The following is a 224,926-nucleotide window of genomic DNA, read 5'->3' as shown; positions in this document are numbered from 1 at the left end:
TTATTTCATGGCTTTGATCAGGAGGCTAGGCTTAAGTATGTGTTCTGAGGATGCATTCTTCTTTACTTAAAAACATGAGTCCAAAGAACTCCTAGTGTAGTCATAGATGAAGATACTGCCCTTAACAACTCAGTTCATTTATTTGTTTGAGACTTCTTTTTTTTTTTTTTTTTTTTTTTTGAGACAGTCTCACTCTGTTGCCCAGGCTAGAGTGCCGTGGTGTCAGCCTAACTCACAGCAACCTCAAACTCCTGGGCTCAAGCAATCCTCCTGCCTCAGCCTCCTGAGTAGCTGGGACTACAGGTATGCACCACCATGCCTGGCTAATTTTTTCTATATATATTTTTAATTGTCCATATAATTTCTATAATTTCTATTTTTTTAGTAGAGACGGGGTCTCGCTCTTGCTCAGGCTGGTCTGGAACTCCTGAGTTCAAACATCCACCCGCCTCGGCCTCGCAGAGTGCTAGGATTACAGGCGTGAGCCACCACGACCTACCTCAGCTTAGATCCTTATCACCCCATACTTAGGTTGTTTCAGCCACCTCCACCTAAAATAGCCCTTTCCTGCCTGTCCAAAGTCAAATGGTTCCCAATGGGCCTATGGCCTATGTGACATTTAAGGCACAGGGCCTCAATGATTCTTTTTTTTTTTTTTTTAAGAGACAGGGTCTTGCTTTGTTGTCCAGGCTGGAGTGCAGTGGTGCCATAATAGCTCACTGTAGCCTTGAACTCCTGGACTTGAGGGATCCTCTCACTTCCCAAAGTGCCGGGAAGCTACTGCACCCAGTCTTTTTTAAAGCCCAAAATATAACACTTACTGGGCACTTAGTGAAAGGCATTGTGCCAGCATGTTCACAACATTCTCTGTTGTGGATAATATCTCCATTTTACAGGTGAGGCACTGGAAGCATGAGAAGCAACATGCTCAAAGTCAAATAGCTAGAAAGTGGATGGTACACACAATGCCAGGTAGAGCTGCCTTTTAGCCACTGCACTATAATGTCTGAATAAGTAATAATATAATTATTATATTAATAGCACTATGATGCCTCAATGATGCTAACATTTATTGAAAGATTAGGGCTTTACAAATGTTATTTCATTCAATCATCACAACAGTGAGACCAGTTCACACCAATATTCTCAGCTTAAGGTGAGAAAAACCACAGGGAAATTAGTAACATTCACCGTGTGTAAAGAGGCCTTGGGGAGACTAGAACCCAGGGAGTCGGATGGACCCTGGACCCCGATGCTGTTACTAAAAGTACCAGAAAAAATGCCAAAACAAACCCTAAGTGATAATAAAACACTAATAGACACTGCTGGGCTACATATATGTAAAGGATATATATTAAAAAGTTAGCTAGTGAAAGATATTTATTCTCTTAGATCACATGTAATTATGACACATACCTTAATCCAACTGTTTGCTGGTAAAATCCGATTCAAAATTATAGTGACAGGAAAAAAAAAAAAAAACCCAAACCGCTGACCCCTTGAATCCCCAATTTCAAAGTTACCAATTGCCATAAACTCTTCAATGTCCTGAAAGTTCAGCTATGGATTTATGTATTCCTGTTTCTCTTTCCAAAAATAACTAAAAACCTATAGCCTATGGCCCTTTCAAGTTATCCTACTTAATCCTTTTTTTTCCCCCAGAGAGAGTCTCACTCTGTCACCCTGGGTAGAGTGCAGTGTGGCGTTAGTTTACCTCACAGCAACCTCCAACTCCTAGGCTCAAGCGATCCTCCTGGCTCAGCCTCCCGAGTAGCTGGAACTACAGGCGTGAGCCACCGCGCCGGCCTCCTGAATCTCATCTTGTCATTTTTGCAAGAAAGTGATTAATAACCTTTTCGTCAGGACACTGCCTCCAAGGCCTCAAGAACCATGCAGAAGATGGGAGCTGTAGCCTTCCAGATTTTGGGGTGGGGGCAGAATACTGCGCCGAGGTGGAGGGTGGGAGTGGTGGGGACGCCGCCCAGAGCTCGGCGAGGGGTCAGAAGACCCGGAGGGCGCAGGGGGTGCCCAGGGAGATCGGCCTTAGAGCGAATCCCCGGTCTAGCTGCGCTTCCGTACTCGCTAAGCCGACGAGATAAAGAGGCAACGGGGAGAGAGAGCGAGAAAGAAAAATAGAGAGTGGGCGAGTAGGGCGAGAGACCCGGGAGAAGCAGCAGCCGCGTTACCTCAGAGCCCAGAGATCTAAGGGAGGGCCCCTCGGCACTGTCGCGGACTCTGGGGCTCCTGGAGAGCCGCCGAGCAGGGCGGATAAGGTCCTGGCGAGCTCTGGGAGTTCTCCCGACGACCGCTGCAAACAATCCTGTAGCGGGCCGGGTCACATCTCCGCCCCCAGCCGCCCAGCAGGCTGAGGGAGGGGTCGCGGTGCCACCCTTCCCGATTCGGGACCGGCCGACATCACTCCGGTCCGGGGCTTATTGTTCCGGAAAGCCGTCGGCAGGGTCAGGCGGGTCCGCCGGGCTGTGTTCCACCCACCCGCCCCTGCCTCGGGTTGGCGAGCAGCTGCAGGCGCGCATTGGGGGGTTAGTTCGTGTCTCTTTAAGGGGCCGGGCCTGCGAAGCTGAGGGGCGGGTGGGGTGTGCGTCGCTCCCTGTGTGAGTGTGAGAGGGAGAGAGCGGCGGGCGGGCGCCGGAGGGAGGGAGGGAGCGCCGAGCAAGCGACGCGGGCCGCCTCTGCCGCCGCCGCCGCCGCCGCGGTCGGACTAGCGGCCTCCTCCCCTCCCTTCCCCTCCCCTGCATTGCCCTGCTGCGGGGAGGGGGCTCGCGTCGCCGCCTCCAGCCGCTCCCGATGAAGCAGTTGCCGCTGCAGCCGCCTCCAAAGATGGGGGATTTCTACGACCCCGAGCACCCGACTCCTGAGTACGTATCAGCTCCGCGGCCTCCCGCTGCCGTCGGCCGCCTCAGTCTGAGCCGAGGGCAGCGCGTCCTGACGGGTGGCGGCGCAGGCCGGCGCAGGGAGTAACGGGCCCACGTTGGGCTCGCGCGGTCGGTGTAGGGAGCAGGCCCGCGCCGCCACCTCGGGCCGCCTAGCCTGGGCCGCCCCAGGCCGGCGGCAGGGCCAGGCGTTGGCGCCGCTGTTCGAGACGCTGCGGCAGTTGGGCCGGGCCGTTGGGGGAGGGGAGGCCACGGTCGCCGCTACCGCCGCCGCCGCGTCCGCACCGACCTGGCCAGCCCGGGGTTCGGCGGTCCCCGCGGGCTTCCCGCGACTCGCCCTTGCTCTGTTGCAAGCGAAGGGCCCGAGTCGGAGGTGCTGCCGGTGCCAGGCCCGGCAAGAGGGCGCCGGCGAGGGTAGGCCGCGAATCCCCGGGCTCGGGTGGAAGCCCAGCCCGTCGCCCGGCCTCCTCGCGACGGCGGCTCGGACCGGAAGGGCCTAGCGCGCGTCGCCTGGCCCCGGGCCGCCTAGGAGCCTGCGCTGCACTGTCGGGTTTGATTTTTCCTCCTGGGAACTCAATCCTGGCCTCGTAGTGCTTCCGGCTTCATGTTCTGCACCTTTGGCACTTGGGTTTTGTAATGGTGGCGAGGTTTGTGTGGTCCGTTGTTGAGGTGACACCGAGTTTGTTTTTTCGCCCGAAAATGAAAGCCTTCTAATGGGCATACATTTTCTTCCAGATTAGGAGTTTTTCATACTTTCAGACACTATTTCCTTGGTAACAGGAACCTCTTACCCGAAATGGATGACTTTCTACTTGTGAAGACTTAATTAAAAACCAAGAATCGTTTGAGGATTCTCTAAAGAAGACAACCTTCTGGAAGACCGAAATGTGGTGTTGCCCAATAGTACTTTTTCAGTCTAGGACGTTTTTACGTTTCTCTTGAGGGCTGTTTTTAATGCTGTGTCTGTTATCTCAGAAAGCTTCCACTTTGAAGTCTGGAGTCCCTTCTTTCCTTATACCCTCACAAGACCATTGTTTTGAAAAGCCATTCTTAAATTCCCTTTGCTAGTGTTGAAGTTTAGACCTAGGAATATACTACTGATTTCAAACTCAAGGATTGATAGGGGTTTCAAATGAAACTGTCAAACTTTTATGACCAGAATGATTCTAAGAGCTTACCTTAGGTTTTCTATGGCTCATTTTTTAATCCCTTGTCACACCTTTTCACCTGGGTTCAGAAAAGTCTGGATCTTAGGTTTGATTGCAACACAAAAGGATTCTGTTGAGGTGTTTATGGTCATTTCTGCGCAAAAAGAGAAATCATTGTTTTACCTTTCTAAAACAAAACCCAATTCTTAACTTGGAATAGTAAACTGAACATGGCTTTATCCTTTTCATGGGTTCTTGGTCATGAGTTAACATTACCTTAAATTGTTTTGATTCACTGCACAATCAATCCAATTACAAAGCTTATGTTATAGGTTTTTTAGTTTGAAAAACCTAAAAAAAAAAAAAATTCCATATTCAATAAATGCTTATTGAGCATTTGTCCTGTACAAAGTAACATGCTAGCTCCTGAATGGGCTAAGTCCCTACTTTCAGTTCCTTTTACCAGGTTGTTTGGTGAAGTCCAGAAGCTTTAAGGATCATATCCTTACACTTCTTGGGGGAAAACAGTTTTTCATAATATGTGGGAAAGTGGACTCAGAAGTGCATCTTTGGTGGACATGAGTGGGGAAGGAATCAAGAATATTTTATTTTATGGAAGGTCTTGGAGTTTTTATTTTTACTGCTTTTCTGTTTTCACTGCTTCGGATTTCTAACAGTGATTATGTAAGTTCTGATATATTTTTCTTCTTGTGTATTAACTTGTATGGAGTATATAAAGAATTATAAAATGTTTTCTTTCATAGTACTGTAAGCGCTGGAGGGGATCTTTTTAGGTATACTGAACAATATTACATATTTTGGAAGTAAAGAAAATGAAGCCTGGAGAAGTGAAGTGACAGAAAACCCTATGAGATAGTGTGTATAAGCTATTTCCTGGTTACAATGCTGAAGAGGGGAAAGCAGTATAGGCATAAAGAACTTGGATTTCAGATCAGACCTGCTTTTGAACACTAGTTTAACCTTAGAGAAGTGACTTCATCTCTCTGAGCTTGGGTTCTCTCATCTTTGAAATAGGTATCTAGTGGTAGCAACTTACTAGGGCTTTGGGGAGGATTGAATGAGATAATGCATGAAAAGCACTTGGCGCAGAATGGGGCATGTGTAAGTGCTTCCAGCTGGGGTCATCAGGGAAAATTTAAGAGGCAGGATTTAAGTCAAGCATGAAAAAAATTCAGTGGGCTTGAGGAGAGGGCAACATGGCTAGGGGAGGAAATGACCAAATGCCCCTTTTAGACTTTGTATGGTTTGAAACGATTCTTAGATATATGAAAAAATTGAGGCAAAAATGTAAGTTTAGTTTGACTAAAGTAACACTTGGGGTCTGATGTTCTATATTTGTCTTGTACTCAATCTTTTAATCAGACACAGCTGTAAGACCTGCTTTTTTTTTGGCAGCATTTAGGACATTGTGTTTCAGGTGAAAATGGCTGTAATCACTTGAGTATTTGTGTATTAAGTGTCCATTATGGGGCAGGCCCAGGGACAGGTGTTGAGGACACTGCAGATTAGATCCAGACATCATCTTCAAGGAATTTTCCTAATGAGGGAGATAGACAAGTACTTTACAGTGATAATTACTTTGAACATATGCATGTTTGTTGTGTGCCAAATGTAGGCACACTAGGGGTGGTTGGCAAAATAAATGAAATTTTGCCCTTGTGGGGTTTACATCCTACTGAGGGGTGATACACAAATTATATAGAGTGTTCAAAGGTAAGTGCTCTGAAAAATTGAGCTGGGTTAAAGGGGATTTGGAATTGCTGAGGAAGAGGTTGCAATGTAAACTGGGGTGAACTGGATGCGAGAGTGATATTTAGACAAAGACTTAAGGAGGAGATAGCGTATGGGGGGGGGGGACATTTCAAATAGAGGGAATAGTTTCAAGGTGTTGAAGCAGACCTGTAGAGTTTGGCTAGAATGGAGTGGACAAAGAAGAGTAACAGTAAATTGGGTCAATGTGGGGTGGGGTGAGGATTTCATAGGGCCTTGTAGAGCCATTCTAAGGACTTTCCTGGGTTTTGAACAGAATGACATGGTCTGCTTTTCAGCTTCAAAGGATCACTCATATTGCAGAGGGGAACAACTGTAGAAGCCTGGAGACTTGTAAGGAAGCTAGTGATCCAGAAGAGAGATGCTGGTACCAAGGTGATAACAATAAGAATGGTGAGAAATGCATGGATTCTGGATATATTCTGAAGATCAAACTAATATGATTGATCAGATGTGGCTTGTGAGAGAGGAGCCAAGAATGATTCCAGGGTTTTTGGACTGAGCAATTAGAAAGTTGCCATCAACTAAGGTAGTGATGACTGTGGAAGGAGCAAGTTTGGGGAATAGATTAGGAGTTCAGTTTTGGACATGGTTAAGTTTGAGATTGCTTGTTAGACATTTGGGTTGAGTTGGCATCCAAGTCTGGAGTTTGTGGCAAAGGTCTGGAATGGAGATAAATTTATTCATCAATTTAGGTAGTATTCAAAACCATGAGACTGGATGAGATTACCAAGGGATCTTTGGTAGAAAGAGAAAAGGGCCAACAATTGGTCCTTTTTTGTTGTTTGTTTTTTTGAGACAGTTTTGCACAGACTCCAGCAGCCCAGGCTGGAGTGCAGTGGTGCGATCATAGTTCACTTCAGCCTTCAACTCTTGGGCTCGAGCAATCCTCTTGCCTTGGCCTTCCAAAGTGCTGGGATTACAGGCATGAGCCACTGCGCCCAGCCCGATCGGTCCTTTTAAATGCCAGTAGGATGAAGTCTGTGAACTTAGGGGGAAAATTACCCTGAAGAGGTATCCTCTAACTAGAAGTTAGCATTTCTTCTAATTACTAATGTAAACAACAAGCTATAGTGGTATTAACAAGTACCTATGATTTTACTACCATTACAAATCAAATATTTTAATAGTGTACAGTTCACCCTTGAGCAGTGCAGGGGCCAGGGTGCCAGCCTGCTTTGCAGTCGAAAATTTATGCATAACTTTTGACTCCTCAAAAACTTAACTCCTAATACTACTGTTGACCATAGGCCTTACTGATAATAGTTGATTAACACATATTTTTTTGTATGTTATATACTCTTGTCATAATGTAAGCTAGAGAAAATGTTAAAATCATGAGGAAGAAAAAATATATTCATTAAGTAGAAGTAGATCATCATAAAGATCTTGTTCTCGTATTCTTCACATTAAGTAGGCTGAGGATGAAAAGGGGTTGGTCTTGCTGTCCCAGTGGTGGTGGAGGGAGGTGGAAGGGGAGGCAGGAGAGGCAAGCACTGTACCTTGTTACCTGTGTAATTTTCACTGAAAAAAAAAAATTCATGTGTAAGTGGACCTGTGTAGTTCAAACCTGTGTTGTTGGAGGGTCAACTATATTATGCTTTTGTAGATATCTCAAAATATTTATATTCATTATATCGAAATTACAGTGGATATGAGATACACAACCGGATTGTTAAGAAGCATGTATAGACCAGGCATGGTGTCTCACATCTGTAAACCTAGCACTTTGGAAGGCCAAGGCCTGGAGTTTGAGATTGGCCTGAGCAACATAGTGAAATGCTATCTCTATAAAAAAATAAAAGAATTAGTCAGGCATGGTGGTGCACCCCTCCTTTCCCAACTACTAAGGAGGCTGAGGTGGGAGGATCGCTTGAGCCCATGAGTTTGAGGTTGCAGTGAGCTGTGATGATGAAACTGCACTCTAGCTGGGGCAACAGAGTAAGACCCTGTCTCAAAAAAAAAAAAAAAAGTATATATATTACTATACAGTATTACACATTGGGTTTTTTCCCCTTAATATAATTGCTTTCCTTTGCAATCATTCATTTTTTATTTTTTATTTTATTTTAGTTTTTTAAGAGACTGGGGTTCACTCTGTCACCCAGACTGGAGTGCAGTGGTGCCATCATACTTCACTGTAAGCGTGAGCTCCTGAGCTCAAGTGATCATCTGGCCTCAGCCTCCTGAGTAGCTAGGACTATGGGTGCATGCCACCACACCCGGCTAATATATATATATATATATATATATACACACACACACACACACACACACATATATTTTTGTAGAGGTGGGATCTTGCTGTGTTGCCCCATATGTATTTTATCTTATGTATTTAAAAATACTAAGCTGAGAAGGAATCCGCAAGCTTCATTGGACTGCCAGAATATTCCAGGACACACAAAAAGTTAAACTGCTGGGCTCTGGAGCCAGAATTCCTGGTTTAGAATCTCACCACTTTTACTTTAATAGCTTTGTGAACCTGGGCATGAGGTTTCTTAATTACTCTGTGCCACATCTATAATGTGGGGTCATGATAGTATCTTCTGCAAAGAGTTTTATGAGGACTTAGGAATTAAGACAGTGTTGGTTCTTTTATTATTGGTATTGGATGTAAAGATTCAGTTAAAACAATACTTATAAGTCACCATGATGTGAAAGTGTGGTGAATTTGGTAAAAAGAAAGTTTACTAACTGGGAAAAAATATTTCAGCATGTTCAAATAAAATACAAAGCCATGAGGATAGTCAAACTCTCTTAATTTCTTCTTAGAGTGGAAAGGATAGAGATTCCTGTGGAGGCCAACTGAAAGTAATGTGGTCACCAGATTTTGTGTATGATCTGGACCTTTAATTCATTTGTAGCCAGTTGAATCAAAATTTTTGTTATTTTATAAGGAAGGGATGGCTTTGTAGTGATTGAGGTATGGTTCTACAGGACAGGGTACATTTATTTGGGCTACTGAGGTGCATGGGAGGCCAAAATAGTACTTAGAGGGTTTCCTGGCAAGTACACAAAGCCTGATGAACTATCCTAGTGCTTAGGAGAGGGTATACCGCTTCAATATTCATGTCCCTCTTTGCTCTTGCCTTCTGCTAAATTTTAGGCATACCATTCTCCTTTTGTTGACCATGTCTTTAGAAAAGTATCAAGCAACTGTACATATAGTTGTGTTTTCCTAAGAAATGTCTCAAATTGCCAAGCCATATATATATATAAATATATATATATATTTTTTTTGAGACAGTGTCTCGCTCTGTTGCCCTGGTATCGTCATAGCTCACTGCAACCTCAAACTCATGGGCTCAAGGGATCCTCCTCCTGCCTCAGCCTCCTGAGTAGCTGGGACTACAGGCAAGTCCATGATGCCTGGCTAATTTTTCTATTTTTAGTAGAAACGGGTGTTGCTCTTGCTCAGGCTGGTCTTGAGCTCCTGAGCTTAAGCAATCCTCCCGCCTCAGCCTCCTCTATTCTCATTTAAAAAATTTAAATGCATTATTATTTATTCTGTAATAGATATTTGTAATAATTTTTCTCGACCCTAATAATCATTGTTGTTCTATGAGCACTGTCAGTTTTTGCAGGGAAGGTATAATAGTTATATGTTGGATGGCAAAAGATTGCCAGCCTAGATTAGAGAATCAAAAGTTGGCCAGCTTTATAGTTTCCATTAATTCTTTCAAGAGTGCTGTAGAGCACCTTATTTTGTAATGCAGTAAAAATATGAATTATTATTGTAAGAGCCTGAGAGACAATTCATATTAGAAACTAAACCACACCTAAAGTTACTGAAAATCCAATTTAGAGTCCTTCCTTTTTCTGAGAGGTCTACTGTTTGGGGAATAAACAACTTTATTTTGAAAAAATTTCAAACTTGAAGGGAAAGTTGCAAGAACAATATAATGAATTCCCATATACTTTTAGCCTAGATTAAGCAGTAATTGAAATTTTGTGGCCAGGCGCAGTGGCTCATGCCTGTAATGCTAGCACTCTGGGAGGCCGAGGCGGGCAGATTGTTTGAGCTCAGGAGTTCAAGACCAGCCTGAGTAAGAGCGAGACCCCGTCTCTACTAAAAATAGAAAGAAATTATATGGGCAACTAAAAATATATATAGAAAAAATTAGCTAGGCATGGTGGCACATGCTTGTAGTCCCAGCTACTCGGGAGGCTGAGGCAGGAGGATTGCTTGAGCCCAAGTGTTTGAGGTTGCTGTGAGCTAGGCTGACTCCATGGTACTCTAGCCTGGGCAACAGAGTGAGTCTCTGTTTCAAAAAAAAAAAGAAAAGAAAAGGAAGGAAGAAATTTTGCTACATTTACATTACCTTTCTATGTAAAAAAATTCATTTTTATTTATCTTTGGCTGAACATTTTGAGAGTAAGTTGCAGACATCATGATCCTTCTCCCCTAAATATTTTGTAGTATTACCTAGAACAAGCATTCTTTTAGATAATCAATATACAATAATCAACTTGAGGCAGTTTAACATTTATAATCATAATATCTGATACACAGTTCATATTTAAATTTTGCCAGTTGTTCCAAATATGTCCTCTTTTTTCAGCCTAGGATAACTTTAAAATCAAGCTTTGGAGGGACTTTATTATCTCCATGTACTAATCATAAATGCAATATTTTAAAAAACAATGACAAGATCTGGTGGTATTTAAAATGTTTTTTTTTATTTTTTAATTGCCCCAACTTTGAAAGTCATATACTATAGTTGGACAAAATAAGAAAAAAATTAAAAAAAAAAAAACAAAAAAAACTTACCACAACAACAGATGTTTATAGATGGAAAAATAAAAATCCTCCCTGAACATCTCTTCCCTGCTCCATGTTTTCAAGTCCCACATCCAAGAGGTAATCACTACTAACAATTTAGTATACCTTTCCAGACCTTTTCCTTTTGTTTGGTTTTTGTTTTTTGCCAAAGTAGAGTCATACTGTTGCATATATCTTACTGCCTTTTTTCTGTGTTCTGTATTATCTGTATGTTTGTATTTATGTATAAGATGTGCTCATCTTTTTTTTTTTTTAACAGTTGAACAATATTCTACAGTATGGATTTACTGTTAAGTTGCTTTATTTTCTTAAGATTTCTAGTTATCATGGTAAGCAGTTTAAAAAGGCCTTAGGACATATCGTATTGTGCTATGTGGATGGTGTCTCCTTGCAAATACATTGCTCCACAAGGCAAGTTTTTCTGGTTATTCATGATGGTGTTTAGGTGATTTTGTTTAGGGTGTTTTTTTTTTTTTTTTTTATCTCATACTTCTACTTGTATTGTGCTTATGGATTAAATAGATAACTTTTATTCTTGCACTAATTTAGTTAGTTACTGATTTTAAAGAGAAAACTGAAGACATATAAGTGGAGATCTTGAAAATGGTTGGTTTGAAGCTGGCCAACAAAGCTAAGACAAAATTCAATAGATTTGTTGTTTTTTCATAGTAGGACTTACACAGTATTTGAAAGTATACTCTCATGGATTCAAATGAGAGGCAGTTACCTTGTGTAATTTTGGGTTATTATATGTTAATAAAATGTTGTATTTGAGTTTCTTAGCTTTGGAATTCATGTATAATACACATTATGTTTAATTCAGTAGTCTTTTTTTTTTTCTTTTTGGTCAAGCTAATGGTTACATTAGTGTCTTTTCCAATTGAACAAATACATCAGTTATTTCAATGGAAATTTAAGGTTGATCTGAATTCCTGTAGATGCTTTTTATTTTGGAATGCAAGTGAACATATCCTTGGGATGGTGTGGGTGTTGATAAGACTAATTGTATTGGCAGGCTGCTGGAGGTCTACTTGATGGGCACATTGCTGTGGGCTTCCAAGAACCTAGAGCAAGTCACAGTTTTTGACTGTACCTCTTCCTACCTATGGGCTACTTCTCTGCCAGGTGTGTTTGGACCCTCTCTTTGAGTAGTACTGTACAGTGATCACAAATATTTGCTTCATGATTAGCTCTTTGTGAACCCACGATCTAACTTGTATTTTAAGCCTTTTTTCTGATATTTGGTCTCTTGGTGAATAGTTGTTAATTACATACTCTATTTGAGTGGGTAGAAGATGCCAATTTTAAGGTTTAGAATTTCTGTGAGTTCTGTGTAAATGTAAAGTAGAGCAAAAGTTATTTTTCATAAGTTATATAGGTGGCTGAAAAAACCCTTTCTGTGTAAATCCAGTTATTCTGGTCTTGAGCACACACAAAGACTTTAAAAATGTCCATTTAAAATACAGCTCTTCTATTAATTTATCAATTCTATATCAGAGTATCTGCATCAACTCTCAAACATAAGCTACACCTTTTATGGCACTGCTTCTCTGTGAAAATGTAGTTAAGAATTATCTGTAGTAAAGAGGTGAGTTTTGTTGAGGCACAATAAAACATTTTGTTAGAAATAGGTGAAAAGGTACTCTTAGGTTGGGCAAGGTGGCTCACGCCTATAATCCTAGCACTTTGGGAGGCTGAGGTGGGAGGATTATTTGAGGCCAGGGTTTCCAGAACAGCCTGAGCAAGACTGAGACCCCATCTCTACAAAAAATAGAAAAATTAGCCAGGCATGGTGGCACACGCCTCTAGTCCCAGCTACTTCAGGGGCTGAGGCAGGAGGATCCCTGGAGCTTGGAGGTTGAGGTTGCAGTGTGCTTTGATGGCGCCACTGGAGTCTAGCCCAGGTGACAGAGCAAGACACTGTCTCAAAAAAGGTAAAATAGAAAAGAAAACATAGTCCTGAAGTTGTCCTCAAGGTAAGCATAATAGGTATACTCTTCCAGCTTAAGTTCATCATATCCATTAAAGAACAAAAACCAACTTGTATTGTTGTACAATTATTCCGGAAACCAGTTGTCACAATTATAATTTTTTTTTTTTTTTTAAGAGATAGGGTCTCACTCTGTCACCCAGACTGGAAAGCAGTGGCATGATCATAGCTTACTGTATCCTTGAACTCCTGGGCTCAAGTGATCCTCACATTTCCCAAGTCTCTAGGACTCATAACACCATGCCTTGCTAAATTTTTCATTATTTTTAGAGACAAGGGGTCTCCCTGTGTTGCCCAAGCTGGTGTTGATCTTCCACCATTCCTGGCTAATTTAAAAATAATTTTTAGAGATGAGATTTTGCTATGGTGCCCAGGCTGGTTTCGAAATCCTGGCCTCAAGTGATTCTCCATCCTCAGCTTTTCAAAGTGCTAGGATTACGGGTGTGAGCCACCACAACCAGTTTAGTATAGTCTTTTTGGCAAATTAATAGCAGTTTGCGTAAGGAAATAATGTTACTAGCTGAATATGAACTCACTGAACACATTGAAATGGTGGTGATTGCACATAAAGAGAGTGTTTCCCCTGATATGGCATTGCTCAGGCATGTTAGGGAGACAATGAGATTTCCAACAAATACTTGGTGTTCTTTCTTTGACAACTTTTTTTATTAAAGAAGATAATGATGTCATCAGAGGGTATCAAATTAGGGGCAAGAGTTAGAACCTGACTGTGGTAGGACATTTTTTCATCCATGCATATGCTTGCTATAAAATTTGTTGTTAGCTATGTGCTTTTGTGAAATGTACTGATTGCTTAATCGTTTTAATTTTCATCATTACTATTTATTTCCATATAAGTATCTTTTTTTTTTTTTGACCCAGCTAGAGTGCAGTGGCATCATCATAGCTCACTACAACTTCAAACTCCTGGGCTCAAGCAATCCTCCTGCCTCAGCCTCCCAAGTAGCTGGGACCACAGGCCCACGCCACGCATGGCTAATTTTTCTATTTTTTTGTGGAGACACAGTCTCGCTCTTTCTCAGGCTGGTCTTGATCTCCTGACCTCAAGCGTTCCTCCTGCCTTAGCCTCCCAGAGTGCTGAGATTACAGGCATGAGCCACAGTGCCTGGCCTCCATATAAGTACTTTAAAAGACGTGTTTTTGTGCATGTTTAATTTTATATTCTCCAATTTTTAAGATGCTGTGGGTAGTTACTAATACAAAGCATCAAGAAAAGCTAACATTTCATTAAAGTCTGGCTATCTTAGCATTCATCTATTCTTTTGCATGATTTAGACTTTTTGGTTTTGTTGCTAGGACCTAAGGGATTTTATAGATCTGTGTACTAGAAAACTCAAGGGCTATGATGAATGTGGTACATTATTTTAAATGGAGGAATCCCAGTAACTATAGCAATGTGCATAATAGTACATGCTTAGTAAATGTTTGATTTGACCTCTTTATAACTATAGTCTAATTTCCTGATAGAGTGAATATTCTTTTACTAGTAATAGCATTAATAATTGCTGAAATCCATCATAAGACATTTGTAAATAACTATAAGGTTAGAATGAAGGAGGCCAGGGAATTGAGAGGTATGTGTTGGGTTTATGGCAGTGACTTGGTGCTGGGAGCACTTTTATAAAAACCTTCTGTTGGTCCTGGTCGAGACCAACTGATGAAAATCAGGCATTTCATGATGGTGGTCTGAGAGAACATGAGTGCTGCCTTAGGTAGGATAGCCTATTGTGTTTTGTGCTAGACTGTTCCCCGCCCTCCCACCCTTTTCAGTTGTCTTGTACTTGTGTATTTTCCAAGATGGGTAATCCTTAACTAAGAGTGAACTGTACTTTACTCTTTTTCTGTTGACTCTGTACCCAAATCCCTCAAATCATTAGTCTCATTTATCACTTTATGAATATTAGGGGCCAAAAGGAAGTGAGGAACCTCAGATGTGATAAATCCAAGGCTGTTTGCTTTTGGATATACTGAAAGACATTGAAAAATGGTAGAAAACTTGGTACTCTAAAAATTGAAGCTTTTGTTCTCTTCTAAGATAGCTGATGCTTTTTATACCTAGCATACACAGAATTTCAGTTTTCTATCTTAAACTGTATGAAGCAATTATAAGGTTACATTTAAACTTTTTCTTTATAATTGAGACTTTTTAACGTAATGTTTACAAAGACTGGCTGAGGTTGAACTTTTTTTTTTTTTTTTGTACATTCCAGAGAAGGAATGGGTCAATCCCTGTGAGTGAAGGAGACCCGAACTCTTTTTTTATTTTTATTTTTTGTTATTTTTATGTTTTGAGACTGGGTCTCACTCTGTCACCTTGGGTAGAGTGTAGTGGCGGGATCTTAGCTCACTGCTGCCTCAATCTGCTGGGCTTAAGCCATCCTTCTCCCTCACCCCCCTGAGTAGCTGGGACTACAGGAGCATGCCACCATGCCTGGCTAACTTTTTCTATTTTGGTAGAGACAGGGTCTTGCTCTTGCTCAGGCTGGTCTAGAACTCCTGAGCTCAAGCGATCCTCCCACCCTGGCCTCCCAGAGTGCTAGGATTATAGATGTGAGCCAACAGTGCCCGGTCAGGAATTTTTAATCCTATATGAAATCCATGCCTTCATTCATTGTCATTCCATATATCAAAGGAGACCAGAAGAAGTATATGCATAGGTAACTTGCGTCTTGTTGAGAGGGATAATATTTTTAACGCCTTTCTCATGTTATACATACATGAGAAACCATTGCTGCTTATGCTACTTTTGTTGTCTTGATCACTGCATGCTGTGTTCAGGTGGTGGGTTATTCCAAGTTCAAGGGTGCTCTTAGGACTTTAACTCATGGTTTTTGGACAGATGAACAAGAGTTTACAAGTGGCGATAATGTGCATATTTGTGGGGGTATAAGATGCTGAAGAGATATTCTTCTTGATAGCTGATAGTAGGGAAATCAGAGTAGTTGTGGATTAACAGTAGAGGCTGTGCAATCATGGTCACTTTGAAATAAGAAACTTGTATGTTAAGTTGATTAGATGTCTGTATATTATTTTCTACTTGAAAATTTTTTGGAATATTGGGCTTTTATTACTCTAACCTCAGTTCTAAGTTGAACATCATTAATTTAAGACCCTAATTAATGAACCTCTGATTCAGAAATTTTCATTGACTCAAAGTTAATTTAAAAACCAGTGTTCATTTTATGGTAGCATAGAGATAGAAAGAAGCTATAAAAGGTTGGAGAACGCTAGGGGAGATCATACTTTGAAATTTCCCTGTCAGATAATTTTTGTATCTTTTGTCTTCATTAAAAGAAAAGTTTGAGGAGGGTAACATTATTCTGTTTCGGTAATGTTTCAATTTAGTTCTGTTATTATAGTTTAAGTCTATGTTTACTAACTTTTTTTTTTTTTTGAGCCCATCAATAAGTATAATACTTTGATTTTGTAGGTGACACAATCTAGACCAGAGGTTGGCAAACTGGCCAGTTGGTCAAATCCAGCCTGTGAGCTAATAAATTGAAAAAAGAATAGTATTTTGTGACTTGTGAAAATGATAAGAAATGCAAATTTCTGTGTCCATAAATAAAGGGTTATTGGAACATAGCCGTGTTCATTTACATATTATATGTGACTTCTTTCACACAACAGCTTAGTTGAATAGTTGTAATAGAAGACTGCTTGGCTTTCAAAGCCTAAAATTTACCGTCTGGTCCTTTATAGAAAATTTGCTTACACTTGTTAGAGAACACTAGTGAAAAATCATATATTGAGGATCTAATTTCCAAAAGTGCAGTTTTTAAAAAATTTATTTTTTATTTTTTTTAACCAGATTTAACAGTGGGGGTATGTACAGTTTCTAAATGTGTTAAATTTTCAGGAAAACATGACCTGTCCTAGTTTCATACTTTTTAGAGTGGCATTGTAAGAAGCTCACAGTATTTCATCTTGGTATTAGAATGATGAGTACCACAACTATTTTTGAATAATGACTTCTGTTTTATGTTTCTTATTTTTTATAAACTCGTTTTGTTTTTGAGACAGAGTCTTGCTTTGTCATCTGGGCTAGAGTGCCGTGCCGTCAGCCTAGCTCACAGCAACCTCAACCTCCTGGGCTCAAGCAAGCCTCCTGCCTCAGCCTCCTGAGTAGCTGGGACTACAGGTGTGAGCCACCACGGCCAGCTAATTTTTTCTATTTCTAGAAATAGACAGGGTCTCACTCTTGCTTAGGGTTCAGACCGGTCTTGAACTCCTGAGCTCAAGAGATCATCCTACCTCAGCCTTTCAGAGTGCTAGGATTACATGTGTGAGCCACCACGCCCAGCCCTATTATAAACTTTTAAGAAAAGTGCTTTAGGCTTTTGGATTATTTTAGTCTGTATCAGTCAGGAAAATATAATTTCATGTAAGGAATTAGTTTAAAAGAGTTTTTGGAGAACTGGAAAAATGAAAAAGGGGACACTGGGGTAACACACAACCTACCCTAGGGCTGGGAGAAAAAAGGAAGAGGGTTACCAGAACTAGAACCCTGGATAGGGCCCTTTGGAGCTGGGACTTCTGAGGAGCAGTTGTTGGCCAACTGGTGCTGGTGTCTATGAGGGGCTGTAGTCAGGCTGGTCTGGAATTGTGGGGAAAAAGAGGTAGAAACTGGAACCAGTGCCCTTGTCAGGGTGAAGTGCATTGATGGGTCAGTACACATAGGAACTGTGACCAACAACAAGGAGCAAATTCTATTATCTGCCCTTTCAATTTCCCTTTAATAGCTGGTATTAGTGCCAAAGAGAAATGTAGTTAACAGGGTCCTAGTCACACCTATACAAACAAGAGTGTAGAAAATCTAGGAGCCAAAAGAAAATGTCTTAATAAATGACTTGTAGTCTAAACACATTGAAAAATTTCTCAAGGCTCCAGGTAAGAAATGATTCCAGTGATTTTTGAGGAATTTAGAAAGGTAAGAAAATAATCCTTTTTACCAAAGATTTTGGATGAACATTGAAGTTTCTGGAGGCCCTGTTTTAAAGTGAAATCTTGGCTTTTGTCTACTTTGGTCTGTTGGGTACCATGGGAGTAAAAGACTGAAGAATGAAGAATAGAACTTTATTAGGCAGCAGAAAAACTCTGACATGAAAAGTGAGGTCTATCTGTGTATGCTTCAATTTAGGATTGTCTGCTACCCATAGGAGATAGATAAATTCAATTATCAATTATTTAGGAAGTTAAGTTTCAAATGGGATAAGGCCAGTTTGTGCATGTTCTACTTTAGTGGTTTCTCAAACTCTGTGGTGAAGGACTAGGTTATTTTTTTTCCTTCTTAATTTCACTCTATCATGGACTTACATTTTAAAAACAATGAGGCCAGATACGGTGGCTCATGACTATAATCCTAGCACTCTGGGAGGCCAAGGCAGGAGGATTGCTTGAGGTCAGGAGTTTGAGACCAGCCTGAGGAAGAGTGAGAACTTGTCTGTACAAAAAATAGAAAAATTAGCTGGGCCTGGTGGTACGTGCCTGTAGTCCCCCGCTATTCGGGAGACTGAGGCAGGGGGATCACTTGAGCCTAGGGGTTTGAGTTTGCAGTGAGCTACGATGACACCACTTCACTCTAGCTGGAGCAATAGCTCCAATAAATGAATGAATGAATAAATATATTTCTCATCCATCCAATGAAAATAAATTACTAGAAAAACAAAGTGAAAAATTCAGAGATTGAAATACAGGGCCACTGATAGAACAGTTATATATCAGTTGTGGTGGTAGATACATGAATATATACACAGAATAAAATCGAATAGAACTACATGCACATGCAAATGAATATGAATGCAAGTGAGACTCTTTCTTAACAAAAAAAAAAAAGAATGTTGAAAACTGAGTAAGATTTATTCTAGTTGGCAGTAATGTACCAAGGTCAATTTCCTGGTTTTGATATTGTACTACAGCTATATAAGATGCCACTGTTAGAGCTAGTTAAAAAGTACAATTTCTACTATTTTTGCAATTTCCTGTGAATCTATAATTATTTTCTAATAAACTTAAAAAAATACAAGCCTACTGATCACTGGTCAAGGTCAAATTGCTCTAAAATTTCTATATTCTTATTCTCAATTTGTATACTTGGGGGTAAGTAGCAAACTCTTAGTCAAGTAGCACTGTCCTGAAGACCACAGTTAGGTATTTACTCCCTTTTCCTTGCTCCTTTGGGACTACTCCATTATCTTCGCTATTCTCCTCAATGTCTCTGTGCTTCTCATCTCCTATCTCTACCTCTGTATTCCTTGAATGTACAAAATTGTTTACTGTGTTCCTAATCAGTTCCAAGACCCTGGGGTTGTAAAAATTAGCAAGGCCCTGGCTATTGTGGAGCTTATTTTCTAATAGTGGAGACTATTGTTAATCAAAGGATCTTACAAATAGTAATATGTAATTCAGATTGCTAATAGCTCCCATTTATTGAGCATTAACTATGTGCCAGGCACTATATGAAAGATTTTAAATACTCATCCTCTCTTTGAAGTACTGCTGTTTTAGTTTTATAGGTAACCTCTTTGGCCTCCACTTCTCTTGGTGACTTAGATTTAAAAATGTTGAAATTGGTATTCAAATTAAGGTTGACTGACTTTATAGCTTTTGCTCTTAACCTATACATTGTACTGTGGTGCCTCCCCATCTGGGATTTTGAGAGTTCCTAATGGGAGATAAGAGCAATTGTATCATGCCACTGGACAGAGGCACTGGAAAGACCCTACCAGAAAATTTAGGCTGTATAGTTCTTTTTAGGTGGTACCGTTCTTAAACTGTATACGGGTTGAGCATCCCAAATCTGAAGATTTGAAATCCAAAACGTTTCAAAATTCAAAACTTTTTGTGTGCCAACATGATGCCACAAGTGGAAAATTCTACACCTAACCTCATGCAAAGGGCTGCAGTCAAATGCAGGCACAGAACACCCAGTTTATTCAGCATCCCTAAAATTATTAAAAATATTGAGCTAGGCGTGGTGGCTCACTCTTGTAATCCCAGTGATTGGATGCTGGGATGTGGGAGGATCACTTGAGGCCCGTTGTTCGAGACCAGCCCGGGCAACATAATGAGGTTAGGTCTCTAAAAAAATAAAAAAAATAAAATTAGAAAAATTAGCCAGGTGTGGTGGCATGTGCCTGTAGTCTCAACTACAGGAGGCTGAAGCAGGAGGATTGCTTGAGCACGGGAGTTTGAGGCTGCAGTGAGCTATGATCACACCACTGCACACCAGCTTGGGTGACAGAGCAAGCCCCTATCTCTAAAAAAAATAAATAGTATATTAAATTACTTTTGAGACTACATGTAAGGTCCATATGAAACATACACTTGGTGTTTAGACTTGGGTTCTGTCCCCAAGATATTTCATTATGTATATGCAAATATTCTAAAATCTGGAAAAATCCAGTCTGAAACATTTTTGGTCTGAGGCATTTCAGATAAGGAATACTCAGCCTGTAGTTATTTTTCATCATACTTGTTAATAATATTTACACATTGTTAGCTTTGGTTTTCAGTGCTCTCACCAAAGTAGATGTAGGCATGAAAACCAGCTGCCTACTTTGACTTTTGGCTACCATTGTTAATTCCAAGCTCTAGTCTCTGTCATTTTACCTTTTGTTGTACCTGTGAGGGTTGCATCTGCCTTGTCAGCTTGTAGTAGTTCTTGTTAGAGAGCATAAGATTCGGTCTCTAATGAGCTGTTGATTGATGGTACTTGTGTGATTAAGTGGCTAGGAACTCGAAGGCTAGGGCTGTGGACCAGTTGCAATTTCTAAAATTCTGCTATAGTATAACTTGACATTTGATATACAAAACTAACAATGGGGTTAAGTTATGATAAAATTCTGTTTTATAGATCAACTAGCTTTATTATATGAATATACAATTATATTTCATTAGTATTTAATGAATTTACAGAAACTAAAAGGATCTGTAGGCCAGATATCAATACTAGTAGATTTTGGTTCCTTTTAGGTGAAATTTGATATCTGGAAGTGAAAATTGGAACCAGGTTTTTAATCTGCAAAATGATATAAAAAATACTCTTATTTTTCTGTTTAGCTTAAGAACTCAAAAGATAATTTTCACAGGAAATAAAAATTTAGCACTGTGGTGCCTTATCCTAAAAGACTGGCAAGTGAATGAAACATGGATTTAAATATTCAAGGTTAATGTTCTTTCTTTCCTGAACACAAAATAGTTTTATATCTACTTTTGTTGAATTTTTCCCCCAAGTTTCTCATTTTGAGATTTTTAAAATTGAATGACCCTAAAGTAGAACTACACGTCGATATTATTTGGCAAAAGTTAATTTATGGAAAATATTTTCCATCATAGCATAATGTTCACTGTGGTTACGTATTTATGATTTTTTTATATGTGTATATATTTGCTGTTGCTATTGAAATTCTCACAACCATAAAAATAAAGTCTAAGTCAGATGAGTAAATCTTGGTGATTACTTCTGTTTGGGTCAAGGGATTAGTGCTCAGCTACAACCAGGTAAATGGGTCCTGAATTGGGAGAGTGTGGTGGTAGATGGGTAATGGGATGCATATATTTTGCCAGCATACTACTGACTACTCTCTCTGACTGTTGCATGTGCATACACGGTCTCTCTTCATGCTGTTTACTTGTATGGAGATTTGTTGTCCTCTTTCATGCTGTAATTAAACATTAAATTTTTTTATTTAAAATTTAAAACATTCACAGGAGAGAATAGTATAATGAAGAAATGCCCCCACTGCAATTCAGTGTACTGAACAACTTCAGCAATTAACTAACATTTTGCCATTTTGGTTATGTCTACTCATCTATCCCCCATTTTTTGTTGTTACTGGAATATTTTAAAGCACCCTAGATATTCTGTTATTTCACACTTAAATACTATATATCTCTAAGAGGAAAAGGCTTAACCCCTGTCCAGCAGTATCATTATTATACTTAGTGCAATTGGCAATAATTCCTTAATGTTATTTAATACCTAGTCCGTGTTTAATTGTTTTTTAAAAAAATCAGCATCTAAATAATGATGTGATTACCAAAGTTCCAGTCTCTCTTAATCTATAATAGTCCCTATATCATGGAGTTTACCTATATACCAGTTGTATGCACCCTTGTGATGTCCTTTAACATGTTTTTCTATTCCCTATATTTTTTGGAAAGTGGTAATTACATCAGATCCTTTTTCCCTTGCTTAAGGCAGTTTATTGGTTACCTGTTGCATCATATCAGGGGAAATGTATCAAGTTGTCTTAGCTTTTTTAGTGATGTCAAAATTGATCAGTGGGTTTTGGTGTACTCGGCCTGATCCACCCATTACAAAGTTCCCCATTAACCTTTCACTTACTGGGGGTCATAAAGTAGTGTTTCTTCTAATTTCAGTATTCCTTTTGCATTTATTAGCTGGAATTCTTCTATAAAGAAAAACTACTACCAACTCTTTGCCCTGAAATACAGTTCTTACACGAAAGGTAGGAAAAATACTGGATTCTTTCCCTTTGCCAATTTTCAGGTAATGAGTTCGTATCTTACTGGCAAGGGTGATTAATGTGAACTTTTAAAAAATGAGTTCATTTTAACATAATTACTGTGTTTCAATGCATTGCACTCATTTTTATTTTTATTTTTAGAGAGACGAGCTCTCTATGTTGCCTAGGTTGATCTTGAATTTCTGGCCTCAAGCAATCTTCCTGCCTGAGCTTCCCAAGTAGCTGGGATCTTAGGTGTGAGCTGCTGTGCCTACCTTCATTTTTGTTCTTACTGTTGCTCAAATATCTCACCTTTGTTCACTGGAAGTCTTTCATATTGGCTTCTGTGTCTTTTTGCATGATCCTGTTAATCTTTGATAACTTCATTGGCCCAGGCTCATTTGTATACTTCCTACCTTAGTCCTGGATGCAGCCATTTAACATGTGAGCGTGGATCCTTTAGTGGTATTTAGAGACCACAATCTAGATACTAATTGTGCTACTCATTGCTTCTGGTTTGTCAGTGCTTCCAGGCCATTTCAATGAATAGAGTTAAGATACATATATTTTTTAGAAAAAGAAACCCTTGAGTTCATACTAGTTTTTCCAGTTCACATTTAAGTATTCAAAGTTTTTTTTTTTATTTTAAAAATACTTGTACCGTATCTCTTATATTGAAAATCTTGGTTCCTGATTAATGGAATAACTTGTTTGCTTTATTTATATATGACAGTTTCATTTACAATACCATTATAAGGTTAAAACTACTAAATATAGCTCAAAATTTCTCTGATTTTTGCCTTTAGGGTATATTCCATTAATGATATGTAGTCAAAATAATTTTTAGTTTAACTTTTATGCACGTAGCTATGCTAATCACCAGCTTATATATAGTTTGATTTCAGTTTTTAAAAATTGTTTTTTTTCTTTCTCCTACAAAAAATACATGTTACATGATTCCAAAGTCAATACAGTAAAATGTTTAAAAAGGTATAGCTTTCATCCCTGTTCTTTCCTCGCCATTTTCTTTTTTATTTTATTTTATTTTTTAGAGACTCTGCCTCAAATTCCTGGGCTCAAGTGATTCACTGGCCTCCCAAAGTGCTGGGATTACAGGTGTGAGCCACTAGACCTGGTCCTCCTATTTCCTTTAATATGTAACCATTGATGTCTCCTCTTGTTTGAGTCTTCCATTTTTCCATTTTGAAAGTAGAAACAAATACATATATGGTATTCCCCTACCCCTCTTTACACAAAATGTAGCGTATTGTTCTTTTTCTTGTTTTTTTCACTTAGTACATTCTGGAGATGATTCCAGAATGGTATACAGAAATCTCCATTACTTTTTGAAGCTGCATACATACTACATTGATATACCAGGGTTATTCATCCACTCTTTTGTGGGACATTTAGATTATTTCCATTCTTTTGCTACCATGCAGATAGCACTTTATTTTTTTATTTTTTGATTAATACTAAGAACCTCTTTATTTCTTAAGTATAATTAGACATAATTATTTTAAAAAACATTTCTTTCTTGAATGTATTTTAGTTTTAGAACTATCACAGCAGCCATTTCAATTCTCCAGTGTTCTTGAAGTAGGCATTCATTGGTGCATTTCTGACCCCTGGGCGTCAGCTTCACTCTCTTAGGCTTTCTCCTTTTGAAGTGTGATGTTGCTGTGGTCAGCTCTGCAGGTAAAACTTGAAATTGTGTCATGCTGGTGGAACCTGTCATCCAAAAGGAGAGAGAATGGCACCAGGCAAAGACTGTAGTCACCATACTCAAGCTCTTCAGAAAAACTCCAGTGTTGCTGATAGTACAAAGGAAGACTCAACAAAGCCTCAAGTTGCACCTTGAAGAAAGGTTTCCCACACCTATTTGGAATCTGTTCTTTTGTTGGGTTTGGATCGGTAGTCTTGTCTGTTCTCAGTTCTTGGTGTGCTCTTGGCCAAAGAATGACCAGACACACAAAAGCAAGGCAAGCATGAAACAAAGTTTATTGAGGAAGGACAAGATAGGTTTACAGAGCAAGAGCAAGATGCCTCAGCAGATGGACCTCTTGTAATAAAAAGGACTACACTTTATTTTAACCTTATTATCCCTCTGTGGTGTAATGGTGAATGGTGGTGTATTCAGTGCATTGTAGTTCATAATGACCCTGCATTATCATTGGCTTTGCCTTGTAAGAATTTCAGGGTTTTTTGTTTTTTTTTTTTTAATTTAAGACATGGGTAGCTTTTGCCCTACTTGTACTTGTGTTAGTTGACTTCAAACTTTCTATATCCCAAGCATTAATTACAGTTTTTAAAAAATGTTTTAACTTTTCACCAAAAAAAAAAAAAAAGCTATTGCATTTAAGCTTTTGTTCCACAAGAGAACAGAATTTCATTGCTTTTCAGTGTGTTTTGATTTTGGTCCAGTGGTGATCTATTATGCTAGAAACTTTGAGTTGCTGTATTTGCTATGCTACTAAAATAGAAGCAGCTTATGTATATTTTTTCACTTTTTCTTTATAACAGAAAAAACTTGCTTGTGAAATATAAGAGAATTCAATTATTTTCAGAAGCATTTTTAATTTTAATACCAAAGCAAGCAGGTGTTCATGAAGGAAAGAGTTCTGAAATTATCATCTTTGTGTAAAAAAAGAAAAACCTCAACTTTCTCATGTGTTTAAGTTTAGTCACATCACAGGTTTTACTTTCATTATTTTTATTTTGAAGGTGAGTTTTTACCAGCTAATTTGCATGAAAGGCTATAACAACATGAAAGCACTGACCACTGTGTATTTTCGTATTCCTGTTTAATGTGGTTAAGCAAGAGTAGGACTGGAGGGCTGGGTTAGTACTTAGTCTGATGAAATATAGGATAGGTACAGCTTACACATTAACTAAGTGTGCTTATATCCTACAGTCTGATTACAATAAGCCATTTCCCTCAGTCTCTTGGTGATGGTTGCTTTTGTTGCATTGATTGCTTGGCAACCATGATGACATGCATATGAGTATTAGTCCCTGAAATAGTTTTTTAAAAAGCTATTATTAAATATTTTGGGTCAAGATTTTATCTCACATATCTTTCTTTGTATTCCATGTTGTTTCTAAGATATTTTTGTGAGTATCTTCCTCATAAAAAAAATCTGGTCGTAGGGCCAGGCTCAGTGGATCATGCCTATAGTCCTAGCAGTTTTCATTTTCTCAGAGATGAGATCTTACTGTGTTGCCCAAGGTGGTCTTGAACTCTTGGCCTCAAGGGATCCTCTTGCCTAGCCTGGCCAGTTGAGTTGCTGAGATTATAGGCATGAGCCACTGCACGGGCTTCTATTTCTTGTATTTAGTTTAGGAGTTTCTTCTGTAATACTGTCTGACACATGATCATTAGGACTCTATTTTGAAGACTTGCTACCCCCCCCCCCCCCCGCAATGATACAGCCCCTTCTGTTGCTAGGTAGATACATTTACTAATACATTGAATCAAAATCTGTTTATCTGAAACTTTACCCTTTGGTCCCAGTTCTTCATGATAGCTAATACATATCTGATTTAAAGAGCAAGGTCTCTGCAGTGAAACAGATTGGATACTTGGCTCTGCCAATTAAAGACCTTAGGCTTCTTCATTTTTAAAATGGTAATAAAAATTGTACTCCTTCCACAAGTTTGAGGATCAAATGAGCTAATTCTATGTAAAGCATTTAACCCAGTACTTGAAAAATAAAAAATATTTTGTGTTAGTTGCTACACTGGTGATGGTGGTCTAGTAATTATGGCTAGAAGACAATAGTATAATGTGATCAGGTCACTAAGAACTTACCCTCAACTCTTTCTGTTGTGTGTGTGTTGCTGGCACTAAAGATGAATTTCAACATTTATGCATATCTATTTTTTGAAGCTTATTTAGTAATGGGGTTTCCCCTCATATTTTGCTAAGGAGGAAAACAAAATGGATAATTAAAAGATTAACTCAGAATAGGGGATAAAAGTAGTGGAATTCAATTGTGTACAATATGCAGGGCTCTAAGATGTTCAGATTATGTCTCTTTACATGCCAATTGTGAGTTTTGGAAAAAGAAGATTGCTTTAATAGGAGAACATATTTCACTTTATGCAAGTGTTCTGGCATACTAAATTGGAAGACAAATTTAGAAACAGATTTCAGGTATAAATACAATTGTTGACATTTGGGATGATATTCTTAACCTTACTGACTTTGGAATTCCCTGGTGATACATTTGAGATCACCTTTGTTTGTTAACAAAGTGATTTATTGCTTAAAATAAGTTAGCTTTACTCACTCTTCTATAGAAATTCCACATTAAAATAAAGTTTCGGCCGGGCGCGGTGGCTCACGCCTGTAATCCTAGCACTCTGGGAGGCCGAGGTGGGCGGATAGTTTGAGCTCAGGAGTTCGAGACCAGCCTGAGCAAGAGCGAGACCCCATCTCTACTAAAAATAGAAAGAAATTATATGGACAGCTAAAAATATATATAGAAAAAATTAGCCGGGCATGGTGGCGCATGCCTGTAGTCCCAGCTACTCGGGAGGCTGAGACAGGAGGATCCCTTGAGCTCAGGAGTTTGAGGTTGCTGTGAGCTAGGCTGACGCCACGGCACTCACTCTAGCCTGGGCAACAGAGTGAGACTCTGTCTCAAAAAAATAAATAAATAAATAAATAAAGTTTCAACTATTTTGAGGTATAAGAATAATTGTTAGGTATGACATTTTGACCTATATTTATATATCAGAACTGGTGCTTCTTGTGAGATGATTCTTGCCTTGTAAAAGCTGTAATTTTAACATGTTTTTATTATGAAATTTTAAAAATCTTTAATAGGTATACATAAATCAGTAGGCATTCTCTGTATGTTTGAGATACTGTGCTAGTTGAAGATGTAGGTGGGGTTAAAGCAAATGAGAATTAGTGCTGTGTTTATCAAACCCATTGACACTAATTCAGGTTAGCATATCCATTCAACAGTGCTTCACCTAAAGTTTCAAGGCCTTTGTTGTCCATATAAATCACGTATTTTTCTCATCATGCATATTTTTTATTTGTTTGTTTGTTGGAGACATGGTCTTGCTCTGTCTTCTGGACTAGAGTGCTCAGTGGTGTCATCATAGCACATGCAGTCTGGAACTCTGGGCTCAAGAGATCCTCCTGCCTCAGCCTCCCAAGTAGCTGGGATTACTGGGGTGTACCACCACACTTGGCTAATTTTTCTATTCTTTGTGGAGATTGGGTCTTGCTCTTGTTCAGGCTGGTCTCGAATTCCTGGCCTCAAGCAATCCTTCCACTTCGACTTCCCAAAGTGCTAGGATTACTGGCATGAGCCACCACACCTGGCCATCTCATCAGTGTTTTACCTTGCTTGTCCTCATGGGTCCTATTTCTTGGATGAGAACGTGGCAAATGTTATAAATTAATTTATGGCCTGTATATAATGCTTTTTCTCCAGGTCAGTTTTGAGTTTCCCTCTTTTTCTTTGAGAATTGCTTGAAACAAAAACACTAAAATCTGGTACTGTTGTTAAAGAATTTCTTTTCTTGTATTCAAAAGTAATGAGAATTTATGATAGAAATGGGGATGTTAGGCCAGGGGAGATTATATAATGACAAGATATTGCCTTTGTCTCTGTAACTTAAATTCTGTGTGAGAAGATAGGCACAATAAATGCAGGTCAAGGTTGTAATGTGATTAATTATCAAACTGTAAAGTATATGTTGCAGAAATTGAGGAGTCTAGTAGTAATATCTTGAAATGGTAAGGAAGGGGATAGGAAAAGGCAGCACAGTGCTGAGTACATATTGGGTATTCGGATAATTGTCAAGTGAGTGAAAGTGAGACCTAAGTGGTCCCTAAGTGGATTAAGATGGGTGTATGGGTGATATGTATGTGGAGGCAGGGAGAGGGGGAGGAAGTTTGTAGGATGAGGAGTAGCATGAAAAAAAATTTGAAGACTGATTTAGGTTTGAACTTAGAGGAGACCACCTTAGCTATTAGGATTCCTTCTGAGGAGTAATGTAAAGCAAGCTTAACTAGGTAGGAAAGTATTGATGTTGTCAAATATTGAGTACCTCCAGTGTTCCAAGTAGTGTTTTTGGCACTATGATCCAAGTAGTGTTTTTGCAGCTATGATCAAGATAAAACCAAATCCCTGTCCTAAAGGAGCTTGTATTCTGGTGGGAAGAAATGGCACTACATCAAAATAAACAACCCTCATATTGTTAAATGTGAAGAATAAAATAAGATAAGATAGAATGACGGTAGAATCTCAGAGGAGATAACATTTGAGGTGTCATCTTTATTGAGAAGGAGCAGTCTGGCAAAGGTGTAGAGGGCATACTATTCTAAGAAGAAGGAATCACAGGTGTAAGGCCCTGAACCAGAAATTAACTTGAATGTTTGAGGGAGAAAAAGGCAGCTAATGTGGCTAGAACATGGGGAATGAAGAGGGGAGGGACTATGGAAAGAGATAAGGTCAGAAGGAGTAAGCAAGTATGTGCCATGACCTGATTTATGCTTTTGAAAGATCAACTGGTTATGAAAAAATTGATTCTAGGGAATAAGTGTAGGAGTAATAAGACATGTTAGGTCCCACGAAATAGTAGTAGCTTTGACCAGTGTTGTAGTATAAGTGAAGGTGGGAAGTGATCAGATTTAGGTTGTGTTTCATAGTGGAACTTTTTGGTGGATTAGACATGGGCTGAGAGAGGAAAGAGAAAAATTAAGGACCAGGGAGGTTTTGGTCTGAGCAATTGGGTATATGGTAGTGTTACATGCTGTCATAGGAAAGACTTGGGGGAGGACTGAATTAGGTGTATGGGGTAATCATCATTAGTTCAATTTTGACCACATTGTATTTGAGATAAATATGAGATATCCACATAGAAATATCCATTGAGCAATTTGGGTTTGGAGATACGAGAGTTACTAGCCTATAGTTGGTACCTAAAGCCATGAAACTGGATGAGATGAGATAGGAGGGAAGTAGGGTGAAGGAGAGAAAAAGGCCAAGCTGGGACCAATTTTTTGGGCACTCCAGCATGTAGATAACCAGTAGGATAGGAAGAGCCAACAGATAAGATTAAGAAGGAGTAGCAGTGAGGGCAGGAGGAAGAACTGAAGAATGCAGTCTGTGAAAGCCTAGAAAAGAAATTGATTACTGGCTTAAAGATGTCACTAGTAACCCTCCCTTTTAAGGTGAGGTATATTAAAAGCTGTTTGACTAATGAGAATCAGTAGAGAGAAAGAGACAGAGACTAATGATAGAAGAGAGGGAATATATAGAAAGTGGAAGTCCTTGAGGAGGCAAGAAGGATAGGACACTGAGTGGTGGGATCATTAGTTGAGAGTATATGTGGAGATTGTGGTAATAGAGATTTGGGGAAGAGGAGTGTGTGAAATAGGAATCTGGGAGAGTAAGAAAGGGAATTGAGTGACAGTTTAGTAAATGACAGGGACAGGATTCCAATCTAGGTATCAAAGTTTGATCTCTTTGCTGTATTATTACATTGCTACCCTAATAAGCAAAAGTAATTTTTTTTCTTATTTTGAAAATTTTTAATACTTTTTTTTTTTTTTTTTTTTGAGACAGAGTCTCGCTCTGTTGGCTGGGCTAGAGTGCCGTGGCATCAGCCCAGCTCACAGCAACCTCAAACTCCTGGGCTTAAGCAATCCTCCTGCCTCAGCCTCCCAAGTAGCTGGGACTACAGGCATGTGCCACCATGCCCAGCTAATTTTTTTCTATATATATATAATTTTAGCTGTCCAGATCATTTCTTTCTATTTTTAGTAGAGACGGGCTCTCGCTCTTGCTCAGGCTGATCTCGAACTCCTGACCTCGAGCGATCCTCCCAGAGGGCTAGGATTACAGGTGTGAGCCACCGCACCCGGCCAGCAAAAGTAATATTAAAGATGTGCTTTCATGAAGAAGAATCAGGAAAGGTGAGACTAGGTTGAGCCAAAAAGGGAAAGTTAGAAAGAAACCCCCTTACTAGCTTTTTCATTTATGGCAATTATTATTTGTTACCTTGTATTATAGTTATTTGGTATACCTTTGTGCCATGTTACTTCAAGTAAGTATAAAATTCCTGGTGGGGTAGAAAGTGAACTAACATCTTGCCTTTACAGTCCTAGCACTGCTCTCAAAGGGTTCCTTAAATAATTATTGAACAAATAGCCTTGTTATTGATATGACAACTGATACTTAAGTGTTGCCTTTCTAAATTATGTTATTTAGCAATCCATCAGCATGATTCTGTGCAACTGAGATATGTTCTGATGAAGTTTTCACATTTGTCTTGAGTCCAGCTCACTCTTTGCAGTTAGCTACGATACCCATTCCTACCAAAACTCTGACCTACGTAAGGATTAACTCAGTTTCTAAACACAGAGCGAGGTAGATGTGATAAAAGTTCTAATTTTGAAGACTTGCTTCTGCCTGATGCACATTTTTATATCATCAAAGGTCTGAAGCAGTTTAACTTTTGAGTGTATGATGTTGTAGGTGCTTAAATGTGTAAATATCAAAACATGCATGACTTTAGCTCATCCATTACAATTTTTCCCCCCACAATGGATGCTTCCACGTGTGCTTGCTGGGGAGCAGGTCAAGGATTTAGAAACCTAAAGTGGGAAAAAGATATGAGGGGTGGAGTGGGGCAGAGCAGAGTGGCAGGAGCAGTGAAAGTCCACTTCATTCCTAACGGTGAAGGTAATCACTTAGTATTAATAATTGAGAAGAGTTTCCTGTGAGTATTTCTCTGTCTTACTTGGAACAGGGTGCAGCAAGCAGTTTTTTTCTAGGGAGTTCAGAGTACTACTTGAGTGTACCTCTAGGTTAGGATATGTTAAAAGCAAGCTTATGAAATACTCTTCAGTTTGTCATTGGTGGCTTCCTTCCTTTTGTTGTCAACCAATTCTCCTGTCATGAGAACTATATTGAAGCTACATCTGTATATGCTGATATCTAGTGATATCCAAGGCATCAAGTAGAGAAAAACAAGGTGTAGAAAGTTGTTTCCACTTGTGTATGTTTTCTCCTTAAAAAGATATGTCTGTGTTCATATGTGCACACAAACTTTTTGAAAAGAAAAGCAAACTTAACAATAGTTGTCTCTGGAGAGAGAGACATAATTTTAGTTGTATATCTCTTAGTATTACAAATTTTCCCCTGGTTGCGTGTATTACTTTTTAAAGTGAATAAAATTAATTTAAAATGTTCTAACTTAAAATGATCTAAAATTTATCATTCTGTAACTTCTAGCTGTTGGTCATAGTTCTTTCTGACTTTCGGAATTACACAAAACAAGACTATTTCATCTTTTAAGTTTTCTGGGTTTTTTTGTTTTTTTTTTGAGACAGGGTCTCACTCTGTTGCCTGGGCCAGAGTACAGTGGTGTCGCCATGGCTCACTGCAGCCTCGAACTCCTGGGCTCAAGTAATCCTCTTGCCTCAGCCTCCTGAGTAGCTGGGACTACATGCACCATCACACCCAGCTTACTTATATTTTATTTTTTGTAGAGACGGGCCTTGCTATTGCCCAGGCTGGTCTCGAACTTCTGGCCTCAATTGATTCTCCTGCCTTAGCCTCCCAGAGTGCTAGGATTACAGGCATGAGCCACCTTGCCCAGCATAGTTGGTTGATTTTTAATAGTTATGTCGTTCTCTGGTTCTTTGAGCTTGCCATGAAACTCTTAACTATGTCTTTTTCCACATGTACCCTGTGATCTAATAGAGATTTGTCTTTGTATTGACATGGATTAATTAACATTTTAAAAATACAGTTCTTCAGCAAGCTGCAGATTTGCCTACTTTATAGACAATTGACTGCAGTATTCCACTGGTGTTTTTTTCTGTACTAGTTTTTCAAAAGATGAAATAGGGGCCGGGTGTGGTGGCTCACGCCTGTAATCCTAGCACTCTGAGAGGCCGAGGCGGGTGGATCCCTCGAGGTCAGGAGTTCGAGACCAGCCTGAGCAAGAGCGAGACCCCGTCTCTACTAAAAATAGAAAGAAATTATCTGACCAACCAAAAATATGTATGGAAAAAATTAGCCGGGCATGGTGGCACATACCTGTAGTCCCAGCTACTCGGGAGGCTGAGGCAGTAGGATTGCTTAAGCCCAGGAGTTTGAGGTTGCTGTGAGCTAGGCTGATGCCACGGCACTCACTCTAACCCGGGCAACAGAGTGAGACACTGTCTCAAAAAAAAAATAGAGCTTACTCTAGCATGATTTCACGCTAGAAGCTAAATGCTTGTTTTCGCGTGCCTCCTTATTTTTCATGGCTGGGGTACAGGAGTGTTAATACTCTTCAACTTCTGGCTCTCATTGGCTTTGTTTTGTCAGCTTTCCTTCAAAAACCCTATCCTTTGCCCTTGATATTATTTGGTATTATTTACCAAAGCAAGTGTTTTTTTTTTTTTTTTCATTAAAAACATTCGTGGCTGATTCTTGCTGTTAATTGTGGCCTCATAATTTCATTTTCTTCAGAAAGCTCTTGCTTTCTGAAGAAGTCTTTTACCTCATTTCTTCCTCCAACTTTCAACTTAAGGATCTCAGAAAAATAAAGGCCAAAAGGAATATACTTGCTTTATTTTGAAACTTAACTATATCTTCCTTATTTGTATCCCCTTCTCTTGAGATCACTCATTCATCAGCCTGTTTCCATACTTTCTCTGTGATCTAAATACCTTGTTTGCTCACTGGCTCTATTTTTGATGAGAGTGGGAAGAAAGATACAAAATGGCTTGTATGAAATGATTACTATACTTAAAAAAGGAAAACAAAGACCTCTGTTTAAGTAGAAACCACACACACACACATAAGTGTCAGAAAGCTATGTAGATGAAGATGTTAACATTTGTCTCTGGATAAGTTGGATTGTGGACCTTTCCTTTTGCTTGTTTGCAATTTGGTTCTTCTCTATTAACATTAAATGCTCTTAATGATGAGGAAAAAATAGATATTTTCCCCCAAAGTTTCTGAATGTATTAATACTTACATTTTTATTATAAACTTTTTTTTTTTTAAAGAGATAGGGTCTTGGCCGGGCGTGGTGGCTCACGCCTGTAATCCTAGCACTCTGGGAGGCCGAGGCGGGTGGATCGCTCGAGGTCAGGAGTTCGAAACCAGCCTGAGCAAGAGTGAGACCCCGTCTCTACTAAAAATAGAAAGACATTATATGGACAACTAAAATATATATATACAAAAAATTAGCCGGGCATGGTGGCGCATGCCTGTAGTCCCAGCTACTCGGGAGGCTGAGGCAGTAGGATCGCTTAAGCCCAGGAGTTTGAGGTTGCTGTGAGCTAGACTGATGCCACGGCACTCACTCTAGCCTGGGCAACAGAGTGAGACTCTGTCTCAAAAAAAAAAAAAAAGAGATAGGGTCTTGCTCTGTCACCCAGCCTCGAGTGCAGTGGTGTGATCATAGCTCATTATAACCTCGAACTCCTGGGTTCAAGCAATCCTCCTGCCTCTCCTGAATAGCTAGGACTGTAGGTGCACACCACCATGCCTAGCTAATTACTAAACTTCTTTCATAGAGGTGGGGTCTTGCTATATTGCCCAGGCTGGTCTCAAACTCCAGGCCTCAAGTGATCCTCCTGCCTTGGCTTCCCAAAGTGGTGGGATTACAGGTTTGAGCCACCATGCCTGGCTATAACATTTCATTTTACTATCAAGTTCTAGGAAATGTCTTGCCATTTCTGTCAAGCAGTTCTTTGATTTTTTTGAAATGGACCTTCATCACTCCCTCTCCCCTCCTAATCCCACAAATTTATATTTCTTTAGCAGATTTTCATCACAGTTTGTCAGGGTTATTTTCCATCTGTCCAAAATAGAACTGCTGAGGCTTAGGAAATAGTTTTGGTCGCCTTAGTATTTCTAGCATTTCATGTGTGTGGATACAGTGCAGACAAGCATGTGCTTAGACATCTCTTGCAATCTTCTGTGTTCTTAAAAGTTTCACGTTACTAATTTAAATCAAATGTAATATGCCATAGGTTCTAATATGCCATAGGTTCTAAGACACAATTATTTTATGAACCACTAAGAAAAGAAAAAATTCTGTCAGTTAAACTTTGATGTCATTGATAGTATGATGCATCCTGTGGAGCTGTTATATATGGGGAAAATGTACAGTGGTTCTAACATCACATCTTTGAGCATTTTAGTGATTTTGGAATAGGAAAAAGTGGTTAACCTTCGTACTGCTTCAGATCTCACTCATGTATTGCCAACTTCCTCCCTGCCCCCATTACTTGGTTTTGTATGGCTACCAGAGACATTAGTGAATGGACTGAATTATGATGAAGTCAGGGTTACATTTGGGGAAAAGGGTTTTGTATATTTCTTTCCAGGTGCATTTAAAAAAGATTATTGTACTCTTGCCACATAGCTTAAAGAGTGACCTGCTTAAAATACAAATCTGGCTCTCATGCCCTTTTGTAGCTTACCTTTCTCCAAGTAGATAGTCCCCCAGTATGCCTTAGTACACTAGTGCATACCGTACTTTTGGCTTTCGATTCCTCATAGTCAGGATTCTGTGTGGTTACTTTCGTTAAAACATAACTCAGAGAGCCACACACTGTGATATGGAGCAGATGCACCCATAATGGGGAGCAGAGTCTTGAATTCAGCAAAGGGACTATTGAATGGATACCAAAAAAGATTGAGAACCATTGTTCCATAAGATGAAATATGATTCTCCTTATGAAAAGCCTGGCTACTACCCCCTACTACTCTACCTAATTATTGGCGTCTTCCTGCCCTACACATTGTACTCAGGTAATATTGAACTGTTTATAGTTTCCTTGAACATATTCTATGTTGTGTTGGTTTTTTTTTTTGAGACAGTCTTGCTCTGTGGCCTTGGTTAGAGTGCCGTGGCGTCAGGCTAGCTCACAGCAACCTCAAACTCCTGGGCTCAAGCAATCCTTCTGCCTCAGCCTCCCAAGTAGCTGGGACTACAGGCATGTGCCACCATGCCTGGCTAATTTTTTCTATAAATTTTTAGTTGTCCAGATATTTTCTTTCTATTTTTAGTAGAGACGGGGTCTCGCTCTTGCTCAGGCTGGTCTCGAACTCCTGAGCTTAAACGATCCACCTGCCTCGGCCTCCCATAGTGCTAGGATTACAGGCATGAGCCACCACCCCCAGCCCATATTCTATGTTTTAATCTCTGTGCCTCTGCCTGGGATCTCTCTCTGCTTGGGGGATCTCCCCACAAAATATTCTTCAAAAACCAATCCTCTCTGTAGGAAAGATTCTTTGCTTTCCTGTCTTCCCACTAAACTGAGCTGCTTACTGTCCTCTTTGCTGCTGTACTGTACATATTTCTATCATTTATTCCATTATATTGGAATTACTTTTGTAACAAATTTATATTTTGTAACTTACAGGAAACTGTAAGCTTCCTTAAGGGCAGGAATTCTGCTTTATTCCCTTTTGGTCTCCAGCACTTAGGGTAGTGCATGTCACTATCTTCAATAAATATTTGTTAAATCAAATGTAACTGAGGCTATGAAGGAATAGAGAGTCCATATAGAATATAAGTATCTTAAGTTCTCATAAAAACAACTCTCATTTCAATCACTTTTAAGTATTCATGATTTCTTTTTATTCTTTTGCATGTTTTCTTGGCTGAATGGAAATAGAGAAGAAGAAAACGAGGTATGTATAATTTAACTAGTCATTCAGTGATTATGGGATTGACCTCTAAATACATTTTAGAGATGGGGTGAAAGCTGAAAACACTCAAAAAAGAGATTCAAGAGCTTTAAAAAAGGTGGAGGAAGCTGGCAGGTCTGGTGACAACTTTTACCTATTTTTATGTACTGAGCTTCCATGTAAGATTTAATTTGAAAAGTAGATTCTATTTCTTAGTAGTAATTGGAAACCATTGCTCTGTGATAATGCATGTGAAAACATTTACTTTACTACTTGGATGGTTACTATGTAATTTTGAAAATTGATTTCAGATTTTACCATGAAGATGGGGAATATTATTCTCTCCAATAGCCAAAGTTGATTAAAGGACATCAATTAGAAAAATTTTGCAGATAGCAAGTAAACTATCTTTAATTTAGGCTTGCGTTTATTCCTATAGATTTTTCTAATGTTCTTTCTACAACCTAGGTTATGCCTTTAACTTCTAAAACCCACCATTTTCTTAGGTGATTTGGCAAATAATGGAGGGAGAAATCATCTTAGATATATACTTTCTATAATAATTGTGTTGCTTATACAGTAGTATCAGAGGATAATCAGCATTATCTGCATGTGTGGGGCCCAGGCAGAGACAGTGGCAGTGTGCCAGGGTAAAATAATTTCTAGGAAGACAGAAGGCCTGGTCCTCATTTGGTGACCTCATCTGTAAAATGAGTGAGGTGGGAGGCTCTTCTATACCAGTGGTTTCCCAAACCTGGGAGAATTGCCTATGGTGCTTGTACCAAAACAAAACATAAAACAAAACAAAAACAAAAAAACATTCTTGCCTGACCTTAGAGCTCAATAGTTCAAACTGATATTCCGTATAGTGCGGATCGTGGATCAGGAGTTTATCTTTTATGTATTTATTTATTTATTTATTTTGAGACAGAGTCTCACTCTGTTGCCCAGTCTAGAGTGCTGTGGCATCAGCCTAGCTCACAGCGACCTCAAACTCCTCCTGGGCTCAAGCAATCCTCTTGCTGCCTGAGCCTCCTGAGTAGCTGGGACTACAGGCATGAGCTATCATGCCCGGCTAATTGTTCTATTTTTTTGTCGAGACAGGGTCTTATTCTTGCTCAGGCTGGTATCGAACTCCTGACCTCAAGTGATCCTCCTGCCTTGGCCTCCCAGAGTGTAGGGTTACAGGCATGAGCTACTGTGCCCGGCCAAGACCATTGGTTTTGATGACCTCTGATAGAACACAAGAACAAACTATTTTGAGTACTGAGATGTTAGCTATCGCCCTTTATACATGCATCATTTAAATACATATTAGGCTTTTAAATTTTTTTTGTTAAAAAAATGCTACCTGAAAAAGTTATAAAACCAAATAAAATTTTTTATGTAAAAGAGAGCAAGAATGGAAAAATATGGGTACTTTGTGAAGTTGGGAGTGGATACTTAGGGATTTTTTATACTATTCTCTATACTTTTGACTATGTTTGAAAATTTCCAGACTAGAGTTTTAAAAAATTCTTGTTTAGCTTAGTGAAGTTCATACTATTTGTTATTAAAAAAGGGCTTTTCATTACTCAGACTGGTAAACATTTTAAACTGTGATGCTAGCCATTTGAAAGTGGCCGTTTGTTTTAGTAGTAATTGCTTATTTTGTTTGTTTATAGGCAAAGATTGAAAATGTGCAAAAAACAGGTTTCATCAAAGGACCAGTGTTCAAAGGTGTTGCTTCTAGTCGATTTTTGCCCAAAGGCACTAAGACAAAAGTTAACTTGGAGGAACGGGGACGACAAAAGGTGTCATTCAGCTTTAGCCTTACAAAGAAAACTTTGCAGAATAGGTTTCTCACTGCACTTGGCAATGAAAAGCAAAATGATACTACCAACTCCCCAGCTGTACCTCTCCAAGTAGACTCAGCCCCTAAAAATAAAATGGACCTTGGTGATACTTTATCTACTACAGAAGAATCTTCCCCACCAAAATCAAGGGTGGAATTAGGCAAAATTCATTTTAAGAAACATCTGCTTCATGTAACAGCCAGGCCACTGCTGGCTACTACCACAGCAGTAGCATCGCCCCCTTCTACGACAGTACCAGCAGCCATACCAGAATCAACAACTATAGACTCACCACCCTCGTCTCCACCTCCACCACCTCCACCTCCACCTCCACCTCCCCAAGGCACAACACCCTCACCACCAGCACCAGTAACAGAGCCAGTGGCCTTGCCACACACATCAGTAACAGTTCTAATGACAACACCGGTACCCTTACCAGTAGATGTAGCAGTTAGAGCTCTGAAGGAACCACCAGTTATAATTGTACCAGAATCTTTAGAAGTGGATACTAAGCAGGACACTGTATCTAATAGTTCAGAAGAACATACAACTCAAAATTTGAATGAGCAAGCAGATATTCCCTCACAAAAAGAAGATTCCCATATTGGGAAGGAAGAAGAAATTCCTGATAGTTCTAAGATTAGTCTGAGCTCTAAAAAAACAGGTTCTAAGAAGAAATCCTTACAATCTGAAGGCACCTTTCTTGGTTCAGAATCTGATGAAGATTCTGTACGGACTTCTTCAAGTCAGAGATCACATGATATAAAACTTTCAGCAAGCATTGAAAAGGAAAGAGATTTAAAAAAGAGCTCAGCACCTTTAAAACCTGAGGATTTAGGGAAATCTTCACGATCTAAAACAGAGAGAGATGATAAATATTTCAGCTACTCAAAACTTGAGAGAGATACTCGGTATATGTCTTCTCGATGTAGATCAGAAAGAGAGCGAAGGCGGAGCAGATCTCGTTCTAGGTCTGACAGAGGCTCTAGAACTAGTTTATCCTATTCCCGGTCAGAACGATCTCATTATTATGACTCTGATCGTCGCTACCACAGGAGTTCCCCTTATCGAGAGAGGACACGCTATTCTCGGCCATATACAGATAACAGGGCACGAGAGAGTTCTGACTCAGAAGAAGAGTATAAGAAGACATACTCAAGGCGCACCTCATCTCATTCCTCCTCCTACAGAGACCTAAGGACATCATCATCTTATTCTAAATCTGATCGGGACTGTAAAACTGAGACCTCTTACTTAGAGATGGAGAGAAGAGGAAAGTATTCTTCAAAACTAGAAAGAGAATCCAAAAGGACTTCAGAAAATGAAGCAATGAAAAGATGTTGTTCTCCCCCTAATGAACTGGGATTCCGACGGGGGTCATCATATTCCAAGCACGATAATAGTGCTTCCCGTTATAAATCTACCCCTTCAAAACCTACACCCAAGTCTGATAAATTTAAAAATTCTTTCTGTTGTACAGAATTAAATGAGGAAATCAAACAGTCTCATTCTTTTAGTTTACAGACTCCTTGTTCAAAAGGTAGTGAGTTGAGAATGATTAATAAAATTCCTGAAAGAGAAAAGACAGGGTCCCCATCTCCATCAAATCAATTAAATGATTCACCTACTTTTAAAAAGCTAGATGAATCACCTATTTTTAAGTCTGAATTTATAGGACGTGATAGCCATGATAGTATTAAGGAATTAGACTCTTTATCTAAAGTGAAGAATGATCAATTAAGAAGTTTTTGTCCCATAGAATTAAATGTAAATGGTTCTCCTGGGGCAGAATCTGATTTGGCAACGTTTTGCACTTCTAAAACCGATGCTGTTTTGACGACTTCTGATGATAGTGTGACTGGATCGGAGATATCCCCTTTGGTCAAAGCATGCATGCTCTCTTCAAATGGATTTCAGAATATTAGTAGATGCAAAGAAAAAGACTTGGATGATACTTGTGTGCAGCATAGTAAATCAGAAAGCCCATTTAGGGAAACAGAACCTGTAGTTTCACCACAGCAAGATAAGCTTATGTCTTTGCCAGTAATGACTATAGATTATTCCAAAACAGTAATTAAAGAACCAGTTGATATGAGAGTTTCTTGCTGTAAAACCAAAGATTCAGATATATACTGTACTTCAAATGACAACAACCCTTTATGTTACTCAGAAGCTGAAAATATTGAGCCTTCGGTTATGAAGAGTTCTTCAAATAGCTTTATGAATGTGCATTTGGAATCAAAACCAGTTGTATGTGATAATAGGAATCTGACAGATCACTCAAAATTTGCATGTGAAGAATATAAGCAGAGTGTTGGTAGCAGTAGTTCAACTTCTGTTAATCATTTTGATGATTTATATCAACCTCTTGGGAGTTCAATTATTGCTTCATCTCTTCAGAGTCTTCCACCAGGAATAAAGGTGGACAGTTTAACTCTCTTGCAATGTGGAGAAGACACATCTCCAGTTCTGGATGCAGTGCTGAAGAGTAAAAAAAGCAAAGAGTTTCTGAAACATGCAGGTAAAGAAACAATAATGGAAGTAGGTAGTGGCCTTCCTGATTCAGGAAGGGGATTTACTTGCTGGGAGAACAGGCATAATAATGGTTTATCTGGGAAATGTTTGCAAGAGGCTCAAGAAGAAGGGAATTCTATATTGCCTGATAGAAGAGGAAGACCAGAAACCTCTCTAGATGAAGAAGGAGAAAGAGGACATGCACATACTTCTGATGATTCAGAAGTTGTATTTTCTTCTTGCGATTTGAATTTAACCTTGGAAGATACTGATGGTATAACTTGTACCTTAAAATGTGACAGCAGTGGTCATGCCCCAGAAATTGTGTCTACAGTCCATGAAGATTATTCTGATTCTTCTGAAAGTTCAAGTGATGAAAGTGATTCAGAAGATACAGATTCTGATGACAGCAGTATTCCAAGAAACCGTCTCCAGTCTGTTGTGGTTGTGCCAAAGAATTCTACTTTGCCCATGGAAGAAACAAGTCCTTGTTCTTCTCGGAGCAGTCAAAGTTACAGACACTATTCCGACCACTGGGAAGATGAGAGATTGGAGCCAAGGAGACATTCATACGAGGAAAAATATGAGTGTATAGCAAGTAAAGCCTGTCTTCAAACTGAGAAATTCTTCCTTCATAAAGGAACAGAGAAGAATCCAGAAATTTCTTTTACACAGTCAAGTAGAAAACAAGTAGATAATCACCTGCCAGAAATTGCTCATCCTCAGAGTGACGGGGTTGATAGTACAAGTCATACAGATGTGAAATCTGACTCTCTAGGACACCCAAATTCAGAGGAAACAGTAAAAGCTAAAATGTCTTCTAGACAGCAACAAGAACTGCCACTTTATTCTTCTGATGATTTTGAAGATGTCCCAAATAAGTCTTGGCAACAGACCACTTTCACTAACAGGCCAGATAGTAGACTGGGAAAAACAGAGTTGAGTTTTTCTTCATCTTGTGACATCTCCCGTATGGATGGCTTGCACTCATCAGAAGAGCTTAGAAACCTAGGTTGGGACTTCTCTCAACAAGAAAAGCCTACTACCACATATCAGCAACCTGACAGCAGCTATGGCGCTTGTGGTGGACACAAGTATCAGCAAAGTGCAGAACACTATGGTGGGACACGTAATTACTGGCAAGGCAATGGCTATTGGGATCCAAGATCAGCAGGTAGATCTGGAACTGGGGTTGTATATGATCGAATTCAAGGACAGGTACCAGATTCCCTAACAGATGACCGTGAAGAGGAAGAGAATTGGGATCAACGGAGTGGGTCCCACTTTTCAAGCCAGTCCAGTAAATTTCTTCTTTCCCTTCAGAAAGACAAGGGATCAGTGCAAGCACCTGAAATAAGCAGCAATTCCATTAAGGACTCTTTAGTTATGAATGAAAAGAAAGATTTTTCAAAAAACTTAGAAAAAAATGATATCAAAGGGCCTCCTAAAAAAAGGAGGCAGGAATTGGAGAGTGATTCTGAAAGTGATGGTGAGCTTCAGGACAGAAAAAAAGTTAGAATGGAGATAGAGCAGGGAGGGACATCAGTGTTCCCAGGCTCAGCACTGATTGGGCCTTCCTGTGTCATGGATGACTTCAGGGACCCACAGCGATGGAAGGAATGTGCCAAGCAGGGGAAGATGCCTTGTTACTTTGATCTTATCGAAGAAAATGTTTATTTAACAGAAAGGTAAGCCTAATTTATACTTGTTTGACAAATTTTAATCTCCTTTTTGTTTAAAAAAAATTAGCTTTTAAACAATTCAGACTGTGTGAACTTAACCATATGAAAGAGTTGTATGATAAAATGTAAATTAAAAACTCTGAAGTGTTTTGATTTAGATTTTTTATTTTTTATTATTTTTGTATTTAGATTTGATAATGTAGATTCCCTCCCCCCATTTTTTTTTCTTCCCAGGGAAAATGATGTCTAATTTTTTTCTCTTGTTACTACTTTAGTTTTAAAAGTATAATTTAGGCTAGTCCAGTTTTTCTCTAATTTCTTTTACATGTGAGAGTGTGACAGAAAATGAACCAAACTCCAGCAAAATAGTCTACTCTTAGAGAAGAAAAAAGTAGTTTTCAAAAATGTGCAGAATGAAGTATCTAGGTCCTTTATAAAGATGGAACTAGACTAGGACATAGTTTTCTCTTGTATGTTTTTTTTTTAAGCCTATTGTTAATAGATTAAATCAGGCAATAGTATAACAGATATAAATGGTAAAATGGTTTATCAAAAATCCCTAACATGAAACAAGGTATAATGACAGTAGGAATAATGACCACATAGTCTTCTGGAGCAGAGCTTCACAGTCTGTTTTAACGTTTACCTCCTCCTTAATAATTTTCTCATTTTCCTGATATAAATATATGTCAAATGTACTTAAGAAAGAAAACACTATACTTTCCTACCTACTTAACTCCCCACCTTTTGGAAATTTTCCTCCTAGTTGAGAATCAACCTAGCCATCAACCTTTTGAGCATTCAAAATTTTATTAAATCGAAGAAATTTTCCACTGTGGATAAGGTAAAAGACTTCATTTTAAAGTTAGGTCCCTCCAGAAGTTTTTTACTATTAAAAAATAACCTTTGGCCGGGCGCGGTGGCTCACGCCTGTAATCCTAGCACTCTGGGAGGCCGAGGCAGGTGGATCGCTCGAGGTCAGGAGTTCGAGACCAGCCTGAGCAAGAGTGAGACCCCCGTCTCTACTAAAAATAGAAAGAAATTACCTGGCCAACTAAAATATATATATATAAAAAAAATTAGCCGGGCATAGTGGCACATGCCTGTAGTCCCAGCTACTCGGGGAGGCTGAGGCAGAAGGATCGCTTGAGCCCAGGAGTTTGAGGTTGCTGTGAGCTAGGCTGACGCCACAGCACTCACTCTAGCCCGGGCAACAGAGTGAGACTGTGTCTCAAAAAAAAAAAAAAAAAAAAAACCTTTATTTTTTATGTTGTAGAGAGCCTCTTACACTATATTCATTTACATCTAGTTGTAAATTAGGCTTACATTTAAAATTGGATATTTTAAGTAGTACACTTTAGGAATTATGTAACTGGTGGATCTTACAGAGTCCTTGTAAAAGAGTATAAAATAAAACTAATCAGCTCAATCCTCTGGCTTTTCTTCAGCAATGAGAATCAGATATATATGTGTGTGTGTTGGGGGAGGAATCAGATATATGATTATGTTATATAGATTTGGTTGGTGGAGGAGGGCCTCCACCATTGTGGAGTGGAAAGCATTTATTTATATTCTTATATATATTCATCATTTTAAAGTCCCTGTTGTATGTTAGGCATTTAGAATGCACCAAGAAGACATTGTTGTAAAAATAGTATGACTATAATGAAAAAATTTTCTTATGTCTGTTGACATAAATCTGTGCCCATTGGTCCTAATCTGGCCTTCTAGAGCAATACAAAATAAAGTTGCTGCTGATTCTTCAGAGTGATAGCTTTTTAAGTACTTGTAAATAGGTATTTTATTTGTTTAGTCATCTTCAGGCTAAGCATATTCATACACTTATTAATGCATTGTATCCTTAGTTGATCAAGAAGGATAATTCTTTTTGCCTAAACTTAGTTGAAACTATCACTATACTATTTAGGTAATTTATAAAACTGGGGCTAGAATATAACATATTTAGGATTAAATCAGATTAGAGTTAGGGATTAAGATAGCCACTTAAAACAGCTGTGTTCTCCCCTCCCCCTGTCCTCCTCCCCATTTGATAGTGAGAATGCGTTATAATTCCCTAATCTGAAGCAGATCTTTTTTGACCACTCTTGATTTTATTTTTTTGACCAGGGTCAAAACATAGAGTTCAACAAAAAGGCCAATAAATAATCACATTTTCGCCTTTGCTTTGCAAACTCTGAATGTGTTTTTATGAACCCAGTCAAATTTGAGCAGTTTCCTTTCTCCTCCAAAATAAGTTTGTCTGCATTGAAAAAGTTGAGCTTTCTGAAACCTTCATCTGCTTGGTCCATAATTACATTTCATTTTTTAAAGAATCATTCAATTTTCTTTTAAACAAGATTTATACAAGTGTGATATTACTGAAGGATTCTCTAAAAGATTTGATTGAATTAAAAGTCTTAATTTAAAAGCCTTAATTTTCTAGAAACTCCTGTTTTTCCTCAACCTTTTATCTCAAGTATTGTTTGTTTATCTGTGAGGTCTGATTCTTAAACTTAACTTTAACCAGCTGTGTCACTATTTGAAACACCTGAGTTTTCCTGTTTTCTCTTGAGCCCAATATGACTTTAATACTTCAGATTGGTCAGAATCTAAGGCTTAACTGACCTAGACTAGGAAATAAGGGCTGAGTTCCAGAACGATAGTCTTGAACTCATCCCATCTTCCCCATGTGCCAAGATTGAGGTTGCTTCTCTCAACTTTTTTGTAACACAGCACTTAGGGTTTTCAGTCTCACAAATGCTAGTGATTAGATGTTTTCTTTCTTTTGAATGGTTGACTTATAGGAATCATTAAATGTGAAACTAATGATATTTAGCACATATTTGAATGTATATATCATTGCCAGATTTATTTAACCAGTTTTTATGAAATTTACCCAATAGAAAGAAAAACAAATCCCATCGGGATATTAAGCGAATGCAGTGTGAGTGTACACCTCTTTCCAAAGATGAAAGAGCTCAAGGTGAAATAGCATGTGGGGAAGATTGTCTTAATCGTCTCCTCATGATTGAATGGTAAGTAAATTAGAGTGCTCTGCTTTTGCTCAATCCCTGTTTGTTGTTTTTGTTTCGTTTTTGTTTTTTAAAGACTCAGGGTCTCACTCTATTACTCAGGCTGGAATGCAGTGGTACAATCCTAGCTCACTGTAACCTCAAATTCTTGGGCTCGAGCAAGCTTGCCTCAGCCTCCTGAGTAGCTAGGAGTACAGGCGTACACCACCACACCCAGCTAATTTTTATTTATTTTATTTTTATTTTTTAGAGAGACGGGGTCTCACTATATTGGCCAGGCTGGTCTCAAACTCCTGGCCTCAAGTGATCCTCTTTCCTTGGCCTCCCAAAGTGCTGGGATTGCAAGCATGAGCCACCATGCCTAGCCAACCCTTTTATTAAATGTCTCTAAATATCAAAAAAAATTACCAATAAGAGTAAAATTTAACCTTCTTCCTATGGAAAGGTTATCATATTCTGTGGATGAATATTTATAAACAATAAAAGCTCTGATGTATAGTAGAAAACAGATATTAATGAAACAAATTTCCCTTGCACTGTTCATAAGGTTATAATAACTGGCACATTTTATGTGCTTTATAAGTAGTCCTATTACTAATAACATTATAATATTAATTTTTATTCAGTGCTCTTTTAGCTCCTATAATGTTCATGTCCTGGGAAGTAAATGTTGGTATTTTTAGCTTTCACTATAAAATGAGATAAAACCCTAGCATTTTATAAATGCATAAAGTGCAAGCCTCCCAAACCTCAGTCCCTTTGTTCGTAATCTTTTTAATGCCTATGCCAACATAGGTAGATGTTTTCCTCCTTTTATGTATATAAGTAAAATCTTATTATATATACTTTCTTGGATTGGCTGATCAGACCTAATCGCAACTACACTTACAGGTCTACCTAAATCTTTCCCTGGGCTGCATTATATATTCTATTTTTAATTAACCTATAATTATTAATTTTTTATTGACAGACCTTTGCTTCCATATTATAAACAGATATCTTTACATTAGAAAAATGTTTGGTACTTTTTTCTATATTTCTACAAAAAATTTGATAAATTTTTAAAAAAATCTGATTGATGAAAAATTTATCCTTGTTTTTAATATGGAAAGAGTATTAAGGTGATTTTTAGTGTAGATACCTTATTTTTAATATTAATGAAGTGTTTTTTTAAAAGCTCAGTTTTTGTTTTGCTCATGTTATAGTGTTGTAAAAATAAAATATTTATACCTAGAAAAAATAAAAAAGATAAAGCATTTTTGGTACTGTTTTATCCAAACTAAAATTTGAGGTGACAGTACAGATGTAAGAAGAGGATACAAGATTAGCACTATTCTAATTTGATATTGTTGCCCTAGTCCATCTTTTGAATTTTCCTGCCAACGTTGCTAAACATACATGAAGTACAGAATTTCTTTCTTCATGTTAGTCCCTCACTTGAGCTTTTAGTAGTTCTGTTGTCCTCAGGATACAACATAGCTTTGTATTCAGAACCCTTCATAGTATATAACCAGTCTACCTTTCTATCTTCCAACAGCCCACCTTTTTTATCACTTATCCTTAGCTGTTTTATTCCCTTTTCCCCAAGTAGGCCTTGTTTGCTATTTCTGCATACTGTCAGGGACAGTTGTATCTCTAGCTCTCTTTATCTATTCATATCCTATGTATCATCAAAGATGCTGCATTAATCCTCTTCCCTCCTGATAGCTTTCCTTCACTGCCTCACTCTTGGGTGAATCCTCCATCCTTTGAACATTAATAAAGATGTTGTTTACCACTGGTTTGATAATAAATCATAATGTATTAGAAATGATTGATAATTTCTGTTGTAGCCTTAATCGGCATTAAAAGCCTTTGTATATGTCAGCTTTAGAATATTGAGAATTCTTTCAATGTTTGATTTTATTATCTTTAGTCTAGGATCCATGGGAAAAGAGCCTTACCATGTTACATTGCATTTAATCTGAACAAGGCTATTTTTAGTAATGACTTTGGTTTCTCTAAAATATAGATCAAGTATTAATAGTTCATTGCATTCAAAAGACCAAATTAATGGTGATTGGAGTGGGATGTAAGGGAAAGTGCACTGATAGAGTTAGCTCTGCAAAGTTGTCAATGTACTGCAAGCTTACATGCAGCCTGGAAATGTGTTCTAGGCACCCAGGGAGTGGTAGACAAACCTTTTTTGTGATGACCAGATGACAAGGCTGTATTTTGGGTATGATGTGTTTAACAATGTAGACACTCAATTTGAGGAATCCCTTTGTGGTGGAAAGAATTATTAAGGAAGGCTCACTTGGAGTTAACCACGTATATGCTAATTACACCATAAAAATATATACACATGTAGTTACACAACACATTGTAGTGAAGATATTTTGGTTCTTTTGCTACTTTAAAGAATTAATTTTCACCCATTTCTTATTTCAGTTCTTCTCGGTGTCCAAATGGGGATTATTGTTCCAATAGACGGTTTCAGAGAAAACAGCATGCAGACGTGGAAGTCATACTCACCGAAAAGAAAGGGTGGGGCTTGAGAGCTGCCAAAGATCTCCCTTCGTAAGTTCTGATTTGGTCACGTTTCACTTTGTTTTTGTGTTATTGAACTTGTAGGAAAATAATTTCTCTGATGTTTAATAATGATTATTGTATAGAATGACCATCTGTTAGCGAGTTTGTAGGAAAAAGAAAGAATTTCCACCTATTCTAGGACATTTTAAAAAACAACCACCCTTCTGTCTATATAGGAAGAACATTTTGGTCATTTTGACATTTGGACTATATAGGTCTTTTTTTGTCTGATGGTTATGTTTCCTTTAATTTCACATAATTATCAAATGTTTGCTATAGACCCCCAGAATCAATGTGAAGCTATATTAAAATGAGTTGGAACAGAATCTATTAGTGTATATAAAATTGAGTTGGCATAAGAGTATAAGAGAGTATCTGAGCATACCAAGGTAAAGAATTAAAGCATACTTGAGGCCGAGCGTGGTGGCTCACGCCTGTAATCCTAGCACTCTGGGAGGCCGAGGCAGGTGGATCGCTCGAGGTCAGGAGTTCGAGACCAGCCTGAGCAAGAGTGAGACCCTGTCTCTACTAAAAATAGAAAGAAATTATCTGGCCAACTAAAATATATATATATACAAAAAATTAGCTGGGCATGGTGGTGCATGCCTGTAGTCCCAGCTACTCGGGAGGCTGAGGCAGGAGGATTGCTTGAGCCCAGGAGTTTGAGGTTGCTGTGAGCTAGGCTGACGCCACGGCACTCACTCTAGCCCGGGCAACAGAGTGAGACTCTGTCTCAAAAAACAAACAAACAAACAAAAAAATAATAATAATAATAAAGCATACTTGATATATACCCAATAAACATTTGTTAATTGAATAAATGTTGCCCTTCATCTAATTCATGTAACTTTTGAATGTAATACAGTGAGAGGTTCACTTTTATTTTCTCCCATGTTCGGTATTTCCTTGAAATGCTTAATTTTCTTATATATAGCATTTTAAAATATTCTTAATGAAAATTGAGTGCCTTTTTACATTGAAGTTAAAGATATACAGATTGTATATGGTTATGGTTGAAAAATTTTTTAAATGCATAAAAGAAAACAAGAAAATAAAACATTTACTAGATTCTAATAATTCAGGCACAACTATTCTTTCAGAACCCTCTAAGCATATGGCCACACTTGGATGGGAATTGGGGTGGGGATGGAGCCAGGGAGGTTTAGTCCATTTATTATGGGGATTCAAAGCAACCAAGTATTAAGACGGTAATTTAGGTTTTTTTCCTCCCTGCTTGTCCTCCTTAGCAATAATTTAGTTTTATGATAGGAATCTTCACATATCTTTTGAAAGCCAAATTGTTCTTTTTTTTCTTAAGAAACTAGGAAATGTTGTTCTTACCAGTCTATCTTTTGGGGATCCAACCAGACAAAACATGTTTTGTTATATAAAAAAAAGTGGGTGGGAGTCCAAGATGGGCGGATCGTTTGAGCTCAGGAGTTCGAGACCAGCCTGAGCAAGAGCGAGGCCCTGTCTCTACTTAAAAAAAAAAGAAAGAAAGAAATTAGCTGGACAACTAAAAAAAAAAAAAATATATATATATATATATATATGTGTGTGTGTGTATATATATAGATAAAATTAGCCAGGCATGGTGGCGCATGCTTGTAGTCCCAGCTACTCGGGAGGCTGAGGCAGTAGGATTGCTTGAGCCCAGGAGTTTGAGGTTGCTGTGAGCTAGGCTGACGCCATGGCACTCTAGCCCGGGCAACAGATTGAGACTCTGTCTCAAAAAAAAGTGGCCAGTAGGAAACTCATAGATTTCCCTTCTCTACAAAGTGTTATCAAAGCATCTTGACTCATAACTGATTATTATTATTATTTCTTTGAAGCAAGTATCTCACAGAATTGTCTCATCATGTCCCACATCCAATTCATTGGATCCTTTATAATATTTTAGACAATCGGCTAAGCTTCCTTTGAACACCGTTAATGACATAGAACTCATTACTTCTCAATGTAGCCTAGTGCATTTCTAAAGTCACTAACTCTAGTCCAGACATAGGTTTTCAAAGATGCCTTCTTTTATTCTGCCCAATGCTTTCTCTTTGAGAGTAATTTTTTTTTTTTTTAAAGTACTACAATTTGGACACAAGCCTCTTTTGCAGGGATAATAGTGGGTTATGTGTCTGGACACTGGCTCTTGGTAGAGTCTGCACCAGCATAGCTTCAAACCTGATCTAAATTCTTGCTGTATGCAACAGGAACTCTGATGGCTCAGGATCCCTCTTACATTATGGGGAAAGAGATTAGGGAAAGGAGGAGAGGATGTATGACTGGTTCACATAGCATGTTAAAATTTCCTAAAGCTCTTTAGCTTTCTTCGACTATAAAGAATCCTGCTTTGGTAAAATATACTAGGAATTAAAGTTTACATGTTTCCTGTACCTTCCGAGTTACTCCTGTAACTTCCACATGCTGGAGGTAATACTAATTTCATAAATTATTAATTCAAGACTCTTTAGTCACCAGTATTCTCATTTAGTGAGGACATACTGTCAGATGTGCACAGCATGAGGAATTATTTGGAGCTAAACTGCTAGTTCATGTTAAAGTACCATGGCAGACCCCACCCCCAAAATCATCCAAATGCATGCCAAAATCCTTTAGTTTTAAAGGAAATCTGCCATTTGTAGGAATGGAAGGCAGTGCTACCCAGGTTGACTGAATGTTATTGTATACCAAGTGGGCCTTTTAGCTGAGGTAAAATTCACATAGTATAGTATTAATCATTTTAAAGTTTACAATTCAGTGCCATTTAGTACCTTTACAATATTATGCAACTATCACGTTTGTTTACATCAAAAACATTTTCATCATCTGAAAAGGAAACTCTGTACCCATTAAGCAGAATCCTCCCATTCCCCTGTCCTCCCAGGCTTGGCAACCATTAACCTGCTTTCTGTTCTGATGGATTTACCTATTCTGGATATTTCATATAAATGAAATCATACAATATTTTTGTGTGTGGCTTCTTTTACTTAGCATTATGTTTTTAGGTTTTATTTATGCTGTAGTATATCAGCACTTCATTCCTTTTTATGACTAAATATTCTCTAGTGTGGATATACCACACTTTGTTTATCCTTTAATTGTTTGATGGACATTTGGGCAAATGTCACTTTTTTAGAAGTCATTTTTTCTCATGGTTTATTATGAAAAATTTTAAACTTACAGCAAAGTTAAAAGAGTTCAACAGTTAATGCCGTTATAACTACCACTTAGGTTTTATAGTTTACATTTTGCTCTATTTATTATATATTCTCCATCTGCCTATCTCTCCCGCCCCCGCCTTTTTTTGAGACAGTGTTGCTCTGTCTCCCCAGGTAGAGTGCAGTGGTGTCATTGTAGCCCACAGCAACCTCAAACTCCTGGACTCAAACAACCCTCCTGCCTCAGCCTCCCAAGTAGCTGGGACTACAGGTGTGCACCACCACGTATTTTTTGTAGAGACAGGGTCTCCCTGTTGCTCAGGCTGGTCTCAAACTCCTGAGCTCAAGCAATACTCCTGCCTTGGCCTCCCAGAGTGCTAGGATTACAGGCGTGAGCCACTACACCTGGCCTATCTCTTTATCCATCCATCAGTCTATCTTTTTGGTGATGTTTAAAGAGAGTTGCAGGCATTACACTTAACCCCTAAACCTTTCATAGGTATAACCATCTAGCTTTGCAGTAACAGTGACAGTTTTTGCCTCTTTCTACCTGCCACAGCAGAGCCCTGTTCCCTTGAATAGGCTTTAAGGAGTTCAGTAAAGAGAACTCATTTAGTCCCGAGCAAACTTCATACTTAGGAAAAGATTAATAAAAATCATTTTGTCTCATTGCCTCTTCCTTCATGGGATTTCGTCACTGCATGCCAAGCAGTTTGATGTTTTTCTGCTTTTTTTTCTTTTGTTAAATGGAGACGTAGATTCTAAGAAACTTAAATCTTAGAGTTTTAAGGACTGCATGATAGGCTTTTACATTGGCCTTATTTAGTGTTTTTGGAGGTTAGGCAGCTGAAGGGTCTAGTCACTCTCCTTATATTCCCTAAGTTACTGAGGACTTTGAGGTGCTTCTCGGCAGCTTATCAAGCTCAGACTGTTAGATTCATGGGTATTGATATATCCTTCAGATTTTCTGATGTGAAGTCTCTGCTCTGAGTGATTTAATGGTTGATTAGGTCCTGGTATTTAAGAACTTTTTCTAAATGAAAAGGTGATTTGTGAGTAATATCAGAATTGAATATTCTAGTGTAATAGAAGAAAATACCTTTATAATATAATGGGACAAATAGTCATTCAGGTGGAGTTTGAATCCTAGGGTGTAATCAAGTTTTGTGATATTGGGCAGATCAACTACTTTCTTCAGACTCTATCTTGTGTGTCAGATGGGCATAATAGCTATGTTACATGGCATCAATTAGCTTTAAATGAGCAAGTTCAAGGCACAGAATTTTGTTTCGGTAGGTGAGGGGATGGAGATATATTTTCCCTATGAAGTTCCAGATTCTGAATAAGGTAAGGCATGTTTTGTAGTCCTTATCATATTTAATTGACAAAACAGCCTGCGATGTGTCATTTTCCTTTTCTTAAGGGAGGGACTGATGCTTGAAGTCTAACATTGTGGGATCTCAAATTTTGTCATCCTGCATTACTTACAAGATAATAAGCTTCTGGGGTTCGAAAGAAAATTTTAAGGCTGGGCGTAGTGGCTTATGCCTGTAATTTTGTCACTTTGGGAGGCCAAGGCAAGAGGATTGCTTAAGGCAAGAGGATTGCTTGAGGCCACCTTGAACAACATAGCGAGACCTTGTTTCTTTAAAAAAAAAAAAAAAATTAACTGAGTGTGATGGCACCTGGGAGGCTGAGGCAGGAGGATTGCTGAAGCCTGCCCAGGAGTTCGAGGTTAGAGTGAGCTATGATTGATTGCAGCAAGGCACTCCAGCCTGGGCAACACAGTAAAGAGTGAGACCCAGTCTCAAAAAAAAAAGGGGGGGGGGGAATTTTAAGTATTGGTTATAAAAAAACAGTGATTTGCATTTTTTGGTTTATCCGTGAGTAATCAGATTTTTATTATTGAGACCTAAATGTGCTGCAGAAATATACATATGTCCAGTATAAGTTTCTCTATTCCTATTTTTGGGTTTTGCTTTTTTACATAATGTTCTTTTCTCATTCATTTTTAACTGCTTTATTTTCTAAATTAAGTGGATTTACTTTTTTTCAGTTGGCCAAGGTAACTCCTTCTTTAATAAGTACATTAATTATGTCAGTATGTTGTAAATAAATACAACAGATTTACATTGTAAAAATTTCTTTGGTTAGAGTTAGGGCATGTTTGAGAGGGGATAAGACAAGACTTTCAGGCAGGCCAATTCATGTCAGAACTTGGGAGCAAAGCATAGTGAAGCATTTCTCTAAAACTAAAGTTGAAGTCATTGGTGAGAATGAGCTTTTAGAGAATAAAGGGAGGGGAAAAAGACTGAGAACTTAATATCTTCAATTCAAAAGAAATAGGTAAAAATAACCAAGTAAAGGACAATCAAGGGTATGGTAACTAAAAGAAGCCGAAGAGAGATTAACCATAATTATTGATAAAGGCTAGAGAGAATTCAGAGAATGTAGTCGGAGAAGTGATGTTAGATTTGACCTTTCACATCACTAGAGACCTTTGAGAGTAAAGGCAGCAGAAGAGCTGCTATATTTAAGTTGCTTTCTTTTTTCCTAGAACAAAAAGCCTCTAATTTCTTCAGAGCTGTTTTCCAGCTGTGAATCACTGATTTCATGATATTGTAAACCGGACTTGAACATTTGTTTTAATAGCTAGTTAGGGAAAGGATATGTCCTTTGGTAGTATGTATAAATTATAAAAGCATCTTAGAATCAACATTCTTTGAAAAGTATTAGGAAGGAGAAAAGTAACCTTGGTACTTTGTATGCATTTTAATTATTAGGTCATTAAATATGACATGTCCGATTTCGAATCAAAAGTGTAGTTTATTATATCTCAAACAAGAAGCAGTACAATTAATCAAAGCATGTGCCTAAACTATTGACACAGGTTTGCCATCTGAACGGTAGCTTGTTTATGTCCACAGCAAAAAAGTCTGGAGAGTGAGTGGTGATGAAATTGTGAAAGACATTTTTCCACAGCTTGTTGAGAATTGAATATTTTTCCTCACAAGAAGTGGTCCAAAGCCTGGAAGGAAGTGGTAGTTAGTTGGTGCCAGGTCTGGTGAATATGGTGGATGACAGAAAGTTTCCAAGTCCAGCTTCTGTAGTTTGAGCATCATTGTTTGTGCGATATGTGGCTGAGCACTATCTTACAAGAGGATTGGCCTGTGTCTATTGACCAGTCTTAACTGCTAAATTGCAAGCATCCTCATCATTTTGTCCGGTTGGTTACAGTAGACATCTGCTGTAATTGACTAACCAGCTTTCACGAAGCTGTAGTGGATAATACCAGTGCTGAACCACCAAATAGACAGCATTAGCTTTTTTTTTTTTTTTTTTTTTTTATTAATAGAGACAGGGTCTCACTCTTGCTCAGGCTGGTCTCCTGAGCTCAAACGATCCGCCTGCCTGGGCCTCCCAGAGTGCTAGGATTATAGGCATGAGCCACCGCGCCCGGCCACCATTAGCTTTTTTTGATGAATATTCAGTTTTGGACTGAGTTTTGGCACTTCATCTTTATCCAACCATTGTACTAAACACTTGCAATTGTCAAAAAGAATTTATTTTTACTGAACACTTGCGATTGTCAGAAAGAATTTATTTTCATCACATGTAACAATACGATGTAGAAATGGTTAGCCTTTATGTCATGACAGCAAAGAAAGGCAAGCTTCGAGGCAATTTCTCTTCTGATGCTCATTTAATTCATGTGGAACTCATCTATCCAGCTTCTTGACCTCGCCAATTTGTTTCACATGGTCCAGTGTTGTTGGAACAGTAATGTCAAACCTTGCTGCTAACTCATACTTAGGTTGAGATGGATTTGCTTCCACTAAAGCTTTCAGTTCATCGTTGTCCACCTTGGTCTCAGGTCACCCAGTGCGGCTCATTTTCAAGATTAAAATCACCACAACGGAACTTCTCAAACCATCAACGTACTGTGCGTTCATCAGCCAGATCCTTCCCAGACAGTTTGTTGATATTTTGAGCTGTCTGCGCTGCAGTGGTTCCACGATGGAACTCATATTTGAAAATAACACGAACTTTTGACTTATCCGTGGTTTCACAAACATTGCTCTAGAAAAAAATTTGAAAGATAATCACAAGCCAAAACACACATTTGAAAGACTGAATGTACCTTCACAATAAAAATAAAACAAGAAGTGTCAATGTGAAATGTCAGAGATACCAACTGTCAAACTTAGTGCTTAAGGAAATCGGACATTTCATACTTAATAACCTAATATATTTTGTATAATAACAAATTTATCTACTTTGTTGTATTTCTTTACATTGGTTATTTTTGCCTGGATGTATGTTTTCTATATTACTCCTAGACAGGAAGTTCTATTATTTTCTTCATTTTGATTTTTAGGAACACCTTTGTCCTAGAATATTGTGGAGAGGTACTTGATCATAAAGAGTTTAAAGCTCGGGTGAAGGAATATGCACGAAACAAAAACATCCACTACTATTTCATGGCCCTGAAGAATGATGAGGTAAGCAGCATGGATGTGTTTCCCTTGAAATAAAAATTGGTTGGGTTTGAAAGGGTCATTGATACTGACTGATCTCTAAAGTATACTAAGTGACAAAAATGAGGGACAGAATGATATATAAATAGTTTTTATTTGTTTACAAAAATGAATAGAGGAGGGAGGTATTTACATATATATGTAAATACAAACATACATGTTTCAGATTACAGCTCTTAAAAATTATTGATAACCCCCCAAAAGCTTTTGTTTATATGGGTTATGTGGGTTATATTTATCAATATGTATCACATTAAAAGTTAAGACTGAGAAATTTAAAAATATTTATCCATTTAAAAGTACACTAGGTCCTTGAATTACATTTTGTCATAACGTTGATGAGAAAACAAAAAGACAATTCCTGGCTAGTGCCACTGGCTTTGTGGAATTTGCCTATTCTCATGTACGTGTGAGTTTTCTTCAAGTATTTTAGTTTCCTCCCGCATCTGAAAGATGTGCACATTAGGTGAATTGGTGTATCTAAATTGTCCCAGTGTCAGTGAGTATGAGTGTGTATTTGAGTGTGCCCTGTGATGGAATGGTGTCCTGTCCGGGATTGGTTCCAGCCTTGCACCTTGAGCTGCTGGATAGTCATGGGCCACCTGTAACCCTGAACTGGAATAATTGGGTAAATAATTATCATTTTTATTAATGTTTCTTAAATGTATATATAGCTCACATTCATTTCAGTGTTTTGGTCCTTATTTAGAAGTTTGGTGATGACATATTTCTAAATTGAATAAGGCAGTACACATTGGACGTCATCAAAATTAAAATTTAGTTTTATATTTTGGCACCTTTGAAATAATATCTAAAATAATTATGGGCAAGGAGAGGTGACAGCTAAGTGCAATGTGAGTTCCTGGATTGGATCTTACATTGGAAAAATGACAGTTGTCAAAATTTGAATAATGGCCGGGTATGGTGGCTCATGCCTGTAATCCTAGCACTCTGGGAGGCCGAGGTGAGAGGACCGCTTGAGGTCAGGAGTTCGAGACCAGCTTGAACAAGAGCAAGACCCCCGTCTCTACTGAAAAAATAAAAAGAAATTAGCCAGACAACCAAAAATAGAAAAAATTAGCCAGGCATGGTGGCACACGCCTGTAGTCCCAGCTACTTGGGAGGCTGAGGCAGGAGGATCGCTTGAGCCTAGGAGTTTGAGGTTGGTGTGAGCTAGGGTGATGCCACGGCACTCTAGCCTGGGCAACAGAGCAAGCCTCTGTCTCAAAAAAAAGGAAAAAGAAAAAAAAATTTGAATGAGGAAACTGGCCGGGCGTGGTGGCTCACGCCTGTAATCCTAGCACTCTGGGAGGCCGAGGTGGGCGGATCGTTTGAGCTCAGGAGTTCGAGACCAGCCTGAGCAAGAGCGAGACCCCATCTCTACTAAAAATAGAAAGAAATTATATAGACAGCTAAATATATATATAGAAAAAATTAGCCGGGCATGGTGGCACATGCCTGTAGTCCCAGCTACTCGGGAGGCTGAGGCTGGAGGATTGCTTGAGCCCAGGAGTTTGAGGTTGCTGTGAGCTAGGCTGATGCCACGGCACTCACTCTAGCCTGGGCAACAGAGTGAGACTCTGTCTCGGAAAAAAAAAAAAAAAAGAATAAGGAAACTGACCGTATTTAGTTTATTTAGAAATATGCCATAGAACTTTTGTTCAGTATCAGTTAGCCTGTGGTAAAATTGGTTTTGTTATGTAGTTTCCAAGAGCCTAGGGATGACCTTAAGTTAGGAATTACTATAATAATAATAAGCATGTTACTTATTGATACAGATGACATGGTAAACATGGTATAATGAAAAATAGCTATTTTCAAAAAATTTTTCGTGAGAATAGTGACATTGCTTTACATTTTTATGAATGTCTTTAATGTCTGGCTTAGTAGAATTCAGCTGCATTCTCATATATCTGCCTTTGTGTTCAATATGGAAATGTAAATTCTAGAGATCTGACTCCAGGCCTGCTTAATTTAGTTCTGGAGGAGGTTCCTAGGAAGTTTTAACAAATTCTCCAGGGGATTTGGATACACGTTCAAATTTACTACTTTACTGTGATATAACGTGTACTTTAAAATGAAGTTTTATACATACAATTGAGATTGAAATGTAATGGAATGTAAGAAATAGCTAAGAGTAAATGGGAGAGACATTCGTAGTACAGAGATAATTTTGCCTGTAAGTAAAGGTTTATAGTTAGCAGATCTTCCAGAAGAAGCAGTTAGGTATTTGTCACTTTATAAAGTAGTATAAAAGAGTTCTCTAAAGTGGGGGGGGGGGGATGTGTATGTGTGTTTATCTTAAATTTGCCTTAATGCCTTTCCTTTCCAACATGCATGAATATTTTAAGGTATCATTTTTTTTAACCCTTAAATTATCCTCCTCTTCTAGATAATAGATGCCACTCAGAAAGGAAATTGCTCTCGTTTCATGAATCACAGCTGTGAACCAAACTGTGAAACCCAAAAAGTAAGTTGAGGTGGATTTAGAGTTTGGGGTATTTGTTGAAGATTGCTGTTCTGACCATTGATTTTAGATCCTATACCAAAGGTACTCATGAATTTTATTATTTAATTGTTTTTCCTATTCTGCTTTATTAAAAATTTTCTTTTGAAGTAAGTTTAGATTTTATAGAAACATTGCAAAAATAGTATAAGCTGTTTACGTATGTATCACACTTCAGCTAGCTTTCCTAATGTTAATGTTGTACCTAACCAAATTATCATATACAAGGAATATTATTAACTAATCTAAAGACCTTATTCAAATTTTGACAACTGTCATTTTTCTGATGCAAGATCCAATCTAAGAACTCACATTGCATTTAGTTGTCCCCTCTCCTTGCCTATGATTATTTTAGATATTATTTCAAAGGTGCCAAAATATAAAACTAATGTTTTTTTGTTTTTTTTTTTTTGAGACAGAGTCTCACTCTGTTGCCCAGGCTAGAGTGAGTGCCGTGGCATCAGCCTAGCTCACAGCAACCTCAAACTCCTGAGCTCAAGCGATCCTCCTGTCTCAGCCTCCCAAGTAGCTGGGACTGCAGGCATGCACCACCATGCCTGGCTAATTTTTTCTATATATATTTTTAGCTGTCCATATAATTCTTTCTATTTTTAGTAGAGATGGGGTCTCGCTCTTGCTCAGGCTGGTCTCGAACTCCTGAGCTCAAACGATCCGCCCACCTCGGCCTCCCAGAGTGCTAGGATTACAGGCGTGAGCCACCGCACCCGGCCTAAAACTAAATTTTAATTTTGATGAACTCTAATGTGTACTGCCATATTCAGATTCTTTATGAGGTCTTACCCAAGTACCATTTTACTGTTTTAATAACACTTATATGGGACTAAAAGACCAAAGTTAGGAAGGATTGTAACTTTTTCAGGTTAAGAAAGCTGTGGACCCACTCCCCAGATAAATACGTATCATTGATTTTCTCTTATGTTGAAATAGTGCTTTTGATTCCTAGATAATTTTTGCCCTTTGATCTGTGCACTAATAGATTTTATGTATGGCTCTTCTGAGAGCCAAGCTATATAACAAAGAGGAGAACTCAGTTTGCAATCATTTATTCCAAGTTCTGGTTCTAATTCTACCAGAGCTGGTGGCCACATGTCTAGCTGTGAGACTCTCACTGTACATTGTCCCTTAATCTCTCTAAGTATGGATTTTTTATCAGTAACATCTGCAAATGGTCTGGATTAGAGCTCTATAATCCATAACTTGCTTACATGGTCTACCTCCTATGTATCTGCCCTAATTTTAATTTTTCAGTTTTATGTATCTGTTCTGATCTTTCCCCCCTTTCACTGTACTCAGCTATGTGACCACTGGTTCATGAAATTAAACTTTTGGCCTCAGTGTTTCCCAGGTTCCATGCCCCATCTTATCTTGGAACCTGGTTACTTTTAACATAAGTTAGTATAGATTTGCCTTTGATACTCAGTGACACCAAGCATCCCTGATTTGCCTTAGTACAAGTGAATCTTTACTAGATGGAAATGTAAAAGTAGCAGTTACTTCTTCCCACCCTTTTAGCAGCTACTTTTATTAGAGATAAATTACTGATATATTCAATCCAGTAGTCCATTAAATAAGAGTAACACTTAAATATTTATTTAAAGAAAAAAAATTCCCCATTTGCTATTTGGGAAAACCTTTATTGCCTAAAGAGCCACGTGCATAATAGAGGCAGATGATAATGACCTTTGTACACACACATTAATAAGTTACTAAATTCTTTTCTTTTCTTTTAAAACAACATCTCAGTGGACTGTGAATGGACAACTGAGGGTTGGGTTTTTTACCACCAAACTGGTTCCTTCAGGCTCAGAGCTAACATTTGACTATCAGTTCCAAAGATATGGGTAAGTACTTATTTTGCTGCTTCTGATAGGGAAATAGGCTGTTGAGATACAGAGATATAAAACTTTGTGAATTACTTAGGAGCTATATTTATTATCAACTATCATCTATACTGTTTGTCTGCTTTTCCTACTGTATGACACTTCTGGCCATTAAAGGATATTATACAGGAACTATATAATTTTCTTCTCAACTTCATGCTAACTTACTTATATAATTATATTTCTAACATTCTTAAAAACTTCATTATAGAAATGCAGGTTCTGTGTGTGTTTGAAGAGAATAAATTCATGTGTATGCATCATTCAGCTGTTTTTTTTTAATTTGTTTGTTTGTTTTGTTTTGAAACAGAGTCTCACCCTGTTGCTTGTGCTAGAGTGCCATGGCGTCAGCCTAGCTCACAGCAACCTCAAACTCCTGGGCTCAACTGATCCTCCTGCCTCAGCCTCCCAAGTAGCTGGGACTACAGGCATGTGCCACCATGCCCAGCTAATTTTTTCTATATATTTTCAGTTGTCCAGCGAATTGCTTTCTAGTTTTTTGTTTTTTTTTTTTTTCCAGTAGAGACGGCTCTTGCTCAGGCTGGTCTTGAACTCCTGAGCTCAAACGATCCACTCACCTCAGCCTCCCAGAGTGCTAGGATTACAGGCATGAGCCACTGCACCCAGCCGTTTTGTTTTGTTTTGAGACAGTCTCTCTCTTAGTTGCCCTGGCTAGAGTGCGATGGGTGGGATCTTAGCTCACTGCAACCTCAAACTTCTGGGCTCAAGCTGCCTCAGCCTCCTGAGTAGCTGTGGCTATAGGCACGTGCCACTGTGCCCCCAGCTAAGTTTTTGTATTTTTAGTAGAGACAGGGTCTTGCTTTTGCTCAGGTTGATCTCAAACTCCTACTTCAAGCAATCCTCCCACCTTGGCCTCCCAGAGTGCTAGAATTACAGACATGAGCCACCACGCCTCACTCATCATTCAGCTTTTAAGAGTTATCAACTCATGACTAATCTTGCTGCATCTATACCATATTGTACTCTTTTTTAAAAAATTTTATTTTTTAATGTTCAATTTTATAGAGACAGGGACTCACTCTATCCCCCCAGGCTGGAGTGCAGCAGTGTGATCATAGCTCGCTGTAACCTGCAACTCCTGGGCTCAAGTGATCCTTTCACCTCAGCTTCCCAAGCAGCTAGGACTTAAGGCACATGTCACCATGCCCAGCTTTGTGCACAGAAGAGATGGAGTCTTCCTATGTTGCCCAGGCTGGTCTCAAACACCTGGGCTCAAGCCATCCTCTGTCCTCAGCCTCCCAAAGTGCTGGGATTACAGAGATGTACCACCATGGCCGACCTATATAGTACTCTTGTTAGCTGGGCTTGGTGGCACACGCCTGTAGTTCTAGCTACTCAGGAAGCTGAGGCAGGAGAAGCTTGTAAGCCCAGGAGTTCAAGGCTGCAGTGATATTTGTTACCTAGTTCTGTCTACCAAAAATTGTAAGTGATGCAGTGGCAAAGAGCACCCCTAACACCAAAAATGGGGGAGTTCTTACTAACACTTAAGCATCAGTAAGGATAATAATCGAGATTGTTTGAAACACATTATGTAAAATCTATGAGTTTTAATTATATTTAAAAAATAAAACACTACATTAGTTATTATTCAAAGGAACTAATTAATGAGTTTGAGAACCAGATTAAAAATAGGAAAAAATCAGGCATTTAAGCATTTATTCTGCCTTTCACAACAGACTTGTGCTTCAGGTTAAACCAAATAGTTGATGAAAGGAAGTTAACTAGAGGTATTCTAGTTAATAAATGTAGTAGTAAAGGTATCAGCATTTTGCAATACTTAGTAAACTATGGATCTAAGCAGTGGTCATTGGTGGTTACTAATATTACAAAAAGAGAACTAATGTGTGCTTCCTGATGGAAGAACACAGTATTACGTGTGAAATAGTCTTGCTAAAAGAAATTTTGAATCTGAATTAGATCAGGTCTCTAGATCTAACTATTTATTTATAGGAAATACGGGAAACAGGAACAAATAAATTACATACAGGGATGCAATCAAAAATAGACTTTGGGAAACTATGTAGGACAAATTATTTAATTATAAAATAATTTGTAAGAAAAATAAAGATGGAGGGTGAGCCTTCAGATTAAGAGACATAATTGTAGTGTTTGGGCCTTATTTAGAATACATTAATTGGTTAAAAGGTATTTGAGATAATAGGGGAAATCAGAATAATTAGTGGATATTTGATGTTATTGAGTAATTATTAATTTCTTAACATGATAATGGTATTATATGTTTTAAGAACACGTCCTTCTAGATAACATCCTGAAATACTGGTAATAAAATGGTGCTTTATATAGTTTTGTTTTTTCTTCAGTTAGTTTCTTTTATCTTCTTTGGGTCCTAAGGACCACTAACTTGCACAAGACAATTTCTGATTATTAAGAAACTAACACAAGCCAGGTGTGGTGCTGCCTGCCTGTAGTCCCAGCTACTTGAGAGGCTGAGGCAGGAAGAGCCCAGGAGTTTGAGTCCAGTCTGGGCAACATAGCAAAGACCCCATCTCTTTTAAAAGTTTCTTTTGCTTGTTTTTTTTGAATTTTATTTACATGAATTAGTAGTTTCTGGTGTTTACACTAAAAAAGCACAGATAGTTTTCTGGATATTTTAATCCTTTTAATGGTACCATATGACAAGGATTTAATTCCTCTGCTCTATTCAGTCTGGTGTCAGTCACTGATACTCAGGCAGTGAAGCTGTTTCAGATACTTCTTCACATGTTTCATGCTTCATGTCTTAGAACTTAGTGAACACTGAGGTTCTTTCAGTTCTGAAAATGGTTATCTGATTATAATCCAGGACAAATGCAAGATGGTTATTTCTTATTTTATCTGCTTCTTTTGTCAGGTATGCAGGGCATAAGTGCAGATATTAGGTTCTGTGTTGGGCTCCATTTGTTTCCCTCTGTGCTTGTACTGTCCTCTTGTAGGGAAAGGAAAGTGGAAATCAAGTGCTGTTTGTGAATCCTTGTTTTATTTATTGAACAATTTATTTTTGTGCCTTGAATTGCTACTGTCATGTGCTAAATCTATCAGTTTACTTTTAGAATCTCCATGTTTTCTTCAGGTAGTTCTGATCACTGGTAAATGGCAGAGGTGGTTTCTGTTTAGGGCTGTGTTTTCCACCAGTCTCCCTTGCCTCCATGGTTATATTTATTTATGACTGTATTTGTTATTATAGTGTCTTATCCTTATGTGATTATAACTTTTACTAATCATCTATTTCCTTTTAAGAATCCTGTGCTGATGCATATTATATCTGCTTATAATAATGCATTTTATTTTCACTATGTGCCAATGAAACATTTACATATAAGTGATAGTTAGCTGAACTATTTAAGCAATTTTGTTCTTAGCCCAGATATATATATGATTTCTTTTTCTTTTTTTCTTTTCTTTTTTTTTTTTTGGAGACAGAATCTCGCTCTGTTGCTGGGGCTAGAGTGCCGTGGCGTCAGCCTAGCTCACAGCAACCTCAAACTCCTGGGCTCAAGTGAACCTTCTGCCTCAGCCTCCCGAGTAGCTGGGACTACAGGCATGCACCACCATGCCCGGCTAATTTTTTCTATATATTTTTAGTTGTCCAGATAATTTGTTTCTATTTTTTAGTAGAGGCAGGGTCTTGCTCTTGCTCAGGCTGGTCTTGAACTCCTGACCTCAAGCAATCCTCCTGCCTCGGCCTCCCAGAGTGCTAGGATTACAGGTGTGAGCCACCGCACCTGGCTATAATCTCTTATTTTTATCAATTAGTAGGCGTTCTCATATAAGTGGAGAAATCACTTATTAATTTCTTGGCTACCTTTTTTTTTCTTTTATTAATTTTCTTTCCATCCTACTTTGTCCTAGCTTAGCTAGTTTTGTCTAATGAATAAAAGACAATTGGAAAAAGAATGAATATTTTTAAAGGGTAATTTTCAGGCATTTCCATTAGATAGTAGCAGATTGGTGGAGTCTCTTAATGTGGGGTTTTTTTGTTTTGATTTCCTTTGGACTAGTATGACTTTTGTGTGTGATTGTTCTATTTTCAGCATTTTTATTTGGTTTACTTCTACATAACAAACTTCTTTCCTGTGCTCCTTGAACAGAAAAGAAGCTCAGAAATGTTTCTGCGGATCAGCCAATTGTCGGGGTTACCTGGGAGGAGAAAACAGAGTCAGTATCAGAGCAGCAGGAGGGAAGATGAAGAAGGAACGATCTCGTAAGAAAGATTCAGTAAGTGTTCCATTCCTCTTTCAGCTTTCACAATTAAAATTTTAAGAATGGAGATAGCTTTTCTGATTGAAGTTTAAAAAGTCATACTACTACCAGAGAAATTCAGAATCAGATGAAATATTACTAGGAAAGAGGTATGGTTGATATTTTTATTTCAGATTCATAGAGATTAGAATTGAATGATGAGAACTATTGAAATATTCTTGAAAATACCTGGGCTGGTGGTTTTTCAGAGCCTTTAAAACTCCTAAGTACAAATAAAATATTTATCTTTGCTCTGTGATACCTCACTCAAATCTCCTGTACATTCTGATCTTTCATTATTGGTTTGTCTTTTGTTTGGAACTCTAAACTTTGAAAGTGTTCTTAAGATCTCTGAAAACCGTCTTTGGAGTGATGAGTTATAAGAGGAAATAGACAACCCAAGAGTGAGAAAGGAGTAGTTTCAGATGGTTTTTTTATATAATGAAACAGTAGTTGAAACCCTTTTTCCATACTGTCTCACCTGAGTTACTCCTGGAGGACTGGGGGCGGTGTCCTGTTAACTTAAAGAGACTATCATCTGGGACAAGGACTTTAAGGACTTTGTGCTGTTTTTAAAAAAAAGTCCCCACCACCTTTTTTTTTTTTTTTTTTTTTTTTTTGTGGGAGAGCATCCCCCTACTCTAGGGCACTGTTTCTCAAAAGTATAATCCTTGGCTTAACTTTCTCAGAACCACCTGGATGGATCCATAGTAAGAATGCATATTTTTGGGCTTGGCCTCAGCCCTATGAATCTTAGCTCTGTGGAGAGGGTAAGAGTTTAGGGGTGTTAGTCCTCAAATCTCCCTGTGATTCTTTTGCAGTTAGCTCATTCCTATACTTTTCAGGAACTGATACTCTTTAGAACTATAAATGATAGCAATTTTACTGTTTAGGTGGGGAGATAGAAGACATAATGTGGGGATGGGGTAAAAGCACAGTGGTTAAAAGGTGATATCAGTAAGCACAAATTAATTTGAAGGAATTATTAATCATTATAGAGAATCTGAATTCTATAAGAAGATACAGCAAAAAACTTTCTATAAGAGGACATAGGCCGGGCGCGGTGGCTCACGCCTGTAATCCTAGCACTCTGGGAGGCCGAGGTGGGCGGATCGTTTGAGCTCAGGAGTTCGAGACCAGCCTGAGCAAGAGCGAGACCCCATCTCTACAAAAAATAGAAAGAAATGATCTGGACAGCTAAAATTATATATATAGAAAAAAAAATTAGCCGGGCATGGTGGTGCATGCCTGAAGTCCCAGCTACTCGGGAGGCTGAGGCAGGAGGATCGCTTGAGCTCAGGAGTTTGAGGTTGCTGTGAGCTAGGCTGATGCCACGGCACTCACTCTAGCCTGGGCAACAGAGTGAGACTCTGTCTCAAAAAAAAAAGGACATAGGTAGAAAAAAGCAGTGGAAAGTGCCATTTAAAATGTACAAAAGGACAAAAAAAGGGCCATGTAAAAATGCAGAAAAGGATAGTTTGATAGTTTATAGCAAACACCACCCATGTTTGTACCACCCAAGATGAACAAATGTTTTTTGGAGTGTCATGTGTTCTTCAGCTCTCTTTTTAGAGACCATATATTGTATGACTGTGTGCCAGTCCCTCTTCTGAGCACTTGACACATTAACTCATTTAATTCTCACAATAAGCTCTTAAATTAAGTATGGCGATTTCCTCTTTTTCCAGCTGAGAACACAGTAAGGCACAGAGACGTTACGGTGTCACCTAGTAGGTGATGTAAATGAGCTCTAGTCGAGGTCTTGTCTCTGCTTTTAACCATCACGCTGCACTGCGGTTGAACTATAGAGCTCAGTCCCATCCCTTCCCACGTCTGAGGCAACTATGACCTTAACAATCAATGTTTCTGCATTTTAGAATATATTGAGTGTATAGAGTTTTATAAGCTTTCTAGAAAAGGTATAATATATATGTACGTGTGTGCATGTTGTTCTTTATTCTTATTTTTGAATTTGATCTATGGTGATATATGTAGATGAACATTTATTTTTAACTGCTGTAATGTTTTTCTTCATTTAATAGTTCATTTACGTATTTTTCTACCGACGGAAACTTGTGTTTCCAATTTTTTGCTCTTAATGTAGAGTTAATATCTTCGTACATGTCTCTTCTGCATGTTTCTTTAAGGTTTATCTATAGAAGTGGGGTCACTGGGTCATGGTCTGTTAGCCTTCTGCACTTGTCTATTATGGGAGATTTTTCTTAAACTCTATTAAGATTGCTTTTATTAACTCTTGTTTCATATAATTGATAGTTTACCAGAACAGCCACAAAATAGTCATTTAAATATGTTGACCTAAGCTAGCATCTCTGTAGAGACTGCCCAATGGCTATTTCTTGTTTTCAAAACTTAGGCAATAAACATGTTTTTATTAGGTTATTAAGTATGCAATGTCCAATTTCCTTAAGTCCTAGGTTTGACAGTTGATACCTCTGACATTTCACATTGACACTTCTTCTGTTACGTTTATTGTGAAGATACAGCTTCAGTCTTTCAAATGCACGTTTTGGCTTGTGATTATCTTTCAAATTTTTTTTAGAGCAATTTTTGTGGAACCATGGATAAGTCAAAATCTCATGTTATTTTCAAATATGAATTCCATCATGGAACCACTGCAGCACAGACAGCTCAAAATATCAGCAAAGTGTTTGGGAAGGATCTGGTTGATGAACATACAGTATGTTGATGATTTGAGAAGTTCCGTTGTGGTGATTTTAATCTTGAAAGTGAGCCACGTTGGGTGACCTGAAACCAAAGTGGATAATGATGAGCTGAAAGCTTTAGTGGAAGCAAATCCATCTCAACCTAAGTATGAATTAGCAGCAAGGTTTGACATTACTGTTCCAACAACACTGGACCATGTGAAACAAATTGGCGAGGTCAAGAAGCTGGATAGGTGAGTTCCACATGAATTAAATGAGCATCAGAAGAGAAATTGCCTCGAAGCTTGCCTTTCTTTGCTGTCATGACATAAAGGCTAACCATTTCTACATTGTATTGTCACATGTGATGAAAATAAATTCTTTTTGACAATTGCAAGTGTTCAATACAATGGTTGGATAAAGATGAAGTGCTGAAACTCAGTCCAAAACCAAATATTCATCAAAAAAAAGCTAATGATGTCTATGTGGTAATCTAGTGCTGGTATTATCCACTACAGCTTCATGAAAAACCTGGTCAGTCGATTACAGCAGATGTCTACTGTAACCAGCTGGACAAAATGATGAGGATGCTTGCGATTTAGTAGCCAAGATTGGTTAATAGAGATAGGCCAATCCTCTTGCAAGACAGTGCTTGGCCACGTGTTACACAAGCAACACTGGTCAAACTACAGACGCTGGACTTGGAAACTCTGTCATCCACCATACTTGCCAGACCTTACAGCAACTGACTACTACTTCTTCTAGGCTTTGGACCACTTCTTGCAAGGAAAAATACTCAATTCTCAACAAGCTGTGGAAAATGCCCTTCACAATTTCATCACCACTCACTCTTTAGGCTTCTTTGACATAAGCAAGCTACCGTTCAGATGGCAAACCTGTGTCGATAGTTTAGGCGCATGCTTTGATTAATTGTACTGCTTCTTGTTTGAGATATAATAAACTACACTTTTGATTCTAAATCGGATATTTCATATTTAATGACCTCAAATTAATCTATTGGTGAGGAGTGTCTTTATAACATTATTATAAATGAGCAGTGTTACACCTGTATTATACCTATAGCAGATGGCTTTTTACTTTTCTGACAAGATTTAATGACAACCCGAAGGAGATAAGGTCTAGGTATCCCTCTGTTTTGTTTGTTTATATTGAAGTAATGGTGTGTCCATTGCAGGGTAGGCCTTAGTGCTTATGAACTGAATTAGATGTAACTTACATCCAGTGATTTCATGGGCTGAAATCATCAGTTGCTCCAGGTGTGAATTTGAAGTCATTCTGGAACAAAGTGATTTGGATGAAACTTTGCCCAGATAGAGCAATGCCCAGAGTGAATCTAAGTTCCTAGAATGATGTGAAAGATCATTTGCCCTTGACTCTAATGAAGAGTTTAATTCTAGTTTAATTTTACTTGGATTGTCTTCTACTGAAATTCCCTTTTGCATGCCTGGATTCTTAGTTCTGGTCAGCTAGCTACAGTTGAGCAGAATCATAGAATTAGCAACTCTTGAATTCACAAGAGTCAGTGAGCCTTGGGAATTCTTTTGAGTTAGGATTCGATAGGAAGGATAAGATAGCAGTTTAGGATAGTTCTGCATATAAACTACTAACAAGAATATGTTAATAATGATTGCACTATAGTCTGTATCCCCCAAATTATCCCTTGATTGATAAACATTTTTTTATCCTTGTTCTTATGATTGTACCTATACATAGCTTATCTCCTTAAGAAAACTGTAAGTTTTTCTAGGACAGGTGATTGTTGTCTTTGGGTATGTCACATACCAGGTACTTAATTAAATACTTACTTGATGGAAGTATAATGAGTTCCTGCTATGACCTGATGTTATTTGTTATTTGCAGTTTGTAATTGTAAAAAGGAAATAGTCTGAAACATCCCTTAGTCTCTACTGTTTTAGTTTGTGAAACAAACTAACAACTAATTTATACAATGAAGAGGGTAAAAAGCCACATGAGTGAGAGGAAATATTTGCTTTCTACACAAAACAGGCACTAGTATCCAGAATATATTAGGTTGGTGCAAAAGTAATTGTGGTTTTAGCATTGTTGAAATTTGCCATTTGATATTGGAACACATTCTTAAATAAATGTGGTTATGTTGTACATCATTTTAATGCACATTTCTCGCTTTGTTTCTTTGCTAATGACTTATTACTTGCTATTTATTTTATATTTATTTTAGACTATGGAAATGAAGTTAGACAAAAAGCAAATTCGAGCGATTTTCTTATTCGAGTTCAAAATGGGTCATAAAGCAGCAGAGACAACTTGCAACATCAACAATGCATTTGGCCCAGGAACTGCTAATGAACGTACAGTGCAATGGTGGTTCAAGAAGTTTTGCAAAGGAGACGAGAACCTTGAAGATGAGGAGCGCAGTGGCCGGCCATTGGAAGTTAACAACGACCGATTGAGAGCAATCATCGAAGCTTATCCTCTTACAACTACATGAGAAGTTGCCAAAGAACTCAGGGTTGACCATTCTACGGTCATGCCGCATTTGAAGCAAATTGGAGTGGTGAAAAAGCTTGATAAATGGTTGCCTCATGAGCTGACCAAAGATTAAAAAAAAATCGCCATTTTGAAGTGTGTTGTCCTCTCTTCTTGTACGCAACAAGGAACCATTTCTCAATCGGATTGTGACGTGTGATGAAAGTGGATTTTATACAGACCAGCTCAGTGGTTGGACTGAGAAGAAACTCTAAAGCACTTCCCAAAGCCAAACTTGCACGAAAAAAAGGTCATGGTCATTGTTTGGTGGTCTGCTGCTGGTCTGATCCACTACAGCTTTCTGAATCCCGGCGAAACCATTACATCTGAGAAGTATGCTCAGCAAATGAATGAGATGCACCAAAAACTGCAACCTGCAGCTGGCATTGATCAACAGAAAGGGCCCAGTTCTCCACAAGAAAGCCTGACTGCACATTACACAACCAGCGCTATCAAAAGTTGAACGAATGGGGCTACGAAATTTTGCCTCATCCACCATATATTCACCTGACCTCTTGCCAGCCGACTACCACTTCTTCAGGCATCTCGACAACTTTTTGCAGGGAAAATGTTTTGCACAACCAGCAGGATCCAGAAAATGCTTTCTAGGAGTTCGTCAAATCCCAAAGCGCAGATTTTTACGCTACAGGAATAAACAAACTTATTTTTTGTTGGCAAAAATATGTTGATTGTAATGGTTCCTATTTTGATTAATAAAGATATGTTTGAGCCTAGTTATGATTTAGAATAAAATTCACGGTCCGAAACCGCAATTACTTTTGCACCACCTATGTTTAGAGCTTCTACTAATCGATAAGAAAAAAACAGCCAGCACAAAAGAAAAATAGGCAACTTCCCCAGCCATATCACTAATACAAATAGCCAATAAACATCGAAAGATATTCATCCTCGTTAGTAATTGGGAAGTGCAAATTAAAATTACTATTGGATGTCATTTACACACCAGATTCATAAAGATTAAGTCCGGTGATACATAGGGAACAACAGATCTGATACACTGCTGGTGGGGGTATAAATGGATACAACTACTATTGAAAACACTTTGGCATTATTTACTAAAGGTGAATGTACATACCATATGAGCCAGCAGTTGCACTCCTGGGTTTATAACCAGAGATGAACTAGCTATAATGTGTGTTAGGAGTCACAGCAGCATTGCTTAGAATATCAGAAAAAATAGGCTGGGTACGGTGGCTCACACCTGTAATCCCAGCATTCTGGGAGGCTGAGGTAAGAGGATTGGTTGAGCCCAGGAGTTCTAGGTTGCAGTGAGCTGTGACACCACTGAACTCTACCCGGGGCAACAGAGTGAAACTCTGTCTAAAAGGGGGGAAAAAAGTGGAAACAACTAAAAATATCTATCAACATTAGAATGGTTAAATTATAACCATATAATGAGAAATACATTGATGAGAATGAACTGTAGCTACATGCAAAAACATGGATGACTCTTAAAATGTAAGGTTGAAAGAAGTGTAACAAAAGATTTTGTTCAATATGATTTCATTTTCATAAAGATCAAAAATAGACAAAACTAACTTATAATATTTAATTACCTATAGATAGTAAACCTATAAAGAAAATCAAAGAACTGTTTCCCAAATAGGATGACTTATCTCTAGAGCACAGGAATGGTAAATGTTATAACTATGAAGAAGTACATGGGGCACTTCAGGAATGCTGGCATTATTTTTTTAAACTGCCTGGGTGATGGTTACAGGGGTGTTGCTCACCTATTTCTTTATTAAACTTGTTTACTAACTGTTCATATACTTTTTTGTATGTTTCATCAAGAAGTATTTTAAATGGTACTTAGACCCCTTAGTGAAAGTTCTTAGCAAAAATTATTAAAGAAATAATATCTTGGACTGATTAAGTACTTAACACAGAGTAAGTTTTCAAGTGCTACAGAATTATATATAAATAAATTTTCAATTAATAATTTATAAATACACCCTAATCATTCTTAGATTTATGTTTACTTTTAGTTACTTAGCTCACACCCTCTCTGGAAGGTGGTGGCCTATAAATAATAACTAAATGCTTTTAGTAAATGTGAATTAATGAAAGGAAAGAAATCTAATTCTGTCTTCCCACCTCCCTCCCCCAGATATCCTAAAAGTTATTTCACAATTGATTGCTCCAATTGAGCACCCAGAATTATTGAAGCTGTGTTATATCACTTGAGATTAGCAAATTTTCGTGTGTGTGTGTGTGTGTGTGTGTGTGTGTATTATACAACATTAAGGAACATTCAAGGATTATTAATCTTCTGTATTTTATTTGCAAAATTTTATACTGCAGTTGCTGCATTTGTCCTTTTTATTTTTGTTAAGTTAGAATGCTATTTTCTTTATATCCCAGCAATGCCTTATATACAATAATATCTATGCAGTAAACATTAATGAATGAATGAATGAATCAGTGAAAGTATCATATCTCAGTTTCGTCTGAGAGTTGAGAGTTTTCAGATTTACGGAGTCATAACATGTCTAGTTATAAAAAGAAATTGTCTCTTAGCCTGGTGAATATTTGCATCTTGAAACTCTGACAAAAGCAGTATTCTGGCTGTTACACTTAGGGAAAAAGTAGAATATTAAAGACTTTGGACTTTTCTATTCCAATACCTTAGAATTTGGGACACAGGAAGTTTTACATTTGGGAGATGCAAGGAAAAAAAAAATCTTTAACAAAATTGTCTTAGATTAAAATTTAACTTTAAATTGGCTTTTCTGTTCATGTATTAATCTATTCAACAACTTAAGAAATTTTATTGGAAATGAAACAGCCTTAAATGTACATTTTAAAAGGAAAAATGGGTTTGAGTGTCTTCAGCCTCCCTCAGGCAGCATTTCATATTTTCTCATTCTTGTTTTTACCAGAATGTGAATTTTTGGGTACAATATGAAATGGAAATGTTCAGGGTCTTGCCTAAAATTATATTAAGAGGATAAATAGCCAGTTAAGTAACAGAAAATTTCCTTAAGAGTCTTTGCTTTTAGATTTGCTTTTCTCTGAATTATCATTTCATTGTAGACTTATAATTTCTGCTAAGTTCATTTAATGCTATCTATCTCCTCTTTTATTCTCTCTTGTCTAAATTTCATTCTGTTATTGCCACACTAATTATTCTTAAATTCTACTTGGATCATATTACTCCCCTGTTGGAGATTCTGTAGTAGAGCTCCCTTGCTTAAGTCACATCAAATGCAAGTTCTTTTATGTTACATTGAGATCTTCTAATCTAACACCAGTCTTCATATTGCTCCCCTGTTGGAGATTTTGTAGTAGAGCTAGCTCCCTTGCTTAAGTCACATCAAATGCAAGTTCTTTTATATTACATTGAGATCTTCTAATCTAACACCAGTCTTCCATTTGGTACAGTTTTTCTCACTTCCTTGCTATGCCTTATCCCTTCCAACTAGACTAAGCTAGCACTGTCATGATTTCCTGCTTCCGTTTATTCAAGCTTTCCCCACTACTTTGCTCCCTTCTCTTGTCTTTATCTTAACCTATTTCTAATCCCATTTCAGTGACTCTCATTCTAATTGCTCCCATTTTTCTTAGGCCTCTTAGGTTTTTTAACATTAACATTTACAGGTAATGCTTCCTTGTTTGGTTTCATGTGAATTAATTTAGTCTCCCCCAATAATAAGTTCTGTAAGGACATCTTTATATCTTGTAACTGCTATAACGCAGTGCAGGACTGGAAATGACCTTTGGTAGGTTGATTCCTCCCCCCCCATTATTTAAATGTAATATTTAAAACATCCAAAGAACACATGTAAGTTACAAAGCATCGTTATAAATCCAGCTGGGCACAGTGGCTCACGACTGTACTCCTAGCATTCTGGGAGGCTGAGGTGGGAGGATTGCTTGAGGTCAGGAGTTCAAGACCAGCCTGAGAAAGAGTGAGACCCTGATTCTAACAAAAAAAAAACAGAAACAAATTAGCCGGGTATGGTAGTGTGCACCTGTAGTCCCAGCTACTTGGGAGGCTGAGGCAGGAGGATCGCTGGAGCCAGCAGTTGAGGTTGCCGTGAGCTATGATCACGCCATTGCACTGTTCTAGCCCAGGCAACAGAACAAGACTCTCTCTCAAAAACAAAAATAAATAAAATCTTTGTGAACATTTCTTTTGTCTTTCTCCCTTGCCTTTTTAAAGGCTATTTTTCACATATGTATCTCTGAATATTTGCATAAAAATAGATTCATACACCATGTAATCGTTTGGAACTTTTTCATGTGACATGTTTTTGAGATGGATGAATGTGTGTGTTTGGCTGTACTTGGTTCCTTTTATTTACTGTGGTATTCTATTGAGTGAACATGCCAGTTTATCCAACCTGTCCACAAATATTTCAGTTGTTGGCAGGTTTTTGCTATTATGAATGTTGCTTCAATGAGCAATCTTAAGAATCTCTGGGTAAAAACGTTCAGAATTTCTCTTGGGTTTATTCTTGTAAGTGGAATTGCTGGGCATGGGAATACAAATATTTTATTTTTCAAACTAATGCTTTATTTTTTTCTGAACTTTTTTTTTTTGAAGCCTACCTCAGGTGGGTAATTTGCTGATATAATAACAAGGTTTGAGGTAGGGAGATCTCACGCAATAGTGTGCATACTCAATCATGCTTATGAACCATACATGAATCTCTGAAGTACTTTTATATTTCATATGTTATCTCCCATAAGGGCAGATTTTTCTCGTTTCATTAATTGCAGTATCTCTAGCACCTGTAATTATATTTGACTCATAATGAATTTGTGGTACATATTTGAGTGAATGAAATGCTTTTCAAATTTATCATACCAATTTATATTTTCATCAACAGTATACTTGTTATTATCAGACTATTTCCTCCCCCACCCCTCCATAGTGTAGTACCATGGTTTCCTACTATGTTCGTAATTTACATTTTCCTGATTACTGATGAAATTCAGCATCTTTTCAAGTTGTGTGATTCTTAAGTTAGTGGGGTTTTTTTTTTGTTTTATGACTAGATATTTTTCTTTGTTGTGGTAGGTGGATGGAGAGCTAGAAGCTCTGATGGAAAATGGTGAGGGTCTCTCTGATAAAAACCAGGTGCTCAGCTTATCCCGGCTAATGGTTAGAATTGAAACTTTGGAGCAGAAACTTACCTGTCTCAAGCTTATACAGGTGACCACTTTAATATTTATTTTTTATTTCTGATTTTGGGGTGGGAAATTTAAACTATAATCCAGGTGAATGGAGAAGGAATAATTTTGATGAGAAAAGTTGATCTTATTTTTAAAATGGAGATGTGAGTTTTATATGACCTTGAAAGTTTGTTCTGTTCTCTTAAAAAATGGCTGAAGAGTTCAATATCATTTAATCTATTAGTAGGACTAGTTTACTTTCTCTGGTCAAAGAATATGGTGGGATTTTTAAATGTTAAATAAATTTTTAAATTCATGATACTTGGTATAGTTTCTCCCCGATTACTAGCATGCCAAAGCCATTTTTACTGCATGATCTCAAAGCAAGGAATGTTAACAGTAATCTCATTTACACTAGTTTATTAAGTATGCCACAAGATGTTGGACAACAAAAAATGAGTGATTTTTAAAAAATCTAACAGGAAGAAAAGGCCTTTTGAACAAACTTCTGAAGAGGAGAGAGCAAAGAAAATGATTTAAAGACTAATTTTTATCGTTTTAACCTTTTCAGTATAAATGGTAGATGCAAGTTTTTTCTTAGGTCTTTATAATTGAATCATTGTAAATAACCTATTAATATTTACATAATTTTCTACTTTAGTGAAATCCAAGTTGACGGGGTATATTTTATGTATGAGAAAAAATTATAACCTATTTAAAGCCATTGTTGTACAGTTCTCTTTTTTTCTTTTATTTTTTTTTTCCCCTTTGGGCTTTTTTTTTTTTTTTTGGTTGTACAGTTCTAATTGGATTAATAAAAATAGGGTTTCTAGTTTTTTTGAGAATATAAGTGAACTGTTTATAATGTTTAATGTGTAAGTGAACTGTATATGGGCTCTCTGTAACACTCTGGTATTGCCTGCATCCTGTCTCCCTTCCCCCATAAAAGAATACACATTCACAGTCCTGTCTGAAGTCCTTTCTGGAGCGTCATGGGCTGTCTTTGTTGTGGATCTGGATGGCAGAGCTAGGTGATGGCCAGGAAAGTAACCAGAAGCTTCAGGAAGAGGTCAGTTCACTTTCAGCTCATTTGTTTCTGAAAACCGTTATATTGCTTGCTTAGGTTTTGGGTATGTGATAATATTAGTGATTATGAATTTAGCACTATATTTGCCACTGGTATTAAAAAATTGAATAATTTTATCATCCTAGTATCATTCCTATAACTATAACCTAACATAACACCTTGCCAGTAATTTGTCCCATGATTTTTCGCTGTAATATCTCTTTAAGGTTGGTGCGACATGGCTGGGAACTACAAGAGCAAAATATTATAATAATATCATAGTTAAGTGAAAGCTCAAGTTTTTTGCTAAAACCATAGTTTTAAGATGGGAAACCATATAAAACTTGAATTCTGGGGTTCTAAAGAATTGGTGAAGATCTGAATTCTAGATGACAAGAGTAAGAACATTTTGAGGAGCAAATAAATGTTTTGAAAGATCTAAGTAAAGGTTTGTTGGCAGCATTGTTAGTAGAGTTGTAATGCTTATACCTTTCTGTGAAATTAACAGTATTTTCTAACTTGGAGCTTTTTAAAAACCATAATTTTTAATATAATCCCAAAGTCATTTATTTAATAAAACACTTTTGAAAACAACAATAAAAAAGGGAATTGGGCAAGTAAGCAATTGTTCTTGCCTCTATCCTTCTCCCAGGAGATTTGGCAATAAGAAATCAGGAAAGCCTTGTGGTTTCTGTAGAACTACATTGGAGTGTACTTGGGAAGAAATTACTGGATTTCAGGGGTGAGGGGGTTCTAAGACTGCCTCTCTTTGCTAAACAGCTGTTTACCAAAGGCTGAAGAGATAATGTCTGCATTTTTGTGTGTGTGTGTGTGTGTGTGTGTGTGTGTGTGTGTGTGGCATCATATAACTATGTTACTGCATAGTTCCTGGTCCTCTATCACAGTCACTTGGAACTTCTTAGAAAAAGATCCCCAGGGTAAGGTCCAGTAATGTATATGGTTTTAAAGAGCTACCTAGGTTTGGGAACTACTGGTAGAGAATATTAATCACTCTTATTTGATGTATGAATAGTCACCTGCACCACATTTTATTCTTGAGGATCAGTCTTATAAAAACAGTTTTCTTTCCTTTCTTAAGGAAAATAATACTCTGACATTTAAATACACCTGTGTTTATAGAGACTTAGATCTTAATTTAATAAGACAGTAACAAAACTATACTACTTTCTGCAGAAATAATCTGAGTCTCATCCAGAGGTTTGAAAAGTCAGCTGTACAAAGTGATGTGATTTTTTTTTTTTATTATATTTAATCAGATTATAAAGACTTTGGAACACTTGCCCATTCCTACTAAAAATATGTTGGAGGAAAGCAAAGTACTTCCAATTATTCAACGCTGGTCTCAAACCAAGACTGCTGTCCCTCAGTTGAGTGAAGGAGATGGATATTCTAGTGAGAATACATCGCGTGCTCACACACCACTCAACACACCTGATCCTTCAACTAAGCTGAGCACAGAAGCTGATACAGATACTCCCAAGAAACTCATGTTTCGCAGACTTAAAATTATAAGCGAAAATAGTATGGACAGTGCAATCTCTGATGCAACCAGTGAGCTGGAAGGCAAAGATGGCAAAGAGGACCTTGATCAGTTAGAAATTGTCCCTGTAGAGGAAGAGGAAGAGTTGCATTCACAACACCTTCTCCTACAACAGCTGCCTGAATCCAAAACTGATAGTGAAACCACCGTGGAGGCCGGTAAGCTACCTATATCTGAACCAGAGGCTGACACTGAAATGGAGCCCAAAGAGAGCAATGGCACAAAACTAGAAGAACCTATTGCTGAGGAAACACCATCCCAAGATGAAGAGGAGGGTGTGTCTGATGTGGAGAGTGAGAGGAGCCAAGAACAGCCAGATAAAACAATAGATATAAGTGATTTGGCCACCAAGCTCCTGGACAGTTGGAAAGACCTAAAGGTATGAAAATTTTCTTTGTTCATTTTAACCTGAATTACTCAGGTTTAGAGTTCTACAAACTTAAGTCAAATTAACTACTTTGCTAACCAAGCATATTTCTGAAAAAATGGAATATCATCTCTCTTACTGTCAGCTAATAAGTGTCTCAAACATCCTTTAAACCTTGTCAAGAGTCATACTAGCACCAGCCTGAGCAAGAGCGAGACCCCGTCTCTATTAAAAATAGAAAGAAATTAGTCTGGACAACTAAAAATATATATACACACATAAAATTAGCTGGGCATGGTGGTGCATGCCTGTAGTCCCAGCTACTCGGGAGGCTGAGGCAGTAGGATCGCTTGAGCTCAGGAGTTTGAGGTTGCTGTGAGCTAGGCTGACGCCACGACACTCTAGCCTGGGCAACAGAGTGAGACTCTGTCTCAAAAAAAAAAAAAAAGAGTCATACTAGCCAAACTAATATAGAGTTGTCCCTTTTCTTCTCATTTAGACAAGCATATCACAATATTGAGTTCAGTCATGTAGATGTTCTTCACATTAAAAACAAAAATCCTTTAACAAATTTATGATTCTATTTGTAATGAGGAAAAAATGTTTAAATTAGTTAAAAATTTATTAGATTAATGGAAAATGAATTAAAAATAGAAAATCAAGGTAATTTTGCAAACTTTTATCAAAAATGATTGAACATAAATTTCTATTCTAGGAAAACAACCTTATGGAGCTATTTGGTATTAATTTCCATTATTGTTTTTGAAATAGGCCTGCTTTTACATGCCTATTTCTTTGGATAAAAGAAGAAAAATAGAAAGGCCTGGGACCCTTATACCCAATAAATAATCTTATTATTAAAGAATATAGAAGATGTGCAGGGTTTGCTTTGCAGAAAACACAGACTGGGTCTCAGATAAACACAAGAATGAAAACCAGGATGAACCTAGGAGAGGCATGGTACATTTCAATTGTAAGTGATCTAGACTTGGGACTCAGGTCTTGAGGACCCTGTGGGAACAGGTTACTTCCTAGCTTTTATTTTTCTATTCCTCCTCTCTTCTGCCAGATGTGAAACAACCAGATAAACCAGCAATCCATATTTATTTGCAGCAAGATGAACACCTGAATCCTTCCTGTCCCAAATTTTGACTAAAAGCTCACCCCATTAGATCCTGTGATTTGACCCTACGGAACTGGGCTTAACACTGAGCAAAATGAGTAGTTGGTTGGCTGTGCACTGTGCTTCCTAATTTGTTGTGTTGAGACCCTTCTTTAAGTTTGGTGTGGTTTCAGCTATTGTTTACCCATTTGAGCTCTTACTCATGTTACCCTTTCATCAGTTATAATTCAAGATAAACTCAGCCTTATTAAGTCTTATGAAATCAGGCCTTTTTGTAAATATGAAAGGAAGCGTTCATATTAAATCTACTTATGATATAATATGTGAACTGCAGGAATCAGAATTACAGTTAGTTGAAAGAAATGCTGAGATGGTCACCTGGTAGACCTTTATTTACGGCCTGCTTTGTGACAGCACAGGAGTTCCTAAAAGAAGTCTGTGTTTGGAGGCTGCTGGTGGAGATTGTACTATGTCTGTAGCTCAATAAGGAAGATGGAGATAGAGACAGCTACACAGTGAACATAGAAAAGGCCTTTACAGCCATAGTTGGGTTGTAGACCCAGTAGGTCACTTTTGCCTGAGAAGTCTCTTGTTGATATAATTTTTAAAAATTGCTGAGATACAATCATCATAAACCTGTCTTTTCTTAAAATCCAGATAAAGTAAATATTTTTGTTTCTATATGAGTGTTTCTGTAATCACAGTGGTATGAATTACTCTCTAGGATATACTTAACCCATTTTTTATATAACTATGGTTATTTAAACTCACACTCTAGGCATACATTTTTGAGTCCTACAAAATTATTTCTTCCCCTTCTTCTTATGTTCCCCACTCCTATATGAAAGATCAAAGCAGTTTTACAATACTGTGTAGCTTGATGATCCTCTTGACTTGAGGTTTAAAATTTTATTTGTACTTAAAATATATCCTTCTTTTCCTTCATACTTTGGATTTTTCCTGATTCTTAGCATCAAGGGAGCCATTAAATAAAATTCTCTCTTCTTCAAATCTTAGTTTGCTCTGGAATCATTACCCATCTAGAATTGCATTAGTGAGAAACATTTTCATTTGACTGTGAACTGTGATATTTTGTTACACATTGGTGCTGGGGTTCTTAATTCATCTATCATTCTAATTAACATTTACTATGGCTCTGATTTCAAAACTGATTATGGTTGTTCTTTTAAAGAAAGAAAAAAGCACTTTGATAGCATTTGACCAGAAGTCTGAAATCAGGAACCCATAATTTGGACATGTTTTAGAGAAACTCATTGACCTGACGTAATTACTAAATATCCACACTATCCCGGCATTGAAAGAGTTAACTACTTCTGTCTGACTTCCACCTATGTGTTCGAGTAGACATTAGCTAAAAAGAAAATGTCCTATTCAACCAACTTTTTGAACACCTATTGCCAAGCACTGTGTTAGTTGCTGACCAAGATCTTACTAAAAAGCATTGATCTAAGATTGTGGTTATGTTAGCCATTCCAAGCCTCCCTGACCTTCTGGGGGCCACCATAACATAGATGGACATGTGTTCTGCTTGGCTTTTCTACACACTGGATGGAGTGAAGAACTGAAAGGGTTTTGCTTCAGATTCCTTAATCTTGGTTTTGCTGTAAAGGCAGACTGTAGGAATCATCAGTAAATAAAAGAGGGTGGGAGGGAAGGGAATGAAGCTTCATGAATTACTCTTTGTCCTCCCAGATCTGATGATGATCCCCCTTGTAACTTGAACCATTTCCATCTAGCTTCTCAGGGCAGCAAGGAGCTTGTTAACATCACCAGCTGACCATGTGTCTCCTTTTCTCAACTCCATTTCCAACTTCGTGCTGAAGAAAAACGAGAACCTAGAGTGCATTCTGTGAAGAAACAGGAAGATGGTTGGGAAGTTGGATGATGCATGAAAAATATAATAGGTGAAAAGAGGACAGAGGTGGTTAACTCACTGGCGCCGGCGTTATTTTGGTGCGTCCATTGCCGACAATGGATGTCGTTCCGGGAAAATCCCTACTCCTGGCGAGAAAGGATTAAGTGAGCTACTTTTTCTATACCTATATACACAGGTCCACTGCCTTGACTCCACAAGGCTTACACATTTTGACTCCTAAACTAGACCTCAACCAGAAACATATATAGCACATTGCAACTTATGAGCATGTATTCATTTTCATGTGCAAATTTACTGGGCTACATTTTCAGCAGGGACATGTACATATATTTCTGTTTGCAAAAGGGATTGTTGTACATCATCCTTCATGCTGAAAATATACCCTAGACTTCACAGGCAGAACAGCTGGTTATAAGTGGTGACTAATTATAACTTGAATGGAGTTATCTTCATTCATTTGGATCATGAGAAGAGGAGGTAAGGTTCCATGAACTTGGCAGTTTCAGTTGCCGTTAAACACCAAAACATTGTAATGGTTAGTGATTCCAGAGCTACTCTTATCAATACTTAGATTATAGGATGTGCATCTCTCCTTATCATGAAATCTAGGTAGTTGCATTTGCATCTAGATTTAGATGATTTAGGGATAAAATTCCCTATATGTGATAAGTTGAGCTCTTCTTAATGACTACTCTTAATTCTTCTCTTATTTCATCTTTATCTCAAGGCATTATCTTTAATTCAACAAGTATAGTATTTGCATAGAAAGCTAAGCATTAACTGTCTTACAGAAAAGTTAAAACATAAAGAGTTGCCCAAACTGAAAGGTTTTGAGTCACTGCTTAGAATTTCCCTTCATCACTAATATTGTATGAGGAATCTGCCGTGCAACATTTGAAAAGGAAATTGTGTGTCCTGGACTTGTGACACATTTTAAAATTCTTAATATAGTAAGAGATTATTCTGAATCCATAAGGATCAATATTATCCTTTTTTAAAAGTTTTAGAATTGCCCCCAACGAGTGCTGTTTTAATATTCCCACACTGAAATTTTTTAAATGAGTGTTTCATTTGGTAAAGGTAAAAATAGTCTACAACTTAGTAGTCCATTTTATAATTAAATAAATACTTTAAATCAGTGGTTGGCCAAATCTGCCCCACTGCCTGTTTCTATAAAGTTTTTTTTTTTTAAAATACAGCCATACACATTTGTGTATTATTGTCTATGGCTGCTTTTGCAGTACATTGGTAGAGTTGACTAGTTGTGACAGAGACTGGCCTACAAAGTCTAAAATATTTACTATCTTATCGTTTACAGAAAAAGTTTGTCAACATCTGCTCTAAAAGATAAAGTACAGAATCTGGCTGTTCTAAACATTCTGGTTTTGAATGAAGTTATTTTCACTTTACTCTTTTGGGTGAGCTCTTAATTGTTTCCCTTAAAGACATAATGATCATGTTTCTATTGCTGTCTATGAAGTTTTTTTTTTTTTTTTTAAGTCTTGACTCTGTTTAGGAAAAGTTACTTTAAGTGATTTGGATGTAAGACTATCAGAAGTGGGAGGGTATATACAGATTTCCAGGCTAGAAAAGACCTTTAAGGAATATTGTTGTTCCTTTAGAACCGCGATCAAGTCTGTCAGAAACTTGAGCGATTATTCCAGTATAGATGTAGGTGGCAAAATTTAAGTCTTATATGTAACCATAATCAAAATATATAAATTTTCCTTCTTAATATTTTAAACTTTTGATTCATAATATAATTTCAGACTTACAGAAAAACCGTGAGAATAATATTCTGTATGTATTCTACATGTCATACACATTCTAGTGACAGAGAGAGAGAAAATTCAGTTTAAAAATCCCTCTAAACCTTTCACTCAGATTGCCCAGTGTTAACATTTCACCAACTTTTCTTTATCATTTTCTCTTAATTTTTTTTTTTAACTTTAAAAAAGTAAATTACAGATACAATGCCCCCATTGCCCTTGGATATCTTGTGTGTATTTCCTAAAAACAAGGACATTCTTATGTGACTTTAGCTTACTTACAAAATCAGCAAATCACACTGATGCAATACTATGATCTAATCAACAGACCTCAGCCATACATTGCCAGTTCATATTTTTACCCATTTTTCTTAGTGGCTGAAAACTGAAAACAGATCTCATTACTGTTCATTTCTTGGGAGCCCAGCTGTCTGAAGTTTGAGATGAAGAGTGTCTCTTCAGTGGTTTAAAAGAACAAACAAAATTATTCTGCTCTTTTTTTCTCTCTCATTCTCACTCTTCTCTGCCTCTTCCTTCTTTTCTCCCACTCATGTATCATTTTCTTTCCAGTTTTTCTGATCAAATCTCTCTGACCTAGTAGAGCTCCCCGTCTACCCAGGTGCAGTCTTCCTAGGTTATGGTCCTTTTGTTTCTAGTTTGGCCCTCTTAGCTTTATTAATCAGTGTATTTCATATTTCCTTAATTCTAGAAAACTTGTCTTCATATTTTCTATCTCTTTATCCTGTCCTGCTTTTTCTCTGTTCTTTTAGCTATGAAAGTGGCACTTTGCTCACACTTTTTTTTTCCTTTTTGTCAATATTGTTGTCATTTAGGAAAATATTTATGAAAAAAGATTTGGTTGGCACATACAAGATTTGATTTGTACTTGCTGATAATGAAAACAAAATAATCTAGTCTTCTTTTTATTTTTTATTTATTTGCTTATTTTTAGAGATGAGGTCTCACTCTGTCACCCAGGCTAGAGTGCAATAGCACCATCATAGCTCACTGTAGCCTTGAACTCTTGAGCTCAAGGGATCCTACTGCCTCAGCGTCCTGAGTAGCTGTGATCATAGGCGTGAGCCACTGTGCCTGGCCTAGTCTTACTTTTAAAAAAATCTTTTATTACAGAATAGATAATCTGATCTCTACATAATAAAAAGTAGAAAATTTATTTTACTCTCATTCTAAATTATTTTGTTCTCATAGGTGTTTTGTTCGGAAACAGTCTAAATCCGCGTTAATTTCTTTTCAGAAGAATATTTCTCATAAATTGTTTCACAGTTTTGTTTTAATTCTATTTTTACAATATAATTCTAGCAGTTCATTTGGGATGTATTAATAAAGTCTTGCATTGCTTCCGATGAGTATTTTTTGAGACTACTAGAAGAAAATATTCCAGATTAGGCCATGTAATAACTTGGTCATAGTAGGTAACTTGTTCAGGTGTTTACTAAGAAATAGAAAGTATACTCTATCAAGTATAAAGACTTTCCTTTCCAGCTTTTAATTTAATTTAATTTAATTTTTTGTGTGTGTGAGAGACAGGGTCTCACTCTGTTGCCCAGGGCTAGAGTGCAGCAGCATCATCATATCTCACTGCAACCTCAAACTCTTGGCCTCAAGTAGTCATCCTGCCTCAGCCTCCTGAATAGCTGGTACTACAGGAGTTTGCCAACACACCTCGCTAATTTTTCTTTTCTCTCTTTCTCTTTTTTTTTCTTTTTTTGTAGATGGGGTTTTGCTCTTGCTCAGGCTTATTTGTCTATTTCTTAAATATACTTTCTCTCTTGGAATTCCCTGACAGCATCACAATATAATTTATTGTTTCTTAAGGTTTCCTCAAATTGTTGCTATTTTGCTTTTAGCCTATTTCCTGAATTTCAGATGTAGTTTTTCAGATTTCTATTGGCTGTCTCCTCCACTTGCCCTTCAGACTCAAGCTCTTAATCATCTTTTACAAGCTGGTTCTTCACCTTGTGGTGTTCATTTCTATTAATAGCTTCATCATTTTCCTAGTAACCCAAATTCAAAACATTCACCCCTTTTTTAATTTAAAAAATTGCTATTGCTAGTTACAGCAATTATTCTGAAAATGCTGTTTCCAGATAACTAAGCTTTTCTTTTAGGGACAGTTTTGTTGGAAGACAACTTTTTTTCAAAATTGTGACAGGTTTGAATGACATTTCCAGATCTTTTATAGGTATTATTTTAAATAACCACCACATCCTAGATATTTGCACAAAAATTAAAGCTTCAAAGGTTTATCTGTATTGAATGCCTAGTTGTTGAATTTATATACATGTATTATTAATATGTGCTGGATAATCCATTTACATTATCCAAAGCTTTTCCATTGCTCTCTCAGGAATCACATCTTTTTTAAGTACCAAATACACTTCAGTGTACATTGTAGACAGTTATCAGATGTGTGACACGGATTTTAGAATCTTGGATCTTAGAACCTCCAGTTTTTGTCTTCAGTATTCTCTTCTGGTAGATGAAATTTTGAGACCTTGTAAGTCTAAAAAATGCCTTTATTCTAATCTCCCTTGTTTAGCAGATCATATAATTATCATTTGGAAATTTTCTTTGACTATGTTCAAGATATCACTGCATCATTTTATAGTTTATAGTGTTACTATTGAAATCTGGTACCATTTCAGCTTATTTGTTGTGGTAGGTGCTCCAAGCGCCCTGTCTGGTAACTTGTAATTGCTTAGTTCTAAGTCATTTTTTTTTTTTTTGTATTATTTCTGTGATACTTTCCTCAATTCAGTTTTCTTGAATTGCTGTTATTAGATATAGAACTTATGGCACTTATCCTTTAATTTTATTTTTTAATCTCCCGTTTTTCTTCTTGACTTCTTATTGTGCTTTCTTGGAAACTCTTAACCCTTTTCTTCTAATATATTTTCACTAAACCAGAATTTGCTCTTATTCTCAGTCTGTTTCTTATAACACCTTATTTCATGGATACAGTATTTTTTCTTTCTGAATAATAAAAAAAAAATCAAAGTATCAGGCAATGTGTGAAATAGAGATAAAAACCTTAAATATACATATTAATTCAGTACCCACATATGATTTATAGTCTTAGAAAGAAAAGATACCACAGATGTGTTTATACCTTTTTTATTCTTCCACTGTTGTTTATAGGACTTCAGGATGGATTGCGATAAATATGTGTTCAGTCTACTATGTTTGTATTTTCTGCCTCATTTTTTATTTGTACAACTCTCTTCATCCTTCAAGACAATTCAGATATTCGCTTCCTTCAGAATGCATTTCCCAGTCCTCTCTCAAAGGCCCAAATCAGTTTTAGTATTCCCCCGTTACATTTCTCTTAACTATTTTATTACATATCTGTCATAAAATAGTACATATTTACTTTGTTTTCTGAGTGCTTATGAGGTAATAGTTGTAGTGGTTAAGAGTGTTTGCTTTGGACAGACACAAATCTTGGATTCTAGATTCAATACATAACTCACTGTGTTGGGATAGTTAACCTTTCTTAGCATATTTTATATGTGCTATAGATACATAATAATAATGCCTCTCTTAACAGTATAAGAGTATATGAGAATGTATTCAAAGAACCTGTTTCATAGCAAGAGGTCTCAGCTATTTTTATTGTTAGCCTGTGAACTCCTTGATGGGAAGGTACTGTGTATCTCAAGCATCCAAAAAGGAGAGCATTAATATGTGCTCATAGCACATAGTTGATACCCAAATTTTGCTATGTGGATGAGCAAACCAGATTTCCACAAATAGGGATCTTAGAACTCATGCTATTTTTGTGTCCACATATTAAAAATATCCCCATTAACATTTACACACTTGAGTAGATGTTGGATGCATTGGTATTTCATGAGCTTATCAGTGATTTGGCATTTATTAAACAATACGAAGATTGATTTTGAGCCTTTGACTAAAGTGGCCAACAGGCGACTATTCTAAGCCTTGAAGAGAGTAAGAATGTTGCAAAAGCACATTTATTACTCTGACTCTGAAAATAATGTTTTTGGTTATAGGTAAGGTCTTTAAATAGTACCTCTTTCCAGGGATGAAAGAGATCAGTGGTATAAGATGAAGAGATTGATGGTATAGTGATAAAAAGCATGGGGCATATGCAATACTTTAAGCTTATGTAGCATTGTGTAGGTGATTTCTGTAAGCTAAAAATAGAATTACACTTGTTGGTTCATTGTTGGTAATCAAGTGTTGGTTATGTACCAGACACTGTTCGTGGTGCTCGAGATAACAGCAAAAAATAAGGTAGTCAAGCCAGACGTGGTGGCTCACGCCTGTAATCCTAGCACTCTGGGAGGCTGAGGTGAGAGGATCGCTCAAGGTCAGGAATTCGAGACCAGCATTGAGCAAGAGCGAGACCCCATGTATACTAAAAATAGAAAGAAATTATCTGGACAGCTAAAAATATATATAGAAAAAAAATTAGCCAGGCATGGTGGCGCATGCCTGTAGTCCCAGCTACTCGGGAGGCTGAGGCAGAAGGATTGCTTAAACCCAGGAGTTTGAGGTTTCTGTGAGCTAGGCTGACACCATGGCACTCTAGCCCAGGCAACAGAGTGAGACTCTGTCTCAAAAAAATAACAATAATAAGGTAGTCTGGGCTGATAACAATTAATAGCTTGAATGTCTATGTGTATATCTGTTAATTGAGAGTAGCACCTAGGCACTAAAGAAATAAAAAGGGGTAATATGAAAAGAGTATCAGATGGAGTGTGGAAGCAGATTCTTTTAGGCCTCTCTGAGGGTAGAGTTAGTCCCAGAATCATAGTCTACTGAGTCACACAACGTTATAATATGCCAGTGTCTTGAGTATAGTTTTAAACAAAGTAAAGTGGTTTTACATCAGCAGTTAACATGAATAAAGCCAATTTAGATAAACATTTTCTATAATGGACTCTGTGGCCTGTGGATGTAACATTATTCCAAACAGACTTCCATATTACTCAGGCTAACACTAATACTGTTTATTCATAAGACAGAATAATCTTAAGAAATGTCACAGTAATCTTCACATGATTGCTTCTCAGCTTTCAATATTGTGGGCCTTTGGAAAACTCCACTTGCATGTTCAGGACCTCAGTCTCCTAATGTATAACATAAGGAGGAGGGAGTAGTTAATCTGAGTTGCCAGCTTTAAATTTGAAGGTAGCTTTGACTATATAAAGAGGAGGATCAAGTTAGCAACTCTGAGCACTTGGGTACATATTGGTAGCACTTGTTCCCTGTACTGTTAGGCACACAGTAAATAGCAGCTCTTGGTCATTAGTTAATAGTAATCATCCATTATTTGAATATTAAAATACATTTTCAATTTAGCAGTTGATAAAAGCTTTTGAATGAAACTAAGGATTTATCTTTTAAAGCATTTCCTATGGTACATTAACTGCCACCACAGTGTGGGTCCCTAACTTGAGCACTGTGTAATAAATACTTTAAACATTTGTAATGAATACTTGTAATGCTAAGATCTTATGCAAAAGAAACTAGGTTAAAATTGTGTTATTTTTAGTTGGACCCTCCATACATCTGTTCTAAGTATCCTTTGAGAATGAACCTATTATTTGTTGGCGAGCCTGGGTTTACAGAGTACCTAATGCAAAAGTTATTTCTAAGCTTCTTAAAATTAGCAGAATACCTTGTTTTCTTTATAGTGTGGATAGGTGCTGGTAAGTGGCATTCTTACTTTATTCTAAGTTCGGTAACACCTCTGAGAGGTAAACAGAGGAGTCAGAGCTAAAAGTGTCAGCTTTGTCCTCCTTGTCTTTATCCCTGGTTGAGTATTACCCACAGCTAGAAACTTACAGATAACTGCAGGCATCCCTCAGAGTAGCAGATTGGAATGTGTCCCCTCTCTACAGGTAAAAGTAGTTCAAGAGAAAAGAGAGCCCGGATGGCTTTGAGCTGGGGGCAGGTATAAACAGTTCTTTCTCTTTTTTTTCTTTTGAGACAGAGTCTCGTTCTGTTGCCCGGGCTAGAGTGCCGTGGCGTCAGCCTAGCTCACAGCAACCTCAAACTCCTGGGTTCAAGCAATCCTTCTGCCTCAGCCTCCCGAGTAGCTGGGACTACAGGCATGTGCCACCATGCCCGGCTAATTTTTTTTTTTTATATATATATATCTTTTAGCTGTCCAGATCATTTCTATTTTTAGTAGAGACGGGGTCTCGCTCTTGCTCAGGCTGGCCAGATTCTCTCTTTTGAGGAGGAGTGAGCGAGGACCATTAATAGAAGCCAGTAGTTCAGTAGTTCTCAACCTTTTCTGTGCATCAGAATCATCTTAGGAGCTGCTAAAAAATATGGATGGCTGGGACCCATGGCCAGAGATTTAGATTCTGTTTGTCTGGGGTGGTCTAATTGTGCAGGCAGGGTAGAGAATCACAGCTCTAATGGAAATCTTTTTATAAAAGTAGGAAGCTAAGTGGATGTAGGATGCCACCTAAATTTGTGCTTAGCCATCTCCTGTGTCACTTAGTACAGAGGATAAAAGTACTCTGGAGAGCCCATCTGATAGCATCATATGATAGCATCATAACCTTTAGTAGATTGCCAAGCTTTTTAAGTAAGTTTTCTCATGTGTAAAATGGAGATAATGGTACTTACCTCATTAAGGTTGTTTTGAAGCTCAAATAAGATAATACATTTGAAATGTTTAGCATGATACCTGGCACACAGGATAAGTGAACAATCAGTTACCCTTATTAGATAATTTGTCAAGATATATATAGTATTGGAGGTGGTTTTTTTTTTTAAAAAATCAACATTCTTATAGATTTCCCTGTATCTGTGTAGTCCACATTTGTTATTTTTAATGGCAAGTGAATTCTTACCATTAAAATTCTTGCCATCTTGTTCCTTCCTCGGTTGTGTGACTTGCAGCTTATTTCTTATTTGCCACAAATATTGCTAGAACCAACAATCTTGGAGAGAGGAGTTCTTTGATTTTCTTCAAGTACATTCCCAAAATGGGATCACCAGGTCACATAGGTGTGGTAAACGTTATAAGATTAGTCTTAAATGGAGGATATCATATTATATAGCATTGAGAGTATTTGGGTTTGTTATTGGCCCACTTAACAAGGTGACTGGATGAGAAAGTGTTGTCCCCAAGAGTGGTTATTGGACTAGAATAGTAGGGAGCTGTCAAAGAACAAAACAAGTTCTAGGCCTTAGGTTTACACAAGAAAAGGCTTAAAATCTTAGTTTACATTTCTCAAGATCAATTTTGGTACAGTATTAAATGCCATTTAAAGAGCAGCAGTAAGCTGATGCTTAGCTTTTCTATTTTTTTTTTTTTACAACAACATGAAAGTAGATATTACGTTTAGCCAACAGCCATGTTAGTTTTGCATTTATAGAAAAATATACTGAATAGCAGGAGTTGTCTTTATAGATATAATTTTTCTGAAGTGTTTTTATATAACTGGGTTATTACTGGCCTTTTCTTCTCTTAGGTAGGAATGGCAGGTGAAATGTTAGAATTATCCTTATGAGTACTTTCAGAAAAAGGAACTGTAGATGACTTCAGTTTATATGTAGGAATACATATGCAGAAGGCATACAGAAATTAAGATTCTCAGGAATTATATTCTTGCCAGAAATATAATGCCCCAGTCACTTAGTTTGTTGCTTTGCTAGTGAGATTGTACAAGCCTGGTAGATGTGTGTGTATGATAGATGTGTATGTATATATAAATATATATAAACAAACATTTGTACTATATATTTTCAGTTGTTTTTAAGGGGCCAGGACATGTTCTTTTTTAAAGTGAAATATGAGTAAAATTTTAGAGAATAATTAAATACTAGTCTGTTCTTTCCTATTTCTTTGTTGCCATGTGAAATCAATTAGCTTCAAAGCAATCACTCTTTCCACCCACACTAATAACTCTCCTTCTGGTTTATTTTTTTGCAGGAGGTATATCGAATTCCAAAGAAAAGTCAATCTGAAAAGGAGAACACAAGTAGGTATTTGGTACTCTGTGTACATGGCTTTACAAATATTCTTTTGGCATATGCAGAGAGGTAACTGATAAGACTTTTAGCTTTTTTGATTTTGAAACCAGAGAACGAATAACTAGATAAATGAAGTATTTGGTGTAAAAGTTTGGAAACTTGTACTTTTATTCTTTCTTAATGCTGCTTTGCCAAAAGAAATATCTCTTAAACTGCCTGTTTTTGCTTTCCTTGAAGTCATAGTTTAGTAGCCTTTCTTCTATTTGTTCCTCTAGAGCAGACATTCTTAAACCTGTACTCTTGGATGTCTGTCTTTACCTCTAAATGTTTATATGCAAACTCATATGTATATACAGTCAACCCTTGAACAACACAGGAATTTGGGGCACCAACTCCCTGTGCAGTCAGAAATCTACATACGACTTTTGACTCTCTGAAAGCCTTACTGATAACATTAAATGGTTGATTGACACATATTTTGTGTGTTATATGTATTACGTACTGTATTCTTAAAAGAAAGTAAGCTAGCGAAAAGAAAATGTTATTGAGAAAATCCATAAGGAAGAGGAAATATATTTATTTACTGTTCATTAAGTGGAGATAGATCATCATAAGGGTCTTCATCTTCATCTTCATGTTGAGTGGACTGAAGAAGAGGAGGGATTGGTTTTGCTGTCTTAGGAGTGGCAGAGATGGAAGAAAATCTGCATATAAGTGGACCTGCATAGTTCAAGCCCGTGTTGTTCAAAACTTTCATCAGATTCTTAGGAAGTGAGCAACCCCTGAAAAAGTTAAGAGTCAGTGTTACAGAACAGATAACAGGGAGAACATGGTAGTCTTGGTTCTGGACTTTACCACTTAGTTATGTTTCTAGTAAACTTGAGTAAAGAAATGGGAACGATTATGGTGGCAGTGGTTTCTTGAAACCTTTTAGCACTGGCCCAGTGTAAGTAGAGTGATGGAGCTAGTGTGATTTTTTGTTTGTTTTGGCTTTTTATTTTTCATGTGCATGGCTTTTAATATTATCCCCCATTTTTTTTGAGACAGAGTCTCAGTCTGTTGCCCGGGCTAGAGTGCCATGGCGTCAGCCTAGCTCACAGCAACCTCAAACTCCTGGGCTTAGGCACTCCTTCTGCCTCAGCCTCCCGAGTAGCTGGGACTACAGGCATGTGCCACCATGCCCGGCTAATTTTTTTCCTATATGTATTTTTAACTGTCCAGATAATTTCTTTCTATTTTTAGTAGAGACAGGGCCTCGCTCTTGCTCAGGCTAGTCTCGAACTCCTGATCTCGAGCGATCCTCCAGCCTCAGCCTCCCAGAGTGCTGGGATTACAGGCGTGAGCCACAGCACCCGGCCTCAATATAATCTTAAATAGTGTTATTGGTAAAGACCTATGAGATATCCCTTGCACCATTTTTGTATCTTTTGTTGGACTTTTTTTTTTTTTTTTTTTTTTTTTTTTTTTTGGAGGACGTGACAGTGGATACCCCCAAAGGCCGTGCGGCCCTGCTGCAGTGCCGCCTCTTTGAGATATTTTTAATTCCACTGGTTTAGTTTCTTCCTAGCCACACATTCTACTTAGGGCTGCAAAGAGCTCTTTCCGTAAGAAAGAATGCAGGGCTGGGCAGTATTGCTTGGCAAAACCAGTGGCTCCACTATGAAGTTGAGTATCAGATACTAGCTCTCTGAAATCACTGAGTTGAAACCATTAGCAACATAGGCAAAGAAAGCTTAAATACCTATGAGGATTTCTCCCCAATATTTTGCAAGTATTAGAGTCTGGTTTAGCCCTCCAGAAAATGCAGAGGATGATCTATAATGGACGACTATAATCTTTTCAGGGAGTGGCATTTTGTGTGCCAACCTTACTCTCTCCCGCATGTGGAACCCTCCATCTCAGTCTCAGGTTTTTAGAATAAGGAAATGTTTATAATTCAAACCTGGCTTCTACTTCTCAGTATCAAACAATTAAAGCTTAGAATCCTTAAAATTCAGGAGGATTTTGAGGTACTTCAGGAAATATGTAGTCTAGCTTCACCCTCATTTTATATTAGGAAATGAGCCTAAATAAATGGTCTGTCTTTTCTGCCTCACGTATTCTAAAGGGCAGAGTCCGAATATGATCTGTTGGTATGATTCCTTTTTTGTTTCGCCAGGGTATAGTGAAGAAATGGCCACATTTTAAGGAAATTCACATGAGGGCAAGAAACCTGGATTTGCAGGAGGAAACAGAATAGTCATGGGAAGATCTAGATGAAACTGGATAATGATACCTTATAGAAAGATGTAGTGCTAGTACCTTATGAGCTGGAACAGTTTTATTGTATAGAATTTTCTACCGGCAAATGGTACAAGTGAGTTCTGGTATCTTCTCACTGACAAATGCTAAACACATGGCTGTAGATTAATAACTGTTTTGCAAATACATGGGGTTTTTGACCAATCAAAATAAAACAGTGAGAATGGGTTGTACAAACCTAACCCTTCTGAGGGTGGGTGAAACAACTGATACCCCATTTTTCTGAGGTCAGAAAAACAGATGAATGTTTATTGAGAATCTGCTTCATGCTGTAAGAGAGATTATATAAGAAATTCTCTCCTCAAGGATAGAGCAATACTAACATACACAAAGCAACAGCATATTATGCCAGTCAATTTTTTATATTGAAATGTTTGGTGGTAAAATTTAGACTTCTTATGAAGATGAGAAACTAGGAGCTGTGATCAGTGAAAAGTAGAACTTATGGCAGCTTTTGGGAGCAATGGCAATGGAATTGGTTAAGTGTAGACAGATTAAGAACCATTCTAGATAAAGAGAGATACTGAATGAAGGTTAGTAGTACCGTCTTTGAATAGGAAGCTGGCATTCTGTCTGTGAACTTGTAGCTCTCTGGCTTTGATAACTTCCTAAGGCATCCCGTGTGTAAAAAATACTTTTCTTTTTTAGTTGTGTTGTTGACTCTTGAACAACATGATTTCAAGTGCACGGTTCCACTTATACTGTAGATTTTTTTTAACCAAAGGCATACCAAAAATATGATATTCGTGGAATGTGAAACCTGTGTATAAAGAGGGCCAGCTTTTTGTATAAGTGGGTTCCACAGGGCTGACTGCAGGACTTGTTTGCGTAGATTTTGATGTGTTGGGGGTTCTCCTGGAACCAATCCCTTGTTTAGACCCAGGGACCACTGTAGTTCATAAAAAGTTGCCTAAAAAGCTTTTTTTTTTTTTTTTTTTTTTAAGATTAAAGAGACTTTTCCCATTAAGGCTTTTATGTTTATCATGTCAGAGTGCTTTACTACAAATTATAAATATAGAGATTTTTACAGGAGCAGTTGAAGGCTTTTACATTTTGAGCTGGCAAACTGCCTTACTGAAGGTAATGGGAATATCTCGCATGCATTTGCTCACAGAATTTATTAAAAATGTTAAAGGCTTGGACTGAGTTTTGGTGGGAAAGAGAAGAAAAGGGCATTTCACAGAAGAGACGTTTAGTAAATAGTGAACATACACTCGAGAGTTTGTATCTCATTCAAATTCAGGATTGGGTAGATGAGGGAAGAGTCCATAGATTCATTTTTTGGGTAGAAGTTTAATTTTACAGTTGATGTACTAGCAGGAGGGAGAAAAGTCTACCAAGTAAACTTTTAAAAAACCTTTTCCCTTAGTAACTGAACGAGGAAGGGATGCTGTTGGCTTCAGAGATCAAACAGCTGCCCCAAAGACTCCTAACAGGTCAAGAGAGAGAGACCCAGACAAGCAAACTCAAAATAAAGAGAAAAGGAAACGAAGGGGCTCCCTCTCACCACCCCCTTCTGCCTATGAGCGGGGAACAAAAAGGCCAGATGACAGGTAAGTAACCTGTGTGAGTTATTCTGTTTTTTGAGCAATTGAAAAAGTACTCAAGTCTCATACTTCTGATTTTGGACATCAAGGACTTTTATAATTAGTATCTTCTCTTGATGAATGAGTATAAAACTTCACTGGTAAATCTTAAGACAGATTCTGTTTTGACAATAATAATAGTTGTAAAGATTATTAGATTTTTAGTGCTTGAGTGGTTTCTATTTGATAACATTTAAATGCTATTTGAGGAATTAAAGATCTATTTTTTGAAGAACAGTGGGGGGTTGGTGGGAGATACCTTTTCAAAGATAATGGTAGTTCTTTGTTTATTTTTTTTTTTGCACAAGGTACTTTGTTAGTAATGTGGTAGTTCTTTTAAAAGTTAGAACTTCGTTTTCTAGTGAATCTTTTTTTTTTTTTTTTTTTTTTTTTTTTAAGAGACAGAGTCTCATTCTGTCACCTGGGCTTGTAGAATGCAGTGGTGTGATCATAGGTCACTGCAATGTCTAATTCCTGGGCTCAAGCATTCCTCCCACCTCAGCCTCCTTGAGTAGCTGGGACTACATGTGTGTGCCACCACACCAACTTGTTTTTACATTTTTTATAAAGATGGGTTCTTATCATGTTGCCCAGGCTGGTCTCAAGCTCCTGTCCTCAAAGATTCTCCCATCTCAGCCTCTCAAAGTGCTAACATTACAGGCGTGAGCCACCAATCCCAGCTTCTGATGAATCTTGTGCCATACTTAAATCAAAATGCTGATTTTAAAAAATCTGAGCAAGAGACTCTCTTGTTGTGCTGGTAGAAAAACGAACCACATAATCATCTATCCACTGGGACTAGAAAATATTTATCCCAGAGAAGTGCTTTTTGGATTTGTTTTTGTTTTTTTTGTTGTTGTTGTTGTTTTTTTTTTCTTTGGAGACAGAATCTCTTTTTATCGCCTGGAGTAGAGTACAGTGCAATCATCATAGCTCACTGCAACCTCAAACTCCTGGGCTCAAGTGCCTTAGCCTCGTGAGTAGCTGGGACCACAAGTACGTGCCACCATGCCCAGCTAATTTTTTCTATTTTTTGTAGAGATGGGGTCTTGCTCTTGCTCAGGCTGGTCTCGAATTCCTGAGTTCAAGCAATCCTCTTGCTTTGGCCTCCCAGAGTGCTAGGATTAGGCATGAGCCACCGCAGCCAGCCCAGAGAAGTTCTTTTTAAATTAAATTTGCTTTTTAAAAAATTGAGATATAGCCAGGTGCGATGGTATGCACAGAGTCCTAGCTACTCGGGATGCTTAGGTGGGAGCATCGCTTGAGCCCAGGAGTTCAAGTCCAGCCTGGGCAGCATAGCAAGACCTCTCTCTTTAAAACAAACAAACAAACAAAAAAACAGAGAGAGATAGCAGCTGCCAGAATTTTAAACTTTAGGCTGTCTGGGTATGTAATGGTAACTCAGTATGATGTTAATTTGCATTGCTCTAATTACCAAATAGATTGAACAACTAACTTGTCATGTATTTATTGGCCATTTCTGTTTCCTCTTCTGTGGAATGTCTTTTTATATGTGTTGCTCATTTCTTGAATTACTTATCTTTTTGAGTATCAGGAGTTCTTTATATACTACATATAATTCTGTTTTAGTGATACTTTTTGCAAGTATTTTTTCCCAGTTTATGGCTTGTATTTTGACTTTTTGGTATCTTTTGATATACAGAATTTATTAATTATGGTATAATTCAGTATATCATATATCGTATGGTTTGTGCTTATTGTTTTAAGAAATCCTTCTCTGTCCTTGAGGTGATGGTATTTTGTGTTTTAAGAGAATTAAATTCTTAATTTATTTGGAATTAATTTTTGTACATGGTATAAGGTAGGGATCCAGTTTCATTTTTTTCTAAATGAATGCCCAGTTGTCCCAACACCGTTTACTTGAAAGCTCATCCTTTCTCCACTGCTCTGCAGCTCTCTCCAGCAAATTGTCATATGTGGGAGGATCTGTTTCTGGGCTCATAATGACTGTAATTTGTATTAAATCTTGATAGCAAGTAAGACAAATCTCTAATCCTTCTTGGTTTTCTTCTGGGATGTCTTGGCTTTTCTCAGACTTTTGTTCTTAGAATCTGCTCGCCCTCCTCTCCCCCAAGAGATGATTCTGTGGAGACTTGATGCCGTTACAATTTTGATTATTCCTGTCTCTTTATTGTTAGGTCTTTTAAAAAACATTTTTAATAAAAATAATGTTTTTCTTTAATCTCTTTAAGTTTATAGTTTTCTCTGGAAAGACGTACATGTTTGTCATGGTCATTTCTAGGAACATTTTTGGTTTGTTGCTGGTGTTTAGATATGCACTTGGCTTTTGTAGGTTAATCTTATGTTTGGAGATCATACAAAACTTATTAATTTCAATAATTTATATGGAGTTTTTTATTTTTTTGTTTTAATCCTTGTCAACAGTTTATATCATACGAATTCATCTTTTTCCATTTAATTTAAATAATTGGTATTCTTCATTATTTTTTAGCATGTTTTCTCTTCTAATAAAAGTGTTTAATTATATAATTTCTATATAAGTATCATTTGAACTATGCTTTTAATAATGCAGGCTTATCGTAATCTAGTTCTAAATACTTTTTAATTTCCATTATGGTTTCCAGTGCGCATTTAAATTTCTTTTTGTGGAATTTCCAACTTAATTGATATCATTTGGCCTGTATAATACCAGTTCTTAGGATTTTATTGAGATTTTGTTTTATAGTCTGTCTTAAATTCTCTTTTGTGTGATATTAATGGAAGTATGCTGGTATGTCTGTTTTTCTTCCATTTTCTTTGAACTTTCCTATGTCTAATAAATATTTTATAGTTGTTTTTTAATACATTGTGACTTTTACTGGTTGTTTCGATCAGTTTAATAAAGTCTGAAATGATGCACTATAGGGCACTTTAACTCTGATCATTTAGTCTTCCCAGTTTAAATGCTATTGTCAAGTATTATAATTCCTTCTTGTCCACATCAGTTGTTAATTTTCATATACATATATATATTTTTTTTTACCCAAACTAGTTTATTCAGTTCAATTATGTTTATCCAAATTTACCAGTTTCTTTGTTCTCCTTCTTATCTCAGACCTTCCTTTAAAAGGTTTCTTTAGTGAATTTCTGCTCATAATATTTAAATTTTTGTCTAAAAAGTTTACTTGCTTGCATTACTTGCTCACTCTCATTTTAGTTTCTATTTTTTTTTAATTTTTGAAATTAATTAATTTTTTGAGACAGTGTGTCACTTTGTCACCTGGACAAGAGTACAGTGACATCATCATAGCTCAAACTCCTGGGCTCAAGCAATCCTTCTGCCTCTGCCTCCCACGGAGTTGGGACTATTGGCACACAGCACAATGCCCAGCTAATTTTTCTATCTTTAGTAGAGACAGGGTCTCATTCTTGCTCTGGCTGATCTCAAACTCCTGGCCTCAAGCGATCCTCCCGTCTCGGCCTCCCAGAGTGCTAGGATTTACAGGCGTGAGCCACCATGCATGGCTAAAAATCAGCTTTTATATATAATTCAGTGAGTTTAGTCAAATACATAGTTTTGTAACCACTACCACAGTCATAATTCAGAATACTTCCATCACCTAAATTTTCCCTTTTAACCCTTTGTGGTGAGTTCCTCCAATATCCCTGATTCCTGGAAACCTCTGATCTGCTTTCTAAGCCTCTACTTTTATCTTTTCCAGAATGTCTTTTATATGGTATTATATAGTAATAGTATATAGCATTTGAATCTACCTTCTTTCACTTATCATACAGCATTTTAGATTCATCTGTGGTACTATATGTCTCAGTAGTTTTTTAATTGCTGAGAACTATTCCATTGTATTGATGCACTATACTTTATAAATTCACCAGTTCATAGACATTTGAGTTGTTTCCATATTTTGACTATTGTGAATATTGCTACTATCTGTAAGTCTTACGCAAACAGTCATCTTCATTTTTGAAAGGAAGCTTTGCTGAGTTAACAGTTTCTCTTAACACTTTGACACTATTATTCTTAAGTCTTCTGGCTTTTGTGAAATTTGTTGGTCTAATTGTCATTCTTTAAGTAATCTGGCTTTTCTCCTGGTCTACTTTTAAGGTGTTCTCTTTGTAGTTGGTATTCTACTGTATGTTTTTAAGGGAATTTCTTTTTTTTTCCCATTTTTTTTTAACCTGGATGGAATTCATTGAACTTTTTGAATTTGAAGATTATCTTCCAGCTAATTCTCTTCAGATTTTAACTATACTGTGGACCTTAGGAGCACTGAATCCAATTGAGTACTGGATTATTTTTTTGATTCATGACACTTATTTTTGTTTTAATTTCAGAATTTGTGGTTGTAGAAATGTCCCTAACAATAAAGAATAAGATGCTGTATATATCTTTATTTGACATTCTAGAATGTGAGAATAGAGATGAAGTTATTTTCATCTAAGTGTCAATTTCCTTGGGATTCTGTTCTATCTGTAAGACTGCTTAAGTAATTCTGAGTATGATTTTTTAAGCAATGCCAGATTGAATTTGGTATGGTTAGTGGTTTAGTAATGCGTGACATAACATTTATTTGTGCTTTGATTATGTCTATGATTTAGGGAGAAACTTTTTGTGGTCCTCTTACTGTTTTCTTTCTAGATATGATACACCAACTTCTAAAAAGAAAGTACGAATTAAAGACCGCAATAAACTTTCTACAGAGGAGCGCCGGAAGTTGTTTGAGCAAGAAGTGGCTCAGCGGGAGGCTCAGAAACAACAGCAGCAGATGCAGAACCTTGGAATGACATCACCACTGCCCTATGACTCTCTTGGCTATAATGCCCCTCATCACCCCTTTGCTGGCTACCCACCAGGTTATCCCATGCAGGCTTATGTGGATCCCAGCAACCCTAATGCTGGAAAGGTGCTCCTGCCCACACCCAGCATGGACCCTGTGTGTTCTCCTGCTCCTTATGATCATGCTCAACCCTTGGTGGGACATTCTACAGAACCCCTTTCTGCCCCTCCACCAGTGCCAGTGGTGCCACATGTGGCAGCCCCTGTGGAAGTTTCCAGTTCACAGTATGTGGCCCAGAGTGATAGTGTGGTACACCAAGACTCCAGCGTTGCTGTCTTGCCAGTGCCAGCCTCAGGCCCAGTTCAGGGACAGAATTATAGTGTTTGGGATTCAAGCCAACAGTCTGTCAGTGTACAGCAGCAGTACTCTCCTGCACAGTCTCAAGCGACCATATATTATCAAGGACAGACATGTCCAACTGTCTATGGTGTGACATCACCTTACTCGCAGACAACTCCACCAATTGTACAGGTAACTAATTCTGAAACCTCTCATTTCTTACAGTCTGTTCATAGGATGTTAGTTAAATCTGGTGTAAGGGAGGAAATCCTGCCATTGATCACTTGTATATGTTGCTCAGCAGCATATGTGTTAGCTATCTATTGTGTAAAATATTGCCCCAAAATTCAGCAGCTTAAGACAATCAGTAATTATCATCTCACTGTTTTCATGGGTCTGAAATTTAGAAGCAGCTTAGCAAGGTGGTTCTGGCTCAGGATCTTCCATGAAATTACAGTCAAGTTGTTAGCCATGGCTGCAGTCATCTGAAGGCTCTACTGGGAATGGAGATTCACTTTCTAGCTCTGTTACGTGGTTATTATTAGGCCTCAGTTCTTGCCACAGAGGCCTCTCAATAGGGCTGCTCACAGCATGCCAGCTGCTTTCCCCAAAGCATGTGAATCGGGGACTGGGGAAGATGACAGAGACACCAACACAGAAGCTTTAATGTCTTTTATAATGTAATCTTAGGAATTATATAACCATTTCTGCTATATTCTATTGGTCACACAGGGAGGGAGGAAAGACTACCAAGAGTGTGACTACCAGGAGATAGTCATCACTGGGGGCCATCATGGAGGCGTGGCTACCACATTATACAGTGAAAATAATTTGGTGTTAACATAAGTGTCTTTTGGATTATTGCTCTCTATTTTGTTTATAAGTAGTGAATTATATACAGTTTATTTTTCTGTATTCCTGCCAAGGGAGAGCCCTTTGTCATGATAATTGAGTTAGGAGATGGCTTTTCCTTTTCTTTCTCTAGACCTAACTTTTATTTTATGTTTTATACCCTAAATATTTAGACTCTTAGTAATGTTTACTGCACACATTACTTAGTATTAAACAGTAATTTTTTACATCTGTTAGTATCTTTGTGATGAAATTGTATCAAAAAATTTTGTTAAAATGGCCATGACAAAGTGTTCTGCATTAATTTCTGCTTGAAACTCTAACTGTATTAACTATTGTTTTTTACTCATCTTTTAAACCACGTTTTATGTATTTTATGTGTTTGTTTTGAAGCCTTGAAGTTTTTATCCCGTGTTTTCTTACTTAACATGATTTTTTTAAGATAGTAAGGCAGGCTTTATTAAAGGGAGGGCAAGGTGATAAGTATAGGGACTACTGCAATGGGGTCTTGTGGTGTGGGAGGGAGATTTGGACTAAACATCTTATGTTTATTAACTATTTTTTAAAATTATATATTTTTATCTATGTGTATATATTCATACACATAAATGTTTTTAATGCCTATAATATCCCATGTGTTTATGAAATCATTGTGTACCCGTTTTCTTGGGGATAATCATTTAAATGTAAAGTTCTTTTTCATAATTATAAATAGCATTCCATTGAACATTCTTATACTTAGTTTTTTGGTGGGTTTTTTTGTTTGATGCTTGGCTTGAATAATATTATATTGCTACATAAGACTAGTAGGAAAATGGGCATTATTGGTCATTGAGTATAAATTTTCTTAGTATGTATTAATTCTGCCTCCTATAGAATGTTTCAGGGATTTTAAACAAATTACTTAGATCCTAACTTGTCCTGCTGCATCTTACCATATTCTTTATTGGACCGAGCCATTAGTTTTGAGTTTTTCCCTGAAAATGTGTATCAGGGATATAATAAAAATGATTTATTTCTGTCCCATTCCTATTCCTGAAGTATGTCCTTGATTTTGGTGTTAGAGCCTAAGTAACAGCAATGGAAGATACCCATAAAAGACTCCTTAATAGAGAGCTCACTGGTCATATGGTTGTTCTTATAAAATGTAACCCATTTTTTTCCTTTCTAATGAGAAAAAGATTTTTCTTGGGTTTAATCATCAGCCTTGAGACTCAAGCATCCACAAATTAACTTGCTTCTAGTCTTTCAGTCTGTCCCTACCAAGGAGTCCTTATTAACTCCTTGATCTACTTTGCGTGTGCTTGAGTAGTAGGTAAATGGACTAGGACTAGGATTATAATCCTTCCTCTCTCTGTGAGATTAGTTGATCAGAGATGATGTTGGGCTTTGGGGTAATGAGAAGCATAGAGTATATTGTTAGTGTGTGTTTTGAGTCCTGGCTTATTTACTGTGTGTCCTGGAGACAGGCACTTATATTCTTTTTTTTTTTTTTTTTTTTTTTTTTTTGAGACAGAGTCTCACTTTGTTGCCCAGGCTAGAGTGAGTGCTGTGGCGTCAGCTTAGCTCACAGCAACCTCAGACTCCTCGGCTTAAGTGATCCTACTGCCTCAGCCTCCCGAGTAGCTGGGACTACAGGCATGCGCCACCATGCCCGGCTAATTTTTCTATATATATTTTTAGTTGTCCATATAATTTCTTTCTATTTTTAGTAGAGACGGGGTCTTGCTCTTGCTCAGGCTGGTCTCGAACTCCTGACCTTGAGCAATCCACCCGCCTCGGCCTCCCAGAGTGCTAGGATTACAGGCGTGAGCCACTGCACCCGGCCGAGGCACTTATATTCTTGAGTCTTAGTTTTCTCATCTATAAAATGAGCAGAATGCATTATAGATATTACTTAGTTACTTTAATAGTCCTGGGGGAATATTAGCATAAATGGCCTGGGAAATGGGCTGGTCAGGTTCATCCACCTGGTGTCTGGCCCAGAAATTTGACTTCCAGGGTGAAACTTTGAGGTCTGTGTTGTTCAAGCCCGGTATCTACTGCACCAACATGGGCTACTGAGAGGTCACAAGCCATTATAACCTTGATGATGAAATAATCTGTAACATGATAAAGACGTGTGTGTGTGTGTGTGTGTGTGTGTATGTGTGTGTATATTAATACATACTTAGTATCTTTGACATTGGTAGCAAGTGTGTTCTCAGGAAGTGAGTCATTTTTTACAGAATTGCACATTAAACATAAAAGCTCAGTTTTAACAGAGATCATGTAATCTATGCTGGTCTTGTGACATTGAGTGACCTTATTCTCACAAAGTTATACTAATTCACATTTCAAGAGTTTGAGTACTTAGGCTATAATTTTTTACTTTATAAAGTGAAGTGATTCAAATGTAAAGTAATAATGATTTTTTTTTCCCCTCTAGAAGTGGAGACAGAACAATTACGTTTTTCCCTCTATAACATATTGGACCACCTTAGATTTCTCTTGTAATTCCTAGTAGAAGTCACATTTTGAAGATACTTCTAGCTGGATTTATATTTGAGAAATTAACTTTTATGCAATTTCAAGTCATTTGAAGGGACGAGCCCTTCAACTCACAGGTTTTTCTTTAGCAAATAGAGTGATTCAGCAGGCACATCGTATCTATATATGTCTCACAAGGATATACATCTTCTGTGTTATTCCAGGCAGACTGCAAACCAATTTCCACTTTTTGGTTTATATAAACTTTTTTTTTTTTTTTTCCTTTTTGTGTAGAGATGGGGTCTTGCTCTTGCTCAGGCTGGTCTTGAACTCCTGGCCTCAAGTGATCTTCCCACCTCAGCCTCGTAAAGTGCTGGCATTACAGGCATGAGCCACCTCGTCTGGCACTTTTTAGTTTGTATAAACTTAATTAGTATTCTGTTAAAAGCCTGAACGTTGTTCGTTCGTTCTTTCTTTCTTTCTTTTTTTTTTTTTTAATAAATAGATATTGCTGTTGTTGGCTTTGACATTGGCATGGTTGTTAGCTAGTTTGGATATGGAAAGAAACTACAGAACCCTGGAAAATGTTCAGACAGTGTATTTCCAAATGAATGTTGTTATCTTGGGTGATTATTTAGTCTAGCAATGGTGATGTTGTTCAGCACTTTTTGCCAGTACCTTTGGGAATTATTTTCCAGTTGTGATATATATTCCTTCCTGATGATAAATAGTTATTCTTTAAATACATCTTTTGCAGTTTAGAAACAGGTAAAATTTGCCTAGAACCTATTGTACTGAATACAGGAAATGATCAAGCTAGATAATTCCATTACAGTTCAGAAGTTATCTCTCAGCCAACATTCGGATTCAGTCTTTAGAACCATAGCTTTATTCCATTAATCAAATACTTTAGTGTCTGCATAATGAACCTTATTTAACTATCTGATCTTGTCAGACAAATTTCTCATGAACATGTTGTCACTGAGGGCCAAAGGAATTTTTTCCTCCAAAATATTAGCATTTTTCCATTATAGATTCAGATGCTTGACCTCCTGGTCACTGTAGAGTGTAGAAATCTTAATAACGTGTTGTACCTTGGTGATGGTTTTTTGCAAAAATAGTATTTTGAACTAGCTTTTTTATTGTTTTGTAAAATCAGAATATGAAATGTTTCTTGCTCAAAATATGTGATATAATTATGAGACTCATTCTAGTTCAAATAAGTGAAAGTGACAGTAATAGGAAATGAAGTTGGAAAAGTTACAGTAGGGCCTTGGGGAGGAACAAGATGGTTAGGGCTTTATAAGGATTTTTGGCTGTTAGTCTCAGCAATGTGGAAATCTGCTGGAGCAGTTAGAATGGAGTGGCATGATCTGACACATTTTAAGAGAATCACTCTGGCTGCTCTCAGCAAAGAGATTGTAGGAGTCCCGGGCATAAGTAGGGAGATCACTTAAAAAGCTGTTGAATAATCCAGGCAAGAGAATGTGGTTATTTGCACATGGTATGAGTAGAGGAGTGAGAAAATATATATAGGTTGAGTATCCCTTTCTGTAATGCTTGGGACCAAAAGTGTTTTGGGTTTCAGATATTTTTGGATTTGGGAATATTTACATTATATATAGTTACTGTTTGGGCATCCCTAATCTGAAATCTGAAATGTTCCAATGAGCATTTCCTTTGAGCCTCATGTGGACGCTCAGAAAGTTCCAGATTTTGGAGCATTGAGGATTTCAGATTTTCAGATTAGGGATGCTCAACCTGTACATAATAATACATACATACAATCATGTGCCATATAATGACGTTTCAGTCAATGATGGACCACATATATAACAGTTGTCCCCATAAGATTATAACAGAGCTGAAAAATTCTTATTGCCTTGTGATGTCTTGATGATCTTGACCCTGTATAAGCCTAAGCTAACATGTTCATGTCTAAGTTTAAAAAAATTTTTTTTTACTTATACATAATAGATGCACATATTTTCAGAGTACATGTGATAAGTTTAATACATTCATATAATTTGTAAAAATAAAATCAGTGTAATTGGAATATCCATCGTCTTATATATTTTTGTTTTCTCTATGTTAGAAACATTCAAATTATTTTCTTCTAGCTATTTTGAAATACACATTATTGTAAACTATAATCACTCTACTGGTCCAAGAAAAACTGGGTGTTACATCTGCTATCAAACTGTATATTTTTACCCATTAACCAACCTCTCTTTATCCCCTCTATGTGTCTTAGTTTTTATCAAAAAAGTTTAAAAAGTGAAAAAATTAGGCTGGGCGCGGTGGCTCACGCCTGTAATCCTAGCACTCTGGGAGGCCGAGGTGGGCAGATCGTTTTAGCTCAGGAGTTCGAGACCAGCCTGAGCAAGAGCGAGACCCCGTCTCTACTAAAAATATATGGACAGCTAAAAATATATATAGAAAAAATTAGCCAGGCATGGTGACGCATGCCTGTAGTCCCAGCTACTCGGGAGGCTGAGACAGGAGGATCCCTTGAGCTCAGGAGTTTGAGGTTGCTGTGAGCCAGGCTGATGCCACAGCACTCACTCTAGCCTGGGCAACAGAGTGAGACTCTGTCTCAAAAAAAAAAAAAAAAAAAAAAGTGAAAAAATTAGAAATTTTAAAAATACAAAAAAGGATATAAATAAAATATTTTTATACAGCTGTCAATTTGTGTGTTTTAAGCTAAGATTTTACGAAAGAGTCAAAAAGTTGAAAAAAATTCCAGAAGTTTATAAAGCAAAAAAGTTACAGTAAGCTTAGGTTAATTTGTTATTGAAGAAAGAAAAATTTTTTTAAATAAATTTAGTGTAGCCTAAGTGTGCAGTGTTACAAGGTCTATAGTAGGGTACGGTAATGTCCTAGGCCTTCACATTCACTCACCACTCACTGAGGCACCTAGAGCAACTTCTAGTCCTGCAAGCTCCATTCGCTATATAGGTATACCATTTTTTATCTAGTATACTGCATTTTTACTGTACTTTTTCTATGTTTAGATACGCTTAGATATACAAATACATTACTCAAAAAGAAACTTTGGTGTTTGAAACAAAAGATTATTTTATACATTTGTATCTAAATGTACAAATGTACATATATGAAAAGTTAAACATTTTATGGGTGTATCTTCTAATAAGACCGTGCCAATTTGGAAATTACCTACTGCTTCATTATAACTAGAGAAGTATAAATTATTAATTTCTTCATTTTATCTTTCAGAGCTATGCCCAGCCAAGTCTTCAGTATATCCAGGGCCAACAGATTTTCACAGCTCACCCACAAGGAGTGGTGGTACAGCCAACTGCAGCAGTGACTACAATAGTTGCACCAGGACAGCCTCAGCCTTTACAGCCAGTAAGAAATATTTCAGTTGTTAAGACACTCATTGCCTGTCTACTTTGTCTTTAGAATATTTTTTTGGGGTGTTTTGGTTTGGTTTTGGGTTTTATTTTTGTTGTTTTCTACTCTGTTCTTTGTTTTTTAGTTTGTGTAGTGACCAATTTTACCTGAGTACCCTAAGAGCATACACTTAGCCATTCTAACTAAAGTTTTTAATTTTGTGGAATTAGCAGTTGTGTTTATTGGTATACTGATGTGTTTTTGCTTTTTAGGATCATTCTTATTTATTATTTACCCTGACCTTGTTTTTTTTTTTGTTTGTTTGTTTTGTTTTGTTTTTGAGACAAGATCTTGCTCTGTTGACCTGGCTAGGGGCTAGAGTGCCGTGGTGTCATCATAGCTCACTGCGACCTCAAACTCCTGGGCTCAAGTGATCCGCCTGTCTCAGCCTCCTGAGTAGCTGGGCCTATAGGCATGTACCACCATCCCTGGCTAATTTTTCTACTTTTTTTAGAGATATAGTCTTGCTGTGGTGCTCAGGCTGGTTGAGAACTCCTGCCTTAAGTGATACTCCTGCCTTGGCCTCCCAAAGTGCTAGGATTACACGTGTGAGCTACTGCACCCAGCCAACCTTGTATTTTTATACTTCAGTATGAATTTTTGAATTGATGATTTTCTAGACTATTAGTATTTACTGAGTGCAGGTTGAGTATCCCTTTATCCAAGATGCTTGAGATTAGAAGTGTTTCAGATTTCAGATTTTTATGGATTTTGGAATATCTGCATTATACTTAACTGGTTGAGCATCCCTAATATGAAAAATCTAAAGCCAGAATGCTTCAATGAGTATTTCCTTTGAGCATGACCTTTGAGCATCATGTCGACACTCAAACATTTTGGATTTTTGGATTAGGGCTGCTCAACCTGTATTAGAATATAATACTGTACTAGGGACCATGGTCTAGGAGTATAGAATTGTGTTACATACTTCACTATACATGTTATGCAGCTTTGTATTTTTATACAGTATATTTAATACCAAGGGAAGCTTTTGGTAGTCTACAACATATATAAAAGGATATGGTGAAATCTTGTAGTGTTATTGTTCTTTTTGGATAAAGTGGAAAACAAGACTGACATAAGAAGCAATTGAAAGATTCTAAACAGGAGAATAACATGATCGATCACATCAGCAGTTTATAACACTGACAGTTTTGGAGAAGGCTCTTGCAATAATCTAGCAATTGATGGTGGCTTTAGACAAATAAGATAGTGGAGATGTAGTAAAAATACTGTATGTGAAACAATTGAAGAATAAGACAATGTACTTATAATGAAGTGCTTGTTATGAGTTGGGCCCTTCTAGGCATTTTGAATACAAACATGGATAGGATGCCATTCATATTCTTATAAGCCTACATTTCAAATTGGTCACAGTGAATAACCCTAAAGGTAGTGAGAGCTTAGTGTCATGAAAGGTGCAGATAAAAGTGTTGGCGGATTTGAGGAGGAAAAGAATTGTTCCCACATAGGGGAAAGATTAGTAAATTAGTAAGTGCTGAATGATTTGTAATATTCAGAAGCTTAGGGAAAATAGGTGACTTTCCAGGCCAGACAGAGGATAGGGAAATGGAGGAAGTAAAACTTAGGGTGGGCCAAAAACCCCTGGCTAGGGAAATAGGGACAAAGAAGTGGTATGCCACAAGGTCCAAGATGCAGAGATGCCAAAGACCCGTGCTTGCTTAAGAGTGAGCACATTTTATCTGAGCCTGAGGTCTCAGATTCCTCTTCTGCTCAAGCAAAGGTAAAGCTGAAAAAATTTTTTTTCATCAATAGACTTACATAGAAGGAACAATTAAGGATATGTATTTTTATGGTGATTGCTTTAGTCTGCTAGGGCTGCTATAACAGAATACCACAGACTGAGTGGCTTAAACAATAGGAATTAATTTTCTCACAGTTCTAGAGACTGGAAGTCCAAGATCAGGGTGTTAGAGGGGTTGGTTTTTGATAAAGCCCCTCTTCCTGGCTTGCAGATGGCCACCTTCTCACTGTGTCTTCACGTGGCCTTTTCTCTGCACAAGTCTTCTGGTATAACTTCCTCTTCGTAGAAGGACACCAGGCCTGTTGGATTAGATCCCCACCCTTATGACCTCATGTAACCTAGTTACCTCTTTACAAGCCCTATCTCCAAGTAATAGTCACAGTGTTAGGAATTTAACATATATATTTTTGGCAGACACACAATTCAGGTCCTAATAGTGATTATGAAGTTTTTATGTTTTTTTAAAATATGGCACTAAAATTTGAAAAATATCATTATGAGGTTTCAGGCCTACAACGTACAGAAAAAATATAACGGATAAATGTTAATATTCTGTCATATTGGTTTCTAAGGTGTTTTCTGGTTTTGTTTTTTTAAAGACAGGGATATATCTAAAGCCCATTCAGCTAATTGGTATTCTGAATTTGGTATGCCATTTAGAATTGGTTTTTTAAAGTTGAAAAATACTGCTCTAGATGATGAGCTGCTGCAGGCTAGTTTTTAATGTGATACCTTGGATGGTGAACTTGAAGCCAATTGTCAATTTTTTGATAGATTCCCTGCAGCTCTTCATATATACTGTCTTGTTAATCATTTCCCGGATTATACCTTTGCTTTATCTTCTTTTAAGAGTTGATAGATGTACATTTTTGTGTATTGCCTAAGTGGGCTATTTTGTCTTATTCAGCCAGCATAAAAGAGATGTCAGTGATCACAAACATGTTTATGTTCTTTGTAGCCTGAAATGGTTGTGACAAATAATCTCCTGGATCTACCACCCCCCTCTCCTCCCAAACCAAAAACTATTGTCTTACCTCCCAACTGGAAGACAGCCCGAGATCCAGAAGGGAAGATTTATTACTACCATGTGATCACAAGGTAAGAGGAGCTGTATGGGTATCCCCAAGTCTGCTTTCACATGATCAAAGAAGCTGCCACTGTACAGGGAGTTTTACAGTTGTGGACTTCTTGTCATTTGCTGTTAACAGTGCTTAAAAGGGCTGCTGGATTTCTAGAATCACATCTTAGACATTAGACTTTGGCCCTTTTTGGGTCTATTTTGGTATACTTTTAATCTGAAAGACTCTTTTGAAGAAAACTAAGGAGTTTTTAAAAATGATAGTGACTTCATCTAACATTTTATAGGTATCAGGGGTCATGGACAAACATTTTCTGTAAAGGTCCAGAAAATAAATATTTTAGGCTTTGCTGGCCAGCCAGTCTCTATCATTAATTATTCAACTCTGCCATTGTTATATAAGCAACCATAGAAAATACGGTATGAGGAGGTTTGTCTATATTCCAATTAAACTATTTATGGAAACAGGCATTGGGCTAGAGTTGGTCTATGGGCCTGCTATATATTAAAACCCTAATTTATCTTTTTCTTAAAATTTTTTTTAATGACAGCACTTTTTGTACCAAATTGAAGATAGCTGGATTGCTTATTCTGACAAAAATTATTTATGCCTGTTGTAGAAAACAAATATAGTAGAAGAGTACTATGAAGAAAGTATAAGTACTAAAAATACTACCTAGAGATGACTCATTTAACATTTTTTTAAATACCTTTTTGTTTTGGACAGATACCTTTATGTTGTGTATATGTTCTTTCCATGTGTGAGTGGATGAGTGGGTGGGGGCATACACTCATCAGTATATAATCTTAGTAAGTTATTAGGATGCATGTTTTTGTAGTCTGCTTTAGTTGCTAATTGATTTTATAGAACTTAATTTATACAGAACTATGTTGTTTATTTGTCTTTATATTTATTTATTTATTTTTGAGACAGAATCTCACTCTGTTGCCCAGGCCAGAGTGCAGTGGCATCATCATAGCTCACTGCAACCTCAAACTTCTTGGCTCAAGCAAATCCTTCTGCCTCTGCCTCCCTAGTAACTGGGACTAGAGATGGGTCTCACTCTTGTTCAGGCTGGTCTCAAACTCCTGGCCTCAAGCAATCCTCCTGCCTTGGCCTCCCAAGGTACTAGGATTACAGGCCTGAGCCACCGCACCAGTATTATGTTACTTTTAATGCTTGTTTATACTGTTTTGGGGCCATCAAACTCTGCCCATAGGCATTTGTTTTTGCCAATAAAATTTTCTTGGAACACAGCCATGCTCACTTGCTTACGAATTGTCTATGGCTGCTTTCACACCATAATGGCAGAGTCATTGTGACAGAGACCATATGGCCCACAAGGTCAAAAACATTTACTATCTGATCCTTTACAGGAAAAGTTTGCCAACCACTGCTGTGTTGTATAGCTATGCCAAATTTTACTTAACCCACTCTGATTGATGAATCTTCACTATTTTATATCTAACGATAACCCTCAACAGCCTCAGGAACACTAATCTTACTATTTTTTTTGAGTAGATTTTTAGAATCTTGGGGGCAAAACAGGTACATGTTGTAAATTGAGAAATATCAGCTTACTACATTAAAAAAAATAGTTTGTACCAATTTGGACTCACACAGAAAATAGATGAAAGTGCCTTTTTCCTCATGTCATCTCTTTTAATCTTGTAAGTCTAATAGGTGAGAAATCTTATTTTCATTTCCTATTTTTAAATTATTATCATTTTTTTTTGTTTGTTTTTTAGAGATGAGGTCTCTGTCACCCAGGCTGGAGTCCATTGGTGCGATCACAGCTCACTGCAACAGTGAATGCCTGGGCTCATGCAATCCTCCTGCCTCAGCTTTCCAGAGTAGCTGGAACTATAGGCACATACAACCATACTTGGCTAAGTTTTTAATTTTTTGTAGAGATGAGGTCTCACTAAGTTGCCCAGGCTGTTTTTGAACTCCTGACCTCAAGTGATGCTCCCACCGTGGTCTCCCAAAGTGCTGGGATCGCGCCTAGCCCCAACTTTTTTATTATTGAGATGGAATGCCTTCATTAGATTATTGGCCATTTGTATCTTTTATGAGTTGCTTCTTTGGGGCATCAACCCATTTTCTGTTTGCATTCTTAGATATCTTTATCAAGCATGTTATGAATGTTTTGGTATCTTGTGACATAAAGAAGTTTAAAACTTGTATACAGTCAAATATTTTCCGTCTTTATTTTATGCTTAGAAAGCCTTCCCTATTCCCATTTAGAATACCTTTATAAACTGAGCCCTCAGGCTGGGCGTGGTGGCTCACACCTGTAATCCTAGTGCCCTGGGAGGCTGAGGCGGGAGGATCACTCGCGGTCAGGAGTTCGAGACCAGCCTGAGCAAGAACGAGACCCCGTCTCTACTAAAAATAGAAAGAAATTAGCTGGAAAACTAAAAATATATATAGAGAAAATTAGCCGGGCATGGTGGCACATGCCTATAGTCCCAGCTACTTGGGAGGCTGAGGCAGGAGGATTGCTTGAGCCCAGGAGTTTGAGGTTCCTGTGAGCTAGGCTGACGCCATGGTACTCTAGCCCTGGCAACAGAGTGAGATTCTGTCCCCCCCCCCCCCAAAAAAAATGAGCCCTCAATATGTTGTTAACTGAATTCATAGTGATTTTAAGAATGAGTATCTGCAAATTTAACCAGAACTTTGTTTTTTAACCCCAAAACAACCTTTTTAATTTCTTAGTCATATGTGTACCTTTTCCATCTTTTTACAAGGTTTTCTTTATTCGACACCTAAGAACAGACATTTATATATATATTTTTTTGTTTTTGTTGTTCTGTTTCTTTAATAAAAACCACAGTTGCTTGTGGTTCTTTTATTACAGTAGAAATCTTGAGCCTGTTTTTTTAATTATTTGCATAGGTCAGAGGTAAGCCTATTTTCACAATAATCTGTATAACTGATTTACATCAAGTGCCTTTAATGTTGCTGACTAAAGATTGGTGTGGTAGCCTCATGCCTGTAATCCCAGTACTTCGGGAGGCCTAGGCAGGAGGATTGCTTGAGGGCAAGAGTTTGAGACCAGTCTGGCTAACATACAGAACCCTTCACTACCAGAGGGGAGTGGAGGGGGAATAACTGCTGTGGTAGGAAAGCAGAATACTACAGTGGCAGAATTGACTTGCCAGATATGTTGCTAGCTCCTTTGAGGCTTTTTGTTTGTTTGTTTGTTTTTGGAGACAGAGCCTTGCTTTGTCACCCAACCTAGAGTGCAGTTGCGTTATTATAGCTCACTGCAACCTCAAAGTCCTGGGCTCAAGTGATCCTCCTCCCTCAGCCTCCTGAGTAGCTGGGACTACAGGCACACACCACCATGCCTGACTGATTTTTTTCTATTTTTAGTAGAGATAGGGGTCTTGCCCTTGCTCAGGCTGGTCTCGAACTCCTAACTTCAAGTGATCCTCTACCTCAGCCTCCCAGAGTACTAGGATTATAGGCATGAGCCACCATTTCCAGTCTCCTTTGAGGGTTTTGACATTTTAAGTCACTGCCCATAGTATTCCCTGAACAGATGACTTCAGTCTCCAAAACATGAATCTCTTTACTTCCAATTTTTACCCTATAGATGTAGGGGTTTTTGTTTTTTTTTATCTTTTCCTGCTTATTTTCACAGCAACTGTAAACATGCAATGAGCTAACATAGCTGAGCCATTCTTTTTGCAGTTGAGAATATTTTTAGCAGAGAGTATGAGTTTTGTTGTTTTGTTTTTTTGAGACAGAGTCTCACTCTATTGCCTGGGCTAGAGTGCTGTGGCATCAGCCTAGCTCACAGCAACCTCAAACTCCTGGGCTCAAGCAATCCAACTGCCTCAGCCTCCCGAGTTACTGGGACTACAGGCATGCGCCACCATGCCTGGCTAATTTTTTCTATATATTTTTAGTTGTCCAGATAATTTCTTTCTATTTTTAGTAGAGACGGGGTGTCGCTCTTGCTCAGGCTGGTCTCGAACTCCTGAGTTCAAACAATCTGCCCGTCTCGGCCTCCCAGAGTGCTAGGATTACAGGTGTGAGCCACCGCGCCTGGCCGAGAGTATGAGGTTTTTAACCTGTGCATATTTTCTATGCTATCAGTCATTAAACCAAAGGGGTAGAACCTACAAACAAGAATGCTGCTGAAGCAAGGGACAGTTTATCACATGGTTAAAGATTGTGAGGCATGTTGTGATTTATTTTATTTTGCTGCAGATACATGGTGTCACTATTGATCTCTCTACCTGCAGAGGGGGGCCATAGGCAGTCACCTACTCCATGTATTTTTAGGCTTTGCTGAGTCCTATTTTCAGGACATTAAGAGTCAAGTGAGAGGCAAGAAGATGTTTGGTTTTATTGCTTTCTTCAGCACCCAGCCAATGTTGTCATATTATTCATTGCCCACAGAAATATGGTGGGCTACACAGTGAGCAGGGGTATGTCTTATGTATGTATGAGCAGAGATGCCTCTGCGAGGGTTCTGTTTTCTAGCCATGACAGCATGACTGTTCTTACCTCCTTCTAGGCAGACTCAGTGGGATCCCCCTACTTGGGAAAGCCCAGGAGATGATGCCAGCCTTGAGCATGAAGCTGAGATGGACCTGGGAACCCCAACATATGATGAAAATCCCATGAAGGTGAGTGTGGCTTACCCATATGTTTCCTGATCATTTGGGAGTCGGTGTCTTATCATTCTGTAAAGCCAGTAGTCACGTGATCTTGGGGTTCTTTTTTTCCTTATTCTGGAAAATATGTGAATGATCATTCATGTGTCATGGTAGAGATGAAGTCAGGGAGAAAACAGACCTTTTCTAGACTTTCAGGTACTCAAATGCATAGTACCTACTTACTCATTTGAGAAATGTATATATAGAAGGGTTTTGCATAGACCAATCATGAAAGCATTTTGTGGGACACTAATAATAGCAAAAGGCAAAGAGAGAGAACAAGAGAGGCCCTGAGGTGAGGTCATCATAGTATTCATACTCCTTTGTAACTTCTTTTAATATATCTTACCTTTCCTTCTTAGTTTGTATAGATTTGCTAATTTCTTCTTGATGGTGAGGGGTGTGTATGTGTGTTTTCACATGTGTTTTGGTTTTTTTGACTGAAGGCTTACTTTGATGTTGCAGTTTAATGCCCTGCTATTTTGGGATTGGTGGGTCAGAAATGAAGTTAAACTGGTTATATTAAAACCTCACCAAAGGAGTATAACCCACCCCAATCCCCTTTTTGTAAAGATTTGGGGCAGAGGTAATTCACTATGTAAATACTAGAACAGAGAAGGTGAGAAAGAGCTTATTCCTCATCGCTCCCTCTGATAGGACAGTAATTGGAATGAGAGGCCATATAAATCAAATGCTCAGTGATTGAATTAAAATGATGTTTATCCTTTTCCACTTGTAAAGGCCAAGTAACAAGGGCAGCCGTATGTGCCATGATAAGCAATTAGATCTCCATTCTCTGTAGGTGGTGGAAAACCTTTAAAGTGTCTTGAACAGTGACACGATCAGATTTGCCTGTTAGAAAGCTCTGTGGAAGAGATTAACTGGAGGGGTTGACCATGGTAGTCAGGGACCTTGCAATGAGCTTAATCAGGTTTACTCAGCACCCAGCAGCACCACATCATCTGTTCAAAATGCAGAATTTCAGCCAGGCACAGTGGTTTGCACTCTGTAGGCTGAGGAGGGAGGATCACTTGAGCCCAGGAGTCCTGGGTTGTAGTACACTATGCTGATAAGGTGTCTGCACTAACTTTGGTGTCGATATGGTAACCTCCTGAGAGCTGGGGACCACCAGGTTGCCTAAGGAGGGGTGAACCTGCCCAGGTTGGAAACGGAGTAGGTCAAAATTCCTATGCTGATTAGTAGTGGTATCGCATCTGTGAATAGCCACTGTACTCCACCCAGCCTGGCAACATAGCGAGACCCCATCTCAAGGGAAAAAAAAAAAAAAAAAAGCAGACTTGTAGTTCCTGCCCGAGACCTGCTAGATCAGAATCTGAAGTTATGGAAGGTTCCTAGGTGATTCACACACACATTAAAGTCTGAGCAGTACGAAGTACTGTTTGTAATTGACTGTAAGAAAAGCACAATCATAAAACCTTACTATATACATAACCACCCAGAGCGAGTGATTTGTCAGGTTATGTCTGATCTTCACTTCTCTGCTACTGTGGGGGCATGTGTGTGTGTTTGGGGATTAAGATGTTGTTGTAGCCGGGCGTGGTGGCTCATGCCTGTAATCCTAGTACTCTGGGAGGCCAAGGCGGGTGGATCGCCCGAGGTCAGGAGTTTGAGACCAGCCTGAGCAAGAGTGAGAGCCCGTCTCTACTAAAAAAATAGAAAGAAATTATCTGGCCAACTAAAAATATATGTAGAAAAAATTAGCCGGGCCTGGTGGCACATGCCTGTAGTCCCAGCTACTTGGGAGGCTGAGGCAGGAGGATTGCTTGAGCCCGGGAGTTTGAGGTTGTTGTGAACTAGGCTGATGCCACGGCACTCATTCTAGCCCGGGCAACAGAGTGAGACTCTGTCTCAAAAAAAAAAAAAAAAAAAAAAGATGTTGTACATATTACAACCAAAAGGCAATGGCTGAATTATAGTCTAATAGCTTGGAACTTTAGATCCAAATATTTCAAATCACACAGATCTGCGGTTAATCCCATTCTTTTTTACATTTTGGTTGTTTATCAGACATTGGAATTCCTATAGAGCATAAGTGCTGCACCTAGACCTAGGGATACAAAAGAAATACCAGGCAAAATTATTGCTCTCAGGGGTCATAGTAATGTAAGGTTTTAAAATTGTACAGTATTGTGTGGTTAAGTGGCAAATTGAGGTTTTGACTGTAAGTACCGGAGACATTTACAGAAAGAGAAGATGTAGCATTAAGAGGAAATCAAAGAAGCTTCAGAAAGAATGCGATAATTGAATTTATTGGGCTTTTTTTTTTTTTTTTTTTTTTTTTTTTTTTTTTTTCCTATAAGGTCTGTGGAATAATTGGGCTTTGAATAAGATTTAGGACCTTCTTGAGGCCTTTCCTTTAAGTCTCAGCTCCTGCCAGCCTTAATGTGACCCAGGGATTTTTGTTTCAGGCTACAAGGGTTATCCAAGTATTTCCTTGTACATTTTGCCTGAATACTTTTCCACAGCAAAAGAGGATAATGTGGTGAATTTTCTTTAAAGGTAGATGTATTATTTTAAAATGACTGACCTTTATTTGGCTTTTTGACTTTTTTAGAGTTAAAATATTCTCATTTTTAAATGATGATAATATGTGATGGTTGTGTTTTGGTTTGGTTTGGTTTGGTTTTTTATTAATATCCTTGGCAAAATAAAAGGTTAACAATGTCAGTGTTGGTTTTCCCCAATTTGTACTTTATTTAACAGGTTTATGAAAACCAAAGGTTTGGGAAGCACTGTACTAACACTCCTAAACAGAAAACAGAGGGTTAAATGGAATTATGTCCACTTTGATTAGGTTAAGACCTAGGAAGCTGACAAAATTGAAGCACAGTTAGTACTGTGGCCATTCATTTCAGCAGTCATTTCCTGAAGACACAGTGGACCAGACCATGTGCCCAGTGCCCTGTCTTTGGGGCCTGGGTCAGATTCTCTTCACTGATTCATTCTGCGTGCACACACGTGTGTGTGTGTATGTGTGTGTGTGTATACACTTAAGTATTAGAGGCAAGGGTATAGCTTCTAACTTCTTGCCGTAGAATTAATTATAAATAAATGTGTATACTGAATTCCAGAAAAGCTGGGATGCCCTAAAGTGATATATTTACAGTGACAACAGTGGGAAGATAATGAGTGTAATAATTGGGTTTCAGTGGAAAATTGTTTATTCTAATTTGTAATGTATTTGAATGTGCTAAAGTATAAGTTAAAGGATAAAGAATTTTCCAGTAAGCAAAGAGAGGCTAAAGGAAAGATGGGGCAAAGGCAGGGAAGGGGGAAAAGCTTAGGATATGTTTAGGGAATGGCCCTGTTTATTTGGGGGAGGAACATAGGCATCATAAAACTTGTAATCAAGCATGAGGTTGGAAGGGCATTGTGGGGATTGGATCTTGGGGATTTTAAAATGTTGTAAAAGAATATGAACCTTGTGCATGGTGGGAAACCTTTGAATATATTTTGGTAAAATTTGTTATCACTCTCTTGGCTAGAGGATGACACTAGGATAAAATATTCTGATACATTTCTGTTGTTTAATGATGGTTTGTAAAATGTTTTTGATGATCTTTGAGTATGACTAGTGAGCAAGATTTTGGCATTACTTTGGTCATAGAAGGTGGAAGAAAATATCTGTGAAATCCATTAAAGTGCTGTGCACCCATGGGAGCTGGTAGAGGGCTGACCAACCACCCCCATTACAAGTCTGCACCCACATGTGGGGAACTCTCTGTGTTGGCAATGATAGGGAGAATCACTTAAGGTTGGGAATGTTTCTAGTACCTAGTGAGAGGCGCTTTTGGTCATATGTGAGAGCCGTTCTTCAGAGATTTTTCAAAATCTCACAGAGAATAATAAACTATATATGAAACTTTTCATAAATAAATATTCAAGAAAATGATATATAAGCTGGGCATGGTGGCACACACCTATAATCCCAGCTACTCAGGAGACTGAGGCAGGAGGATCGCTTGTGCCCAGGAGTTTGAGGTTGCTGTGAGCGAGGCTGATGCGGCAAGACTCTATCTCAAAAAAAAAAAAAAAAAAAGATATGTAGATTTTGGCTTTAAGTTCTGTACCTACCAAGAATAAAAGAAGGAAGTTTATTTGGCTTGTCATTTAGAGACATAGAATTACTTTATATTTGGTGAATGATTCTATCACGAGAGAAAGCAGGTGACTAGCACATTAATTTACACAATGTTTATGTCTCAAGGCTTATGTCTGCAGGCCCTAAGAGTCAGATATGACACTGCAAATAAAGAAATTGCCAAGTTTGTGCAAAACAATTTAGAGTCTTAAGGATGACTTTAAAATAACACCTTTTCACTACTCATGATTGGCAGTCTCTGCCTTTTTTTTTTTCTTTCAGTCTCTGCCTTTTAATGTGCATATTTAACCTGTTGACACTTAATAAATATGTATCAGTAGGGTTGGGTTTTAAACTCTCTTATTTGTTTTCCAATTTTCTGTTTTTCTTTTCCTACTTTTTTGGGGATTAATTTAGATTTTTTTCAAGTATTCTATGTTTTTCTTTTCTATTGGTTTATTAGTTGTACCTCTTTGTTTTACTTATTTTTTAGTGGTTCTCAAAGTTTGGTGTGGGGACCTCTAGGGATTCCAAAACCCTTTCAAGGATGCCATGAGGTCAAAACTATTTTAATAATAATACTATTAATAAAACATTGGGCCGGGCGCGGTGGCTCACGCCTGTAATCCTAGCACTCTGGGAGGCCGAGGCGGGTGGATCGCTCAAGGTCAGGAGTTCGAGACCAGCCTGAGCAAGAGTGAGACCCCGTCTCTACTAAAAATAGAAAGAAATTATATGGACAACTAAAATATATATATACACAAAAAATTAGCCGGGCATGGTGGCGCATGCCTGTAGTCCCAGCTACTCGGGAGGCTGAGGCAGAAGGATCGCTTAAGCCCAGGAGTTTGAGGTTGCTGTGAGCTAGGCTGACGCCACGGCACTCACTCTAGCCCGGGCAACAGAGTGAGACTCTGTCTCAAAAAAAAAAAAAAAAAAGAAAGAAAAAATAAAACATTGTATGTCTTTGTCACTCTCATACATTCATAAATGTACTGTGGAATTTTCCAGAGAGTACATGATGTTTCAATGCAGAAGGAAGTGAGACTCCAGGTGTATTCTCTAAGTGAGACATTAAAGAGATTTCTGAAGTATAAAACTATGCCACTCTTAATGAAACTTCCTTAGTTTTGGTAAACAATTATTTTTCACAAAAAATTATATAATAGATTTGTTGATGTTATTTTAAGATAAATTAGGCCGGTCGCGATGGTTCACGCCTGTAATCCTAGCACTCTGGGAGGCCGAGGTGGGCAGATTGTTTGAGCTCAGGAGTTCGAGACCAGCCTGAGCAAGAGCAAGACCCTATCTCTACTAAAAATAAAAAGAAATTATATCGACAGCTAAAATATATATATATAGAAAAATTACCCGGGCATGGTGGCACATGCCTGTAGTTCCAGCTACTCGGGAGGCTGAGGGAGAAGGATCACTTGAGCCCAGGAGTTTGAGGTTGCTGTGAGCTAGGCTGATGCCATGGCCCTCTAGCCTGGGCAACAGAGTGAGACTTTGTCTCAAAAAAAAAAAAAAAGAAGACAATAAATACTTGTTTCTCAGTTTAATTTCTAATATGAAAAATTTTGATAAATATAACTCATATAAATGAAAGCTCTTTGGGCTACTCAGTGTTTTAAGAATGTAAAGGAGTCCTGAGATCTAAAATTTGAGAACCACTGTTCTAAGGTTTACAATATGCATACTTGTCTTATTACAGTCTACCTTTATAATTCACCACTTTTCTATAATTACTTACAATATAATTGACTTTTTTATACTTGTAAAAACCTATAATTTGCACCCTCCTCTCCATTGTGCTTTTGTTGTCATACATTGCATTTTTTATGTTATGAACCCCAGAATATATTAGTTTTTTGCTTTAAACAGTCTTAAATTTTACTCACATATAGCTATGTATTATATAGCACTCTTCATTCTCTCATATAGATTTGAGTTTCTACTTGGAGTTATTTTCCTTTAGCCTGAAACATTATCTCTAATATTACTCCCATCCAAATGTAACCAAGCCCAACCTTATGTGGTTTCTGAGATCAGATAAGATAGGGCACATTCAGGGTGGTATGGCTATAGACTCTTTTAACACATTAACTGCCCTGTGAGTTGTATTTAACTCACACTAGTTTTGAGCCCAGGGCATCGTGAAGCATATATGACTCACATCTCTTCACCTCTGAAGCCGAGTGAACTATTTTTCAAGTTGCATATAACTCACACATAGAAAACAATAAAAAATAACAAAATTTTCACTAAATTAGAAAGGATAGTTTTGTTTTCAAAATTTTTATTCTATTTTCATAATAAACACTGTGGCCCCAAGGGGAAAAAATTTTTTTTCTAGTGTGGCAGTCAGTGTTAATATTTCTAAGTATTTCAGATCTACTGGTGATTACCCCTTTAAAAAAATAGTCTTTATTTTTAAAGCAATTTTGATTGATTGATTGGAGATGGAGTCTCGTTTTGTTGCCCCAGCTGCAGTGCAGTGTCGTCATCATAGCTCACTGCAACCTCAGACTCCTGGGCTCAGGTGATCTTCCTGCCTCAGCCTCTCCAGTAGCTGGGACTGCAAGCGTGTGCCACCATGCCTGGCCGATTTTTCTATTTTTTGTGGAGATGGGGTCTTGCTCTTGCTCAGGCTGGTCTCAAACTTCTGAGCTCAAGCAGTCCTCCTGCCTCGGCCTCCCAGAGTGCTAGGATTATAGGCGTGAGCCACTGCACCCGGCCTGATCTTTTTATTGTCTCTATAGTATTGCCTTTTCCAGAATGTGATATAGTTGGAATCATACAGTAGGTAGCCTTTCACATTGGCTTCATTCACTTAGCAGTGTGCATTTAGGGTTTCTCCATGTCTTTTCATGGCTTGATGGTGTATTTCATCTTAGCACTAAATAATATTCCATTGTCTGTGTGTACCACAGTTTATTTATCCATTCACTTACAGAAGGACATCTTGGTTGTTTCCAATTTTTGACAGTTATGAATAAAGCTACTGTAATAAAAAAAATGCACGTGCAGGTTTTTGTGTGGACCTAAGTTTTCAGTTCATTTGTGTAAATACCAGAGAGCAGAGTTACTAGATCATATGGTAAGAGTGTTCAGTTTTATAAGAAACTGCTAGACTCTTTTTAGTTTGAAGGGTATTTTTACTGGATATATAATTCTAAATTGAGCTGGGCGCAAGGATTGCTTGAGGCCAGGAGTTCGAGACTAGCCTGGGCAATGTAATGAGACCCTATCTCTACAAAAATAAAAAAAATTTCCCAGGCATGGTGGCATGCGCCTATAGTCACATCTACTTGGGAGGCTGTGGTGGGAGGATCTCTTGAGCCCACGAGTTCAAAGTTGCAGTGAGCTAAGATCAGGCCATTGTTCTCCACCCTGGGTAACAGAGGAAGACTCTGTCTGATTAAAAAAAAGAATTCTAAGTTGATATTTTTTGCCCTTTCAACACTTAAAAAATGTTAGTCCATTGATTTCTTAAAATAGTTACTAATAAAAATATAATTCTTTCACAGGACAGGTGCCTATAAAAAATAAAAAATTTTAAAGAAGAATATAATTCTTTGTCCCCCCAAATATCTTAATTTTGTCTTTTAAAATTGGTTTTCAGCCAATTTGATTGTGATGTACCTTGGGTTTGTTTTCTTTGTGTTTAACCTGCTCATGGTTCTAGACTGCTCGATATTATCTCACAGGCCACTCAGTCTCTGTCAAATTTTTTTTTAGCTCTTTTCTCTCTGTTCTTCAGTTTGTATAGTTTATGTTCCCCTCTCTTCAAAGTTCACATATTTTACCCCCTGTTGTATCTAATTAGCTAAAGTTATCCATTGATTCATTTTTTTATTTTAATTACATTTTTCACCTCTAAAATTTTAATTTGCTTATTTTTAATAGTTTTAATTTTTTTAAAAAACAGTTGTGATAAATACCTTTTACTTCATTTAAATGTCCACTTTTTGTAGTTAAATCCCAGAAGGAAAGGAATATGTTTAACTGAAAAAGCTCATTTAAGTTTAGGCAGTCATTCACAACAGCAGGTAAACAAACTAATGTTGCATGATAAAGCCCCATCAAGTATTAATATCTCAAACTTAAGCAAAGACCTCAAATCATAGTTTCTAGCTTTATTGGAGTTTTTGTTCAAAATATATTTTGTATAATCTGTTACCCAGGAAATCAGTTATATCTTCCTGTTAGGCTATAGAAACAAGAAACACAATAGAACAGTGACTCTGCTTTTAAGTATTAAGGCACTGAGAGCCGCAGATTCTCTATCTGAGACCATTATGCTCATGTTTGTTTGTTTTAATAAGAGGATTCAAAGGCTCACATTTTTATAGATGCTACAGGTTTTCGGTTCCATGACCAAGTCAAGACCAGGCACTTTTGTGATCTGTAAAATCAAAGGATGATGGCTCAGAGTTAAGACCACTTTTTGGGTGATTTTGAGGTGGTTGAGCTGGTCTACAACGAAAATATGGGGGGAGAACTTGGAAGTGTTGTCTGCCTTCATGGCCTTTAAGGCCTCTGCCCTCAACACCGCAGCATGGCAGTACTCCTGCCCTGTGGATCAGGTAGGGTATGTTCAACCAGTACTGGTTTGCCACGCGTCCCATGGCCACCAGTATTCCTGATCCACTGCCTGCCAAGAATGCTGCTTCTGTGGAGGAGGGTGGTTAAGAATGTGGTGCCAGCCATGCTTCTCAGAAGTTTGTGTTCCCTTTGGCCTTGATAGTTTTAATTTCTTCACTGTGTTCATGCTTTCCTTTATATCCTTGAACACTTATAGCAGCTGTTTTATTAGATGTCTGAATTTTAACTTCACTTTTATTTTTGGGCCTTTTTCTACTAACTTGTTTTTCTTGTGGTTATTGGGTTAACATTTTCCTGCTTCATATATTTAGTACTTTTCAGTTGAACACTGGACATTTAGGTTGTTTGGTTTCATGATTTTGTTATTTTCCATTAAGGAGTGTTGGCCTTTGTTCTGATAGTCACATTACTTGTGGATCAGCTTGATTCTTTAGAGGCTTGTTCTTTTTTTTTTTTTTTTTTTTTTTTTTGAGACAGCGTCTCACTCTGTTGCCCAGGCTAGAGTGCCGTGGCGTCAGCCTCGCTCACAGCAACCTCCAACTCCTGGGCTCAAGCGATCCTCCTGCCTCAGCCTCCCGAGTAGCTGGGACTACAGGCATGCGCCACCATGCCCGGCTAATTTTTTCTGTATATATTTTTAGTTGTCCATATAATTTCTTTCTATTTTTAGTAGAGACGGGGTCTCGCTCTTGCTCAGGCTGGTCTTGAACTCCTGAGCTCAAACGATCCACCCGCCTCGGCCTCCCAGAGTGCTAGGATTACAGGCGTGAGCCACCGCGCCCGGCCTAGAGGCTTGTTCTTAATCTTTGTTAGACTGAGTCCAGAGTAACTTTTTCTCTAGGGTAACTCCTAAGGTGTGGCCTTTCTAGGATCTCCTCTCAATGCTCAAGGTTATTGTGGAGGTCTCGTCCCTCTAACTGGTAGAAGCTCGCTCACCTCAGGTACTTTGAATTCCAATTTCTATCTTAGCTCACCAAGACCTCCATTCTATGCTTGGGTTTTCTTCCCTGCACCAGAATCTGGTAAATGCTTCCATTCAGAAAGCCAAGATAATCATAGCACTTACCTCATTTTCTCCCCCTAGTCTCAGGATCATAGTCTGGTGCTTCCTAATGTCCAGTGAGTGAAAAGTGTTGTTTCATGTATTTTGTTGTTGTTATTTTTTGAGATTGGGTCTCTCTTTGTTGCCTGGGAACTCCTGAGCTCAAATGATCCGTCTGCTTCAGCCTCCCAAGTAGCTAGGACTACAGGCATGCTCCACCACACCCAGCTAATCTATCTATCTTTCTTTCTTTCTTTCTTTCTTTTTTTTTTTTTTTTTTTGTAGAGACCAGGTCTCACTGTGTTGCTCAGGCTAGTTTTAAACTTCCTGGGTTCAAGTGATCCTTCTGCCTCGGCCTCTCAAAGTGCTAATATTACAGGCCTGAGCCACCATGCCTGACCTAGTTTTCTAATTTTTAGTACTGAGAGGGCTAATCCATTAACAATAATCTGTCATGCCCAGAAGCACGAGTCTGTGGATAGGCTTTAAAATAAACAGCAGCAGCGATTTTATAGGGGCACAATATATACCTACCATAAAATCCAATTATTTAGGTATATAATTTAGTGACTTCTAGAAATTTACCAAATTATGAAACTATTACCATAATCTGGTTTTAGAACATTTTTATCCTCCCAATTAGATCTCTTACATCCATTTACAGTTAATCCCCAACCTAATCAATAATCTGCTTTCTTTCTTGATAAGTTTGCCTTTTGTGGACATTTTATTTAAATGAAATTGTGTAATATATAGTCTAGTATTTGGCAAAGGCATAAAGTCAGAACAAGACTGAATGTATAGGGAACAGTGAAAATAATTTGGTATGGTGAGAGTTTGGATATATATAAGGTAGTAAGCAAGGCAGAAATATGGAAGAGTCAGTCAGATTTAAATTGTCTGAGGTCTTCGTGTCCTACTAATGTGATTAATGTGATTAATGTGATTATTATCTGGTGGGTACTTGGGCGTCAATGAATGTTTTTAATGCAAAGGAATCAGATAATCAAATGTGTGTCCTAGTGAAACAGTCCTATTTGAAAAGGTGAGATCAGTAAAGGGGAGATCAAATGGGAGAGTATTAATAGTTCAGGCAAAGTGAGGTACTAAGAGTGGAGATGTTGGGGAGTCAGACCAAAAACATTTGAGAGCCAGCATTCAGGGCTTAGCAAATAAATGGGTAGGGAAGAGGCAAGGATGACCCATCCCTCCCTCATTTTTAGCTTACATGGATAAGATCCCATTATTCAGTCTAAGAAATGAAGGAAAGAGCAGGAAGAGGTTTGGAGATAAGTTCAATGTGGAATTTGATCTCCTTTCAGGATTCAGGATAGCAGTGGCTGGTAGGCAGTCAAGTCTAGATTTGAGTCATAAGTAAATTGGTGCTTGTTGGAAACAGAGGTATATGGAATGATATAGGGAAGGCAGAGAATTCTTTGATGAGTGCTAGGTGGTATACTAAAAGCTTTTGATGATGAGACTAAGCATTGTGAGAGTGTTCCCTCTTTGTTTTCCTACATTCTTGCTCCCTACTCTTGGTTATCTTGTACTCTCTTTCCATAATGTGGTGAGTGTAAAGTCAAATCTTCCTTTGAGAACCCCAGACCTGAATCATTGCTGACTGCTTGCACAGTTGAGAAGAAAGCAGTTTATTTCCTGCTGTGTCCTGGCTTTTAATTAACATTCAGTCACAAGGTGTAATAGGTCTCCTCTAACTAGATTATGTTAAAATAGTAGTGTAGAGTATTTATTTGGATTGAGAGAGGTGCAGAGGGTGGGATCCCGTGCAAAGTTTTTTCAATTGATGTTCCCACATTGGAGGTGGGGCAATTTGCGGAATGATTCAAAACAGCATCATTCATTAGGTAATGGAGAGGGAACCAGGAAATCACAGTTAAGAGGAGATTGTCAGAAGCCAGAGCCCAGATATGTGCAGTGCACATGGTTAAGATGACTACACTATACTTGATGCCTGCTGGTTCCAAGTGATGTCTTATGAACCTTAGTTCCAGGTTTTTCATGAACTCTGCTTCTCTCTGAGTGCAGCACATGGAGCCTGTGTGCAGTCCAGTCAGACTTTTGAAACACTATTGGTAGAAAGTGCCTTAGAGATCTTTGTGTTTCTATCTTACCACTCCCTGCCTTTTTTTTTTAATTAAGGTACAGCTGTGTGCCTTATCTAGAACCACCTGATCAAATAAATTATTTTGTTGTTTCTGTCAAAGGTGATAGCACATCCAAAAGAGAATACACATGGCCTCAACTTATGATGGTTCAACTTACAATTTTTCAGCTTTACAATGATGAGAAAACAATGTGCATTCAGTACACTTCTTGACTTACCGTGGGTTTATCAGGACGTAACTTTGTTGTAAGTCAAGGAGCATCTTTATGCAGTTGTCCCTCTGTATCCAGGGAGGATTGGTTCTAGAACTGCCTGCGGATACCAAAATTTGTGGATGTGAGAGGTGTTTGCTTCTGCAAATGCACAAACATCATTGCAGGGTTACATGGATAACAAAGTATTAGGAAAACATAACACTACCAAAGTAAACTAATAAAGCTCCAGTAACTGACCTCAAAGAAATGGAGATCTATGAATTGCCTTACGAAGAATGTAAAATAATCATCTTAAAAATGTTCACTGAAATGCAAGAGAACACAGACAACAAAATCAGGAAAAAACATGAACAAAGTGAGACATTTAATAATGAAATATTAACATAAACCATAAAAAAAGAAATAAGCAGAAATCCTATAGCTGAAGAATACAGTGACACAACAGAAAAATTTGTTAGAGAGCTTCAATAGAAGACTAGATCATGCAGAAGAAAGAATAGTGAACTCAAAGACAAGTGATTTGAAATTAGTCAATTAGAAAATTTAAAAGAAAAAGGGATTAAAAGCATATGAGACTTATGGAGTGCTATCAGGGTAACAAATATATGAATGATAGGAGTTCCAGAAGGAGAAAAAAAAGAGAAAGGGGCAGAATGCTTAATTAAAGAAATGATACTAGGCCGGGTACGGTGGCTTATGCCTGTAATCCCAGCAGTTTGGGAAGCCAAGGTGGGAGGATCACTTGAGGCCAGGAGTTTGAGACCAGCCTAGGTAACACAGCGAGACCCTGTCTCTACCAAAAAACTAAAAACATCAGCTGGGCTTGGTGGCGTGCATCTGTAGTCCCAGCTACCCAGGAGACTGAGGCAGGACGATCTCTTGAGCCTGGGAGTTGGAGGTTACAGTGAGCTGTGATCATGCCACTGTAACCAGCCTGGGTAACAGAGTGAGACCCTGTCTCACAAAAAAAGAAAGAAAGAAAAGAAAAATAAGATATTGGAAACTTCCCAAGTCTTGAGAGGTTTGTAGACATCCAGATTCCTGAAATCTAAAGGATCCCAAGTAAGATCAACTAAAAGAAGAATACTTCAAGACACATTAGTCGTCCCTCTGTATCCATGAAGGATTGGTATATTTTTTTATCTGCAGTTGGTTGAACCCACAGATGCAGAACACCAACTATACTAAGTTTTTGTTATTTTCAAAGATCCTACTTTCTTAACCTTTTTTTTTGGGACACAGAATCTTACTCTGTTTCCTGGGCTAGAGTGCCATGGCATCAGCCTAGCTCACAGCAACCTCAAACTTCTGGGCTCAAGCGATCCTCCTGCCTCAGCCTCCCAAGCAGCTGGGACGACAGGCGTGTGCCACCACGCCTGGCTAATTTTTTCCTGTTTTTAGTAGAGATGGGGTCTTGCTCTTGCTCAGGCTCGTCTCGAACTGCTGACCTCAAGTGATCCTCCCACCTCAGCCTCCCACCGTGCTAGGATTACAAGCATGAGCCACGGCACCCAGCCTTCTTAACTTTTTAATTGATATAAACAGGTTCATGTCTTGCAGAGCTTAGGTTGAATCACGTGTGTAGTGTTTCTTCTGATGGCTCAGCTTATGCTTCCATATTCCTGCTGCCCCAAAAGATATAGTTCCTCATTAAATAATGTTTTACATTTCATGTTAAATTCAGGGAGAAAGAATCATTAGCTAGGTATATCCTGCTCTCCCTTCATCAGGACCCATTTCTATAACTTAGGCCTTGGTTCCAAGTCACATGGACTTTGTGACATGGTTGTGTCTGTATATATAATAAAGGATGTTTATTGTGCTACACAGTCTGTGTGTGGTTACCACAGCTGCCCAGTAAGCTTAAGGCCATTGCCAACTAAGCCAGTAGGACTCAAGCTTCCACTTGGGTGATATGAAGGTAATTAGGCCTCCCTTGTTATATTCAGACCCTAGGAATCCAAATATGCCACAGATGAAGGCTGACAGCAGGGTCAACTTTGAAGGCAGTAAGCTGTGGCTTTCTGCCAGACCCTTTGCCTGCTCATTTCATTATATGCTTTTGTCTGGCCACTGGTCACATAGGTTCCCACCAGAATTTTCTTGACTGATGCCCCATATGAGCAAACACAGAGAAATGGCAAACTAATTATTGCTGAGGACCTGGGAACACTTTGCTTTTTTAAGTATTGGAGCCCCTGTCCTGTTCTCTGGTGGTTTCCTTGAATCTCAGTGGGGCTGCTTGCTGCACACATGGATGTTCCCTGCCCCATGAAGTAGCCTGTTATATTTTGGTCATCATTGGTCCAGTCTATCTTTTCTGGTATTGAAGGGTTTTTAATAGGCAAAAGGCATTTGGGAAAGTTATAACACTTAGTTTTAGAAGTTTAAATAGAACTTAAGAAATGCTTTTAAGTGGAACCTTTTTGGAGTAAGGGTGGTAGAGGGTCCCAAGGTTTTTCATGTCAATAACAAGTGCTGTCTTTGGCTCTGATTCTGGCTCCTTTTCCTGGCATTGGGTTTGAGTAAGAGGTAGCCAGTTTCTGAAACTATTTCCCATACCATTTGCAGACCACAGATAAAGAAGAGAGGGGTACAAGAATTTCAGTACTCCCAGGGGTTCTGAATGGTTAATGATTTCCATGATGTAAGTCTAGGCACCCTTCATTTGAACAATTCCTATTTCAATCCCAATTGCACAGCACTCAAAAGGACCAAGAGAGCTCCTAGACAGCTCAATGGATTATGCTCTATAACTGTTTTTAAAGTCCTCCCAACCTCATCAAGTTAGGGATTAAATTAGAAAGCTATTGAATATGCATTGAATTTATTTAGCTTTCTGAACACATACCCTATTCAGAGGGAAGCAGGACATTCCTGTTTACACAATATCCTCACTGAGAGCCCGACCTTTTCCATAGGACCAGGATACTGAAGATGGTTGTCATACCTGAAGGAGCTTTCTGTACTCATTCCTTTGCTACTCATTTCCAAGATCTACAAAAGAACATCTGGGCACATATTGGAAGTTTCCTTGGCTTATTCAAATAATGTGAGATTGAGCCTTGCTACCTGAGATCTTATTGTGGTACAAACCCACACTCTACAAGTGGAAAGAAATAATCACAGAATCCCAAAACAAAACATTTGAAAATAGTTACTTGTGGTTTTTGGCTTAGTTTTGTTTCCTGAAAACAGAGGTTGGATCTGTTTGTTCTTTCTACTCTTCTTCTCTAACCCACCTAATGCTCCCACAGCCACAGAAAGAAAGTAGAAAAATGGAAAATATGTAAAGCTTTTATGACTTTCTCTAATAAAATTAGAGAAAGCTGATTTTGTAACAGCTGAAAGCCAAGGGAATGCAACCTTTCTCTAGAGCCAGTCCTGAGCAAAGGGAGTTGAATGTGTTTTCAGCACCAGAGCCTTCATAATGTTTATGGAAATGGAGGAAACAGAACCAGGGGATGGGGGAGGTATAAAAAAATTTCTCTGTTCCACACCCCTAGCAAAAGTATGAAGTACTGCCAACTGCAGCTTCTAGATTTATCTGAAGTAACCTTGTATTCAAAGGGGAATGCTTATAATTACTCTTTTCTGTGGAAAAGCAGATCTACTAGGAAGGGGCCTGATGGCTAGTGGTGGGCAAAAGTATGGATAGATGGCCTGCCTGGCAGGTGCTCTGAATGGCAGGCCTGCCAACCCGTCATATCTTGATAGTGCTTGGTTAGGAGTCACTTGGCAGCCTCCCCTCTAGCAGTGCTAGAAAGGAATGTTCCTGGGTTTATCATCATCTTGCCAACTTGGGACAGAGTATCTTCTGTGTCTTAATCTACTCATCTATTCACTGGCTTGAATGACCTCTGTTTTCTCCCCTCTAATATCTTAATACCTCCTTAGTCTTTCCATTCATAAGCTGGAGTTACCAACCTCCAAGGAGCCTCTTCTGCATGCTAAGGCTGTCTTGTACAGTCTAGCCAGCTCCATCCACCTTTGGGGGAAAGTGATGAGTATCCAAGGGTCTTAAGAATAGAGCATTTTGCCTTTGTCCTGAAATCCTAGAATGTCAGTGCCAGGGGAGGTCGAGCTTGTTTTGCCTGGGCCTCACTTGGTAGTACAGGAAACTGAAGCTCAGAACAGGACTATATTAGTGGTCCAAGCCATATAGCACATTCCTCTGCAGAGAAAGTAACTCTGAGACAACTGGAAATGTATAGCTACATCGAAGGTATAGCTTTGGCTTAGGGCAGAGGATTGGACCTTGGCTTATAAGAAAGAGGCGAGAGCCAGATGACAGAATTTGAAACACAGCAGCCAAGTTGACTCTAGGCCGTGCACCTGAGTCAGGGCTTCTAAATGGATTCTAATACCAAGAGTCAGGTATCCCAATTGGGGAAGCGAAAAGAGGGTCTGGGACAGTAGGGCATCACTAAACTGACTTCTTATGCCAACACTGTTGTGTTTTTTTCTTCTATTTTTAGACCTCGAAAAAGCCCAAGACAGCAGAAGCAGATACCTCCAGTGAGCTGGCTAAGAAAAGCAAAGAAGTATTCAGAAAAGAGGTAAGGTTTGGTGGATGTGGCACTAAGCCACTCAGGCTTAAACCTGGATTCTTCCGTTTCTTGTCCTAAGTATGTCTAATATCTCCCTTGTCCTGAGATAGGCAGGAACATATGGGTTTAGCTTATGCCTCTTGCTGAAGTGCTGCTTTTCCATCTCTCTGCTTGATAGGAGCCTCTGCAGACCACATTTACCTGTTTCTCTGTGGGCCTTCTGTAGCATCTATGGCAAAGGAAAGCTGTATGTGGTGTTAGGCTGCCTCATCTTTGGGGTTCCTCTTGCTTCTGTGATTTGACTATGTAGTTGTTATGGGATAACACATTGATATGGCTTTTTTTTTATTATTATTTTTTATAGGACTGGGGTCTTGCTCTTGCTCTTGCTCTTTCTCAGGCTGGTCTTGAACTTCTGAGCTCAAGCGATCCTCCTGCCTCGGCCTCCCAAAGTGCTAGTATTACAGGGGTCAGGGTATGGCCCTTTACAACTGGTTAAACACTTTCATATCCATTATTTCATTTCGTTCCCACAACAGCCCTTGTGGGCAAGACAGGGATTATTGTTCCCCTTATCTAGGTGAAGGAACTCTTAAGGTTCAGAGAAGGCAAGTTCTAGACAAAAGACTTGAGCACAGGCCTTCTTGCTCAAAGTTCAGTTCTTTCTTTGATATCTCATTTGGTGGCTGCCTAATCCTCAAGAGATTGGGAGAATGCAGCTCCTCTTTATGCTTAATGGATGGAAGTATGTGTTTGTAGCAATTAGGACACTAAACTTCTCGTCTGCCTCATGGCATCCAGATTCTAAACTTCAGTCTTCATTCTTTGTAGGGGCTGATAGTGTTTCAGAGGAAACAGACCCCTAAATAAGTAATGGCGGCTGTGTGAAGAGTGCCACAATAGGGCGAAAGGCCAAAATTCAGGTTGTCAGGAAGGGTTCTTGAATCAGGGATAGGAATTGGCCAGATGGATCAGGAGGGAACATCACTTCAGGCAGCAGAATATACAAAGGCAAGAGGAAGCAACATCCCTTCCAGGGAATTATAAGTAGTCCCATGGGCTATAGCACAGGCTATGCGAGGGGTGCTAGAAGTAAGGCTGGATGGTATTGTGCTTCTTTATATAGGGACTGTTTGTGGATCATAGGGAACTGCTGCAGGAGTTTAAGCAGGGGTAATGCAATCCGTTCCTATATTTGGGGGATAAGTTAAAGGCGGAGAGTGTGGAGGCCAGAAGACCACAGAAGAACTTTGAGTAAAAGGCTTATCTGGGGATAAAACTTCGTTTCTCGGCCGGGCGTGGTGGCTCATGCCTGTAATCCTAGCACTCTGGGAAGCCGAGGTGGGCAGATCATTTGAGCTCAGGAGTTCAAGACCAGCCTGAGCAAGAGCGAGACCCCATCTCTACTAAAAATAGAAAGAAACTAGCTGGACAACTAAAAATATATAGAAAAAATTAGCCGGGCATGGTGGCGCATACCTGTAGTCCCAGCTACTTGGGAGGCTTAGGCAGGAGGATCACTTGAGCCCAGGAGTTTGAGGTTGCTGTGAGCTAGGCTGATGCCACGGCACTCTAGCCTGGGCAACAGAATGAGACTCTGTCTCAAAAAAATAAAAAAATTTGTAAAAAACTTAGTTTCTCACTGTCCCTGTGTAAAAGTATTGGTACTTCAGCTCAGCCAACCAGCAGCTGTTTATATATTGCCAACCTTGTGATATAGCCTTGTTCTTTGAATACCTGAAGGCTCACTGAGTTTCAGTGATGGGTAGAGCCTGTTCAAGATGTTCCCTGATGAAGTGGCCATCATTGGCCTCTTTATTCCCTGTGATATTAGCACCACAGATACTTACAGGGGTCTTATGCCTAGGGTCTCTTTGAGAGCCATTGGGTAGGGCTGACCCTACAGAGATGGCCCAGGGAGGACATTAGAAGTAATAGAATGAAAAGAATTCTTCCCTGGACCTTCTTCTACTGGCTGTCCTACTATGCTTCAGTGATAAAATGCCTCTAGTTCTTGGGGTTGCTAAGTCTCCTAGGAGCTCTGGAATGCCTGCTCTGCACTGCCCTGCTTCCAGGGGCCAGAGAACCAGCTACTGCCTCTTTATACCGAGGACACAAAATTTGTTGGCTGAAACCTGGGCTGCTGTAAGACTCAGCAGTTGACATTCTGTTGCTGGGTGGCTCCAGCTGCGGCTTTAAGCGAGGCTTGATCCAAGGGAGCACTTTATCAGGGCTGAGCCTTTTCTCTTACATCTTACTGGCTTACTAGCATTCCATTGTCCAAAGCAGCCATCCTGAGGAAGGAAAGGGAAGGATTGGCTGGCTCTCCTTGCTACATTTTATAATTATTTCCTCAGTATAACTCCTTGCGTTCTCTGGACTGTTCAGCAGTGTGTTCTCTTTTCTCTGCTTGCAGATGTCCCAGTTCATTGTCCAGTGCCTGAACCCTTACCGGAAACCTGACTGCAAAGTGGGAAGAATTACCACAACTGAAGACTTCAAACACCTAGCTCGCAAGGTACTCCCTCTGCTTCTGGTCTGTCAATGTTCTGGGCAAACTGTGTACCTTCTGGGAAGGCTTCTTTCATAATAGAAAGTGTAGTTTTTCTTCCCTGACATCAAGGCTGGGGGCTCAGGAACAGGGAGGGCAGGGTGGATGAAGGGGGCACCTAACTTGAGAGCAGTGGGTCTCTAAGAAACTTTCGGAGCTGAGCTTTTCCTTCCTGGTGATCCAGCACCAGTCTGCTCCATCCCCTTATTAACTCTCAGTCTTGATGAGAAGGGCCCTGAAGCAGCAGGCTGGATTACCACCCCTGTCATCCCCCTCAAATCATTTTCACTCTGATCGGTGGCTGTGGTCTTTCTTTCTGTGCCCTGGACAGCTGACTCATGGTGTTATGAATAAGGAGCTGAAGTACTGTAAGAATCCTGAGGACCTGGAGTGCAATGAGAATGTGAAACACAAAACCAAGGAGTACATTAAGAAGTACATGCAAAAGTTTGGGGCTGTTTACAAACCCAAAGAGGACACTGAATTAGAGTGACTTATGGGGCCCAGGTGGGAGGACGGGTGATCAGGTAGGGCAGACTCTGGGGAAAAGAATCTGTGGGCCTCTCTGCCCCACCCCTCTGTCAGGGTTGTGGTACTGATGACATGTCACCCTGGGAAATTCAAACCTGCAGATGTCAACTGAAAGCCACAAAAATGAGTTCCATCTACGAGTGATCCCTAGTTGTGAGCTGTTCGGGTGTAGTTAGAAGCCGTCAGCAGCAAGGGATTAGGGAAGACCCTGGCCAGACCTGACCCCACTCTCAAACCTGGGTCTCCTCCTTGGCGGTGCTGTCAGCGCACAGACCCATGCGCATCCCCACCCACGACCCGTTACCTTGACGATCTGTATTATATTTTAATGTATATGTGAATATATTGAAAATAATTTGTTTTTTCCTGGTTTTTGTTTGGTTTTTGTTTTGCTTTTAGCCTCTACGTGCTAGGATCACAGGAAGACTTTGTAAGGACGGTTTAAGGTCTCCTGCAAGGTTTAATTTGTTATCATGTAAATATTCCAAAGCAGGCTGCCTTGTGGTTTTGGCTAGCCTTGTGCTATGTTGATAAGATTGATTTACTGCTTAAAATCACTTTACTTTATCCAATTTTTACTGAACTTTTTATGTAAAAAATAAAATCAATTAAAGAACTTGGTGTGTGTGTTCCCTAAAAGTTAATCAAGCATATTTGGGTGTAGTGATGTCACTGGAGAAAGGAGAGATAGTGACCGTAAGTGTTTGAAGTCCAAGATTAATCCCTGCAACTGGATTTTATTACAGGACTTGTTCCCCACAGGTCCCAATAGGACTGAGGCAGACATTTGCCATATGACTAACATTTGTGGGCTTGGGGTCTTTGTGGCTGTGGTCTGGGATTGGGTCAATTTGCACATGCCTTCCAGAGCAAAGGATGTGTGACCTAAGGCCTCATTCATGTTGGGCTTCTTTTCTTTGGTTAATAGGCCAGTCAAGAAATGCAAATCTGTCTTCCCTCTCCATACCTCCTAGCTAGAGAGAGCCATTGAACTTCTTACCTCCAGAGACCTGATATCTCTGAGCCTGCTGGAATGCTCATTTGATATTGGGTTCCCCACCATCACCGCCAATACTAGGCTTGGACGCTACAGGGACGGGAGAAGACTTCTTTAAAGGGAATACAGTATACAGGTTATAATGAGAGTGGGCATCTCCTGGAGGATGCACATGTTGGTGGAGGACCCCTCCCCTTCTTGCTGGATGACTTGTCTAGGCAGTGAGAAGGGCCAGGGGCTTCAGGCCAGACCAGGGACCATCTTTGCAAAGAGGCTGGTCTCATCTGTTCCTCACCAGGGTTTATTTTGCTTGCTTCAGCAGTGTCCTTGGGAAGGAGGTGAGGCCAGGCTTGCCAAATCTTTAACAAGGTGGGCAACAATCAGAGCAGTCATTGCCTGCTAGGTGCTGTGCTGAACACTTAGAACTCAGATTGTACTCATCTAATCCTCCCAACTCGGAGGCACAGGAATTGGCACCGTTGACAAGGAAATTGTTCAGTAACTCTCCTGATACCCTAGTATTAAAGGAATTGGTAGAAGAAAATTTCTTACTTTAAAATCAGTCATTAGATGTGCAATTTTACAATGTATCCAAAGTGTTTTCCCACGATACTGCAGCCTTCAAAACTGTAACTAAAGCATATCAGATGGACCATAATTTGTTCAACCGCTTAACATTTTCTTTTTTTTTTTTTTTTGTTGAGACAGAGTCTCACTTTGTTGCCCAGGCTAGAGTGAGTGCCGTGGCGTCAGCTTAGCTCACAGCAACCTCAGACTCCTGGGCTTAAGCGATCCTACTGCCTCAGCCTCCCGAGTAGCTGGGACTACAGGCATGTGCCACCATGTCCGGCTAATTTTTTCTATATAGATTTTTAGTTGTCCATATAATGTCTTTCCATTTTTAGTAGAGACGGGGTCTCGCTCTTGCTCAGGCTGGTCTCGAACTCCTGACCTTGAGCGAGCCACCCGCCTCAGCCTCCCAGAGTGCTAGGATTACAGGCGTGAGCCACCGCGCCCGGCCAACATTTTCAACTTGTGTCTATTTTTTTTTTAATTTAAGCTTAAAGCTGCGAGAGTTGTGTCTATTAAATGTTTCAGTGAATGTGTTTGAGCACGTTAAAAGGGGATGTTTCTCTTTGGGGTGGGTTTGCAGTGCAGGAGTGCTACCACATGCACTGCTACTTGCAACGAAGTCAAACTCGTGGTTTTGACACAAGGCTCCAGGGTTCAGATTTTCCAAAGAAATTTAGGCAGCCTTCCATTTAAGAATGGTGACTGGGGAGCTGTCAAGTTTCAGATAAGACATCATTGAAGAGGGTATAGGGCATTGGGGTGGGGGGAGGGCATCATTAAAGAGGGATCCTCAGTTATTTACCTCTATTAAAAAAAAAAAATCTCTTCCCCTTCCCCACATCCCACAGGTCCAAATCCCCTAGGTGGTGATAAGGAGTGCCATAAATCCAGAACCTGTTCGTGCCACTGAATGCAAGGTTTTCTACTCATTGCTGACCCAATCCTGAATAGCCCTGTGGCCAGCTCCCTGCTGAAATAGGGTGTAATGCTTCCAGCAGCTGGTGCACACCTTCCTTGCTTTCTGTCCTGGTCATTCAGGGTTATTGTCTTAGGGTCATTTCAGGGGGAAGGTGTTTGTCTATAAACTTCCTGCTCTTGTTTTGAGACAGGGTCTCACTGTCGCCTGGGCTGGAGTGCAGTGGCATCATCATAGCTCACTGCAACCTTGAACTCCTGGGCTCAAGTGATCCTTCTGCCTCAGCCTCCCAAGTAGCTGGTAGTACGTGCATGTGCCACCATGCCCGGCTAATTTTTCTATTTTTTGTAGAGGCAGGGTCTCTCAGTCTTGCTCAGGTTGATCTCAAACTCCTGCCCTCAAGCAATCCTCCTGTCTCAGCGTCCCAAAGCACTTAGGATTACAGATGTGAGCCACCGTATCCCGCCACTTCCTGCTCTTATTTTAACGGAAAGATTTACAGGGTGTTAAACAGCCCTGGTAAACTGTTTCTAAGGGTAGCAGTAGCAGCAGTCTATTATGAGTCTGATGAGTAGCTAATCCTATTCACATTGCATTTTAACAACGGGACAAGATCTACCTTGACCTCCACTGGATCACAACTGGAGCCCATGTCTTCTGAGTGTGGATGGCTGTGCCTCTGAAGCCTTCTGATCCTGATGGATGCTTGGATGGTAGCTGTGGTTCATTCCTAGGCAGGGCCTTTCTGCTGTAGCACCTCCCTCAAAAGACAGAATAACCAACCACTCCTTTCAGGGTGGGTATATGCATGGGTGCAGGTGGTTTGGCTGCATCTGCCCTGTCTCAACTGCCCAGGATGACCCTGCCTGTCTTGGGTTCTATAGAAATGGCATGAACAGCTGTGGAAGCACATTTGGAACAACTCCTGAGATCAGGTCTTAAAAGGAGAGCTTTTGCCTCATGCCTGTAATCCTAGCACTCTGGGAGGCGAGGCCGGAGGATCGCTCGAGGTCAGGAGTTCGAGACCAGCCTGAGCAAGAGCGAGAGCCCGTCTATACTAAAAAAATAGAAATGATTTGGACAGCTAAAAATCTGAATAGAAAAAATTAGCCGGGCATGGTGGCACATGCCTGTAGTCCCAGCTACTCGGGAGGCTGAGGCAGAAGGATTGCTTAAGCGCAAGAGTTTGAGGTTGCTGTGAGCTAGGCTGACGCCACGGCACTCTAGCCCGGGCAACAGAGTGAGACTCTGTCTGAAGTATAAAATAAAATAAACAGGAGAGCCTTTGTTTTTTTTTTAAATCTCATCTACAGATGACCTGAGGCCCTTGGTTATTAACTGCCCAGGACCAGTCTGCCTTTCCCCCTGTTTAGAGGGGCAGGCCTCCAGCTTCCCCTTCATGCTGGTCATAGCACAAGTCAGGAAAATGATCTCATACCCACAGTCCCTCAGCACCAACCTGGGAGTCTTAGGGGTGGTGGGAACTACTGAATGTACCCTTTTAATTTATTCTCCAGGTAAGAAACCTGGTAAAATAGCTTCCCAACATGATGCAGCCAGCGAATGGCAGATGGCAGGATGTAAACTACAGTCTGCCTCCAAGGCCTACGCATCTTCTACAGGAGCACACTGCCTGCCATCCAAGGGAATGCTTGGAGAGAGCCCTTCCACATCCTAGGGACCCCCAGCTCCCAGCCCTTTTCTAGGCCTCTGCCTCATACCCACCTAATTGTCTTCCAGGCACAAGGAGCCAGATAGAGCCAGCAGAGAAGTCCAAAGTCACCTTTAATACGGGATACAAAAGTAGAAAAAACTGAGGCTGAGTAAGGGGGAGGTACAGTAGGGATCCAGAGGGCAGGCCCACTCTTTACTGCCAGCTCCTCACCATATCCTAGTTCCTGTCCTAAAGAGGACAGCAGGGTGAAGGGAAGTGAGTGGTGGCTGGATCTTTTCTGTTCCTCCCCAGAACAGAGTAGGCTGAGGCCAGCAATGCCAGGACGCCCATGAAAGGGAGCCTGCCTTTTCTGGCTCCATTTGCACCTTCTGTGCCTACCAGGCCACTAAACTAGAGAGCCCTGTCTCCTCCACCAAGTATACTGTACTGTGAGAGCACGCATTGATTCATGTGGTCCCCACAAGGGCCTCTGTGCACAGGAGGTCTTGTCAATTTTTGCAAAATAAAGCCGAACTGGAAGAGCAATGCTGTTCTCTTCTGCCTGGAAGACAGATGTCGTTGTCCCCACCCCCAAACCCAGTGCAGACAGGGCACTAAGGGATAGAGACTCCAGAGCCTGTGACTGGACTTGTATGTGACCTCGCCAAGTGGGGTACCTCTCTGCCTGTCCAGTGCCCAAGATCTGGATCAAGGGATGCTTACTCACATAGACCATGCCTTTGGTGTGGCTGGAGTTGTGAAGCATGGCTCTGCTGGGGGGCAGTGCTCCCTGGGGCTGTGTGAAGAGATTGGAGTGTTGTGAGCAGTATCTAGGCAGGGAAGCTGGAAGGCTGCTTCTCTTAGTCCAGAAGGGGCTATGTGCAGGGATACGGGGCAAATCCTCAGGTTTGATGTTGTGAGTCCCTTGGGGTAGTCTGTCCCCCTCTCGTGGCTCACTCCATCCTGATTCACTCCAGGGCTAGATAAGTTTCCTCCTGCGTCAAGATGTGGTGGAGGTGGCAGAGCTGGCTCCAGCTGGCCAAAGCTGGAGGGGTCAGAGTATAGTTCAGGATGGAGGAGGGCAGGTCGGACACCATCCTATCTCAATGACCTTGGCAATCACCTGGTCTGAGTCCAGGAACTGGGGAGGATGAGGGAGTCATGCCCTCTGGCTCTATCTCAGCCAGAACCAGGCTGGAGATACTGGCCAGTAGGAGGTTCACCCTCAGGCTTCTCAGCATGAGCCCAGGAACCCAATATCCAAAAGGCCCAAGGCAGTAGGGTTTCCTGTACTGACTGCGCTCCTACTCCTCCCTTGAGGGTAAGTGTCCAGTACTCTCCTCATCAGGGGCAGTGTAGGATGATTCCTTGGTGGGTTCAGCAAAGGCATAGGGCACGTGGGCCCAGAAGTCCCCTGGTGGTCCTGGGTCATCTGAGAATTCAAAGAGAGGACCTGAAACCTGAAGAACAGGGCAGGCCACCCAGTCCTATCTGGATCCTGCAGGGCTGAACCTACTGGGACCCCCTTCCTGGGGTCTGAGGAAGACAGACCTCTGGTCTAGGCGGAGGAGGGTGTAGACCTCTGGTCTTGCCTGGAGAAGAAAGAAATGGAGGAGAGACCTGGTGGAAGGCCCTCCCACGCCCCCGTATCCACCAACTCCTACCGGGACAGATCTGCACCACACCCAGGTCATGTGCATAATGTCAGCAAGAAATCCAGTGCTGTGGCCAAGTGGGTCTGGGACATGACAGCAGTGGGGTGTGTACGTTTGTCGTTTACCACGTGAGGGGCCCTTCCGGGATCCTGGTCAGTGGATGGGCCTGTGACCAGCAGCAAATAGGCCTGGCGTCAGCCCGACCCACCCTGAGCTGCTGGTTGGACCCTCTCTCTGCCTCCGCACCCATTTCCAGGTCCACAAAATATGCACACACAATGCAACAACAACCTGCCCACACTACCCTTAACACACACCCTACCAAAGACACTGGCACCAGTATGTACAACATGGGCAGGACTGCGGGACTCTAGGTGGGGGAAAGAGAGGCGGCTGTCGGCTCCCTCCGCCCAGCAAGAACCGGGGCTCTGCCCCCAACTCCTTCTGACCTGCAGCAGCCACCCCTTTGCGGGTGCCAGGATGGATCTGCTCAACTGGGCGGGACTGGGAACCAACAGGAAGACGTCGATGTGGAGTCCCTGGGGAGGCTGGGTTCTAGTACGTTGGAGACCCGAGCAGCGGCACGGGGTGGCACAAGAAGGGGTGACGACAATGGGGGGCTGCGCTGAGCTGGAGGGGCGCGACCACCGGCTCTGTCGCCCCTATCCGGTACAGGAATGGGAATGTGCACAAGAGCTGACAGGGTGCCTGGTCTGGTGGCAGAAGTGCACGAATGGCGCGCAAAGATGATCAGATGAAGAACCGAGGGAGCGGAGAAACCATGAGCCAGGGGCCGATACGACAGGACAGAAACCCCAGGGCCAAGGGCTGAGCAGCCGGGACCAATGAGGCCCCAGGACACTGAGGCTCCAGGAGTACTCAGGTCAGGGGAAGCCACGCAGAGGGGGCGAGTGGCCCCAGAGGGCGTCACGGACCAGGACAAAGCGAACCAGGCCACACCAAGACAGCAACCCTGGGATGGCGGCCACAGCAGGCCTAAGCGCCACGTGCACGCATACTCAGAGACCGAGCGGCTACAAAACTACACCAGGTTTATTGCTGAGAATGGGAGAACCGGCCGCCTTTAGGAATTAAGGCCACAGGCGGCCCTTGTGCTCTGCCCGGACCGAGACTTACAGGTCGGGGAACCCCGCCCCAGACTGTGCAAAAAGTGCGCTGTGGCCGCAGAGGCCAGAGCTGGATCTCAGGCAGCCCCTCAGCCGGCGAGGGGCGGGGTTTCCGGGAATGACACCGCCCACCAATCCCTGAGCTGGGCAGGGGTGGGGCCCCGCCCACCCCCTGGTGCCGCGACTCATCGACTCCTGGGCGGGGCCTCCCGGGCCCAGCCCGCTGGGGGCGGAGCCTGAGCAGCGGGGCGGACCAGGCTGTCAGCGCGCCTCTCCAGGGTTGTACTCCGTCTCGCCCGAGGACACCTGGGAGATGCGCCGCGAGGACCGCCACAGCTTTCGCGCGAACTGGCTGCTCCGCACCTGGTGGGACGAAGGGTGGGGTGGAGTCAGCCAGGACCGCCGTGCCCCGCCCCGTTCGACGTCCCCCTGCCCCTATCCTCACCTCGGAGGGCTGCCCTGCGCCCACCACAATAAGCTTGCCATCCTCCAGGCCCACAAGCACGTGGCTGCGCTCCTTGGTCACAGCTACACTGTGGATGGGCACCTTCATGTGCAAGGGAGGCGCCGCCGGGAGCAGTCTGGAGTGGAGGAAGGGATATACACGAACTGAAAACTGCAAGGAGGCTTTGCATTCAGCAGCTATATGTCTCTTCATTATCCCATATGCCCTCTCTATCCTCATTTTAAGGACGGCTAAATTGAAACCCTGATACATAAAGAGATGTCCAACAACCGTGTGGCTAAGGGAGGCCCAGGGCAAGGTTTTCCCATAGGGAGATGCGAGGACAGGTAACACACCTTGAAGAATGTATCCACAAATGTATAGAGTGTGCGGGTGCATAGGGGGCACCCCTCATTATCCTCTGCCAATGACCACCACCCTGAGGGGCCATGAACCCATAAATGATGAGGCTCACTTGTTCAGATGGAGGATGTGCAGGGCACACTGTGCAGTGCCCAGCAACACAAAGTCCTCTGTCACTGCCAGGGCTGTAGGCTGCTCTGCCAGGGGCAGTGAAGCCCGCAACCTCCCATTGACTGAGTACAGGTGCAAGGAGTAGGTGACCTGAAGGAAACGGAGTGTCAGCAAGGATAGGATCCCAACTGCCCCTCTGTCTCTGCTGGGTACCACTTCACCATACCTGAGCCCCAGGACGTTCCCATGCTGAGCTCTGTACCACAATCTGGCCTTCAGATCCCAGTGCCAGGTGGGACACAGGTCCAGGCAATGTGGCAAGTGGAGGCTGCAGTGCTGCCACAAACTGGCCACGGCGTACAGTGTGTATGATCACAGTTCCATTCTGCAGGAAGGCAGCTTAAAGTGCTGGGCAGTGGTCTCTGGAGTCCAGGGGCAGTGCCCAGCAAACTCACCCTCCCCAGGGTACGTGCATACACTCACCTCGGATCCAGACACAGCCATGTCGAGTTCAGTGCTGATGGCCACACAGCTCACTGCAGCCTCATGCCCATATAGGACCTGCACAGGCTTTGGTGCCAGCCCTACTGACAGACCACCCTATGGGGAACCAGGACTGGCTTAGGACTGGCCCCTGGATGAGAAGGCCGAGGCTCAGGAAAGTGAAGGTCTTGTCCAAGGCCAGAGAACTGGAGGGTCATGGAGCCCCAGACTTGCTTATGGCAGTGGAGGGAAGGGGAAGATAGGAGGGCAGGATGGGAAGGTCGCTGAGGGGGATGGGCTGCAGGTCTAGCTAGAGGGATGCCCATGGAGCTGCCCACCAGGCACACCTGTTGCAGGAGCCGCCACACCATGCATGTGGTATCCCGGGAGCCTGAGATGAGGTAGATGCCACAGGTATCCAGTGCAAGGCAGGTCACTACATCTGCATGGGGAGGGGAAGGTCCAGGCAGAACAGAGCAGTCACAACCTCCCTGGCCAGCCTCAGAGCCCCACCCTACACCCACATGCCTCATTCTCCCCAGCTCCAGGGCTGTTCATACCAAGGTGGTGGCTGAGCTGGTTCAAGAGCTTGCCACGGGGTAATGCAGTCACTCGCAGGCTGCCGTCCCAGTAGCCACCACTGAACAGCAGCTTTCCATCGGGGGCCACTGCCAATGCTTGCCCACTCACACCACTGCCTGGCACCCACGGGCCACTCAGCAGTCGCTGCGCCCTAACCCAGTAAGGGGGATGGCAGGTGAGGCCAGGCCTCATGGAAGAGACCCAGGCCCGCAGGGACCCTGGCCAGACCTCTCCCCTACAGCTGGCCTACATTCTGATTGGGCACAGGGCATTTAAACCCCCCCCCCCCACACACACAGCCCTCTGTCCTACTTGGGGCTGCCCATGGTGGGGTCTTTGCTGAAGGTGAAGTAGTTGCTTATGTTGCGGTCATAGGGCAACCAGCTGTGGGTGCCCAGCAGCCCACTGGCACTCACGGTCACCTGTAGGCAGGAGAGGGCAGCAGTGGGTTTGGGGCACAGGCAAAGAGGCGGTGGAGCTGAGGTGGGGCCCTGCCCCGTGCACTTACCAACAGGTCTGGGGAGCCCTGGGTGATGAAGGAGTGGGGCTGCCGGTGGGGGACCAAGGCTAACACCAGGGGCACACCATCACTGACAACCTGCAGAGTAAGTGCAGGGCTGGCTGTGCCTGAGCGCCAGCCGGGGCCCCTACTGCACTATCTACTCCCTGGGGCACTACCCTTCCTTTGCCCTCAGCCCCCAGGGGTCATAAAGTAGGCATCATAGACTCAGAGGGCCCTCCAAGAAACAAGCATGAGAGACCAGGGGGCCTTCAGGAGGGCAGTTCAGAAAGTTAGCAAGAAGCTGGGATGGACATAGAAGATCCTTCCAGAGTATCAAGCTTGTTCTCGACCTTGGTCCTCCCACCCCATTACTCCTTGTCCCCCTAGCCCAATGGCAGGGAGAGGGGTGCATAAGAAAAGTCAGGCCTGGGGGCAACATTCCTAAACACAGGCAATAAGGGAAGGGAAGGGGTCCAAGGCCAGATTTCCTCTCCCTTCCGATCTCTCTAAGGCTTTCAGGGTGTTAGGTGAATCAACTTCTTGTCCTGGCCCTAAAAGAAGGTACTCCTCCTGCCCCCATACTCTTCTCATGTTTAGCTTGTTTTCCAAGGTGGCTTTAAATCAGTGAGATTGATTTAAGATTCCTATCTGCCCCAAAGGTTGGGAAGGACAGTGGGGTTAAACCCATTTTACAGAATGAGAAGTTGAGGCCCTGTCCTCTCACTTCTGCGAAGAAAGCCTTGAGCTGGTCCAGATGCTGGAAGATGCTAGGTGAGTTAGTGTCCAGACGTGCAAGGCGATGGGCTACTTCCTCCGCTGAGAGCCGGGTTGGATGTGGCTCCTATGGGCAAGGGGCTGGTCAGCACCATGCTATGGGCATCCCTGCTCCTGTCCTCCAAGCTAGCCTTACCTTTAGCAGCTGACAGGGAGTCTGCCCAAAGTTGCTGATAATGCCTTCCAGAGCTTTCCGTTCCCGCTCATCCGTCACATGGTCCAGGTCTACGGCCCCTACACAGGCAGGCAGAGCAGTGAGGATTCCCTCTGTGCCCTCTGCATTCACCGTTCCTGATCTGTGCCCCCCCTGGCTTGAGTCCAGCACACTGCCCACCTTCGTAGGTGCAGTAATAGAAGACATTGAGGGCCTCCTCGGCTGCCGGCCCCCGCTGCTTGTAGCCGAAGATGAGGTCGATCCACTCATGCAGGTGGGCAGACACATACTCTGACTCCTAGAGTGGGGATGGGGCAGTTAGCCGGGGACGGCTGAGCCCTCACCATGGCCCTCAACGCCAGCTGCCCACCTGGCTGTGTGTGGTCACCTCCTTACCAGAGCCTGGCGGTGCTGCTGGATGAAGTCCTCAGGAGAGCTGGCCCACGGGGGCAGCACCACGTCCCCCACCTTCTCGTTGGTCAGCTGGAGGCAGCCCAGGTCGAAGCCTGGCACAGAGGACTGAGTCAGCCGTGTCCCTGTGCGGTGCTCACTGTTCCCTGGCCGCCCCCAGCCTGTGTTCTCCCTCCTCGTGCCCGCTGCCGGCGCCTCGCACCTACCGTTCTGGTTCTCCAGGAAGTCAGGGAAGTAGAAGAACTCTGGGATGAGCTCCTTCACGTCGGCAGGGCTCTCCAGGCGCGCCTGCCAGGCTGCCGCCACCGAGTGGAACTGCCGGTCAGAGCAGTCAAAGCTGGGGGAGGACACGGGCCAAGGTGAGTGGCGAGAAGATGCAGCCGGAGGGAAGAAGAAAGTGGGGCGGGCCCAGGACCTGCCCCCCTCTGCTTCACACCCCCTGGGCCGCACCGGCCGCTCTGCAGCTGGATGTGCAAGGAGGTGAAGGGCTCCACGCGGATGAGGTAGTGCATCACGCCTGCTGCGTTGGAGTAGTGGGTGCCATAGTGGAACTTGTCGATGGTGCCCGCAGGGTCCTCAAAGCTCTCATACCTGGGGCCACAGTTAGGGGGAGTCAACAGAAGCCCTCCCCTCGCCCATCCCCACCTCTCCAAGTCCGGCCTGCCCACGTGCTCACTTCTCCCTCACGAGATGAGCATGCTTGGGGTTCACCACACCGATGGGCTTGGACAGGTCCCGGAAGACAGCTGGGTTGCTGAGGTCCAGAGTTGGGGAAACGTAGTCCTGCAGGACCCAGGGAAACTGGCCACCCACCCAGGCAGGGGCTGCATGAGGACCCTGAAGGCAGTTACCTACCTACCCTGCCCTGCCCTGCCCCTCAGGAAAATGGGCACAGAGCCTGCCCACAGGTCAAGGGAGCAGGACAAACTGTTCTGGGACAGGATTTCTTTTGGGGAAGAGAGGCCAGGAATAGAGGGGAGTGGGGCTGGGGTCCGTGGGACAGAGGCCAGGTCTTAGTCAGAGAGACACACCTACCCAGGACCCAGCTCGTGGCTTGGCCCACTGGCAGGTGCCCACACTTGGGCGAACCAAGTGCTGACAGATCAGAGGGGCAAGGGTGGAGGTATACAGAGTGGGGCCCTCACCACGGGGTACTGAGACAGGTCATTGTAGGTCCTCCCCGCAATGGTGTTGAGTTGCATCAAGTACTCGAAGTTGGATATCTCACGCTGTACCCATTTCTGGAGGCAAACGCAGGCACGGGGTGAGCCGGCTGGGCTGTCCACCACTGTCCCCGCCCTCAGGCTTCTGACCTCATACCCCACCACCTCTCCCTCCAGGGCTCTCACCTGGGTAAGGCCTGAGGCACGCAGCATCTCCTGGGGGGAGCAGCTGCTTAGGTAGCCTTGAGTGGGGGGCCGCAGGCGCAGGAGCCACGAATACACCTGGTTCCGAACCTGGGTGTGGTGTGGGATAGGGGAGGGTTGGAGCCTGGGAGCCTGGCAAGGAGATGAGGCCGGGGTCCCGCCCACCTTGCACGGGAAGTTGAGGAAGTAGTTGGCCTGATCAATGAAGAAGAGTTCAAGTGCTGAACGGCGCAGGTTGAAACGCCGCAGGTGGACCTCACGCAGCTGGGCCAGCGGGCGCCGGAAGTCGTGGCCGACGCCTGTGGGATGAAGAGTGGGTTTGGGGATCACTCACTCCAGCCCAGCCCAGACCCCAGCCGTTCCCTGCCATCTCCCCAACCCACTCCACCAGGACACACCCTCCTCGGTTTCCACGCGCTCGGTGCTGCCATCGTAGAAGTATACGTGCTGCGTGGTGACCTCCAGCAGCCCTGGGACCACAGCCACTACCGTCACCAGCTGGCACTCAGCCGACAGCACCAGTTTCTCATGCTGTTCATCCAGCTCTGCTGCCTCCATCCTAAAGACCAAGGTTGGGAAGGACAGTGGGGTTAAACCCATTTCACAGAATGAGAAGCTGAGGCCCCGTCCTCTCACTTCTTTCACACCACTGCCTGGCACCCACGGGCCACTCAGCAGTCGCTGGGCCCTGACCCAGTGAGGGGGAGGGCAGGTGAGGCCAGGCCTCATGTTAGAGACCCAAGGCCCTCAGGGGCCCTGGCCAGACCTCTCCCCTACAGCTGGCCTACATTCTTCCACTTCAGCCTCCAGGACTCCCTTCCTGACAAGTCCAAGGGCCACGCTCTCCAAGTGCCATCACGTCGTCAGGTACATACCCTCGTGCCTCCCACAGAGTGAGGAGCTGCCCAGGGCCTGGCGCACACTGGGCCCAGTCCCTGTCCCTCCTCCTACCTGAGCTTCCAAATATCTTGCCAGGACACCAAGCTCTGTCCTCTGCTTCCCCTCACCCAGGCCCTGCTCACTCCCTGCGGCCCCCTTCCTGCTCTGGGTGCCTAGCTAGCACCCAATGCCCCCGCCCCCCACCTGATTTTGGACAGTCCTTTCAGGGGACTGAACTTGGGCAGCAGGAGACAGCCTCAGGGAGGCAGTGGCACAGCAGGTGCACACTGGAGCAGTGTCGGGTCTCTCGAGGGGCCCCACTCACACGGGCTCCAGTGCAGCCAGCTCATCCTCGCCCAGCTGGTCTTCCTGCAGCTCCTCCGGGGGGGTGCTCACTTTGGCCTCTTTGGTCACTGCCAGAGGCAGTGAGGCTTCCTCGGTGGGTGTCAGGGGAACCTCACCTGTAGGGACCAAGGGTACTCAGCCAGAGAAAGGCAGGACTGGAAATACGGGTTAGGTGGACGCAGCTGGCACATTCTCTCACCCAGATTGTCACGGAGGGCGCTAGCTTCCAGGTGAGGGTCGAAATGATGGTTGGGCACCAGCTTCAGACGCATGCGCGAGTATGTCTCAGCACTGGACAGTTTCCAGTGAGGGGTGGGGGGGTCTCTGCAGAATGTCCCCAGTGGCGGTCACAGGGAGGTAGAAGGCTGTAGACCCCCATCCCTCCCAAGCCCACCCTAAAGGCTTCAGATGGCCCCCTCCCTAGCAGGCCCTGCCTCTCCCCTGTGGCTCCGCCCCAAGGCTGGCCCACCTCAGCGCCCAGGCCCCGCAGGGGCTGGAGAGCTGGCGCCACAGCGCCCCCCAGTGCAGCAGGGCGGTGGACTGCTGTGCCGCCTGCTGCTTCAGCACCACGGAGTAGCGCAGTCCCTCCTGGCGTGCCCACCGCTGTGCAGGCTCCAGCACCAACTCCTGGGGCGGGGGAATGGGTCAGTCCTGCTGGCCGCAGCCTGTCCTGCCCCCATTCCTCCACCCTTCCCTGTCAGCTGTCCTCTGTGAGCATGTGGGGAGCAGCTCCCTGTCCCCCACCCTGGGCAGCACACCTGGAAGGCGCGACGACTATGAGCACGCTCCCGCTGGCGCTGCTGCCCACTGCTCATGAGCATGTCATAGCAGGCGTTCCAGAAGCCCGACATGAGGTCGTGGCTCTTAGCGTACGTGTCCATTTCGAACTGAGACATGGTGGGCTGCACCTGCAGGGTTGGGCACCGAGAGGAGATCAGTGCTGGAAGTGGGCCCCAGCCCCCATGCCCTTCCCCGGCCCCTCCTCCAGATACCTGCTTGTCGATGAAGTGGCGCCATTCAGGTGTGACACAAAAAGCCTGGAAATCCTCGAAGAAGGTGGGGCTGCCATTGGTGGGCGGCAGGGAAGGCAGTCCCCACTGCAGCCCCAGTGGCCCATAGGCACGGTCCAGCAGTGTGCGCACTAGTGGCACCAGCCACGAGCAGCGCTCTGCAGCTGCTGCAGCTGCCTGTGGGGGCGCTGCATCCTCAGTGTCCTTCTCGGAGGAAGAGGTGTTCAGCGCCCGCCCCAGTGCAGCCTCCAGCTTGGAGAGCACATAGCAGGCCTCCTCCCGGCGGGGTGGCACTGCGGTCTGCAGCAGCGTGTGTAGCTTCACGTAGGCCTGGGCATGCAGCTGTGGGTGTAAGCAGGAAGCAGGTGGCACCCAGTCACTCAGAGCTCCCTACACCGGCCACACTCCCTACCCCCACACCCACCCCTGTGCTCACCTGTGGGTCTTCCAGCAGGATGTAGCCAAGTACTAGACGCAGGCCAATCTGTGCCATCTCACGGAGATCAGCTGTGCCGTTGGCCAGGTGCGGCCAGGCTCCCAGGCGATCAAGCAGGCTACACACACCTTCAAAGAGCTGCCACACATAACATATTCCCGACAGGTGTCACCAGACGAGGCCAGGGGTCCACAGGGAGGGAGCAAGGTAAAGTCTGGGCTGGGGCCAGGTAGGGCTTGCGCACACAGACGAGTCCACGCTCACAGGCATCCGTGCAGATGCACCCACAACAGCACACGTGGACTCAGCCACCTCCCAGAGCAGATGTCTGCAGGCTCCCGTGGACAGGGGTGCTCACGCTGCTCGTGCTCCTCTGAGCCACGCACCTTTTCACTCCACAGCTCCTGGTTACCATGGCCCTCGGCACACAGGAAGTCCTGCAGCAGACGCAGCAGCCAAAGTGCCTGCTGGGTGAGGCTGGCCAGGACGCCACCAGGGGCCGCCTTGATGTCGGTCAGGGCTGACTCCAGCATCATCTCCAGGAGGCTGGGGGTGGGCGAGGGACTCAGGTGTCTACTCCATTGACTGCCTTCCTTGCTCCCGGGCTCCCCGAGGCCCCTCATCCTCCCAAGTTGCCCTTTCACCTGCGCTTGATGTAGTCTGGGGGGCGCACAAGTGTGGCTGAGGCCCCCAGCTGGGTAAGCACGGAGAAGACCTGGCCACGCTCCCGCCAGGCAGCCTCATCGGTGCCTTCCACACCCCACCACGTCACTGAGAACAGCACGTTGGTGAGCAGGTTGCACAACTCCTCCTCAGAGGTTTGCTGCGGGCACAGGCGGGTGGTGTGGGTGGGGTGCCATCAGGCTGACCCCTGCCAACCGACTCAGCACCCCTGGTCCGCCTGCTAGTAGCAGCAGCAGGAAGCAGAGCGTTCAGCTAACAGGTGGCCTGGTGCCGAGGGCCTGGGTTCTGCCACTGCCTGAGTTCCAGGGAGAATCCAGGGGTCTCACTGGACTCCCAAGAGGAGATGAGGCAGTTCTCATAGGACCAGCAGAGGCTCATCCCCAAACCCAGAAGCACAAGGCAGGACCCTTAGGGCTATGCTGCCCTTACCGACTCTGCCCTGCAGGCTTTCTTGAGGACCCTCTGAAGCCTGGCTGGCATCCCCCACTCTGGCTCGGAAAGACTCACCCTGTTCCAGGACCCCCTCAGGAGCACAACTGCAAGTGAGACCTTCAAGGGGGCAGCAACCCGCCCGACCGGCGGCTGTAGCCCTGGTGGCAGACAGGGCCTCACTGCCAGCCCTATGTGCCACAGGCATCCTCCCTTGGGTACCATGCAGTGGCAGAGGGTGGGCCCACCTCACCTGAGGGTTGCTGGTGTTAGAGGTGTCATCCCCGCTAAGGGTGGGCTCCGGGAGGCTGCCATCCTCCAGCACATTGGAGAGACTGGAGCTGTGGCGGCCATGGGCAGCAGGGAAGGGCCTCGGACCATCCAGTGGGGAAGGTGTGCCAGGCTGGCTGGCTGGAGTAAGAGTCCCACTGCTGCTGCCGCCACCAGCAGTGTTGCCTGAGCCCATGCTGGCCCGTTCCAGGCCCAAGTCAAAGGGCGAGCAAAATGGGGAGAGAGCATGGTAAAAGGCTTCAGGGGGGCAGGAAGCCCCTGAGGGCAGGAAGACATCCGAAGACTCAGCAGGTGACTCAGTGGGTGGCTTGGCCAGGGCTGGCTCAGGGGAGGTGGGTGGTTCTGGGGCAAAGGGCGGGGGACTGCCAGCCGTGGCTGCCTCCAGGACATACAGCCGGGTCAGGACATCCTGCCAGCCAGCTTGTTGGGCCAGTAGCCGCACTACATCCGAGAGTCTGTAGATGAGGTGGAAGAGCTGCGGGCCAGGGCACAGCAAGTGAGGTACACATTTGACCGTCTGCCCCCAGACCCTCCTCCTGGGGCCTTTGCAGGGGAGGCCTCCAGAGACCCCTCATCACAGACAGGCAGAGTGAAGTCCCGAGGGCAGAAGCTGTACCCTGTTCCCCAAAGCTTTCGTCTCTCCCACTCACCTGGCGACAGATGTCCAGGCGGACACTGAGGTCAGCCTGGAGGGACAGCTGTATCACAGCCAGCAGATCTGAGAGGTTCAGGCGGTCTGGGAGGATGGGCAGAGGGGCCTGAGGGACTGGCCACAGTAGAAGGGGCTGTGCTCAGCCCTGGCCCCTGCACCAACACCATCTTCCCTCTTCCCACCTGCCCCGTTTTCCTGACATGTCGCTCCCCTCAACCAGGTTGTACCTGCCCCCAGGAACAGCTTGTAGAGGCCCTGGCAGAGCTGGGGGGAAACAGTCCCCTCAGGCAGGCAGGCAACGAGACCCTGAAGACCATAGTCTGGCAGCCGGAGCCGCTGACGGCCCCAGTCAGGTAATCGCTCGTTCTGCTGCAGTCTGCGCAGTATCTGCGTGGGGGTCATCAGGGGGTTGTCATCATGGGGAAGGGGAAGTCACCACGCAGTTGTGTGGCCCGAGGGAAGGCCTGTGAAGGCAGCTTTATCTGCTGGCCCAAGGCCTGCACCTCCCTACACCCTAGGCAGGGGCCCCAGCAAAGGGGATGCCGCGGTTGGAGGTGGGCTGCGTGTACCTTGCAGACCCGGTCATGCAGCAGAGGCAGCGACCTCGGCCGCACCAGCAGTGCCAGCAGCACTTCGAGGTTCCCCGACTCCACCAGAAAGACAGCCAAGGACTCCTGTGCCGCGGAGCCCTGCAGCAGTGCCAGCAGCAGGTCCAGCGCACCCACCACCTGGCGGTGCAGAGTCTCACACTAGGCTGGGCCCCCAGCGGTCCACACACCCCTCACCCAAGCCTCACCCTCGCCAATGCCAGCTTACCTGGCCATCATCACCCGTGGCCGCCAGAAAACTCAGCACAACCTGTGCCACCTGCACGTCATCGGCTGAGAGGCTGCGTACCAGGAACTCCCGAGCCAGGCCCAGGAGGGAAGTCTGCATCGTGTGCAGGTCGTCAGCAGCCAGGGGGTGCTCCCGCTGCGGGCTGGCGGTCCAGCGCGCACACCCAGCCACGCCCAGGAGAATGGAGGGGACAGAAATCAAGGAGAGGAGGCAAGTGAGCCGGGGGAGCACACCGTCCTGTCCCTAAAGCCAGAGGCCATTGTGTCAGCCCCCATTGCCCATCTGGCCCCACCAGCCTCACCTATAGTGGGTACGCAGGGCATCGAAGATGAACTGGACCCCGTACTTCTTCCACAGCCTCTGTCTGTGCTCACGGACTATGCTGGACATGTACTGGATGTGGCCTGAGTGGCACCAGCAGACGGCTCATGCCACCAGGCTGAGCTGGGCCCCTCAGATCCTCCAGGACAGGGCCATGTGCCTGTCAGACTTCCCAGGGCAGGGCCATATGTGCCTCACACACCCCAGGGCAGAGCTGGATTCTTATCACAGACATCCCTCGGATCTCCCAGAGCAGGGCTGTAACTTCTCAGCCCACACCTGCCCTGAGGCTGGCCCCTTACCCAGGTCCCCACACCTACCGAGACGCACAGCAAAGTCACTGAAGGTCCACAGGTGAAAGTTGAAGAGCAGATGCTGGTAGAGCAGGTACAGGAGGGGTCTGCTGCTCTCAGCTGCCACCTGCTCCATCAGCAGCTGGGCAGACATGAGCACGTTCATGTCCATGGCCCAGCTGGGAACCTGGGGTGGGAGAAGGAGCGGGGCTGAGACGACAGGCACCACCTATCTGCTGTCTGAGCCTCTCAGCTTCCAGCCTTCCCCGCACAGCCATGATGGACACACACATGGCCACCTGCCTGCTCAAAACCCTTAGGTGGCTCCTGCTGTCTCTGAAGTGCAGGTCCCCTGCCCCAGCCTAGGCTGGACCTTTCCCCGGATCCTCTCAGCTAAACCCTGCCCAGCCTTTCAAGTCTCCAAGCGAGGGCCACCTTTCCCAAGCGCTTCCCCGACTGCCAGAGCATCAGGTTCCCCCACGCCGCCCCTCAGTCAGATAGGCGGACACCACCAACCCCGACCCCCCGCCCCCGTCCCTGCACCTGGCCCACCAGGCCCCACCTTTCGCAGGAGGGCCCCGATGATGGCGGGCCCCTGGCACTGCACCAGGCTCTCCTGGTTCACGACGTGGCCCTGCAGGAAGTTCCGCAGCATCAGCAGAAAGGCAGCCACTGCGTTCCTCTCCATGCGTTCCTCTGCCAGAAGGCGAGAGATGTGTTTCAGGGCCCTGCCAGTGGCCACGAGACCTCAAGCACTCCAACCCCATCATGCCAAGATTCCCTCCCTGCAACCCAGGCACCAGGGACACTTACCTGAAGACTTGCCCAGGGGGAGAAGTAGGCCCTGGGTGTTGTGGCCAGAGGTCAATTCAGGCCCCACGAGGTCATGTGTTTCAGCCGGGCCTGCCTCAGCCTCTTGGGGCTGCACTGCCACTCGCTCCAGCAGAGGCAGCAGGGCACCCATGCCCCCCACGCAGTTCACTACATCCTGGGGGCAGAGGGATGGTGGTGAGGGGGCGCCCCCCAGCCAGTTTCCTACCCCACACCACGCAGCAGACCATCCAGCCGGGGACCCTGGACACAGGGGAGTTTTGCTCTCTTGTGGTGGAGTCCCAAAACCCTCCCAGGGTGCCATCCCCCAGCTGGCTCCGTACACACGTGTGCCCCAGGCTCACGCCTCCACACACCGCCCACACGTGCACACGCACCTTCACGTCCCAGGTCTCTACCCTGTGTCCTGTCAGGCGGCCATCCAGCCCATGGCTGGGGGACAGGTCCAGGCAGATGTTGTTCTTACAGGCCTGGGGTAGGGGAGCGAGCAGGCAGCAAGGTCGGATGGAGGAGCGGGGAGCAGACAGAGCGAGGGAGCCAGGGGAGCATCAGGTTGCCCTCCCACCGCCCCGCAGTACCTGAGGGGAGTAATGGAGAAGCAGCTTGCCGCTGAGCTCGTGCAGCTCGCCCTCAGGCTTGAAGGGTGCCGTCTCCTTGGGCCCTGAGGGTGGGCAGGGGCTTCAGACTCACCAGGCCCCTGGCTGCACCCCATCCAGAGCCTGCCTCTTCCCTGCCTGAACAAACAGACCCCCAGAGACACCCTCTCTGCCCTGAACCCTTGGTTTCTGGCCTGAATGCTTCGTAAGTCCCAGCCCCTGGGTCTTGGGACAATGGGGTGGGGGCTGGGCCGGGGGAAGGTGCCGCATACCCAGGGTGCACAGGACCCGCACAGCCGCTGCCTGCAGGGCTTCATGGAAGATGGCCACAGCCCCAAGCTCACCCTCCAGGGACGTGGGGCTGCCCCACCGAGTGTCCTGTGTGCCTGCAAGGGTGGAGCTGATGCTGCCCTCCTGCAGCGGGGCCGCCAGCCCAGACGCCCAGCCAGGGCCTGTGGAGGCTGGGACCGACTGGGAGCGGGTAAGGGAGGGGTGAGTGTGAGCCAGGGCAGCGGGGACTGGTGGCGTGGGCAGCCCCGTGGTGGTGGTGGTTGTGCGGTGCCCAGCAGAGCCGATACAGCAGGAGGAGAAAGGCTGTGGGGACCAGGGTTGGGGAGCAGTCAGGTCGCAGCAAAGCCTGGGGCTCCACTGACATCCAGTTCCTCACAGTGACCTCCGAGGTGCACGGACCGCAGAGGCTGAAGAGACCTACAGGGGCTCCAGGCCCCCCCGAACCATGTTCCAAGTCCCCCCACCTGCCCAAGGCCTCCCCAAACCCTGCCTGGCACACCTCACTGAGGGAGGGGCAGCGGAGGGGTGCTGTCTTGACCAGATGGCCATCTTTGTAGACATGGACCAGGTTCTGGCTGAAGGGCCGGCGCCCAGGCACATGGACGATAGCCACACAGTGCTAGAACGGAAGCCACCACATCAGGCCACACTTGGGACTTGGCACCCCCCTCCACTGGGCCATGTGAGAAGGATGGGGGCTTACCCAGGCAGAGTCGGCAAAGGACACTTCGGGCAAGCTCATGGTCAAGTACTCCTTCCGTGTGCACACTGCCACCACCAGGGTCCCAGCCGCCGTGAAGAAGGCCTCAAACCCTGAGCCACTGCTGGTGAAGAAGCTGCGGGCAGGCAAGCCAGTTATGCTGCCTGTCCCTGCTCCCCCTGGCAGGAGGGCCCTGGCTTCTGGCAGTGACCTACCTGTAAAGCTGCTTTCGCTGGAGTGGCCGGGTGGGGGCTGGGGCAAGCACTGCATCCGTGGGGTGCAGACACAGCCAGGCATGGAAGGTGAAGCCAGGTCCTGGCCATCGCTGCACAGGGGGCACCATGATACCCGCCATGCTGGGTGTGAGGTCAAAGTAGCACAGGGCACGTGCAGGACCCTGGTGCCTGGCCATGCCTGATAATGCGCGGATGATAGCACCTGCGTGTCGCGCCTTCCCAGTCTCGGCTCCACCTGGCCCCGAGTCCAGCCCTGGTGGGGGGCGCAGCAAGCGACGCAGCTCCAAGGGCCTTAATGACACGCGGCCCAGAGCTTGCAGCAGTGCCAGCAACTGCTCCTGGCAGCGGGCCCCCAGGGATACCCCCGTGCTGAGTGTCTCCAACAGGCAGCCCACCAGGCCCGCCTGCACACAGGTGGCACGGCTGGCAGGGCAGCTGTCACAGAGCCACCGGAGGCGTTGTGCTAGGAAGAGCTGCAGCTCGGCTGTGGGCAGTGCTGGTAGCCACTGTGTCAGCACCAGCACCGGCTGCTCGTTGCGGATTGGTGGGGGTGGGCATGTGCTGTGGTCACCCTCCACAGCCTGTGGGTGGAAAGAATGATAGTCCCCGGTCAACCGTGGCACCCTGCCAACAGGGGAGCATCCTGTCCCCGTTTACTTGCCTACAGCAGGAGAGAGCAACTCGGGAGACCCCATCCTGCCCACAGGTTGTGTGTGAGGCTCAGAGGGGCACCAGTGACTGTCACTACTAATAATGGTCCTTCAGCACTGGTAAGCCCTGAGCCTCGGTTGTCAGTGTGGGTTGGCCTCACCCCAGCTGTGTGTTCCTAGGATGCCCCTGGGCCTTGCTGATGTTCAGTTGCCTCTAAGGCCCCACACAGTCCAGAATCCTCACTCCAGTGGCACTGACATGCGTGGGCAGGCCACAGGTCACACTATGTACTGGCCACAGTCAACACAGTCCCACCATCTGTGGTAACCCTGACTCAGTCTCGGCTGCCTCTGGGACCCTGATCCCAAGCTCTTGCACTCACCATGTTGAGCAGCTCTTGCAGAAGCCGATGGGTGGGAGGACCGTGGCTCTGCAGAACCTCCTGCAGGTGAGGGTAGCCGATGCGTTCCTTAAATACCTCCTGTGTAAGGTAGCGTGTGAAAGAAATGAGCACATACATGGGCCCCAGGGCAAACCCATACCCACGGGAACCCTGGAAGGGCTATGCCTCCGGGTCGCTGTGCCGGCAGGAGTGGGGGTGCAGAGGAATTGGGGCATGGGTCCACCTCGGAAGGCTGCAGATGGTGGTCAGCCCACAAGTATCCCTCCCCCATCCAGCTCTGACCTAGGACATCCAGCTCCCAAGGACAGACTGGTGATCACACCCACCCAGTGTGCTGAGCTACGCTCAAGCCGGTAGGACGATCACCTCCTCAGCTCACTTGCTTTGCTCCAGGGACCAGGATTCTTATGGCCACCAGCCAGGCCCGTTCTGGGGACATGTGGTCAATTTAACTCCATCCCACACCCCTACTGCAGCCGGGATGCAGCGTCTCACCTTGGCGGATGGGGAGCCGCTCATGATGCAGGTCAGCACCCTCACTACATGGACTGCAATGGCGTCTGCGTCTTGGTCCAGAACCTTGGAGTGGGGAGGGGCAGTCAGGAGAGGCAGGGGACAAGGTATCGCAGCTGGCAGCACCCTGCAGTAAAGGAGGTGCAGGGCCAGGGCACGTGGCTTGTGCTGGATTAGCTACCCTGTCAGGGTACCAGGCCCTACTCCTTGCTCCAACTGCTGTGACCCTACCCTGAATCTGGCGCCCTCTCAGAGCAGCTTGGCAAGAACCACTCTGACAAAGAGGCCTGGAAAGAAACTGAGGCTGGGAAGGGCCTCACCGGGACAGATCAACAGTGGGCACTCCCGCTGTAACCCGCAAGCCCTGCTTCTCTGGTGCACTTAGGGCTCCCTCCCCACCCATCCCCACCCAAGCTAGACACAGGTGAGCAGGCAGGCCAGCAAGTGCCCCATCACCCACAGAGATTGACAGGGGTCAGGGATTTAAGGGCAATCAATCATGGGATATTAGAACCAGAAGAACCTTCGAGACCTTTAAGTCCTACCCTACCCACTGTCCCCTAGATCCAGGTGGGGACACTGAGGTTCAGCCTGGCTGAACCTGACAGCCACAGGTACACCGCTCACTCCCCCTGCCCCACCCTGAGGGGCTAAGGGTTTAAGGAGTTTGTCAGCAGGTGCTAGGCCATATTTTGGCTCCATGGGGCCTTTGGTCCCAGCTCTGCCTGACTCCCCAAGTGACCTCAGGCAACTTTCTTCCCTCCTCCAGGCCTCGGTTTTCTCATCTCAAAAATGAAGGGGAGTCACCTTGTCCTGCCTGCTTTGTGGGTGAATGGATGTGCAGGTTTTTGGGAAATGAGCATGTGCAGGGGACACATGGGGCTGCTCACGAAGACAAGCCAGGGCAGGGGCTCTGGAGGCTGGGGCCGGGTGTTGAGCCACCAAAAAGGGTGCCCCATGTGGAGCCCCCAGCTGACACCCTGCAGCCTCCTCCAGCCCTGTGCAAGGTGAGGCAGGGAGCACATCATGAGGGCCTGGGGACTCCCAGCAACCTGCTTAGGGTGGGCACAGGAAAGAAGCGGCCCCATGTGGGAGACCCCTCCTCTGTGAGTGACGACAGCCAAATTCCTGAGTACTGGGCTTTTGTTTCCCCTTCTGAGAAAGGAGGGTGGGTGGCTGAGAGTTTCGAAGGTTCCTTCCAGCTCGGCGCAGCCAAACCCCAGCTCCCGATACTACCACCAGGCAGGGCATAGACCACCTCCTGCCCCGTTCTTAGGATGGGGACTTGGAAGGCGGGTGAGACAGCATGGGGGACCCACGCCCGTTGCTAGGCCATGTCGGGCCTGACATACATCCGCTATAGTGCAGGAAAGGCTCAAAGGGGGATTCCCAGGGGGTGGGTGCCCAGGGAGGTGGGTGCCTGAGCCGGTCAGCCCCAGGATGGTACCTTCTGGACATCGGGCTCTGTCAGTAACCGGGTAGCCAGGTCACTGTCCCCCTCAGGGGGCGCCCGGGCCTGCAGGTACAGCTGTGGGGAAGGCGGAGGGCACAGAGTGAAGGAGGCAAAGAAGAGAGGGGAGGAAGATGGGGAGGGCGGGGTTAGAGCAGGACCAGGGGCAGCTGCCAGGGCTCTGCCCCAGAGGGAAGAGCGCCTCCACTAGGCTACCAGGCATTAGGGGCGAACAGGGTGCTCAGCCGCCCACGCCCTGCTCAGATGGGCAGTCGGGGGATGAGCGGGTGGAGTGGGCACTGCGTCTGAAGCAGCTGAGCCCTCCTCCAGCCCCTGTACTTGGGGCCAAGGAAAGGGAAACCAGGGGCCAGGAAAGCTCCCTTCTTTCCATAACAAACCCACTCCTGTGGGATACAGAGCCATCCCTATAGGGGCCTCAAGGGGACAAGCCCTTGTCCCTGCACCAGGCCCTCCCGCTGAACCACAGTCCAACCCACCAGCTACAACCCCCCACCTGGTCCAGCCTGTTTTCGCTCAGCAGCAACTTGGCACCTACACATGGCTCCCCTCCGGTTCTAAGGGCAGCCCCCCCAGCCTGGGCCCCACCCACCTTGCTGTTCTGAATGAGGCGAGTGAGGTGTTCAAAGCAATTGTTGCTGAGGAAGGTGGCTTGCAGCACCGGCCGGTCCTCACATGCCAGCATCATGGGGATGGCGTCTGTGGAAAGGTCAATGGTGAGGCCCTGCCCAGTCCCCTCCAGACAGCCTTAAAAACCTTCTTTCCTATGCTGCCCAGTCCAGCCTCTCCGTCATCGCTTGGGCCTTCCCCTTGTGGTACGTCCTCCCCAAGAGACTGGGCACCCATACCCACCTAGCATGCTGACTCGCAGGGTAACAAGGGCCTCTTCAGAGCCTGAGCTCGGACCAGCTGGCCAGTCGGCATTAAGGACGTGGAAGTAGCCCTCAAGCAGGGCACGAAGCTCTGGCCCTCGGGGGGGTGCACGGCTGGCATGCAGGACATGTACGGCACCCACTAGTGCCTCCAGCGCCAGCGGCACTAGGCGTGGGTCCTGGGCTGGCACATGGCCCCAGGCCCGCACCACACCCAGCAGGCCCTGCACAGAGCCATCACTCACAGCCATCTGCCCATTCTCCTGCAGGTGTGACAGAGACGGGCAGTGGGCAAGAGGCTCACCCAGCACAGAGACTTGAGACGGCCACCCTCTGGCCCACAGGCTCAGCTCCCAGCCTACCTTTCCCCCTGCGAGGACCGCGCCAAAGAGGTGGATGAGACGCAACAGCAGCATGGGAGGCAAGTGATCTGCATCCTGCAGGCTCTCTGGGTAGGGGGGTGGTGGGCAGGGCAGGGCAGGACAATGTCACCAAGGTTGCAGGGCTGTGGACCCAGGGGACTGCACAAGAGGTGAGTGCCCTGGGGTGGAGGGGAGAGGGAGCTGGGCCAAGTAAAAGACCCAGCCTGGGGGAGAAGACCTGGCTCTGCCTGGGTTGGGGGGGGGGTCTAAGAAGTCATGGCTCTATTTTAGGGGGTCTGAAAGGGACGTACCCTTCTTTAATGGTCTTGAGGGAACATGGCCCTGCCCTGAGAGCCCAGCCAGTTCTTCAGATCCTTAAACCTCAAAGTGGGGGCTCCTGGGTGAGCACATCCCTGCTCTGCTTCCCCATAGGTGACCGAGGGTTTAGTTTCTCAGATGCAAATCTCCTGCTCCCTCTGCCTCTGTGACAGTTAGAGCTTCCCATGCCCTGCTCCGGGGACCCTGCTGTATCTACTGTACTGATGCCCCCCTCCCCCAAGTGTCCTCACTGGGGACTTCTAGGGGCTTTCACAGCCTCGTATGTGGGAGGGCCACCTGGCCCTGCTCCAGCAAGCTGGACAGGATGCCAGGCCACGGACTGAAACCCAGAGGGCAGAAGGGACCTGCCCAGGGTCACATGGGTGGGGGAGGGGTGGCTGGCACGGGTGGGAGGCCTCCCTGGGGACGGGGCTTTTGAGGTGAGGCCCGAGAAGGCAGTTGGCTCATGAAGGGACAGGACACAGCATGGGCAAAGACCCTGGCAGGGGTAAGCAGTAGCACTCAGGGAATGACAGGACAGGCGAGCAAGCGGGGCTGGAGAGAAGGGCTGTGGGGAGGAGTGGGATTTGATCTTGAGGGTGTCAGGCCATTATCGAGGGATTCACAATGGGAGGAACAAAATCCAGTTTGTTTTGAGAAGAGCACCCAGGCCATGGGAGAAGGGAGGCAGGGACCAGGGGCAGGTGGCAGAGAGCTCCCCCAGAGCTGCTGCCTCCCCTCCAGACCCAGGCCCACGGCTCCACGGGGCACCACAGAGGCACTTCATATCCCAGTAGGTCACCACCTTCCCACAGCCCTGCCTGCCCCTGTGCAGGCCACATCCTGCCCTGAGCACATCTAGCATCCTCGCCAGTCTCCCTCCAGAGAGAGGAGAGAGACGACCCAGGAGAGCAGGGTCACCAGGGAGAACAGGTGGCCAGAGGTGTCCTGGGCACCAGCTCCTCTGGCAGTAAGGGAGCAGCAGGTGGAGACCCTGGGGTAGCCAGTGTCTCCAGGAGGGGTGGAGCCTGGGTGGAGGCCACAGGGACGAAGGGATTGGAACAAGGAGTTTTCAGGTGGTCTAGATCAGAGCAGGGTACAAGTGGCTGGGAGGATCCCGGAGATGGGAGGGAAGGAGGAGGGCAGGCCAACCCCACCCCTCACCTGGCGGGGGCCCTCACTCCAGCCCAGGAAAGAAATTACTCATTTTACCCAGGTTCGCCCTTTTTCTTCTCTCTGCCCCTAAACTCCTGCTCAGCCTCTGGAGGTCCCCTCAAACACTCATGGCTGTCCTTGCCCTGCGTGCACCCGCCACTATGCTATGCATGGGATCAGGAAACTGCAGAAAGGGGCCTAGGTTTGGGGGTGGGGACAGGTGGAGCAGGGGCGGGGCCTGACCTCGGAAGAAGGCGCTGAATTCACAGGGAAAAGCAGCAGGAGCGAACTTGTATTTGCTCTTCTCCTTGGAGCTGATGACTTCCCTGGGGGGTGAGGCCAGGCACCTGAGCCCAGCTCTCACCCCTCCTCAGTCCCCTCCACACCTCTGCCATAGACCAAGCCCCCATCCTCTCCCCAGCCTCCTCTGGGTCTCACCCACTGTGCTGGCGCCGCCAGGTCTGGTAGGGGTCAAAGAGGCCCTCACAGAGGAGTAGGGAATGTAGGGCCACATTCTCCAGCTGGGTCCCACGGCCCTCCTGTGGTGGTGGCTGTCCTTTCAGCTACAGGTGTGGGGAGAGAGGGCGGGGGGTTAGCCCAGCCATGACTCCTGCCTGCCTCTCCCCACCCACCCCAGCCCCTTCAAGGACACCTCACCTCGGTCACCAACCCAGTCAGCAGTGCCAGCACCCGGGGCAGTAGCACTTGGCCCCAGCCTGCCTCTACATTCTCCAGGTTCCTGGGGGAGCAAATGATGGGAGAGGTCACAATAATCTGTTGTGCCCCCAACTCCCTCTGGCCCATAGCTGCAGGCCCCTGCCCGTGGAGGGGACAACAGGGATCACCTGCAGAGAATGATGAAGAGCTTGAGCAGCAGCAGGGCTTGCTCCAGGTCCGCCCCATCCAGCTGCTCGGCCAGGACATGCAGCGCATCCAATGGCAGCACCGGTACCTCTGCACCTGACTCCTCTGGCCTGCAGGGAGGGGAGTCACTGGGGTGCTAAGGACCCCTCAATCTCCCTGCCCTGGCTCTGCCCTCTGTGCAGACCCAGCCTCACCTTCGTGGCTCTAGGGAGGACAGTGAGATGGTCTTCTCGAAGGCACCTACAAAGGCCTTCAGCCACTGCTGCAGGTAGCCCAGGTCCTTCTGCAGGCAAAGGAGTTCAAGGGAATGGTGGTGGGGTGGGGGCAACAGGGTACAGCGAACAGGGGAGGCACAAGGGGGCATAGACAGAGGTGTAAAGTGAATGCAGGTGGACACAGGGCATGTACCGGGATTAAAGGCAGAGCAGTGGGGGGAGGGAGGACAAGAACTTGGAAGGTCCGCATTAGGACTGCAGTACCTACAGGCCCCTCTCTGGTTCTCTCAGCCTCCCAGTCTCTGTTCCCACCTCTAACGCCTGTGACCCAGGCAGGCCAGACACTGCCGGGGGGAGGGGCCTAAGTGGGGTGTGGTTGTGGCCCATAGTGGTGCTGGGGCTGCAGGAGGTCTCCCACACAGCAGCAGCCCACTACCCAAAGTTTTGGGCTGGGTCCTCCTCTGCCACCTCCTCCCAGCTCAGCAGCCACCACCTCCAGGAAACATTCCTTGACTGCGGACCCCAGGATGCATGTGCACTGCTGGACAGGCAGACTTAGACGCACACACATCCCCCGCGACGTACAGGTGGCAGAACGCCCTCCCCTTGCCCTAAGACTCTCCACCCGCCCTCGCTAGTTACCTGGACCCCAGGCCCCAGAGCAGGTTCCATGGGCAAGAGGGGTAGCGGCGGAACCCAGGTCTGGGCGCCGCCAGGGAAACTTTGGTGTGAACGGGAAATGTCTCCTCCCGCCCCGGGCTGGGGCAGGAAGCGCAGAGTCACGGTGGGGGAGGGGGACCGCTTCCTCCCGGCAGACCGCAGGGATGTGGGGGGGCCCGGGGCACCCTGGGCCCAGCAAGACAGGCTGCGAGGGACCTGTCCTGACACTGGGGGCGGAGCGTGAAGCACAGAGGGCGGGGCCACCCTACGGTGGGTGGGACTTGTGGGTGGGCTCTGGGCTCTGGGCCAGAGACTAGTTTCACAGGCATGAGATCTGGGCCTGGAGGAGCTCCCATCCAGGAGGGCGTTCTGCTCCATGCTGCTGTAGCAATCTTCATTCAAGGCACCCACAGGTCCCTGACCTAGATCCAAGGCCTCAGGACCAGAAGACGATGTGGAACACCCACCCATACCTTTGCCCCACACCCCATGTCCTGGCCCTACCACCCGGACCCTGCAGGTTTCTTTGCTCAGGGACACAGCTGAGTAAGTCCTAGGCTAGCCCTAATCTTTCTAACCTCTAAGCCCCTCCCAGGGCACGGGTGACGAGGGTTGCGACTTGTACCTGAGCTCCTCCTTATACCACTCCCTCCCTCCATGCTGGCCCCTCCAGGAGCTTCCAACCAGTTGAGCCTAAAGGCAATTTTCTTTCTGAGAGTCAGAGAGGTGGGGCAGGGACTAGAGTGGAGGATGAAGAGACAAGGGACACATCATGGTCAGCACCCAGCAGGCCTGAGGCTGCTCCCCAGGGGCTATGGACCTCATACCCAAGAACCTCCAGAACTATCTTTGGATGAAGCTAATTTTTGCAGCTTGAGGGCCCCAGACCCCAGGGCCAGGTCTGAATGGCCCCAGGGAAGGAGGCCTGACCCCAGCAGACCTGGGCCAGACCCACAAAAAACCCAAGCAAAGCAGCTGTCCACCCTGTGTTTGGGGACTTTCCTTGTGCATTTTGACACAAATCCGAAGCCCAGGCAACTCAGAAAGGGGCTGAGGCCACCAAGGCACAAGCCCATAGCCCTGTGACTTTTTGTCAGTTAGTTATGTCCACCCTCTGCTGCTTGCAGCCTCTGCCGCAAGCAGCAAGGAGACCAAAATGCCCAGATCCTGAAAGAGCAGGGGAGGCTGGGGCTCCTGCTCCATTTCTTCTCACCCCTCCCATTACAGATGGGGAAATGGGAGGCCCCAGAGGGGATGCCCCATCCAGTACCTCAGCTTCAGCTGTTCCTTTGAGGGTGCTGAAAGCCAGATTTTGTTCTAGGCCAGGACCACTCATGGTTGCTAGCCAGCCAGCCCACCTGACCATGTGACCCCTGACCCCTACCTCAGTGGCCCCACAGACCCATCTGCTGTCAAAAGCGTCTTCAACACTGTCTTCTCATCTCCTACGCAGTCAAGCTAGTCATCTCTCACCCAAAATGTGGGTCCTTCCTGCCAGCTGCAGCTCTCCTGAGCACCTGAAAGCCCAAATTTGATCATGCCCCCCTCCCCCTCCCCAATAAATGCTCAGTTGCTGAGCTTGGCATTCCAGGTCCCTGGTCCAACCAGGGGCTGCTTCTCCAGCCTTTGCCCCTTCCCTGTGATTCACATCCTCCTGTCCAGGCCTCTGCCCACCTCGTGCCTACTGCATCCTGTGACTTGGGCTTTTGGTACTTAAGCAGGAACCTCCCACCCTCCCCATGGCCATCATCTGGATCAGCCCTCCCAGAACAGGGGTGGGTCCCTCAAACTCTGCACACTCCTGCTTTCTGTCCCTAGAACCACACCCTCAGCCTGTCCAGTCCTGCAACTCTCAGTAGGTTCGGGGTCAGGGCTGGGGCAATCAAGGCAGCCTTCATGAGCTCTGGAGGGGACATGGAGGGAGCATGAGGGCGTCTCTAAAACACCACTAGGCAGGGGTCGGGGTAGCTGCTGTCCTACCTTTCTAGGTCTCACCTTTTCTCCCTGGGAGGCCTCAGGCCAGTTCTGACCTGCACCCAGCGTCGTGAGGCTGCCGTATGCAGGGGTATGGGAGTCCCTGCGGGAGCCAGGGTCAGAAGACAGAGCAGGGCAGGGGGACAAGAGCAAGGTGGTACTGCTGCGTGTGAAGGACTCCAGAGCCCAGAAGGTGTGGCTGTAGTGCTCGGGCTCCCCATTCCCCTCTTGGAGCCTCTGCCCCAGTCAGGCCCTTCCTCCCTCCCCAGCTCTGAGCAGGAACCTGAAGCAGGGCCACCCCCCCTGCCCCAACCCAGCCCTTCCCCTGAGGGCAAGTCAGGACCTGCCATACCTGCCAAGCCCTCCCCAGGTAAGTGGTCCCAGGCCCTGTGGCAGGGGAGAATGCTGTGGGTATGGGGGAGCTTGGTGTCCCTGGGAAGAAAGGGTCTTGTGGTCATCCTGTAGGGACCCCAACCTATGGACAACCAGCTGTGAGGCACTCAAGAGTGCTGCGGGTGAGGGGCTCCCAAGGGATGGTTAGGCTCAAACGGTATCGGAGTGGGAGGGCATGGAACTGCCACTGCCCTGGCACTGAGGGAACTTGGAGGGTTGAGGGCAGGTGGCTGTAGCATGGGAAGGGGAAGAGTTTGCCGGGTGGACAAGGACCACTGAGCTGCCTGACACCATGCTGTCCCCAGACCCTGCTTGACCTGCCTGAAGCCCAGCACCCAGTGGGACTCCAGTAGACATCAGTCACCATCACTGCCCGATCAGCCAGTCACCCACCCTATCACAAGCTCCCATCTTTAGAGCAAGTCCACCTTCCCCCACATCCGAGGCCTGCATGGGTGGTACCCACCCCAGAACCACTGGATACCCCAGCCCAAGGGCATTACTTGCTGCCACACCCCCACAGGTCTGCATGTGGTTTGCTGTCCATGTTTCCTCTACTGAAATGCCCCCCATTGGGACGAGCACCTCTGCCAGCACCCCCCTGTCTGGTGCCTCAGAGGTTGGGGTTACCAATGGAATCGGTGGTTAAGGGCATGGGTTCTGGAGTCCAGTCCCCATTCTAACTCTTGGTAGCTTCTTACTTACCATTTATTTATTTATTTATTTTTTGAGACACAGTCTTGCTCTGTTGCCCGGGCTAGAGTGCCGTGGCGTCAGCCTAGCTCACAGCAACCTCAAACTCTTGGGCTTAAGCAATCCTCCTGCCTCAGCCTCCCGAGTAGCTGGGACTACAGGCATGCACCACCATGCCCAGCTAATTTTTTCTATATATATTTTTAGTTGTCCAGCTAATTTCTTTCTATTTTTAGTAGAGACGGGGTCTTACTCTTGCTCAGGCTGGTCTCAAACTCCTGACCTCGAGTGATCCTCCCACCTCAGCCTCCCAGAGTGCTAGGATTATAGGCGTGAGCCACTGTTACTTACCATTTAACCTCTTTAAAACCATCCCTTTGCTTAATGGGTAAAAGCTCTCCAGCCACACCCACCCAATACCAGGTCAGGATGAATGGGGGCTTCAAATCTAAGGGCTCTGGCCTGCCCAAGCTCCTGGCATTCTAGGGCAACACTCTCCAGCCCCCTCTGTGAGTGGCAGGTAAGAGGTAGACCTTGGCTCATTGGCAGAGCTGAGGTCTCCTGGGCTGGCTGCCCGAGGCAGGGGAAACGGAGGTTGTTAATGGACTCCAGGGAAGATCTACAAGCAGGTAGGAAGAGAAGATTGCAGCTCAATAGTGGGTGACTCCTCTCAGTCAGAGTTCCCTGGGTGGTGGTGAGCATGTCATCTCCAGGGACAGACAAGCAAAAATGGGACAAGTTGGGGTAGGGTCTGTCCTCTCTCAGGCCTAGGGAGTCTCCCCACTCAGCATCATGAGGGGAAGGGCAATGTCAAGCCAAAGGTGGCTTCTGGCTACATCATGAGGTCTGGAGGTCAGACTTGGAGGACCTTAGGCCATGGGATGAAGCAGGAAGATGGGGACTTTGCCAGAGGACAACTGAGGATAGTGGTCTGAGTGCCTAAGCCAGTCTCTTCCTCTTACCTGGAGAGGGGGTACTGGAAAGGGTGGTTGGACTTTCTGGTCTCCATAACACCCCCCCCGCCCCGGGCTAATGATCCCCTTGTACTATCACTGTGGAAACTGGGAATTTCCTTCCAGAGTCCCCACAGTAACTGACCCCCTTTCCATGGGGACCCCATACTTTCCCATCAGCTTCCCAGTTACTATAACAACTCCAGGGATTACCATCTCCTCACCCCTGGGCTCTGTCCTAATCTCCCCATCACCTCAGTTGCTCTTACTTCAGTTTCCTTGGTCACAGAGGCAGGGAGGAAGAAACCCCATTGTCCCTCTGAGGTGCTGACAGAGACCAAGCACCCAGAAGGCTGTTCCACCTTCCCTTTACCCATTTCAAGAAGGTAAACTGAGGCCTAGGAAGGAATATGACCCAGATAAGGTCCCAGGGGGCCTGGCCATGTTTTCATGAGGCAGTAGAGATCACTGGTCAGGGATAAGGGATGTGGGGGAAGGGTGGGCAGAGCAAGGTCAACTCTGGCTCTGACCTAACCTCCCTAGAGGCCGTGTGAGTCCTTACAGGCATAACTAGAGAGCTCAGCTTGTGCTCCCACTTGTAACCTGAGTGTTTGTCCTGCCCTGACCTTTGTGACTCCAAGTGCCCCTCAGCTCTTGGTACTCCCCCCACAGTGCTCCTTGTCACTGGGGGCTGTTGAACAACATCATTCCACTGCTCTAGCCTGAAAGGGGGCCACTCATTTGCATGCTATTTTACATTAACTCTTACATGCTGCCCTACTGCCAGCCTGTCAGGTGCTGTCCCTGTCCCCTTGTCCTCTCACTGCCTTCCTATGCCTTCCCTGGGGGAGCTCTGGTGGGTTCGGAGTCCTCTGGATGTGCCCCCACCCTCTACCAGGCCTCCTTGGCTACCTCTGCCTGTTCTCCACTCCTGACAACTTGCTTCTTATATTTCCCACTGCCATGTGCTTGCTCCTGCTGTTCCTGTCCCCTGAGCCATCAAAGCCCAAACTCAGCCTCTTTTGGGATGCCTTCCTTGATTGGTCACTACCATGGGGCCCATCTCCTCTCCCCAGTGAATATCCAAGGAGCACCTACTAAATGCAAGGTGCGACAACCTTGGTAGGACCCTGCCTTGGTTTCCTCACCAGGGCCCTGAGGAACTCTGAGTGATGTTCAGGGGCACTTGGGCCCTTCCCTCCTCTCTCAGTAGCCACCCACAGCCCTCTCACCCACCATGTGACCCCCAGTTGAGCAGGGCCCACAGGGGGAGGGTTGGGGGGGTCTAAACCTGGGGACTTTAAGGTGAGAGGAAGGGGGGCGTGCCCCCCCATGTTCCCACCCAGACGGACAACTAGGGAAACAGGTTTGCCAGCTGATGTCAGCTCTCACTGCTGAAGGGAGGGGCGCAGGCGTTGCTGGCTGGGTGCTGGCCAACTCAGGGGTCTCTTAACACCCTCTATCAGCTCCTCCCCTCACCTCGCATTCTCCTTCCCTCAAGCACACACACAATAGGTCCCTAGCAGGACTCAAAATTACTCAGCACTACCCCTCCCTGGGAGCCCAGCACAAGGGGTGGGGACGGTGTTCCGGGGGCAGGAGCAGGACCAGGCAGCAGGAAGGCAGTGCTGGGTGGCCTGGCCCCGCCCGCTCCTGGCTCTGCTCTCACATCCTGGATTTGTTTGCCCGGCCCCAGGCTGCCCCCTGCCTGCCCAGGCTTCCAAAGCTACAACCAGCCGGCCTGTGCCCCATACCTGCCCAGTGAGGTGAGGAGCTGGGGGACGGTGTCAGCACGGATATGAGTGCTAAACACCTCCTGAGGGGATGGGGGGTGGGTGACTGTGTGCACAACTCAGCTAGAAGGGGCATCAGGAGGAAACCATGCTGCAGGTACAGTCCTGGTCTACCAAGATACCCCAGCAGGCTGCCATCCAGCCTGAAGACCTATCATTAACATCTCTCAGACTCATCACCTGGTTTAAGCCCCCTTCGCCTGGTCACAGACAAAGAACCTGCCCACAGCTAAAGAGCAATCAGAGGTAGGAGGACCAGGGGTAGGTTTCCCTCCAGACTCTTTGTTCCTTCATGAGGACCAACCATCGGAGATGGAGACAGAAAGGGTGGGGTGAGGTGGGGAGGGGACAGGGAAGCAAGGAGCCTTCTCTGGTCTGGGCCAGCCATAGTGTCTACCCCTCTGCAGAGTCCAGGCAGCCCTTGAGGTCAGGGCTGTCAGTTTTACAGGCAGGGAAGCAGAGGCTCAGAAGTACAGAGTTTGGTCCGGGTCACACCAAAGACCACACCTACTCTACTCACTGCCTCCTGCCAGGGACCTGGACCTCTCACAACCTGAGCACACAAAAGAGGCTGTGGTCATTATGGCCTGGATTCCAGGTCCCTGGGAGATGGTTGGTCAGCCTCTTCACATAGGCCCAGCTGGTCTGAGCATGAACTTCCTCCTGGTGACAAGCTGTTCACGGGCATACAATGATCCATTGTGCCCAGGGCACACCTGAGCCAAGAGCATGATGCCAAGCAGGTGCAGGGAGGGAGGTGCTGGGTTAAACGGAGGGAGGTGTTACCCTGGGATCCCTCCCTGCTGTGGGTGCACAAGGAAAGTGGGGCCTATGTGTATGAGACAGAGTTTGGGGGACACCAGTTTCTCAGCTGATGGGATACTAGGGTCAGTCACTTCCCTCACCTTTTGAGGCCACCTGACATGGTTTCTGAGGCAGGGGTGGGGAGCTCAGGAGGAAAGGGCCTCCCTCCAACCCCTTTAGACATTCCTCCTGCCCTCAAACCCCCAACCACGCCTTGGATATCCAAAGCAAAACCTTATTTTCTGCTCTTAGAGGGTCCACCCCCCAAAATGGGGGTGGGACCACCTCAAGTCTGGGAGGAGCTTGTCACTGCCTGTTCACTGGGGGCGTCTGAGTCAAGTAGGACCTGCGGTAGGAGCATCCCCCCTCCACACCCCTAACCCTAACACACTCAGACCTGTTGGCCACGGTCACCTAACCGGGCCGCACCCACAGGAGGGGCAGCCCACATGGAAACTGAGTCCCATTTTCCCTTCCGACCCGGCCGGGCAGTCTCCAGTTCTTTCCAGGCCTCAGTTTCCCTATCTGTAAAGTGGCGAGTGTCCGGCTGCCTTGACCCAGGACCCTCTCCTCCTGTAAGCAAGACTCAGGCTGCGCGGTCCCGCTGGAGAGGCTGCTGTGAAGTGCGCGCCCGCAAGCTCTGTTCCCCAGGTATAAGTGCCAGAGGCACCCGGCTGGCCGGGGGCACACACGTGTGAGTGGAGCCGGAGGACGCCCCGCGTGCGCGGGCGCATCTCCGCTGTTCGGGCATCGCCGGGCGCAGGTGCAGCAGGCGCGGGGTGCGCGAAGCAAGGGGTACAGCGGGGGCGGGGCGGGCTCACCTGCGTGTAGTAGAGCAGCCACAACTCGTAGAGCCGCTCTGAGGCGGCCATGGCCCGGCCTGGCTCTGGACCTGCTGCGCGCCACCTGTCGCCGCCTCCTCCGCGCCGCCCTCCGGTTGCCCCCGGCCAGTCCCATGGGCGGAGGGCGTCACTCCGGGGCGGAGCGGCGCGGTACTACTTGGGGGAAGTCTGCGGCTCTGACCCCAGCCGCGCTGAGCCGCCCAAGTCAGTAAGCTCCTCCTCCTCGCGGCCGGCCGCCGCCCGGGTTCCTACACTTCGCTGCAGCTACGGCCGCCCCGCCTCTCCCGGGACCAGGCAAAGGGCGGAGAGCCGGGCAGGAGGAGGAGCCTAAGGTCAGGGCGGCCGGGGAGGGTGCTCTGCTGCCACGCCCCCTGCAGGCCGCGCCCCCACCAGTGCCTTTGGAAGGGCCACTCTGAGCCTCCCGGACGAGAGTTGAGGTCAGGAATTCCATACTTGCCCAGGGTCTGGATCCGCCTGGGACGCAGCCCGTCTGGTTGGAGTTACCGCCATTCAGGAAAAAGGGTGCCCGCCGCGTGGGGATGGCCAGGGTCCTTTCATAAGTAATTATAACCACCACCATGATGATCATTTGTAGCGCTTAGTGCCAGGTGCTGTATGGGGAGACTGCAATGCCACTTTTGAGCTCCAGCTGTTTGTCGGGGGAGAGAGCAGCAGGACTATCCTGAAATACTTTTAGGGTAGCGGTGTCCTCTGTCCTGGCAGATCCCAGGGAAGTTTAGACCATTCCCACGGGTCTCCTCCCTCCTCCAGGAAGCCTTCCCAGATGCTCCAGTGAAGGAGACCCCCACTCCAGGGCTCAGCACTTTGTTCCTTTAACTTCATGAGGTGAGTGCCTCATGGCTGTTTTACAGATGGAGAAATAGAGGCCCAGATGGGCAGCCAGGGGCAGCAGGGACAGGGACCTAGGCCTGATTGACTCTGCTGGGCTACTGCCACCATCACCCCTGTACCCCTTTCCTCATGCCCAGACTGCCTGTGAGGTGACGGGCCCCTTGTGTTGGACAGGGGTCAGGCCTTTTGTCATGGCTGGGGGGAAGTATGCCTGGCCCACAGAGGTGCCATTGGCCCTAGAAATTGACCAGTCTGGACACCCCTAGACCTTGAGTGACCAAGAGAAGAGAGACCCTGTCTCCATACCTGTCCTGTTCTGTCCTCCTAGCTTCTTGGTCTCCCTCCAGTCTGGCCTTTTCTCCTGCCCCATCCATGCTAGCACTGAGATGACAATTCCTGAGCACCTACAACCTGCATGTCAAGCCCTGGCAGGGCACCCCACCCACTATAGGGGAGAGGGCCTAGACAGGCCCAAGGTAGTGAGGTTAAGAGGGTCTGTGGAGGGGAAGGAGGCTAGACCTGGGGTCTGTGGCACATAGGCCTCTAAAGGGAGTTGGAAAGGGAGGAGTGGGCATCTACCTGCAGCCACCCCAGTAAGGGAGGCAGGCTCCAGGCAGGGAACAGCCTTCCTAAGAAGCTGGACATCCCCTTGCAGGGGACGTAGGGTGGTGGTGGAAGGCATGGTCTCCTATCCCCAGGTGAGAGGGTGTGTGGCTTTGGGGACCCCCCACATGTTGACAGAAGATCTTGATTTCAGCCTAGTGGGATGGGGGTGGGGGAGGGCGGATCAGTGAGCGGGACAGACTAGGACACGCTGATTAATGCAGGAAGGAAGACCCTGGCAGCTTCTCCTGAGGAGCCACGCAGCTTGTAGCCACTTGCTGCAGTCGAGGCCAAACCAACTCTTCCTAAGTTGGGGGAGGAGGAGAGTGGGTCCTTACGGCAAACTGGGTCCAGGTTGGAGTTTGCTTTTCTCCGGGGAAGGCAGCTTGACTCTGAGTACTTTGCTGCTACAGGAGGAAGTGGTATGAGAGGGGATCATCTTTGAGAGGGAAATGGCCATCCAGCCAGGTCTCACACTGCGCAGACTTTGAGCTGAGAGTGAACACAGAGGGCTTAGCAGCACTTGGTCAGGTGAGCCTGGGGAGCCACTTATAGCTGGAGAGGCGTGGAGGCAGACGTCATATTAGGGTGGAATCGGAGTGGAGGGTCAGGGAAGGCTTCTTGAAGGCATTCGAGCCTTGAAGAATCAGGACAAGTGGACAAGGAAGGGTCAGGGCATTTCAAGAGGCCGCATGGAGTGAGCTGTGGTTAGGGCTTCGGCAGAACCGTAGCGATCGACGCACTCTAGTCTCCTTCTCTCAGGTCTGATTCCACTTGCTTTCTCACGGATTAGCGTTGGACAAATCGAGCCTTAGCACCTTTTTTTTTTTTTTTTCTGGCTCCCCACCTGCTAGGCAATTTGCCCGCAGGAAAAGGGCGGGCCCTCCCGTAAAAACTCAGCATTGATTGGCTTGCAGGACTTCCTGCTCTCTCGTTCTCGTCCTTGGATTGGCCGTGAGACGTTAGGCCTTAGGCCTGCGCAATGCAGGACAAGAGAAAAGGAGGGGGTCGGCGGGCAAGATGGCGGCGACTGCGGCCGGTGTAGGCCGCCTAGAGGAAGAGGCGCTGCGGCGAAAGGAACGGCTGAAAGCCCTACGGGAGAAAACTGGACGCAAGGTAAGAAATACAGAATGAGGGCCGTAGCTCAGGCAGCCAACGTTTCCGGTCCAGAACGGGGGTTGGGGGAAACAGGGGACTATTGGGGAACGACAGCTGCCTAAGCGCGCATGTGCGGGCAGCTAGGGCATGCGCGCGAAGATGGCGCCCGCCCACGAAGCCTGCTGCCTGGTGCAGTACTCTTTCAAAGTGTCCGTGAGGTCGGCGCGCGTGCGCGGGGCCCGGTAGGGCAGTGGTCTTACCCCTGCAGTCCCATTGGCTCCTGCCTGGCTGGCGGGTGTTCCCCGTGTGGGTGTCCAGGCCGCTTCTAGTTTTAGATGTGTGTTTTGTTCATTTTTTCCATGGCGTGGCCAGCCTTTCACCCCCACGCTTGATTGCCCTGAGTCTGGCAGACTCCGCTGTCCGACAGCGCTCCTTGGACACGGCAACAAGTGACTGTGCCCTAGGCGCGCAGCACCAGTCATTGACTGCAAAAATCCGAAAGAAAAGATCTAAGAATGTCTAAGTTAGGGTGGACCACAGGATAATGTCGAAACCACAAGGGGGTTCAGTCAAGGTCCAGTTGCTTGTGGCACAAAAATCCAATTATTGAGACAACGAGGATTGCCAAGGAAGGAATTTAATACGACAGACGTCTTGTCCTGGAGAAGCTGTCTCGAATCCCTCTCCACAACTAAGGGATATCATGGGCTTTTAAAGGAGGGGCCACGTGCCTTGTGGCAGGTCGTGGTGTATCTCACAAGGGGCTACATGCATTAGGGGCGGGTTGTGGGGGTTGTTGAATCTTGGCGTCAGGAAGTCTGCCCTAGGGCCTTCAGAATCTCAGCTCCTTTGTTTTGTAGAAAATCCATCATTTCAAAGCAGGTGCAGTGGCTCAGGCCTACAATTCTAGCACTTTGGGATGCCCAGGCGGAAGGATCTCTTAAGGCCAGGAGTTTCAGTCCATCATTTCTGGGAAATTACTCAAAGGGTCAAGTAGTTAGTTGAGGGAGAGAGTTATGAAAAACATACATGGGTTCATGGAGCCGGTTACAGAAAGAGAAGGGGTGCTTAGTTCTTTCCCAGGCTGCTTCTCTGGAGATGAACCTACTAGTCATATTAGTTGCCAAATTGGGAAGCATTTTTACTTGCTTTTGTTTAACTTCAAAATGGTCTGATTTCATTTCTGCTTTGTTCATCTTTCTGAAGTAACGCAGAGGAAGGACAACTCTGAAGTTCACTACCTGTGTGCAAACCCTGGCCCTGTTACTTGGGGCTGTGGGACTTGGGACAAATTGCTTCATCTTCCTGAGCCCAAGTTTCTTCATGTCTCCAGTGGGGGATAATAACCCGTACACATTCATTCTCACTGGGTTATTTTGAGATCTAACGGGATATCTTTGTGAAAGGGCCCTAGAGACCACAGAGGGCCAAGGTTGTCCCTTCTGTTGTTGGATAGGTGAAAACCATGTCCTTCACTGTATGAAGTACAAAGAATATTAAATATCCAGACCTGCCAGAGGTGGGGGAAATAGGGATTCCACTTTCCAACTTTAAAAAAACCAGGCTGATCAGTCTGGCCTGTTTTCCTTTCTGCATGGCAGTCTGGTGTCCTGTGGGACAGTGAAAGGGGAAGTAATAGAGAGTAAAAGCTGGCCAAATTGTCTTCTGCTTATGTTGGGAGCCTGTCGAACATATCAGACAGTTATCCCGCAAACTGCCTGGATCAGAGAAGCTCAAGCCTCAGCCTTTCAAACAGTGGATAGTCCACCTGAGCTCTTTGCTTGGATTTAAAGCCCAGACTACTGGATTTGAGGTCAGAATACAAGGGACAAAATAGCATCTTTAGAGCCCATTGCCATGGGAAGGATTTGTCAGACCATCAGAACTGGCTTTTAAAGAGGGATTATCTCACTGGGCTGGGAATATGGCTTGATCGTTACTTTTTTCTGTGTTTTAAAGCTGTGGTAAAATGAACATAAAATTTACCACTTTAACCATTTTAAGTGTCTAATTCAGTGGCATTCAGTACATTCGCAGTGTTGTGTAAGTATTACCACAGTCTATTTACAGGACTTTTTCATCATCCCAAATAGAAACTCTACCTGTTAAACAATAACTCCCTATTGCTCCTTTCCGCCAGCTCCTGGCAATCACCGTTCTACTTTCTTTGCCTATGAATTTGACTGTCTAGGTACCTCATATAAATTGAGTCATACAGTATTTGTCCTGCGACTGGCTAATTTCACTTACCATGCCTTCAAGATTGATCCTTGTGTAGCATGTATCAGAATCTCCTGTTTTGTTTTGTTTTTTTTTTCCAGACAGGATCTTACTCTGTTGCCTAGGGTGGAGTGCAGAGTACATAGCTCACAACTCACTGCAGCCTCAAACTCCTGGGCTCAAGTGATCCCCCTGTCTCAGCCTCCTGAGTAGCTGGGACTAAAGGCACATTCCACCACGCCTGGCTAATTTTTTAAAAAAAATTTCTGTAGGGACAGGATCTTGCTATGTTGCCCAGGCTGGTCTTGAACTCTTGACCTCAAGCCATCCTCCTGCCATGGCCTCCCAAAGTGGTGGGATTATAAGCATGAGTCACCTGCTGGCCTAGACTCTCCTTCTTTTTAAAGGCTGAATAATAGTCTATTGGTTGTAAATCCATTCATCCGTTGATGAACAGTTGGGTTGCTTCTACATTTTAGCTGTTGCATTTTTTTTTTCTTTTTTCTGGAACACATGGACTCCAGAGAGATGAGGTCAGTGCTCCCACCCTTTGGCTATTGTGAATAATGCTGCTATAAACATGGGAGTACAAATATCTGTTTGAGTTTCTGCTTTGAACTCTTCTTTTGGGTTTATAACCAGAAGTGGATTTCCTGGATCATATAGTAATTCTACATTTAACTTTTTGAGGAACTACCATGCTGTTTTCCACAGTGGCTGCACTATTTTACATTCCCAGCAGCAGTGAACAAGGCTTCCAATTTCTCAGCCTCCTCCCCAACACTTGTTATTTTCTTTTTTTAAATTATAGCCATCCTGATGGGTGTGAAGTGGTATCTCATTGTAGTTTGGATTTGCATTTCCTTAATGATAAGTGGTGTTGAGCATCTTTCCTGTGCTTCTTTGCCTTCTGAATACCTTCTTTGGAGAAGTATCTATTCGAGTCCATTGCTTATATTTTTAAGTGGGTTGTCTTTGTGTTGTTGGGTGGAGTTGAATTGTTTATATATTCTAGATATTAAACCATTATTAGATATGGAATTTAGTGATTCCCCCCCATTCTCTGTGTTATCTTTTCACTCTCTTTGTAGTGTCCTTTGATGCACAAAAGTTTTTTTAATTTTGATGAAGTTCAGTTTGTCTGTTTTTATTTTGTTGCCTATGTTTCTAGTGTCATATTCAATCTCCACAGTTCTTGAGTGACTTTTTAGTAGGGTAAATGCCTGGGGGAAAGATAGTCAAGGGTCTAAACTTTGAGTTAATTTAATCATTTCCTGAGGGACCTTTAAGTGGGGAGACTGGGGAGGAAGTGTGACTGCCTGCTGCTGCCAGATAAGACCCCAGAAGTCTCCTCCCTCGGGGAGGAAGTGGCTCCACATTTTTAGATCAGGCTTCTAATGTGACAACAGACTCAAGAATTGAGCACCTTCTCTGCCTGCATCTGCCAAAGGAGAGAACGTTTTTTTTTGCCACGTGGGGTGGCTCCTTGCTAGTCCCCTAGCATTCAGTGGCAGGTCCTTCACAGAGTTCCTACTGTGTGCATGGTTTTTCTGGAGGCCTCAGGATTTGGGGCATAGGGTTGGTTTTCCTCATAGTTTTTTTTGTCTTCCTTCCCAGGCTATAAAATCATAATTTAGTGATGCTATGGATGTATCAGAGCCCTGAGATTGTGGCAGATGAAGAGAGACAAATTAGGGGTTGCAGTGTTTACATACATTGTTCAGCATAAAGCTCTGTGGTGGTCATGCAGCTATAGTTTTACAAGTTTTACAAAGAACTTGTCAGCCTACTTGATGTGACTAATTTGTGAGGCAGGCAAGGCAAAAGGCTGAGAGGTGCTGGAATGCCCCAGGTCCTGGAGAGGAAGGGATGTCTCCTGGATTCCAGCCCTTGCAAGACCCCCTAGGGGAGGGGGATTCTGTATAGCTGTGGTCCCCAGACGCCGGGCTGTGGCCTATTCGGAAACTGGCTGCATATCACCTCCTGAGCTCTGCACCACCTCCCCCCACCCATGACACCCCACTCTGCTACCCTCGGTCCATGGAAAAATTGTCTTCCATGGAACAGATTCCTGGTGCCAAAAGGTTGGAGACTGGTGCTGTATAGGACACAGCACTGAAACGGCATCCTTCCTGTACAGCCAGCCCAGCTTGACAAGCGGAAAGGTTGTACTGGTGGGATTCATTTTCTGGGAAAGCCAGTTGGGGTCTGGGGAAGCTTATGGGAAGGCAGTGTGGGACTTGACCTGAGCCAGGAAGGGTGGGGATTGAGGTAGCTGGAGAGGAGAGTGTTCCAGGGGAACATTTCAGAGGTGAGAACATTCAGGGACATAGAGGTGACAGTGGAGATGCTCCAGAAGTTTTGACAGCAAGTACTTGGCAGTGATTGGGGCAGGGGCACAGTTGAAAGTACTGAGCTGAGTGCTTTGGTAGCCAAGTTTGGAGCTAGGATTTCCAGCAGGGAAGGCAGCCAGCCCAGGCACACTGTTCTGTAATGTATTTGAATCTCATTTCTTGATGCTTATCCAGAAGTTCCAAGCTGGATAAGTAAGAGAACAGTTTAAGGCTGTGTAGGGTGAAGCTGTGTCATTTCTCTGTGGTGCTGTCCAGCAGGGCAGTGTGAGGGCACTTTGTCCTCCTTTGACCCCTCTCTTCCTCAGCAGCCAAATGGAGGCTCTCTAAAGGTGATTAACTTGGAACAAGCGCTTGCTCCTTGGCTGTTGGCTTTCCTAGCCTTTGACTTGAAGTGGACTGTCTCTCGCTGCCCTGAGACAGAGGGAGACTGGGTGTCTGGCTGACCAGCCCTCAGGGGTTGGATGCAGCCTCAGGGCTGAGGTCTGGCAGTCAGCTTGTAGGTTCAGAAGCAATTCCTGGTTTTTACCTGGCTCTAGAGATTACAGCGGTGCTGTTCAGTAGACTTTGGGCAGTGATGGTGTTCTCAATCTGTTGTCTAGCATCATAGCTATATCCTACATGTGGCTTTTGAGTGCTTGAAATGTGGCTAATGTGACATTTTATTTAATTTTAGTTAATTGGCATTTAAATAGCCACATGTGACTCATGCCTACCTTACTGGACGTTGCATCACTGGAGGACTTGCTCTCTTTAGCCTGACTCATAAGAAACTGTGCCTCTACCCAAACTTCATTTGTTGAGAGCTAAGAGGAAGAGAGTAGGTGGGAACCCACATGACTGTCGGACCAGTCTTGGGAGCCCAGATTTGGGCAGAGGGCTTGGAAGTTGGCCGTCTTCATGGCCGGTATCTCCAGCAGACGCTGATTTGAGGCCCTCTGCATGTATTAATACACCCTATGGAGTTAAGCGCTGACGACGCAGAGTGGCATAGTTGTGATCTACATAGAAAGTGTGCAGTGTGGAGGGTGGGAGCATTGCCAAGGTAGAGGGCCTGCACTAGTACTTTCTGACTTGGGGGCACCAGAGAGGGTCCTGGCCAGTTGAGGAAAGATGAATGAGGGAGTGAGTGGGAGGGGCTAGCAAGCGTTGCGGTTGGGGGCAGAGGCAGTGGAGAAGGGCCCAGCATGATGGATGAGGAAGCAGACTTGTCACGGCCTGATCATGCCTCAGGAAGCTGCCTCTGTCCTTAGGCCACGTGGCTGCATCCCCATGCCCAACAGCCTGGTTGTAAAGTCAGCTGAGGAGGTTACTGCCTCCTATGTTGACAGCCTTATGCATGTTGGCAGTCATAATATTTGTATTTGGCAGTTTATGGTGGAATCTCATGACTTGTTCAGTCCCCAGAGCAGCCCCTTGAGGTAGGTGTTGGCTCATCCCTTTTTGATAGCTCAGGAAACCTTGGATCGAAGGAACCTCCCGCAGTGGTGTTTTGGGTTGTTGCAGATCCTAGGTTAACCCTTAAGCCCTGGCCTTGTATCCCTCACCACCCCTCATCCCATGTGCTTGGGAATAAGCAGCCCCCAGATAAGGGCTTCCATCGTTCACACACATCAGTTGCCATTAGGCTGCCTGGTGGAAGCCACGTGATGTAGCGGAGAGACCATGGGCTTTGGAGCCAGGTTTAAATCTCTGCTCCATTCATCTCATCTGTGGGACCCAGAGCAAGTCTTTAAAAACTCTGATGCTCCCTCTCCTTGTCTGTAAAATCAAGATACAGCTTCTGACCTCATCAGTAGGTGGGAGAAGAGAGAAAGGTGCTGTCTGTGAAGTGTCTGGCTCAAGATCTTGCACATGGCCCTTTGTATAAACATGGATGTCTGTCCTTTCTTCCTTGCCCACTAGGAAGTGGGGACATCCTGCTGGGGAGACAGTGGGTGCAGCTGGCCCTGCTTCCCATGGAAGCAAAGAGGTCATTCTGGACCCTGTCTTTACTCAGTCCAGTCCTAACTCTTTGAAGGTAGAGTTCATTTTTAGTGCCAAGTGTTAGATTAAGAAGAAAGTGGATTTGCAGGGCCACAGCCAAGGTGTAGTGTGTAGTCCCTGTTCTTCCTAAGGACTGACCTTCTCTGCCCAGGCTGTTAGACCCTGAAGTCTTGGAAGCAGTAATAGGGAGAACATTGGGGGTGGGAGATTTGGGGTTCTCAGCATAGACACCTGTGATGAACCAGTGTTGAAATTTTGGCTGGAGTCATCCCTTCTGCGGTTTTCAACATGTAAGATGAAGTACTGGATGAATCAGAGGTTCCTACCTGCGCATCAGGATCATCTGGGGAGACAATTTGGAATCCCTTCTCTGGCTCTACCCCAGACCTTCTATCATGGTCCTGGTATAAGCCTAGAAATTCATGCATTTAAAAAGTTTCCTTGATGATTCTGATGTTGTATTTTTCTGGAACTCTCTGATTGATCCCTGACATTCTGTCACTAGAAGTAAGACACCTTTTTTCCCTGGAGCATCAGCCTCCCATCTTCACTGCAGGAACTCCATAGCCAGCCACCAAACAGGTATTGAGTACCAGCTGTGTGGCAGGCCCTGGGGATATAGCCATGAACAAGACTGCCTCCCTGCCTCAAGGGGCTTCCATGGGAGGAATATACTGGTAAACAGGAAAGATGTCAGGAACCTGGGGGGGAGAGAGAGAGCGCGCGCGCGAGCATGCGTGCGTGCATGTTGGGGGAAGGGCTGCGCAGCTGCCCCAGCCTGGAAAGACCTCTCTGAGTGGGAGATTTGAGACAGGGTGGAGGGGTAAGATGTCAAGATCCAGGGAAGAGTATTCCAAGCTGAGCAAGAACTAGCTTGACTTGTTTGAAGGGCAGAAGTAGAGTGAGCAGTGGGAGGTGGGGAGGGGGCATGAGAGTGGAGAGGGCCTGGGCCAGTTAGAGAGGGGCCTTGGGGGCCACCAAGGTTGGACCTCACTCTAAGGGTGACAGGGAGTCATTGGAGGCCTGGGCACAGGTGACGTGCCCTGCCCTGACTAACTGTGTAGAGGGTAGGAGGCTGCTGCAGGAGCCTTGGGGTGAGGCAGAGGTACGGACAGATGGACTGTGGGGGTGACTGAGCTGGGTGGCTGGTGGCACCTGTTCCTGAGGTGGTGAAGTACAGGGAGAGTGGCTTTGAAGGGGAAAGCAGGAGTCTGGCTTTGGCCACGTTTAGCCTGAGGTGACTATTAGACATCTAAGTGGAGAGAGAAGTCAAGCAGACATCTGGACTGGAGATGGATTCAGGATTTGAAGTCCTGGGTCTAGATGCAGGCCCCTGGGGACACAGCTTAGACAGCAAAGACAGAGGAGTCGGGGAATCTATCAGCCTGTGCCCTGAGGCTCACCCCTGGACATTTAGGAGTTGTTGGAAGAGTTGTCGAGGAAACTTGGAGGAGCGGGCAGTGGGGCTGAAAGTAGCCAGGTGAGGACTGGGAGTGGGTTTTGACAAGACAAGGTGCTAAGCAAGCTTGGTCCACCTGTCTTGGAGAAGTGTGTGGGAGGGGAAGGTGCCAGTAGAGTCCAGGCCAGCCGGACTGAGGTGCAGCGTGGTAGCCACAGCCTCACTGTGAATTGAGCCTCCCTTGTACTGTTGTAGGGCCTTACTGGACCCCAACTAGGAGACCCACTGATCCTCTCAGGAGAGGTGGCACCCAGCTGAGGCAGTGCCCTCATGGCCTTGGTCTCTGGGCTCACCCACTGTTCAGCTGCTGGTGCCCAAGAGTGGCTTGCCCCCAGATCTTCACATTGCTGCTCTGGCCCCTTTCCCCTTCTGCCCCTGCCCCATCCCTGAGGGCTGCGCTGTGGCTCCCGAATGTGACTGCTGCCTCTGAGTCAGGCTGGCTGGTTCTCTCATGGTTCCCTGAGCTAGAGGTTGCCTGGACAGGTTGCTTTTGCCACCCTGCTCTGCCTCTCTGCTAACATTGGGACCTGTAGATAGGTAAGTCTCTTTATGTCCTTCTCCAGCTGGAAAGTGGCCACAGTAACCCCTGCCTCCCAGGACAAGATTAAATGAAATGGTGTGTGCACAAGGGAATTGAGAGATGGGAAGTATGGTAGGTGTTTCCTTCTGCTACACTCTTGTTTTAACCCTGGTGAGGGCCCCCTTATAGATGGGACAGCTGAGACTTAGAGAGGCAAGGGACTGTACAGAATCACACAGGGCCCACTCCCTGGTCCTCTGACCCTGGTTACCTCCTGGGGCTCCTGGAAATGGGCATCTGGGAGCCCACAGCCTCCTGGTTGAGTTCGGTGGTGCTCTTCCTGTGGGGTGGGCTTGGTGCTCCAGCTGTGCAGGGAGGGACTCTGCACTGGGCTACATGGAAGAGAATGAGATCTTCCCTTGACTTGGTCTGATATGCCAGAAGGAAACAACTGGCCTGGGCACAGGGTGAGCCTCTTTCTGAGTTTCCTTGGGAGGGCAGGACTTCCACTGAGGCAGCTGCATGGCTGTTCTGGATCCTTCATGGTTTAGCTCATCTGTGGTGGCTGAAACAGCCTCCATGTAGCGGAAGAGGCTCGATGCCACAAAACAAGATCTCTCTTTCTTGCTTTGCCAGTGACACAGTTGTTCTGCCTCAATCTCCTCTTTGGGTAACTTTTGTGGTATTGTAAGACTTAACTGGTATTCCCAAGGCTTTACTGATAGGGGACAGGGAATTGGAAAACAAAGGTATCTGAAAATTCAAGTTGGTTTTTAATCTTTCTATTAGCTTTTGCAACAAAAGAATAAATGTGGTATTGGTGAAACTCCTCAGTTTTCGCCTGTCTCCTGGAGCCAGTGGGGTGTGAAGTGGGGTGTGCTTCCCTCTTGGTGTCTGAGTAGCTGTCTTCTGGGTGTGCTTGGGGGTCCTGATACAGTCCACTCTTTGGAAGACTTTGTTGTTTTTTTTTTTTTTTTTACAGTCCTCTTGATCAGCAGTCCCCAACTATTTTGGCACCAGGGACCGGTTTCATGGAAGACAATTTTTCCATGGACTGTGGATCGGGGGTGGTGGTGCGGAGTCAGGCAGTGATACACATTTCCTTCCTAATAGGCCGTGGACTGGTAATGGGCTCTAGATGGAATTTGCTCTGTTTAGATTTAATGATTTGATTTTTGGTTTTTAGATGGGCTTAAAGTTTTCTTTTTAATGACTCCTTAGTGGCATTGGAAAACTTTTAGTTGAAAGATACCATACATAGAGAAAAGGACACAAATCAGCTCAGTAATTTTCATAAAATGAACAAAGCCATAGTTGGTCGCTCAGAACAAGAAATCCCAGAATCCCACCTCGGTGCTCACACTACTCTGGACTTCTAACACCAGAGGCTGGCCTTCCTTACTTTTGAACCTTTTTTATTTATTTATTTTTTTAGAGACAGGGTCTTGCTGTGTTGCCCAGGCTTCAAGCCATGTTCCCGAGTAGCTGGGATTACAGGCGTGAACCACTGCGCCCAGCTACAAACCTTATATAAATGGAATTATATAGTATGTAGTCTTTCGTATCTGGCTTCTTTCATTCATCATTATGTTTGTGAGTTGTTGGGTATGGCATTAGTTCATTCTTATTTCAGTACAGTATTCCATTATTTGAACGTGCACCACATTTTATCCATTCCACTCTGGATTTTCAGGCTGGAGCTATTATGGACTGTGCTGCGATTCTCAATCTTGTACATGTCTTGGTGAACATATGTACACATCAGTTGGGTCTGTGCCAAGGAGTGGAATGGCTAGGTCATAGGGTATATAGGGTAGATACTGTCAAACAGCTTTCCAAAATGGCTGTACCATGTTGTACTCTCACCAGCAGTGTATGAAAGTTCCTCTCCAACACTTGGTATGGTTGGTCTTTCTCATGTTCATCATGCTGGTAGAGGTGTAGTGGTATCCTTTTGTTGTTTAAATTTGTATTTCCTAACTAATGAAGTTGAACATCTTTTCATATGTTTATGTGAAGTGCCTGTTCATGTCTTTTGCCCCTTCCCTTTTTTATTGGGTTGCCTGACACTTTTTTTTATTGATTTCTAGGAGTTCTTTATGAGTCCTTTGTTCCACATATGTATTGTAACTATCTCTTCTTCCTCTCTTGCGTTTGAGTTTCCAGGCTTTTAGCTGTATTCTTTGATGAACAGAAGTTCTTGATTTTAATGTAGTCGAATTTGTCATCTTTTTCCCTAATATATTTCATGGGGTGTTTAATGAAATAATTGCCTACATCTAGGTCAAGATGATATTCCTTTATGTTGTAATCTAGACGTTTCATTGTTTTAATTTTCACCTGTAGACCTGTAACCCATCTGGAATTAATTTTGTATGGTGTAAGGTAGGGGTCAAGATTCTTCCCCCCATATGGATATCAATGACTCAGCACTATTTATTGTTTGGCATTTGTCTTTTTGTGTTTTTTGTGTTTTTTTGAGACAAGGTCTTACTTTGTTGTCCAAGCTGGAGTGTAGTGGTGTGATCATAGCTCACTGCAGCCTCAAGTCCTGGGCTCAAGTGATCCTCCTGCCTCAGCCTCCTGAGTAGCTGGGACTATAGGTGTGTGTCACCATGTCTGGCTAATTTATTTTATTTTTTGTAGAGATAGGGTCTTGTTATGTTGGTCCAAACTCCTGGCCTCAAATGATCCTCTCACCTCCGCCTCCTAAAGCACTGGGATTACAGGTGTGAGCCACAGTGCTTGGCCATTTTAAGCTTATTTTAACTAAACATGTAGACATTTCCTGGGTGCCCCATGGCGGTGTCACTGTACTGGATATGCTGTGTCCACTGACTCTGAGCTCTTTAGGATTTGTGTACCAGATTAAGGACTTACCGTGGACTCAGGGAAGACAGGAGCCTCCCAGTGCTTCCCTCCTGGCCTGCCAACAAGACTCTGCCATGCTCTGGACCAACTGACGAGGGGTGTTCTGACTAGAAATATGCATTGCCTCAAGTGATTGCTTCTAGGTCAGTTGTGTTTTAAATGGTGGTTGCCTTTCCATTGACGCTTGCAGAGACATTTGGACCAGCATATAGTTGATCTGTAGTACCAAGAATTATAGTACAGAAATGCAATTCATGTTCTTGTTTCTGGGGAAGATGTGTCTCACATTTCCTCTTGGGGTACTGAGGAACACTTCCCCCAACCCACACCCACATACCTCCCCACACACCTCCAACAGCACACCCCTACATACCCCCAACCCACCTCCAACACATATACACATACATATACCACAGGATACCCCCCCATGCCTGCTCCCCTGCCTGCAACACACCCACCCTCCTCACACTTGCCGAACCTCACAACACCGCTGCACACCCCCGCCCCCTCCCCACACAACTCCCCTCCCACCCCGAACAGCACCTCCCTTCCCTCAAACACACCCACTCCCTGTATACCCCCCACATACTCTCCATCCACAACTACACACACTTCAACCCCCCTACCAACACATCCCACACACCCCAAAACACATAAGTACCTCCTCACAGCTCACTTCCTCCACACATTCTTCCTAAGCAACTGGGAGAGACCTGCTGTTTCTAAGCCAGGTGTTCAGAGATGGGGGGACCTACACAGCCATGTTCTGTGGCTCAGACATGTCTGGCCCTCCTCTTTCCTCTGGGGCCTTCCTGGTGCCCTGGCTTCTCCCCGGTTTTGTTTTGGAGGGAAGCAACAGTCTGTACTCTTGAAAGAATTCCAGAGGAAAAACAGTTGCTGTGGTAACGCCTCCCTGTGGGCAGTAACATCCACACTCCAGAGCTGTTTTGATTGAGGGCTCTTAAAGAGCTGTTCTGTCTAGAGAAAGTATGAGTGGCTGAGCAGAAAACATTTGTCCTTTCAAGGACAGCCCTCCCCGCATTGTTTTCAGGGCAGGGCACCACTAGATTTCTTGCAGGTTGATTTGAATCCTAAAGAAAGGCACCTGTGTTTGACATCACCTGGCAAAGGCAGAATTTTCCTGCCCTGGGTCCAGGAGTCCCTGACTCAGGCAGCTTCCATCTATGTGGGGAGTAAGAGTGAGTGCTAAGCTCTGTAGGGCGAGGAGGAGTCAGTTTCCTCACCTGGCTGTCCTTTTTGTTATGCTTGAGTACCTCTCTGCCCAGGTCCTGTGTGGGGAATGAGGTCAGTGAGGTCGGCCCTTGCCTCAGGCAAGGTCAGGCTGGGCCTCAGTGGGGAGAGGCTGTACCACGGGTTATGATACCTTACATATAGGGAGGAGGAGTACAAGAGCTGTTGGCAGCCTGGAGGGAAGGCTTGGGCGGGGGTGGGCATCGAGACACTTGCATGCCTGGGCTTCATGGAGGAGGGAGCTTCTGCACCTAGTGTGGTTATACGGACCATGCTTTATCTCATTGGTTGGCCTATGAGTCTTGTCCCCATTTGAGCTCTGTGCCCCAGGCTGCATAACTGACAAGACAGAGCCTGACCTGGCGGAGGCACCCAGGAAATACTTGAGGAGGGATTGAATGGAGGCCATGAGGGGTGATAGCTATTTCAGAGCATGGAAGAGGAAGAGGAGTTTTGGGTAAAGGAAGGGACAAGAGCAGAGCAGGCAGGTGTGGAGGTGGTCTGAATTTGGGAAGACCATCTGTGGAAGGCTCCTTCCTTGCACCTTCCTGTTCCCCTGCACACTATGGCTGGCCTTTTCTGACTTGGACTCGTGTTCTCTGCACGCGTGTAGGATTTGCCCTTCTAAACTGTGGTTAGCTTGATGGCAAGGCTCCGTCTTCTTCTGGATGACGCTGCTGGCTGCCCTGGGTGAACTGAAGGAAGGGATGAGGCATGAATGCGGGGATGTGTTATGTGACCCTTTTACAGAAAGTGGTGGGCATCACTTGGGCAGTGGAATTTGAAGGGCCTCACCCTGAAGACACAGGGAAGAGTGGCAGGCTCCACTGTCATCACCATGGTTGGTGCCTACTGACTGGGGACTTATTTTGGGCCTGCTATAGTGCAGAGCTGTCACATCACATATGTATGTTATTTATTTATTTATTTATTTGAGACAGAGTCTTGCTTTGTCACCCCAAGTAGAGCGCAGTGGCATTATCATAGCTCACAGCAACCTCAAACTCCTGGGCTTAAGTGATCCTCTTGCTTCAGCCTCCTGAGTAGCTGGGACTATAGGCACTCACCATGATGCCTGGCTAATTTTTCTATTTTTTTGTAGAGACAGGATCTCACTCTTGCTCAGGCTGGTCTTGAACTCTAGAGCTTAAGCTCTCCTCCCACCTCGGCCTCCCAGATTGCTAGGATTACAGGTGCGAGCTGCTGTGCCTGGCCACATTTTCTAATTTAATGCCATTTTGCAGTTGAAGAAACTGCAGCTCTGAGAAGCTAAAGAACTTGTCCAGGGTCCCACAGCTCGGGGTTGTCAGAGCTAGTGGGTTGATTCCAGGTATGGTTCTGCTTTCTCAACCTTTCAGCTGAGTATATGGTTAAAAAAAAAATGCTGTGCATCCAAAGGAAGTGTGTGTAGGTGAGGATTATAAGACCTTGGGTAAGCAATATTTTCCCCCACAAATAAATGTGCCAGCTCTGACTTGTAGTGTAAATTTGGTTTTAATTAGGATTTTATCACTTATTATTAGATCACACCAGAGAGGAGACAACTGTCTTACTTTTACTTCTCCTCAGATTGTGACACTCTGAGAAGCAGCTGATAAGAGGTTAAAATAGCTTCTAGTCTCCTAGGAGCTTCAGCACATTTTGTTGCTGTGTAAACCTCTGACTTGCCTGGAAATTGACTTGTGGAGAATTTTGCCTTTCACACTTGAATGCCTGATATTGGGCCCCATACATTTCATTCTCAGCTCTGTGTTGGGATGGAAGGAATGGAAAGATGGCCCGTAGGCCAGGTAAGGACCTTGGCTGGCTTACATTAGCGACTGGCCATTGTGGTAGTCAGGAGACTTGGGAAGACACCGGGACCAAGCTCACAGACCACTTAATATCCTGAGTCCTATTTTCTCCATTTGCAGAGTGGGCATCAGAACCTCTGTCCCGGCCGGGTGCGGTGGCTCACGCCTGTAATCCTAGCACTCTGGGAGGCCGAGGTGGGCGGATCGTTTGAGCTCAGGAGTTCGAGACTAGCCTGAGCAAGAGCGAGACCCCATCTCTACTAAAAATAGAAAGAAATTATATGGACAGCTAAAAATATATATAGAAAAAAAAAAATTAGCCGGGCACGGTGGCACATGCCTGTAGTCCCAGCTACTCGGGAGGCTGAGGCAGTAGGATCGCTTAAGCCCAGGAGTTTGAGGTTGCTGTGAGCTAGGCTGACGCCACGGCACTCACTCTAGCCAGGGCAACAAAGCAAGACTCTGTCTCAAAAAAAAAAAAAAAAAAGAACCTCTGTCCTGCCTGCATCCCAGGTTGTCCCTGTGGATCAGATGAGCTGTGGAACATAAGAAAACTTTGAGCGCTATACGGTGCTGCTTGCACTTTATTATTAGGTTATTGCTATAAATGGCCATGTGTAGCCAAGACAGTTAGTTGCAAGCACCAGAACCATCCATTCTGACTGGTTTTAGAACAAAACAAAGTGAATGTTTGTTCATTATTTTAAAGAGAGCCTGCCTCAGGTACCTAGCCAGAAAGAAGTCCAACACAAGGAAGTTGGAAAATGGCTCCATGAGGAAACCACTGCTGCCTTCAAGTACACTGCAGCTTGCTCTGCTGCCCTGTACCCTGGAATCAATCTTATTGCAGCTCCCCCACCCCAGGTCACCACTCATCGTTCTGAATCTTTTGTGGGTATATTAGCAGGGCCAGAATCACCTTCCTGCTTCAAGGCAGGCTAGAAAGTGAGTGGGGCACTTGGGGCTTCTGTGGTGTGGGGCGGACTCTTCCTCCTGCAAGGCTCAAGGTGGAGCTTTCTCAAGTGAAGGGAGGGGCTCAGGCACTAGGCAGCCCATAGAATGGCTTGGGAACTCAGGCTCCGGTCACTTTCCTCCATCGCTCCAGGCAGTATGGTGCAGTGGCCAGACACTTGAGGTCCAGAGACCTGAGATCCAGCCCTAGCTTTTGCCCTTCTCTTGCTGCACACTTCACCTGGATCTTTTCTGGGCCTCACGATGTTTAGGTTACATGAGTGATTTGTGTTTCCTCTCATCCTGCCTGCTCCTGTCCAGAGCCCACCAGGTGACCACAGTAGCCTTCAGGCAGCTGGATGTAGCCTTCTGCAGATCACTTCCTCCCCCGGGTCAACCTGTTGAAGAGGAGGGATGTAGTCTGACTGAGAGGCTGCTCACCTGGGCCATGTGTTAGAGGCATGACCTGACAGTAGGTGAGCTCTTTGAACATTCAGATTCCCAGGTCTTACCCTGGAAGATTCTGATTTTTGGTAGGTGCTATTTATAACACATTCCCTGGGCTGCTGGATCTGGTTCATCCTGCTTAATGATATCTGAGACCTTTGCAGTCCTGCAAGTTTGTGGTTTCTTATATTTCTCATTTGGTCTAAGAATGGACATGGTCATATTTTTTTTTTTTTTTTTTTTTTTTGACAGCTCATACTAGTTAAGGCCGTGGTCATACCTCTCTAGCTTTTGTGCACAAAGTACACCTAAACCTTGGGGCTATTTACTTGAAAGAGTTTTGAAAACATGGTGCAGTCAGTTTAAATGCTGGCCCATCTTTTATTAGCCATGAGCCATTGGTTAAGTCCCTTAGTTGTTCGGCACCTGGTCATTTGGATGGGATGATAATACCTGATCCCAAGGTAGTTGTAAGGGCCAGAAGCCCTGGTGTGCACAGAGTGAAGTGTGAGTAGATATGCAAGCACTACCTAGTACTGTGCATCTGGAAGGGGCTGTCCCTCCAGACAGACTCAGAGGCAGCTGCCCTTTGCTGTCCTTGGGGTAAAAAGGTGGCTCTCCTAACCCACATCCGGCTTATTTTTTCAGTGGCCTAAACCAATGAGTGACCCTTGCCCTTTGCTTTCTGGCCTTTGCTAAGTGCTCTTTATAAATAATACTGTATTCCTGTTGTTGCCACCTTGCTACCTGTCCTCTGGCTTCTCAATGCTTGAGAGATAGTGTGTAGCCCATCAGGCTGGCTTAGTCCCACTGCACTAGTGCCATTGGATATCACCACTCTGTCCCTGCCTGGACACAGGCAGGGTACAGCCTCACCACACCCACTCCTTCCAGGGACCCCAGCACACCCTGCCCTCTCAGCATGGGCCTTCCCTCTTCCCTCTTCCCTCTCTGGACAGCCTGCTTGTCTGGCCTTCCAGGTGGGCTCAGGTCCCACTGGCACGCAGGCTTTGGACACGTTTTAGGGTGATTACCTGTTCACTGTCTACTGCCCCCTTCGTTTGCCCCTGCCCTTCCTGTGGGCAGTGATCTTGCCTTAGTCACCTTTTTGTCTGCCAGATGACAAGACTCAGAGACACGGTGACAGGGATGTGGATTTGGAAGTTGGCTGGGCTGAGATTTTCCTCAGGGAAAAATAGACTTGCCCATGGGGACAAGCCCAGGAGCTTATTTAAAAGTCTGCAGGCTTTTAAAAGTGTGGTGACATCAGCAAGATGAACTTCACTGGGTGATTGTGAAGTCAGACAATTAGGTCTCCACAATCTATTGTTTGGGCGTGGACTAGCAGTGCTTTGACAGTTATCCACATTGGAAAAGAACTGGGCATTTTAGTTGGTCACAGGCTTTGAATAGCTGCTGTTGTGATGCGGATTCCAGGAACCCTGATGTCCCAGCTGTGGTGTTGGCTGTCTGTTGGCTGGGAAATACCTATTTCTCTGATAAATGGTAGCTGTTACTATATCCCGTGACCCTTCCCATTTTGAGAATAAATCTACCCATGTGAAAGGTCATAGATGCTCTTGAGGTTGGTGCATCTGTTGCCAGGCACGAGTGAAGGCTGTTGGCAGCTATCAGGGACCTGGAATTGGTATAAACAGGTCCACGTGGCTAGGTGTGTCTGGGAGGCAAAAGGGTATCATTTGCAGGGCCACCCACTGAGGTTTTCTGGTCCTTGCTTGCTTTTTCCAGCAGTTCCAAGGATGGTGAACACAAAGTAGCTAGGCTCGCTCCTCCTCCCTGGTGCGCACAGCCTCGAAATCCCATCCACCAGCAGCAGTTCGTGGAGAAAGGTCGCCGCCTTTTGGTCTTCAGGCCTGACACATCTAGGGAGGGTCAGGTACCAGCTGCATGTCCTCAGGATCAGAGATTTTGGGTGCTTGTTCCAGTCCCCAGAACTGACCAGCTGGGCCCCCTGTGCCTATGACTCTGGCTGTCCGCTATGAGGCAATGGGAAAGGGGTTCCAGGCAGCCTCCCAGTGTCACGTGAGGCTGTCCCACACCAGGGCAGGGTCTTCCCAGTTGCATGGATTCATCGTTTGCCTTGTGGTTGGCTCACTCCTGCTGCAGTTGTGAGCTTAGCATGTGAGGAAGTCCTGGTGGTTGTTGAGTTCTGCTTTGTGGTGGAGGAGACTTCCCCCGCTCCAAGAAAAGGGAAATGGTTGGGGCAGGGTGAGAGGGTGGGGAGGTGACTTCGTTGTTCACTGTCAGTTTCTTAACTGAAATTTCTAGCCCTGAATAATGGAGGTGTTTATCCTGATTTAAGGGGACTTGGCTTGCACTGTGGCTGCTGGGTTTGCTGCTGTGCTTAGTCCCAGGCTGCAGAGGACGCTGGTATGTACCGGCCTCAGTCTGCCCTCTTCTCATGCCCCAGCAAAGCTGGTCCTTTTTTTTTGTTAAGCTTGAGAAAGGTTGTTAGACATTGGTTGGGCTGTGTTGGGTCTGAGCCATAGTTTCTCACTGAGCCAGTTCAAGGTCAGAAGAATCTGTTAAGGGTATGAGTCAAGACAGTGAGCCACAGGCAGCTGGGTTCCTCTGATTGCTTTTTCTTGTTATTAAGTCATTATAACAACGGAATTAAAGAAGATGGAAAAAATATTACCCACAGTCGTGTGCAAGCCTGTGAAGTCTTTGGCCATTTGTACGTGTAGTGTTGCCGTAGTTGCAATCATGGTATGTAGTATGGACTCTGCTGCCTTGCATTCCTGTGCATGTCTGTTGCATGGTGCTGCCCGTCATAGCTCTGTTTTAATGGCACCTCTGGCCTGTCAGTTGAGCAGCTGGCGTGCCTATCTATGCCCAGCCACTTAGACTTACCTCTCAGTTCCAGTTCTATTATGAGAAACACGGCTTTTTTTTTTTTTGGAGACCAGGGCTAGAGTCTACGTAGTGGTGTCATTGTAGCTCACAGCAACCTCAAACTCCTGGGCTCAAGTGATCCTCCTGCCTCAGCCTCCCAAGTAGCTGGGACTACAGGCATACCCACCCTGGCCAATTTTTCCATCTTTTGTAGAGATTGGGTCTTGCTCTTGCTCAGTCAGGTCTCTGAACTCCTGGCCTCAGGCAATCCTCCCACCTTGGCCTCCTAAAGTGCTAGGATTACAGGTGGCATGACTCTTTTATTTCCTTATGATGCCTTTCAGAATTGGAGTTCCTGGCCAAGAAATGGCCATATCTGGTGCTCTTGAGGGTTTGATCTTATCTCTCTGAAGTGACAGCAACCCTGTAATGTGATTAGAGGTGCCTTAGACACCAGTGAGACCACTTGTGTGTGCGGGATGGGGACAGGAGTGGGGCCAGAGCAAAGGGCAGGGGTTCTAGAGGGGACCAGCCTAGGTTTGAAGCCCACCCTACCATTTGGGTCCTGGCAACCCAAAGCTGTGTTACTCTGGATGGGTTACTTTTTCTTTTTTTTTTCTCTCTCTCTTTTTTTTTTTTTTTTGCTGATTGACAGTTTTCATAATGGATGGGTTACTTAATTGCAGGGGTCCTCCAATTTTTTTATCCATGAAAGGAGTGCTGACCTTAGTAGATTTTTATAGTGATTGAATAATATTATATTTAATATCAATTCTATTCAATTAATTGAGTAATCAGTTTCTTGGAATACTGTTGTTTAATAAAAATGACAGCTGTTATTATAGGAAATGTAGTAGAACAGAAATGAATAACATTTGGGTCTGGCCCTTCCCAGAGCTCGCTGGCTTGCTTTCTTCCTCTCCTCCCCTCTCCCCTTCCCCTCTTCAGACAGGGTCTTGCTCTGTTACCCAGGCTGGAGTGCTGTGGAGTGATCACAGCTCACTGCAGCATTTAACTCCTGGGCTCAAGCGATCCTCCTTGCTCAGCCTCCTGAGTAGCTGGGGCTACTAGTGTGTGCCAGCAGATCCAGATACTTTTTTTAATTTTTCATAGAGACAGGGTCCCACTGTGTTGCCCAGGCTGCTGTTGAACTTCTGGGCTCAGGCAGTCCTCCCAAAGTACTGGGATTTCAGACATGAGCCACTACACGCAGCAGCTCACTTTCTAATGAGAAGTCTTCCAATTTCAGGGAACCTAGTTAAATTTGATCCTTACCCCACTCCCCCAAAATGGGAAGAGTTGGGATTTTTGCCCTCATTTTGTAGGAGAGAAGCAGAGGCTCAGGTAATTGTTGGAAGGGAGGATAAAATAGACAACTAAAGGACGAACAAGCAGATGTATGTGGTAGAAAGAACTGAGGTGGTTGTCTGTGTCCCCAAACTGCCTTGAGCTCTGTCCCATGGAAAGAATTTGGGTCTGACATGCACAGACCTGACTTGGGTATAGCCCAGCCTCAAATGGGCATAATCTTCAGCCCACACAGCTAGGGGAAAGTGCTGAAGCCCACCAGTCGTCTTTCAGCTGCTGTGGAGTTTTGTAGTGGGCGTAGGATTAAGGATTCTGTGGGAAAGCCGCAGAGAAGCGGTGCCTGTCCTTCCAGCTGGGGGCCTCTTCTCACTCACCCCTGATGGAATCAGATGGGTCATTCTTAATTTGAGCCTCATTTTTTATTGTTAATTGACAGATAATTCTATACATTTATGGGGTACAATGTGATTTTTTTATATGTATACAGCATACAAAGATTAAATCAAGCTAATTAACATATTTATATCCTCACCTATTTATTTTTTTGTGATGAGAACATTTAAAATCTCTTTAAGCAATTTTGAAATATACATTATTATTATTAACTATAGTCACCGTGCTGTGCAATAGATCTCTATAACTCATTCCTCCTGTCTAACTGGAACTTTGTGTCCTTTGACCAACATCTTCCCTTTCCCCACCCCCACCCCCAGCCCCTGGTAACCACTGTTCTACTCTCTGCTTCTATGAGTTTGACTTTTTTAGATTCCATGCATAAGTGAGATCATGGAATATTTATCTTTCTGAGCTTGGCTTATTTCACTTAGCATAATGCTCTCCAGATTCACCCATGTTGTTGTAAATGACAGGATTTCCTTCTTTTTAAATGCCAAATAGTATTCCATTGTGTATATATACCACATTTTCTTTACCCATTCTTCCTTTGATGGACACTTAGATTGTTTTCATTTGAGCTTCATTTTTAAAAATTAAGTTTGTCATCTACAGAAACTTGGCCAAAAAAAGAAGCACTATCTGAAAGGGATGATATGTTCCACTCACATGAATGTAACTACATGTAAAAAATGACAAGTGTAGCTCAGATTCTCTGCTGGTTGGTTTAACAATAATGGCCTTCCATCTCCCAGTATAGATCTAGGCCCTGGCTCCTCGGTCCTGGGTATTTGTTAAGTATGTTTTGGCTCCTAGAACTCAACTGGCTCTCTGCTTTCTTGGGTTTTCTTGAGTCAGGGTGAGGGATGGGTAGGAACAGAAGGAACATCTGGTTCCCCAGGAGGGATACAGCAAGAGCCAGGTTCCAGCCAGGCCCATCATTGATGGATTTCAGGACTTGGAACACTGCAAGATGCCAGCAGGCTGTTTTTCTTAGGTGTCGTATGGGGTTCTGCACCAAATGGGGGACCCAAGTTACCCTGTGTAAGGCACAGCCACCCCTGCTGAATTAGCCCCAGCCCCACTTTAACAGAGGAGGAGACAGAGCCTCAGAGAGGTCCTGCAGTTTGCCCAGGGTCCCACCACTGGAAAGCAGTGCGTCGTGATTTACCCACCACCTGCCCAGTCCAGGTCTGCAGTCCGGGCTTCCTCCATACCGCAGCGCCTCCTACAGGAAGGGCCCTGGTGGGAATTTGGGGCATGACCTAGCTTCAGAGGAACTGGGCCAGTCTGGCTGCTTGAGAGGTGTGTGGGGGAGCTGGATTTTACCCTGCCCTCTGTGTGACCTTCGTAAGGGTTACTTCCTGTTGGGTCCTGTGGAGGGGGTGAAGCCCCAAGGCAGTGGGAGGGCCCCTTTCTAGCCTGGTTGTTCCTCTTCTGCCTTTCCCCCCTCCACTCCCTGCCCTACTCGCACTCATCCTTTAAGATGCAGGACAGGTGACACTTCCCTTGAAGAGCCTCCCCAGACACCTCATGTGCCCTCCCCCACCATGCTGTTGACACCTTCCCTCTCCCCTCTGGGTGACCACCCCTTGAGAATCTGAAGAGCTCTGGGTTCTTACTCTAGAAAGATGCACCTTCTCACACCTGGCCTGTGTTTATATCTGGTTATTGACCTCTGGAATCTGTCCATGGACCCAGGATAAGAATTCCCACCCTGCTCTGTGAACAATAGGTGCCTACTTGTTCCTGTTTTTCCTCAGTACCCAGCATGGAGTATATCCAGCACTGTTAATAATTGTTGATGATAATCTCCTGGAGGAATTATCTACCACCTCCTTTGAGCACTTGTGGCTGGTTTCCAGGATGCACTTGTGGCAAGAATAGGACTAGACTTGGTTTGGAGCCCGTTCCCCATACTCCTGACACCTGCAGGACATCAGTGGTCACCTGGGGCAAGGCCGTGTGGCAGACCTGGCAAGGAGCAGCCCTGGCTCTGCTGCTGTTGCCTGGGCCTCGAGATGGGGTGTGCATGGTGGGGCTGAGCCTGCTGCTTCCATGAGGAGCGGGCCCCCCTTTCCACTGCGAAGGACACCTTGACAGGCACTGGCCCCTCGGCCTTTGTCTGCACTGGCCTTCATCAGGCATCAAGCCTTACCCTGATCTGCCTGAAAGCTGCCACACCCTTTCTCTTTGTCCACTAAGCACCACCACCTTTTTTGTCAAAGGCGCCTTCATTCTCCCAGTGAGTCACCGGCAACCGTTTCTGACTCCTCCCTGTCTCCCCACAGCATTCAGGCACCCCCTTGTTCCAGTCCACTGCCACTGACCTTGTTCCGGCTCTTATCTCCAGCCTCCCGCTTGGCACTTTGTTCTTTCTCTGTTCACAGCCTTTAGAGAATGCCTGCACCCACAGGAGAGCAGTAGCTCTTAGCTGGCCCCAGCCTTGGGTGGTAGTCCCCATCCGCCCCTGCCAAACTCTGAGCCTGACTCTTGGTGAAGCGCTGAATGGAGAATCCGAAGATCTGTCTCCCTTGCACAGATCATCTGACATGTGTTCTAATGTCTGGGTGAAGCCGGCATTATAACACTGCCCTGTGTGCTCACAGGATTGCTGAGAACATCCGATGAGAAACATGGGAGTGGAAGCTTATCGTGACCTGTGGCCCTGACAGCTTTTCTGCAGCCCTTTCCTTCCTGCATTGGCCCAATTCTCCCTGCCCATCAGGCTCTGCTGCCTTGTCCACCCAAGCTGCAGGCTATTCTCCTTCCTCCTTTGTCATTTCCTTCTTGTAACAGTGCTATGATGTTGGTATGATTGTCCTCATTTTCACAGATGAGCAAGCCCAGGCTGGAAGGCCAGATAGGTCATATAACTGGCCCAAGATCACACAGCCAGGATGAAATGGAGCTGCAGTTTCCCCATCAGATTCTGATAGAGCTCCTGCCTCCACGTGCCCTACCACTATGCTGTGCCCATTATGGTCGGTGTCAGGCCTGCGGGTGCAGGCAGGTAGGACGAGCATCTGCCCTCAAGGAACTCACAGACTGGCGGGCAGACAGAGTGGACACTCAGGCTGGGTAATCCTAGCAGCAAATTGAGTGTGGGGGTGGGGGGAGGGTACCCAGAGCGGGAAGCACTATAGCCCAATGAGATGTCAGCCTGCCCAGGAGAATTAGAATGTCTCCTCTCTCCCCAGTCTCTGGGCAGTAGAGAACTATGCCGTTTCTGGTCCCAAGGGTGGTGGCATTCAGCCCACAGCTTATCACTCCGTCTTCAGGGTGAGTCAGACTCCGGATGACTGCCCTACCCTCTCAGTGCCCTTGGAACACAGCTCCTGCTGCAGCCGCACCCAGCAGGAAGTCCCTCCACTCCAGCATGGAGCTGCACTGGCCCTGAGGATGGACAACAGGGTGAAATTGTGGAAACTGCCAGGTTCCCCCCAGATTGTCAGTCTCTCCTTGCCCTGTCTGCAGGCACTGTGTGCCCATCTCTTTTTGATTTTTCCCCACCTTTGTCCCAAATCAGAACTGGAAAGGCTCAAACTGGGGCCAGTTTCACCTCTTAGGGGACTAGGATTTTGAAGCCTTGTTTTCTCTTGGTTGTTGAACAGAGGACTGTTTCCCATGGACATTATAGCAGGCATACTCAGAGCTAATGAGGCATATTCACTTGGGTGTTGGAAAGCGTTTCAGCACCCATGAGTTCCTCTTGGGTCTCCAGCTGCTTCAGGAATGGTCTAAGGGTGGGAGGACCCCAGATCAGAAGTTGGAATGCTCTCCTAACCCTTTCCTGCCTCCCTTATGCCCTTCTGGAAGGGAGTGCCTGAAGCAGCAGCTCCTAAAAGCTTGAATCCCTGGGAAGTCTTAGGATGAGGAGGGGGCTTAACTCAAGCCCTCCTGCTTCAGCACACCTGCCCCCATGACAGTTCCCAGCCCTGATTTTAACCTTAACCACCCTCCCAAACACATAAAACACACAAAAAAGCAGCGGGCTGGGGCCGGTCCAAGCTGGGAGTGGAGCATCTCACCTGACTTCTGGTCTCCCCCTTTCCTCCCACGACTCATCTTGTAGGCTGCCCGAGTGCCCTTTCAGAGTGTCGATCAGCCCTCTTGCGGGGCTCAGCCCCCCCGACAGCACTAGAGGAAGGCCCTGCCAGCCGTGGGGGTCTGCCCTGCAGGCTGTGACGGTGCTCTTGCTCTGCTCTCATGTCTTTGCCACACATTTACCACTCCCAGGAATGTTCTGCCTTCTTTAGCTACCTGGTAACCCCCCACTGGACATTTAGAATTGAGTTTGAGGGCCACCTCCTTCCTTGACAACACTATCCCTTGCCAATTCCCCAAGCGTACAAAACATTTTTTTTTTTTTTTTTTTTAAAAAGGTTGGTCAAGTGAAGCAGTGGGAATGGAGAAGGAACAAAGGAATCTGTAACTGGTTGTGATCAGTTAGTTGTAAACACCATTGCACTCGACCAACTGTGTACAAAACTTTTAATAAAGCTTTCCTCACTGCTCATGGCACAGAGTTACATTTCTAAGTCTGCTTCCTTGAATAGACTTGAGATCCTTAAGAGCACGGTTCTTGTTTCTTTTATCCTAGTGCTCAGGGCAGGCCTGGCACATGGAGCCTGGGAGGTGCAAGGAAAGAGGGACCCTAATCTTAATCTGGATGGGAAGGGGCAACAGGAGGAGATACAGTAGCCTCTCTTCCCCCTCCCTCTCTCCTGCATATCTGGTTGTTGACTGAGCTGCTAGCAGTGGCCCTACCCCTACAGGCAGCGATGTGGATTGGTGCTGCCCGCACACTTCGTGTGCCATCCAGAGGCAGGTGCACTCGACCAGTGAGGGCTCCTTCCAGAAAGAGGAGACTGAGGAGCAAGCCCATAGTTAAAACACCTAGTGTGAGGAGATGAGATGCAGGCACGTCTCAAAATTAATAAACCTCTATGTAGCTGGTCTGATAAAGAGAAGACACAGATTATCAATTGCAGTGGATATCATTACAGATCTTACAGACATTAAAAGAATAATAAGAGAGTATCATAAGCCACTTTGAGCCAGTAAATTCAGTAACTTAGGTGAAATGATGTTCCTTGAAAGACACAAATTAACAATCTGACTCAAGAAGAAACAAAATATATATAGTCCTATATCTAAAATCTTCTCCCAAAGAAAACTTCCAGCCAAGATGGCTTCACTGAGGTCTTATTGAACATTTAAGGAAGAAATAATGCCAATCCTGCACAACTCCAGTTTATTTGTAAATTTTGCCTCTGGTAAAAGGATTTCAAATATTAGGGAAAAAGTCAGGGCTATTTTGGGCAGGGCTGTTTTGAGACTCCTTGAAGTCCTGCCTCAGAAGTTCCCTCTTCCTGCAGGCTCTTGGGGCAGGTAAGGCCAGGGGTGCAAGGCCTAGGTGTGGAGACCAGGGCCAGGGTCAGAAATGTGGGAGTACCTCCAGGAGCAGGCAGGTGGGCTGTGGGGAGGGCCCCAGTCCAGGCTATGACTCTCCTGCTGTCCAGCCACCAGTGTTCCTGAGAGTGACTCTTCTGGCGTTGGTGGAGAGAGTAGTAGTTAAATTGGTAAAGAGTTGATGAAGGTTGTCTAAATAGGCTCTGGGCTAGGCCTGGAGGTGCTCCAGAAGATGCCCCGTGCTGAGAGGGACTTGGGGAAGGGAAGGGCTGTTAAAGCCTGGATGTGAATAGGAATGGCCACAGGTGTGTGTCCTGGGCCAATGGTCAGACCCTGATGTGCACGGGGCCCAGAGGAGTGAGAGGGCCCTTTGCCTGGGGATGTCAGCTGCCTTGAGGAGGTGGCCTTAGGGTTATCAGAGTGGACATTTCAGGATTTGAGACAAAAGGTTGGGTGTGAGAATGTTGTGGACAGAGGCCAGTGTGAACAGGGTACAATGGGTGATGGAGTCTTGGGAGACTACACTGCCTCGGGCCAGGCAGGTGGAATTAAGAGGAATGGCTATTGTCCTGGGGGTTTGGGAAGCTAATGGAGCTTTGAGCAGAGACTCAATGTGGTCTGACTGGTGTCTTCGAAGAAGAGGCCAGCAGATGTGGAGGGATAAGGTGGAGAGAGACTTAGGGGAGATGGGTTGGAGAAAGAGAGGGAAAGTGAGGAAGGCAGCTGCGTTCTCCAGAGTGGAGGTGATGGCTGGCTGGCTGGCAGGTATGGCTGGAGGGGAATAGTCAGGGCTTGGTTGTGGCAGGGACCTAAGGAGGTGGCAGAGGAGAATAGGGATTGGGAAGGAGGGAGAAAGGCAGAGAAGTTTGGGAAGGGTGTGTGTAGGGAGGGCTGAGGCATTGAGTCTGATTTAAATGTCTCAGGATGAGCGAGGTGTCTCTTGGTTCCCAGGGATGCTGTGTACCCAGGCCGTGCCTGCTTTCCTGCTGGGTGTCCACCAGGGCCTAGACCTGGGCTTGAGCTGGCTGTGACTGCATCTGAGTACACACGGCCAGGTCTGAACCTCATAAGGAGCACGGCTCCAGGAGAGGCGGCTGGAATCAGCTGGTTTTAGAAACTCAGTGCCATTTTTGATAGGCTGTTTCTTGTCTCCTTGGCAAGAACACAGGGCCAGGATCAGGAGGACCTTGATTCAGACCTGCAGCTACCACTGACAGGTTCTTTGACCTTGGACAAATCTTTCCTTTTTCTCTTTCCCTGACAGCCATTTCCCAGTCCCCCCTGGGTTAAATTGAGGACGTTGCAACCGCTAGCCTGGGAGCTCTTCAGTTCTGAGGCTCTTTGAGTCTCTCAGGCAGGGGTGGGCTTCCAGGCTGGTCTGCACCTCCATCCACCATCCTGGGCAGTAGGGGTCCTACCTTATGACCTAGACCAGAATCACCCAAAAGCTGTTTTCCTTCCCATGAGCACTCATTGTGCTCACTGTGAATCACTCTTTTTTTTTTTTAGGATAGGGTCTCACTCTGTTGCCCAGGCTGGGGTAAAGTGGTGTCATCATAGCTCACTGCAACCTCAAACTCCTAGACTCAAGCGATTCTCCTTCCTCAGCCCCCTGAGTAGACGGGACTACAGGCGAGTGTGCCACCACATCTGGCTGATTTTTCTATTTTGTGTAGAGATGGGATCTCGCCATGTCTCTCAGGCTGGTCTTGAATTCCTGGTCTCAAGCCGTCTTCCTGCCTTGGGATCCCAAAGTGCTAGGATTACAGGCGAGAGCCACCATACCCAGCCCTTGAATCACTCTTTAACAGGAAGACTGGAGCACTCCTTGTCCCCCTACTTATGTGCCTGTTCATTTGTTCACCTACTCCTGCCATAGATGTGTATCTTTATCTTTCTTGAGCCCCTGTTCTTTGCACAGCATCCCAGGCTGGGGGTCATCCTTAACTTCACCCTGTCTACGGAGCTAGTGCTGCACCCCACCCAGCAGACTGCTGGGCATTAAAAAAAAAAATGTCATTATCGTTGGATGTTTTCTCACTTATTAATGAATAACTTGGCCTTTGCTGAGGCACTTGAGTGTCTCTGGGCCTCCAGGAGGGTGGTGGCAGCAGTTTGACCTTGCCCGAGGGCTAGAAAGGTCATCTTATTTGTAAAGCACTCCTCCCAAAGGCTGGTCCCTTTCCTGCAGTTCCTTCCCTCTTCTGCCCACTGGTTCTGGTTAACAGAACCCCTATGAAAAGAGGCCTTCCTGCCAGGCTGGGGACCTTGCCCACCCAGCCAGCCCACTTTGGGGAAAGCAGAGCCTTTGTGCTCTTTCGTCTCTGCCCTTACTCATCAAGGGCAGGCACTTCAGGGGGTGGCCTTCAGAGACTGCTAGCTGGCAGTCGGGAAGAACTTTTTGTTAGACTGTCTAGGCTTCCGGCTTGCTGCATTGGCTAGCCTTTAGTCAGGGAGGTGTGCATATGCCAGCTGGGCCTCTGTGGAAGCCCCATCGGGGGTCCTGGGAGCCATTTGGAGAACCCTAACTTGTTTCTCAGTTAAGTGTTTGTACTCTGCTCTTCCTTCCCTCTTTGCTGTCATCTAGCATATGCCTCTGTGCCCCAGGGCTGCCTGGGCCAGCGGGCGGGGCAGCCTCTCCCTGGTCTCTCCTTTGGCTCCGGTTGCCTTAGAACACTGGCCAGGGCCTCTGTGATCCGCCCCCACTGCCTTGACAATCTTACCCGCATTCACCTTCACCCCCCTGCTTCTCCAACTACCTGCGTGTTCCTCAGACCACACCCTGCCTTTGCTCAAGCGGTGCCCCCACCAGAATGCACTTCCCACTCCTGTACCACCCAAATTCTGCCCGTCTTTCAGTGGGAAGTCCTTCACCCATCCCCAAGAACCTTGTTGACCCCTCTCATGTAGCTGTTGTCACTTGGTCAGTGATTTTGTTGCTGCTGCCTCATCCCCATGAGACGGAGCTACCTGAGTTGAAAGGAGAAGGGGCATCTTCACCTGTTTGTGTTATAGAAGCCTTTCTCTGGGCCAGGCCTCCAGCCTAGTTTTGGTGGTTTGCTCCCTGCTAAGTTGTGTGGCCAAGAAATGGTGGGAACCTAGTTGTTGCCCTCAGGGTCTCCATGATGAACGCTGGCAGGAAATGACACATGAAGCAAATGCCACTTTCAGGGAGGCAGCTGTCAGTGGCATAAACAAACCTCTTGCAGGGGTAGTCCAAGCAGATATTTTCCTTACAATTTATGTCAGCTCCAGCTCGTTCTTATATCCATCATCGCAGGGTCCCTATGGAAGGAGCTTACAGATATCTCTCAGAACATTGCCCCACTGAGAGCCAAAGGCAGGTTGCTGCCAGTAATGAAGTAAGCATTGACGCCTCCAGGGAGCCAACCCTGGCATGCAGGGAGACCCGCCACAGGGCTCTGTTTGGGGGCCTCTCAGTCCATGCACTGGGTCCGAGCTGTGGTCACATGCATTTTAGCATGCACATGCACCCGCACACCCTGTGTGGCAGTTTGTGCACAGGGCAGACTGATTTAGCAGCCGTGGTAACGTAGGAAAGGAGAAAGCCCAGAAACACGTGTTCTGCTGCAGGTGGGAGCAGCATGGCATTTCCTTCTCTTGTGGCCCTCAGTGCACCTGGAGAGCAACATACCATGTCAAAGTTGAGATGAGATGAACATGACTTTCTTAGACTTAAAAAAAGGTGGAGGTGGGGGAGAAGTCGAAAGAACCAGATTTAGAAGAAATTTCTCTCATAGAAACTTCAAACTAATTCCCATTGTCTCTTTCTCGCAGAATACATTGCAGGCCTGGGCAATGAGTCTTGTTACAAGCCTGGTCCTAGTTTGAGTTATGTTGCTTCTAAAGGGAACCAAACAGGTATTACTAGAGAGGTCTCTGGCCTGGAAGGGGAGTCAGGAGGCCTGAGCTCCCATCCTGCCCTGGTTGCTGGTGACTGTTCTTCCCCCAGTCTCTCGCAGCTCAGCAGGAGGCTCCATCCAAACCCATGAAGTTGGCCAGTGGCCTGCCAGTGTGGGCCCTCTGTGGCACCAACCAGCTCCATTTCTCACCACCTAAAACCTTCCAGCTCTTCCTCCCAGTGGTCACCATGTGCCTGGGACCAGGCTGGGGTCGTGTGTTTTTAAATTCTGCTTGGGCAGTGAGGGGTAGGCATTGAGGCGCCACGATTGTGCCTGTCAGATGCAGTAGGCATGTGCCCTGCTTGGAGGCTGGAACAACAAGCTGGTCCCTGCCAGGGTGTCTGGCTCCTGAGATCTACTGTTCTTCATCAGCTCCCTGGGCAGCGTGGAGTGGAATTAGGAGCATCCATCTGAGCAGGTGGCTTTCCTCCCTTTCTTTGTAGGACAAGGAAGATGGGGAACCAAAGACCAAGCAGCTCAGAGAAGAGGAGGAAGAAGGCGAGAAGCACAGGTAATGCCCATGTGGGGCTCTTGGCCCTTCTCTCTCCCCCAGCACCCATAGGTCCCAAGGTCTTTACATCTTTCCAACTCTGCATTCAGAGTCTCTGTTCTGTCCGCCCCCCCCCCCCAGCTGCTTTGTTCAGACCTGGAAATCTCAACCTTCTCACTCCTTGGGGCCTTCTCTGCTTTCTCTCCCCCATTTGTCATCGGTCTTTCTTAACCACCTATGTTTTATTTCTAACCCTCACATTATGTCTTTTTACTCCTCTCACGCACCTGTTGTGGCATGGTTCCACCACATCTAAAAAATCAGGTCCCTCTTCTGTACCTGGTGTGTAAAGCTCTGCCTGGCCATCTGGCCTCGCCCAAGCTGCCCTGGTTGCCCTTTAGCACCACCCCCCGCACCCGACATTTCCTGCCCAGCATTTCATCCATCCATCTCTTTACACTGCCCTTCAGCCTGGAGGTCCTTTTCTTCTGTCCTTCGCCTTTGTCATCGCAAAGGCTGACTCTTCCTTCTCTTGTTTGTGCTCCCCTGCTCCCCAGCTTTGCTCCCTCAGTAGTTCATTTAGAGTATTATCTTCTTTTGCCAAATACTGTCATGTGGTTGACAACTTAAGTTGCCTAAACACAGAACATGTGAGGGGCTTGGATGCCCTTCCCTCGTGGTTGCAGGCACGAGATCTTCCCCGAGTCTGCAACCTCTATAGAGTTTCAGAGGCTGTTTTGCCTCGAAAATCCCTGGGAGCTGTTTGCAGGAGCCAGCGTGTGGGGTGGGAATGCCGTGTGGCTGATCTTTGTGAGTTGTCTGACTAGCACCCCCCTGCCAGCAGTTCCTGAGGTCTCGTGTCCTTCCCTCCCATGCACAGCCCTGAGCTGGGGCCCTCTGCCTAGGGTCACACTGTGTGTCTTGATTTCCTCTGCCCTGAGCAGCTTCCTTCAGGCAGAGGGCCTGTGCAGGCACCTGCCAACTTGGGGGGTGGATCTTGATGCGCTGAGCTGTGCTTTGAGGAGGGCAGTAGGGGGAGGGCATGCTCCCTAGAGAAAGCTGGATAGGCACATTGGAGCAGGCCTTCCTAATGCTACAGCCTTTTTTTTGCCTTCACCAATGTGAGTGGAACCTCCCCAAGTGCAGGCCCTCATCTCTGCCTTAATCAGGAGCAGCTCTCAAACACGGCTCACAGAGTGCTTTCACACATCCTCACTCAGTCAGATGAGCACCAGCTCTATGCTGAGAGCTTGTGCTGCTGCTCAGCGGTGGCCTGGGTCCCCTGGCACTGGGGCGGGGCCTTTTTGTTGAGCCTTAGCCCCCAGCACTGTGTGTCCCTGGCTGGTGATGTTAAGACAAAGGCCACGTTGTTGCTCCTTTGCCAGGTGACCCCAGACTTGTGTGATTTTGGGGTGGGTGCCTGCACAGTTTCCCCCTTTTTGTGGTAACTGCTTAGAGGCCCTTTGGTCTTCTGGTTTGTTCTTAGGTTCTCAATTGCTCACTAGAGCCTTGAGTTCCGATTTCTATACTTTCTTTGATTTGCTGGTGGTCTCTTCTCTGACCCTCCTCCTCCTCGATGAGAAAGAAAAGTTACTGGCAAACAGGTGGGTGGGTCATGCAGTAGGAGACTTGTATGTTGAACCATGTGACTGAATCTCAAAACATGGTGTTGAGTAAAGGAAGAAGCAGGTTTCAGAATTAAGGCATGCAGGGCAGGAACATTTGTATCAGAATTAGAAACAGAATGATACTATATGTGTGTTACTCAGTCAATAAGTACTGACTTTATTGGTTGCCTGCTCTGTATAGGGAACCATTGTAGGGCCCAGGGAGGCAACAGGGAACAGAGTACAGCCCCTACCCTCACGGAGCTGACATTCTCTGGAGGGAGACAGACTGTTAAGAAGCAGGTGTGTGATAAGATGTCAGTTGCTCTAAGAAAGTGGAAAGCAGAAGTGTGGACATGTGCATGGGAGTGATGGCCTCATAGTCTCACCCAGAGAAGCAGGGAGGAAACAGGATTAGGAAAAGGGTCTGTCTGTGATGTGTGATTTTTGTTTAAAAAGAAGAAAAGAGGGAAAGGGACAAACCTGTCTCTAATATGGCAAAATGTTGACTCTGGGGGAGGTGAGTACATGTGTTATGTTACTCTTTGAACGTTTCTATGTGCTGAGATATTTCATAATGAAAACAGTGTGAAAAAGAAAATGAAGGGTATATGTAGTTTCAGGTTCCTATCAGTGAGCCCTGGATAAGAGAGGCCCTGCCATGTGAGGCCCCGTGCGAACGCCCTGCTCACTGCTGGGCCTAACAGGCCATTTGTGGTGGAGCACAAGACCTGCTCTGATGCCCTGTCCTGAGCTGGGCAAGTGCAGGGCCCTGTCCTGTTTCTTACCACGGCCCAGGGACCAAGCATGCTGGACAGTGAATTGGGTTCTGCTTCCACTCATCATGTTCTTCCGCTTTTCTCTAACCCGGCCTCTTTGCAGGCAGTGGAGTGTGGTGGAACATGTCTGGCCTGGTAATCAGGAGCTTGGTGTCTGGGGCTGTCCGTCTAGAGACGTTGGGCAGGTGGACTTCTCTAAGAAGCCTGGCCTTAGCAAGGACTGTGGCTGTATTTTTAGCCCCCAGAGAAAAGCAGACTCATGGGACTTTAACAGATTTAGAGCAGAGGGCTTGCTTGGGTTATTTAGGAAGGCAGGTCAGAGCCTTGGTCACTATAACATGGGGCCAGACCCACGTGGACTTAACCCTAGACTGCAGGGCTTTCTACAAAGAGTGGGATGCAACAGAGGCTGTCTATCCCAGGAAAGGGGGTCTTTCTCCTTATCTGTACCCCAAGTCTGGAAAGGACTCCCAAGCAGGATGCTTATGGATTAGGAGCAGACTCCAGAGAGCCCCTAGACCACAGCCCCTCCCACAGCCTCCTTTGGCACTGGGAAGAAAGAGGTGACCTTCTACTCCACTGGAAGGATGACCTCTGAGGTCAGTCAGCAGCAAGCATCCGGATTACTTGGCTCCTGGGAGGTGGTAACAGCCTGCTTCTTCAGTCCAGGTCAGCCTGAGTTGAGCCCAGGTGCCAGGTGGGAGGCTCTGTGGGCACTAGCCCTTCTGAAGTATCCTGAGAGAAGTGCAGTGCCCTCCCTGGGCTGCCTTTGGCCAAGGGCAGCAGGACAAGGCCTCGTGGAGAATACACCTTTTGAGTTAGGTCTGGAATCTGAGTGGTGGGGTGTGGGTAGCAAAGGCCCAGAGCTGAGAACCTGCAGTGTGAAAGGGTGGGTGGTATAACCTCTTGTTGGGACATCAATACACATCATCCCATCCCCCAAAGGCCCTGCTCATGAACCCCAATTCTAGCTTTACACAGTGTCACTGGGGGCCCCTTCCAATCTGAGACCTGGGGCCCAGCCTGGATGGACGAAGCTAAGTTCTCTCTGATGCTCCCCCAACCAAGCCCCCACCAGGGGGAGGTTGGGGGGCATCTTCCCTTTCCTTTCCTCCCCACTTTCTCCTCTTATGCCCTGACGTGAAGTCCTCCCACACTGTCACCCACTCAGAACTCTAACCACTGGATGACCCCATGAGTGTCAGCTCCCTTTGTGCCCCTGTCAACCAACAGAGCAGGATCCACCTGCCCCCTGTCACCCTCCAGGTCACTCAGTGTCCCTTGCAGAGGCCTGGTGGCCAGTTTCACTGATTGGTGCAGCTAGTTCATCATGCACTTTTTTTTAACTTAAGGACTTGGAGAAAATAACAAATGTTGAGGAGATTCTTGATTCTACAGTAGGCCCTGAAATTATAGGAGCTAGGCAGATGGAGTGAGCTCAGGATTTGGAAGTAGGTCCTGGATTTGAGGCCGGGCCCTGCCAATTATTAGCTCTCTGACCCTGGGCAAGTTGCATTGCGTCAGTGAGCCTCAGTCTCTTCAAGTGAAGACAGGAAGAAAAAGAAAACTTGCTTCACCTAATGAATGGAGCAAATGCCACGCCTGCCCTCCCAGCCAGTGCTGGGGCTTTGGGCAGAAGGAAGACATTGTGAGGCCTTCCTGAGAGAGCTGAAGGACCTTGAAAAGGCAGAGTTAACTTTTAGATAACTTATATAACTTTGCACATAGGGCAATAGTTGGGAAAACAGTGAGGTGAATGGATGGGAGTAGAAATAAGCATATGTGACCGAGAAGTTAATGATTAGGAACCACTTTGTAGAGCCTCATTTATTTTATACATTAGATAGTCCTTGGAAATAAGCTGTGTGGCCTCATTCTGCAGATCCATTTGTCTCATCAGATATACTGCTGGGCCAAGGTTTGTGGCTGAAGAAATGAGAATGCCCAACAGGATTGGAGGTAGGCACCCCAGGGCCTTGCCCCTCTCCAGCCATCTGGAAGAGTCATTCCCCTGCCTCCCTGCCCATGGCCCTGCCTCACTGCCTGAGGACACCTTTTTAGAATTATTTTGGCTGCTCTATTTCCTTTGCCTTTCATTGTACATTTGATCAGCTTGTTAATATCTAGGGAAAAAAGCTTGCTGGGATTTTGATCAGAATTGCATGAATCTATAGATGGAAATTCCTTTTTAAAAGTTTTATTCCTCTCCTAGGATAAATCCTATCCCATCCCCATACAACTGAATCCCCATCAGGTGGGCGTGAGCCCCAGCAGCTCGACCAGCCCAGGCCAGGCTCTGTGGGAAGGAGGGATGTGTCACCACCCCCAGAAGGGCCCCTGTTTCTCTGGGCTGACTCTGCTCTGTCCCAGCCAACCTTCTTGTGGCTAACTCTGCAGAGGCATTGATGACTCATCTCCAAGGCAGCTCCCCTCCCCCAGCCCCCTACCTACTGCTGACACAAGGTGTTGTGCCCTGCAAAGCTGGAGGGGTACTCATGTCAGCTGCTTTTGTTGGTTTTTTTTAAGACCTCAGTCACTTCCTCCTGACGGCAGGCTGGCTGATATGTGCCATGGAGGTGTGTCTAGGGTAGGGTTTCGTAGGTGCCCTGCCTCATGGGAAGGACTGTTGGGTTGGGGCCGACAGGTGGGAGAAGAAGGGAGGTGTTACACCCTCTCTGGTACAGGAGAAGGCAAGTGCATGTTGTTACGTGCCTGAACGGGCAAGTCCCAAGCCCCCAACCCCCACAGCCACCGCCTCTCTGTGGCTTTGGTTCAGCGTCTGCACACTGCTGGAGCAGTCGGTCACCATCAGGGACAGTGGTTTGCCCTGAAGTGGGTGTCAAATATTGCAAAAGAAACTAGGCCACTGGCCTTCTTCAGAGATGGAAAACCTGTTCCCTAACTTGATGTTTGTGACTCTCTCATGGAGAGAGGTCCCACCCCAGCAACGCCGAGCTCTGGCCTGGTGCCCAAACCCTTTAGTCAGGCCAGTGCCAGGCCTTCTCTGCAGGTTGGGTCCCAGAGATGGTGTCCACGCACCAGGGTGTGTCGCAGTCTGTGATGTCAGCTTGATTCGACACACATTGCTCCACTCTACTGGTAACAACCAGGGCGGCTCCCACCCACGCCTCCTGAGTTATCTCAGTCCTCTAGGCCTGGGGATGTCTCCGTCATGGGCAGTGGGGAAGCAACAGCACAGAGACCTTCAGCCGCCCTGTTTTCATGACTCTCTTTCTCAGGTGTAGCCCTGGGAATGTAGAAGGATGAATCAAAAGAGAATTGGTTTAAGGGATATGGTAAAGTCAACTCACCATGTGCCAGCACCTCCCTTCTGTGTAAGGGGCAGGGTGGGAGCACAGCTGCATCCTTTCTGTGTGGAAAAAATTCAGCTATCTTGTATATTGTGATCTTCAGTGCTTCCAAAGCCCTTTCATGAAATCTTCACCCCTGTTCTGGGACTAGGTGTGGTCTACATTTATAGGTGAGGAAACCACAGTTCAGGCAGGTGAAGTGACTTGGCTAAAATCTCCCAACTGAAAGGGAGTGGAGCTGGCACTGGGGCCCCTCCCTGGTTCCTATCTGACATGGAAACAACTGAGCTCGTCCAGCCTCCTCATGTTGCAGATGAGGAATGAGGCCGTCTGCAAGCTCCCAAAGCAGGCCACACTCGGCTCTGCTCCACCACCAGTACTTAGTGCTTCCCTTGAATGGGGAGGTGCTGTGGCCTCTGTCCCACATGGCCTTTGGCTAGGGCTAGAGGGGTGGCCCTCAGGGATGCCAGATATCTGTGTGGTGAAAAGAGGAGTGTCTCTCTGTGGCAGAGTGCAGCAGGGGCTGGCAGAGTACAGCCCAGCGTAGCCCAATGGGGTTGAGCACCATCCACCTCCCCGGAGTGGTCTGTGGGGTGGGGTAGGCCCTGGGAGGGTGAGGGGCAGGAGACTTTATAGGCCCTATTCCCCCAGCATCTCAGTCCTGCATGGCCAGTGTGGCCAATCCAGTTCTCATATTGTGGGACCTTTGGGATTTAACTCAGCTGCCATAAGCCTTTACTCCTATCCTCTTTTTAAGTTTAAATTGATATTTAAAGTACATAAATTACAGATGTTTTAAGTGTAGAAAACTTATAAAATACAGATTAGCATGTATCTGTATATCCTGTTGTTTTGTAACCTTTTTCACATACCGTATCATGACTATCTTGATAAGTGTAATTCTATAAAATTCTCTGTGGCTGCTTATATTTAATATTTCTTTGAGAGCACCATGATTTTTTACTCCTTGATTTTTGACATACCAGCTGTTTCTAATTCTTTTAAGTCCCCATTAGCGGTGGATTTTCAGGTGGGGTGAATGCAAAATGCAACCTGTCAGTTAGAGGACTGGGTTGGGTTCTGCAGAGTTGGGGAGAGTGGGTGCAGACCACATGACCCACGTGTGACAGGAGCTTCAGCGGGCGAGGGGCCTGATTTAAGTAACATTTGGCCTTGGTCGTTCCCTGCAACAGCTATTGGCTGTTTATAAACCATCCGTCAGGGGCCTTTTGGTGGGCTTTGGGGCTGACACGGCTGGGTGAGCTTGGGTGGCCGTAGCTGTTGATCTGTCTTGGTGGGGCGCCCACAGGGGTCTCACTTCCAGCCAGCTCTGGCTCTCCTGGCCTCCCTGTTTTTAAGGGAGGGCATGACTGTATTATTTCTAAAGCTCCTGCCTCTAACGCCTGTGATCTACTGATTTTAGAGGCTGAGGAAGGGTTTTTCACGCAGCTGGAAGAGCTGCGAGGATGGGGCTTCTGCGGAGAGAGAGAAGTTTCCAGGATGATGCTGTACTGACTGGACTTTGCTGGGGACACAAGTTGTGGAATTTTTTCCCTTGAGAAACACTGAGTCCCCAGATCCCTGGCTGAGCCACCTGCAACCCCCGGCAGGACCCCCAGCCACTCTGTCAGACAGCCTGACTGCTCTACAGTGGTTGCAGGTCCCTGAGGAGCCCAGTGGGGGAAGTTGGCATAGGGGTCCACCTCAAGGCCAGAAACTTGGGTTTGGATTCTGGCTCCGGCTCCTCCCTGAACTTGGGTATATCTGCACATCTCTGGTTGTTTTCCACTTCTAGAAAATGTTGACAACAACCTCTGCCTGTGTTGAAGGGAGTCTTGAGAGATAGGTACCCGTGGAGAGACAATGTGTGGAGGGTGCTCCTTCTGAGAGGGCGGGTTATCCCATTCACTATGGCCCATGATTTGGGGTTGGGGGAGGACATGGGAGCTCCCACTCTTTTTCCTGAAACCCTCTAAGGAGGCATTTGCCAGGGGTTGTTTGGGAGGCTTTGTCCACCCCTTGGAGCTGCGATGTGGCCCTCTCCTGCCATTGCCAGTTCTTGTGTCATGTGCTCCAGATGACCTGTGTCTTCTCTGTGTAGTCAGAAGGGGAGGAGGCCTGGGCTGGGCTGGATAGGAGAAGGGGACGGAGCTTTTATTGCCCTGTACTGTACCTTGTCCCTAGAGTGGAGCCAGAGTTGCCTTGCTAGGGGACAGCTGTAGGACAGTCTCCTCTGCCTGACAGTGGCTAAGCCAACCATCAAGTGTTCTGAAGGAAAATGTTAAACAACCACCAAACAAAAACATCCCTCCATGGACTTTCTATTTCCAGTATCTGTGTGCTGTCCCTGTCTGCACTTTACCTGTACGGAATTTTTTTTTTTTTGCCTTCACAGCCAGGTGCTGTAATCGCACTGTTCTGAGCTGTTTTCCCTCTCTGGAAGGGCACTGGTACCTCTACAGCTTTAGGGGACTCTGTCAGAGGAGAGCCCAGAGGTGTCTGCCTCATGGCTGTTACAAATTGTGCTGCGAGAAACACTGGCATATAGGATGTTTTGTTTTGCTTGTCCCTGTTTTGTTATTGTTTCTATGGAATGGTTTCCCCAGAGCAGGATCACTGGGTCAAGGGGTTTGAACATTTTAATGGAGCTTGAAAGAATGACCAGATCAGCCTCTGGAGCAGTTGTGCACACCATTTGGGAGAGTTGCCTCTCCCCTAGTTTTCATGGTTTTCTAGGGTCTGGCCTTTGGCAGCAGCAAGCAAGGCCTTGTTATTTATGTTGGGAACATGGGGGTGAGTCTCCATGTGCAGAGCCTAAAGCAAGTAGAGGGTTAGGTGGGGGCGGGCTGTTTTCCCAGAAGAGCTCCTGTGTTTCTGTACTCTGAATGTTAAAAATGAAAGCCTTCTATGGTCAAAGTTGCTGAATTCTCTGGCCCATGCTGGCCTCCAGGAACCCTGCAGGCTCATGCTGGACTTGGCTTTCCCTGTGGTCTGTTACTATGAGGAGAGCCTCACGCCAACTGTCCTTTTTTGGCCCCTGATGGGCCTGGATGGGCAGGAGGGACCAAGGTGGCCAGGTGGGGAGGCCTTGTTCTCTGGAAGCAGGCCATGTGGAACTTCTCTGTCCGTGTTCTCTCTCTGCCTCTGTCCAAGGGTCCAGGGCAAGGGGTGAGTGTGGAGTGACTGCAACGTCTATGGGGTGAGAAAAGAGGCTGACACCACTGGTAGCATGAATGAATGAAGTGGGCCAGGGACTGTGAAACCTCCAGGAGTAGTACAGATTTTCTCTGTACTACTTTACTCTGTTTGCCAGTAATGGAGTTGGACCAGATACATAATCTCAAAGCTTCCTTTTATTTCTACAATCTGGAACTCCTGGGTTTTATAGTTTACTGAGAACATCAACTTTCTCCATCCACTTCCTCTCAGGGATACATACAGAAGGTGTGAAAAAACACCCCAAAGAGTTATTTCCCCTGAATGTCCCTGGCCAGCACACACCCGGGGCCTTGAGGAAGACCTCGGGAAGAGTTCACTGTGGTCCCATACCTGTTCCGGCACTGGGCAGGTCTTCCTAGACACCCAAGGAGGAAGCAGAGTAAAGGAAATGGAAAAGGAATGTTTCACCATTTTAGGAGACTCAGGGAATGTGAACTTGGGCATTGACCTGTTGCTTTGCCACAAAGAAGTCACTTAGGAATCTGCTGCCCCAGCCCAGCCACTTTCCTGCCTTCTTTACATCTGCTGGGCACAATTTCTTTGTTCCCTTCTTCTTTGCAATTCATTACAGGCTCAGAGAGCCCCAGGCTACTCACAAAGCTCTTTCCTGAGTGCTGTCTGAATTCCTTTTTTTTTTTAGGCAGAGTCTGGCTCTGTCACCCTGGCCAGAGTGCCGTGCTGTCAGCCTAGCTCACAGCAACCTCAAACTCCTGGGCTCAAGCAATCCTTCTGCCTCAGCCTCCCAAGTAGCTGGGACTACAGGCATGCGCCACCATGCCCAGCTAATTTTTTCTGTATATTTTTAGCTGTCCAGCTAATTTCTTTCTATTTTTAGTAGAGATAGGGTCTCGCTCTTGCTCAGGCTGGCCTTGAACTCGTGATCTCAAACAATCCACCAGCCTCAGCCTCCCAGAGTGCTAGGATTACAAGCGTGAGCCACCGCGCCCAGCCCCCCTGAATTCCTTTATCCAGCCTGAGACAAGTATATGCTGAGCCCCTCATCCAGCTGCCTGGTGCTAAAGTGCTGGAGCTCGGTCACTAGGAGCTTGTAGGGCAAGCTGTGAAGGACAGGCGTACAGCCATCGCAGGGCCGTGCACAGAGTGTACTGGCTGCTGCGTAGAGGGTAGAGAGGCAAGTGGGCTCAGGAGAAGAGTGGGCAGTTGCACCTTGGAGGGGGTGGAGTTGTTGGGGAAGGGGAGGCACTGCCCACAGGGCCACCTGTTGAAGCTTGAAGCCTATTATTGGATTGGAAAGTGTGTAGCAGACAGGCTGGTCTCTGCTGGGTGAACAGGCTGTGGGGCCAGGACCATGGGGACAAGTTTCAACTTGCTTTGGGGACACTGGGAGCCCTGGGTAGGGGAGTGAGAGTGGAGGCACCGAGGTGGTCGCTGTGTCTGCCTCCTGTGGAAAGGTAACGAAGTTCAACTCAGACAGTGGCTGCCAACATGGAGGGGACTGTGTGAGTGGTCCAGGGCATTTGGTGCAAAGGGCAGTGTCCTAGAGGCCATTGGGCTCACTGGGCTGCCCTTCCTGTAGACTCTGGGGCAAGAAGCCCCCAGAGCTTGTCCTGGTCTCTGCTTCCCTTTGGCTTGGGGGGCAGCTTGGCCTTGGGCCACAGAGACTGGTGGTCCCTGGAGCTCAGCAGCTGGGTGCTGCCTGATACAGGCTCCGCCGTAGTCTTCTCTTGTGGTCCCCAACTCCCTGTTAGGGACCGGGCTGCAGAGCATGTGGGTGGGCTGCTCCCCTTCGCTCCCTCGCATCATCGCCTGAACTCTGCCTTCCTGCCCTCCGCACCTTCATCTGTGGAAAAATTGTCTTCCATGAAATTAGTGCCTGCTGCCAGTGCCAAAAATGTTGGGGATCACTGCTCTATTCCAAAAACAGCCTCTCTGTTGTTTCCTTTTTATTTCCGTTTGTCCACTGGTTGGTTGGTTCTGTGTTGAAAGAATACTGATTGCTATAGAAATTCTGGAAACTACAGAAAATCAAAGAAGCAAGTAAAAATCACTCCTATTCACTGTCAATATTTTTGTTGTTTTTTTTCTTCTATGAATTTTCTATTACATGTCCAGAATAATCCTTTGCAAACATTTTTAACGGTTATATAATGATCCATTTTTAAATGCTGTAGCTATTTGGGTGTATCTTTGTATATTTTATTAATAATTTTTGAGTATGTGAGGGATTGATGTGGTTCAGTATTCAAAAGGCATGGTACATAGGGAAACACATGTTCCTCCACTCCCATCTTCCCAGTTGGGAGACCACCTTTGGGGCCAGCTTTTTGGTTTCTTCCAGAGGTAGGTTGTGCAGAGATATGCAAATATGCTGAGATTATCCCTTTTCCTACATGTTCCTTTTTACATGCAGGATAGCCTACTGTGCTATTGTTCTTCACCTTGCTTTTCTCAATCCAATAGTGTATCTTGGCATTCATTCCACAAAAATTCATAGAGAGTGTCTTCATTGTCCCTTTTGCCAACAGGCGTGCTACTCTTGGCGTGGACCATACGTAGGGCAGCTAAACAGTTTGCGTGATATGCTCTCTCCCCTAGGAAAGGGTTAGCTCTAGGAAGGGGCTCTTGTGGTTGTGTCCTCCAGAGCACCTGGCTCAGGTCTCCTTTTGTTTTGCAGCCTTAGGACAGGAGAGGGCTGGCTGAAAGGCTGGGGGATCTCCTGGCCTGGATCTCTCCCACACCTTTGCCTTTGGCTCCTGGGGAACTGGGGATTGTCCCACACTTCCTGTGGCTCATTGCCCTGGCATTGCCTGAGGCATAGGAAGGGCCCCTGGAGTTGAGCCCTGTCTTCTCTTTCCTGTATCCAGGTTTCAGTCCAGGTGCCTTCCACACCCAGTTCTGAGCAGTCAGGGCTGCGGAGATGAGTAAAATAAGCCAGGCTCCTGGCCGGGCTGGGTTCCAAACTCACGGAGACCAGACAGACTGGGAAGACAGGCAGGGAGAGACAAGCAGGGAGGCTGTTCTTTGGCTAGGCCTCAACTACCCGTGGTGTGTCCTAGGTGGCCCTGCCACTTGGTGTGCAGTGTGCAGAAATGGGTACATCCCTGCCACCCTGTGGGCCACACAAGGATGACTTTCTATCCACTTTGGTACACCCACATACAATTGGGAGTATTTTGAGGAGCCTTGGCAGGCCATGCGTGTGTCTGCTGGGCTGTTTGTTCCCAGCTGCATACAAGGCTTTGGAAGATTACTCTCTGTGCGCTGTCCCATCTTGGACCGTAAGTCTGCCACGCTCGCATCCCAGCAGGTAGAGCTCTCAGGGTCTGGGGAAGGGCTTCTGGGACAGCAATGTGGAGTGGGAAGATGAGACCTCGGTCCTATAGCAGCAGTCCCCCAACCTTTTTGGTACCACAGACCATTTTCATGGAAGACAATTTTTCTATGGACTGGGGGTAGGGAGGGATGGGGGGCAGAGGTGGAGCTCAGGCAGTGATATGCAGCCCAGTTCCTAACAGGGTTGTGGCCTGGGGGTTGGAGACCAAAGTCTTATAGGACACAGCTCTGTTCAGTGTTGGTGTCCACAGCCTACATCAGTCCTCCCCAGCCTCATGAAAGATGAATGTCCTTGATTTCCATATGGGCACCAGTGAAGCGATGATCCTTTCCATGTCTCAAAAGTATCAAAGACGGGATTTGGAGCCAGGATATACTGTTGGAAGTCAAGGCTTTAGCACCTCCTCCCTTCAGCAACCCCCTCATTCTAAAATGGGGGTAGCAGAACCAGCGCTTGGCTCCACTGGCCTCCAGAAGGGTGGCTTCCAGTTGCCAATGACTGCCTAGTGAGTGCAGGCTGCTTCAGCATTTCCTGGCTAGCTGACAAGTTTTTGGGTGTTGGCCTGCCCTACTGGTTTGGCTGGCAAGGTGTAGGCACACTCTCCCAGTCTCTCAGAGCTGTGGCAGCACCAGACGCTGTAATGGGCGCTCCTCTCCAGGACAGCAGCTTGGGCCTGCTTTGTGTGTGAACCTATTGTCTTAGTATTTGTTTCTTGACCTTCCTGTATCTTAATGTTGGTCTTCTTTTGGATTTTTAAATTTTTAATCATTTCATTTCCTTCCTTTGTTAAGTTGTTAATTATATGCTCTTTTTCCTTTAGTAGTTTCCACAGGGATAACAACATACATCCTTATCAAAGTCTAACAAAAAATAGTAGTACTTTTACGATTTCCCATACAGTGCTAGGACCACAGAACACTTTAATGCCATTTGCTGCTCTTTCTGTCTTTTGTGCTATTGTTGCTATATTTTAATAAATCCTACAAGTCATTATTACTATTTTATACGTCATTATTAATTGGTTTATCTATGTATTTACCCTGTCTGATGCATTTTTTCCCTGCAGTTCCATGCTTCCACCTGAGATCATTTTCCTTTAGCCTGAAGTACTCCCGTTAGTATTTCTTGAATAACAGATCCACTGATGTCTAATTCTCCTCCCAATTTTTCTTTATCTGGAAAAGTCTTTCTCTTGAAGGCTTTTAAACTAGATTTAGAATTCTGGTGTGGCATTTTGTTTTCTTTCCCAACTTCCATGATATTATTCCATTGTCTTATGGTTTTCATAGTTTCACTTGAGAAGTTGGCTGTCAGTTTCCATTGTTCCTTTGAAAGTTAGGTGTCTTTAAAATTTTCTCTTTGTCTTCGGTTTTTAGTAGTTTGACAATGATTTGCGTAGGTGTGCTTTTCTTTGGGGTTCATAATGTTTCTTTAATTTATGGTTCGATGACTAATTCTCTCATAAATTCTGTACGATTTTTTCATTCTGTAAATTTTCCAGTCATTAACTCTAATTATTTGTATGTTAGCTCTTCTCACCATATTCCGTATGTCTTTAGGTCTTTTCTGTATTTGCCAACTTTATTCCTCTGTGTCTCAGTCTGCATACCCTGCAGTTCACTAATCCTTTCTTTAGCTGTACTTAAACTGCTGTTGAGCCCATTTATTGAATTCTTAATTTGGTTCTATTTTTCAGTAGTAGGATTTCCATTGGATTAACTTTTTTTCTAATTTTTATTTTTTAAAATTGAGATGGGGTGTCACTATGTTACCCAGGCTGGACTTGAATTCTTGGGCTCAAGCAATCTTCCTGCCTTAGCCTCCTGAGTAGTGGGACTGTAGGTACACACCACTATGCCCGGTATTTGATTAATTTTTACAGTTTCCACTTCTCTGCTCAAATGATCTTGTGGTCTCCTTTCCTGAACTTCTGTTAATTGCAATTATTTAAAATTTCATTTCTGATAATTCAAACATCTGGGTTTCCTGTGAGTATATTCTGTTTTTTCTCGTGGTTTTGATTGAATCTTGCATGTTGATATTGTATATGAAAAATTCTAGGATAATTTGAGGTTCTAGATAATTTATTTTCCTTCAGAGAGAATTTATTCTACCTTCTAGCTGGCAGTTAGGCCAGGGGTACCCCGACTCTCCCTTTCAGGACTGATAAAGAGGCTTCCTCTCACCAGTACCCAGTTACATCGTCTCCTCTGCCAAAAGGGCAGGCCAGTTAACGCCTGTGCTCATACCAAGCTACGTTTCAGTCCCCGGGAAGAGTGGTCTGTTTCAGGTTCACCCCTGCTCTTAGGATGGGGCTAATGGGGGGGGGGTCACCACAGAAGGCGGGCAGTGGGGGGGCAGGGGGTGTTGCCAGGACCCTACTCCTTGGCTGCCTTAAACATGCATCTCTCTCCAGCCCCATGAGATTGTAGGCTCTTCTCAGCCTCTCAGCTTTACAGCCACTGCTTGTAAACGGACAAATACTTAAGGGGAAACAGGTATCCGATGTCAGGCTCACTTCGTTGCTTTTCCCTTATCTCCATGATCGCAGCCTCTGAAATCCTTGTCAGTTTGGTATTTCTCCAAGGCCAATAAATAGATTTTTAAAAATATATCTGTTGTCAGGTTTGTTAACTTGTTTGAAGAAGGGAGGTTAAATACTGGGCCTGTGTTGGAAAGGCCAGGCCCCCCAGCCCAACCTGGGGCTCCACGACCTCTCCCAGAGACCCCTGCCCTTTGGCGATAGTGGAGGTCTGCCAGGGGAGGGCGGTTACGTGGGCATTAGGGAGGGGAAGTCTCTTCATTAGCTCTCGAAGATTTGAAGATGAGTCGGGAAAGGGCTTGGAGCCCAGCTTGATAGAGCTGGGCATACCCAGCACAACCTCCATGTTTATAGATGTGGAAACTGAGGCCCAGAATGGGACCATCCTATAGTGGTGGGAACTCGGGTGTTCTTGACGGCTTGACCAGTGCTGTGCTCTGGGGCAGGGCCGGGCTTCTGGCCTCTCCTTTCCCCGCTGTGCCCTCATTTTTTGCGGTGGCCTGCTGAAGCCATGGGCGGCAGGGAGGGGCTGGACGCATGGGTGCTCGTTGCTGCTGTGAGTTCTGGGTACAGTTCATTGACTCCTCTCTCCTACCAACTTCTCACAGAACCCTGGAGACAGTTTCTGAGAGTGACAGGTTTTTTTCCTCAATTCCTGCAGTTTTCTTCCCACACCCAGTTTCTCTTCCTCTTTTCACCCCACCCTGTTGTGAACGAAAGTCGCTGCACCAAGTCATGCTTCACTTTCTCTCCCTGCGCCGCAGTGGCCTGACGTTTACCCCCAGGCCCGAGGCAGGCATGAGGGGTAGCAGGACAGGTGGGGTGTCCCTGTTCCTTAGGGGTGCAGGCCCTGGGAGTGTGGCGTGGGCCTCCTCCACAGGTGATGCTGGTGCTGTGCCCGCCCTCACCCTGTCACAGAGGCTCAGCCCCAGGTCCCTGGCAGGAGGGAAGGAGATGGTGTGTGAGCGAGGGTAGGGAGCAGAATGAATTTGGTATCTGAAAGCCTCCAAGTTCAGCGCACTGCCACTTGCCAAGCTGTGTGGCCACAGACATCAGCTGCCTCACCTCTGGGAAAGCTTGCCTTCCCAGGGGCTGGGGAAGCCAGCAATGCTTTTGCCCGGCCAGACAGAGGGCTTGGGAGATGGCAGACTGTGGGAGGCCTCCTGTTGGGAAATTGCTCCGTGCCTGAGAGGCCCAGGGCTTTCTGAGGGGCCTGCAGTCAAGGACCAAAGGAGGTAGTGGGGAAGGACCCACAGCCCACGCTCACCTGGCTGGCACGTGAGGGGCCACTTCTCTAATCCTCAGGGTCTAGGTGCCTGTCCCAGTGTCGCTGTCTTGCCTTTATGCGGCCTAGCAGCCCCCAGGAACTCTCACCCTGCTGCCCTGTGGAGTTGCTGGGGGCCCTCTCTTCCTGGGGACCTGCTTCTGTGTGGGGGGTGGGGGGTGGGATTTGATGAGTTGCTGGGCTGGGGAGGCCCCCAGTGAGCTCTTGGTGCAGCCAGCCTTGCCTGAGGAGACTGAGACAGGAGGAAAATAACGTGGTCCCTGGCTGCAGCTCCCACTGTGGGATTCTGGCCCCTCACGGCTCCTCTTGGGGTCTTGGGGTCTGCCCTGGTAGCATTTGAAAGACCTCTTGCAGGGGTGGGAGCTGTGCAGTTCCCATCACTGCCCAGGTGGACCGTGGCTTTCCCAGCCTTGCACACAGTTGTGCCTCTTCCACAGCCCTCACAGGCCTCTCCTGCGGTCATGGAGCGGGGTCAGCTTCTCGTGCTTTGTGCCTTGGCCCTGTCCACTACACCCGCAGGCCTGGACACCGCCTCCTTCTGGAGTCTGTCCACGTTCCCACAGGCAGCAGGCAGCCATGCCCCCTCTGAAGCCCCCAGCACTCTCCTGTCCACGTGTCACTGCTCCTCACTGCCACGTGCCCTTGACCCAGCACACCCAGACCCTTGCCACTAGTAGTGGAGGGACGACATGTCATTGGCCCGGGGCAGGAAGGCTCTGGGGAGGGGGCCGGGCTTGGGGACCTAGTGGGTGACTACTGGCTTTCTCTTTTAGGAGTAACTCGGCCCAGGAGTTCTGGCCCTGGCTGGGAGACACACCTTGCCTGGGGTTCAGATTTGCAACCACTGCTGTGTGACCCTGTTTCCTTAGCTATGAAGTGGGGATACTCCAGGAGACACCCAGGGAATGCTCCCTGGGCATCTCTGCCCCCAGCTCTGGAAGAGACCCACACCCCAACAGAGCAGGCAGGGCCTTTGGAGAGCAGCCAGTCCTGCTGCTAAGTGGCAGAGCAGGGGGCCCCGGGCCTGTCCCGGCGACGCTCTGTTCTATGCTTCCATTTTCACCAGGCCATCTCCAGAGGGATTAGAGAAAAGTCAGGAAGTAACCAGTTTGGTGGGTTCATCGCCTTTTGACTTGCAATTGTATGAGGAGATTGAGACCGTGTCACACGCTTGACCTCATCTCTGCTTGTCCTCTCGGCCCTCTTAGGGAACTCAGGCTGCGGAACTATGTCCCCGAGGATGAGGACCTGAAGAGGAGGAGGGTGCCCCAGGCCAAACCTGTTGCAGGTAGGTGGGCCGCCGCTCTCTGCCTCTGCTCCCTGGCGCTGTCAGTTGCCCCCCACCTCTCGACAAAAAAACAGCCGCACCGGGGCAGGAGTTGGGCCTCCAGGACCCTCCGTCACCATCTCATGGCAGATGTGCAAATGCTCTGACAGAGGCCTCCGGTGCCCCCGCAACCCTGCTTCCACCCTGGGGACCTGTGAGGGGTCCTAGAAGAGGACACGTCCCCTCAGAGGACTCCTCTTGGCCGAGAAGTGGACGTAGCCCTGGGGCCCTTGGGCATCAGAGCAGGGTGATGGGCCTGGTGGGCCCTGGGTGGGTCAGAGCAAGAGACCCTGATGAGGGGCCAACCATTCAGGCGTGCAGAGCAGCGGGCGGGCAACACGGGGCACAGACGCGGGGGAGAGGGCCCAGCCCAGAGCTCGCCGTTTCGCTCTGGCGTGGGGAGCAGCACAGGGACCAGGAGCTTCTGGCTGTCCACCCGACTCAGGCCTGGGAGCTTCTCAGTCATGCAGATCCCTGGCCCCTGGCCCTGCAGGGTCTCCGTTTTTATTCTTTTTGTTACCAACTTTTAATTGTAAAACAAATGGATAAATACATTACTATTGTTAAAAAGTAAAGTGTTGCCCATTTGTCCACATCCCAGTCTGCTCCTTCCCTCTTCATCCTGAAATCCAGACACTTCCCTGGCAGTTTGCTTCAAGGTTTAGGCTCCACCTCCACTGGCCTGGCGGGGCGGTGGAACAGAAGGGCAGGGCGGAGGAGGGTGAGGAGTGGCTCTGGGCCTCAGGGTCAGGAGGCAGCCCCAGCCCCACATCTGCAGCTGGAGGGAGGTGAGCCCCAGGAAGGGTGCTCCTGGAGCCACTGAGTGGTGGGGGTTGGAGGACGTCCCCAGAGCCCAGAGTTGTTATTACTTCCCATATCTGTCCCCTGGGAGCCAGGACCCTCCAGGTCAGACAGCCGGGAGGCCTGCTGCACTGGCAGCAGCTTGGTGGAACTGGGCGGTGCCTGTCCCCTCATCTTGGGAGCACACGCCTGAGGTGGGATGGGAAGAAAAGCCACAAGTGGCTCTGGCCAGGCCAGGCCCCAGAGGACATCCTCAGAGCCCAGGAGCCCTGGGGTTGTGCGGAAAGCCAGTCCTTAAGGCCCTTCACAAAACCGCACTTTGTACACGTGCAGGCAGCCCTCTGGGTTCACAGTTGAGGTTAGCATCCCTGCTTCCTGGCTGACTCCGTTGGCTGCTTCCCATTCTTGCATCCTGGGGCTGGCCTTCCTCCTGGAAAACCAGGCCCTTTGCAGGGGCTTCGTCTCCTGGCTGCCTGGGGCCAAGGAAAGGTAGGTGCAGGGAAGCCTGGGGTCCCCTCCTCTCCCTGGGGCCCTACGTAGTAGGCAGTGTCACTCCAGAGTGGCAGCTCCTTTCCGACAGAGCTTCGTTGTTGTCTTGCACCCTCTAGTGGAGGAGAAGGTGAAGGAGCAGCTGGAGGCCGCTAAGCCTGAGCCTGTCATCGAGGAGGTGGTGAGTGCCTGGGCCGCCCCGTCCTCCTCGCTGCCTCTGTGTCCTGCTGCCCTCCCCACCTGCTCTCCCTCTGTCCCCTTCCTTCTCTTCACGTCTTTATTCTCCTTCCACCCCCATCCTTGTTCTCATCCCCTTCCTTCCTCCTTCCTTTTCTCCCATTTCCCTACCTCCCTATTCTGTCTTCCCACTTGGCTGGGGCGGGACCCCTCAGCCCTGATGTGTGTCTCCTCCCTCCCCAGGACCTGGCCAACCTGGCTCCCCGGAAGCCTGATTGGTGAGTGTTGGCTGTGCAGGGTGGGTGCAGACTAACTGGGGGGCTTCTAGAGCCAGGCGTGGGCCTCGGGCTGGGCCCTTCCCCCTCACCGTGAGGAGACAGACAGTACAGACGTAGAGCTGCAGGAGACACTTAGCGTCGGAGCTGAGTGCTGAGAAGGACATGAATGGAGCAATGAGAGGAAGGTGATGGCGAGGGCCTCAGGCAGAGGGGGAGCAGCAAGCAGGTCCCTCAAGAAGCCCCTTCTGAAAGGGTGAGACCCCTACTCCAGGAAGTCCCATGTGAGCAAAGCCGACCTTTGTCCTTAGGGGACCACATTGTGAGGCGGGATAGAGGGAAGGGCCGACACAGGTTTCTGTCCCTGTTCTGCCACCGACTAGTCTGTTCCCCTCTGGCCCCACTTCCCGCATCTGTGAAAAGGGGATGTCCATTTATCTCACTGGGCTGAGAAAGGATGGTGTAGGCCAGAAGGCTTGTGTCTTCCTTTACTTTGGGCCACACACAGGGGCTCTGTCCCTCTTGCCTGGTTCTGGGTCAAGTACTTACCAGCTAAGGGTGTTATAATTTGATGAAACAAAGCCATGGAGTGTATGTCCTAGGAAACCCAGAGCCAGAGGGAACAGGCTGAGTGCGCATGCACTTCTGGAAGCCCACGGTGGAGGGGGCGAGCCTGTGGCTGGGGGAGGAGCAAGGGCCACCGTGGGCTAGAGCAGGTTACCCCCTGATGGTGACTGGGGGGACCAGACCAAGAGAGGATCCCTGAGGAGCTACCCACCAGCTCTGCCCCCCATGTTGGGTGGGTCTGTGGTGCCAGTCCCCTTATCTCAGTGGATTGGGGAAGGATGGCTGCTGCTGGGTTTTGGAGGGCACAGAGGGGAGAGAGAGGAGCATCCTGGCCTCCTACCCAGGCAACGGATGTGATTTCTGATGCCAGAAGGCTGCAGGAGGGGAGGGGCCCAAGGCCTCACCAGGCCAGCCTTCAGTCTCCCCCCTCCCTCCACCTCCCTGCTCCAGGGACCTCAAGAGAGATGTGGCCAAGAAACTGGAGAAGCTAAAAAAGAGGACCCAGAGGGCCATCGCTGAGCTGATTCGTAAGTGCAGGGCCTGGCAAGGTGGGGTCCTACCCTCTGGGTGGTGGCCCAAACACACCTGTCTGCCATCCATTCCAGGTGAGAGGCTGAAAGGCCAGGAAGACAGCCTAGCCTCTGCAGTGGACTCCACCACCGAACAAGAAGCCTGCGACTCCGACTGAGGTGTGCCCTGTCCCCCCTGCACCTGTCCGGCCTCTCCTGTCGGTGGACGGTCTCGGGCAGGCTCGGGGCTGGGCTTGCCATCACCTCCAGTTTGGCTTCAGAGCAGTGACTCTGCGCTGTCAAGTCTGAAACCCTAGTGGGTGAGGTCTCCCGAGTCGTTCCTGCCGTTCTTACTGGGGGCAGAGCCAGCAAGAACTCTGGGGCGTGCCTGTGTCTGTACATATGTATGTATTTTCAACTTTTTTTAGTTTCTGGAAATAAAGTCAAGTGAACGCCTGTGTGGCAGAAACCTGTCAGATGTTGCCTGGGTCCTGGGGTGCTGTGGGTTTGGGCTCCAGGACAGGGTGGCCGCAGAGCTGTGCTTAACATGAATAACCCCTGTGCTGGGCAGGTCATGTTGAGGCTGGAGGGGTGGGGAAGGCCCAGGGCTGCCCATCTGGGACCAAATGTTGGCCCAGTCCATCGCCAGGGGAGGTAATTTCAAAACCCTTGAGTGACAGAGACAAGGTCTGAGAGAGTTCTTTTAAGACCTCCCCCAAGCCTAGGCCTTACAGGAGTCTGTGGGCCAGCTAGAGAGGCTCCCACTCTGGTGCTCTGTGGATCCCTTCACAGTGTGAGAGAGAAGGGAGAGACTGGGCCTTGGCAAACCCCCAACTTGGGACCACTCCCAGCTTGAGGCCCCTAAGCGCTGTTTTTCCCACTCTGCCCAGCCCCAGGCAGCCCCTTTCCCTCCTGCACCAGTCAGAACTAGACTATGGCTCCCCTAGGACAGGGCCTGCATTGGGGTGCTTCACTCTGCTGGAGATTTGGATGTTACAGGCTGGGTTTCAGGTTTGGACCCCCAAAGTCCTGGCTTTAGGACCATGAGCGTCCTCTGTGGAGCTGACTCTCCAGGTTGACGGGCTGTCTGCATCATCTCTGACTCCAGGTACCCGTGGCGGACTGGAATTGCGTCTCCTCCAGGATGGTCACACCCTTGAGTTTCCTTCAGAGCTTCCCCTGAGCCTCCTGCCTCTGCCCCAAGTCATCCCGTGTGTTCTTCCTCTATGCTGTGCTCAGTTCCGGTGGACGGTGCCAAGGACTCTGGTCATAGTGGTGGAGTGAGTGGAGTGAGTGTGTGCGCACAGAGACCAGCACACTCACACAATAAATAAATCCTTAAAGTTAAAACTATGCAACTGCTCTCAGAAGGTATCCTGTGTAGAAAAGGAGCAGAAACTTGTAGCTGTGAGTGAGGGCTGACGTGGTAGGTGGCCAGCTTCTGTATTGAGCAGTGAGACAAGATCAGGACTCAGATTCCAGCAAGGGACAGGGACCAAACATGCCCACAGTTGCCAGGGCTAGAGTCAGGCTTCCTTTCTTAGGAATAAAGGATGAAAAGACTCCCTGCATCTCCTCAGATTGCAGCTGGAAACAGGCTGCGGAAGGACGTGGATACCTGGTGGCTACAACTAAATTCCTATTCAGCACCAGACTGGACTGGGGTAGGGTTATCTCACAGTGCAAGAGCCTAGAGAGCTAGTGAAAGGTGTGCTTCTGATTTTATGACTCTGCGTGCCCCGACAGAAAAAGTGCCCTACAAGGAAAAAGAAAACAAACCATACATGGTGGGCACTCAGCAGAAATTAGAAAATACATGAGAAAATCCAATGCCTTAAAGAATGGCCAACAACCCAACAAGTGAGAGAATTTATACCTAAGGAGATTGAAACAGTACATGCTAATATGCTTTAAAATGTGCATTTATTATCAGAGAGATAAAAGAGGGTATGATCCCCATAACTCAAGAGTAAGGGTAAGGCCGAACACAGTGACTTACACCTGTAGTCCTAGCACTCCAGGAGGCTGAGACGGGAGAATTGCTTGAGCTCTGGAGTTCAAGACCCCCTGTCTTTCCCAAAAATAGAAAAAATCAGCTGGGCATGGTGCATGCCTGTAGTCCCAGCTACTCAGGAGGCTGAGGCAGGAGGATCAGTTGAGCCCAGGAGATTGAGGTTGCTGTGAGCTATGATGACGCCACTGCACTCTAGCCCAGGTGACAGAGTGAGACTCTCTCAAAAAAAAAAAAAAGAAAAGAAAAAGAAAAATAGGGATTGGACATAAGAAAGAACTCTTAGAAATTTTGCAAATAAAAATATGGTTATTAAAAAACTCACTAGAAGAGCTAAATAATTACAGTCAAAGAAGGGATTAATAAATTGGAGTTAAAGCTGAGGGGGTCATATAGAAGGTGGCATTGAGAGATAAAGATGGTGAAGTGGAGGGTAGATTGAGAACTTTGCCAAACTGATAGATGTTCTGCAGCTGACAGGAGCTCCAGGAAAAGAAAACCAGAGAAAGAAAGTACTGGAAGAAGGAATGGCTGACCCCTTCTGTTTCTAGCATAAGTGTGGAATAGTTGCCTGAACTAATCCTCCTTTGGAAACAGCTAAAAATACTAGGTAAATAACGACAGCAAATATTTTTTAAATACAGCTATGAGCTGGCAAGAAAGTAAGGAATACTTGGGCAAAAATGTAAGAGAGGTAGCAGCTTACCAAAGCCTAACCTTTGCCTTGAGGGTATATGACAAACCAGGTGAAACTCAGCATTAGTTTTTGGGGTCCTCGATGCCTGGGTTTAAGACAACCCAAGACCTTTGCAAAATAAGAGGCCTAATTGGAAAGCCCTCCATAAAGCTGGGATCCCAAATGGTGGAACTGTCTGTGAACTAATAATAAATCTCTCCTGGCATCCCAGGGGAAAATTGAACCTTGCCACTCCTTGAGAACTGAGCCAGCCCTCGTGTGGGCTTGCACATGAGAAACCTCAAGCCAGGAATTTAAAGTGGTCCCAGATTGGTGGAGGTCTCAAACACTTGATAGAAGAAGTGCAGATCCTACTTGGACAAACTTTTATTCATCGTCTCAGTCCTCAAAGAATTCTCACTGATAAAATTCCAAGAAAAATAAGCAGTTAGGGCCTACTTAGTGACCCTGGATGAGGGCCCTCGAGGGTCATCTCCAAACAGCACCAGGGCCAGTTCACACTGCGCTGCCTCCTCACTGATGAGTGTGGTGGGCACACCACCTATCCCTC

The 224,926-nt window shown here is 44.7% G+C and overlaps 3 protein-coding genes and 1 non-coding gene across 7 annotated transcripts; 2 read left to right on the top strand and 2 right to left on the bottom strand.

The window, feature by feature from the left end:
• The first annotated feature begins 2,627 nt into the window (after nt 1-2,627).
• SETD2 (SET domain containing 2, histone lysine methyltransferase) lies at nt 2,628-133,436 on the top strand. 3 transcript variants are annotated; one of them, XR_011234082.1, is made up of 22 exons: nt 2,628-2,876; nt 35,755-35,770; nt 37,432-41,804; nt 44,702-44,833; nt 47,261-47,389; nt 54,932-55,055; nt 57,484-57,561; nt 59,362-59,459; nt 63,608-63,734; nt 73,998-74,132; nt 75,042-75,161; nt 76,436-77,098; nt 79,967-80,134; nt 89,818-89,866; nt 93,529-93,712; nt 98,364-99,033; nt 105,400-105,534; nt 108,303-108,442; nt 112,955-113,066; nt 129,667-129,747; nt 132,155-132,256; nt 132,621-133,436. XR_011234082.1 is itself a non-coding variant. In XM_069475609.1 (21 exons), exons 1-21 carry the CDS (start codon nt 2,806-2,808, stop codon nt 132,780-132,782), a joined length of 7,701 nt encoding a protein of 2,566 aa, XP_069331710.1. In that variant the 5' UTR covers nt 2,628-2,805; the 3' UTR covers nt 132,783-133,436. The 3 variants fall into 3 exon arrangements, 2 of the variants coding, with proteins under 2 accessions (XP_069331710.1, XP_069331711.1); XM_069475609.1 differs by lacking the exon at nt 79,967-80,134; XM_069475610.1 differs by lacking the exons at nt 35,755-35,770; nt 79,967-80,134.
• LOC138388639 (small nucleolar RNA U13) lies at nt 73,525-73,625 on the bottom strand. Its single transcript, XR_011234171.1, has one exon. It is a non-coding gene; the product is annotated as a small nucleolar RNA U13 (small nucleolar RNA).
• A 6,256-nt stretch (nt 133,437-139,692) lies between the features above and the next one.
• Nucleotides 139,693-168,840, bottom strand: NBEAL2 (neurobeachin like 2). 2 transcript variants are annotated; one of them, XM_069475606.1, is made up of 54 exons: nt 168,678-168,840; nt 160,566-160,654; nt 160,353-160,481; nt 160,165-160,246; nt 159,946-160,070; nt 159,751-159,833; nt 158,035-158,120; nt 157,653-157,935; nt 157,393-157,499; nt 156,780-156,860; nt 155,315-155,398; nt 154,799-154,897; nt 153,745-154,346; nt 153,533-153,665; nt 153,329-153,448; nt 152,811-153,132; nt 152,521-152,603; nt 152,320-152,412; nt 151,925-152,099; nt 151,674-151,807; nt 151,139-151,298; nt 150,799-150,901; nt 150,477-150,639; nt 150,230-150,388; nt 149,888-150,047; nt 149,659-149,744; nt 148,971-149,483; nt 148,249-148,427; nt 147,991-148,150; nt 147,605-147,742; nt 147,151-147,510; nt 146,917-147,066; nt 146,628-146,785; nt 146,358-146,482; nt 146,139-146,274; nt 145,333-145,493; nt 144,917-145,233; nt 144,713-144,808; nt 144,244-144,368; nt 144,018-144,158; nt 143,774-143,904; nt 143,553-143,662; nt 143,337-143,454; nt 143,139-143,236; nt 142,953-143,069; nt 142,235-142,324; nt 142,039-142,148; nt 141,705-141,877; nt 141,492-141,586; nt 141,145-141,261; nt 140,888-141,046; nt 140,663-140,811; nt 140,188-140,323; nt 139,693-140,105 (listed from the first exon to the last, which is right to left on the bottom strand). In XM_069475606.1, the coding sequence occupies exons 1-54, from the start codon at nt 168,726-168,728 to the stop codon at nt 140,004-140,006; spliced, it is 8,256 nt and encodes a 2,751-aa protein (XP_069331707.1). In that variant the 5' UTR covers nt 168,729-168,840; the 3' UTR covers nt 139,693-140,003. The 2 variants fall into 2 exon arrangements, with proteins under 2 accessions (XP_069331707.1, XP_069331708.1); XM_069475607.1 differs by lacking the exons at nt 156,780-156,860; nt 168,678-168,840 and adding an exon at nt 161,229-161,287.
• A 2,295-nt stretch (nt 168,841-171,135) lies between these two features.
• CCDC12 (coiled-coil domain containing 12) lies at nt 171,136-222,257 on the top strand. The gene is given in 8 exon segments (XM_069475608.1): nt 171,136-171,160; nt 171,163-171,269; nt 201,439-201,506; nt 218,732-218,811; nt 220,260-220,321; nt 220,561-220,595; nt 221,610-221,686; nt 221,765-222,257. Coding segments are annotated over 8 exon segments (537 nt in total). The 3' UTR covers nt 221,848-222,257.
• The last annotated feature ends 2,669 nt before the right edge of the window (nt 222,258-224,926 follow it).

This window comes from Eulemur rufifrons, chromosome 7, assembly GCF_041146395.1.
Source record: "Eulemur rufifrons isolate Redbay chromosome 7, OSU_ERuf_1, whole genome shotgun sequence".
Lineage (NCBI taxonomy): Eukaryota > Metazoa > Chordata > Mammalia > Primates > Lemuridae > Eulemur > Eulemur rufifrons.
This window is presented reverse-complemented; position numbering and strand designations above follow the sequence as displayed.

Bases quoted from the DNA above. Each gene is read 5' to 3' on its own strand.
- SETD2 (XM_069475609.1), top strand. From the start codon at position 2,806: ATGAAGCAGTTGCCGCTGCAGCCGCCTCCAAAGATGGGGGATTTCTAC. The intron at 57,562-59,361 runs GTAAGTTGAGGT...ACAACATCTCAG, and splicing joins CAAACTGTGAAACCCAAAAA to TGGACTGTGAATGGACAACT. The intron at 74,133-75,041 runs GTGACCACTTTA...CCCCCATAAAAG, and splicing joins CCTGTCTCAAGCTTATACAG to AATACACATTCACAGTCCTG.
- NBEAL2 (XM_069475606.1), bottom strand. From the start codon at position 168,728: ATGGCCGCCTCAGAGCGGCTCTACGAGTTGTGGCTGCTCTACTACACG. The intron at 150,902-151,138 runs GTAGGTGTGGGG...GGTGCCACTCAG, and splicing joins TGACTTTGCTGTGCGTCTCG to GCCACATCCAGTACATGTCC. The intron at 140,812-140,887 runs GTATGGTGAAGT...CGTTTCCTTCAG, and splicing joins GGGAACGTCCTGGGGCTCAG to GTCACCTACTCCTTGCACCT.